At 45.2% G+C, this 288,358-nt stretch overlaps 3 protein-coding genes across 3 annotated transcripts; 2 read left to right on the top strand and 1 right to left on the bottom strand.

The window, feature by feature from the left end:
• The first annotated feature begins 28,572 nt into the window (after window positions 1–28,572).
• Window positions 28,573–57,052, top strand: LOC144506647 (E3 ubiquitin/ISG15 ligase TRIM25-like). The gene is made up of 8 exons (XM_078233040.1): window positions 28,573–29,144; window positions 34,964–35,059; window positions 37,470–37,700; window positions 39,162–39,184; window positions 41,587–41,747; window positions 46,624–46,725; window positions 48,800–48,940; window positions 53,378–57,052. Exons 1-8 carry the CDS (start codon window positions 28,638–28,640, stop codon window positions 53,896–53,898), a joined length of 1,782 nt encoding a protein of 593 aa, XP_078089166.1. The 5' UTR covers window positions 28,573–28,637; the 3' UTR covers window positions 53,899–57,052.
• Window positions 57,053–145,984: 88,932 nt separating this feature from the next.
• On the top strand, window positions 145,985–179,119 carry chodl (chondrolectin). The gene is made up of 7 exons (XM_078232071.1): window positions 145,985–146,303; window positions 157,741–158,059; window positions 162,658–162,815; window positions 169,590–169,637; window positions 171,642–171,731; window positions 173,204–173,306; window positions 178,615–179,119. The coding sequence occupies exons 1-7, from the start codon at window positions 146,213–146,215 to the stop codon at window positions 178,697–178,699; spliced, it is 894 nt and encodes a 297-aa protein (XP_078088197.1). The 5' UTR covers window positions 145,985–146,212; the 3' UTR covers window positions 178,700–179,119.
• A 6,857-nt stretch (window positions 179,120–185,976) lies between these two features.
• On the bottom strand, window positions 185,977–283,384 carry tmprss15 (transmembrane serine protease 15). Its single transcript, XM_078231911.1, has 27 exons — window positions 283,240–283,384; window positions 278,302–278,441; window positions 275,119–275,186; window positions 271,483–271,548; window positions 261,703–261,854; window positions 261,165–261,218; window positions 259,502–259,621; window positions 253,396–253,504; window positions 250,049–250,158; window positions 249,364–249,504; window positions 244,459–244,608; window positions 236,417–236,522; window positions 231,092–231,242; window positions 227,543–227,687; window positions 225,959–226,048; window positions 224,361–224,486; window positions 219,944–220,084; window positions 215,551–215,688; window positions 214,653–214,763; window positions 212,631–212,763; window positions 203,661–203,756; window positions 201,942–201,991; window positions 195,128–195,302; window positions 191,166–191,347; window positions 190,310–190,405; window positions 187,958–188,097; window positions 185,977–186,144 (listed from the first exon to the last, which is right to left on the bottom strand). Exons 1-27 carry the CDS (start codon window positions 283,382–283,384, stop codon window positions 185,977–185,979), a joined length of 3,303 nt encoding a protein of 1,100 aa, XP_078088037.1.
• Window positions 283,385–288,358: the final 4,974 nt, after the last annotated feature.

Below are 288,358 nucleotides of genomic sequence, written 5' to 3'. Positions count from 1 at the left end.
TCAAGCTTATTTATTAGTGTAGGCTTAGATTAACACTGCAATGAAGTGACTGTGAAAATCCTCTAGTGGTCACACTCAAGCGCCTGTTCAGGTACACTGAGGGAGAATTTAGCATGGCCAATACATCTAACCAACATGTCTTTTGGACTGAGGGATGAAACTGGAGCACTCGGAGGAAACCCACGCAGACACGGGGAGAATGTGCAGACTCCACACAGACAGTGACCCAAGTCGGGAATTGACCTGGGTCCCTGATGCTATGAGGCAGCACTAACCACTGTGCCACCGTGCTACTCTTCTACAAACCTAGGATGGCAGAAATTCGGAACTCTCTTCCACAGCAACAACTGATACTCGATCAACTAGCATTTTCAAACCTAGGTTGATGATCCATATTTTTTGCCCAAGGTGTGAAGAGATATGGGGCAATGATGGGTACATTGAGTTCAATAAAAGGTCAACTATGAACTCATTGAATTGTAGAACAGGCTGAAGGGACTAAATGGCCTTTGCCTTTTCCTATGCCCTTTGTTTTATGTTCTTAGATGAGGCCAATGTAGTTGTTCAATCCAGGAATCAGAGAGTGATGCAAAGCCAATCAGTGCACCGATTACTGGTGGCAAGGGGTCAGAGATAATTACCGTGCTTCAGCCATGTCGCTGCAGGGTGATTCAGTGCTGAGAGAGATGCAGCATAACTGTGCCAACAGGAAGTAACTGAGGTTACCACCAGCAGCTTTGAAAAGTGACAGGGATAATTTTAGAAACATAGCAAATAAAAACAGGAGTAGGCCATTCAGCCCTTCAAGCCTGCTCTGTCATTCATCTTGATCATGGCTGATCATCAAATTCAATATCCTGATCCCCCCTTCCCCCAATATCTCTTGATCCCTTCAGCCCCAAGAGCTTTATCTAATTTCTTCTTGAAATCACACAACGTTTTGGCCTCAACTACATTCTGTGGTAGTGAATTCCACATATTCACCACCCTCTGGGAGAATACATTTCTCCTCACCTCATTCCTAAAAGGTTTACGTCTTATCCTCAAACCATGACCCTATGGCTGGACTCCCCCAGTTTGAAGCTGGGTAGGGGGTGGAGGGGGGAGAGGGGGGATGTGTTGGGGGGGGGGGGGGGGGACGGGTGTGGAATGTTAAAGTCCCAAGACAAGTCCCTGTTTTCTGACACAATGCCACCAACTCTCTCATTTCCACTTCATTCTTAATTGCTCTTGAACTGAGTGGCAAGGTAGGCTATTTCAAACGGCATTTTAAGAATCCATCACATAGCTATAGATCCGGAGTCACATGTCAGCCAGACCAGGTAAGGATGGCAGATTTCCTTCCCTTAAAGGACATCAGTGGACCAGATTTTTTTTTTTACAATAATCAATATTATCATTACACCTTTAATTCCAGATAATTATTGAATTCAAATTTCACCATCTGCCTTGGTGGGATTCGAAGTACAGAGCATTAACCTGCAACTCTGCATTATTAGTGACCATACCACCTCCCCTGGTTGCAACTTTAAGTATTGTGAGGGTAAGGAGTCACATTGTATATTTTTATAATGTATGTAAATAAATGTGTGCAATGTGATTTCTAAAATTTTATAGCAGAACCTTTTCTATGAACTTATGTGAGTCTGTGACTCCCCATTATCTCTGAGGAGTCACTAACAACCCGCTGTGGACTGCACAGCCCAACTTTGAAGAGAGCTATGCAAAGGTCATCTGCATTTATTGGCCGGGGCTGCCAGGAGAAAATGTGACGAAGATGATTTGCTAAGACAAAGACCCTGGAACCTAATGGCTGAGACATGTAACAGGCTTTGGAATCCAGACAATAGATACAAAACCTTGATCAAAGATGGTGGACACAGTAAGAAGTTTCACAACACCAGGTTAAAGTCCAACAGGTTTATTTGGAATCATGAGTTTTCAGAGTGCTGCTCCTTCAACAGGTGAGTGACCTGTTGGACTTTAACCTGGTGTTGTGAGACTTCTTAGTGTGCCCACCTCAGATCAACACTGGCATCTCCACATTAAAGATGATGTAGAGGTGGGAGTCATGTGGCTTGGATTTCAAGTAATATTGTTCTGCTATATATAGCTCAGTCTGCTCTTTACCATCCAATTAGCAGCCTCACCGATAAGGAGCTTTGCTCAGATGGAACACCTGGACCCCAGCTATAGTTTCTGCTGTAAATTCTGTACCATCACTACAAAGACTGACTTCACATCTGCATCTCAAAGTGTAAAGTCAACCTCACTGGAAAAATGAATCATCCAGCATCGCTTTTCAACCCACCATCCTCCAAGAAGCAATATCTCATTGGACTTTGATACCGGGACTCTGAAAATCATATGGATCGATATTTATCTCCTATGTGGACTCTGTACTGTAAAACCTTCTTAAGAAACTTAAGCAAGGAGTAAGGAGGGCTAAAAGGGGTCATGAAAAGTCATTGGCCAGCAGGATTAAGGAAAATCCCAAGGCTTTTTATACATATATCAAGAGCAAGGACAAGGGAGGGAATCTATGCATGGAGCCAGAGGAAATGGGCGAGATATTAAATGAGTACTTTGCGTCAGTATTCACCAAAGAGAAGGATTGGTGGATAATGAGTCTGGGAAAGGTGTGTAGATAGTTTGAGTCATGTTGAGATCAAAAAGGAGGAGGTATTGGGGTTCTTGAGAAACATTAAGGTAGACAAATCCCCAGGGCCTGATGGGATATTCCCCAGAATACTGAGAGAGGAAAGGGAGGAAATTGCTGAGGCCTTGAGAGAAATCTTTGTATCCTCAGTGGCTACAGGGGAGGTCCCAGAGGATTGAAGAATAGCCAATGTTGTTCCTTTGTTTAAGAAGTGTAGCAAGAATAATCTAGGTAATTACAGGCCGGTGAGCCTGGCGTCAGTGGTAGGGAAATTTTGGAGAGGATTCTTCGAGACAGGATTTATTCCCACTTGGAAATAACTGGATGTATTAGCGAGAGGTAACATGGTTTTGTGAAGGAGAAGTCGTGCCTCACAAACTTGATCAAGTTTTTTGAGGAAGTGACGAAGATGATTGATGAGGGTAGGGCAGTGGATGTTGTCTACATGGCCTTCAGTAAGGCCTTTGACAAGGCCCCTCATGGCAGACTGGTGCAGAAGGTGAAGTCACATGGGATCAGAGGTGAGCTGGCAAGGTGAATACAGAACTGGCTCGATCATAGAAGACAGAGGGTAGCAGTGGAAGGGTGCATTTCTGAATGGAGGGTTGTGGCAAGTGACGTTCCTCATAGCTCAAATGCTCAAAGGCAATATCTTGGTGAATCTGTAGAAGTTTGAAACTCTCTTCCACAAATAGCAAATGATGCTGTTTGATAATTAATTTTAAAAAAATAGCTTTATGAGACATTCTTTATCCAAAGCTTTGAAAGGATTTGGAACGAGGATGGGTATATGGAGTTAGATCATAGATCAACCACCACCCAATTGAATGATAGAACAGGCTCAAGGGGCGAAATCATAGAAACCCTACAGTGCAGAAGGAGGCCATTCGGCCCATCGAGTCTGCTCCGACCACAATCCCACCCAGGCCCTACCCCCACACATTTTACCCACTAATCTCTCTAACCTACACATCTCAGGACTCTAAGGGGCAATTTTTAACCTGGCCAATCAACCTAACCTGCACATCTTTGGACTGTGGGAGGAAACCGGAGCACCCGGAGGAAACCCACGCAGACACGAGGAGAATGTGCAAACTCCACACAGACAGTGACCCAAGCCGGGAATCGAACCCAGGACCCTGGAGCTGTGAAGCAGCAGTGCTAACCACTGTGCTACCGTGCCGCCTGAAATAGTCTTCACCTGTTCTGATCTTCCTTTGTTCTACGTTTCTAATTGAGACCAATGTAGTTATTGGGTTTATTTAGTGCTTAGAGGACATGCAAATCCAATGAATGCACCAATTCCTGGTACGATGGATTACCGTGCTTCAGCCATGTTGATGCAGGGCGATTCTGTGCTGAGAGAGATACAGCAAAACTGTGCCAACAGGAAGTAATTGAGGTTACTGCCACCAGCATTGCAGAGATAGCGATTTCCTCAATTCATTGTGCAAGAAGCAGCAGTAAGTGAATAATAATTAATCAGCAGATACAAAAAGAGCAGAATTTGGTCTTTGCAAAAACTCATCACAATGGATGTCAGTTACACTGGGGTTTACAGTCCGATAAGGTGATATCCTGTGTTATTTTAGCTCTGATTCTGCGTAAATGAAAAGTAAAATTGCATCTAATATTCAGTGATCAATTGAAAATGGATGGGATTAATATATGATTTGGTTTTAATTTATCTGTCACTAATAACTGGCTGAATTTTAAATGGGTTTTGGTTAGGTGATTAGGAATTTGGGTGAGGGGTAGGTGTGGGTGGGCATGTGAAATAGAGCTGGTGCCAACTTTTGCAGATGCACCATAGAAAGCATTCTTTCTGGTTATATCACAGCTTGGTATGGCTCCTGCTCTGCCCAAGACCGCAAGGAACTACAAAAGGTCGTGAATGTAACCCAACCCATCACGTAAACCAACTTTCCATCCATTGACTCTGTGTACACTTCCCGCTGCCTCGGCAAAGCAGCCAGCATAAATAAGGACCCCATGCACCCCGGACATTCTCTCTTCTACCTTCTTCCGTTGGGGAAAAAGATACAAAAATCTGAGGTCACCGACTCAAGAACAGTTTCTTCCCTGCTGCCATCAGACTTTTGAATGGACTGACCTTGCATTAGGTTGATTTTTCTCTACACCCGAGCTATGACTGTAACACTATGTGGCCAAACAGGCCATCTAAAATGGCGATTTGTAAAGCACTCTGGGACAATTGGGTAAGAACTAAAATGACAGGCTGCAGCCTAAAAGACAGAGATAAACAGGCTGCAACTCAGACGACTGAATACACAGGATATGGGTCATCTCCAGGACAAAAGGGGCTTTCTGGTCAAACTGGGTTGTTTGACATAGGGGCGCTGTAACCCCTTATTTGGGAGGGAGGTGTGTGTCCTACGTGCCCCCAGCACCTACAGACATGGCCGTTGGGGACACACCCAGAGATTGGTGTGGCAGCACCCGATTGGACTTTATCGATCAGGGTGATCAAGTCCTGATCGATTGATTGGCAATGGCCAAAAGGGGCGCGAAATCCAACGGGGTATAAAGGGTGCTGCACAACCAAGAATCTCTCTCTCTGACCCTACGAACGAGCTACAACAATGGTGACCGTCGCCAGCAATGACCAGCACGAGGAGAGCCACCACACCCAAGAAGGAAGGAAGACCTGAGCCAGAGTGCCAGACCAGACCAAAGGAACAGACGACGCAGAGGACGACCAAGACCAGCGCACAGATAAAGACCAATATCTGCTTGGGTACTTGCCAGTCACGCAAAGTTACGTCAAGGTCTCGTATTGGACTTGAACTTTAGTATTTTCTGTAAGATAACTTATTGTTGGTTGGGTGGGTGATTATTGATTGTGTGTTTTAAATAACTATTGTTTGTACTAACAAGACGTCTACTCGCAGTTCTTTGTCCGTCGTATAAGGGTTAAAACAGACTGTGCGGCAGGCACAACAACTACATTCTGCACCCTCTCCTTTCCTTCTCTATGAACAGAATGCTTTGTATAGCATGCAAGAAACAATACTTTCCATTTGTACACTGATACATGTGACAATAATAAATCAAATCAAATCAAATCAAAAATCCCACTACCTTCTCACTCATCCCAGAAAATAGTAGGTGGACAGATGCTGAAATCACTGGCCTGTCCGCTATATTTAGATAGACTGGGCGGAATTTTACCAGCACGTCCGCCCGAGTTTTGTATGATCCCGCCCGAGAACAACGGAGAATGCAGTTCTCCGAGCCTCGTCCGCCCCTGGAATCAGGGCGGGAATGCCGGTAAAATTCCGGCCATAATCAGAGATCAATGGAGCTTGTTGACAAGCCAATAGATCCCGACAATATACTGTCCACACTTTGAGTGGGAGTGGGCAATTTTTAAAAACAAATTTCAAAGGGAGGGGAGGCAGGGGAGGAGATATTACCTTTGGGGATTCTGTCGGTATCCTCCACTTTCTTCCAATCTGTCTACTCATCAAAACCCACCACCTCTACTCCCCCTGCTCTCTTGTTGAAGTGGAAACTTTCCTGCTTCTTGACTGTGATAGGAAAACTCAACAAAGTTCATTCTGACTAAATAACTTAAAGTCTTTATTTACGAAAGACTGCATGCAGTTTTGGCTGAGAACTTGAGTTCAGAGAGCAGTTGGTACAACTTGCTAATTCCTCCTCAAGTCCACAATTACACAATGAATCAGTTCAGTATTTATACATAATCATTATCAGGTAGCCTGACCAGAGCATATTCAGGAATTCGATTAGTAATAGAATCATAAGCAATGTCATTCATCATGTCATAACTTGCTGACCTCCCAGAACTCTTTGTCTCATTATTCATACCCTTATCTTGTCCTTTGATGTAACAGAAAAAGGTTGGTGACTCCTTCATCTCTGACCTTATCTTGTCTTGGCCATACTGGCCTAGTTTATGAGGAGTTAATCTTATCAGGCCTTTCAGAGGTCAGGCATGTTGGAATAGCCTGACCTTCTCTGGTCTTTTTCATGTCTTAAGTTATGCGGAGTCAGCCTTATCAGGTCTTACAGGGGTCTGGCATTTTGAAATAGCTTGGTCAGCGTTCTTACATTGTACCAGAGAGTTGACCAATTTTCCCATCATGCCACTACTCAGTTCATACAACTTCACACTCTCCCTAAACTTGCCAAATGCCCCCCACCCATTACCACTGACTTGTCTCACTCTGGAATCCGTTAGCCTGCTGCTTACGACTGATTATCTTCTACGCAGCACCCACAAATGTGCTCTTTGCCCCGTTGTGCTAGCTGTTGCTGCAGGCCAATCCAGTGGGTGGCACTTCCTCTCCAGTGAGGGGCAGAAGTCCCACTGGCATGGGACATTATGGCAGAGGGGGTGGTCTGGCATCAAAGGAGCTGTCTTCCTGCTGACCTTACTTCCAGAGCGAGGGTGATGTGGAGTCCACCCACACACCACCCCTCCCCCACAAAACAATGTGGGTGGCTCTTCCATCAGTGGGTGTGCATTTAGGCATCAACTTATTCAATCCTCTGTTGTCAAACGTCAATCTCCCAGAATTGTCTATCTTTCTTGCCGGCCCGATGGATGAACTGGTGATGAAAGTGTCTCGTCTGATAATGTCCTGCTTAAGGAGTGACTCTATTATCTCTTCCAGGAAAGCAATGCTTTCCCTAGAAAGGGGCAGGACTTTACAGCCTTGATCACCCCAAAACCGTAAAATCCCACCCGAGGTCAACAGACCTTCCCATGTGCCGCTCTTCGCCCTGTCTGATTCCCGCGGCGGGCAAGCCGGTAAAATTCCGGCCTATGTGAGAACAGAATGACAATGTCCTTCAATTATTTCTTCACCCTGCAATTTCCCATGACCCTGCTTATTCCGAGCATAAACTAACAAATGCTCTCTAAGTACCTATGTGAATGAAAAGGAACTTCATACATTGACACCTTCTTAATTACAAAGACTGAATGGACACCAGTTCATTGGCTCCATCACCTATCCAAATATTGCCTTGATTATAATCAACAACAGCTAGATATCACTTTAACACATCACTGCCCAATAACCCTTTTCCATTCAGAGTTCATAAATACCAGCGAATCAATAGTTAATGAGATCTTTTATACTTTACGTTTCATTGTATTTCCTTCATATGCGCTCACTTCTTCTAATGGCTGGAATTGTTGGTAGCGAAGAGCATTGTCGGGCAATACAGCAGGATATAGATAGGCTGGAAAATTGGGCGGAGAGGTGGCAGATGGAATTTAATCCGGATAAATGCGAAGTGATGCATTTTGGAAGAAGTAATGTGGGGAGGAGTTATACAATAAATGGCAGAGTCATCAGGAGTATAGAAACACAGAGGGACCTAGGTGTGCAAGTCCACAAATCCTTGAAGGTGGCAACACAGGTGGAGAAGGTGGTGAAGAAGGCATATGGTATGCTTGCCGTTATAGGACGGGGGATAGAGTATAAAAGCTGGAGTCTGATGATGCAGCTGTATAGAATGCTGGTTAGGCCACATTTGGAGTACTGCGTCCAGTTCTGGTCGCCGCACTACCAGAAGGACGTGGAGGCATTGGAGAGAGTGCAGAGAAGGTTTACCAGGATGTTGCCTGGTATGGAGGGTCTTAGCTATGAGGAGAGATTGGGTAGACTGGGGTTGTTCTCCTTGGAAAGACGGAGAATGAGGGGAGATCTAATAGAGGTATACAAGATTATGAAGGGTATAGATAGGGTAAACAGTGGGAAGCTTTTTCCCAGGTCGGAGGTGACGATCACGAGGGGTCACGGGCTCAAGCTGAGAGGGGCGAAGTATAACTCAGACATCAGAGGGACGTTTTTTACACAGAGGGTGGTGGGGGCCTGGAATGCGCTGCCAAGTAGGGTGGTGGAGGCAGGCACGCTGACATCGTTTAAGACTTACCTGGATAGTCACATGAGCAGCCTGGGAATGGAGGGATACAAACGATTGGTCTAGTTGGACCAAGGAGCGGCACAGGCTTGGAGGGCCGAAGGGCCTGTTTCCTGTGCTGTACTAGGGGTACATGTTCATAGCGCCTTGAAAATGGAGTCACAAGTGGACAGAGTGGTGAAGAAGGCATTTGGCATGCTTGGTTTCATCGGTCAGAACATTGAATACAGGAGTTTGGACGTCTTGTTGAAGTTGTACAAGACATTGGTAAGGCCACACTTGGAATACTGTGTGCAGTTCTGGTCCTATTATAGAAAGGATATTGTTAAACTCGAAAGAGTGCAGAAAAGATTTACTAGGATGCTACCGGGACTTGATGGTTTGAGTTATAAGAAGAGGCTGGATAGACTGGGACTTTTTTCTCTGGAGCGTAGGAGGCTGAGGGGTGACCTTATAGAGGTCTATAAAATAATGAGAGGCACAGATCAGCTAGATAGTCAATATCTTTTCCCAAACGTAGGGGAGTCTAAAACTAGAGGGCATAGGTTTAAAGTGAGAGGGTGTCCAGAGGAGCGATTTTTTCACACAGAGGGTGGTGAGTGTCTGGAACAAGCTGCCAGAGGTAGTAGTGGAGGCGGGTACAATTTTGTCTTTTAAAAACCATTTAGATAGTTACATGGAGAAAATGGGTATAGAGGTATATGGGCCAAATGCGGGCAATTGGGATTAGCTTAGGGGTTTAAAAAAAAGGGCGGCATGGACAAGTTGGGCCGAAGGGCCTGTTTCCATGCTGTAAACCTCTGTGACTCTATGGCTCTAATCTGTCTTTCTTGTGGATTCTGGGACTTGTAGGATCTTTTCTTCTTGATTCCTTGAACCTGGTCGTTTGGTAGCAGTGGCATATTGGTACTGTTGCTGAACTAGTATTTCAGAGACTCTGGGCACCTGGGTTCAAATCCCACCATGGCAGATGGTGGAATGTGAATTGAATAAAAATGTATAAAGTCTAATGATGACCATTGTTGTAAAAACCCATCTGGCTCATGTACACCCTTTAGGGAAGGAAATCTGTTATCTAGTCTGGATTATATATAACTCCACATCCACTCTTAAATGTTGATGTTTCCTGTTTGGCAGGTTAGCCAAGATGCTTTGCATCTCAGTCTCAAGCTCCTTGGGACAGGGCTTTGAATAGCTTCCATGCCATGAAAGGCAGTGTTTCTTTTTTCAAGACTGTCTTAATTTACTGTCTGGAGCACAGACTGTCTAATGATAGTTCTGTTCCTCCAAATACATACCAGTGCTGTAACACAGGGAGTTCAGAAATGTAAATTATGCAGCATTATCTGCATATCTGCCATCATCATTCCTTACCCAGTGGAGGGAGCGGTGTCGTGGTAATGTTACAAGGCTCGAATCCAGAGGCCCAGGCTAATGCTCTGGGGTGAAGTCTCCCCATAGCAGCTAGTGGAATTTAAATTCAATTAGTAAATCTGGAATGTACTAGTTACCGTGGCAACTCTCACCCTAAAAGCCCACCTGGTTCACTGATGCCCTTTAGGGAAGGAAATCTGCTGCCCTTACCCGGTCTGGCCTACATGTGACTTCAAACCCATATTAACATGGTTGGTTCTTAATTATGTCTGAAGTGGCTGATACCACTCATTTCAAGTGAAATTTCCAGATGATGAACTGATGCTGGTCCTGCCAGTAATGCCCACATCCCGTGAAATAGTTTTTATAAATACTCCAGATCCCTCTGTCCTTGCAAACTCAGCCACATTTCCAAATTGCCAAGTAGTCAAAATGAGGGACAGTCCCTTAAAAGATAGCTGATCCACACCCATCTTTCTTGTGATACCATGTTTGAAGCTTTCCCATCAGGTTTCCAATCCCCTGTCACAGCACTGAAATAGCCTTTACCAAAACCAAAAATGATACCCCATGTGTCCATGATAAACTATTCCTTATCATTCCTCCCCACCTCTTTATTGCTTTTGATACAGGTGACCCCACCATTCTCCTCCAAGACCCATCCTCTATCACCCAGCTATGTGGGACTACCTTCACCTGGATCTGTTCCTATCAATTTGAATCAACTACTATGGCTTCTCTTCCAGGCAGTAACTAGTGGAGTGCCAAAGGGATCGGTGCTGGGACCCCAGCTATTCACAATGTATATTAATGATTTGGATGAGGGAACAAAACGTAACATCTCAAAGTTTGCAGATGATACCAAGTTGGGTGGGAGGGTGAACTGTGACAAGGATGCAGAGATCCTTTGGAATGATCTCGACAGGTTGGGTGAGTGGGCAAATCAATGGAAGATGCAGTGTAATTTGGGTAAATGTGAGTTTATTCACTTTGGAAGCAAAAACAAGAAGGCAGGTTGCTACCTTAATGGCTGTAATTTGGGAGAGGGGAGTGTGCAGTGGGACCTGGGCGTCCTTGTGCACCAGTCACTGAACGTAAGCATGCAGGTGCAGCAGGCGGTAAAGAAGGCAAGTGGCATGTTGGCCTTCATTGCGAGAGGTTTCGAGTACAGGAGAAGGTAATGTAAGCCTACTTGTGACAATAATAAATAAACTAAAAAAAAAGTTGGAATTCTCATCTTTACTTTCATGTCCCTCCATGGTCTCACTCCATCCTTTCATCTCTTCCGGCTCTACAATCTTCTGAGGTCCCTGTGTTCCAATTCCATCCACTTTTGCATTCCTGATCTTTACCGTTCTGCTATCGGTGGCCATGCCTTCAGCTGCCTGGGCCCTAAGCTCTGAAATTCCCTTGGCTATTTCTGGTTTGTGAGGTTCTGTGTCAAATTTTGTCTGACCCTGGATTTGTAAAGATCCTTGGAACTAAATTAAAGTCACGACATAAAGGCAAATTGTCATTATTGCGTTATCTTTCTGAAACTGCCATTAAGGATTCAGTATAGCTATATTTGAGATTTCAGTTCTGTATCCTGAATCTTATCACCACCATTGTCAACAGTGCCTTCAGATATCAAAAAATATGTGCTCAGTTTCAAAGAGGGCCCAACACCAGTGTTAAGTAAAGAGCCAGGCATCTATCTTGCAGGTAAAGTAACTTTCCCTGATATTTATTATAAAGTGCCTGAAAATACGCTGGAGTACTTTTGGTGCTTTTGTGGTTGTTGTAATATTGCTTTAAGGGTTAGGAGCATGACATCACTCGAAGGGTAGTGTGTCATGCAATCCAATTTTAATTTAACTTTTTCTCTGAAGCTGAACAAATGCAGACAACTCTGCTGCTGATGTGTCTTCATATTTTATACATGTATAACTGTTTCAAGTATCCAGTCTTCACAAATGAAGGAAAGAAATGGAAGGATTTGGGAACATAGATGACAGGGGAAATTGTAAGCTTAGTCAAAAGAAAAAATGAAGCATACAATAGGCCTAGGCAACTAAAAACTGGGGAAGTTGGAAGAAACTGAAATGCAGAATTAGGAGGTTAAAAGGGGCCATGTAATGTTTTTAGCAAATAGGGTCAAGAAGGATCCCAAGACTTTTTATGCATATATTAGGAGCAAGAGGGTAGCAAGAGAAAGAGTAGGCCCAATTAACACAATGGAGGGAAGCTATGCGTGGAGCCACAGGAAGTGGGTGAGATCCTTAATGAGTACTTTGTATTGGTATTTACCAAGGAGAAGGACATGATGGATGTCGAGGTTAGGAATATATGTAATGTGGAGATGCCGGCGTTGGACTGGGGGAGGGCACAGTAAGAAATCCCACAACACCAGGTTAAAGTCCAACAGGTTTATTTGGAATCACGAGCTTTTGGAGCGCTGCTCCTTCACCTTCACCAGACTTCTTACAGGGATATATGTGTGAAGGCTCGAAGAATGTCAATATATCGAAGGAGGAAGTGTTGAGTGTCCTAAACAGTCCCAGAACTGGCAGATGGAGTTTAATCCGGACAAAAGTGAAATGATGCATTTTGGGGGATCAAACTTAGGGGTGAATTATACTGCAAATGGCAGAACCCTTAGGAACATTAACATGCAATTAGCTGGGGCATTGAGTACAAGAGTTGGGAAATCATGTTGCAGCTGCATAAAACCTTGTTTAGGCCACATTTGGAGTATTGCACTAACCAGGTGGCAGGGTGGCACAGTGGTTAGCACTGCTGCTTCACAGCGCCAGGGACCCGGGTTCGATTCCCAGCTTGGGTCACTGTCTGTGTGGAGTTTGCACGTTCTCCCCATGTCTGCATTGGTTTCCTCCGGGTGCTCCGGTTTCCTCCCACAGTCCAAAGATGTGCAGGTTAGGTGGATTGGCCATGCAAAATTGCCCCTTAGTGTCAGGGGGACTAGCAAGGTAAATACATCGAGTTATGGGGATAGGGCCTGGGTGGGATTGTGGTCGGTGCAGACTTGATGGGCCGAATGGCTTCCTTCTGCACTGTAGGGATTCTATGATTGTATAACATGCAGAGGAATTTGGGGAAGCAGGTCCACAGTTCCCTAAAAGTGGCAACATAGGTGGCCAAGGTGATTCAGAAGGCATATGGCATGCTTGCCTTCATCAGCTGGGGCAGTGAATATAAGAGTTGGGAAATCATGTTGCAGCTATATAAAACCTTGGTTGGACCACATTTGGAGTATTGCATGCAGTTCTGGTCACCACACGACCTGAAGGACGTGGAAGCTTTGGAGAGAGTGCAAAGAAGGTTCACCAGGATGTTGCCTGGTCTCGAGGGCGTTGACTATGAGGAGAGGTTGAATAAATTAGGATTGTTTTCACTGGAAAGACGGAGGCTGATAGAGGTCCAAAAAATTATGAGAGGCATAGATAGGGTGGATAGTCAGAGGCTTTCTTTGAGGGTGGAAGTATGTCAATTACAAGGGGGCACAGTTCAAGGTAAGAGGTAGAAAATTTAATGGAATTGTCCGGGGGAAGTTTTTCACACAGAGAGTGGTGGGTGCCTGGAACGCGCTGCCAAAGGAGGTGGTGGAAGCAGGCACATCAGCAACATTTAAGTGGCATCTGGATGGGTACATGAATAGGGAGGGAATAGAGGGATACGCACCGAGTAAGGACAGAAGGTTTTTGTTTAGTTTGGTTGTGGCATCATGTTCGGCATGGGCTTGGAGGGCAAAAGGGCCTGGTTCCATGCTGTAATGTTCTTTGCTCTTAATACACCCACAGCATGTTTACCCAATCCCTTATGAGTGATGAATGCCTTGATATCATTACAATAGTGGTAGGTTCCTGGATTTCACAGGGAGTGTTGCTCATCCTCAAATGAAGGGGAAAGGAATTGGTGACCTTTCCACAAAAACTGCAACAGGTATGGGAGCTGTTGTTGCAGTTCCTCAGTGACAGCGACACAACAAGGAGATGGAGCAGACAGCAGAGAGAGGAAACTGTAAGAAACACTCTTTGGGAATTTGAAACTGGACTCCTCTCAATGCTCCTTGACACACCCAGCCAATGTACCCAGTGTCATGGTGTGCATGTCTATTCAGTGCTCTCCTATGTGACACCCCATCGAGTTCCTCATCCAAGTCCATTGTAACAGGACTTGTCTGCAATCTTTCCTTCCAGTGGGCTACTAAAGGAACCATCGATTATCCTGACTGGAGCCCATGTATGCCCAACGCTTCACCACGAGCTGATCCCAACTCTTTATAAACCTCAATGTTAGTGCTTGTATCCAAGGTGGAGACTAAAGTAAAAAGTTAAAGTTAAAGTTAAAGTTTATTTATTAGTCATAAGTAAGGCTTACATTAACACTGCAATTAAGTTACTGTGAAAATGCCCTAGTCGCCACATTCCGGCACCTGGGAGTTGAGAAAAAGCATAGGGCTGGCAGCACATGTAATTACCCTCAATGTTCTTATTGATGCCAGGGCCTCTGTCACAGGCAGCCTCATGATGCAGAGAGCCATCTCCTCTGTACAGAGGCAGAAATATGTCCTTGTCTTCCATTGGCTCTGTTCTACTCATTTCTATTGATGTTATGTTGCCTTGCAAAAGGGAAGAATGAATGTCAGTGTTTGTGTAGCACTGTCCTTGTGTGTTAGTCCACCACGGCTAAATGGCTAGAGGTATGTGGAAGCAGTGAATAATGGGTCTGAGGCTGGCAACATTGGTAGATTTGTGAGGCTGAGGTGGAGTATTTTGGTGTAACATATGAGTCAGGCAGTGCTGGATGGGGAGTGATGGAGCTGTGGTACATCGAGCAAAATGAAACTTTGGTGATTTGGTGGATAGGAGACGTAATGTGAGGATATATTCTCTGACCTTAATCATTCACATGAGGTCATTAGACCTCTTATGTCATTGCTGCATGGTCCTTGCTTCCAGACTCTGGGAAATGATCTCCCTGAACATTTGCATTCATTGTTTCTGAGGATTTTTTTTGAGGGATCCCAGCCCCTTGTAGAAATACAGTATCTTCTCTCCTGTCTACTTCCAGCTATTTGAGCAGTCATAATGAGGCTTGACTGAGAGCCACACATCCATTTTGTCTGTTGAAACAGTAGCACCCAGGAAAAACATCACTTGACTGTTAGCTCTTTCTCTAATCTATTCTAATCTATTTTCTCTAATCTATTGCACATTAGTTACTTACACAAAATAAACAAGTGTCAAGTGCTTGCAATTTCATTTATTGATACTTTAAAAGGTCTGGATGATTGACACTTTGATAGGGCTGTAGTAAAAGCAATTTTATTAAAGAACACAGAAAGATATGAATGAATGATTGTGTTTTTGAATCTATTTTATACATACTATTGTTACTATAGGGTTCAGAAGTTGTGTACAGAGTGTGTACTGGGTGAATGGGCATGGAAGTGCTATAGATTGGCATGGATGATATGAGGTGCCCCAGGGCTTGGGTGGATGTCTGACGCATGGCATAGAAGGTAAGAGGAGCCAAAGGAGCAGGAGGTGGCATGGCTGGGCATGGGGAGTGTGTGGGGGATGAAGGGTTGTCTGGGCTGAGGGTTAGAGGCTGTATTTTTATTTTATTGATTTCATTATATCTGGGTTGAAGTCCCAGAGCCCCATGCTGGGACCTTTAAACAATTCATCACGGTTCCCTGTCGCCCCTGTGACTGCCTCCAAACTATCTCTGAGACCACCAGATCTGATTCCAAGTAGCTCCCGCACCCACAGAATGAAAACCCAGTGTTTGGGGGCACTTTCCCCTGAGGCAGGCATGCCAGCCTGGGAAATCTCTCAACTCCTGCCACCCACTTCCAGGGTGAAAATCCTGCCCATTTTGTAGAATAGCCCAGAGAAGAGTGAAGTTGAAACGGGACATTAGAGAAGCAAAAAGTACCTATGGAGATGGGAGCAATCTCGCTGGAGCAATCCAATATTAATATCACTGTATGATGCTTGGATTCAGGGCCACGGATACCTAAGATAGGCAGTCGACTATTCGTAAGTAATTTTAGATAGTTTATTAAGAAGCAACAGTTTAGAGTCATAGAAAAGTTGCAGAACAGAAGGAGGCCATTTGGCCCATCTTGTCCATGCCAGCCTGTGGACATGATGCATTAATTAATTAGACAGAAAAAGTATGCAACCTGTGACAATTGAGAGTGTGTTACCCATCCCAGAGGGTGATTGGACGTTGGCACAGAGTGTATTAATCTCAATAGCCTATGATAACAGCTCTCCAGTGCAAATGTTAGGAAGTTCTTGCCTCGGTCTTCATCATCCTTATCCCCCTCTTCTTAGTCCTCCTCCATCTAATGAAGAATGGCCTGATGACCACTGCTCCCTGTCCCCGAATACTTGTTAATCTACCCTCCTGCAGGGGGAGTGTCAATCAGCTGCTCAAACCCATCTGACCAATGGATACAGGACTGGTACTCAAAATGTCAGGGTGGCCTCCTCCTCCCCTGTCCATCACCCTACTCGAGGTCAATGTTTTAGTTTACATCACGCTGAGGGTGATTTCCTAACCCTTTTTAAACACTTGATATTCTAAGCGGGGGTACACAAGATGCTATCATACCAACTTGTGCATGTCAACATGGCAGCCTGAACTAACTGATCTTGTCAATTCCAGGAGTTGTTTAGAAGTTGAAGTGTGTAGAAATTGCCTTTCCAGAGACTGGATCAATGCTGCTTAATTAATCTCATAAAGTTTCTATACTAAGAGGAAAATACCAGTTTATTAAAAACACTGATTTTTTACACCTCATCTTTGCTTTCTGGGGCCTGAGCATATTTTTATTCCAATGTTATTCCCTATGGATCAAGAAAGGGGGAATTCGTTTCATAACCAAGAAAGTCTGTAGCAAGTCAGGAAGTTAATAACACGATATCCACTAGAGGCAGTTGGGTTTAACAAACCACTGAATTGATAACAGTCCATCTGATTCCCAATCTAAACGCATGAGAGTATGGTGGAAAAAATTCACTGGAGAATCTCAAGGTGTAATAGAAAGTGGGAAAATACTTGAGAAGCTAGGGTTACGTTCCTTGCTGTAGAGAAAGTCAAGGGCAGATTTGATTCATGTTCGTAATCACAAATGGTTTTGGTAGAGAAATTGCTTTCAATGGCAAGTTGTTTGGTAACTAACTTGCACAAGCACAAGGTGATTGGCAAAAGAATCGGAGGTGATATGAAAAAACATGTTTCACGATGATTTGTTATGTTCTGGAATGCACACCCTTGAAGGATGGTGGAGGCAGGTTGCATAACAACATTCAAAATGGAACGTGCTTACTCTTTACTGATCTTATATCATTATCAGATAAATAACTGAAGGGAAAATAAAATTGCAAACATGTGGGGAAGAAACAGGGAACTAAATTAATGTGATAGATCTTTTAAACAGCTGGCACAGGTATGATGGGCCAAATGGCCACTTTCTGTGTTGTAACATTCTGCGATTCTATATTTCCTCACTGGCTTGGCCAGAAATGGGAGTGGAAATGGATTATGCAATGAAAAAGGGCAAATTTATAATCTAGTTGCAAAGAAAAAGGACATTTATGGATGAGTGATCACAATATGATAGAATATTGTATTATGTTTGAAAGTGAGGAAGTTCAATCTGAATTTGATTTGATTTGATTTATTATTGTCACCCGTATTAACATACAGTGAAAAGTATTGTTTCTTGCGCGCTATACAGACAAAACATACCGTTCACAGAGAAGGATATGAGAAAGTGCAGAATATAATGTTAGCTAGGGTGTAGAGAAAAATCAACTTAACGCAAGGTAAGTCCATTCAAAAGTCTGACAGCAGCAGGGAAGAAGCTGTTCTTGAGTCGGTTGGTACGTGACCACAGACTTTTGTATCTTTTTCCCAACGGAAGAAGGTGGAAGAGAAAATGCCCAGGGTGCGTGGGGTCCTTGATTATGCTGGCTGCTTTGCCGAGACAGCGGGAAGTATAGACAGAGTCAATGGATGCGAGGCTGGTTTGCGTGATGGATTGGGCTACATTCACGACCTTTTGTAGTTCCTTGCGGTCTTGGGCAAAGCAGGAGCTATACCAAGCTGTGATACAACCAGAAAGAATGCTTTCTATGGTGCATCTGTAAAAGTTGGTGAGAGTTGTAGCTGACATGCCAAATTTCCTGAAGGCAGGGTGTTAAAGTTGAATAAAGGAAATTATGAAGGCATGAGGGACTGAGGTGGTTTGGGAAGATACATTAAAAGGTATGACTGTGCAAAGGCAATGGGTAGTTTTCAAAAAGCTATTACTTGGTGTAAAACACCTATATATTCCTTCAGGGTGCAAACCCCCCAAAAATGCCATTCAACTGTGGCTGACAAAGGAAATTATGGATTGTGTAAGATTGAAAAAGAGGTTTATAAAGTACCCAGAAATGGTTGTTAACCTGAGGATTGGGAGGTTTTTAGAAGACTCCAAAGGTAGGCCAAGAAACTGAGAAAGAAAGGGAGAGCAAAATATGAATGCAATCTAGCAAAAAAGCATAAAAACAGACAGTAAAATCTTTTCTAGGCATGTAAAAAAGAAATGTTTAGATAAGACAAGTGTGGGTCCATTACAGGCCGAGACAGAAGAATTCATAATGGGGAATGGAGAAATGGCAGAGAAGCTGAAGGATTACTTTGTATCTGCTTTCACAGAGGAAGCTACAGGAAATCTCCCAGATGTAAAGATTCAAGGGACTAGGGAGAATGCAGAAATTAGTATAGGAAGAATTCCTCCAAAGGTAAGAAGGTTGTATTGGAGAAATTAATGGGATTGAAAGTTAAGTCTCTGGGACCTGATATTATGCATGTGTTGAAGTATGTGTTGAAAAAGGCTGCTATAGAGTGGATGCATTGGTGAACATCTTCCAATATTCCATAGATTCTGGAATGGTTGCTGAAGATTGGAAGGTAGCAACTGTCACCCACTATTTTAGAAGGGAGGGAGAGAGAAAACAGGGAACTACAGACCCTACCACTTACATCAGTGGTAGGGAAAGTGCTGGAATCAATTATAAAGGATATGATGAATAAACATTTGGAACTGCATGGGTTTCCTCCGGGTGCTCCGGTTTCCTCACACACTCCAAAGATGTGAAGGTTAGGTGGATTGGCCATGCTAAATTGCTCCTTAATGTCAGGGAAATGAGCTAGGGTTAATGTGTGGGGTTATGGGGATAGGACCTGGGTGGGATCGTCGTTGGTACAGACTCGATGGGCCGAGTGGCCTCCTGTAGGATTCGAGGATCTGATTGAGCATATTCAGCATTGATTTACAAATAGGAAATCATGTTTGGCAAACTTGTTAGAATTTTTTGAGAATGTTACTATTCCTATTTAAAACCTAGTAGCCCCAAAATTGCTCATCAGGTACACTGATTTCCTTGATACCAAGGGGAGGAAAAGGGAGCAGACACAAAAAAACTCCAGGAAGCCCCATGGTCTTTGATCCTTCCCCGATTGGCAGAACCCGTTCTCCCATGGTAAGGATGTGCGAGGTGAGGTAGGCGGGAGGAGTCTTTGCTTTCCCTTCTGCCTCATTTTCCTCTCCTTGCACCTCAGGATGTCCAACTGAAGTGACTTCCCATGAATCAGCATTGGCCCTTCTTCCAGAAACTCCCTTAGGTCTGCAAGGTGATGTGACCAGAGTTCAAAATTAACAGTGGAATTTGGTACCTGGAGGCCTGTTGGCTGCCGGGTGACCCAGTGGGAACCAGAAAGCCATAAAGTTAGAGCCACACTCCTGAAAATTCTACCCTGACATCAAATCCTGGATTAGTTACAGATTCCTCTGGATAAAACCTCAAGAGACTGAAGCCATAAATGGGACTTGCGCCCATTCCTGAAGGTTGTTTGGTTTTTGGCATATTGTTTGAAATGGTGTTTGATAAGCCATTTGCCTTTCTAATTATTTTCTGTACTGACTCATGATATTTTAAGGATCTATGTACCTGTCCCCCTGTCTTATAGAAGTTATTTCGTTCTTAGTTGTGGATGCTATTCCTCCCCCTCTACCATTACTCCTATCTTTCCTGGAGATTTTAAAACCTGTCATATTTGATATCCCATCCTTGACCATCTTGCAGCTTGGCTGATGTATGGTCCCCGTAGAGACTGGCAACTTTAATGAAAAAGAGATGGATTTCCCAGCAACTGAATGAAAAAAATCGCAGGTCAAGATTTCACATTTTAGGACTTATTGTGGCAAACAGACTCAAATCAGCATACTTGACGGATAGCATGTTCTTCAGTTCGAGTGTTTTCCTCATACAATGGCACAGTGGTTAGCACTGCAGCCTCACAGCGCCAGGGACCCGGGTTCAATTCCGGCCTCAGGTGACTGTTGGTGTGGAGTTTGCACGTTCTCCCTGTGTCTGCCTGGGTTTCCTCCGGGTGCTCCGGTTTCGTCCCACAGTCCAAAGATGTGCCGGTTAGAGGAATTGGTCATGATAAGTTGCCACTTAATGTTCAAAGATGTATAGGTTAAGTGGATTAGCCATGGTAAATGGGCGGAGTTTAAATTTAAATGAAATTCACTTGACATAGTCCCTGTGCCCGCTGCCTTTGTGTTACATGTCATACAACCCCATGTGATTGTGAGAGGATTTCCCCACAGTTTTGGTTGTTGCTATCAATGAGCTAAATCCTGCTGCATGTTACTCCTGGAAACAAATAACTTCAGTATTGGAGGCAGCGAGAGTTAAAATCAACAATAATCTTACAGATTGAAATTTCAGTCAATGGAATGGATTCCACTGAGAATTCTCCTAACCTGCCTCTCCAATATATCTCTCCACTCAAGAGTGTACGGAGATACGTTTTTGAGTTTAGAAACTAGAATCAGGAGTAGGCCATTCGGTCCTTCGAGCCTGCTCTGCTATCCATTTTGATCATGGCTGATCATCTAATTCAATATCCTGATCCCCCCTTTGCCTCATATCCCTTGATCCCTTTAGCCCCAAGAGCTATATCTAATTTCTTCTTGAAATCTGACAATGTTTTGGTCTCAACTACATTCTGTGGTAATGAATTCCACACATTCACCACTCCTTTTGTGAAGAAATTTCTCCTCACCTCAGTTCTAAAAGGTTTACTCCTTATCCTCAAACTATGACCCCTAGTTCTGGACTCCCTGCCATTGGGCACGTTCTTTCTGAAGCTACCCTGTCCAATCCTGTTAGGATTTTAGAAGTTTCTATGAGATCCCCTCTCACTCTTCTAAACTCCAATGAATAAAATCCCAACTGACTTAATCTCTCCTCATATGACAGACCTGCCATCCCAGGAATCGCCCTTGTAAACCTTTGCTGTACTCGCTCTATTGCAAGGACATTCTTCCTCAGATAAGGACACCCAAACTACACACAATACTCTAGACATGGCCTCACCAATGCCCTATACAATTGCAGCAAAACATCCTTATCCCTATACTCAAGCCCTCTCGCTAAGAAGGCTAACATATCATTTGCCTTCTTTACTGCCTGCTGCACCTGCGCGCTTACTTTAGATACAGAAGACTACTTGAGACATTTTTTTTCTAAATTATATAAAAGTTTATGAACAACTGAACATGCAATTCACATTTGATGGTAATCCAATTGCTGCATTAACAGTTCCAGGAAAGATAAATATAATCTTGTTTCTACCAGAGAATCCAAGTACCTTTAATGTTACAGAGAGATACTTAAGACATCCATCAATATTTAAAGTAATATTTAACTTATGTCCATGAGTAGAAAACTCTAAAGTCTAGTGAGATCCTAATTAAAATTGAGAAACATCATCAATTCACTACAGCCTTAATTTTGAGAAATGCTGGAGATTCAGCAAATCTACTGTGTGGATCAATATTTATGTCATAAAAGAACTAAACCAGCAGGAAGCATGTTGAGCACTTGTGCAGGGCAACATTCTCCATTTTTAGCCAATAGGATACTGAGAGCAAAGAGGATATTGAGAGGTGAAAGTGATGGTCAGTTAGTTTCCAGGATTCAGTTCACAAGTTATTTAGAATCATGCTTAAGGTCATCTATTGCTAGATTGGAATTGTTTACAATTTACCAATGCCTTGCTGTGGTGACATAATGGTCAGCTCATGTTCTTTCCAGAGTTTAATTTAGATAAATGCGAGGTGATGCATTTTGGTAGATTGAACCAGGGCAGGATTTACTCAGTTAATGGTAGGGGAGAGTTACAGAACAAAGAGATCTAGTGATACAGGTTCATAGCTCCTTGAAAGTGGAGTCACAGGTGGACAGAGTAGTGAAGAAGGCATTCAGCATGCTTGGTTTCATTGGTCAGAACATTGAATACAGGACTTAGGAGGTCTTGTTGGAGTTATACAAGACATTGGTCAGGCCACACTTGGAATACTGTGTGAAATTCTGGTCACCCTATTATAGAAAGGATATTATTAAACTAGAAAGAGTGCAGAAAAGATTTATTAGGATGCGACTGGGACTTGATCGTTTGAGTTATAAGGAGAGGCTGGATAGACTGGGACTTTTTTCTCTGGAGCGTAGAAGGCTGAGGGGTGATCTTATAGAGGTCTATAAAATAATGAGGGGCATAGATCAGCTAGATAGTCAATATCTGTTCCCAAAAATAGGGGAGTCTAAAACTAGAGGGCATAGGTTTAAGGTGAGAGGGGAGAGATACAAAAGTGTCCAGAGGGGCAATTTTTTCACACAGGGGGTGGTGAGTGTCTGGAAAGAGCTGCCAGAGGTAGTAGTAGAGGCGGATACAATGTTGTCTTTTAAAAAGCATTTAGACAGTTATATGGGTAAGATGGGTATAGAGGGATATGGGCCAAATGCAGGCAACTGGGACTAGCTTCGGGGTTTAAATAAAAAAGGACGGCATGGACACGTTGGGCCGAAGGGCCTGTTTCCATGCCGTAAACCTCAATGACTACCTTGGATGAGATCCCATATTCTATGCCACAGGATGTTGTTGTCCTTGAGCACACAATTATGCCAGGTATATTCATCATTTTTTTAACTCTTGTTCCTTTGTCTAGCAGATAAACACTGCTTTTAATTTTAAATCCCTACTTCAGAGGAGTATCACTATTTTAATCTTATAACCCCAAAAACAAGAAGGCAGATTACTACCTGACTGGCTGTAAATTGAGAGAGGGGAGTGTGCAGCGGGACCTCGGTGTCCTTTTGCACCAATCGCTGAAGGTAAGCATGCAGGTGCAGCAGGCGGTAAAGATGGCAAATGGTATGCTGGCCTTCATTGTGAGAGGTTTCGAGTGTAGGAGTAGGGATGTGTTGTTGCAATTATACAGGGCCTTGGTGAGGCCACACCTAGAGTATTGTGTGCAGTTTTGGTTTCTTTTCTGAGGAAGGATGTTCTTGCTCTCGAGGGAGTGCAGCGAAGGTTTACCAGGCTGATTTCGGGGATGGTGGGACTGATGTATGAGGAGAGATTGACTAGGTTAGGATTGTTTTCGTTGGAGTTCAGACGAATGAGGGGGCATCTCATAGAGACTTATAAAATTCTAAGAGGTCTCGACAGGGTAGATGCAGGGAGGATGTTCCCAATGGTGGGGGAGTCCAGAACCAGGGATCACAGTCTGAGGATTCTGGGTAGACCATTTAGGACGGAGGTGAGGAGACATTTCTTCACCCAGAGAGTGGTGAGCCTGTGGAATTCATTACCACAGGAAGTAGTTGATTTCAAAACATTGAATGTATTCAAGAGGCGGCTGGATATAGCACTTGGGGTGAATGGGATCAAAGATTATGGGGAAAAAGCAGGATTAGGCTAATGAGTTGGATGATCAGCCATGATCGTGATAAATGGCAGAGCAGGCTCAAAGGGCCAAATGGCCTCCTCCTGTTCCTATCTTCTATGTTTCTATGTTTCTATATTTATAGCTGGATTATCTTATGACTTCATGTTTATAGCTGCACTCCATCGTAAATCGGTAGTGTATATCTTTTGGAACCAAAAGAAACTATCCCCTGGAATGTCTAAAATTCATCACGAGGATTCATAATATTCCAAGCAACGCAGCTCACCCACAATAAGGGACCATGGGTTATAGTAATTAGGTGTAGGGAGGGTGTAACACAATAATGGACAATCATGAGCTGGCAGTTGCCCACAGGAGTATCTTGAAGTTTACCTTTTTGATGGCTACCACTTGCTCAGCCGCATCCACACTGAAAACCCTGGGCAGAATAGATTTGGGGCTCATTACTCAGAGGTGTTATCTGACGTTGGAACCTTATGGACCAAACCCACCATGGAACACAATAGGCAATAAGCTTTTATGGCAGGGATGATGTCAGTGTCCTGAGGGCAATTGGCCATAGTTGAAGAGTTTTGGATCTGATTATAATTTAGGGCTGCTGGTATTTTTAGTTAATTTAATTTTGTATCCCAAACTCACAGTTTCTATGGGTCTTGCTGACTTGACCTACAAGGTATACACAAGTGATGGAGACAGTCAGATATAGCGAATTGAAGCAAATGCATTAATCAAGGATGGTCAATATACTTAACAAAAGGCAGTGAAAATGGCTAGGATATTCTTATCTGCCCAAGAGTCTAGAATAACTCAGTTGCTGACAGTACAGGTGAAGTCTTGACTTTGTCTTAGAAAACTATTCTAACTAAAAAGGTAGGTGTGATTTGTATTTGTATTACTCTTTATCACTATAGGGGTGGATTCATGCTGAGATTTCTTCGGACTTGAGTGTACCTTTAACAATGCTAAAGAGCATAGAATCCCAACAATGCAGGAGGAGACCATTCTGCACTGACTCCCTGAAAGAGCATCTTATACAAATCCTCCTGCTGTCCTAACTCTGTAACCCTACGCATTTACCATGGCCAATCCACCTAACCTGCACATCCTGGGACACTAAGGGGCACCTTCCGTGATTGTCAGCGAAATAGAACCACAGGATCTTTTAAATCCACCGAAATGAGCAGACAAAGCTTTATCCTCCAAAAGCCAACACCTCCAACAGGCGAGCACTTTTTCAGCTGTGCCTTAGTGGGTTTCACTCTTGCCTCTGAATTACAAGGTTCTGGGTTCAAGTCCTACTCCAGGAGCATACAAATTGATATTGACTCTCCACTGCCGCACTGTTGGACGTGACGGCTAGGATTCTCCCAAAACAAAACCAAGTGCCCAACAGGCTGAAAAACGGGAATATTTCCTGCCTGTTTTTAAGCATACTTACCTGAACGAATTTTCGTCACTCTGAGCAATACAGAGTGCCTCGGCATGATTCACTCAGAGAAGTGGCGGGAGGGGCCTATTCTCACTAGAGAGACTGGAAGCATATCGCTGAGCGGGCAAATGTGCATGCGCTGATCTGTCAGCGCCGAGATTGGCACTTGCGTGCTGGCCCCCTCCCCCATCATCGCCCCCCCCCCCCCCCCCCCCCCCCCCGATTGTTGGCATGCCAATGTCCCCAGAAACCCCCTGATTGCTGGCCTCCTGACACCCCCTATCACTGGCCTTCCCGACACCTCCCCACCCAGGGCTAACCCCGATCTTCCCCCCTGAGTCAGCCCTGATCTCCTGACCCCCAGGTCAGCCCCTCCACCCCATGGCCAGCTCTGATTCCCCAGCAACCCCCACCCCAGCCCCGACCCTGCTGGAAACTCTCAGCCGCCATCTTTTGATGAGGTGGTAAATAAAAGCCCTGACTGCCTGTTAAGATGAAGATAAAAGATGCTGTGACACAATTTGGAAGAAGAGGCAGGGGAGTTATCCCTGGTGTTTTGATAAATATTTATCCCTCAACCAACATCACAAAAAACATCCATAGTATTTAGGCATCAGTGAATTGCTGTTGGTGGGAGCTTTCTGTACACAAATTATCTGCCATGTTACTTAAATTGAAACAGTGACTGCACTTCAAAATGTACTTCATTCACTGTGAAACACTTTGATATATCTGATGGTGTTAAAGCACTCTAAAAATCCAAATCTATCCACTTTCACCTTCTGTACCATATTGAAGTATCATTCTGTTTATGTGCTTAACTCTTTGGAGTGGACTTAACTCAAAACCCTCCAACATAAAGACAAGAGTGCCACCAACTGAGCCAAACGTGACCTCAAAGTTTTGTGAACATTTTAAAATTCACCATCTCTCACAGAGAAATAATAACTGTTGTAATTTTCTTGGGTAATTTGATAGTTGTAGGTTGTTCCGTGCAGCATCGATGGAGACACAGATCTATTCCCCAGAGGCAGGGAAATCCAAGGTGATTAACTACCTAATTAAAAAATTTAAGAGAACACTTTGGCATTAAGATGGAGGTGGGGAGGGACGGTGATGCTGCCAGGTCTGTGAGAGTGGAGGCTTGCCGGAGTTTCTCAGGTTGTAGAAGAGAGGATCAAAGTGGAGAGTGCGGAGCGCATACAAGGTGCTTACAGCGCATATGCAAAGACTGAACACCACAAATAAAATCCAGGACACGTGATCCCCCTGGGCAAACCAGCTACTTATGAGGCGTATTTATTATTCCTCATTGACATCATGGGAGAATACAGCACTGCCAGCCCCTACGGAGATAATGTAATCTCAAGACAGCACCACGCAAACAAACTTCCCCCCCCTTGATCATTGCTACTACTGCTCACGGGACCAAGCGATATGCAAATTCCAGCCATGTTTTCAACATTATCATAGTAACTGGAGGAGGAGGCAATGGCCTATTGTCACTCGACTATTAACCTAGAAACTGAATTTAAGCTCTGGGGACACAGGTTCGAATCCCGCCACGGCAGATGGCGGAATTTGAATTCACTAAAAAATATCTGGAATTAAGAATCTACTGTTGACCATGAAACATCGGCGATTGTCGGAAAAACCCATCTGGTTCACTGATGTCCTTTAGGGAAGGGAATCTGCTGTCCTTAGCTGGCCTGGCCTACATATGACTCCAGAGCCACAGCAATGTGGTTGACTCTCGACTGCCCTCTGACATGCCTAGCAAAGCACTCAGTTCAAGGGCGACTAGGATTGGGCAATGAATGCTGGCCAGCCAGCGACGCCCATTTCCTACAAATGAATTTTAAAAAATGAAACCTCATAAGATTCCTCCACTGGCTGTAAAGCCACCTGTATCCTTAGGTTGAGAGAGATTAATTTGAAAGGAGCTGGACAAGTTCTAGGAGGTGATTGATATGACTGTACAAATGTGAGTGGAATGTTGGGTGGAGTGTCTCATGGTCATTGTGGTCTCTTGGAATTTGTTTTTGTTCATCTTTGGGATTGGTAAGAACATTTCCAGAATTCTTTCTTCCATTTCCGTTCCTATGTCTGGTGTGAGTCGAATTCACGCAAGGCTGTGGTATTGCACCATCTAATCGATCTCACATTCCATTGCACCGAGCTAGTTTTTGTATCTGTTGCCAAAAATCAAATCAATTTTCTTTCTGAAATGATTATACTGATGTAAGAGGAGAGATTGTTTTTGCTGGAGTTCAGACGAATGAGGGTGGATCTCATAGAGACTTATAAAATTCCAACTGGACTAGACAAGATAGATGCAGGGACGATTTTCCCGATGGTGTGGGGAGTCCAGAACCAATGGTTACAGTCTGAGGATTCGGGGTAAACCATTTAGGACGGAGGTGAGGAGACATTTCTTCACCCAGAGAGCGGTGAGCCTGTGGAATTCATTACCACAGGAAGTAGTTGATGTCAAAACACTGAATGTATTCAAGAGGCGGCTGGATATAGCACTTGGGGCGAATGGGATCAAAGGTTATGGGGAGAAAGCAGGATTAGGCTATTGAGTTGGATGATCAGCCATGATCGTAATGAATGGTGGAGCAGGCTCGAAGGGCCGAATGGCCTCCTGCTCCTATCTTCTATGTTTCTATGATTATATCGATAATCACATTCTCCTCACTGGCATAGTAATAGTGAAATAAGATATATATTTTGTGTAATTTTCACAATTTTATATATAGTTTTGGATGAACCAGGGTAAAATAACACTTCAACTAATGTGTCACTGCACTCCTTCCAGTATTGAACATTCATTGCTGTTAATTGAATTGTTTTTTACTAGACAAATCAAGGATGAATTAAATTGCACATTGACCCCTGGACATGAGCGTAAATCCCAATCCATTCCTCGGCATTGCTACTCACTCACACCAAACAAATTTTTCCCATAAAAAATATGCAACCTAATTTTTTAAAAAGTTGTTCCTGTCTGGTCTGATTAGGGATGGTCACTAAATCCAAAAAGGGCCACTTGTAACAGCATCAAACAGTCATCACTGAATATTAGAGGGTCTTGTCATTTTTAAAGAACATTTCTTCATTGAATGTAAATTCTTTGTTCAGTTTCTAGAGTTGAAGATTCTAATGCGGAGTTAAAAAAAAACCCTACTGATCTTCATAAATATTTACCAACAACATTCTGGCTGGAAACAGAAATTGGAAACTTGGTCTTTGTTGCTGAACTGGTATAACCTGAAGCAGTGAGTTAATCCATAATGACAGCAGGTGAAACTGAAACAAACAACTGCAATCCGTCTGGGCAGAATTTCACACCCTGCACTCACTGCACATGCTTCAGTGTGCACACACTGCTATGTGAAGACTCTCAGTCAGGCAGCTTAAGAAGGATGGAGAGCAGAGTTTCAGAAGAGCAGTTGAACTGTGCTGTGTGTCTCCAGGTGTATAAGCACCCTGTCACATTGCCCTGTCGACACAAGTTTTGTCTCAAGTGCATCGAGGGTGTTTGGACCCAAGCAGTGGATCAGGATGGGTTCAGTTGTCCTGAGTGTCACAGCAGATTCGATTCCAAGCCCAGTTTGGAGAGGAGCATTGCCACTGTTACCTGTGATCACTGCAGCGAGAATCAAACCCCAGCTGTGAAGACATGTTTGAAATGTGAAACCTCTTTCTGTGCCGTTCATTTGAAGCCGCATTTGACAAAAGTGGTCCTGAAAGATCACGTACTTGTCAACCCTGTGGCTGATTTTACTGAGAGAAAATGCCCAGACCATGAGAAGATCTTTGAGTTCTTCTGTATTGATGATGTTGTCTGTGTGTGTTCTTCATGTGGAGTGATAGGCAGCCATAAGTCCCATACAATGGTGAGCCTAGCTGAAACAGAAGCTGAAATTAAGGTAAATTTTGATTCTGTTTATATGCCAGAACCCGTGTTAACTCTAGGAAGTTATCTAGATTGATTAAATGCTGTTCAACCATTTTTAGCAGAAATAATTTAATGCTATAAATGTCTGTGCAGGGCAAATCTTGAAACATATTAGAAATGTTAACCTGACTTTCTCTTGGCTAGCTATGGATGAACCAGCCAGCCAGCAGCTCACAAAGTTTAGTTATTAGTCACAATGTAATGGAGAATCTTACACTGCAATGAAGTTACTGTGAAAATCGCCACACTCCAGCGCCTGTTCGGATACACGGAGGGAGAATTTAACATGGCCAATGCACCTAACCGCACATCTTTTGGGCTTTGGGAAGAAACCAGAGCAGCCAGAGGAAGCGCACGCAGACATGGGGAGAACATGCAAACTCCATACAGGCAGTGACACAAACCGGGAATCAAACCCGGATCCCTGGCGCTGTGAGGCAGCAGTGCTAACCACTGTGCCACCGTGCCAACCTCTCTGCCACTCCAACTCTCTCTCTATCTCCCTGTCTCTCTCTCTCTCTGTCTCTTTCTCTCTATCTCCCTGTCTCTCTCTCTCTCTCTGTCTCTCTCTCTCTCTCTGTCTCTCTCTCTCTCGCTGTCTCTCTCTCTACCTCTCTGTCTCTCTCTCTCTCTCTCTCTCTCTGTCTCTCTCTCTCTCTGTCTCTCTCTCTCTCTCTGTCTCTGTCTCTCTCTCTCTCTGTCTCTCTCTCTCTCTCTCTCCCTGTCTCTCTCTGTCTCTCTCTCTATCTCTCTGTCTCTCTCTCTCTCTCTCTGTCTCTCTCTCTACCTCCCTGTCTCTCTCTCTCTCTCTCTCGCTGTCTCTCTCTCTACCTCTCTGTCTCTCTCTCTCTCTCTCTCTCTCTCTGTCTCTCTCTCTCTCTGTCTCTCTCTCTCTGTCTCTGTCTCTCTCTCTCTCTGTCTCTCTCTCTCTCTCTCTCCCTGTCTCTCTCTGTCTCTCTCTCTATCTCTCTGTCTCTCTCTCTCTCTCTCTGTCTCTCTCTCTCTCTGTCTCTCTCTCTCTCTCTTTCTGTCTCTCTCTCTGTCTCTCTCTCGTCCTGTAAGATTCTCCATTAGATTTATCTCTGACCAATCACTTATCCAAATGCCTTATTCTTTGGTTCAATGTCTATTTTTGTCTGATTTCGCTCCTGTCAATTTCTTAGGGACGATTTACTCTATTAAAGGTGATATATAAATGCAAATTGTTCTTATTTTTGTCTTTAATGCATGAAGTGTGAGAATGGAAGCGATCACGGTCTGGCAAATCTGACCATCATCAATCGTGGGAATGTTTACAGATATGCAGACTGGGGTATCTTTTTTTTAGTTCATTTGTGGGATGTGGGTGTCACTGGCTGGACCAGTATTTACTGCCCTAATTGTCCTTGAGAAGGTTGTGGTGAGTTTCTTTCTTGAATCAATACAGTTGCAGTGTTGTAGGTACACCCACAGTGCTGTTAGGGAGGGAGCTCCAGGATTTTGACCCAGTGACAGTGAAAAAGCGGTGATATATTTCTAAGCCAGGATGGTGAGGGATTTGGAGAGAAGCTTTCAGGTTGTGGTGCTCCCAAGTATCTGCTGTTCTTGCCCTTCTAGGTGGTAGTGGTTGTGGGTTTGGAAGGTGCTGTATAAGGAACCTTGGTGAGTTGCTGCAGTGCATCTTGTAGGTGATAGACATGTGTGTTGATGGAGGAGTGAACATTTGTAGATGGAGTAGCAATCAAGTGGGGCTGCTTTGTCCTGGATGGTGTCGAGCTTCTTGAGTTTTGTTGGAGCTGCACTCATCCAGGCAAGTGGAGAATATTCCATCACACACTTGACTTGTGCCTTGTAGATGGTGGACAGGCTTTGGGGAGTCAGGAGGTGAGTTACTCACCACAGGATTCCCAGCCTCTGACTTGCTGTTGCCATATTTCTATGGCTGGTCTATGTCCCAGTGAATGGTAACCCCCAGGATATTGATGGTGGGGGATTTGGTGATGGTAATGCCATTCAATGTCAAGGGGCTATGGTCAGATTCATTCGTGCTTTAGATTGTCATTGTGGGGCGCTTGTACGGCGCAAATGTTACATACCACTTACTGTCCCTTCGGTCTACTTTCAATCATCAGTACAATGATGGGAGAGGTCATCAACACTGCTTTTGTCCAAGTCTTGCTGCATTTAGTCATTGACTGCTTCAATATCTGAGGAGTTGCGAATGGTGCTGAATATTGTGCAATCATCAGCGAACATCCCCACTTCTGACCTTCTGATAGAAGGAAGGTCATTGATGAAGCAGCTGAAGATGGTTGGGCCTAGGACACTATCCTGAGGGACTCCTGCAGAGATGTCCTGGAGCTGAGATGATTGACCTCCAACCACCACAACCATCTTCCTTTGTGCCAGGTATGACTCCAACCAGAGGAGAGTTTTCCCTCAATTCCCAATGACTCCAGTTTTGCTAGGGCTCCTTGATTCCACACTTGGTCAGATGCTGCGTTGGTGTCAAGGGCTGTCACTCTGACCTCACCTCTGGCATTCAGCTCTTTTGTCCATGTTTGAACCAAGGCTGTAATGAGGTCAGGAGCTGAGTGACCCCGGCGGAACCCAAATTGTGCATCACTGAGCAGGTTATTGCTGAGCAGGTGCTGCTTGATAGCGCTGTTGATGACCCCTTCCATCACTTTACTGATGATCGAGAGTAGACTGATAGAGCAGTAGTTGGCCGTGTTGGATTTGTCCTGTTTATTTGTACAAATCATTCTTGGGCAATTTTCCATATTGCCGGGTAGATGCCAGTGTTGTAACTGTACTGGAACAGCTTGGCTAGGGGCACGGCAAGTTCTGGAGCACAAGTCTTTCAGTACTATTCCTAGAATATTGTCAGGGCCCGTCACCTTTGTGGTTTCCAGTGCTTTTATCTGTTTCTTGATATCACGAGGAGTGAATCGAATTGGTTGAAGACTTACATTTGGCAATATAGGGCCCGATTTTACCATTGCGTCGCGCCCATTTTCGGGCGTGAAAATGTGGTCAAGATGGGCGTGAGGCCATTAATGTGATCTGCGCCTGCGTCCGCGCAGATGCCCATTTTACCAAGGCCCGAAAATGGCCACGATCCGATTTGCGCACGAAACGGGCGCAACAGTGATTTAAATGCGTTTGCATGCATTTAAATTGAATTAATGAACTGCCCGCCCAACTTTACCAGCATTTTCCCCTTTACCATCGCGTTCGCCTGTCCGGATTCGGCACAAAACAAACATGCTCGGCAAAGGTCTGTTTCGGGCGGTCCAGCTTCTGCAGATGTGAGTTCAGCGCTTCCAACAGCTCTCTGACTCAGATCGGTGGTGGGAGGGGCAGGGGGGGGAGGGAGGCGGGCCAGATCACTCCCTGGTGGGGGAGGGAGGGCGGAGGGAGGCCAGATTGTTGTCTGGTGGGGGTGGGGACGGCGGAGGGAGACCAGATTGTTGTCTGGTGAGGGGGAGGAAGAGGGAGGCCAGATTCTCGTCTCGTGGGAGTGGGGGGGCGGGGGGGTGCAGGGGGGTCTGCTGCCACTCTGCGGGTGATCGGTGTGGGGGAAAGGGGGCAGAGGGTCGCAATCAGTCTGGGTAGTGGGGGATGGGTGGATAAGGGGGACAGTTATGTTGTAGGGGGGGGTGATATCTGTGGGGATCATCGCTCCCACATTTCGCTCCTGCGCCGATTTATCCACTTTTTGCGGTCTGGGAGCGATGTGGCAGCAGCGCGATTTTCAAATTTTTTTCCCCACTGTGCACGCGCAGTTCAGAGTTCCGATCATTTCTGACGCACTAAGCCCCGCCCACAGCGCGATTCAGACTCATGATTTTTTGGGGGGCTGAGTGCGAATGGGGGCGCCTGAGAGCAGTTTTCCAAGTTGGATCTGAATTGCGCCCATCTTCAGCACTTAGAATCAAAATGGTAAAATTGGGCCATTGTATCTGTCCCATTAACTCCTATTGTTGGAATGGTGGTAATTAGCCAGTTGATCAGAGCACCAGTTCTGTAGCTTGCTGTCTTCTGAAGAGCATTTATATAAATATTTCAGTGGAGAGGAGAGGGAAGGCCTTTTTGTGAGGGGATATTAAATACAGAATCAACATTACTTATGCCTGCAAAAATTGGAACTTAGAGTCATAGGGCTCAATTTTACCATTGCGTTGCACCCGAAAATGGGCGTGAAAATGTGGTAAAGTCGGGCGTGAAGCCATTAATGCGATCCGCGCCCGTGTCCGCGCAGAGGCCCACTTTACCAAGGCCCGAAAATGGCCGTGATCCGATTTGCACCTGAAATGGGCGCAGCGATGATTTAAATACATGTCTGTTTTGCGCCGAATCTGGATGGGCGAACACGATGGTAAAGGGGGAAATGCTGGTAAAGTTGGGCGGGCAGTTCATTAATTCAATTTAAATGCATGCAAATGCATTTAAATCGCTGTTGCGCCCGTTTTGGGCACGAATCGGATCGTGGCCATTTTCGGGCCTTGGTAGAGTGGGCATGCGCGCAGACCCGGGGGCGGATCGCGTTAATGGCCTCATGCCCGACTTTACCATGTTTTCGCACCCGAAAACAGGCGCGACGCAATGGTAAAATCGGGCCCATAGAGTTATAGAGGTTTCCAGCATGGAAACAGGTCCTTCAGTCCAACTTGTCCATGCCGCCCAGTATTTACCACTAAGCTAATCACAATTGCCCGCATTTGGCCCATATCCCTCTATACCCATCTTATCCATGTAGCTGTCTAAATGTTTTTTAAAAGACAAAATTGTACACACGTCTACTATTGCCTCTGACAGCTTGTTCCAGGCACTCGCCACCCTCTGAGTGAAAAAATTGTCTCTCTGGATACTTTTCGTATCTCTCCTCTCTGACCTTAAACCTATGCCCTCTAGTTTTAGACTCCCCTATCTTTTGGAAAAGATTTTGACTATCTACCTTATCTATGCTCCTCATTATTTTATAGAACTCTATAAGATTCTATAAGACTCTAAAACATCACAACCTGCAAGTTCCCCTCCAAGCCACTCACCATCCTGACTTGGAACTATATCGCCATCCCTTCGCAATCGCTGGTCAAAATCCTGGAATTCCCTCTCTAACGACATTGTGGGTCAACCCATAGCACATGCACTGCAGCGATTCAAGATGGCGGCTCACCACCACCTTCTCAAGGGCAACTAGGGAGAGGCAATAAATGCTGGCCTGCCAGTGGCGGCCATGTCCCACAAATGAATTTTTTAAAAAATCACCCCCGAAGCCTCCTACACTCCAGGGAAAAAAGTCCCAGTCTATCCAAATTCTCCTTATAACTCAAACGATCAAGTCCCGGTAGCATCTTAGTAAATCTTTTCTGCACTCTTTCTCGTTTAATAATATCCTTTCTATAATAGGGTGACCAGAACTTGTACACATTATTCCATGTGTGGCCTTACTAACTTGTTTCATACTCAGCTGAGAAAGGAGCCCAATGTGTGACTGGTGAAAGGGCGTTAAGAGCAGTGAAAATCTCTCAGCTAACAAGTAAGTTGGGATAGTTCTACATTCTCACACTTCCAGAAGGGTCCTTCAATCACAGTCAACACAGGTTGGGTATAGGGTAAAAACATTATCGCCTCACGTTAGTGACATCCCCACTCCCTGGGAACGTGTCACTCCCTGCTGGAATCCTTAATATTTCTGTTCTGTGACTCTGACCATCTCCGGAGCCACTTACTATCAAGATTCAACTGGCATTGAATCATTTACTTCTTAAACTCCTGTTCAGAATATTTCAATTCTTTTCGTAGGAAGAAGTGATGATTGAAGTTGAGAACCTTTGGAGTGTCGAACAGAATTGTTGCATCAAACAGCAAGACTTGGAGAAATCAGAAGTTGAAATAAAGGTAGAAGCAATTCTGTAATTAAATTTGCCTCTAAACTGAGTTAACACCCACCTCAAAAGCACTGCTCAATAATTTTAACTTTTGCTACATCTTTATTGCAATCCCTCCCAGCTCCCACTAATCACTGTTCCAACTCTTCTATATATGATCACATTGTCACCTCTGTTTAGTTCTGAAGAAGGATCATGCTGACTCCATACGGATGCTACCAGACTGGCTGAGTTTTTCCAGCTTTCTCTGTTTTATTTGCAGATTCCAGCATCCGCAATGTTTTGCTACCTTAATAATCAGGTTGGTCTTGTTACAGATTAGCAAATATTCAATAAATCTAATAAATATCCTTTATTCCGATGCACTCCTGCTTGTTTTCACATGTGCTACCCTCTATAAACTTGAGGTTGTCCAAAACTCTGCCATGTCTTAGCTCACAGTAGGTTCTATTCCCCTATTTTCCCTGTGCTTGTGGACCTGCATTGGCCCCCAATCTAAAAGCAATGTCTAGGGGGTTGATTCTGCGCCTGCGTTAGCCATGAGTGCAACTGGCGACATGGGCGCGAAATCTCGCGAGAATCGGAAAACGAGATTCTCGCTGGCTAAATCTCGGTTTCTGATTTTCCCCACCCCACGCCGGTGATCTGGGCGGGAGCCTCATTTAAATACATTTTAATAAATTTTAATATAAATAACGGGCTCCTCTCCGCTGTATGTCCCCCCCACATTTAGCATTAGTGTCACGTTGGTGAGGTTGACAACTGCTTTTTAAAAATGTGTAACAGTCTAGGGGAACCTGCCAGGGGTGTATAGGTAAATATCGCCCTCAGGGGAGAGAGACATACTCAGGCAATGTCCACTGGTACCCTGGCGCTGCCAAGGGTGGGTCCTCTGGGAAGGAAGCTCCAATTGGGGGTATTTCCCCTTTTGCATGAGAGTGGGATTGCCCGGTACATGTGGGAGGTTTTCCCCTTATCCATGGTGGGATGAGGTGGTGGTGATTAATCTTTTTAAGTACAAATGTGGCCAATCTCTGTGAAGCTGGCATTGTGGGCTCTATCTGGCCCCGCCCCGCCAGCAAAAGCCACACCCCCAGATTGTTTGTGCACAGAGTGCCAGAGAATCTGGAGAGGAAACTCGGCTGCACAGCTGGAGAGTTACACGCTGGGTCCCCTCCCCCCCCCCCCCCCCCCCCCCCCCCCCCCCCCCCGTCTCGGCAGCATTCATAGAATCATGAAATCCCTACAGTGCAGAAGGAGGCCAGTTGGCCCATCGAGTCTGTACTGACCGCAATCCCACCCAGGCACAGAGTGCAAAATTCTACCCCTTATCTTTAAAATTCTCATCCTTGTTTTAAAATCCCTCAACGGCCTTTCTCCTCTCTATCCCTGTTACCTCCTCCACCCATAAAGCCTCTGAGTATCTGAGCTCCCCCAACTCTGGCCTCTTGTGCATCCCCCATTATAATTACTCATCATTGGTGGACATGCCTTCAGCTGCCTTGGTCCCAACCCTGGAATACCTTCTCCCGCCCCCCCACACATCTCCACCTCTCTAACTCGCTTTCCTCCTTTAACGCAGTCTGCCAAACCATTCACTTTGACCAGAGTTTTGGTCAGCTGACCTAATATTACCTTGTGTGACTCAGTGTCATGCTTTAATTCATAATGCCCTCTGATGTGTCTCAGGCTGTTTCATTACCTTAAAACCATGATACAAATATCACTCATTGGTATGGTTTGTTAGACATGGAGCAGCAGTATTCATTCATGGGATGTGGCATCGCTGGCTGGCCAGCGTTTATTGCCCATCCCTAGTTGCCTGAGGGCAGTTGAGAGTCAGCCATATTGCTGTGGCTCTGGAGTCACATATAGGCCAGACCCGGTAAGAATGGCAGATTTCCTCCCCTACAGGACACTCGTGAACCAGATGGGTTTTTCCGACAGTCGACAATGGTTTCATGGTCATCAGTAGATTCTTATTCCAGATATTTTTTATTGAACTCAAATTCCACCACCTGCTGTGGTGGGATTCAAACCCGGGTCTCCAGAACATTCGTTGAGTTTCTGGATTAATAGTCTAGTGATAATACCACTGGGCTATGGCTTCCCAGGCAGCTGGGAACAGGTTGTGAGTCACTCCAGGAGGCTTGTTTCACATTACAATACAAGACCCCTTTTCTTGTGGGTTCAATCTCTATCTAAACGGTGAAATGTGGAGGCAGCACAGCTCTACAAGCTTTCATCTGTTACACCGTTGTCATTTTGTACTTTAAGATCCCTGTTCCAGAATTCCGATCTGAACATACAATATGTCAATCTGTCCTAACCAATTGTGATCCTCAATTTGAACAGAACCCTATACTATGCAGTGCCCGTGTGTAAATAGATAGTCACAAGAGCTTGGCTTGGATTTTTAGATGCTTTCCAATGAGCTGAAAGGGAACCTGTCGAACAAGTTCAGTGAATGGGGCAAACAGTTGGAGGACGATGAGGAGAACATACTGAAACTGATCGATCAGGAGGAGCTGCGAGTGCTCTCACAGATTCGAAACTGTTCAGAAGCAATAACCGAGGTGATGCAACAGATAAAATTAATAAAAGATGAAGCACAGAATCTGATGCAAGGAGACTGTCTCTATTTCATTCAGGTACTCCAATTCTCTTTTCAACTTGCTTTCATTTGATTTGATTTATTATTGCCACATGTATTAACATACAGTGAAAAGTATTGTTTCTTGCGCACTATACAGACAAAGCATACCGTTCATAGAGAAGGAAAGGAGAGAGTGCAGAATGTAGTGTTACAGTCATAGCTAGGGTGTGGAGAAAGATCAACTTAGTGCGAGGCAGGTCCATTCAAAAGTCTGATGGCAGCAGGGAAGAAGCTGTTTTTGAGTCGGTTGGTACGTGACCTCAGACTTCAGTAACTTTTCCCCGAAGGAAGATACAGTCCGCTTTTCCTCTGTTGCTGAAGTCACTGATGTTAATCTAGTGCAATTCCAGAGGGACTCTAATCATCAAAGTCAACCCAAGCAGATAAGTGAAAGCAATTTTCTTTATATCAGATGTTATTTTGTCCTTGGGATATCTCTCAAATCTTTCATCAGTCAGGAATTATTTTTGAAGCTGTTATTTGATTGGGGGGGGGAGGTGGAGAGGGGGCGGCATTGGTGCCCCAGACAGCAGTGGACATGAGTGACCAATTAAAATGGAGTCAGTCTTGTTCCCTCTGGCTGGACATGAAACAATTTTTTGGCCCCTCCCCCGGCAGGATTTTCCAGTCCCGCCGAAGTCAACAGCAATTTAGATTCGCCGCATCGGCCAATGAGAAAGTCCTCCACAGCGAGGCTGAAAAATCTTGGCGAAGGAGGGGTTAGTAGACTGGAAATGGATGAATGGCCCTCCTTCTGACCAGTGAAAACACCTCAAACATGTTGGTGGAAGCAGTGAGAAATGTTGGCCAGGAGAACGTTCTGCTTTGGAGTTGTGCTACTGGGCTAGTAAAGCAGAGGCATGAGGTCAAGTCCCACCATGGCAACTGGGGAGTTTAAATACATCATTCTGTAGCTATAATACTCCTCTCAGTAACACTGTGACACCGTCCCAGAACCTCTGTTTCCTTGGGCAGGAGAGGTTGCCATACCCCAGAGGTGCTTCAAAAGATGCACTGGAAGACCACACCCCCCACTTCCCCCCTACAAACCTCCTTCCTGACTACCCCACAGACTACCCAGCATTCCCCCGGCTATTCTTCAACACTCGACTACCCCCGCACAGCTCCCCCCACCACTTGATCACCTGATCACTCCCTAAACACCCGCACTACCTCCTTCCACCTCCGGATCAGCTTCTCCCCTCACCAACTGACCTTACACTTTGAACTAGTACAGGCTGACACTGGGGGGTAATTATAAACTTGTTCTTTCTGCCTCCAACATTATTGCCTCTGACCTCAGAATGTAGAGAAATATCTCATTATTTAGTGACTGTGGTTCGCTCTAAAGACCATCACTCAATTCTTCACCCTAAATAGCATTCATTTCTGTTTGATTCAACAAAGTGCTGATTTGTTAATTCAATACTTTAATCTCCTCTCTTCTCATTTGCAGAATTCTAAGTGGCTCCTTTCCAGGTAGGTGCCTTTCCGTTACTCATGGGTATCATCGTTACTATCTGGAGAAGAATTAAAGATTGAGAGACCATGATATCCTGATAGTATAGTTTAAGCTGCTGAGATGAAGCATCACTGATGCACACAGTCTAAAGGGAAATGTGACTGGCATTGTTCCTCCCTCTTCTCAATAAGAGAAACTTGCGGTGCCTTGCCAAGAAAGAACTTCAATTGGATGGCTCCTCACTACACCTTCAGAACATTCCAATATGTCTCAGCTGACAGGGTCTCATCGGAATCAGAAATTTATGAGTTCCATCACCCTGGGAGAAGGGAATGGGGAGGAAGGCTGGTCAGTGTAGCTCTTGGGTAGTTCCTTAGGATTGAGGATGACTTGCTTCCACTCCAGTTCGATGGGTGATATGTCCATTGGGCAGTTTGTAAACCCTTCCACAAGGGTGCTTACAGGAGCTGATAGATGAATTAGTTGGAGGTTTGCATTCAACTTAGCTTTTGCGTATTGCCACCAAAGTCTCAAAGCTTGGTGAGTTCTGGAGTCGGCATAGATATTGGATTTCTTCAGGGAAGCTATGAGATTGTTTTCAGTGAAACAACACTCTAATCACATCATGTAGTTTGACCCTTTGGTGGAGCACTGAGAGAATGCTACATTGTCAGAGGTGTTATCTTGCAGATGAGGTGTTACTCTGAGCTGAGATAGAATCGGGACAGAATGGAGAGATGAGAAAACAATGTTTCCACAGGGAACTGTGAGAGGCTGTTCCTTCACTTGGATTATACAACACCTTCAATGTAGTGCAACATTCTAAGGTGCTTTACAACAGTGTTATCAAACAACATTTAACATTGAACCATGTGATCAAAGTTTTGGTTGAAGAGGTTTAACCTGGTGTTGTGAGACTTCTTACTTGGTTAAAGAGGCCATTTTTAAGGAGTGCCTTAAAGAAGAAAAAAGGCTTTAAGTGGTGAAGTGGTTTAAGGAGAGAATTTTAGAGAGTATAGCCTGATCCAATGAAGGCACTGCTGCTAACAGTGAAACTCCAAACATTAGGTATGCTCAAGAGGCCAGAATTGAATTGTAGAATGGAGGAGGCTGTAGAGATAGGGAGGGGTGATGCCATGGAGGAATATTAAATCAAGTGTGAGAAATTTAACACTGAACCTGACGAGGAGCCAATGCAGCAAGCACAGGACTGATGTGTGAATGGCACTTGGTAAAATACAGGATGTGTGTGGTAGCATTTTGGATGGATTCGAATTTATATAGGAGGTAAGGTAGAGAAGCAGGCTGGAACAACATAAGACCATAAGATATAGGAGCAGAATTAGACCATTTGGCCCATTGAGTCTGCTCCACCATTCATTCAGGGCTGATAGGTTTCTGAACCCCATTCTCTCGCTTTTACCCCGTAAACTTGATCCCTTTACCAATTAGGAACCTATCTATAAGACAAAAAAAAATGACAGAGCAGGTAAATGCAGAGTCCTAACAAAGACATGGATGAGGATTTCAGGAGCAGATGAGACGCTGCAGTGTTTGGTGATGTTTTGGAGGTGGGATTAGGTGGTCGTGGTGATGGAGTGGATATGTGGTTCGCTGCTGATCTTGGGTCAAAGCTTAAAGTTTAAAGTTTATTTATTAGTGTCACAGGTAGGCTTACATTAATGCTGCAATGAAGTTACTGTGAAACTCCCCTAGTTGCCACACTCCGGTGCCTGTTCGGGTACATTGAGGGAGAATTTAGCATGCCAATTCACTTAACCCACACATCATTTGGACTGCGGGAGGAAACCGGAGCACCCGGAGGAAACACACGCAGACACAGGGAGAACATGCAGACTCCACACAGACAGTTACCCAAACTGGGAATCAAACCCGGGTCCCTGGAGCTGTGAGGGAGCAGTGTTAACCACTGCGCCACCATGCTGCCCCACGTTGCAAATGGTATGGTTCATTATTTGACAGTTCCTTTAGGGAAGGATGGGGTCATGGCGAAGGAATAAAGTTTGTGGTGCGGCTGAAGTCAATGGCTTCAGGTTTCCTGATAGTTGAGAGGGAATGTCTGCTCACCCAGCGCTTACTTCATATTGAACTTGATGCACTCTTGGTGCAGGGAGCTGCTAACGTTCGGTTTCACACCTGATGGATTTTCTACCAAGGGACTGAACTGGAATACATTGAAATTCCTGAAGGGAGTGGAAACAATCGCAAACTAAGATCACACAGAGTATGTGGAGATCCTTGTTGACTATGGAGAGATAACCGCAGATGACCTTTTCTGGGTGATTTGTCGGACAATTTCAGGAAAAGCTTGAGCCATTGCAGTGATCGCCTGCTAATATTTGAAGTTCAATCTGAAATCTCTCCCAGATTAAGGTATTGTTTTTCTCTGTCATTACAGAGTTACTGAGATTCAGAATGTCACATATCCAGATACTCCAGAGCTCACCCTGGATCTGTCCAGTATATCTCAACTTCTCAGAAACAGGACGGAGGAATCTAAACAGTACTACTTGGCCATAGAGGAAGTGATAGGAATGTACGAAGGTACAAAATCAACAGGTAGGAATGGACCAGCTGATCCAGCGAGACTGCTCCGTGCACAGAGCAAACAAGCAAGCCCACTCCTCACACAGACAAATGGGAAAGCCCCATTTCTGCTCACATACAAAGACCTGATAGCAAACAAATCATGTCACTTTTGGAGATTTTGGACTGTCCAAAGTCACGCAGACACAGAGCTGTGAAAATAATTATTAGTGGAATGAGAAATCTACATTTCACACACCAAACCATTCCTCACACTGGTGCAGATTAACTTATTCTAAACATTACTGAACAATTTGATAAGCATACCATGTCCCCAATGAATAAACCAGTGTCCGTACACCTTCACATTGTCACTATTCATCCTGTCCTTGCTGCTATCCACACACGTCAGCATTCTACCCTGCTTACTCTCAGCCATGATATGGAGATGCCGTCATTTGACTGGGGTGGGCACAGTAAGAAGTCTCACATCACCAGGTTAAAGTCCAATAGGTTTATTTGGAATCACAAGCTTTTGGAGCGTTGCTCCTTCATCAGATGAATGTGACATTACCTGAGGGAGGGGCAGTGCTCTGAAAGCTCGTGATTCTAAATAAACCTGTTGGACTTTAACCTGGTGTTGTGAGACTTCTTGCTGTATTCTCAGCCACACTGGTATAGCATGATTCAGTTTAAAGTTTATTTAAAACTTTAAATAATGAAGTTACTGTGAAAATGCCCTAGTCACCACACCCCGACAGCTGCACTGCAGGAGAATTTAGCATGGCCAGTGCACCTAACCAGCACATCTTTTGGACTGTGGGAGGAAATCGGAGCACCCGTAGGAAACCCACGCAGACATGGGGAGAACATGCAGACTCCGCACAGACAGTCACTCAAGCCGGGAATTGAACGCGGGTCCCTGGCGCTGTGAGGCAGCAGTGCTAACCATTTGATTGTGTCAAACTGGTTGTTGGACAGTCTCTCCCTGTCCTTATTATCTTCAGTGCATTGCCAAATGATAATTTAATTTATTTAGCCTGGCGTCAAGATATATCACCAATCTATTCCTATTCACCAATTTCTCAGTAAATTGTAATTTCTAAAAGCAAGCCCCCACAGCTCCTGCAATCAAAGATTTGCAACTGGTATCGAAGGGTGGCATTCCACAGCGCCAACATTTACAGGGTGTCACAATGTTAAATGCCAGGCACCCACGCACATTGCTCAATACTCACTCTGTTTACTCCAAGAGGTGGTAAACACCACACTGCTAAGCTCCAGTGCTCAAAATTCTCAAGTCGTTTTTATTTACAATATTACACATAGACGCAAGACTACAAAGTATAACATGCAGCAGAATGTCAGACAGTTTGTGGAATCAAAGGTCAAATTAAAGTGAGGCACTTAAAAATAATTAATACTAGAATCATAGAATCCCTACAGTGCAGAAGGAGGCCGTTTGGCCCATCGAGCCTGCACCGACAACAAATCCCACCTATCCCCATAACCCCATGTATTTACCCTGCTAGTCTCCCTGACACTAAGGGGCAATTTAACATGGCCAATCAATCTAACTTGCGTATGTCCTTTAGGGAAGGAAATCTGCCGTCCTTACTTGGTCTGGCCTACATGTGAATCCAGAGCCACAGCAATGTGATTGACTCTCAACTGCCCTCCAAGGGTAGGTAGAGATGGGCAATAAATGCTGGCCAACCAGCAACCCTCATGTCCTACGAATGAATTTTTACAAAAGCATCTTTGGAGTGTGGGAGGCAACCCACGCAGACATGGGGAGAACGTGCAGACTCAACACAGACAGTGACCCAACCTGGGAATCAAACCTGGGTCCCTGGCGCTGTGAGACAGCAGTGTTAACCACTGTGCCACCGTGCCGCAAGCACACACAGAGCCGGGAGGGGAAGGACTCCCAGCAAGGAGTTTTATTTCTTCTGGAAGCATTTATCTTCCCTCCACCATTATATCCACCCAGCCACATGAAACTTAAAATAGACTTGACTCTCCTCTTGTCACCCGCACTTCGGATATCAGATTACAAAAGCAGAGGTATTAGTTGACTGTCTCGCATAAATTCATGGCAACGATTCTTTGTTTACACAAACCAACCCTGTCACAACTGGAATGTAATGCAATACCCTGGGAGGAGTAATTAGCTTCTGTTTCTCAGGGCACTATTTTACCATTTTCATTCGAAGTTCTGGGTGGACTTGAAACTGGGAGTGTTTCAGATCCGACTTTTAGACCTGTTCTCAGGTGTCCCCCTACGTACTTTGCCTGCAAAAATATCAGCGACTCAGAATCGTGCTGCAAAAGCCTGTGGACAGAGCTTAACGTGCCCGGAATCCTGCAGCTCCGATCGACACCTCCAACTGCGCATGCACGGAAAAAAAATGATAGAATGTGGCTCCCCTGCCATATCGCTCCCGGGGCCTGATAATGCCTCCCCCTGGCCCCCACATACATTGCCCCACCTCCACAACATGACTGATTCCCTTATCCCCCCACCCCCTCCGCCACTCTAACTGATCGCGGGCCACTCCCTCCTTTCCTCCCACCGATCTCAGGCAAAATGACAGCGGACCCCCTCTTCCGCCTCACTGATCACAGGCAGAGTGGCAGCGGACCCCACCCCTTCCCACCCCCCCACACCAATCTCAAGCAGAGAGCCGTCGGAAGCTCGGCACTTAACCTCCTCTCTCGCTGGAGCTCCCAAATTGGACCTTTGGAGAGCATGTCTGTTTCGTGTTGACTCTGGATGGGCGAACGCAGTGGTAAAGGGGGAAGTGAGGTTGCTCGTGCAGCCCATTAAGTCAATTCAAATGCATGCAAATGCATATAAATAGTCGTCGCACCCGTTTCGGGTGCGGTCCCGATCACGGCCATTTTCGGGGGTAACGAGGGAACTGGCATGGAGGTGGGCGTGGATCGTGCTACTTGCCTCACACCCAACTTTACCAAGTTTTCGCGCCCGACGGTAGAACGGGGCCCTTTAACTCTGTTTCTCTCTCCACAGATGCGCACACTGAGCTTTTCCAACATTTCTTATCTATATCCCTCTGCTTCTTTGCATCTTCCACACTGTTTACTTTCCTAACTCATGATCAACATGGATACATTACACTCAGTCTCCTTGTGAAATTATTAATATCAATGATGGGAGAGTCCAGAACCAGGGGTCACAGTCTGAGGATTCGGGGTAGACCATTTAGGACGGAGGTGAGGAGACGTTTCTTCACCCAAAGAGTGGTGAGCCTGTGGAATTCATTACCACAGGAAGTAGTTGATGCCAAAACTTTGAATGTATTCAAGAGGCTGCTGGATATAGCACTTGGGATGAATGGGATCAAAGGTTATGGGGAGAAAGCAGGATTAGGCTGTTGAGTTGGACGATCAGCCATGATCATAATGAAAAGAAGAGCCAAATGGCCTCCTCCTGCTCCTATCTTCTATGTTTCTATAAATAGCTGAGATGCAAATACTGATCCTGGTGGTACCCAGTTCATTATAGACAGGCAATTCTAAAATATAATTTTCCTTGTTTTCAGTTCATCAACCAACCCACTATCTGTGCTAATATATCAATGTGACTCTTAATCATTTTGTAATGACTTAGAGTCATAGAGTGATAGAGTCATAAAGGTTTACAACATGGAAACAGGCCCTTGGGCCCAACTTGAACATGCCGCCCTTTTGTTTTAACCCCTAAACTAATCCCAATTGCCCATCTTTGGCCCATATCCCTCTATACCCATCTTACCCATGTAACTGACTTGTTGTGACACCATATTGAATGTATTTTGAAACTCAAATGCAATTTTGTCACCTTTTCCATTTAGTTACAAGTTACATTGTCAAAGAATTCTGAGATTTCCTCTTTCATTAATTAATAAAACTCTGCTTATTTATGATTTTCCAACTACCCGATTACTATGCCTAATAATAGACTCTAGCATTTTGTCTGCCACTGATGTTAGGCTAGTTGGCCTACTTGTCCATTTTCTCTAAGATAAAAGCAAATTACTGCGGATGCTGGAACCTGAAACAAAAACAGTAAATGTTAGAAAATCTCAGCAGGTCTCTCAGCATCCGTGGAGAGAGAATAGAGCCAACGTTTAGAGACTGGATGCTGGAGTCTTTTGAAGGGTCTTCCAGACTCGAAACGTTGGCTCTATTCTCTCTCCACAGATGCCGTCAGACCTGCTGAGACTTTCCAGCATTTTCTGTTTTGGTGTCCTTTTTCTCTCTTCCTCCTTTCTTAAATAGTGGGGCTATATTTGCAAACTGTTCTATAATTTAAGAAATTCTCAAAGATTAAAACAAATGCTGCCACTCTTTCTGCTGCTCCCTCTTTTAAAAGCCAAGCATCCAGGCGACAGGTCCAGGATATTTGTCGCAACTTGCTCATGTTAAATTCTTCAGTACTATTTCTTTACTCATACTAATATCCTTAAGTTTCTTATCCCCACGAGATCTCAACATGAGCCAGGCTTTGTTTAGTGATAGTATGGTAAACTATGCTCAATGTCTAAGATTACTGTACGGTTTAACAGAGAGTTTGCAGTCCACGTGTCACTGACTCATTTCCACATTTAACCATTTCTTTGTAATGTGAGTTTACCATTAATAGCTGCCAGCACTGACTTGCCCTTGACTCAAAGTTAAATGTTAAATAGATGATGTTGTTTCTGTGGACTGAGTACGGGATTCCACACAAAGTGCTCTCAAACACATACATTTACAAAGCACATGCCACAAAGCAGCTAAGCCTCTTCGGCACCCCCCTCCCCCAGGCAAGGCCAGGGGAAAGTTCTCAGTGCAGTGAAATGTACTCTGGTTTCCAACCCAAATATTTGTTCCTTTGTTTTAATTCTTGTGGCATCTTCTTTAGGCATTATGTTGAAAGGGGACAATGAATGTGAGGGAAGATTCGTTGTACAGGACCCCACTGCAGAGCTGCGTGGTTACATTCGATCTTCACAGAAACACTCAGGTGGGTAAAGGAAAACTGCACACAAGGGGAGCCAGTGATAAAATATAGGGTCAGTGTGCAGTGGGGTCACATGCCAGGGATATGAGAGTTCAGTTTATTGTCTACTGTACTCAGTCCATCTGTGTCATAGTCTTTAGTCTCCACACTGCCTTTGTCACAGTCTGTTGTTCCCCCACTGTCTATGTCACAGGTTGTTGTCCCGCCCCCATTGCCTGTGTCATAGTGTGTTGTCCCTACACTGCCTTTGTCACAGTCTGTTGTTCCCCCCCCCCCCCCCCCCCCCCACCGCTGTCTGTGTCACAGTCTGTTGTCTCTGCACTGTCTGTGTCACAGTCTGTTGTCCCTGCACTGTCTGTGTCACAGTCTGTCACAGTCTGTTGTCCCCACACTGCCTTTGTCACAGTCTGTTGTTCCCCCCCACCCCACTCTCTGTGTCACAGTCTGTTGTCCCCAAACTTTGTGTCTGCCTGTAGTTCTCACACTGTCATTGCTATTCTTCTATCCACACTGTTGTCACTGTCTGTTGCATCCACACTGTGACTGCCTGTACTCCCCTTCCTCCTTCTCCTCTTCCATGTGCCATTCCCTTAGACAGCTTTGGTGATCAAGTACTTTCAATAGATCATAGAAATCATAGAAACCCTACAGTACAGAAAGAGGCCATTCGATCCATCGAGTCTGCACTGACCACAATCCCACCCAGGCCCTATCCCCATATCCCTACATATTTTACCCACTAATCCTTCTAACCTACGCATCTCAGGACACTAAGGGGCAATTTTAGCATGGCCAATCAACCTAACCCACACAGCTTTGGACTGTGGGAGGAAACCGGAGCACCCGGAGGAAACCCACGCAGACACGAGGAGAATGTGCAAACTCCACACAGACAGTGACCCAAGCCGGGAATCGAACCCAGGTCCCTGGAGCTGTGAAGCAGCAGTGCTAACCACTGTGCTACTGTGCCGCCCATGATAATGGGTCCATGATGGGTCCATGATAATGCTTGGCAAAGTATTGTAGTGTCTTGTCATTTCCATGTTGCAGTATGGATGACCAAACCCTTCCTCTTTTCCTGCCTCAGTGTCTTACTGCCTTCCATCAGGCATATTGGAAGGATTTAGAGACTAATTTAGAGATAATCAATCTGTTTATGTAGAAATATAGAAACTAGAAGCAGGAGTAGGCCATTCGGCCCTTTGGGCCTGCTCCGCCATTCATTTTGATCATGGCTGATCATCAAATTCAATATCCTGATTCCCCCTCCCCCCCATATCCCTTGATCCCTTTAGCCCCAAGAGCTATATCTAATTTCTTCTTGAAATCAGACAACATTTTGGCCTCAACTACTTTCCGTGGTAGTGAATTCCACGCATTCACCACCCTCTGGGTGAAGAAATTTCTCCTCACCTCAGTTCTAAAAGTTTACCTCTTATCCTCAGACGATGACCCCTAGTTCTGGACTCCCCCACCATTGGGAACATTCTTTCTGAATCTACCCTGTCTAACCCTATTAGAATTTTTTATAAGTTTATGTGAGATCCCCCTCTTCTAAACTCCAGTGAATATAATCCTAACTGACGTAGTCTCTCCTCACATGAGAGACCAGCCTGGTAAACCTTTGCTGTGCTCGCTGTATAGCAAGGACATCCTTCCTCAGATAAAGACACCAAAACTGCACACAATACTCCAGGTGTGGCCTCACCAATAGCCTATACAGTTGTAGCAAAACATCCCTATCCCGATACTCAAATCCTCTCACTATGAAGGCCAACACAACATTTGCCTTCTTTACTGCCTGCTATACCTGCACACTTACTTTCAGCGACTGATGCACGAGGACTTCAAGGTCTCGTTGAGTATTCATCTCTCTCAATTTACACCCATTCTAGTAATCATCTGCTTCCCTATTTGGTCACGTTATGAACGCATTTCCATGCCCACCAAGTCCTGAAGTTGGGCTAGAATCTTGAGCTTCTGGCCCAGAGGAGGGTTGCCACTACTGCACCATAAGATATCCTCATCGTCCTCTTACACTCTGTTCATCTGAATTCTCTTCTTCTATTGTTTGCAGTGACAGCGGTCGTCAAGAACTTTCGCCCAATAGAAAGCAGATCCAGGTTCTCCACAAAAGCGCAGAAGGTGATAGCAGCCAGTCCATGGATTGGCAACCTGAAATCTTATGAGATGAAAAGATTACTAAGAGAATCAAAAGGTGTGTTTATATTTCTGAAGGAAGATCACGTGGGGCAGGGATGATTCTCCTTTACTAACTCTTTGTTTTACAGTGAGGCACATTTTTTCCCCAATTTTCGGAATAAATCTGAGACTACATTGTTATCTTGTTCAGCCCACTGCATCTCCATAATAATACTAGAGTTACAGTATGAGGACAGGTTAAGGGATAATTAAATGTGGGAGGTTAAGGGATAATTAAATGTGGGAGGTTAAGGGATAATTAAATTGAAATGTTTACAATGATTAAAGGGATTGATAGGATAGAAAAATTAATTACCCCGCTGGGATAACCTTAAAATCAGAACAAAACATTCAGGAGTAATCCCAGGAAATACCTCTTCACACATCTGGCGGGGGTGGGAATCTGGAACCATCTCTTCCCAGAAAACCATTGAAGCCACTGGTCAATTGAAAACTTAGAAACTGAGGACCGATTTCTCCAGCCCCACCCCGCAAGGAGAAGGCAGCTCGCTATTAGCAGCTGGTGTGATCTTCCCACCTCGCCGAAGCCGATAGTGATTTCTATTCCTCGCCCGTGCCGCTGTCAGGGATAAGCAACAACCCCTCCTCCAAGATCATACTCAACACCAGTGCCACACAAGGCTGTGTTCTCAGCCCCCTACTATACTCCTTGTACACCTATGACTGTGTGGCCAAATTCCCCTCCAATTCGATTTTCAAGTTTGCTGATGACACCACCGTAGTGGGTCGGATCTCAAACAATGATGAGACAGAGTACAGGAATGAGATAGAGAATCTGGTGAACTGGTGCGGCAACAATAATCTCTTCCTCAATGTCAACAAAACGAAGGAGATTGTCATCAACTTCAGGAAGTGTAGCGGAGGACATGGCCCTGTCTACATCAATGGGGATGAAATAGAAGTGGTCAAGAGCTTCAAGTTTTTAGGTGTCCAGATCACCAGCAACCTGTCCTGGTCCCCCCATGCCGACACTATAGTTAAGAAAGCCCACCAACGCCTCTACTTTCTCAGAAGACTAAGGAAATTTGGCATGTCAGCTATGACTCTCACCACCTTTTACAAATGCACCATAGAAAGCATCTGGTTGTATCACAGCTTGGTATGGATCCTGCTCTGTCCAAGACCGCAAGGAAGTACAAAAGGTTGTGAATGTAGCCCAATCCATCACCCAAACCAGTCTCCCATCCATTGACTCTGTCTACACCTCCCACTGCCTCGGCAAAGCAGCCAGCATAATTAAGGACCCCACGCACCCTGGACATACTCTCTTCCACCTTCTTCCATTGGGAAAAAGATACAAAAGTCTGAGGTCACATACCAACCGACTCAAGAACAGCTTCTTCTCTGCTGCCATCAGACTTTTGAATGGACCTACCTCGCATTAAGTTGATTTTTCTCTACACCCTAGCTATGACTGGAACACTACATTCTGCACTCTCTCCTTTCCTTCTCTATGAATGGTATGTTTTGTCTGTATAGCGCACAAGAAACAATACTTTTCTCCGTATGTTAATATATGCGACAATGATAAATCAAGTCAAATCAAATCAAATCTGGGGGGTGGGTGGTGTCACGTGCGACGGGTTTGGAAGATCCTGTCGGCTGGAAGGGCTGGAGAATTCTCCCCTCAGGTTCTTAGATTTTTGTTGGGTTAGGACCTTTAAGGAATACAGAATCAAGGTGGATTGATGGGGGTTAAGGTACAAATCTGCTGAGATCTAATTGAATGGGGAACAGATCCTAAAAGGTGATGGGTTGTTGCCAGTAAAATAGGCAGTCAGCCAAATGCCTAATACTCTTATTACCTGTGAATTCTTATAATATGCAATACCCCTATAGAGAAACAGAAGAACTGAATTAATTAACCCATCATTTTGATTTAAAGAAATGCTTATAGTTTTGGTGTGGGTGGATTGAAACTTCAGATAGTTATAATTCCACATAGCTGCGGTTAGCAATTGAGTTTGCACAATATAAAATCCACACCAACTCCTACATGATAAAAGACTTGAATTTTCTAGTTGTTAGGTCTTTCTCTGCTGAGCTTTTGATTTGTAAATGCTACAAGCTGGCTTGTTCATGAACCTGTTTTCCACAGATTATTTGGGTGAGGTTTAAAACTCATACCTTGAAACTAAAACCACCGCGCAGGAGAATGACAGGCAGTACCAATGAGATTCTAGAGGACTCAATATGCCCCCTGACCTTACACTTGGCTCCTTGTGTCTAAGGTCTTACCAACCCCAGTTTACGTATTTGTTGCAGATTACCAATAACAGTTATCAGAATGAGAATTCCATGCTTGTAATGGAACCACGCAGTTAAATACATCAAACACATACCAGAAATTCTCACCAAAGAAGGCAACATTTATGCTCTGGAAATACAACCTCTCCAAAGCCCGTCAGGAATCTATCTGTGGGCATGGCACTGTCCAGAAACAGAGGTGCTGAATGGCTCACACAGGTCAGGCTCAAAGGAGCAAAGCAATGGTGTAGTGGTAACATCACTGGACTTGTGACCCAGGGTAATGGTCTGGGGACCCGGGTTCCAATCTCACTATGACAAATGTTGAAATTTGAATTCAATAAAAATCTGGAATTAAAATTTATATTGATGACACAATTCTCCAGTTGGGGCTGAACCAATGTTTTATTAAGGTTCACAATAACCTCCATTCTTCCGTACTTCAAGCCCCTATTTAGAAAACACTGGATCCAGTATGCTTTTTTCACGGCTTTCTCAATCTACCCTGCTATTGTCAATAACTTGTGCAAATGTATCCCCAGGTCTCTCTTTTGCTACATCCCTTTTGGAATTGTGACCTTTTGTTTTATATTGTCTCTCCTCATTCCTCCAACCAAAAGTGTATCATTTCACTTTTGCACTAAATTAATCCGTCACGTGTCCGCCCATTCCATCAGCTGGTTATGTCCTCTCGAAGTCTCACTGTCCTCTGTCAATGTACTACTAATCACAGAGCATGGCAACTACTTTGTTAAGAGAATTGCTACTTAAACATGTGACATTGATTGTCCTCTAAATAGAGACAGCTGGAACGCTTTGTGTGGAGAGCTTCTTGTAAACTAGTAGCACTGAGGAAGTGTCTTACAATAAGCCAACTTTAACATAAAGACCAGTCTGGATTGATTCTTCCACCACAAATACTTATTGTGAGTAACATCCTCCTCACAATTTGCAGTATACCCGACCAGGTGCCGGAGTGTGGCGACGAGGGGATTTTCACAGTAACTTCATTGCAGTTTTAACGTAAGCCTACTTGTGACACTAATAAATAAAATTAAGCAATCATCAAAATGTCACCAATCCTAAGACTGGCTTTCAATTCTATATTTATGAATGGCTGCCATGGTAGGATTTGAGCCCTTGTTCCCAGGGCATTAGCCCTGGCTTTTGAACAAAGAACAAAGAAAATTACAGCACAGGAACAGGCCCTTCAGCCCTCCAAGCCTGCACCGACCATGCTGCCTGTCTGAACTATAACCCCCTACCCTTCCAGGGACCATATCCCTCTTTTCCCATCCTATTCATGTATTTGTCCAGCCACCCCTTAAAAGTCATTATTGTATCTGCTTCCACTGCCTCCCCCGGCAGCGAGTCCCAGGCACCCACCACCCTCTGTGTAAAAAACTTGCCTCACACATCTCCTTTAAACCTTGCCCCTCGCACCTTAAACCTATGCCCCCTAGTAATTGACTCTTCCACCCTGGGAAAAAGCATCTGACTATCTACTCTGTCCATGCTCCTCATAATCTTGTAGACTTCTATCAGGTCATCCCTCAACCTCCGTCGTTCCAGTGAGAACAAACCAAGTTTCTCCAACCTCTCCTCATAGCTAATGCCCTCCATACCAGGCAACATCTTGGTAAATCTTTTCTGTACCCTCTCCACAGCTTCCACATCCTTCTGGTAGTGTATCGACTAGAATTGAACATGATACTCCAAGTGTGGCCTAACCAAGTTTCTACAAAGCTGCAACATGACTTGCCAATTTTTGAACTCAATGCCCCGACCAATGAAGGCAAGCATGCCGTATGCCTTCTTGACTACCTTCTCCACCTGTGTTGCCACTTTCAGTGACTTGTGTACCTGTATACCCAGATCCCTCTGCTTATCAATACTCTTAAGGCTTCTGCCATATACTGTATATTTCCTATCTGTATTAGACCTTCCACAATGAATTACCTCACATTTGTCCGGATTAAACGCCACCTGCTATCTCTCCGCCCAAGTCGCCAACTGATCTATATCCTGCTGTATCCTCTGACGGTTTTGGGTTGCTAATCCAGTGACATGACCACTACACCACCATCTGTAAGACATTTTGTGGTGTGCTATTTGGAAAATGTTGTCAAATCTATCCTGCAGTGGTCTGTCATTAACATGATAAACCCATTCCTTTCTTCTCTAGAGCAATTCTTTCCTTTGACCCTGGATTCAAAGACCGCCAACAAGCACTTGATTCTGTCTAACGATCTGCAATCAGTGACACACAGATATCAGAACCAGCTCTACCCGAGTAACCCATTGAGGTTCAAAACCCACACTCAGATCCTCTGTACACAGAGTTTCTTCTGTGGGCGCCATGTTTGGGACGTCGAAATTAAGGGCAACTGGTGGGGAATAGGGATTGCGTACGGGAGCATACCAAAGATAGGTAGCAATTCTGATCTTCGCAAAACCACAAAGGCCTGGTGCTTGTATCTCTGCATTAGCACTTTGTCAGCCTATCATAATAACAAATTTGTGCACCTAACATTGAAAGACTCCATCAGCAGGGTCCGGGTTCAGTTGGACTATGATGCAGGGACTCTGTCATTTTACCAAGTCACTGACACAGTGACACATTTGCACACATTTGAAGCTACATTTACTGGGCATGTGTATCCAGCTTTTTGCTGCGAGGCCACCTCTGAGCTGAAACTTTCCTGAATTTCAAGAAAATCTTCAATTCCTTTTTAATATTATTTCTCGCTTTGTGAGTGGTAAGTCCAGGATTTTTTTTTCCACAATTTTAATTCCACCCAAAGGAAACAAACTCAAATTGAATCAATTCATGGTTCTCACAAGGGAGACAAGCAAGCTGACAAAATAAAGCATTGGACCCCATCCGGGGCTTGAGCTGACGCTTCATTGTAGCCAAAAGGCTGGGATGTCTTTGACACCTTGGTTAAACCTCATTGGCTACTCTGATCATTGGCTCTACCCTAGCCTGGGAGATCAACTTATCTGATCATTGACTCTCCCCCAGGATCTATTGTTCATTCCTAGTTCACTTCAGCAATGATTTAGAGTAAACCACATTGACATGGTGCTGGAGTAACATATTAGTCACATTCGGCAAGACCTTCCCTAAAGGCCATTAAACAACAAAGAACAAAGAAAAATACAGTACAGGAACAGACCCTTCGGCCCTCCAAGCCCATGCCGATCATAGAATCATAGAATCCCTACAGCACGGAAGGAAGTCATTCGGTCCATCGAGTCTTGACTGACCACAATCTCACCCAGGCCCTATTCCCGTAACCCAACACATTTACTTTGCTAATCCTCTTTACATTAGGGTCAATTTAGCATGGCCAATCAACCTAACCCGCACATCTTTGGACTGTGGTAGGAAACCCAGAGCACCCAGAGGAAACCCACGCAGACACGAGGAGAACATGCAAACTCCACACAGACAGTGACCCGAGGCCGGAATTGAACACAGGTCTGTGGCGCTATGAGGCAGCAATGCTGAGCACTGTGCCACCGTGTCGTCATGATGCCTGAACTAAACTACAAAAAAAAACCTTCTGCCCTTGGTCCATATCCCTCTATTCCCTCCCTATTCACGTACCCATCCAGATGCCTCCTAAATGTTGCTAATGTGCCTGCTTCCACCACCTCCTCTGGCAGCGCGTTCCAGGCACCCACCACTCTCTGTGTGAAAAACATCCCCTGCACATCTCCCTTAAACTTTCTCCCTCGCACCTTGAACCTGTGCCCCCTTGTAATTGATACTTCCACCCTGGGAAAAAGCCTCTGACTATCCACCCTATCTATGCCTCTCATAATTCTGTGAACTTCTATCAGGTCTCTGCTCAGCCCCCATCTTTCCAGTGAAAACAATTCTAGTTTATTCAACCTCCCCTCATAGTCAACACCCTGGAGACCAGGCAAGATCTTGGTGAATCTTATTTACACTCTCTCCAAAGCTTCCACGTCCTTCTGGTATTGTGGTGACCAGAACTGCACGCAATACTCCAAATGTGGCCTAACAGTAGGCTCCAACAGCTGCGTGATCACTGTTACAGCTATCATTTTTCAAAATTTCCATATTTTATGTTCAAACAGAATTCAGAATCTTAAGTTTCATCGAAATATAGAAAACAGAAGCAGGAGGAGGCCATTCAGCCCTTCGAGCCTGCTCTGCCATTCAACGTGGTCATGGCTGATCATCAAATTCATGGTGAACTTTAACTCATCTTCTCCAGATTATTAATCCAGATATCTGGTTTACTAATTCCACATTAACAATTACACTAATGTACTCTGTAAATGGTGAACAATTATCTGTTCCACTGCAGTCAAATGTAATAAAATGCAGTGTAATCATTATTGGGTATTTCATGCACAGGGTTTAATAATGTTTAAAAAGCTTTCTAGGGGTAAATGGTTGAAGAATACTGATATTTATGTAGATTCTCTCATGTATAAAGTGGTGAACAATTAAATAAAATAGGTATTAAATTACTGGATTTTCTACTTGTCTGGTGTGGGTGCAGGGTTTACTGTAATGAATTGCAGAAAAAAGTTGAAAGGAAAAATGGAAATGGAATTAGTGACTTTTGTTGACTTCCAAATGGGAAGTGAATCTATCCGTGTGCCAAACCAAACAGCTAAAAGCAACACAATATGGTGGTGATGAATGTAGTGGATCACTGGGTTGTCATTTGGAACCGAGTTCCTGATGTCAGTCACTGATATTGTTAGAGCCAATTTATGGGCAAATTGATTTGATTTGATTTGTTATTGTCACATGTATTAGCATACAGTGAGAAGTATTGTTTCTTGCATGCTATCCAGAAGAAGCATACATAGAGAAGGGAAAGGAGAGCGTGCAGAATGTAGTGTTACAGTCATAGCTAGGGTGTAGAGAAAGATCAACTTAATGCGAGGTCGGTCCATTCGAAAGTCTGATGCCAGCAGGGAAGAAACTGTTCTTGAGTTGGTTGGTACGTGACCTCAGACTTTTGCATCTTTTTCCCGACGGAAGATGGTGGAAGAGATTGGGCAGGATTTTACGGCCTCACTCGGGCGAGACTGGAAATTCCCACCTGAGGTCAACAGAGATTTCCGTTGTCGAACCCTTGCCTGCGCCGATTTTGTGACAGGTGAGGTGGTAGATTTCTGGCCAGAATGTCCAGAGTGCATGGGGTCCTTAATTATGCTGGTTGGTTATCCGAGGCAGCGGGAAGTGTAGACGGAGTCAATGGGTGAGAGGTTGGTTTGCGTGATGGATTGGGCTTCATTCACGACCCTTTGGAGTTTCTTGCGGTCTTGGACAGAGCAGGGAATTGCTCAGGTATAGTGCATGAAAAATCAAGTGAGTGGGATTGCACACTTTGTAAGGGAACCTTGGCCCCCAAGTGCCTCCATTCAAATTAACGGGATATTCAGTGGGGATCCCTAATGGGGTGGGTCCCAGTATTTCTCCACGTGCTATACTCAGGAAATCCAAAATCACCATGTATACAGCAAGAGGAAAATCCAATGCGTTGCTTCCAGCTGTTGATATCAGAACAAAGGTGGCGGGTCTCAAACCATAGCAACATGATGGGCATTTGACGCTTAAAGATAATTGTTATTCTGGCCTTAATGTACACTAAGTAGCATGAATGTACCAAATATTTACTTCCAATGACTCACATAGATCAACTATTTTGCGGTAAAGAGAATTACATAGAACATATTAATATGTACATTTTTGTTGTTTGAATACAGATGCACATTCCTAACTACATGTTTATTTTTGCTCTTGAAGTTGTCCATTTCTGATTTAATTACAGGGTAACGTGTGTTGAATAAAGTATGCTTGGAATGCAATGTTCATGCAGGATGTATGCTCAATTTATTGGTAATTTGATGATCATTTTCTGCAATGTTAATGGTCTCTCACTCCACCTGCTGCTGTTCCTCAATGTTTTGTGCTACTGTGCACACTGTGCGTGACTTACGAGTTTCTACAAGGAGTGGTGGCTGGATATTCTCTTATCTGAGCTTGCAGGAAAGATTGGTGTCTACTGAACTCAATGACCATCTTCTTGCAGTTGGTATACCTAGTGGTGTGAGGATGGAATCCAGGTTGACACACCAGTGTAGTACTGAGGGAATGCTGTATTGTTTGATGTGCCATCTTTTGGGTGGGATATTAAGCCAAGCCCTTTAAATTGGATGTATTGGAATGGAGATCAAGGAGGGGGTTCTTAAAATGGATGATCCAAAGGCAGTATTTTGAAGAAGAGCAGGGGAGTTTTCTTCCTGTCCTGGTCAACATTTATCTTCCAATCAGGGATTCTAAAACAATAGATCTGCTCATTAATGATATTGCCATTTGTGGGAGCTTGCTGAGCACAAATTGGTGGCCATGTTTCCTAATATTTTTTAATGAGGATTGTAAAGGGTTTCAGGATATTTGGAGATTGTGAAAGACAGTATTTGAACAGAAATTTTTATTTTCATATCATCTACGCAATGTACCTTCAAGAGCATAAGCTGAAGTGTCCCCAGTTGTTGAGGTGCCCTGAGAAGTCACTCCACAGGGCTTTATGTTGCAATAACAGAGCTGTTCCTGGTGTCACTGACATTGATCTTTTCCCAAGACTCTGTAGAATTGTTGCGGTGAAGATCAGGCGAGGAACAGACAAGTGTCCATCTGAAAGATAATAGAATTCCTATTGAAAGGCCCCGGTGATCCATTTTTGACAGACTCTACTTGAATTACCCAGGAGTCAGCAGTGAGTTCCAGATTCCCACCAACCTTCAGATGAATAAGTTATTTCTCAAATTCCATCTAAGTCTTCTGCACCTTACCTTAAATCTATGCCCACTGGTTATTGAGCCCCCTACTAAGGAAGTACATGGAATTTGATTAATTCTTTCACCATAGTAATCATTCAACATTGACATATTAATGCAGTTCTTCAGAAGCTCGTGGAGGTCAAAGATATCCTGACGTTTAGCCTGATTATCTTATTTTTATTTATTCATCAGACATGGGCATTGCTAGCTGCACTAGCATTTATTGCCCATCCCTAATTGCCCTGGAACTGTGGGCATTTAAGACTCAACCACATTGCTGTGATCCAGAGTCACATGTAGGCCAGACCAGGTAAGGATGGCAGATTTCCTTCCCTCAAGGACATTTACCTGACTATCATGGTCATAAATTGTATCCTCCACAATCTTGCAGTGTGAAGACATATTGTCGAATAGCCCAGAGAATATTAAAGGGGCTTAAAAGATAGCAGAGGAAAACCAGCTTGTTGCAAGACCAATCCCGAATGCACACCATTTCCCTTCTCTCCCACACTCGACCGTGGTTCTGTTTCAATCTTATTCAATGACAATATGTAAAGATTAGCAAACAAGTTACATAACTTGGAGGCTATTTTCAACTGGGGAAGTTAATAAGAATATATCCACCAGAGGGCAGTCAGGTTCAACATGCCACCCTAGTGAAGGAAAGAACTGAACAATGAACAATGTGCAATGAACCCGGGTCCTTGGCGCTGTGAGGCTGCAATGCTACGCACTGTGCCACCATGTCACCCCTAATAAACAACTATCCAGTCTAATCCCACTTTCCAGTGCTTGGTCCTTAGCCCTGCAGGTTACAGCACTTCAAGTAGACATCCAATTATTTTATCAATGCGATGGCAATTTCTGCCTGTGTCATCTTTTCAATCCGTTTGCTCTAGACTCCCTCAACCCCCTAGGTGAAAGATGTCACCTTCCTTCTAAGTCTTCCACCACTTATATTAGATTTATGCCCCCTGGTTACTGACCTCTGTGTTAATAGAATCACAGTAAGAAGTCTCACAACACCAGGTTAAAGTCCAACAGGTTTATTTGGTAGCAAATTTATTTGGTAGCAAATTTGCTACCAAGTAAACCTGTTGGACTTTAACCTGGTGTTGTGAGACTTCTTACTGTGCTTACCCCAGTCCAACGCCGGCATCTCCACATCATTAATAGAATCATACAATCCCTACTGTGCAGAATGAGGCCATTCAGCCTATCGAGTCCGAACCGACCACAGTCCCACCCAGGTCCTATTCCCGTAACCCCACACATTTACCCTGCTAGTCCCCCTGACACTAGGGTAATTTTAGCATGGTCAATGCACCTTACCTGCACACAGATCTTTGGACTGTGGGAGGAAACCGGAGCACCTGGAGGAAACCCACACAGACATGGGGAGAACATACAGACTCCACACAGACAGTGACCCAAGCTGGGAATCAAACCCGGGTCCCTGCTGCTGTGAGGCAGCAGTGCTAACCACTGTGCCATCGTGCCGCAGTAAACAGTTCCTTTCTATCTATTCTATCTGGGGCCCTCAGAATTTTATACACTTCAATTAAATCACTCCTCAGCCTCCTCTCGTCCAGAGCCGATCCAAAATTTCCACATGCGAACAAATTTCCATTTCTGTTGATATCTTCATTGATTTCTGTAACTAATCGAGTTTGATCACATCCTTCTTGTAATACAAAGCTCAGGAAAAATAGAGGAAAAGCTGGGAGTGAGAGTGGGTAGATTACGATTATACTCTGGATATGCCATTTTCTAGTTGTATTTTATTAGTGAAATGACCATTTTTTGAAAATCAGGAGGCTTTGCTGTACTGCATAGAAGTTCCGTTTAACTAGATTCTGTTTATTGTTATGTCCCTGCCTTAAATTCCACCTCACCTCCAATTCATTTGTTGATATTGGGGTGAATTTTACCATCCTGCCCGCCATGGAATTGGAGCAGGCGAAGGGCGGACCATGGAAAGATCTGTTGATCCTCGGGCGGGATTTTCCAGTTTTGAGGCGAGCGAGGCCGTAAAATCCCACCCAATGGGCCGGAATTTTACCGGCACGCCCGCCCCAATTCCAGGGGTGGGCGAGGCTTGGAGAACGGCATTCTCCATTGGCCTCGGGGCGGGATCATACGAACATTGGGCGGACGTGCCGGTAAGATCCCGCCCATGGTGCCAATTGACAATTTGAAACGATGTTCCTCTCAGTCTGCAGAACAAGCAGGGCTCGATCTTACCAGCCGTTCCCGCTGCAGCGAAGTCGGAGAACTTGGCAGCCAGCTAAATCTCCGTTCACTGCAGCGGGATGGGAAAACTCCACCGACGTGAACGGCGCTAAGATTCCAGTCGCAGTTTCTTCTTTGAGAATCCAAACTCTATTTCAATACTAAATGGAGAGCTTATACTTCACAAAACGTTAACTGCTGCTGTCCAGTTTCATACTAATGGCATTTCCAGCTCCATTAGGGAGGAACATTAGAACTAATTTCTCAAACCAATTTCTCAATTGTGCATCATGGTATAACTCACGTGTCATTTACCAATCCAAAGCGCTGAACCATCATAACAAAAAGTTTTCAACTCTTCCAAAGTTAAGCTGGATGGCAATATCGCCATCAATCTCTCCTGATAAGAGTTATCGATTTGGCCTTCTCCCCGTCGGAGATAATGTACCATCTGTTCCATCTCATCCGATTGGCTTTTTGAAGTTCGCTGCAGTCCCTTTCATCATTTTTAATTCATCAAAAGAAGGCGGGGGTTGCTGAAAAAATTGACTGCCGTTAGCAACCCTTAAAATTACCCCTTCACACACTATGTACGGGCTGTAGAGATCTTGGTGAGGCAGATATCGGATCAACGCACCGTGTCAGTGCTTGCATTTATATAATGATTGATCAAAGGTCTCACACAATTAATTACTTTTGAAATTCAAAGAGTATGTGCTAATCTAATCTATGCTGAGCCAAGCAAGTGAGGAGATGCTTGAAAAAATACTGATCGGGGAGCGAGAATCATGATAAAAAGTTCTCCCGACATCAGCAATTCCTCAAAGCCCGTGCTTACTGAGTGATAAACACTAATGTGCCAGAACAGTGGGTCTGTAAATCACTTAGTAAGAATTGCATTAGAGTAGATGATCTTTGTAAACCAGACTCACTTGATATAAAGCGAGCCTGTCTTGTTTATGGTGACTGTCCAATACTTTGCTAAAATACATTAACCGACTGTTCACCTTAGTTTTTTTCTGGTTTGATCATGCTGTTTGAAGAATGGCAGCTGCATTGTCCATTAAACAAACTGCAGAGCATTCTAAAGGTAGTTTTAGCTTAGTTTATTTATTAGTGTCACAAGTAGGCTTACATTAACACAGCGATGAAGTTACAGTGAAAATCTCCTAGTCGCCACACTCCGGCGCTTGTTTGGGTACACTGAGGGAGAGTCTAGCATGGCCAATCCACCCAACCAGTTTTGACAAAGGGTCCTCTGGACTCAAAACGTCAGCTCTTTTCTCTCCTTACAGATGCTGCCAGACCTGCTGAGATTTTCCAGCATTTTCTCTTTTGGGGCACCCACCAGCATGTTTTTTGGACTGTGGGAGGAAACCGGAGCACCCAGAGGAAACAGACATGGGGAGAACGTGCAGACTCCACGCAATGACCCGAGCTGGGAATCGAACCCGGGTCCCTGGCGCTGTGAGGCAGCAGTGCTAACCACTGTGCCCCCGTGCCACCCTGAAGATCTTTAGACATAATAAAGCTCTCTGCATTGGCCATTATTTCCACTAGACTTCATGCTCAGACACAGAGCATGGATCCCACCATGAATGGTCTTCTAATAATTATCTGTAGCCCGGGTGATGCTCAGTTACAAAGCCCCCGGAAATAATATGTTAAGAATTCAACCGCCTTTGAATGTCAACCAGAATTTTAGGAAGTAAACTCCCTCAAGTTCATGACTAAAATTAGTTTTACATACATTGGGCAGGATATCCACCCCTCACCTCTCGACCCCGTGCCCTGTCCCCCCACCATATTGCAGAACCAGAGGTTAGTGTTGGGATTGTTTGGTCCTGCTATTGTCAAAAGGCTTTCCAAGGGTAGTGCCAGGAGTGGGGCCTATGGTAAACCCTTTTGGAGGCTTTGTATTATGTGGGAGGGGTGGCGTTTGGGGGGGGGGAGGGGTTTGTGCCTGCATTGCGATGGTGGGAAGGAAAGGAAGCCTGCACTGCAGAGGGGGAGGGGAGGTGGGCTATTTTGAGGTAGGGGTGCGTTCTCTGATGCCCCGATGATGGAGGAGGGGGATCTATAACTTTAATTTGAGATCTAGGCCCCAATGCCGCTGGAGCCACTCTTGCCGGTGTCCCTCAGGAATCACGGCATAAAACACGACCCTCTGCTTTCTTTTGACTAAGAGTGTCAGACGATCTGGAGAGAAAACCTGTCTGTTTTCAGTCAGAACCTGACACTGTCAGAAAAACCCATCTGGTTCACTAATGTCCTTTAGGGAAGGAAATCTGCCGTCCTTACCCGGTCTGGCCTACATGTGACTCCAGAGCCTCAGCAATGTGGTTGACTGTCAATTGCCCTCTGAAATGGCTGAGCAAGCCACTCATTCAAGGGCAACTTGGGGTGGGGAATAAATGTTGGCCAGTCAGCAATGCCCATGTCCCCCGAATGAATAAAAAAAACCTTTGCCATTTTTTGGGAAAATTCCGCCTGGAGACAAAAAAATAATAATGAATCAAAATGAAGGACAGGGTTCATGGTCTGAAGCTATTCACCTCAATGTGAAGTCAGGAGGAGATGAGGTGCTGTTCCGCAAGCTTGATCTTCACTGGAACACTGCAGCAGGTTGAGGACAGAAATGTGAGGGTGAGGGAACGGTGGTGAATTAAAATGGCAAGCGACCAGTAGATTGATGTTCTGCATCCGGACTGAACGGAGGTGTTCTGCAAAGAAGTCACCCTGTCTGCCTCTGGTCCCCCCAGTGTAGAGGAGATTGCATTGTGAGCTGCAAATACAGTGCACTCAATTGAAAGAAGCACAGGTGAGTTGCTGCCTCAACTGGAAGGAGTATTTGGGGCCTTGAGGAGAGAGGAAATAAAGGGCAAATGTTACACCTTTGGTGACAGTATGGGAAAGGGACAGGGTGTTCGGGATCACAGAGTCATCATAGAAATCATAGAAACCCTACAGTGCAGAAGGAGGCCATTCGGCCCATCGAGACTGCACCGACCACAATCCCACCCAGGCCCTACCCCCACATATTTTACCCGCTAATCCCTCTAACCTACACATCCCAGGACTCTAAGGGGCAATTTTTTAACCTGGCCAATCAACCTAACCTGCACATAGAGTCATAGACGTTTACAACATGGAAACAGGTCCTTTGGCCCAACTTGTCCATGCCGCCCAGTTTTTACCACTAAGCTAGTCCCAATTGACCTCATTTGGTCCATATCCCTCTATACCCATCTTACCCATGTAACTTTCTAAGTGCTTTTTAAAAGACAAAATTGTACCCACCTTTACTACCACCTCTGGCAGCTCATTCCAGACACTCACCACCCTCTGTGTGAAAAATTTGCCCCTTTTATTTTTCTCCCCTTTCACCTTAAACTTACGTCCTTCTAGTTTTAGACTCCCCTACCTTTGGGAAAAGATGCTGATTATCTACCCGTGTTTGTCTTCTGAGGAGGTCGGTGCGGTTTTTCGCTGTGGCGCGTCGGAACTGTTGATCGATGAGTCGAGCGCCATATCCTGTTCTTATGAGGGCATCTTTCAGCGTCTGGAGGGATCCTCCTCATCCGAGCAGATCCTGTGTATTCGGAGGGCTTGTCCATAGGGGATGGCTTCTTTTACGTGTTTAGGGTGGAAGCTGTAGAGATTTGCATTCTAATTAGTATTCTGTAACTTGATTTCTGTGTCTCTGTGCACTGTTGGAGAACAGATATCCACTCCATCTGACGAAGGGGCAGCGCTCCGAAAGCTTATGGTATTTGCTACCAAATAAACCTGTTGAACTTTAACCTGGTGTTGTGAGACTTCTTACTATGTGATAATAGCCATAGCAACATTCATGTAAAAAATGACAGGCAGAAAAAGGTCTGTAGAGCCTGATTCACATGGTTGGGATAGGGGAAACGTCATGATTAGACAGTCCCTACCCACCAGCTTATGTCTGATCTTCTTGGAGAGGCAACAATACAGTCAGGGTAGTACATACAACTTGGAAGGGAACACAGAGATAATAAAGAAAAAGAAAGACTTGCATTTGCACAGCGCCTTTCACAACCACTGGGTTTTCCATCACCCTGTACAGCCAGTTAAGTACTTTGAAGTGTTGCCACTGTTGTAGAAAACACAACAGCCACATGTGTACAGTAAACCCCCTCCCACAACATCAATGTGATAATGACCAGGTGGCCTGTGTTTGTTCCTGAAACATAGAAACATAGAAACTAGAAGCAGGAGTAGGCCATTTGGCCCTTTGAGCCTGCTCCGCCATCATTTTAATCATGGCTGATCATCAAATTCAATATCCTGATCCCCCCTGCCCCCCATAACCCTTGATCCCTTTAACCCCAAGAGCTATATCTAATTTCTTCTTGAAATCAGAAATCTTTTTGGCCCCAACTACATTCTGTGGTAGTGAATCCAAACATTCACCACCCTCTGGATGAAGAAATTTCTCCTCACCTCAGTCCCAAAGGATTTACCCCTTATCCTCAAACTGTGACCCCTAGTTGATGGATTGTTCTTTCTTTGTTCTTTGGAGAACTGGACTCCCCCACCATCGGCAACATCTTCTTTCTGATTCTATAGGAACATGAGGGATGTACTGAGGGATTAATATTGTCCTGGATACGGGGATGACATTCTTGGTCTTCAATCATAGAGTCATAGAGGTTTACAGAATGGAAACAAGCCCTTCGGCCAAACTTGTCCATGCCACCCTTTTTTTTACCACTAAGCTTGTCCCAATTGCTCGCATTTGGCCCATATCCCTCTATACCAATCTTACTCATGTAACTGTCTAAACGCTTTTTAAAAGACAAAATTGTACCTGCCCCTACTACTACCTCTGGCAGCTTCTTCCAGACACTCACCACCCTCTGTGAAAAAATTGCTCCTCCGGACACTTTTGTATCTCTCCCCTCTCACCTTAAACCTATGCCTTCTAGTTTTAGACTCCCCTGCCTTTAAGAAAAGATGTTAACTATCGAGCTGATCTGTGCTCCTCATATTTTTATAGACCTCTATAAGATCACCCCTAAGCCTCCTACGGTCCAGGGAAAAAAGTCCCGGTCTATCCAGCCTATCCTTATAACTCAAACCATCAAGTCCTGGTAGCATCCTAGTAAATCTTTTCTGCACTCTTTTACATCCAAGCCTCTCCTCCGAAAGACAGCACCCTCGATGGTTCAGCATTCACTCAGTAATGCACTGGAGTGTCAGCCTTGTCCCATATGCTCAGACCCTAGAGTGGGAGTTGAATTCTCAAGCTTTGGGCTCAGAGAGTGTCACCCACAGAGCCAGGGTTCCATGTCTCTGCAGTCCTTGTCTTTCCAGGCAGTGGTGAAGATCCTGACTCTCTCTACCCAATAGCACTGGGGGACTATCATCCCATATCACCCGCAAGAGTTCAAGAACATGGCTGAGCACCAAGAGCGACTAGGGTTTGGGCAGTAAGTTCCAGATATTAATACCCTGATCTAACAATCAATAACTAAAAAAGTTCACACAGCTCCTTGGGCTTTACGACAATCCTGCCCTCAGACGTGTAGGCCCTATGCTCTGGAATTTCCACCTTCGACCTCTCCACCCCTCCTCCTCTTCCTCTCTCCTTCTTTAGGATCATCTTTTAAGCCAACTTCTTTGACCAACATGTCCTCATATCTCCTTATGTGTCTTGGCAAAAAATTTCATTTGATAACACCCAAACATAGAGACATACAAAGAAAATAGAAGCAGGATGAGGCCATTCGGCCGTTAGAACCATAGAAACCCTACAGTGCAGAAAGAGGCCATTTAATCCATCGAGTCGACATGATACAGAGTATCTTACCCAGGCCCTTTCCCCGCCCTAACCTGTAACCCCACACATTTACCATGATTAATCCACCTTACCTACACATCTTGGGACATGAAGGAGCAATTTAGCATGGCCAATCCACCTAACCTGCACATTTTTGGAGTGTGGGAGGAAACCGGAGCACTCGGAGGAAGCCCATACAGACACGGGGAGAATTTGCAAACTCCACACAGACAGTGACCTAAGGCTGGAATTGAACCCAGATCCCTGGCATTGTGAGAGAGCAATGCTAACCACTGTGCCACTGTGCCATCCTTTGAGACTGCTCCGCCGTACATTATGATCATGGCCGATCATCAAATTCAATACCCTGATCCCACCATGCCCCCCCATATCTCTTGATAGCTGCTTGAACAAAGAACAAAGAACAATACAGCACAGGAACAGGCCCTTCGGCCCTCCAAGCCCGTGCCACTCCCTGGTCCAAACTAGACCATTCTTTTGTATCCCTCCATTCCCACTCCGTTTATGTGGCTATCTAGATAAGTCTTAAACGTTCCCAGTGTGTCCGCCTCCACCACCTTGCCTGGCAGCGCATTCCAGGCCCCCACCACCCTCTGTGTAAAATATGTCCTTCTGATACCTGTGTTAAACCTCCCCCCCTTCACCTTGAACCTATGGCCCCTCGTGAACGTCACCACCGACCTGGGGAAAAGCTTCCCACCGTTCACCCTATCTATGCCTTTCATAATTTTATACACCTCTATTAAGTCTCCCCTCATCCTCCGTCTTTCCAGGGAGAACAACCCCAGTTTACCCAATCTCTCCTCATAACTAAGCCCCTCCATACCAGGTAGCATCCTGGTAAACCTCCTCTGTACTCTCTCCAAAGCCTCCACGTCCTTCTGGTAGTGTGGCGACCAGAACTGGACGCAGTACTCCAAATGCGGCCGAACCAACGTTCTATACATTGATATGTTTTCTCTGTTAGAGTTGCTATATAAGCTGTTGAATAGAACTCAAAGTGTTAGGGCAGGGTGGGGGAAGGAGGAAATCTCCCACGGACTCTGCCTCATCCTGTGGCATCACCCCAGTCGAGCGACACAACCATGCCACCAAGTATCAGTTTGAAATATTGATTAATACATGCTGGTGAGGACTCTCACAGGCCAATTGACAAGGACAGGTTTTTTCCTTGGTACATAAATTAAGAAGAAAGATTGCGTGCAGTTTCAGGAAGGCCTCATTGGGAGTTTTAAGATGAATTGCAGTACCTGAACGATTTTGGTCGTAACGTGATTAGAAGGTTGTTTTTTTATTCTGCTCTGCACAACGATCAATAAATACGTCTGTCGACAGAATGATCCAAGGAGGAGGTGGGGTGTGTTGTGTATGGGGGGGGAAGTGATGCCTGGAAGATGTACAAAGAGATGGAGGAGAGTGTTTACAACATCTGCAGGAAGCCAATTACACTTATCTTCATTGAGGAGAAACTCATGGCGACCATTCCTTTTTATAGCACATGATGTAATGGCAAAGTATTCAGTCCCGCAGTGTTCAGTCAATACATGGAAAGCACAAAATGGGTGCTGGGGAGGGAAATTCAGAGGAAATGCATCACATACATTAAGAAAAAGAACTACACCTGTCAAAAAAGGAGTTGCCCCTCGATTATAAGCTGCGGACTCAATCCCCACTTGAACACTACAGAGTGAGGCATTGACAGAAATGTTGCCTTTCGGATGTAGAATTGAATCAAAACTCCGAACCCAGGTTCGACATTATGTTCAAGTTTCTGCAGTGCTCTCTCAGGAAGAGTAGAGAGCTCCCCTGCTGTTCTGGCCAACCGCCAGCTCCAAAGCATACGTCACCCGGCCATTCATCTCAATGCTGTTTTTCCCGAATCCAATCGTACTATAAATGGTCGACGTGAATGTTCACGAGGTCACAGGATAATTGTGGGTGAAGAGCATTCATTTAGCTCATCGATTTGTAAGCACCCGACAGTCCCCTCCGTTACTGCAGCTAATCATTGCTTAATTGTGACCAAGGGATTTTGGCTGGAATTTTACCGCCCTGCCCACCACGGGAATCGGAGCAGGCGAGGGGCGGACAACAGACAACGTTGATGTCGGGTGGAATTTTACAGTTATGGGATGAGTGAGGCCGTAAAATCCCGCATCCAGTCTCCAGCACATTGTCCAGAGGACCATATCAAAAGTTGGTCACTCTCCTTGTGGAGGAGAACCATTGGATCCCTACAGTGCAGGAGGAGGCTATTCAGCCCATCGAGTCTAAACCGACTCTTCAACAGAGCATCCTACCCAGGCCCTATCCCTGTAACCCCACACATTTACTCCACTAATCCCCTTAACCGACACACCCTGGGGCACCAAGGGGCAATTTTGCGTGCCCAGTCCATCTAGCCTGCACATCTTTGGTCTGTGGGAGGAAACCGGAGCACCCCGGAGGAAACCCATGCAGACACGGGGAGAATGTGCAAACTCCACACAGACAGTGACCCGAGGCCAGAATTGAACCTGTATATCTGGTGCTGTGAGGCAGCAGTGCTCACCACTATGCCACCATGCCGCCCACAATTATGCCCCACTTGTCTCATTCCAACAACTTAACTTAGAGTAACAACAAATACAAAAAAATATATTTTATAACAATTCAAATGTAATAAAATATCCTTGGAATGTCATAACGCAAACCGTGAAACTGAGACAAATCAGGAGATATTTTGGCAGAGGGCCAAAATTTGGTCAAAGAGGTAAGTTTTAAGAGAGGTTAAGAATGGGGGAGATTCAGGAAGGAGCCCCAGATCTTTGAGGCTCAGGCAACTAAAGGTACGACCACTAACTGTACAGCAATGAAATTGGGAATAATCAAGATGGCGGCATTAGAGGAGTGCAGATATCAACAAAGGGTTGTGGGTCGGTGGGGGAGTGGGGTGAGGATGGTGGGGTGGGTGAGGGGAGGTAGGGAAAGGTGAGGCCAGGGAAGGATTTGAAAACTAGGACAAGAATCTTAAAGTCGATGTGAGGACAGGTCAGGAAACACAGGCAAATGGAAGTTGATATGAGTTAGGATATGGGCAGCAGAGCTCTGGATGACCTGATGTTTACAGTGTGTAGAATGTGGGAGGTCAGCGTAGCTAGTTGAGCCTGGAGGTAACAAACGGATAGATGAGAGTTTCACCTTCAGATGAGTCGAGGCAGTGGCAGAGTCCAATGTAATGGAGGTGAATTTTGGCCGTTTTAGTGATGGTGGGGATATGGGGTTGGAAGCTCACCTCAGGGTCAAATGTAAAACCAAAGTTACAAACAGTCTGATTTAGTCTCAGGCTATTGCCAGTGAGGACGATGGAGCCAATTGTCAAAGGACAGAGACTGGAACAGGGTCTGAAAACAATAGCTCCATTCTTCCCAATATTTAATTGGAGGAAGTTTACGCAGGGCGGCACGGTAGCACAATGGTTAACACTGCTGCTTCACAGCTCCAGGGACCTGGGTTCGATTCCCGGCTTGGGTCACTGTTTGTGTGGAGTTTGCACATTCTCCTCGTGTCTGCGTGGGTTTCCTCCGGGTGCTCCGGTTTCCTCCCACAGTCCAAAGATGTGCGGGTTAGGTTGATTGGCCATGCTAAAATTGCCCCTTAGTGTCCTGAGATGCGTAGGTTAGAGGGATTAGTGGGTAAAATATGTGGGGATATGGGGGTAGGGCCTGGGTGGGATTGTGGTTGGTGCAGACTCGATGGGCTGAATGGCCTCTTTCTGTACTGTAGGATTTCTATGATTTCTAATCTATGATTTCTATGCTTGTCCAGTACAGAATATCGAATAAGCAATCGGATAATTTAGCAGCAGTGGAAGAGTTGAGAGAGTGAGAGTGGTAAGTCGGAGCTGGTTGTCATCATCATTCACATGGAAACGGAGGCTGGGGCTAATTGTCCTGTTGTGCCCACCACGGGAATCATAACGGGCAAAGGTCGAACCATGGAAAGGTCCATTGACCTTGGGCGGGAACTGGGAGAGGCAACTGATCAGATTGTCTCAATCTTAGTGACAAAGAAGTCCATGAGTTCCTTTCAGATATAGTTGGGGGTAATGGAGGAGATGGGGAGGGGGGGGGTTGAGGGGCATGGTACCTCCTGTTCAGGCACCCTGTGTCTAACGTAAACACCCCCCACCCTTCCCCCGCAGCAATGATCACTGCTCCTGCTTGTTTCAACCCTCCCTCAATCGGCAGATCGAAGGCCGCCAATCCCGTCACTGCCGTCCACCTGACTGGCCTCAGTGAAATCTCCCCACTCATCTCAGTGTTCGATCTCCAATGGTGCAACCCGTGAGGGTTTGGCAGCAGTTCCAGCTGTGACCACAGCTCTTGGTGGCGCTGCCGGGACTGAAGAGCTGCTGGCCACTTTGAATCTTACTCAGGCCTACCCCCACCCTCCCACCGCCCACCCCCGTCCCCCAGCCCATCCCCGTAACCCTACACAGCTAGCATGGCCAATCCACCTAACCTACACATCTTGCCACTGTGGGCGGAAACCGGAGCACCCGAAGGAAACCCATGCAGACACAGGGAGAACGTGCAAACTCCACACAGCAGTGCGAACCACTGTGCCACCTGTTGTCCATCTGTTTAGAAAGTGGGGAATGTAAAAAAAATTAAGATTAACAAACTAATTTGCATTACTCTTCTTCATAAATTATCTCTAATAGTTCTTATGAATATTTCAATCAAGACTTATGTAGGGTAGAATTGATTAATGATTTACCTTCCTAAAATCTGCCGCTTATAGTCATTTGGAATACATTACAAACTGCGCAGTTGTGAAGGAAGATTAGTGCACAGTTTCGGGAAGATATCTTTGGAGCTTAAAGATGAATTGCAGTACCTGAATGATTTTGGCTTTAACATGATTAGGAGGCCTCTTTACTTTGCTTTGGACGGCGATCAATAAGTGACTCTATCGAAGAGAATGTCCCAATTTTCTGCTCTCCCTTACTGAATGTGCCAAATTATGCGCATTTTCATTGGAGTTGACTACTCTGTTCCCCAGGGACACCAGGATCAAGCGAGGCACCATTTCCGCTGAAGGCTGTTCAATCAACAAAGATGACAGCTGGAACCTGGGACTTTCCTGCTGTGTGTCACACTGCGCAGATGATGTGTTCTCTCACTTAAATATTGGGTACTACACTTCGTTTTTTCTCTGTAAAAGTGGCTGTTTCAGGGGATCGAGGAAGCCACAGTTCCATTATAGATTCAATGGTTTCATTCACAAGGGGTAATGACCTGGAACTCAGCTCTGTCACAATCATTTTGAATGACAGGCTTTTAAACAAAGGAGTGAGGGGGAAAAAAATCGTAAATAACACCAAAATGTGCTGGGGAAAAAAATCTCTGCAGGTCTGGTCTGGTGTGGAAAAATACTCTTCAGAAAATATTTTTGGAGTACAAATCAGTGCCAGTACAAACTATGAGGGGCAATTTTGCCTCTGGTGTAGTGTAAAATGATGGAGGGTGAATCAGCCACTCATTATAAATCTCTCTTGATTTCATTTCAAATCAGGGAGTGACGTGAAACAAGTGGCTGACTCGATATCACATATTTTGTGGTTGAGTAAATCCCCGATCTGGTTACTGAACCTCTTGACATGAAGCTAAAATGTTTTGGATTCCAGTCCCATTCTGGGTCTCAAATACCAATTGGCACATTCAGTAACGGAGAGCAGAAAATTGGGACATTCTCTTCGATAGAGTCACTTATTGATCGCCGTCCAAAACAAAGTAAAGAGGCCTCCTAATCATGTTAAAGCCAAAATCATTCAGGTATTGCAATTCATCTTTAAGCTCCAAAGATATCTTCCCGAAACTGTGCACTAATCTTCCTTCACAGCTGGCATTCCTGACGGTGCTGAGTTCCAAGTCATTACCCCTTGTGAATGAAGCCATTGAATCTAGAATGGAACTGTGGCTTCCTCTATCCCCTGAAACAGCCACTTTAACGAGAGAGGGAGAGAGAAAGAAAGAGACAGAGAGACAGAGACAGAGAGATGTGTACTGTGGGGCCTATTTGTTTGGTTTGAACAGATAATAAAGATCCCACAGAGAAGACCAGGGAGTTCTCCCCTATTCCTCCTTCAATCAATTCCACCCAAAACACATTGGGCGGAATTTTCCCGTCCCGCCCACCACGGGAACTGAGGCACGCGGGGGGGGGGGGGGGGGGGGGGGGGGAATGGCGGACCATGCAAAGGTCCAAAAGAGAAAATGCTGGAAAATCTCAGCAGGTCTGGCAACATCTGTAAGGAGAGAAAAGAGCTGACGTTTCGAGTCCAGGTGACCCTTTGTCAAAGCCCATTGCAAAGGTGCATTGACCTCGGGTGGGATTTTTCGGTTTTGGGGCGAGCGCGGCCTGAAGATCCGGCCCATTAATTAGTCTTTTACCTCTATGTTGCTTGTGGGATCTAACTGCGTGGGAAATGGCTGCAACATCACACAATAGTCACTGCTCTTCCAAAGCTAATAACTGAGGAACGATTTAATAATGGGTTTACAGAAATGTAATTCCTCCATTTAACAAAGCAAGGCTTTTCTTCTTAGGAAATTGTAAGAGTTGCAAATTTATGGAAAGAAAACCTGTTTTATGCTCTAATCTGTTCTGCGACCCATGAACTCTAGAACAATGCTGCGGGAAAAATTGAACAATTAATTCTGTGCAGAGCTCCTCTTTCGTAGCTCAGTGAAGTAAATCAACCTTTAACATTGGCAGAGAGAATTTGTCTCCTCGTGACTGCCCTAGTGTATTACATATTTTAGACACACAAAGGTTAGCTGGCTGATAAAGCTGCAGCACGTTGATAAGAATACCATTCACTGCATGGAAGGATTTTAATGACTACAATATAGTCTCTAAAGCTGTGGAAAATGAATCCTCTGGCTATAAACCCTGGAGGAGTCTGTCAGTCCAGCCAGTTGCAGATAAGAATCCCCACAATTTCACAGTTTATTTAAAGATAAAAAAGTTCAGTTTTATAGATAGTAAATAATAGTTTTAGCACAATCCATTACTCCAACCCGACATTAATAATGGTCAAAATTTCCAACAATAATGCAAGTTGAATAGTTGTTGAACACAAAATAACATTTTGCTCTTTAGGATCTACAGAGGATGAACCGAGGCCACAAAATTATACGGATATGATCTCAAACCTCAAGAAGCAAACGGCAGAGTGGCAATATTAGTTCATCTTATCTCCACAAGGTGGGCTGTGCCACAGACTCCATTTTCCTTTGGGACATGTGGACCTTCTTAAATGGATATTTGCTCCCCATTCATACCTCCTCAGTGTTTAGACAATGCCAGCCACCAGGCCAGATAGAATCCCAACAGGATGCTCTTAATGTTCCACACACATCCCTTTGGTTCTTTTTCTTTGCTTTTTCTTGTGCGGGTGATATGAGCTCCATATATCTTGGAGTGTTACAAAACTAGCAAAGTGCTTTTGAAGCATTGCCACTGACAGGAATGGATATATACACAACAAACTCCAAAAAACAGAAATTAAATAAGTGAGATCTGTAAGTTAATCATAATGGGATGGCATGATGGCACAGTGATAAGCACTACTCCTCACAGTGCCAGCTTTGGGTGACTGTGAGGAGTTTGCACGTTCTCCCCATGTCTACGAGGGTTTCCTCCAGGTGCTCTGGTTTCCTCCCACACATCAAAGATGTGCAGGTTAGGTGGATTGGCTGTGCTAAATTGTCCCTCAGTATCCCAAGTTATGTAGGTTAAGGGGATTAGATGGGTAAATATGTGGGGTGAGATGCTGTGTCAGAGAGTCGGTGCAGACTCGATGGGCCAAATTGCCTCTTTCTGCACTGTAGGGATTCTATGGTTCTATGATCTGTTTAAGTGTACATGAGGGATAAATATTGATCAGGATACCTGGGAGAACTTCCCTGCTCTTCACTGAAATAGGACCACCATGGGATCTTTTATTTGATCGGGCTGATACAACCTTGGCTTAATAGCTGATCTGAAAAATGGCACCTCCAATGCAGCACTTCCTCAGTAATGCGCAAGTGTTAACCTCATGAGTGGGACTTTCTGGACCTTCCCGCTGTCGGGATCTTCCAATCCCGCTGAAGGTGATCCTCTCCCTCTCCATATTTACCCATCTAATCCCCCTAACCTGCACATTTTGGGACACTAAGGGACAATTTTGCACGGCCAGTCAGTCTAACCTGCATACCTTTGAACACTAAGGAGCAATTTAGCATGGCCAATTCACCTAATCTGCACATCCAGGGATATTAAGGGGCAATTTAACATGGCCAACAAGAAACGCAAATGGCCATTGACTTTGGCGGGTCAGGAAGATCTCACCGGCGGCCAATGCGAGGCCGTCTCTGCTGCCGGTAAACCCCTGGCGTGGGGCCGTCAGAATATCCTAGCTCACGTTTCCGAAATTGAACTTGAACTCACAAATTCCTGACTCAATACAATCCATAGCGTTATAAAAAAATGCCACCGTATCATCTTTTCACTTATATTAATACAAAAAGAGAGCAAGAGAAAGGAAAAAGCTGCAGAAAATCAATTTTAATTAGAATTTAGCTTCTAATTGAACGCCAATTTCAGGATTGGCTTTTCACTAATATTGAAGAGATTTATAGCATGAGAAAGTTAATTAACTCGCTAACTGATTCCGACATACTGCGAGGGACTACAACAATCTTCTTCCTTTTTAGACTTCAACCCCATGTTGTGGGAACTTCAAAGCTGGTTCAATTAAGCACAGTTAATTACACTTGGTTTCAGTTGCAATCTTCCCCATTAACTCTGATTAATTACGCTGCATGTTTGCAAGGCATATTCCCGGACGAGTAGAAGATATGCGGTTGTGAGATGATGATGATTTTACCAGTTTTCGCGGAGTTTAAGGACCATGTTGGATCACACTTATACCCATTCTGGAGTGGTTAGCATTAAGTTGTGGTTCTTCCAGTGTGGAGTTCGCCCAGTTGACAAGATGGAAACTCTGACCAGCATGTCTGAATTGGACTTAGATACAAATTGCATCTAAGGTGAAAGGTGAGGTTTGGAACCATTCATATCTCGCACTGAATTGTTGAGGAAGTAATTAAATAAAAACTCGCATGACCTCAGGATTACCCTAAGCACTTTATTACTAAATTATCCAGGGAAGCGATGGCTCCACGTATTATCGCTGGACTATTAATCCAGAAACTCAGCTAATGTGCTGGGGACCTGGGTTCGAATCCCACCACGGCAGATGGTGAAATTTGAATTCAATAAAAAATATCTGGAATTAAGAATCGGAAAGAACTATCTGGCTCACTAATGTCCTTTAGGGAAGGAAATCTGTCATCCTTACCTGGTCTGGCTTACATGTGACTCCAGAGCCACAGCAATATGGTTGACTTTCAACTGCCCTCCGAGGACAACTAGGGATGGGCAATAAATATTGGCCAGCTAGCAACGCCCATATCCCATGACTGAATTTAAAAAAACTAATGAAGTACTTTTCTGAAATGTAGCCACCGTTGTGGTGGAGGTGGAAACTAATTCATGCAGAGCAAGATCCCACAAATAGGTCACTGGGGAGAACTCACCCTCTCTTCTACAAAATAGTGCCATGGGATTTTTACATCTACCTAAAAGGCATCTGGGTATCAGTTTAACATCTTACCCACAAGACAGTTCCTCTGACACTGCTGCATTCCCTCAGTACTTCTCCTGCCTCAGTGCTCAAGTCCTAGAGTGGGACTTGAACCCAACAGCTTCTGATTCAGAGGCAAGAGTGCTACCCATTGACTAACAGCTGACATACATTTGGGGGATGTATTTTTGGAGCTATAGGATGCAGAAAGTTATATTGGAAACATGACGGGGGCAGCTTTCTGCCCGTTCACGCTGGCAGAATTTTCCGGTCCTGCTGCAGTGAACGGGGATTTGGCTGAGCGCCAAATTCTCCATCCTCCCCTGCAGTGGGTGGTAGGTGTGAACAGCCAGAGAATTCTGGCCAATGTATCTCACCTCCTTAGCTGCTAACTAACATGTTATGCACACAGCTGTCGCCATGTTTCTGCCCACTCCGATCCCCAGGGACCCCAACACTTTGTGGCAAACTATCCAGCACAGGACACAGGCAAGTAACCCCAGTGATATCCCAAGGAATACAGACAATTAACCCCAGTAATACCCCAAGGAATACAGGCAATTAACCCCAAGATAAGTCACTGGCCCCCAGTCAGAGAGCCAGTGACTTATCTTGGCAACGGACAACTTTGTGACTGAATGACAGCTTCAGCGAAGTGCAAGCTCCAAGGCTTATGCCTTGTCAATGATGTAAAATTATTGATTTTGTGTGTGAGGGGTGGGGGTGGGGGGCAGGATAGGTTGGGCGAGCCGCTCACATAATACGTGTGATTAATTAGCTAACATACCACTTAATGTTGCCATTATATGATAGTCTTGGCTGGGCTAGTACCGGTGATTTCTCACTGCTGACAGGCTGCTGACTCAAAGGCGTACAGGTCTGCTGACTCAGTCAGCCAAGTTGCTAGCTGCTGAAACACAGGCAAGGGGCAACGGTAGGTTAATAGCAAGCTTGTAGCAGCACAGGTCTAACCCAGTACAAGAGGCCTTTGATTCACTGAGCAATGGGTGGGATGGGGACTGGTACCAATTGCAAATGAAATGTGACACCAAGGAACAGGAGGAGGGACAGTTGCATGTTTTTACTGAAGAATCTCACCACGACATTAATCCAATTTTTTCTAATCCCCGCATTTCCGACATCTTTTGTGTTTAGCTAAAGGATTATGCATTTTTTGGAAACTAGAACCCAAGAAAGGACCTGGTTACCCAGGATGCTGATTAAGAAATCCAAACCCTTTTCATATCTGTGATACATGCTGCTGACTCAGACACATGACAGCTGACAATCAATTCTGCTTTAAGTAAGTACCAATGCTTTAATTAACTCAACGATAGATCCAGGCTGATTAGATTATGTGGACCAGGGCACAACCTCAGAGAGAAAAAAAGGGACGTTTATACTGGAGTCGTGCCAGTTAATGATAAGGCCTGTCTCTGCAGGTTCCATTTACACAACTCTTGTTCTCTCTCCCTCTCTCTCTCATATAATCATCTAGACCACGGGTAGTCAAAGTCTCTCTTTGAAGGCCTCAACTCTCAGGGCGCGATCTTACTGGCCATTTCCCCCTCTTACCGGAGGGGGAAATAGGCATGATTTGCATCCACAGTTCATTTCATTTTCATCTCAGATGTGTTTGAGATGCTTGATGAGATGTAAGAAATAGTTTCCATTGTGTCCACAAAATACAGGAGATTGAAATGGAGCCTTTCGCATTTTCCATACCTGTATTTCAAGCGTCTTTGTTTAAAATGGACTCACCTGATGAAGGGGCAGCACTCCGAAAGCTCATGACTCCAAATAAACCTGTTGGACTTTAACCTGGTGCTGCGAGACTTCTCACTTTGTTTAAAATGGTTCTTGATACCTTTTCAGGTGTCACTTTCCAAGTTCCCCCAGACAGATCTGTGATGCGCATCAATTGGACATGAGGCACAAAGCTTCGGTAAAAGAAGGCTTTTATTAACTAACAATGGAACTATCAGAACTTTAACACACTATCCCAGACTGAAGGGGTCCCGCCCGAGCAGGGGGTCTTATACCTCTCCCAGGAGGCGGAGCCCGACTGGGATGTGCCACAACAGTAACAACCACAGGTGTATCAATCCCACCCTAGCCCAACAACAACATTAGAACAATCCCACAGTGGGAACCAACGATGGTTCACCACAATCTGTCACTGGGATTTTCCAGAAAGTGGTCACTTTACACTATTAGTCATCAGTGCTTTTTCTCGTCTTTAAAAAAAACACAATGTTTGATATGCCCCGAGGTGGTTGGTGAGGTTGCAGTCTATTTTCATGATGAACAGAAAAGAAGCCATGACAAAAGCAGAAGATGCTGGAAAATCTCAGCAGGTCTGACAGCATCTGTGGCGAGAGAATAGAGAAAACATTTAGAGTCTGGATGACCCTTTGCCAGCTCTGACGAAGAGTCATCCAGACTCGAAATGTTGGCTTGATTCTCTCCCCACAGATGCTGTCAGACCTGCTGAGATTTTCCAGCATTTTATGCTTTTGTTTGAGAGTCCAGCATCCGCAGCATTTTGCCTTTATCTTAGGAAAGAAGCCATGTTGATGTTGCTGACCTTTTACAGTAAGGTAACCTATCATAATACTTAGAAGTAATCATAGACTGGCAACAGATGATTGCATAAGAAGAAAGTACCTAATTACCCTGTCACTGAAGGATAATTAAACAATAATCAAGCTATTCTCAGTAATGGTGACCATGAAACCATGATTGATTGTTGGAAAAACCCATCTGGTTCACTAATGTCCTTTAGGGAAGGAAATCTGCCATCCTTACCTGGTCTGGCCTACATGTGACTGTAGACTCACAGCAACAGTGGTTGACTCTCAACAGGCCCCTGAAATGGCCCTCGCTAGCCACTCAGTTCAAGGACTATTAGGTAGGGGCAACAAATGCTGGCCTTTTCAGTGACACCCACATCCATTGAAAGAAATAAAGAACAACTGGGACCAATTAAATTAACGCTTATAACATTATTGACTAATCAGCCATTTACAAAAATATGGTTGGGTGATAATATTATTACATATAAAAGAAGGTTTTGGGAATAATTTTGTTGTGCATTCCAAGGATAGGGAAACCGATTGTTATCTTCAGGGATGGAAGAGACTTCCTGTCAGCCCGGAGATTATAAGTGTAGTAAAGGTAAAGCCACCATAGTTCCAGAGGCACTGACTGGTGGTGATTTAACTTGAGGATCACCACACCTCAGGCGAGGGGCAAGGTTGAGAAGACGGGGCCTTCATGAATAACCTCAGCTGGTACGGGAATAGAACCCATGTTGTTGGCATCATTCTGCATTATGAACCAGCCATCTAAGCCAACTGAGCTAACTGATCCCCTACACACGAGTACATTACAAGGGCAGGGACAGAGTAAAATTCCTGTCAGCGTGGATCGCTGACAGTATAGTTTTCTTTGGAGGCAGATGCCAATACCTGTCTGTGCAAAGGGTCGAGTTTGCTTTCTGCTTCATCTAGATTGACCAGTCATTTGAAGATGTGAGGCCTGTAGAGTTTCATTGATAAGTATACCTTACTTTTATTTCACTTGATAGTTAAGTTTTAGTTTGTTGAGTTTGTTGATGGACCAGTTCTGAAGAATAGTCACATTGGACTCAATACATTAACTCTGTTTCTCTCTCCACAGATGCTGCCAAACCTGGTGAGTTTTCCCAATACTTTCTTGGTTGTCATTAACATGCCATCTGTCTTCCTAATTGCTTGCTGTGTTTGCTTGTTAAGTTTCTGTGACTCATGTACAGTGAGCACGCAGGTCCCTCTGAATGCAAACATTTCCCAAACACTCACCATTCAAAAATATTGTCTTTTTAAAAATGTTTTCCTACAAGGTGAACAAATTCACATTTTGCCACATTGTATTTCAAATGTCATATTCTTACCCAATGCCCCCAATCTCTGCCCTGCCCAAGACCGCAAGGAACTACGAAAGGTCGTGAATGTAGCCCAATCCATCACGCAAACCAGTCTCCCATCCATTGACTCTGTCTACACTTCCCGCTGCCACGGCAAAGCAGCCAGCATAATTAAGGACCCCACGCACCCCGGACATGCTCTCTTCCACCTTCCTTCGGGAAAAAGATACAAAGGTCTGAGGTCACATACCAACCGACTCAAGAACAGCTTCTTCCCTGCTGCTGTCAGACTTTTGAATGGACTTACCTTGCATTAAGTTGATCTTTCTCGACACCCTAGCTATGACTGTAACACTACATTCTGCACCCTCTGTGGTGAACCATCGTTGGTTACCACTGTGGGGTTATTCCAATGTTACTGTTGGGTTAGGGTGTTGACACTGTGGGGTTGTTATAATGTTGTTATTGGGTTAGGGTGTTTACACTGTGGGATTAATATACCTGTGGTGGATGCTGTTATGGCACATCCCGGTCGGGCCCCGCCTCCTGGGGAGAGGTATAAGACCCTCTGCTCAGGCGGGACCCCTCCAGTCTGGAATGGTGTACTCGTGTTTAGATAGTTCCATTGTTTGTCAATAAAAGCCTTCAATTGCTGAAGCCTTGTACCTCGTGCTTGATTGTCGCGCATCACCCTCTTGCTTCCTTCTCTATGAATGGTATGCTTTGTCTGTATAGCACGCAAGAAACAATACTTTTCACTGAATGTTAATACATGTGACAATAATAAATCAAATCAATCTGTCTATATCTCTCTGCCAGCTTTTTGTGTCACCTTCACCTCTTACTTTCCCACCTAACTTTATATTGTCAGTAAACTTCATAGAATCAGAGAATTCTACAGAAGGAGGCCATTCGGCCCATTGAGTCTGCACTGACTGTAATCCCACCAGGCCCTATCCCCATAACTCCATGCATTTAGCCTAGCTAGACCCCCTAACATTAAGGGGCAATTTAGCATGGCCGATCCACCTAACCCGCACATCTTTGGATACATTACACCAACACCCTTCACCCAAACCAAGAATATGGATGGAAAATACCTGAAGCACAAGTACTGATCCGTGCAGCATCCCACTAATTAAACCAACCAACCAGAAAATGTCCTATTTGTTCCTATTCTGTTTTCTGCCCATTACTCAAATCTCAATCAATGCTAATATATTATCCCCAATCCCTCTGAATTTGTGTAACAATCTCGAGGGCAGCACTTTATTGAATGCATTTTGAAAATCCAAATACACTAATTTCCTTTATCCACCTTGTTTGCTACATCCTTAAAAAGAACTCGAGTGGATTTGTCAAACATGCGCCGGAATTCTACCGCCCCACCCATCACGGAATACAATCCTGGTCGCCACACTACCGGAAGGACGTTGATGCATTGGAAAGGGTGCAGAAGAAATTTACCAGGATGTTGCCTGGTTTGGAGGATATGGACTATGAAGAAAGATTGAACCAACTTGGATTGCTTTCATTGGAGCGCCGGAGGATGAGGGGGGACCTGATAGAGGTTTAGAAGATTAAGACAGGCTTGGATAGAGTGGGTAGTCAGAGTCTTTTTCCCCAAGGTCGAAGGGTCAATTACTCAGGGGCATAGGTTGAGAGTGAGAGAGGAAAAGTTTAAAAGAGATGTAAAGGGCAAGGTTTTCACACAGAGGGTGGTGAATGCCTGGAACGCGCTGCTGGAGGAGGTGGTGGAAGCAGATTCTATAACAAGGTTCAAGAGGCATCTGGATAGATACATGAATAGGCAGCGAATAGAGGGATATGGACGGCACAGACTCGGTGGGCCTAAGGGCCTTTTCCTGTGCAGGCCCTTCAGCCCACCAAGTTCCTGTGCTGTACTGTTCTTTGTTCTTTGTTCTTTGAGGAGCGGACAACAAAAATATCCATTGACCTCGAACGGGATTTTCTGGTCTTGCTCGAGTGAAGCCATCAAATCCCACCAATGATTTCCCCTTGATAAATTTATGTTGACTCTGTTTAATCCAATGAAAACAATCCAAGTTTGTTCAACCTTTCTTCATAATAACCCCATAATGATGTTAAATGGAATTGGGCCTGCTCTGAAGCCAACTCCTTCCTCCACCCTGAGGCAGCAGGTGGAAATGGAGATGGGAGTCCAGACTGCAATCCTCGGCCACTTTTTCTTGACTGTCCTGCCTCTCTTCCCTACTCGTTGGGGGTCAGGAAAATTTGACCTCCTAACTCTGTTTGACTCATCCTATAGAGCGCCTAGCCTGCGAAGTGGTTCCAGCATTTTCGATTTGGATTGCACTCTGTATTCCGTGGGGTCACCAGTCGAGGCCATTGGCGTGGATGCAATCTCAAGCTGGGATCATTGTGCGGTGGGTTTTCAGTGCAGGCAGCAATCCTAGGTTTTGAAGTTAAACCAGCTTGTACCAGCTTCTCCCTCCCTCACTTGAGACATAGTCCCGGATTTCCATCATGACGGAGGGGCCAAAATAGCGGGAATAATGTTTTCAGCATACGTGTTTTACAGCGGTAGCTAACCATCTAAACTATCAGCTTCTTCCATTGAAGTCGGATCTTGGTACCCCAGGGTGTGAAATGCAAAGTGAGCAGGCTAGAGCTAGTAAAAATAGGTCTAAGCTTTGTGCATTTGTTTGGAAAGCTAGTCTACCCCTTTGAAGAAATGAGGTTCCCTTTTGGATCTGGTCTAAGAGTGCTTCAGATACAAAGTCAGAATCCAGAGTGTCAGTAGCCCTGACACTCCTCTATACACAGTGAGACTCCCTGATTGGGCAGAGCTATCATTACCTCAATCAGGGAGCTCATACTCCAAAAGACCAACATCACGGGCCTCATTGAGGTCATTACAAGGACAAAGGTTGAGATGCATGGGTTGGCGTGAGTTGTGACTTGGTTGGCATAGGGACCATAAAGCTTGTTGAGCAGGGCATAGGTTGGTATGGTGTGCATCATGCATTATGAGGGGGGGATAAAGTTACATGGATGGAGCATGGGGAATGTGGGGGGCTGGGGAGGAGGGTGAGGGGTGAGGAGTGAAGGGATGTTCCATGTTTTATCCTTTCTTTATAAATCGTGGACACAGTTGGAGCCTCAAGGCAGATGTTACACCCAGCCTGCCTCCACACCCAGCAACCTCCTCAATTCTTCCAGGGCTGCCCATCCCAACTTCCAATCCAGCTCATCCGCACTGCCCTCACCCCAGCCCAATGGAATATCCAACATCAAGCTACCATTTTCAAAAGTCAGTTTTTTAAAAATTTATTTATTAGTGTCACAAGTAGGCTTACGTCAACATTGCAATGAAGTTACTGTGAAAATCCCCTAGTCGCCACACTCCGGCGCCTGTTCGGGTACACTGAGGGAGAATTTAGCATGGCCAATGCACCCTAACCAGCAACTCTTTCGGACTGTGTGAGGAAACCGGAGCACCTGGAGCAAACCCACGCAGACATGGGGAGAACGTGCAGATTCCACACAGACAGTGACCCAAGCTGGGAATCAAACCTAGGTTCCTGGCACTGTGAGGCAGCAGTGCTAACCACTGTGCCACCGTGCCAACTTTGTGGAGCCAGGAATTCTCCCATCTCTGTGCACCCGACCCAGGAGCGAAAATCTGGGCCACAGTTTGCAAACTTCAAATAATGATTATTTATTTTTCTGGTACTGTCCATCGCCATGGTTACCGTCAGGAATTTAACGAGCTGCAGAAGTCATCAGTCTGGCTCAATTCCAATTAGTGCTTGACATGGTGTTCTCAGCAGGGTGCTGATCTGCACTAACTGTTCCTGCCTGTCTAACTCGTTGTACTGTAGCGAGGCCATAAGTGTACAATCGTAGAACACACAAGATGAAACATGGGTTGTCTGCACACTGAACAATTGCATGTCAGCCATGGTGGCACAGTGGTTAGCACTGCTGCCTCACAATGCCAGGGACCCGGGTTCGATTCCCGGCTTGGGTCACTGTCTGTGTGGAGTTTGCACTTTCTCTTTGTGTCTGCGTGGGTTTCCTCCGGGTGCTCCGGTTTCCTCCCACACTCCAAAGATGTGCGGGTTAGGTGGATTGGCCATGCTAAATTGCCCCTTAGTGTCAGGGAAACTAGCCAGGGTAAAATGCATGGGGTTTTGGGGATAGGGCCTGGGTGGGATTGTAGTCGGGTGCAGACTCGATGGGCCAAATGGCCTCCTTCTGCACTGAAGGATTCTATGATTCAACAAACAGGCCTTCATCTCTAAGTCAAAAGGATGCATGATCAAGTTCCACTAGAGGGCTATCACACGGTCACTCCCAGTGCAGCACTGAGGTACTGCTGCTCCGTCAGAGGTTTCATATTTCAGATGATATGTGGCCAAGTAGCCAACGGCCTGAGGAACTAGGGCCAACATAAAATCGGACAGTTTAAATTAATATACAGCTAAATAGCTTCTGCAAGCAAAAAGCCTGATAGAACTCGGACAAGGCAAGGTTATTGCAGGTCATAAGCCAACAGGGACCAGCCCAGGCCTATCTTGCCTACTGAACAGAGGTGCTCAACCTTAACAATGGGGGCATCGTTATAACCTGAAACCCATCAGGAGGTACTCAGCCAGAACAATAGAAAAATACATTATGGTGTGTATTCCCCAGTTTCAGACAGAGTCCCTGCTATTAACCATATCCTGAAAGGAGATATGTACACCTAGAATGACCTGACCTAACCTCACTGGGTGCTGTGACCCATCCTGTCATCTCATTGACTGAAAGCCGGAGAACATTCCAGAAGGGTTCAAAGAGGGGGATAAAAATGGGCATCTTATGACAAACCCCAGAGAAGATTTAGAAACATAGAAACATAGAAGATAGGAGCAGGAGGAGGCCATTTGGCCCTTCGAGCCCTAAGTGCTGCATCCAGCCGCCTCTTGAATGCATTCAATGTTTTGGTATCAACTACTTCCTGTGGTAATGAATTCCACAGGCTCACCACTCTGAGAAATGTCTCCTCATCTCCGTCCTAAATGGTCAACCCTGAATCCTCAGACTGTGATCCCTGGTTCTGGGCTCCCCCACCATCGGGAACATCCTCCCTGCATAGATCCTGTCTCGACCTGTTAGAATTTTATAAGTCTCTATGAGATCCCCCCTCATTCATCTGAACTCCAGCGAAAACAATCCTAACCTAGTCAATCTCTCCTCATGCATCAGTCCCGCCATTCCCGGAATCAGCCTGGCAAAACTTCGCTGCACTCCCTCGAGAGCAAGAACATCCTTCCTCAGAAAAGGAGACCAAAACTGCGCACAATACTCTAGGTGTGGCCTCACCAAGGCCCAGTATAGTTGCAACAACACATCCCTGCTCCTATACTCGAAACCTCTCGCAATGAAGGCCAACATACCATTTGCCTTCTTTACCGCCTGCTGCACCTGCATGCTTATCTTCAGTGTCCGGTCTATTGCAACCCGTGACCACAGAAGAGGCATGTGAGATCCACCTTTGTACCAGGAAAACCTTGAGTTAATCTGTCGATTCGAACTCAGTGAATTGAATCCAATAGATCAGTTAGCTGCACCAGAATGGGTAGTACATGTGTTTTTCGGGCAGCTAGCCTAGCTTAGGGAAAAGTTAACTTAATTTATTGTGTAAGAGTTGTTTCCTTAACTTGTAAGTATTTTTAATAAAGCTAAGTTAGAATCACAGTCCTTTGTCTGTCTCATAAAGCAAGAGCACCTGGGTAAACATGTTTTGAGTGATAAATTGGTCAAAGTGTCTGTATAGAATATTTCACACGCAGCAAAGCCAAGGCCCCTCTCGCGTGAGTGTAAAATATCCCACGGCACTATTTTGAAGGAGAGCAGGGAGTTGACCCAATGTCCCGGCCAATACTTATCCCTTAATCAATATCACATCAGCAGATTATTCCACCATTATCACATTGCAGCTGGTGAGAGCTTGCTGTGCAGAAATTTGCTGCTTCAACTGTGACTGCTCTTTGAAACTATTTAATTGGCTACAAAGAACTTTGGGACATCTGTCGGTTATGAGATGTGATGTGGAGTTGCCGGCGTTGGATTGGGGTGGGCACAGTAAGTAGTCTCACAACATCAGGCTAAAGTCTATCAGGTTTATTTGGTAGCACAAGCTTTCGGAGCATTGCCCCTTCATCAGGTGAGTCTGAAGAAGGAGCGACACTCCGAAAGCTCGTGCTACCAAATAAACCCGTTGGACTTTAACCTGGTGTTGTGAGACTACTAACGGTTATTAGATAATAACAGAAAATGCTGGATAAACTCAGCAGGTCTGACAGCTTCTGAGGAGAGAAACGGAGTTAACGGCTGGAACTTTCTGGCTGTTCATGTCCCACCGCTGCTGCAAGCGAGGACGGAGAACTTGGCACTCAGCCAAATCTCTGTTCACTGCAGTGGGCACAGTAAGAAGTTTAACAACACCAGGTTAAAGTCCAACAGGTTTATTTGATAGCAAAAGCCACTAGCTTTCGGAACAGGCTGTCCCTTCGTCAGGTGGAGTGGAGAAATGCTCACAAGCAGGGCATACAGAGACACAAACTCAATTTACAGAATAATGATTGGAATGCAGTCTTTACAGATAATCAAGTCTTAAAATAATAATCAAACAATGTGAATGAAGGGAGCATTAAGCACAGGTTAAAGAGATGTGTATTGTCTCCAGACAGAACAGCCAGTCCTTACACCTGACAAAGGGACAGCCTGTTCCGAAAGCTAGTGGCATTTGCTACCAAATAAACCTGTTGGACTTTAACCTGGTGTTGTTAAACCTCTGAATGTGTTTACCCCAGTCCAACGCTGGTATCTCCACATCATCACTGCAGTGGGACCAGAGACTCCCGCTGGCATGAATGGCTGGAAAATTCTGGCCAATGATTTGATTTGATTTGATTTATTATTGACACATTTATTCGGATACAGTGAAAAGTATTGTTTCTTGCGAGCTATATAGACAAAACGTACCATTCATAGAGAAGGAAATGAGAGAGTGCAGAATATAATGTTACAGTCATAGCTAGGGTGTAGAGAAAGATCAACTTAATGCAACATAACTCTATTCAAAAGTCGGTTCCGGATGTAAATGATTCATCTACAGAAGGTTCACTGATATGCTTTAGGGAAGGAAATCTGCCATTCTTACCTGGTCTGGCTGACATGTGACTCCAGAGTTGACTCTCAACTGCCCTCCAAGGGCAACTAGGGATGGGCAATAAATGCTGGCCAGCCAATGGCACCCATGTCCCACGAATAAAAAATAAAAATTTAAATCTGAAGCATTAATCTCTGGTTCTCTCTCCGCAGATGCTGCCGGACTTGAGTTTATCCAGCATTTTCTGTTTTTATTTCAGATTTCTAGCATCTGCAGTATTTTGCTTTCATTGAGCTATTTATCAAAGATGCTTCATAAGCTCAGGTCTTTCTTTCTCACGCTTGCCACAGTTTGAGCGTTTGTGGCTGCTTTTGTTGCCAACACGGTGCAATTGTACCGCTTCACATTGTGGTGTCATTGCGAGCAATGGAGATCAGAACTCTACTCATTTCCCCAATCTTAGCGCGATATTCATCCTCTCCAATTAGTGCATCATTATTTTTTTAAGAAAAATTCAAACTCGCGGAAATCCTAATGAGAACTGAAGCTGAAGATCAAAATTAAATTAATGAAGGGCTATTTTATTCAGAACATAAAACAACACCCATTTTCACCTCGGCAATTTCCCTCAGATTCATTTTTCTTATGGCATTTTTTCAGTTCTATGACATACAAACCTTGGTGATTCACAGTAACATAACAGTTTTGTTAACAATAGCCACAGAAATGTGTGGTTTTACTTTCCAATATTTTTAACTGGGTTGTGTTTGCTGCTGATGCATCTGGCTAATGACATCATTAGTTTGCTGCACATATGCGGACAAGAGCACATGTGGAGAGGGTGTCGGCTGCCATCTTGGATGGCCAGCTTGCCCTAGCAGGGGACATAGTGGACACTTACATAGTGCTCAAGGCTCATGGCTCTGCACGCTCGGTGCTGGGCTTGCAAGGCATTTTGGGGCTTTCCAGCAGGAGTGACTAAATAGCAGTCAGATGTTGAGACTCTGCCTTACTTTTGTCCATCCCTAGTTCAGGAATGCTTAGATCAGTTGCAGCATTTCATAGAATTCCAACAGTGCAGAAGGAGGCCATTCGGCCCATCGGGTCTGCACCGACCACAATCTCACCCAGGCCCTATCCCCATAACCCCATGCATTTACCCTAGCTGGTCCCCCTGACACTAAGGGGCAATTTTTTAGCATGGCCAATCCACCTAACCCGCACATCTTTGGACTGTGGGAGGAAACCAGAGCATCCGGAGGAAACCCGCGCAGACATGGGAAGAATGTGCAAACTCCACACAGACAGTGACCCAAGCTGGGAATCGAACCTGGATCCCTGGCGCTGTGAGGCAGCAGTGCTAACCACTGTGCCACCCTGCCACCACTGTCCTGGGCAGGATTGGCTAATAGGCTTTGAAACAGGGAGTGAACTCGCACCCTCCCTAATGCGTACAGATTGGTGCCAAAACAATGGATAAATACATCTCTTTCAAACAAAACTGCGGAAAAAAGATGGGATTAGCTCGAGGGAGCATGATATCAGTGTTGGGATCTGTACGGACAGAACCATTGACTCTTTGGAACATGGAGCACCCGTTTAATTAATAATTAGAAATCCACAATATAAAGAGATTTCTTGAAGCCAGAGTGCACATTAAAGTGACACATTTAATGCAGTTAACACATCTTAAACATTTTTGTAATATCGCATCAGAATTAGAAAGTTTCCCATTACTATTCACCAGGTTAGTCTTCATAACCTAATTACACTCTGCATTGTGGAACGATAAATTCTGACAGAGGAATTTAGATGCTTGTCAATTCACTTTGGATGGTTACTACGATACTGAAGAATTGCTGATTGTGGTTACAGTTCTCATTAATCAATCGAAAAGCTTATTTAACATTCTGGAATTTATGCAGGACTGACAGAATCACAGCCAATGATCTGACAAGGCTTTTCTCTCTGGAGAAATGCCATATTAAATTAAGTATCCAACCTAATATCTTCCCTTTCTCTGCCAAACCTCATGCTGTCTTATTCTATCAAACTGCCAGAAGCAGAGCTCCATTTTCACATCTTGTTAAGCTCTTCCAGTTATTTTACTCTGCTGCTGTTAATGTTCTGCTTCTTTCTCTCTCTTTTTTGACATTCCTAAGTAGTTGAACTGCTGATGGCAGAACAATGGCTTCAGCCTATATTTTGTCCCATTTGTTCCACTGGACCTTACGCCCACTTTTCCCCACCTCCCTGCTGGCCCCCTCCCACTGAATATCCTCCACCCCTCTCCCACCATTTCGAGGCGAGGGAATGGGACTAATTAATCTATAAAAAGGAAAATGCCGGAAAAAAAAAACTCAGCGGGTCTGGCAGCATCTGTTGAGAGAGAAACAGAGTTAACTGCCATAATTTTACTGGAATCAGGGCGGGTGCAGCTCGCAGAACGGAATCCTCCATTGGCCACGGGTGGGATTTTATGAGCCTCGCCTGAGCGAAGTCGTAAAATACCAGCCTATGTTTCCACCCTATATCGGAATGTTAAATCCATTTCTCCCTCTTTTTCTCCGCAGATGCTGCCAGACCTCCTGAGATTTACCAGGTACAGCAGGCAGTAAAGAAGGCAAATGGTATGTTGGCCTTCATAGCGAGATGATTTGAGTATAGGGACAAGGATGTTTTACTGCAGTTATATAGGGCGTTGGTGAGGCCACACCTGGAATACTGTATGCAGTATTTTGTGTCCTTATCTGAGGAAGGATGTCCTTGCTATAGATGGAGTGCAGCTAAGGTTTACCAGGCTGATTCCTGGGATGGCAGGTCTGTCACATGAGCAGAGATTAAGTTGGTTCGGATTATATTCACTGGAGGTTACAAGATTGAGAGGGGATCTCATTAGAAACTTATAAAATTCTAACAGGGTTAGACAGGATAGATTCAGAAAGAATGTTCCCAATGATGGGGGAACCTGAACTAGGGGGTCATAGTTTGAGGATAAGAGATAAGCCTTTTAGAACTGAGGTGAGGAGAAATTTCTTCACCCAGAGGATGGTGAATGTGTGGAATTCACTAGCACAGAATGTAGTTGAGGCCAAAATGTTGTCTGATTTCAAGAAGAAATTCGTTATAGCTCTTGGGCTAGAGGGATCAAGGGAAGTGGAGGGAAGGCAGGATCAGGATATTGAATTCGATGATCAGCCATGATCAAGATGAATGGCAGAGCAGGCTCGAAGGGCCGAATGGCCTACTCCTGATTCTAGTTTCTATATTTCTACATTTCAGATTTCCAGCCTTCACTGTATTTTGCTTTTATTATAGACACAAATTCATAATTCTTTCAATGGGTCGGCATGATGGATAGAATGGCCTCCTTCTTTGCTTTATCATTCTAACACCTGAAAATATTCAGGGGAGAATCGATTGTGGGTTGTTTCTCAAAATGGGAGATAGCAAATTGGCAACTAATTTTAAACCCTGTTCAATTTTACTTCTGTTGTCTTTCCTCTCAGTATTGTTCATCCAGCAGTAAGCAAAAAAACCTAACTTCCCAAAGTGAATCAATGAAAAGATTTAATAAAGAAACTTTATTACACCACAACTTGGGCCACACCCTGGGCCATTAAAGCTCCCCACAATCCTCATTTGCTTTCTATTTATATCCTGTCAGCTGACCACCAGAGCATTTTGCCATTGGTTACATTGTCTACTGGGTCAGCTGACCCTCACAGCATTTCATCATTGGTTACATTATAACACTTATTACTTGTGGTCTATTGTCAAATGTTAAATTCCACCTGGTTATTGACTCTTGCTGGGGGTACTGTTCACACAAGTATCTCACCACATGTATGTGGTTAGACATGGATTTTAGGCAGAGTATTTGTCCAGGTGACTATTAAGCCAAGCCTGATTGGGATCACGACAGCCGAACATGCATGTTGTTGATCAGCAGGCACTCAGACTGATATCAGCTCAGGGAACCCGCGCTGAATGAATTTCCTCCCTCCTAAACCCCAGGGTGCTGAGTCAAACCAACTGTGACACAATTGGTCACACTGCCCTCCACCTCCCCACAGAATGTCTGCCCTTTACAACCAGTACCACAGAAAAGGGGGACACATTTCAAAGAGGTTGTGATTGTCACGAGCCTTGCTCGTTTTAGAGGTCAACTCAAAAATGTTGGGCCTGGAGGGGATCATCCGTTTCCTCAACAAATTGTAGAGGGAGCTGGGTAGGTATTCGGTAAAGAGCTGGAAGATTGTGTGAGATGGACCAGTTTCTGGCATTGTTGCACTGGGCAGAATGGAGACGGAATAGTGATGCTGTTTGGTCAGCTAGACACGAAACAAAAGTTTTAACCTTTACTTTTCCAGTGGTGGAAAATTGTTGGTATTCAGTTGACCATATTACGTCTTGTCTGGTTTTCATCAGCCTGATATTTTATCAGGACACCTTACAGAGAGAGGGGGTATCACTCTCAGAATTCCATCAAGTTTTAAATAAAAAAATAACATTCTTAAAATGTGAGGGACACACTAACAAAGCCAGTAGGTATTGCCCAATTCCTCGTTACCTCTTGAAAAAGTGGTGGTGGGATTTCTTCATTGATAGCTGCAGTCCATGTGGTGAAGGCAGACTGAAGGTAGTGTTAGGAGGAGTTTGAACATTTTGACTTCTCAAATCTAAGATCAAGTGTAGTTTTGGCATCCTGCACTTGGTTGAAGTCATGAGGTTACACTGAGGCTTCATTTGAAGCAATTTTTAAAAGCGGTATCTCGGCCTTTTGGCTGAGATGCAAATGAGATCAAGCCTTGGAGGAAGTGCAACGCCTGCTCCAATCAGCTTGGATCATGTAGATCAAGCCCAAGACAGGAGGTGGTGAGCCTGTTTGTCAGCTTGGGTCTGAAATGTCTCACTTGCTGAGACTTTGAATTGGACTTTGACTGGATTGAATTGGATATAAACAAAAAAAAAATGACTCAATGATGACAAAGGCAGGGTGATGTATATCCATATTTGGATGGTGTGTTGTATTGAGTAGGAGCTTTGAGGTAATGGTGATCCCATACATCATGGTAGAAGCTGTGGGTCTGATGAGAATGTGGGCTCCCTTTGTCAAAGATGATGAATTATTTCATTGCTGGTTGTGTTCTGAGTGGACTTAGCCACCAGTAGTGTACAAGTCTAACAGGATGGTCAAACAACCTACTTTGTAACAACATCCAGACCTTTATAAATCCATAGAAGGAGAGGCAGTTGGCAAATGAACATATGTTATAAAAAGTTGTCTCCCACCTGAAATTGTTGCATTAGTCAAATATGAATGAAACTTACCTCACATGACAGGGTTAGGATCCATCCAGTTTTGATCTCATAAGAAATTTTGGGGACAGTTTTCCCTGGATAACTTTGGTGTTGAAGAGTCAGAATTGTCGCCAGCATACCTACCAGTTTATTCCACCTTCAGTGCAAAGCACCAGGTTGATGGAGGTGTTGAAGTTTGCACCAGGAATGGTTGCTCAGAGGAAACTTAAGGGCTAATTGCCACTTAACTGGCCGACTAATTAACTTTAAGGAGGCTGTGGATAGCACTTATACTAATGTTCTCTCCTAAAAGTGACCAGCTGATTACAGAGAAACAAAGAAAGTAGGAACAGGAGTAGGCCATTCGGCCCTTCGAGTCTGCTCAGCCATTCATCTTGGTCATGGCTGATCATTGAATTCAATATCCTGATTCCCCCTTCCCCCCATATCCCTCAATTCCTTTAGCCCCAAGAGTTATACCTAATTTCTTCTTGAAGTCAGACAACATTTTGGTCTCAACTACATTCTGTGGTAGTGAATTCCACAGATTCACCACCCTCTGGATGAAGAAATTTCTCCTCACCTCAGTTCTAAAAGGTTTACCCCTTATCCTCAAACTATGACCCCTAGTTCTGGACTCCCCCGCCATCGGGAACATTCTGTCTGAATCTACCCTGTCTAATCCTGTTAGAATTTAATAAGATTCTATGAGATCCCCTCTCACTCTTCTAAACTAACTCACCTCATCTCTCCTCATATGACAGACCCGCCATCCCAGGAATCAGCCTGATAAACCTTCGCTGTACTCCCTCTATAGCAAGGGCATCCTTCCTCAGATAAGAACACCAAAACTGCACACATTACTCCAGGTGTAGCCTCACCAACGCTCTATACAATCGCAGCAAAACATCCCTATTCCTATACTCAAATGCTTTCGCTATGAAGGCCAACATACCATTTGCCTTCTTTACTGCCTGCTGTACCTGCGCACTTACTTCCAGTGACTGATGCACGAGGATTCTAAGGTCCCATTGCGTATCCACCTCTCTCAATTTACACCCACGCAAGTAATAATCTGTCTTTCTATTATTGCTACCAAAGTGGATAATTCACATTTATTAGGAGTAAACAAGTTATTACTGAGGATCGAGGGCTACTTTCACTGTTCACTGCTCCTGGAGGATTGAAGAAGATGTCTTGGGACTGTCTTGGACACTTTGTCAAGGCTTCCCCAACACTCTTATCAATGTTTATGCAGAAATTCCTTGAGGGCTTTACTTAAATTGTATGCTGCTCCCCCTTATTGGACCCCTGGTGACTGTCACCAGGAGAAAAGGACTACCTGTCCATCATCATCTTGCAAGAGGTCTACAGGAGGAATGGAAAGAGGCCATGAAGCTACGCAGAGCGGTACCAACTACTGCAGGAGAGTGGGGCAGGAGAGCCAGTGGAACTCTTTCTTACCTCCATCTCTGATGCTTCTGCAACCGAAGGTCCAAGGATATTTGCACCCTCTCACTTTGTTCCTGAGCCACTGTGAAACTTGCTACTATGTGCCAGCCAGTGCACTCCATGCCAGGATGGGATACAATGCCTCATCATGTCAGCTTGGATCTTGTTTGCCTCCCTCGTGGGGACCATGAATTGGATTCAATTGGAATTTGAATTTGGTTTTTGGAGCAAGTAAGGAATGGATTTGGGTTTGCCCGGTCCACTCTGAGCATTGGCTTTGTAACTTTAAGAATGAAGTACAAAGCTCCGGAAAAATTGTGTCACCTCAGCACTTGAGACTTTCACCTGCCGTGTCTGTCTTTACACTTCTGGCAAATTCAGAAGATGGCTAAGCAACAATTAGGACTGTAATTGTGTGCTAAATCCCATCTCCTAAACAGTACAGCACAGTCTCTGTTTTCACCCTTCCACCGAAATAACACTCTCTTTCTAAAACTAATACATCCACGTTACATTTTCACATGAACTGGTAGCAGTAGGACATTTAAAATGAAAACCGATTTCCATTTAACAGCAGCAGCTGGACATTGGGTTCCAGGGAGAGATTTTTGTTTGATCAGTGCTTGTACAATGGAGCAGGTGACATTGTGTTAGAATTAGCATTTCCTGCGTATTGCAGGGATTGAAGTCATGGCTCATTAGCCACACTTACCGCCCATTACCTCCTTGTTCTAACTTTAATTGACAGCTCTCAGTCCAGCAGCCGCCTGAACCTGGGTATAAATGAGATATGCTTTTGTCAGTTCCCTTGCCCTCTTGCAAACTGTACATTCAAATCATCGTTGCTGCTTTTTCTTTCTGCCTTATTAAGACTCAGATTGATGTATGTTGAAAAGCATTGAGCTCTTGGGCTGATTTGATGGATCGATCTCAAAAAGCATCTCAATCAATGCTTAAGACATTTTGTTTCTTCTCATCATCAATTTTTTTTTCTTTTTGATCTTTGCTCTGAAGGAAAAGGGCAGCACGGGTGGCACAGTGATTAGCACTGCTGCCTCACAGCACCAGGGATCCAGGTTTAATTCCGACCTCAGGTCACTGTCTGCGTGGAGTCTGCACATTCTCCCCTTGTCTGCGTGGGTTTCCTCCGGGTGATCCGGTTTCCTACCACACTCCAAAGATGTGCGGGTTAGGTTGATTGGCCATACTAAATTGACCCTCGTGTCAGGGGGACTAGCAGGGTAAATATGTGGGATTACGGGAATAGGGCCTGGGTGGGATTGTGGTCGGTGCAGACTCGATGGGCCGATTGGCCTCCTTCTGCACTGTAAGGATTTTATGGCCGGAATTTTACCAGCATCGGGGCGAGCGAGGTTCGCAGAATAGCATTCTTCATTGGCCGGGAGCAGGATCTTACGAGCCTCGGGCGGGCGAGGTGCTAAAATTCCTGTATATGATTCTATGAAAAGTAAATTAATGAAACACTCTATATTGCAGGCCAGCATATTTAAGACTTGGTATAGGTTCTGGACAACAAAGTTTCATTTAAAGGAGGAATTTCTGAAGTTGGTTGCTGAACCAATAGAATTTGAGCACGTGAGGTTTATTCATTGTGTGGCGAGTCATTCCTTTTATTGAAATACCATCCACTGGAGGAGTTTGATATTTTCTCAATTCTTTTCACGGGTGGGCTAGATGATATGGAAATTAAAGGCATTGAAAATGATGGTGATCATCCACTAGACAGGCTTCTAGACTTAGGCTGGCTCTTGCCTGTCAAAGGTCATGAGAAGGAGGCTGAGAGATGGGTAATCCGTTGGAAGATGAGGTCCTAGACATTGTTACACTCTATGAATCCAAGACAGATGAAGCGTCTTTTTGAGGAATTAGCTGAGGTAGTTGCCGCAAAGCTGAATTCGCATATTTGTCCCACCGTGATGCATCGTAAATTGCTGGTTGACTACAGTCAGATATCCAGGGTGAAGGATATGCTTGATTCCAATTAGATCATCCCACCAGAGGAAGCGCAGAGCCTACTAGATTGTGTGAAAGGAAGTTGCAGCCACACTTGAACCTCATCAGCAAGTCATGCTTATACTCAAGTCGTCTTTCAATGCAGAAGCGGAGCCAAAACTATGGAGTTTATATAGCTGAAAAGTCCTTTGTCTAGTTCCTGTTCCGCATGTTCATTTCATTGTTGAAGATAGTTTAAAAGTTTACTTATTAGTGTCACAAGTCACAAGGGCGGCACGGTGACACAGTGGCTAGCACTGCTGCCTCACAGAGCCAGGGACCTGGGTTTGATTCGCAGCTTGGGATACTGTCTGTGTGGAGTCTGCATGTTCTCCTCGTGTCTGCAGGGGTTTCCTCCGGGTGTTCCGGTTTCCTTCCAATGTGCGGGTTAGGTGGATTGGCCATGATAAATTACCCTTTAGTGTCAAGGAGACTGGTTAAGGTAATTGCATAGGGTTATGGGGATAGGGCCTGGGGGAATTGTTTTCGGTGCAGACTTGATTGACCAAATGGCCTCCTTCTGCACTGTAGGATTCTATGATTCTAAGTAGGCTTAAATTAACACTGCAATGAAGTTACTGTGAAAACCCCCTAGTCGCCACCCTCGGGGATACTGAGGGAGAATTTAGCATGACCAATGCACCTAACCAGCACGTCTTTCGGACTGTGGGAGGAAACTCGAGAACCTGGAGGAAACCTACGCGGGGAGAATGTGCAGATTCTCCACAGACAGACAGTGACCCAAGCCAGGAATCGAACCCGGGTCCCAGGTACTGTGAGGCAGTAGTGCTAACCACTGTGCCACCGTGCTGCACCATAAGGTAGTCTTATCTTTTTAATGTTGACACTCTCACCCCATTGCTTACAGTAAAGCAGTCTCACACTGAAATAAGCATGACCACCAACTATATAAAGAACCCTAAATGCAGCAGGGATCTTGTAATTTCTTCCTATCCTGCAATGTCTCCCAGGATATTTGTCATTCTTTTTCTTGTTTTCCAAATTTAATCAAATCTCAGAAACTGAATAATTTTGTCATCATCCATGCAGCAGTGAATGATATAGCTGTCAAGCTCTCCATGGAAGTTGAAAGTCCTTCATCTTTCAGACACTCCCTCAGTGTGCTAAGAAGGAACAAAAGATTCCAGAGGGGATGTTAGTTTTTTTCATCCAATGGGTTTCACAACTCTTACTGTTGAGTCATCATAGGTATCACAGCCCAGTTACCAGCAGTTGTAGGAAATTGCTTTCTCACTCTGTCAATGCGTTTGCCTCCGAGGGAAAAGACAACCAGTCATATATGTTCACAATATCCTCCAAGGGAGTTGAGAACATTGATGGGGATTGAAACATAGAAGCTAAAAGCAGGAGTAGGCCATTGGGCTCTTCAAGCCTGCTCCATCTTGATCATGGCTGATCATCGAATTCAATACCCTGATCCTGCCTTCACCCCACTTCGCTTGATCCCTTTAGCCCCAAGAGCCATATCTAGTTTCTTCTTGAAATCAGATGATGTTTTGGCCTCAACTAAAAAAAAATATTTTTTTTTCTCACCTCAGTTCTAAAAGGTTTACCCCTTATCCTCAAACTATGACCCCTCGTTCTGGAGTCCCCCACCATTGGGAACATTCTTTCTGAATCTACCCTGTCTAACCGTGTTAGAATTTTATAAGTTTCTATGAGATCCCCTCTCACTCTTCTAAACTCCAGTCAATGTAATCCTAACCGACTTAGTTTCTTCTCATATGACAGACCTGCCATCCCAGTAATCAGCCTGATAAAACATCGCTGTACTCCCTCTATAGCAAGAACAAATCCTTGCGACAGTGACTTGGAGAGGGGAAATGGGTCGGAGTAATGTCAATATTTTAACAAAATAATGTAACAGTTTCCGACCATACTTAGGGGAGACGTTGAGTAATGGGTTAATGTATATGTTGATGAGACCATGATGATATTAATGATTGACATCAGTAGTCTGATGACCAAGCGACTCCAAGAGAGCTAGAAACGGCTGTCCAAAGTACCATATGTTCACTCTGAGGTCTTTGTATTTAGTTAGAAAAAAATTGTTTGAAATTAAATTATAGTAACTGTCTCAAGTCTGTCCAAAGGAAGTGAAATAAGGTTCAGTAAGACTAGAAAGTGTGGTAATAGTGACACCTCACTAAAGCTCGACAATAACATTGACTTTCCTATTATTAATTCCCCAAGCTCACTTCCTAGAGGGTCAATGCTCACTTTAGTTCTTTTCCTTTTCAAATATTTGCAAAAACTTTTACGATTAGTTTCTACGTTTCTAGTTAACTTTCTTTCCTATTCCAGTTTCTCCCTCTTTATTATTGTTTTTGATAATTCTTTGCTGGCTTTTGAATTAAGCCCATAAGAACTAGGAGCTGAAATAGGTCATTCGGCCCCTACAGCCTACTCTGCCATTCAATAGGATCATGGCTGATCCGACATTCTTCAAGTCCACTTTCCTGCCCTTTTCCTGTAACTCTTACATAGAAACATAGAAGATAGGAGCAGGAACAGGCCATTTGGCCCTTCGAGCCTGCTCCGCCATCACAATCATGGCTGATCATCCTTCTCAATCCTATTTTCTCCCCATAACCTTTGATCCCATTCGCCCCAAGTGCTATATCCAGCTGCCTCTTGAATACATTCAATGTTTTGGCATCAGCTACTTCCTGTGGTAATGAATTCCACAGGCTCACCACTCTTTGGGTGAAGAAATGTCTCCTCATCTTCGTCCTAAATCCGAATCCTCAGACTGTGACCCCTGGTTCTGGACTCCCCCACCATTGGGAACATCCTCCCTGCATCTAACCCTGTCTAGTCCTGTTAGGTTTTATAAGTCTCTATGAGATCCCCCCTGATTTGTCTGAGCTCCAGCGAAAACAATCTTAACCTTGTCCCCGGAATCAGTCTTGATCCCCCTATTGATCAATAATCTATCTCAGCCTTCAATATACACAATGACTGCCTCCACAGCACTCTGTGGCTAAGGAGTTCCAAAGACTCACAATCTTCTGAGAGAAGTCTTAAATTGGCGCCTCTTTATTCTGAGACTATGCCCTCTGATCCAAGACTCTCCCATGAGGAGAAACATCTTGTCCAATCTTTGGACCTACCACTAATCTTCATGGAACAATATGCTTCTGCTTTCGATGCTATGTTTAACTTTCTCAATTAGCCATGGCTGGTGCATCCTTCTCAAGTCTTTCTTTCTCACTGGAATATATCTTTACTCAGTGTTATGAAATATCTCCTTAAATGTGTCCAACTGCATCTCTACTGCCCTATTCCTTAACCTAATTACACTGTTCACTTTAGCCACCTTTTTCTTCATGTCCTTGTAATCGCTCTTATCTAAGTTTGAAAAACTGGTCTAAGATCCACTCTTCTCTTCCTCAAACTGAATGTGAATTTTAATCCTGTCATAAGCATTGTTTATTCTTTATTATGAGGTCATTAATTAATCCTCTCTCATTGCACATTACCATATCTAGAATAGCCTGCTCTCTGGTTGAGTCTAAAATGTGCTGCTCTAAAAATTAATTGTCTTGAAAACACTTGATGAACTAACTTTGTCAGTCCAATAAATATGTACATTAAAATCACCCATGATTAATGTTATGATTCTGTCAAAAATCTTCCATTATTTCTTACTGTATATCCTGTTCTATACTGTTCTTACTGCTGGGTTCTCTAAACTACTCCCACAAGTGACTTCTTACATTTGCTATTTCTGATCTCTACCCATACTGACTCTACATCTTGATCTTTAGGACTAAGGTCACCTCTCACTATTGTACTAATGTCATTCTTAATTAACAGAGCTATCCCACCACTTTTTCCTAGCTTTCTATCCTTCGAAAATGTCAAGTGTCCTTGAATATTCAGATCTCAGCCTTGGTCACCTTGCATCCATGTCTCTGTAAGATCATACATATTAATTTCTATTATTAACACTGCAATGAAGTTACCGTGAAAATCCCCTAGTCGTCATACTCCGGCGCCTGTTGGGGTACACTGAGGGAGAATTTAGCATCGCCAAATCACGTCTTTCGGACTGCGGGAGGAAACCCAGAGGAAACTGGTGCCTGGTGAACTGGTGCGGCAACAATAATTTCTCCCTCAATGTCAACAAAACATAGGAGATTGTCATCGACTTCAGGAAGTGTAAAGGAGAACATGCCCCTGTCTACATCAATGGGGACAAAGTAGAAAGTGTCGAGAGCTTCAAGTTTTTAGGTGTCCAGATCACCAACAACCTGTCCTGGTCCCCCCATGCCGTCACTATAATTAAGAAAGACCACCAACGCCTCTACTTTCTCAGAAGACTAAGGAAATTTGGCATGTCAGCTACAACTCTCACCAACTTTTACAGATGCACCATAGAAAGCATTCTTTCTGGTTGTATCACAGCTTGGTATGGCTCCTGCTCTGCCCAAGACTGCAAGAAAGTATAAAAGGTCGTGAATGTAGCCCAATCCATCACACAAACCAGCCTCCCATCCATTAACTCTGTCTACACTTCCCGCTGCCTCGGCAAAGCAGCCAGCATAATTAAGGACCCCACGCATCCCGAACATTCTCTCTTCCGCCTTCTTCTGACAGGAAAAATATACAAAAGTCTGAGGTCAGTACCAACCGACTCAAGAACAGCTTCTTCCCTGCTGCTGTCAGACTTTTGAATGGACTTACCTGACATTAAGTTGATCTTTCTCTACACCCTGGCTATGACTGTAACACTACATTCTGCACTCTCTCCTTTCCTTTTCTATGAACGGTATGCTTTGTCTGTATAGCGCGCAAGAAACAATACTTTTCACTGAATGCTAATACATGTGAAAATAATAAATCAAATCAAATCCAAATCAAAACCCAATTCTCCCAAACTTATCTTTGAGCTCGTCATTCAATCCCCTAATCTTAGTTACCTCGCCTTAAATTGCATGTGGCTTCCATAATAGGAGAGATCGTTGCCTTCAAGATTCTGCTTTTAAATTTACCCCACTAGCTGCTCATACTCCCTAAGCAGAACTACTTTCCTGGTTCGACCTATATCATTGATACTGACATGAACAATGAAGCTTGTTTTCTTGTGGAAACTTGCCTTCAGTTCCTCTATTGAAAGAGGAGAGGCAGATGAGGTCAGCACCCCCATGATCTGCCGAGCTAGTTGGTGCCATTTGGCGTTGTAGAGTAGTGGTTAGCATTGCTGCCTCACAGCAACTCGGATTTGATTCCCAGCTTGGGTCACTGTCTGTGTGGAGTTTGCACGTTCTCCCAGTGTCTACGTGGGTTTCGTCCGGGTGCTCCGGTTTCCTCCCACAGTCCAAAGATGTGCGGGTTAGGTGGACTCGCTATGCTAAATTGTCTCTTATTGTCAGGGAGACTAGCTAGGGTAAATGCATGCGGTTATGGGGATAGGGCCTGGGTGGAATTGTGGTCGGTGCAGACCCGATGGGCTGAATGGCCTCCTTCAACACTGTAGGATTCTATGATTCTATGATAACTGGATCCTCAGAACTCTCAGAGAGGGCTCAATATGACGTCTGTAAATTTATTTCTTAGTGCCACAAGTAGGCTTACATTAACACTGCAATGAAGTTACTGTGATAATCCCCTAGTCGCCACAATCCGGCGCCAGTTCGGGTACACTGGGGGAGAATTTAGCATGGCCAATGCCCCTAACCAGCACGTCTTTTGGACTGTGGGAGGAAACCGGAGCACCCGGAGGAAACCCACGCAAACACGGGGAGAATGTGTAAACTCCACACAGAGAGTGACCCAAGCCGGGTATTGAACCCAGGTCCCTGGCGCTGTGAGGCAGCAGTGCTAACCATTGTGCCACCCTGTTGCCAATCCCTAATTCAGTAGGGTGGAACAAATTTTGCACTGCTGTAGCCGGAGTTGTTTTTCTTGGGTTGAGCTGCGAGACGTTGTTGAGACGAGAGAGAAAGAGAAGCACAGCTTCGTGAAATCTGGCTGTCCTGATCTTCATCTGACCCTGCTTGATGCTGTCGCTGAGTGTCTGTAATGGAAATAGTACCGTTCACCAGCACAAACATCCTCCAGCCTGATCATCACAGCTTGATTGCGAGGAAATCGAGTACTCTTACCCAGTGGGGGGAAGTCCTGGGTTTTTTTTTGGCGCATTGCCGTCAGAAGCACCAGTTAGAAAACTCTACTTTCCCAGCCGTCCTCATTCTTCTGGGGGCATTTTAAATATCACCTGACTTGCTATCTCCTTCTTTAACTCCATGAACATCTTTGCATGACTACACTCTTTAGATTTAATTACAGAATCTTACAGCACACAAGATCATTTAGTCCATTGTGCCGGTTTTTTAAAGAGTTATTGAATTTTCCCCCATTCTCTTGCTCTCTCCCCAGTTGTTTGGCAATTTTTTTTCCCTTTACAATCGTTTATCCAATTTCCTTTTGAAAGTCACTATCGAATCTGGTTCCACCAGCCTTTCAGGCAGCCCATTCCTCTTATGTTTATCACTGTATAAATACAAATTGCTGCTTTTTTTTTGCTACTCGCGTGGGATGTTACCTCAATGTCCCCCTTTTAAGCCAAATGAGCCACTTGCCAATCGAGCAGTCTTGTATGTCATTTGGAAACAAACAACGGACTGATAATCCCTTGCAGACACCTTTCCCAATCACACTCGCACAATGGATTAATTATAAATGTGAACAGTGACTGCTGCCTTTGCTGCAGCTGCTGGTTCAATTGTCCTCCGGAGCAAGGGATTAATTCAGTCTTAATTACAAAATACATTCAAAAGTTCTGTGCTCATTTGACCATGCAATCAGTGAGGCAGCAATTAATCGGGGAAAATTAAATCTGAGCAGTAATTATGCAGACTAGGATCAAGAATTGTATGCTACACCTGCCATGCTACATGAACACACTGTAAACATCCCAATCACCTCTGAGAAGTTATAGAATCTTACAGCACATCTTACAGGAGGCCATTTGGCCCCTCACTTCAGTGCCTGCTCTTTGAAATAGTTATCCATTTTGAATCATTGAATGATACAACACAGAAGCAGCCATGGACTCCATCTTACCACTACCCACTCTTTGAAAGAGATATCCAGTCATAGAGTCATAGAATCCCTACAGTGCAGAAGGAGACCATTTGGCCCATCGAGTCTGCACCGAAACCAATTCCCGCTTAGTTACCCAGGCCCTATCCCCGCTTAGTTACCGTGCTGATCCCTCTAACCTATCACATGCCGGGACACTAACGATTAATTTAGCATGTCCAATTAACCTAACCTGCACACCTTTGAACTGTGGGAGCAAACCGGAGCACCCGGAGGAAACGGGGAGAACGTGCAAACTCCACGCAGACAGTGACCCAAGCCGGGAATCGAACCTGGGTCCCTGGTGCTGTGAGGCAGCAGTGCTAACCACTGTGCCACCGTGCCACTCCAATCAGTCCCGCTCCACCCTGCTCTTTCCCTATGGATCTGGAAATCTTTCCTTTTCAGGTGTTCATCCAATTCCCTCATAAATGTTGTGATGTGGAGTTGCCAGCATTGGACTGGGGTGGGCACAGTAAGAAGTCTCACAACACCAGGTTACAGTCCAACAGGTTTATTTGGAATCACGAGCTTTTGGGGCGCTGCTCCTTCATCAGGTAATAGCTGATAGCCAAGTTCCGTACGCATGAGGACGGACTCAACTGGGATCTTGGGTTCATGTTACACTACCTGTAACCTCCACCATTTGGCCTGGGCTTGCAAAATCCTACTAACTGTCCTGGCTTGAGACAATTCACACCCCTTTAACCTGTGATTATCCCTCTCTCCACTCGCATTGTCTGTGCCTGTAAAGACTTGATTACCTGGAAAGACTCACATTCCAACCATTATCTTGCAATTGTTTCTTTTCCTATATATGCTACATTTGTGAAACCTACCTCTCCACTCATTTGATGAAGGAGCAGCACTCCGAAAGCTTGTGATTCCAAATAAATCTGTTGCACTTTTACCTGGTGTTGTGAGACTTCTTACTTATAAAATTTACCACTGAATCTGCTTCCACCACCCTTCCATGCAGTCCTTTCTACATCATAACTACTCGCTACATAACGGCAATAGTGGAGAAGTTGGGAGGGATGGCATTGAGCTTGAGCTGGATGTCATTAGCATGAGTGCAAAAACGAACGCTGTGTTTTTGGATGATGCTGCTGAAGGGTAGCATGTAGATGAGAAATAGGAAATGGCAAGGATTGATCCTTGGTTGGACACCAGATGCAATGATGCGGGAGCAGGAAGAGAAGCCATTACAAGTGATATTTTCATTGGGAAAATACACAAATTCATTACTAAGGAGGTAATAGCAGGACCATAATACAATCAGACAGAGTCAACATGGTTAACAAGGGAAATTGTGTTTGACAAATTAATTTGAAGATTCAGCAGATGAATTCCATGCATTCACCACCCTCTGGGTGAAGAAATTCTCCTCACCGCAGTCCTAAAATGTTTATTCCTTATCCTCAAACTATGACCCCTATTTCTGGACTCCACCACCATTGGGAACATTCTTTCTGAATCTACCCTGTCTAATCCTGTCAGAATTTTATAAGTTTCTATGAGATCTCTCACTCTTCTAAACTCCAGTGAATATAATATTAACCGACTTAGTTTCTCCTCATATGTCAGGCCTGCCATCCCAGGAATCAGTCTGGTAAACCTTGGCTGCACTCCCTCTATAGCAAGGACATCCTTCCTCAGATAAGGACACCAAAACTGCACACAATACTCCAGGTGTGGTCTCACCAACACCCGAGACAATTGCAGCAAAACATTCCTATTCCTATATTCAAATCCGCAAGGACACTAAGGTCTCGATGAGTATCCACCTCTCTCAATTTACAACCATTCAAATAATAATCTACCTTGCTAGTTTTGCTACTGAAGTGGATAATGTCACATTTATTCCCATTATGCTGCATCTGCCATGCAGATGCCTATACACTCAGCCTGTCCAAATCATGCTGAAGCATCTCTGCATCCTCCTCACAGCTCACCCTCCCACTCAACTTTGTGTCATCTGCAAATTTGGAGATAATTTCTCTTTTATCATGAAAATAGAAGACTGAGATGTGGTCCATTAGTAGTCTTTAAAATTATAAAATGTTTTGATAGTGTAGACACAGAGAGGATGCTGGAGGCCATCATAACACCATAAGACATTGGAACAGAATTAGGCCACTCGGCCCATCGAGTCTGCTCCGCCATTCAATAATGGCTGATATTTTTCTCATCCCCATTCTCCTGCTATTTCCCCATAACCCCTGATCCCCTTATTAATCAAGAACCTATTTATCTCTGTCTTAAAGACACTCAATAACCTGGCCTCCACAGCCTGCTGCGGCAAAGAGTTCCACAGATTCACCACCATCTGAGTGAAGAAATTCCTCCTCATCTCTGTTTTAAAGGATCGTCCCTTTAGCCTGAAACACGTCATAGCCAATTATTACTTTTTGTATTCACTGTTGCAGTGTAATGAATGCATTTCTAAACTGTTCTTGAGTCGGTTGATATGTGTTCTCAGACTTTTGCATCTTTTTCCCAACGGAAGAAGGTGGAAGAGAGTATGTCCAGAGTGCGTGGGGTCCTTAATTATGCTAGCTGCTTTTCCGAGACAGCGGGAAATGTAGACAGAGTCAATGGTTGGGAGGCTGGTTTCTGTGATGGATTGCGCTACATTCACGACCCTTTGTAGCGTCTTGCAGTCTTGGTCGGAGCAGAAGCCATACCAAGCTGTGATACATCCTGAAAGGATGCTTTCTAAGGTGCATCTGTAAAAATTGGTGAGAGTCGTACCGGACATGCCGAATTTCCTGAGCCTCCTGAGAAAGTAGTGGCGTTGGTGGGCTTTCCAGAGTGGAGTATAAAAGGTGACGTAGAATGTCTGATTCTGTTCAATTTATTCAATATATTTCGATGCATAATATATCTTTCACAGAATGCCCCAAAACATTTCATAGCCAATTATTACTTTTTGTATTCACTGTTACAGTGTAGTGAATGCATTTGTAAATTCGCACATGGCAATCTCCCACAAGCAACAATGTGATAATGATCAGATCATCTGCTATTAACAGTTGCTTATGCAATAAATATTGGCCAAAACTCAAGGAATAACTCCTCTGTTATTTTTCAATTTAGTGACATGGGATCCTTTCATTCACCTTAGAGGGATGATTGAATTTTGGCTTGTGTTAATCTCTCGTCTGAAAGATGGCACCTCCAGCAGTGCAGCACTCCCTCAGTACTGAATCCAAGATTATGCGCTCAAGACTTTAGTGGGAGTTGGCCCAATGCCTTCTGACTCAGAGGCGAGAAGACTACCTCTAATATTGTGCACCCAGTTTCCTTGGGAAGGTATTTGATGGAGGCAACGGGGACCTGGTTTGATGGCTGGGGAGCCAGTGCAAACTCTGCATCTCCTCTCTTAGGGAAGACCCACTGAATTAAGTACGACTCAGGCATTTGATAGGCTAGTGGCCCTTGTTGATATGACACCCACATAAGGCTTAGGATCATGGTTGGACCCCGGCCAGAGGTGAGTGATATGGGAGGGAGTTTTGCCAGGATGAGTGTTGCAGAGAAGTGGGGGGCCATAAGGGCTGGGGGCATTGTTCTCAGCAGAACCCCTCTTTACTTGGTGCTGGCTCCCTTCATATCAGGCACTGCGTGCTTTTGAACAAGTTCTGCCCAACCCTTCCCCCAGAAGCTTATAAGAATGCACGCCAGGGTTTCCTTGTTGTGCTCCTCCATGGCAAAGCCCCATTTGCCACTGGATTTATATCAGTGGGATGAGGGCGTTAAATAGGAATTAATTGTCCACTATAGGCCTCACGGCAGGGCAGGGAGGCTGTCCGTGGGTCTGTCTGCCAGAGTTAGTCGGGATGGTGGTGAGAAGGTGATAGGGTCACTCGTTGCCTGATTAAATGTCCCACACCAGCAAGCTTGTCACGTTGGGGGAAGGGGGAGCATTAAATTATGCCTTTTGCATTTGAGTGCTTATTTTATCACAACAATCTAATCGTTACATGACAGGGATGCTGGTTCTGTATTCATCTTGTATCACGTGTACTGGATTGCTGATGTGGTCCATTTCCAGGCATTTATCTCAATCAGTGAGGCTTCTGCAGCAATCCGTTCAGGTCGATGACTTTGTTTAATTCTCTTTCATTAGACATGCTCCAGATGGAGAGTTTTCAATACAAATGTACATGACAAATGTCTTCTAACTCGCTGTGAGTCTGTCAGACGGCTAACTGAATTACTAACGAGACAAATATAAGAAGTGTGCCCAAATGACAACCTCATCAAATGCTTATGATTTTCAGTTGGGTGTGGGTAGTTATCTTTTCCTCAGTATTCTTTTACAATCTTAAGAAGGACACATTTTCCAAGCAATGGGTGATCAGGACATGAGACGTCCGACTAGATTTAGTGGTGGAAGAAGAAATCAAAACAGCCTTTAAAACACATGGGACTAAAGGAACTAGACAGCTGGACTTGAGCACATAACCTAGGCTGACACTCCCAGAGCAACACTGAAGGAGTGCTGCAGTGTAAGAAGTGTTGACTTTTCATAGACTCATAGAATCCTACAGTGCAGTAGGAGGCCATTTGGCCCATCAAGTCTGCACTGACTCTCTGAAAGAGCATCATACCCAGGCCCTATGCCTGTAACCCCACATATTTACCCATGTATTTACCCTGCTCATCTCCCCACCCATCCCCTACACACATTGGGACACTAAAGGGAAATTTAGCATGGCCAATCAACCTAACGTGCACATCTTTGGATGAGACCTTCAATCAAGGCCCCCTTTGCTCTCTCAGGTGGAATGTTAAAGATCCCACGGCACTGTTGGGAGGAGAAAAGAAAAAGACTCTCGATGTTTTTAATACACCACCAGCAACAATAACGCCCCCCCAAGGGGAGCCGAGGTCCCAGGACTGATCCCTGGGGTACTCTGCTGGCCACAGCTGTGCAGCTGCAGCGTGTATCATTGATTGCTGCTTTTGTTCCCTCTAATTGGTTAACTAATCTATTAACCAATTTACATCCTTTCCTAACCATTGTGGCTTTTACATTAGTTGCAAGTCTTTTGTGAACACTTGATCGAAACCCACATTTACAGCATTGAAAACCCAACCTACACAAGGACACTGTCAGACTGAAAAGGATTTGGGGAAGTGTAACAAAGAGCATGCAGGGGGCAGGTTGACAAGATACGGTTTCCTTATTTAAGTTGGCTTAAGGAGAACCATCTGATTGTCTAAATTATTTTGTACTAAGTTTCCACTTTCTTTCATGTGTTACTTTCATCGCTTTACTCAAATTATTGAATAAGTCAAATCTCTTGACAAAGAGTTCTTCCTGGGCCAAAATTTATGAGCATTTATGAAAACAGGTTACTGGGTATTATCATATTGTTGTTTGTGGGAATGTGTTTGAGCAAATTGGCTGCCTTATTTCCTACATTACAATAGTCTCTCTGCTTCAAAGATAATGTACTGTAGTTTAGTTTAGTTTATTTATTAGTGCAGACTTACATTAACACTGCAATGAAGTCGCTTTGAAAATCCCCTCGTCGCCACACTCCGGCGCCTGTTCGGGTACACTGAGGGGGAATTTAGCACAGCCAGTACATCGAACCAGCACAGCCAGTGCATCTTTCGGACTGTGGGAGGAAACCAGAGCACCCGGAGGAAACCCACGCAGACATGGAGAGAACGTGCAGACATCACATAGACAGTGCCGGTGTCTGTCCCCAAGCCGGGAATCGAACCCGGGTCCCTGGTGCTGTGAGGCAGCTGTGTTTACCACTGCTCCACCATGCCACCTCATGCCACCTCGCCGTCCCAATTAGTTGCATTGGTTGTAAAGCACTTTGGAAGTGGTCGAGGTTGTGCAAGGTGCTATATAAATGAAAATCCTTTTTTGCTTCCGATAGCATTTTCAGAGATAAAAGACAGAAATTGCTGGAAAATCTCAACAAGTCTGACAGCATCTGTGGGGAGAGAATAGAGCCAACATTTCATGCTGGGCTCTGATGAAGGGTTATCTAGACTCGAAACGTTGGCTCTATTCTCTCCCCACAGATGCTGTCCGACCTGTTGAGATTTTCCAGCATTTTCTGTTTTTGTTTCAGATTCCAGCATCTGCAGTATTTTGCTTTAACCTCAGCATTTTCAGAGTGTTGGCATTGGCACGATGGGCTGAATGGTCTCCTTCTATGCTTGTAAACACTATCGGGTGGATGTTAACTTTGAGCGACAGTGTAAGCAGATAGTCCTGGATCTGCTACCTGCCCCCGTTATATATATCTTTCGATTTAGTTCTCTTGGATGGTGTATAAAACAAGGTTGCTGGCCGGCTATCACTCATTTTGCACCGTCTTGCATGGCTTCTCTTTGTTTCCAAAACTGAATTTTGCTGTTCTCAATAAAAATAATGTATTTATTCTCAAGCATCCCTTGTATTTAGCAATAGTCCGTTCTATTGGTAATCCAAGCACCAGTAACCCTGTTTGTCTTTGAACATTTTTAATACAGCACCAGAAACAATAACAGCCTCCCCCTTCCCCCCCTTCCCCCACCCCCCATCCCCCCACCCCATGGGCAGCAGAGATCCCAGGACTGATCCCTGGGGTACCCTACTGGTCACAGCTGTGCTGCTACAACGTGTACCATTGATTGCCGCTTTTGTTTCCTCTATTAGGTTAACCGATCTGTTACCCAATTTACATCCTTATCCTAACCATGGTGGCTTATACATTTATTCCAAGTCTTTTATGAACACTTCATTGAAACCCACATTTATAGCGTTGAAAACCCACCTTATACAAGTACACTGTCAGACTGAAAAGGAGAAGTGTCACAAAGAGCATGCAGGGAGGAGGGTGACAAGATACGGTTTCCTTATTTAAGATCACTTAAGCAGAGTCATCTGATTGTCTAAATTATTTTGCGCTAAATTTCCACTTTCATGTGTTACTTTCATTGCTTAATTCAGATGATTGAATAAGTCAAATCTCTTGTCAAATGTGACTTTGCATCATTGGGAACAGACTTTATTGTGAACAATCGTTCAGATTGACTGAATGACATTTCATTGGGAAAGCAGAAAATCGAGTGAATGACACGAGACAGAACTTCGGAATGGTCGTGAGGAGAGATAGGTGTATACAGGTTGGATTTCCAGGAAGAACATTAGCGTCCATTAACTACTTTAAGAAGGATTGGATAAATAATTGCTTAAAATGCAAAAATAGTAGGGCGGGGTTTCTCATCTTTGTTTTCGGTGGGCAGGAAAGTTGGTGGGGAGGGGGAGGGGGGGAGTGGTGGGCGGAGAATCCAATTGGAGTCCCCAGCGATTTGGATTCCGTAGCACGGTGGCACAGAGGTTAGTACTGCTGCCTCACAGCGCCAGGGACCCAAGTTCGATTCCCAGCTTGGGTCACTGTCTCTGCGGAGTCTGCACGTTCTCCCCGTGTCTGTGTGGGTTTCCTCCGGGTGTTCCAGTTTCCGCCCACAGTCCGCTGGTTGGGTGCATTGGCCGTGCTAAATTCTCCCTCAGTGTACCCGAATAGGCACCAGAGTATGGCGACTCGGGGATTTTCACAGTAACTTCATGCAGCGCTAATGTAAGCCTGCTTGTGACTAATAAATAAACCAAACTGGACTGAACATTCCCAATTTCCCCACTCCCCACCATTGACATCATGGAGTCCCTGCCATGAAAGATCAGGAACCCTATGTCCATACATCTCAGGATTACGACCAGTGCCACGAGCTAGTCAGAGTAGAAATAGCAGGATGTTTTGGATATATACTTGGCAGAAGAGATGATGTGAGAGGGAGGGTTTCAGATTCCTGGGATATTGGGATTGGTTCTAGGAAAGATGAGATCAATACAAGCTGGGTGGTTTACACCTGGGTAGGTCCGGGACTGACGTGCTGGGGGAATAGTTACTAGAATGATTGGGGAGGGTTTAAACTAAAATGACAGGGGGATGAGAACCTATGCAAGGAGTCAGATAATCTACATCCCAGGATACTTAACGAAGCAGCCCTAGAAATAGTGGATGCATTGGAGCTCATCTTCCATGATTCTATATTCTGGAACAATTCCAATGGATTGGAGGGTAGCTAATGTAACCTCACTATTTAAAAAATGGAGATAGAGAGAAAACAAGGAATTATAGACCAGTCGACCTAACGTTGGTCGTGGGGAAAATGTTAGAGACCTTGAAGAAGATTTAATAGCAAAGTACTTGGAAAACTGTGGCAGGATTGGACAGTGAGAATGGATTTATGAAAGGGAAACCATGCTTGACAAATTACAGAAATGCAGCAGGTGGTGAAGAAGGCAAATGGTATGTTGGCCTTCATATTGAGAGGATTCAGGTACAGGAGCAGGGATGCCTTGCTGCAATTATACAGGGCCTTGATAAGACCACACCTGGAATATTGTGTCCAGTTTTGGTCTCCGTTTCTGAGGAAGGAGGTTCTTGCTCTGAAGGGATTGCAGTGAAGGTTTACCAGACTAATTCTTGGGATGGAGGGACTGACATATGAAGATAGATTGAGTCAATTAGGATTAAAGTCGCAGGGGTTTAGAAGAATGAGAGAGGATCCGATAGAAACTTATGAAATTCCAAAAGGACTGGGCAGGGCAGATGCAGGGAGGATGTTCCCGATGGTGGGCATGTCCAGAACCAGAGCTCATAGTCTGAGTATACAGGGTAGATAATTTAAGACTGAGATGAGGAGCAATTTCTTCACCAGAGAGTGGTCAGCCTGTGGAATTCTCAAACATAGAAAGCAATTGAGTCAAAACATCGTATGTTTTCAAGAAGAGGTCAGACCTAGCCCCTTTGGGCTAAAGGATATGGAGGGAAAATGTGATCAGGTTACTGAGTTGGATAATCAGACATGATCATAATGAATGGTGGGGCAGGCCTGAAGAGCTGAATGGCCTACTCCTTGCTCCTATTTTCAATCTTTAAAATCCCATCCTGAGAAGTAAAGTAAAGTTTATTTATTATTGTCACAAGTAGGTGACATTAACATTGCAATGAATTTACTGTGAAAATCCCCTAATCGCCACACTCCGGCGCCTGTTTGGGTACACTGAGGGAGAATTTAGCATGGCCAATCCACCTAACCAGCCGCTTTTTGGACTTTGGGAGTAAACTGGAGCACCCGGAGGAAACCCACGCAGACACAGGCTGAATGTGCAGACTCCGCACAGTGACCTAAGCTGGGAATCGAACCCGGGTCCCTGGCACTGTGAGGCAGCAGTGCTAACCACTGTGCCGCCATGCCACCCCCAAGAAACTGATATTGCTCTTGAGCTCAACTGCAGTGAGGCATTGAAAAGTTTGCATACTTGCCGTGGAAGAAGTTCAGAGAAGTTTCACTCGGGTGATTCCTGGGGTAAGGGAGTTGTCTTGTGAGGAAAGCTTGAGCAGGTTGTGTGTATGCTCATCGGAGTTTAGAAGAATGAGAGGTAATCTTACTGAAACATATAAGAGGGGACTTGACAGGGTGGATAGTGAGAGGGTGATTTCCCTTGTGTGGGAGTCTAGAGCTAGGGACCCATGCCAGAATTTTACCTCCTCACCTGCCCGACGCTCATAAGATCCCATCCGAGCCCAACAGAGAATGCCGTTCCACGAGCCTTGCCCGTCCTGATTTTGGGTAGGCGAGGCGGTAAAATTCCGGCAACTGTTTCAAAATAATGGGTCTCCCATTTGAAGATGGAGATGAGGAGGAATTCTCTTTCCCAGAGAGCAGTGGAGGCTGGGCCATTGAATGTATTCAAGGCCGAGCTAGATAGACTTTTGATCGATAAAGGAGTTAAGGGTTATGGGGGGGTGGCAGGCAAAAATGTGAAGTTACTGCCACATCCAGGTCAGTTATGATCTTCTGAGCAAGCGTGAGGAGCCAAGTAACCTATCCCTGCTCTTATTTCTTATGCTGTTATGTTTACTGGTGTCATCCATCACCAAACAATTAAGCCTTCAGAATAGAGGGCAGAGAAATTGATAAGAACTAAGTGTTCTATTTTCGGAATAGAACATCAGCTATTTCCCTATCTTCCGATTCTACTCCTATATTTAATGAGCTTTGAACACCACAGGACCCCTAAATTTATTTGCATTTCCTTTAAAGGACTCTCAACTTCTGTTCCACCTGCTCCCTTTATCTTATGAATATTCAGATCTTTAATGAGCATTTAATTACTAAGCTAATTTCTCCAAAAAATTTTCTGCTCCATGTACAGCATCTCTCCTGGTTCCATCCTCTTTCTATCTAAAACATTAGTTTTATCCTTGTGTATCCTTCCCTGAATTTCTTTAAAAATTCATTCATGGGACATGGGTGTCGCTGGCTGGGCCAGCGTTTATTGCCCACCCCTTGTTTCCCGAGGGCAGTTGAGAGTCAACCACATTGCTGTGGCTCTGGAGTCACATGTAGGCCAGACCGGGTAAGGACGGCAGATTTCCTTCTCTAAAGGAGAGTCGTGAACCAGATGGGTTTTTCCGACAATCAACAATGGTTTCATGGTCATCAGTAGATTCTTAATTCCAGATTTATTTTTATTGAATTCAAATTCTACCATCTGCCGTGGCGGGATTCGAACAATGTTTTCATGGTCATCTGCACTTTAAATTCCAGATTTTTATTGAATTCAAGGCTGGGATTCTCTCAAAAAAATTTTAAGTCTCCAATTAGCGTGAAAACTGGAATTTGTTTAGTTTAGTTTCTTGAGCGTGATTTTCAAATTGAATCTCTTACACTCTAAGCAATGCAGAGAGCCCTAGCGGGATTCCCTCTGAAAATCTGGGGGCAGGGTCTATTCCTGCTGGAGAGGCCGGCAGCATAGTGCTGAGCGGGCCACTGCGCATGTGCCGATCTGTCAGAGCCGAGATTGACGCATGCGCAGAAGCCCCGCATTGCCAGCTTCCCGATCGCTGGCCAGCCCCATAATCCCCCCATCACTGCAGCTCACATCCCCCACCCCCCAGATCGCTGGCCTTCTGGACCTCTCTGGCCAGTTCCGATGTCCACCTTCCACCCCCCCACCCCGCTCCCAACCCACACCGATCACTCCCCCCACAATAGGCCCCCCTCCAATAGACCATACCCCCCCCCGGCCCTGCCCCCTTGGGCAGTGCCAGGGAGCCAGGCTGGCAGTGCCCAAGGGGTTTCCCCTCCTTGCCCCCGACCTCCTGGAGGGGCCTCAATGGCCTCTGTTCCTTCCAGCGGGGTCAGCCACCTGTTCCCCATTAGTGGGGAGCAATTGTAAACCCCGCTGGAGTGAACCATACCTGGCAGGGGGTGGGGGGTGGGGAGGGGGGTGGGAGTGGGGAGGGGGGTGGGGTGATGCCATTGGGCCAGGAGACATCCATCCTGGGCCCACTAATGAAATGTAAACGTGGATTTAAATATTGAAATATTTAAAATCAACCCGGAGCTGTCTACTCTAAAAACCTTCGCCGCAGAGATGCGCGGAGGCCCAGGTCGCCCAGTGAGGAGCCCGTTAAACAGCCTCTGCTGATGTCTCCCGGCCCATTACACTGCTAGAGCAGCACAGCAGGCTGGGAGAATTCCCCCCCACCCACCCAGCGCACACCCCCGTCCCCAAATATCTGAAGGAAAGAAAATGGTTTTAAAACTATATCTCCAGCTGAAACCCTCAGCTGTGCATTTTTTACCTCTGGAATCAACTATTCCAAAGCTCCCCTAGCTGGCTCCCACGTGGTATCTTGCATGAATCTGAGATTTTTCACAAATTTGTGGCTTTGCACCTAACCGACATGTGGTGATTGTCTCTTTAAGGGCAACACAGCAGAGTAAGGGTCAGCTGGCCTGGGTGACCAATCGAGACTCAGAATGGGGAATTACCCCAGGTGGAGGAGTCCCCTTAGGCAAGAGACATTCCAGAACTAGCTGTGGACCTGCTGCTGCTCTTGTAGATCCTTGTAAATAAATCCTTTGTTGTTTGCTAATGAAGTTTCTGAAAGTGCACTATTACATTGCACCAAACCCATTTTGTCTACCTGCGCTTGCTGACTTACGTTGGCTCCCAATCAAGAAATGCTGCAATCTAAAACTTTTCATCCCTTGTTTTCAAATCTTCCCATGGCTTTTCCTCTCCCTTTCTCGTAATCTCCAGTTCCCAGATCCCTGCACTCCTCCAATTTTGGTCTCTTGCGCATTTACAAATTCCTTTGCTCCAACAGTGGTGGCCATGCCTTCAGCTGCCTGGACCATTGGGTCTGGAACTTTCTTGTTAACCCTCAGTCTACCTCTCTACACCTCCCTCTTCTCCTTCACAATATTCCATAAAATCTTCATAATTGGCCAAGCTTTTAATCACCTTTCCCAACGTTTGCTTCTGTGACTTGGTATCAAATTTAGTTTGGTTATTGATCCCGTGAAGTATCTTGGGATATTTCTAGTACATTAAAGCTTTTGTATGAATTCAAACTGTTTATATGGTATGAATAATAATAGAAGGTTCCCTTGACTGATACCTGGGATGGGGGAATTATCCGATGAGGAAAGTTTGGACAGATTGGGCCTGTATCCATTGGAGTTTAGAAGGATGAGAGGTGATCTTATTGAAGCACATGAGATCCTGAGGGGATTTTATAGGGTAAATGCTGTACAGATGTTTCCCCTCATGGGAGATATTAGAACGAGGGGACATGGTTTAAGAGGGAGATGAGGAGAAATGTTTTTCCCTCAGTGGTCATTTGTCTTTGAACCTTTGTTCCCTGGAGAGCTGGGGAGGCAGGGTCATTGAATATTTAAAGTTTATTTATTAGTGTCACAAGTAGGCTTACATGAACACTGCAATCAAGTTACTGTGAAAATCCCCTAGTCACCACACTCCGGCGCCTGTTCGGGTTACACTGAGGGAGAATTTAGCATGGCCAATGCACCTAACCAGCACATCTTTTGGACTGTGGGAGGAAACCGGAGCACCCGGAGGAAACCCATGCAGACACGGGGAGAACGTGCAAACAGGCAGTGATCCGAGGCCAGGAATCGAACCCAGGACCCTAGCACTGTGAGGAAGCAGTGCTAGCCACTGTGCCACCTAGTGCTGCCCTAGTATTTAATTTTTAAGAGTACTTTTAAGGTAGAGATAGAAAGATTCTGGACGAACCAGGGAGGGAATGGCAGAACAGGCTCAAGGGTCCGAATGGCCGATTCCTGCTCTTAATTTTTATGTTTGTATGGATTGAAAGTCGGGTGGCTTCTAAAACCATCCAACTGATTGGTTGAGTGTGATTTTGCATTTTGAAAGGTCTTACTGCAGAGAAGGTGCTGCGTATATGAAAGTTGTTGTTTTTCTTTGGCATAGAAATTTAGGACATTGATTTTTTTGCATGTGGTTGCGATTAAGAGGGTCCTTTTGATTTGCAATTTAGAGAACCTTTCCTGCGTCTCCGGCTCGATATTTCAATGGAAGACTCCAGAGTGTTTACTTCCTTTACGCTAACCAGAGGTGTCCTGTTGATTCCCCTTTTATCCCACCAATCTCCTGGGGACAGCTTTGAACTCACCTTTTCATTGTGCTCCCCTGTATCCCTTGGTGGCTCTGCCGCTGGAGTGTGCAGGTTACGAGTTTAAATCCCACCACTGAGATTTCCGCAGTTAACCAGGGCTGAGGCTGGAGTGATGCACAGTTGGAGACACTGTCATGCGACACTAACCAGCCCACCCAGGTGTGAGAAAGCAGGGAGGTGGCATCTCTCTTGTGTCCTTAGGCCAGTATTAATTCCACAAGTAACATCACTAAAATGGATTAAATGGTCATTATTTTATTGCTGTTCCTGGGACACTGGTGTTCAAATTTCATAGAAACCCTACAGTGCAGAAAGAGGCCATTCGGCCCATCACCAAAAACAATCCCATCCCAGACCCCCATACATTTACTCCACTAATCCCTCCAACCTACATATCCCAGGACACTATGGGAATTCAGCAAGGCCAATCAACCCAATCCGCACTTCTTTGGACTATGGGAGGAAACCAGAGCACTTGGAGGAAACCCATGTGGAAGTGCAGACTCCACACAGACAGTGACCCAAGCCGGGAATCGAACCCAATTCCCTGGAACTGTGAGGCAGCAGGGCTAACCACTGTGCTGCCATGCCGCCCAAGTTTGCTGCCGTGTTTCCTACATTGAAACGTGGATTGCATTTAATATCATTTATAAACCATTAGAACATTATCCTTCAGTCAGCTGTGTTCAAGTCTAAACTCTACAGTTATCAGGGAAGATTGAATAGGTTTGATCCTTTCTCTAGTGTAAGGATGCACTTTCAGAGGCTTTATTAGTGAACAACAAAGGATTAATTTACAAGGATCTGCAAGAGCAGCAGAATGTCCACATCCAGTTCTGGAAGCATCGTGCCTCAGAGAACTCCTCCCCCTGGGGTAATTCCCCACTCGGAGTCCCCGTTGGTCATCCAGGCCTGGTGACCCTTACTCTGCTGTGTTACCCTTAAAGGGACAATCACCACATCAAGAAAAGGGATGGTGGAGGACTGGCCTGATAGGGGTCTTTACAATTCTGGAGGGCTCCAAACAGGTAGATGTAGAGAAGTTGCATCCACTTGTCCAAAACTTGAATACAAGATATTGACTGAAAATTTAATAATGGATTTTGAAGAAACTTCTTGACCAGGGAATGGTTAGAAGGTTGAACTTGCTTCCAATGGAAGTGGTTGAGATGAACAGCATAGATGTATTTGAGGGGAAGTTAGTTAAATACATGAGGAAGAGAGAAATAGAAGGATATACTGATATTAATTTGATTGGAGGAGGTCCCTTTGGAGCATAATCTTTAAGAATTCATTCATGGGATGTGGACATCGCTGACTGGGCCAGCATTTATTGCCCATCCAATAGTTGCTCTTGACAAGCTGGTAGTGAACAACCTTCTTGAACTACTGCAGTCCATAAGTTGTAGGTACACCCACAGTGCTGTTTGGGAGGGAGTTCCAGAATGTTGACCCAACGACAGTGAAGGAACAACATATTTTCAAGTCAAGATGGTGTGCAGCCTGGAGGGCAACTTGCAGGTGGTGATGTTCCCATGTATTTGCTGCCCTTGTCCTCCTAGCTGGTTACAGTCATGGGCTGCCTAAGGAGCCTCGGTGAGTTCCTGCAGTGCATCTTTTGGAAGGTACCCACTGCTGACATTGTTCTTCAGTGGTGGAGGGATTGAATGTTGGTGCACTTATAGAAAAGGGCAAAAAGGTAGGCCAATATATTTTAAATTGGGGAAACAGGGGTTTTGCTATGTTGCTCTGTGACTTGTTAAAAGTGAGCACGTATCATATCTCAGTTTGGTGCTTTTGATCTTTCCAGTTATCTTAAAGTATTGTGACAGGCTTAGATAATATAGACAAGGAAAAACTGTTCCCATTGGCTGATGGCACAAGGGCCAGGGGACACAGATTTAAGGTCTTGGGCAAGAGATGCAGGCGGACTGTGAGGAAGAGCTTTTTTTACACAGCAAGTGGTAATGATCATGGACCCACCGCCCATGAGGCTGATAGAACCATTGATTTCAAAAGGGAACTGGATGGACACATGAAGGCAACCGATTTGCAGTGTGACGGGGTTCAAGGGGAGGAGTGGGACTGACTTGATTGCTCTCTGGAGAGGCGGCATAGACTTGATGGGCCAAATGGCCTCCATGTGTACCACAAATAACAATGACATGATGAGAGTTGAGGAGAATTTTTTTTTTCACCTGGATGGCAGGAGTCTGGAATTCGCTGCCTGCAAGGATGTTAGAGGTAGAAACCCTGCCCTTGAAGTGACATAACCTTTAGGGCTTAGGACTGAGAGCTGGGAAGTGGGATTAGGCTGGATAGCTCTATTTCAGATGACCCAGACACAATGGGAAAATTTGATTTGATTTATTACTGTCACATGTATCGGGATACAGTGAAAAGTATTCTTTCTCACATGCTATACAGACAAAGCATACCATTCACAGAGTACATAGGGGAGAAGGAAAGGAGAGGGTGCAAAATGTAGTGTTATAGTCATAGCTAAGGTGTAGAGAAAGATCAACTTAATATAAGGTAGGCCTATTCAAAAGTCTGATGGCAGCAGGGAAGAAGCTGTTCTTGAGTTGGTTGATACGTGCCCTCAGACTTTGTATCTTTTTCCCGATGGAAGGAGATGGAAGAGAATATGTCTGGGGTGTGTGGGGTCCTTGAACATGCTGGCTGCTTTTCCAAGGCAGGAGGAAATGTAGACAGAGTCAATGGATGGGAGACTGGTTTGCGTGATGGACTGGGCTACGTTCATGACCCTTTGTAGTTTCTTGCAGTCTTGGACAGAGTAGGAACCACACCAAGCTGTGATACATCTGGAAAGCATGCCTTCTATGATGCATCTGTAAAATTCGGTGAGAGTTGTAGAGGCGTTGGTGGGCTTCCTTAACCCTAGAGCTACCATGGAGGGACCAGGGCAAGTTGTTGGTGATCTGGACACCTAGAAACTTGAAGCTCTCAACCACTTCTACTTTAGACAGGGACATGTCCTCCACTATGCTTCCTGAAGTCGATGGCTATCTCCTTCGTTTTGCTGACATTGAGGATTGCGCCATATATATGCTATGTTTCTATATTTCTAAGCCAGATGGGCCAAATGGCCTGCTTCTTTGCTGTAAAATCCACAGCTACCGGTGTTTTAAAATTAAGTAAATAAAAGAAAATACCCGGGGCACTCGAGCTCACTTCCTCTGCACTGGCTGCTGTCTCTGCCTGCTTTGTAATTAAATGGAAGTGCTGAATGACAGTCCCAAGTGCAGGAGGCGATTTACTTGCTTTAAAGATTCATTCTTCAGATCAATAGGAGTCCATTTGATAGAAGGAGGTGCTGCGGAGGAAAAGACAGTCGCTGCAGGCTCCCGATCCCAGCCCTCTCCCCATTTGTTTGAATCACACGCAGCGCAGTGGTTTTAGAAAGAGCACTTCAGTCACTCAGTCAGTCCTCAAACACCCCGCCTGAAAAGGGACCCCGATTGTACCCTTTATCAATGGCAAAAACAGCCGTTAAAAGCAATAATTAATTGTTGTAAAGGTGTGGAGTTGCGCTCGGAGAATGTCAGGGAGGAGGGAGGAATGAGCAGGGCTGAAATAGTGAAGGCCCAATTCAACGTCCCGGTACCCGGTGAGATTGCTGCATGTTGAAATTGGGCTGGGGTTAAAATCGGGGCAGTGCGCTATTAGAACAAAGAACAAAGAACAATACAGCACAGGAACAGGCCCTTCGGCCCTCCAAGCCCGTGCCGCTCCCTGGTCCAAACTAGACCATTCTTTTGTATCCCTCCATTCCCACTCCGTTCATATGGCTATCTAGATAAGTCTTAAACGTTCCCAGTGTGTCCGCCTCCACCACCTTGCCTGGCAGCGCATTCCAGGCCCCCACCACCCTCTGTGTAAAATATGTCCTTCTGATATCTGTGTTAAACCTCCCCCCCCTTCACCTTGAACCTATGACCCCTCATTCCCCGTTGCTCGCACGGCCAACTTGATAACTTTGTAGGCCGACACTCCAACCCGTTTGACTCTCTTTCACCATAACCTTTGAAGCAAACAAGACGCCCCAGCAACCAATCCTCTGCTTCTCTGACATCAAGCCTCACAGTTCATCCAAAGGCCATAGGTTGGAGCAACGGTTACAGGCAGGGTAAAAGCATAAATTACATTTAATCGAATGAAAATCTAATGCATTATCGTTAAGTGAGGTCATCCAAGATTCAGCTCTGATGGACTAATCGCCCCTGAAGGAACAGTCAGTAATGCTTGAGATGTCAGCATTGGCTGTACTTAATCCTGGATCAATTGTCCTGCTCTTGTCGATCGTCCACTTACAGGAACCATTTCCCTGACAGGGTAAACATTGAGCCAATACCTGTGGGAATTAAACACAACTGATTTTCAATAAAGACAGTAACCTTGAGGGAATTCCTGTCCCTGTACAAGTGCTGGAAGTTTTTCACGCAGTGGCAACTTGCAGTCATTATTTGAGGTATAAATCCAAGGGTGATGTTTTGAAGAGGAGCAGGGGATTTCTCCCCAATATCCTGGTGAATACTTAGCTCTTGGCCAACATCATGAAAACAAGAATATCTGATGATTATCAGATCGCTATTTGTGGGAGCTTGCTGTGCATAAATTGGCCGCATGTAGCAATAATGACCGCATTTCAAAGGTACTTTGTTGTCTACAAAATGCTTTGGGACACACTGAGCTCATGAATGGTGCTATAGAAATGCTACTTTTCTTTCATTTCTTTTTCAGTGGGGGGGGGGGGGTCCCGAAACTGTACAAACTGAAGTATTGAGAAAAATGCATACTGTTCAAGATATACAGCTCAGTGGATTCTCAGTGACTTGAAATAATTTTGTTGCATTGATTAGAGATTATTGTTTGCCAGCCAGAAGGCCGTAAGATTTTTTTTTTCTGTCGCAACTCTGTACAAATAGGTGTGAGTGCAGTGCTTCTCTGGACCATGTGATCACGATCACATCATTGGCACACCCAACTCATTTAATCTCATAGACTCCTCCGTAGCTTGCCTAATTCTCTCAAGAAAAGTCTCGCATCAATTCCCAAAGTTAATCAGCTAAAACTTCAGAATATTCATTCATCTTTGCATCTCCATGGTCCAAACCTGGCCTCCTTCCCTCCCTGGATGTCATTTTCCGAATAGCAGCTTCGCTCTAACACAGCAACTCACCATTGAATCATAGATATCAGAGTACAGAAGGAAGCCATTAGCTCTTTGTGCCTGTCTCACTGCTCGCTCATCAACTGGAGTTATCTGCCTTAATCCTATTTCCCTCTGCTTTCATTTCAACCTTTCCTATTAAATTGTTTTTAATATTTACATTATTAAGCGCTGTCACAGTCTCTGCTGAATAACCACTTTTTCTAAAGCACTCCATAATCTAATGATCAGTGTAAACAAAATTCTTCTAATCCTTACTTTTCCTTTTTGCAGCGATGCTAATTCACTGGCCTTGCACTAGTTATCCTCTCAAAGTGTTCCAGAATTAAGTAGGGCAGCACGGTGGCACAGCGGTTAGCACTGCTGCCTCGCAGTGCCAGGGACCCGGGTTCAATTCCAGCCTCAGGTGACTGCCCGTGTGGAGTTTGCACATTCTCCCCATGTCTGCGTGGGTTCCCTCCAGGTGCTCCGGTTTCCTCCCACAGTCCAACAAGTTACACGGATTGGCCACGCTAAATTGCCCCTTCATGTCCCAGCATGTGTAGATTAGGTGGATTAGCCATGGGAAATGTCTGGGTGAACAGGAACAGGGCAGGGGAGAGGGCCTGGGTAGGATGCTCGGTCAGAGTCTGTGCAGACTCAATGGGCCGAATGGCCTCTTTTCCACTGTCGGGATTCCGTGATTGTATGAATTTTGAAAAGCTCCACCTGATCCACCATAACCCACTGGGATAAGGGAGTAGAGAGATTCCTGTGGTCACAAACCAGATGCATGTTGTGAAAGCAGAAACACTTGTGATTGATAAATATTGCGGATAAGGTAGCGCGCAGTGTGTGCAGTCAGCAGCAACTTGCACAAAAAGGGAAGCCTGCTGCACAGGACTTGGGCCAGATTTTGTCTGAGAAGGTGGGATTCGAGAGGTGGGTTTGGTCCACAGATCACAAACGCGCGCTTCCTAAGGGAAAGCAGGCAAACCTTTCCATTTTGGTGTAAGTGATGAGTGTCATATATGTAGTTTGGGGGTGTGTAGTGCTCCTTTAAGGGAGCAAGTCAGGTGACCTGGGGGGATGAACTCCAACCAGGGTGGACCTTGGGGGAGTCAGTCTAGGACTGACTGTGCAACCGTAAAGACATAAGATAAACTGTTGCTTGTTTAAGTTATGGCTCATGGCCTTCGCATAATTTATAATTATACTCAAACATAAAATCCCTACAGAGAAGAAGAGGCCATTCAGCATTGCACTGCACTGACTCTCTGAAACAGTATCTTACCCAGACCCTCTCCCCCACCCTATATCCGTAACCCTACACACTTCCCATGGCTAATCCATCTAACCTACACATTTTGGGACACTAATGGATAATTTAGCATGGCCAATCTACCTGACCTGCACATCTTTGGAGAGATTAATTGGTGATGTGTGGGGTGTAATGGCTAATTAACAGCGGGGGCTGAGGTGGGGGGGTGGTTCTGGCTGACTAAACAGCAATTGCTTTATGTTGGCAGGCCAGTTGAAAGCTGGAATCCAGGAGAGGGTAGGAAAATTGTTAATGTTATTAAATTTGATTGCAGTGAAAAAGCTTCCACTTTTTTCAATCAAATAAAACTTTCTCCTTGCTGCCTATGCCTGGCTGGCTTGGACTGTTCACCTATACACAGCCCCCAATGGCCATCCATCACTCCACCATCACCATCGCGCAGTCCATTTCTGCCCTCCAAACCTGTGCCGATCATGACTAAACTAAAAACAACCTTTTGCCTTTATTCAGTCCTTATCCTTCTATTCCCTCCTCCCTATTCATGTACCCGTCCAAATGCTTCATAAATGTTGCTAATGTGCCTGCTTCCACCACCTCTTCTGGCAGCGCGTTCCAGGTTCACACCACTATCTGCATGAAAAACTTCTGCCGCACATTTTCCTTAAACTTTCCCCCTCTCACCTTGAACCTGTGTCCCCTTGTAATTGATACTTCTACTCCCAGGGAAAAAGCCTCTGACTGTCCACCCAGTCTATGCCTCTAATAATTTTGTAGACCTCAATCAGCTCTTCCCTCAGCCTCCGTCTATCCAGTGAAAACAATCCCAGTCTATTCAACCTTGCCTCATAGCCAACACCCTCGGGACCAGGCAATATCCTGGTGCACTCCCTCCAAAGCTTCCACGTCCTTCACCTAAATGTGACCAATTAGCAATGAGGGTGTGGAAGGACTGATGACCATCAGCTGGTAGATAACAAATCATAATGGTTTATTTACAAATAGATAAATAGGCCTAAATTTTACTGCCTCGCCCGCCCCAGAATTGGCCTCAGCAGCCACTGGCAGTGCAGTCCATGCCCAAGTGCAGGGCTTAAGTAGAGGTTGCCACTGTTGCTTTGGCTCAGTAACAATCTCCTTCATAAAGCAAAACCACCTCAGTGAGGCTGAAGAAGGAGAACTGTGCCTGTATAAAATGGTCATCTACTGAGCTAACTAGAAAAGTCTATGGCCGGAATTTTCTGGCTGTGCACATCCCGCTGCTGCTGCCAGCGAGGACAGAGAACTTGGTGCTCAGCCGACTCTCTGTTTACTGCACCGGGGCCGGAAAATCCCGTTGGCGTGAATGGTCGGAAATTTCGGCCTACATATTGTGATGGTAGTGTACCTTTAAGAGTTTTTAAAAATTCATGCTTACAACCTTAGGTGATGTCATTGTCGGGAAGAGAAAAAAACTGTGGGCAGGTCAGGTGACAGGAGTTCATTTTCAGTTTCGGTTTTAGAAGGGACAGCAAGTTACATAGAAATGTTTTCCCTCTCTCCCTGTTGTTTTTGAAAATTCTGTTGGTTAGCTGAAAACAAGATCTTGTTTTCCTGAAGGGTGAAACTTTGCTGTTGACAGGGGCTGGACCAGAGTCTCTCTGGTGTTTTGGGAAGCTGTCCTGTCCTCAAACTGTTCGGAGTGAATCCAGAGAACAGCAGACTTCAACTAAAGGACTCAATTTCCAGCATCACGTGAGTAGTTGTCTTTATGTATTGAACCTGTTTAAAGGGTTTTGTCTATGGCAAGGGTTTTGGTTTGATTGGCACTCATTATGTATCTTTGTTAAGGGCTATACACTATAGTGGTTGTTTTGTTTCTTGTTTGTAATTGATAAAAATTCTTGCTAATTTTCTTTCTATACATGTTAACTATATTCTTAAATGAACTTTGTTTGATAAAAGCTCCCTAGTGGGTCTTCTGAATCACACCAGAAGTGGAACACCTCATGCTTATCCTAGCCAAATTCAAGATGCAAAACTTATCATTCAGATGGGCTCCATAAAGCACTTTGGAGTTTCTGACCTGAACCATAACAATATTTAAATAGTCTATTCCCAAAGGCAGCCTTATAACAGCATCCATGTTTGGTGATTGATTATTTGTGAAGAATCAAGCAACAGGAATGTAAGCAGCCAAACCCCTCTCTTTGTATTAAGGCGAACTGAAGAGTGAACAGTGCTCAAATTCTGGCAAAACCTCCCAGAAGTCAAATACAAGCCAGGAGTAAAGATCCAGGAACTAGTCCCGCACATCCTGTGTGATCCCTTTAAATATCGATGGTGAGATAAGGGAAAGGGCCTAATTAGCGTCATGTTGTGATGAATGAAGTCAAGAGCATCCTGCACACAGCATGGGAAACCTTACTGATATATTTTACCACCGTCTGTTCCTCTTGCAAACCCAACCACCTGCAATAATCCTAACATATCTTTAGTTAGTGCTTCTAACATAATGAAATGTCACAGGGTGCTTCACAGAGACATTATGAAATGAAAAGATGATACCAAGCCACATAAGGGACTATTAGGTCAGATGACCGCAAAGCTTGGCTAGAGAGGTATGTTTTACAGAGTGTTCTAAAGGAGGGAAACATAATGGAAGGGCACAGAGGTGTCGGGAGGTTATTCCAGACCCAAGGGCTTTTAGGCAACTGAAGGTACAGCCTCCAGCAGTGGAGCGGTTAAACTCAGGACTCACAACAGACCAGAATTAGATGGGCACAGATATCTTGAAGGGTTGTGGGGATGGAGGAGATCACAGAAATGGGAGTTTGAGCGACATGGCCATGGAGAACTTTGAAAACAAGGAGGTGAATCTTTAAAATCATGATGTTGATGTGGCTTCCTCAGGAGTTAAGGTACACCAATGAGCACAGGAGTGAAAGGGGAAGGAGTTTTGGAGTGACTGAGTTGGATGATCTGATGTTTACAGATGGTAGAACATGCCATGGAGTGCGATGGAAAAGTCAAGTTTGAGGTTACAAAGGCATGAATAAGTCAACTGAATGAGTGCATCAAACTTACCATTGGAAGTGCTGGTGAATATATTAGACACCTGAAAAATAGGTCCTATATTATCCAATTACACAGGGAAGTAGCATGGTGTGGCACAGAATGGGGCCATTTGACCAATCAAGCATGTCCTGGCTCTTTGGTAGTGTTTCTCTTTGCCATACCTTGTTGACCATTACCCTTTCCATTCCTAGGACGAGATGACTTTAGTACTGGATATAACTGATGACACAATGGGTGCAATTCTTCCAAAAGATTTCTAAGTGCGATCTTCGGTGGGAAAAGTGGTCAGATTCCCATCAGGTGGCTCTGCGAGTTTCAGATCACAATCCATCCACACTTCAACAATGTTTTCGAGGTTGGGGTGAGTTGCTCAGTGAAAGGGATGTGCGGGATGGAAAGTCGCTGGCAAGACAGGCTCCTCAGAGATCAGGACGCCATTTTGGCGCCCGCTATCAAAGTGAAGTTGAAGGTCCCCTTCCCCCCTCACCACACAGACATTGAGACTCCCACAGACATGGAGCACATCCCCAACTCTTGACCCCGGAGTGGCAACCTCCACCCCCCCCACCCCTCCATCACTAAATGCCCGGGTCACACCCTCCACATCATGCAGGCATCAAGGTGACCTGTCCTCGCTCCCACATCTATCCTCACTGGCATCGCCCCATCCCCTAAACCATCCTTGCCGGCAATCAGACCCTCCTCCCCTCCCACCCACCCAAGAGAGCGATAGCCCTCTATAGGGTGGCGAAGGCGTCGCCCCCACTGCCTTCAGACCCTGCCCTATGCCGATGCCAACCTGGCAGCCTGGCAGTGCCAATGTGGCAGTATCAGGGTGTCTGGGGCAATGCCAGGACATTGCACAGCCATATCCCTGACCACCTGGGGATTACAATAGCATCTGAGCCCCCCCCCCCCCCCCCATCGTGGCATGGCCACCACGCCTGGTTTCCATTTGTGGAGACCAGTAGTGATTTCCGCAGGCTTCCCGTTCTGCCGGGAACTGGGTGGAATCCGGATAATCCCTGGAAATGTAGATTTAAATTCAGATTGAAATGTGGATTTAAATATGCTGAAGTGGTTCAAACTCTCGCTGGGCATGAACCAGATTACAATGCCGCAGCTGGGAGGCTGGGAGAATCCGAAAAGGGGTTCCCACCGACCCAAATCACATTTGGCCCCTCTCACGTTATTCTTCGACCATGACACGGTTTGCGATTGGGCGTGTGGGCCTGGAAAATTGGCCCCAGTAACATATCAGGGCAAATTTTCCCATCCTCCCCACAGGGAACTGTAGCGGGCAAGGGGCAGACCACAGAAAGTTCCGTTGACCGTGGGTTTTTCTGGTTTCAGTGCGAGTGTGGCCAGAAAATCCAGCCCATCATTTCTATCGCAAATCCTTACTTACCAAAGTGTCTTCAACATATTGTTCCTCCAACATTACCCACTCCACAGGCATTGGCAAACAGGCCTGTCAGGAGCACAAGAGGCTAATTTTTATGCAGCAAATGAGGTGTTGAAATGGAATGCTGCCTATGGGGCATTGACTCCTTGATGGTGAAATCAATGGTTCATCTATGCAGCCCATCAACTTTCTCTCTGTTTCCCATTTATTTGCCTGAGCAGCAAATGTATAAAATGATTCAGTTAATGGCAGTACCTCTGTTTAAATGAGATACATTTACCACAGAGCACCTTCATGTCGCATCAGTGGGTGTCAATGCAGCTCCTTTCGAAATGTTTCTTTGATTCAAGTGCTGTTTATTAAGACATTTAGATCCCTTGCCTAGCAGATTGCCTTTGAGGCCTTTAAATGTAGCCTCAAGAGTTTCTTGGGACCCTCAACTGATATTCAGTATACATATAGAAACTATGGTCGGATCTCCAACAGCGACGAGACAAAGTACAGGAATGAGATAGAGAATCTGGTGAGCTGGTGCGGCAACAATAATCTCTCCTGCAATGTCAACAAAACAAAGGCCCAGTCATCGACTTCAGGAAGTGCAGTGGAGAACATGCCCCTGTCTACATCAATGGGGATGAAGTAAAAATGGTTGAGAGCTTCATGTTTTTAGGTGTCCATATCACCAACAACCTGTCCTGGTCCCCCCATGCCGACACTATAGTTAAGAAAGCCCCCCAATGCCTCTACTTTCTCAGAAGACTAAGGAAATTTTGCATGTCAGCTACGACTCTCACCAACTTTTACAGATGCACCATAGAAAACATTCTTTCTGGTTGTATCACAGCTTGGTATGGCTCCTGCTCTTCCCAAGACCGCAGGAAACTACAAAGGGTCATTAATGAAGCCCAGTCCATCACACAAACCAGCCTCCCATCCATTGACTCTGTCTACACTTACCACTGCCTCAGAAAAGCAACCAGCATAATTAAGGACCCCATGCACCCCGGACATTCTCTCTTCCACCTTCTTCCATCAGGATAAAGATACAAAAGTCTGACGTCACGTACCAACTGACTCAAGAATAGCTTCTTCCCAGCTGCCATCAGACTTTTGAATGGACCTACCTCACATTAAGTTGATCTTTCTCTACAGCCTAGCTATGACTGTAACACTACATTCAGCACTCTCTCCTTTCTTTCTCTATGAACTGTATGCTTTGTCTGTATAGAGCGCAAGAAAAAATACTTTTCACTGTATACTAATACAGGTGACAATAATAAATCAAATCAAAACCATTCTTTCTCCACCTTTAGCCTTCCCTTCCTTTCTGAGGTCTTTTGTTTAACTTGCTTGTAAATCCTTGGCCACCTCTCTAACAATGTTTTGTTTCCAGCGTCCAATTTGATTTCCACCTCTCCCACAGCACTGAAGCATTCCTATTCACGGTATGATTGATATTCAGTACATCATTATTCATGTGCATTATCCTGCCTTATCATCCCTGACCTCTGTGCAGCCTTCTGCAGAGTAAAACTGTATTGAACTCAGCAAACTGTATGGAACTCTCCTTACTCAGAGAGTGGTTAGAATGCAGAATTGTAAACCATGGTTTACTAAAGAAGTTGAATCTCCTGTGAAGAGGAAGAAGGAGACTTATGTAAAGATGAGACGTGAAGGCTCAGTTAGGGCGCTTGAGAGATATAAGTTAGCCAGGAAGGACCAAAAGAGAGAGATAAGAAGAGCCAGGAGGGGACATGAGAAGTCTTTGGCAGGTAGGATCATGGAAAACCCTAAAGCTTTCTATAGGTATGTCAGGAATAAAAGAATGACTAGGGTAAGATTAGGGCCAGTCAAGGACAATAGTGGGAAGTTGTGCGTGGAGTCTGAAGAGAAAGGAGAAAGGGGCGGCACGGTAGCACAGGGGCGGCACGGTAGCACAGTGGTTAGCACTGCTGCTTCACAGCTCCAGGGTCCTGGGTTCGATTCCCGGCTCGGGTCACTGTCTGTGTGGAGTTTGCGCATTCTCCTCGTGTCTGCGTGGGTTTCCTCCGGGTGCTCCGGTTTCCTCCCACAGTCCAAAGATGTGCGGGTTAGGTTGATTGGCCAGGTTAAAAATTGCCCCTTAGAGTCCTGGGATGCGTAGGTTAGAGGGATTAGCGGGTAAATTAGCGGGTAAAAAAAAAGGGATTAGCGGGTAGGGCCTGGGTGGGGTTGTGGTCGGTGCAGACTCGATGGGCCGAATGGCCTCCTTCTGCACTGTAGGGTTTCTATGAGAGGTGCTAAATGAATATTTTTCGTCATTATTCACACAGGAAAAAGACAATGTTGTCGAGGAAAATACTGAGATACAGGCTAATGGACTAGACGGGATTGAGGTTAATAAGGAGGAGGTGTTAGTAATTCTGGAAAGTGTGAAAATAGATAAATCCCCTGGGCCAGATGGGATTTATCCTAGGATTCTCTGGGAGGCTAGGGAGGAGATTACAGAGCTTTTGGCTTTGATCTTTATGTTGTCATTGTCTACAGGAATAGTGCCAGAAGACTGGAGGATAGCAAATGTTGTCCCCTTGTTCAAGAAGGGGAGTAGAGACAAACCTGGTAATTATAGACCAGTGAGCCTTACTTCTGTTGTGGGCAAAGTTTTGGAAAGGATTATAAGAGATAGGATTTATAATAATCTAGAAAGGAATAATTTGATTAGGGATAGTCAACACGGTTTTGTGAAGGGTAGATCGTGCCTCACAAAGCTTATTGAGTTCTTTGAGAAGGTGACCAAAGAGGTGGATGAGGGTAAAGCAGTTGATGTGGTGTATATGAATTTCAGTAAAGCATTTGATAAGGCTCCCCACGGTAAGCTATTGCAGAAAATATGGACGCATGGGATTGAAAGTAATTTAGCGGTTTGGATCAGGAATTGGCTAGCTGTAAGAAGACAGAGGGTGGTGGTTGATGGGAAATGTTCATCCTGGAGTTCAGTTACTAGTGGTGTACCGCAAGGATCTGTTTTGGGGCCACTGCTGTTTGTCATTTTTATAAATGACCTGGATGAGGGCGTAGAAGGATGGGTTAGTAAATTTGCGGATGACACTAAAGTCGGTGGAGTTGTGGACAGTGCAGAAGGTTATTGCAGGTTACAGAGGGACATAGATAAGCTGCAGAGCTGGGCTGAGAGGCGGCAAATGGAGTTCAATGTGGAAAAGTGTGAGGTGATTCACTTTGGAAGGAGTAACAGGATTACAGAGTACTGGGCTAATGGTAAGATACTTGGTAGTGTGGATGAACAGAGAGATCTTGGTGTCCATGTGCATAGAGCCCTGAAAGTTGGCACCCAGGTTGATAGGGTTGTTAAGAAGGCGTACGGAGTGTTAGCTTTTATTGGTAGAGGGATTGAGTTTCGGAGCCAGGAGGTCATGTTGCAGCTGTACAAAACTCTGGTGCGGCCGCACTTGGAGTATTACGTACAGTTCTGGTCGCCGCATTATAGGAAGAATGTGGAAGCATTGGAAAGGGTGCAGAGGATATTTACCAGGATGTTGCCTAGTATAGTGGGAAGGTCGTATGAGGAACGGCTGAGGGACTTGAGGTTGTTTTCGTTAGAGAGAAGAAGGATAAGAGGTGACTTAATAGAGGCATACAAGATGATCAGAGGATTAGATAGGGTGGATAGTGAGAGCCTTTTTCCTCAGATGGTGATAGCTGGCATGTGGGGACATAGCTTTAAATTGAGGGGTGATGGATATAGGACAGATGTCAGAGGTAGGTTCTTCACTCAGAGAGAAGTAAGGGCGTGGAATGCCCTGCCTGCAGCAATAGTGGACTCGCCAACATTAAGGGCATTTAAATGGTCATTGGATAAACATATGGCTGATATTGGAATAGTGTCGGTTAGATGGGCTTTAGATTGGTTTCACTGGTCGGTGCAACATCGAGAGCCGAAGGGCCTGTACTGCGCTGTAATGTTCTATGTTCTATGCTACCACATAGAGTAGTTAAGGTAAATGGCATTAGCACATTGTCCGAGGATGCTAGATAAGCAAGCGTTCATTACCCATTCCTAATTGCCCTTGAGAAGATAGTGTTAATACGCCTTCTTAAACCTTTGAAATTCATGTGGTGTAGGTATACCCACAGTGCTGTTAGGGAGGGAGTTCCAGGATTTTGACCCAGCGACTCAGAAGGAACGGCAATATATTTCCAAGTCAGGATGGTGAGTGACTTGGAGAGAAACTTTCAGGTGGTGGTGTTTCCCTGCATCTGTTGCCCTTGTCCTTCTGGGTTGTAGAGTTTGCTTGTTTGCATTGTGCTGTTGAAGGAACCTTGGTGAGTTCCTGCAGTGCATCTTGTGGATGGTACACACTGCTGACATTATGCATCAGTGATTGTTTAAGGTGATGTATGGCGTGCTTTGCTGGCTGCTTTGTCCTGGATGGTGTTAAGATTCTTGACTGTTTTTGGAGCTGCACTCACCCAGGCAAATGGAGAATATTTCATTACACTTCTGACTTGTTCCAATGTAGATGGTGAGCAGGCTTTGAGGAGTCAGGAGATGAGTTACTCTCTGCAGAAATCCAAGCCTTTGATCTAGACTTGTAGCCACAGTATTTATATGACTGTCCAGTTCAGTTTCTGGTCAATGGTAACCCCCCCCCCCCAACAACCCCCCCCTCCGGCCTGTCCCCTCCCCCCCACCCCCTTTCCGCCCACTGGACGTTGGTCGTGAGAGATTTAGTGATGGTAATGCCATTGAATGTCAAGGGAAGTTGGTTAGATTCCTTCTTGTTGGAGATGGTCATAGCTTGACACTTAAGTGGTGCAAATGCTACTTGCTACATATTAGGCTAAGTCTGAATATTGTCCATGTCTTGATTCATTTAGACTGCAACAGTATCTGAGGAGGCCCAAATGGTGCTGAGCATTATACAACGGTGGTGGGCAACTTGGGCAAGTGAGTGGGCTGCATGAGTGGCTTGCCTTTATCTCAGTGGACCACAAGATTGAAATCTGGCATGTGCACTAACCATGACCCCGTGAATAAAATCAATACATTTGACAAATGTCATAAACAGTTATTAAAGGTTTACAGAAAATGCAAAATAATCCATAGAACTGTCATCAACTTCAAAAGGGAAAATCGAGATCAATATTTATTCTTACCTTTTGTATATTACAATTTACTCTGCTTATCAAAGTTAGTACCAGCTACAACTAAAAGTTATACATTTCTTAAACACACAGACATGTGCTTTAGATACATATGAGGGTGCGAGGCATGGATGGATCTGAAAACAAGGAAAGAAAATTTGACAATTGTTGTGATGTCAAATTAATGCCAATGCTGCATAGGGCATGATGGGTAAACAGGAATTGACAGTCAACCAAAACTGGATGGTTGGTGATGGCATATGAAACAGCAAAACTATGCAAATGTGAAGAAAGGTATTTTTGCATTTAATATAATGGGTGTGATTTTCCAGCCTCACTCATCCCGAAACCGGAAAATTCCACCCGAGGTCAATGGATGGACGGGACGGTAAAATTCGCCTTTCAGTCCTCTGAACTTTCAAAGTGTTGGAACAGCGATGGTTGCTTTCAAAGCCTAATCACTTGCCATGGAGGCAAATATGGCAGCCAATTTGCATGCTGGAAGATCCCACAAAAAATAGTGAAATACTCAACAACTCTTTTGAGTCAAACAATTAAACTAAATTAAATAAACTGAGGGACCAGAAATACTCTACCAAAGAGGTGACACAGACACAATTATTCTAATTGCTTCTTGTGCTGTGTCATTCTATGAATCGGTTACTGGTTAACTTGTTTTAATGGTGTTTCTTGAGGGATTTATGAGGGCTAGGACACTGGGAGAACACATTGAAATAGATCAGAGGCTTTGATATAGTGCTGTGGAAACGTTACTGTCCATGAACAGTACCTCATATTACGGTAATCACTTTGGATAATGCGACACTACTATAATCCACCAATAAAGTATCATCGTGCTCAAATTTGGGTGTTTAAACTCAGTGCCTTCTGCCCAGAAAACAGAATTCACCAGTGAACCAAACACAAAAAATCAGTCACTGATTTCTGACATCAGCACCGGAATTCTCTGGTCTCGCACGCCCCGCTGTCGCTGCCAGCGAGAACGGCGAACTTGGTGCTCAGCCAAATCTCAGTTCACAGCAACGGGACCGGAGAACCCCAGCCACAGGCGAGGTCGGAGAATTCCAGCCCAGATTGCTGTTTACAGTGTTGCACTTTGGACTGAATCCCAATGTCATCATGATATTTTGGGAGGTGGAATCAAGGCAAGGTGAGAGACACCAATCACACATCCTATAGTTTCAGCAATATATCAAAGCAAAACTTTCAGCTGAAATTATCCGTGACAAATCAAACCCTAAAGCATCCTGGGAATAAACAACTTTTTAAACAATGGTGGTACTTGTGAGAGTATGAATCTATAAACTATCTACAAGTCAGAGGAAGCCATAAACTTTAATCAAATGAGTCAGTCTAACTGTTATCCAACAAGTAGATGTATAAACAAGTAGGGTTTCTTGCAAAACCCCATTTAAAGTTATTTTATCAATTGAAAGAGAACAATAGACCCCATTCCCAATGTTTCTACTGAATGACCTAAAAGTAACATTTTGTACTCAGTCTTAAAGATCAATATTAAGATGTACATTAAGTAATAGCGGCAGTTTTCTCTCTGAACATAATGGCCATCTTTAATACTCATGATAGTAATGGTTCAATTGACAATGAGTTGGGGGAGTGATACGCAATCACACAGTCAATACAATAGCTATCAAAGATGAGGAAATGATTGTTCAATACCATATTGACATGGTTGTTAACTTGGCTTTTTTGTGTGCAGTGTAAGACAGCGTGTGCTTTCTATTCTTGGCCTTAGTTGAAAGGGGCTATCAGAGGGAACCGCAAACTAAAGTGTTTCATGAAGCATCTGCATTCAAGTCTGATAGCTTTGAAATTGAAATTTTTAAAAAACTCACGCTCTCACCATTTTGCCACCAATTTCCTAAATTATAGAGTTTAGTTTTGAGCATGGAATGAGTTGCAATTTGACAGTTTTTAAGCCTTCCTCTTGTGAATGCACTCTAGATCAAAACAGCAAACTGTAATGTGTGCCTTATTTAAGGTGTCTCATCACCTGATTGAGAAATTGGTGCAGAACCGGTGAGGCAGTATGCTTTAGTGCTGATAATCCAGTTCTTAAAAACCGACATAGGGGAAGGATTCTGCCGGTGCTGAAGATCAGAAATAAAAATGGAAAGTGCTGGAAAGACGCAGCAGTTTCAGCAGAGAGAGAAAAACAGAGATGATATTTTAAGCCCAGTATGACTCAAATATGTTGTCTTATGTTCTGAAGAAGGGTCATGGTGGAACAGTGGTTCGCACTGCTGCCTCACAGCGACAGGGACCCGGATACGATTCCTAGCTCGGGTCACTGTCTGTGCGGTGTCTACATGTTCTCCCCTTGTCTGTGCGAGTTTCCTCCAAGTGCTCTAGTTTCCTCCCACAGTCGGAAAGATGTGCTGGGTGCTGCATTGGCCATGCTAAATGCTCCCTCAGTGTACCCGAACAGGCACCGGAGTATGGCAACTTGGGGATTTTCACAGTAACTTCATTGCAGTGTTAATGTAAGCCTACTTGAGACACTAATGGTCTCACGGTAGTACAGTGGTTAGCACTGCTGCTTCACAGCTCCAGGGACCTGGATTCGATTCCCGGCTTGGGTCACTGTCTGTGTGGAGTTTGCACATTCTCCTCGTGTCTGCGTGGGTTTCCTCCAGTGCTCCGGTTTCCTCCCACAATCCAAAGATGTGCGGGTTAGGTTGATTGGCCATGCTAAAATTGTCCCTTAGTGTCCTGAGATGTGTAGGTTAGAGGGATTAATGGGTAACTATGTAGGGATATGGGGATAGGGCCTGAGTGGGATTGTGGTCGGTGCAGACTCGATGGGCCAAATGGCCTCTTTCTGCACTGTAGGGTATCTATCTATGATCTACTAATAAACTAAACTTTATGGGACTTGTTCCAGCACTTCCAGTTTTACCAGCACTTTCTGTTTTTATTAATGTTAAAAGCTGACAGTTGGCCCATGTTTGGTACCATACAGATTTAAAAGATTTTTATTACTGAGAAAGTTGGTTAAGTGGATTAGAAGATGTGGAGATAGCTATTAAATGAGAAACTTGGATCAAGTTCCCTGCTGCAAGAAGAGAGAGAAAATAAATTTTACAGTTTTCCAATCCATGGAAAGATTTAGCATGAGTCGAAAATGAGACAGTAACACTTGATTTCAGCACAGTGAGGTTAAGGGAGGAGTAAGAGTGGGATGGATGGCTACTTGAAGCTTTAAAAGAATGAGAGAAGTTGGTTCAGAGGAGCACAGGGTTACAGTGTAAAATAGATAGAGCTAAAAAGTAGGACAAAGAGAGCGGATTCTTTTGACGATTAGATTGCTCTTTCTTATTTGAATGTGAGAGAAATAATAAAGGATCCTTTCCAGAGAAGACAGCAAGACCCAAGTCTTGGGCATTCTAAGACTTCATAGACAATTAATAGTCATTGAGGAATAGTGAAGGTTGTAGAATGAAGGAGAAAGACAACTTGCCAGGAGGAGGTTCCAATGGAAAAAATGTGGAGATTGTGGGATGCATTAAACAAATATATCTTCAAAGAGTTGAAGCATTGAAGAATTGAAGCAAAGAATTGAAGAATTGAAGCCTCTATACAATGTCTTAGTTCTTGATATTGTTGTGAAGTTGAGTTTGTGAAGTATGGTCGCTTTAAAAGCTGTTTTTTTTGTCAGTGCTTGCATGTTTAACATCCTGTTTAACACAGGGTATGCAGACTGCAACGTTTGTAACGAGGACCAAGCATCAGGGTTCCCTTGGCAACAGGCTTTGCAGGCTTTTGAATTTTGACAGCTTATCAGCTGAAAGAAGACTCTGAACTATCAGGAACCTATCAAATTTGGATCAGACCAATCCTGGTGTAGGGAAATTGATAGATCATCACAGTTATAAAGAGGAACTCAACTGCCTGCCTGCAGTTCAACTGAAGGGCTGCCACCTCTCATCACCTAGAGAGGGAAAGAGCGATTTTCTGAAGAAAACTCTTCATCTATCGAATAAAAGCGTACCAAATCAGAAAGAGCTTACAGACAGCGGAATCACAGAACTCCAAAGGTTTTTCAAAAGCCACAAAACCTGTTTGTATATTTTTTGAGAGTGACTAAATTCTATTACCATTTCTTTTTTGGTAATGAATGATCCTTGTATTTATTTGAACAGCATTCCAGTAGAACCTTACTTTAATCGATGTGTTATTTGTTTAGTTAAAGTTCCCAGTTGGTTAAATAAATAACCTGTTAATTATTCACTTAAAGTGAGTTAGGTCTTTCTGTTTAGTGAGCCTCTAAATGTTAATGAAGAACAGTTTACACCTTCCCAAACACTGTTAATAGATTACGAAGTGAGCTATTCTCTTTTGGGGATTCTGTGTGACTTCTCAAAAGGAGGATCAACCTCTGCATCATAGCCATATGTACAATACATGTCGAGAAATGGAACAATTCATTCTCGTGTGTGTCTCAGTCTTTCAGATGTACAATACACATCTGAGGATGGAACAATTTGGGCGACAAGGTGGCACAGTAGTTAGCACTACTGTCTCACAGCACGAGGGACTTGGGTTTGATTCCGACCTCAGGTGACTGTCTGTGCAGAGTTTGCACATCCTCATCGTGTCTGCGCGGGTTTCTGCTCCGGTTTCCTCCCACAAGCAAAAGATGAACAGGTTAGTTGGATTGGCCATGCTACATTGTCCCTTAGTGTATCCAAAGATGTGTAGGTTGGTGGGATTAGCAAATGGTAAATGCATGGGGATAAGGTGGAGGGGAGGTTCTGAGTGGGATGCAATTTTGGAGAGTTGGAGCAGACTTGAGGGCCAAATGGTCTCTTTCTGCACTGTTAGGGTTCTATAGTTTTACTATGGCTACCCTATAACCTTTTCAAATTCAATTTTCAGTTTTTTCCACATTAACTTGCTCCATTGCCAGAGTCACATATAAACTGGCAAAGGCTTCTCCTTAGTCCTTTCTACAGATACCTCCACTTCTCACCTACCCATCCCGTGCCCCTCCCGCAGCCTTAACTTGGACTCGCATTCCGGTCCAGTAGCTTCTGAAAGGATTCTCCACCTCGCACTGAGCTAGCACTCTGTCGCAAGTTAATCGGATTCTCAAGCTGGCATTGCAGAAATGAGTGCTGCATGCCAGAATGATTGAAGAGGGGCAAAGCAGAGAGCCTCACGCCGTTAACTGGTGGGAACAGCTCCAATTACGTGTGGTGGGATGGAGGCACATAATGGCGGGGGTAAAAGGAGCTCATTATTTAAACATGGAGTCTGTCAATAATCAGTGCTGTTGCAAAATGGCCCACATTAGACAGAGAGAGAGAGAATGAGAGAGTGAGAGATAGCTTTTAAAAAGCTGGTCAGGTTGGGTGAGTGTTTTAAAATGAGGACTTTGGACACATATCGCTTTGTGATTTACAGTTTCCAGTCTCTGCCGCGTGTTTTGCCAAAGTGGGTCATTTATTTTTCAGTGGTGTACATAATGCAATATATAAGAGGTGATCCACAGCTCCCAGTAAGGAACTGAGTCCGTAGGAATCATGGCTTAGAATGTGGACATTGCACTTTGAAACAGAAAGAGGCCATTTGGCCCATCATGTGCCTCCAGCTAATCCCACTCCCCTGCTTTTTCCTCACTGAATGTTTTCTCATTACGTGCCTATCCAATTCTCTTTTGAAGGCCTTGACTGAATCTGCCTCCAGCACACTCTCAGGCAGTGCATTCCAGATCCTAACCACATGCTCGAGGGTAACAAAGCTTTTTCTCCTGGCGCCATTAGTTCTTTTGCCATTCATCTTAAATCGGCTGGCTCTGGTTTTTAATCCTTTCCCCAATGGCAACAATTTCTCTCTCTCTCTCTCTCTCTACTCTAGATCCCTTATGGATTTGAACACCTTTATCAAATCTTAACCCCAGTTCCCTCAACCTCACCCTATAACTGAAGTTCCCCATCACTGGAACGATTCCAGTGCCTGTTTGAGTCTGTTCAAGACCGCTGTATGGTCTTCTTGCCAGTGCTATTCAATATCCTAGGTGGAGGAGCTGACAAAGAGGTCCAGTGACCTCACTGTAACAAGGAATTACTTTCGAAAGGTAATTTGTCATAGCAAGGAAGCTTTGTAAAGTGTGTGAGGGATCTTGTGTATGCGTAGCCCTGTTTGCTTCAGTCTATGCAAACACTTCATTTTAAGATATTTCTGCCTATACACAAGTACATTTAAATGTTAGGCTACAGGGGTTAACTAGCACTGCTAAGCTGAACAATTGCAGTTAACTTGACTACATGTAGAATCAGAAGGCATGATGGGTTAGCTAAAAGTTGACTGCATTCCCGAAGGGTACACAATGCAGGCAAACAACAGTTTCCCATAACAGCAGCTGCGAGGATTGTTTTTCTAGACGGAGACAGCAGGCGAAAAGCACTTCCAATAACGAGATACGGTATGAAATATATTTTGGATTTCAGAGTGTGTGTGTTCAGTTTCAGTTCAGTTCTTAGAGATCCTGACCGAGAAGCCAGTCTCCAAGTTCGCCTTCTTTCTGTTTCTGTCATGATAATTTTAAAGTTCTTTTCAATAAAAGAAAACCATTTTAAAACTCGCACCAGTGCTGTCCTCTCGTCTCTTCAAACGAATGAATGGACCCAGCAGTGTGCTTGTCCACAGGAGTGGCGAGCTGTTGTATAGCTGTTGTCTTGTCTGGATCTGGCTTCACACCATCGATTGTGAGTAAATGACCCATGTTAAGAATCTGGTTGACCCTGAATCTGCAATTCTCAAGGTTAAGCTTCAACTATTTGGTCCTGATTCTGCTGAGGATGAGACAAAGATGTGTATCATGTTCTTACATAGTACAACCCCAAACCAGGACGTGTCACCACAAAGAGTTGCTCCATGTATCACTCAAAGATCTCATTGCCAGTGGAGATCCCATTGGACATACAAAGGAATTGATAGCTGCCTCTTGGAGATGTGAACATAGTAAGTTTTGAAGATTCTTCACCGAATGAGATCTGCCAGAATCTGCATTTCGCATCCATGATGCTGAAACCCTGACATTGGGCATGTCTGCAATCACCTGTCCACTATCTGCACAGGGTGATCAGGTCTGAGCAGCATCTTGTACAAATGCACTGGGTTAGTACACATCCTAACTGTTCCATCTCCCTTTACTGCAGCTCCCATTGCTGAAACCCATTTTGTGACCTTGTCTATGGGAGTTTTGGTGCCCTGTGTTGTCATCCGATGCAACTCATTGACTATTTCCTGCTTCATGGCTATTGGTGCTCTTCTCGGAGTACAAACTGTGTCATAGATACTGGGCGGAATTTTACCAGCACGTCAGCCCGAGGTTCATACAATCCCACCCGAGGCCAACAGAGAATGCTGTTCTCCGAGCCTTGCCCGCCCCCGGAATCTTGGCGGGCGTGCCGGTAAAATTCCAGCCACTGAGGCAGCTAGACTCGAGGGTGTATTACTGGTTGCTTACCAATGATGTCAGAGTTGAAGAGGTCATTGTATACTCTCATTTCTGGGGCCTGTTGTTACAAAGAATGTATCTCTGGACCAAGCTGGATGAGCCCCAGTGTAATGTTGTCCCAAAGACCTAGCAGTGGCCTGAAGTTCTGGTCAACTGTGTGAAACCTGAAACTTCCCTGTGTGCAGTGAAGAATTGCCATGAGGTCCATCTGGGTACTGGCGTCCAGTGCTGCATATGGGTCTAGTTCCCATAGCAGTCAGCTGAACAATAGGTTACACTTTGCTACAATGTCAGTCTTTACCTTCACTACTGTGTTGATGAAAATTGTGCTCAGGGTGGTGAAAGTCTCACCCTTTTTGGTGACGGCGTTGGCACTCTCACAGTAGAGTGTTGTTGGAGGCGCAGTGGTTTCGCTGCTTTGGCTGAGCTCCAGTTCGTTCACCTTGTAGACACTCCTAACCTTGGAGGACTGACCAGCTGCATTGTGGGTGGTGGCAAAGGAAGGCTGAAGGGATTTTGATCCACAGCATTTTATGAAGTGATTCCATTTGACACATTTATTGCAGCATTTACCATACACCAGACATACTGTTCTGCTCTGAGAGTGTTGGCCACCATAGTTGTGGCAGGGCTTGCCCTGAACCACAAAAACTTCTGTTTCTTGCCGAAAATCTTTGCTGCTTTTTTCAGTCTGTTTGTTTAACAGGTTGATGGTAATGGCTGTTTGTAATGTTAAATATTTTTCTTGCAGCAGCTGCGGACCCCGCAGACTATTCGATCCCTAACTAACTCATCAGTAAGGGTGCTAAGATCAATGTTGCCATATAAGATTGTATTGATTCATTTGTTCTTTGGCTTGTTAAATTAAATGCATGCGTGTTGAGTATTATGGATGGGATTCTCCCATAAGAATTTGAAATGCCGAATTCGGGTAAAAACTGGAGTAAACCCACTGGTTTCTTCAGCAGGATTTTCGAAATGAATTTCCCATACTCTGTCCATCACAGACAGCCCCAGCACGGATCACGCTAAAAATCAGTGGGTGGGGCCTATTCCGGCTGGAGAGGCCGGCAACATAGCACTGAGTGGGCCACTGCACATTTGCAATTCTCAAGGGCAATTAGGGGTGGGCATGCACAGTAGCCCCAAACTGCCAACCTCCCGACTGCTGGCTAGCTCAATCGCTGGCGAGTCTCGCGACCCTGCATCACTGCCCCTCTGACACCTCCCCCCCACCCCCCCGCCTCCCCACAGCTCGATTGCTGGCCTTCCACACATGTCTGGGCCAGCCCCAACCCCCCACCTTCACCCCAGCCGACCTCGATCTTCCCTCCCCACCGGCAACCCCGACCTCTCCCACACAGTCCCGACCCCCCTGCAGTCCCTATCACCACCCCTGCTGTGCCAACACCCCTGGCAGGCCAACCCACTCCTCCCAACCCTGCTGGCCTCCCTCCCTCTGCCTACGATCCCAAATGCAGAGCGGCAGCGGGCACCCCCATCTCTTCCGATCTCCCCCCAGAGCCACCCCCTCCCGGCCTCGCCCCCTTGACACTGCCCGATGCCTGGTGGGCATTGCCACTTGGCCCCTTGGGCATTGTCAGGGGGCCAAGCTGGCACTGCCAAGCTCACAGTGTCCAGGTGGCAGCCTCCCTTACCCCTGACCCTCTGGAGGGCCATGGAGACCCCCCCTTCACTCCAGCGGGGTCGGGCCGCCAGCTCTCCATTCATGGGGAGCTGTGTAAACCCCGCTGGAGTGAAACATTCCTGACGGGTGGGGGGGTGGGGGGTAGGGGGGGAAGGTGTTAGTGGACCTGGAGATTTCAGACCCGGGCCTGCTAATGAAATGTAAATGATAATTTGCATAAATTATTCAGCACCGCGCCGATTTCTGACGCAGAGCTGACAACACCGGAAATTCGACGGCTGGAGACATGTGGGGGTTGTGGTGCCCAGCGGGGAGCCCGCTACGCGGTCTCTGCTTGAGTCGCCCAGCTCTAACAGTGCTGCAGGCTGGGGGAAGCACCACTACATTCTTCACTGGAAGATAAACATTCTCAAATCTTTTATAGAATTATTTCAGGGTCCTCTTTCTCCTCCTCCATTTAAAAACAAGCTATTCAAAATTCTTGATGGCCTTGGGACCTGCAAACTTAAGTGAGGTGTAAGTGTGTACCTTTTCCGATCTGTCAGATAATCTGGCACGGCAGTCAGTACGCCCGCCGCTCCTTCTCATCTGTTCCCAACAGTCAATGTCAATCAATGCAGGTCAATGTGGTGAAGCCCTTGTGCCATGCTCTTAACTCCTGGCATCACGTGCAAGGTTCCCAAAGGCAGGCGACCAAAGACGATAACAAACAGTACTTTATTCATGGAATGAGGAGCTACTTCATGCTTGTACTCTGCCCGCACTCCAGGGAGCAATCCTGCACTCCCATCGTGTGACCCTTTAGTAGCTGCATCATCACATGACCACTCTATGGTTGACATTGCTGACACATAGTCAGATCCCCTTCCCTAAAAACTGTTGCAGTTTTTGCAATAATTTCTCTATTCATATTCCTGTGGCGACATGGTGGCACAGTGGTTAGCACTGCTGTCTCACAGCACCAGGGACCCGGATTTGATTCCCAGTTTGGGCCACTGTCTGCGGAGTCTGCACGTTCTTCCCGTGTCTGTGTTGATTTCCTCTGGGTGCTCTGGTTTCCTCCCTGAAAGACGTGCTGGTTAATGTATTGGCCATGCTAAATTCTCCCTCAGTGTACCCGAACAGGTGCTGGAGAGTGTCGACAAGGGGGTTTTCATAGTAACTTCATTGCAGTGTTAATGCAAGCCTACTTGTGACATGAATAAATAAACTAAACTAAACTTCCTCTGCTACTGGACCACAAATGACCTGATTTGTTGCATTCAGTTTCAGATCTTACCGTAGTTCCAGAAACTCAGTACTTCCAAGCTTTTCTTTTATTTAAGGCATATGGTCATCACAGACAAGGCCAGCATTTATTCCCCATCTCTGATTGCTTTGAGGTGCCTTCTTAAACTGCTGCAGTCTATTTGGTGTAGGTACACCCTCAGTGCTGTTAGGGAGGGAGTTCCAGGATTTTGACGCAGCGGCAGTGAAGGAACAGCAATATATTTCCATGGTAAGAAGTCTCACAACACCAGGTTAAAGTCCAACAGATTGATTTGGAGTCACGAGCTTTCGGAGTGCTGCTCCTTCATCGGGTGAGTTCATCTCACTTACCTGATGAAGGAGCAGCGCTCCGAAAACTCATGACTCCAGATAAACCTGCTGGACTTTAACCTGGTGATGTGAGACTTCTTACCGTGCCCACCCCAGTCCAACGCCGGCATCTCCACAATATATTTCCAGGTTAGGATGATGTGTTATTTGGAGAGAAACTTAAAGTTTGTGGCGGTCCGATGTGTTTGCTGCCCTTGTCCTTTGGGAAGTCATGGGTTTGAAAGGTGGTTTGCAAAACCCTGGAACTCTTCCTACTAACAGCACTGTGGGTGTGCCTACACCACATGGATTGCAGTAGTTTAGGAATGTGACTCCCCACGATCTTCTCAATTAGGGATGGGCAATAAATGGTCACCTAGCACTCATATCCCATAGAAAGTGGATGACTCTCCATTACAGAACCCAACCAAATTGTATAAATTTCAACAGGGCAAAGAATGAGAGGAGGGCTCGCACAGAAATGGGGGAAAAAAACTCAACCTAAAACTGCAGGAGTGAAAATGGGAAGGGAGAACCATAGAACCAGGAAATGGCAGAGGAGTTATGGCAGAGGAGGGATACAAAGTGTCCAGAGGGGCATTTTTTTCACACAGAGGGTGCTGATTGTCTGGAACAAACTGCCAGAGGTAGTAGTAGAGATGGGTACAATTTTGTCTTTTAAAAAGCATTTAGACAGTGACATGGTTAGGATGAATAGGGAGGGATATGGGCCAAACGCGGGCAATTGGGACTGGCTTAGTGGTTTAAAAAAAGGGCAGCATGAACAAGATGGACCGATGGGCCTGTTTGCATGCTGTAAACCTCTATGATTCTATGAAATGCTTTGCATCAATCTTCACAGTCAAAGGTGAGCGGGGCGGTAGAATTCCACAATAGGATTCTCAGGAGGCTTGACAGGGTAGATGCTGAGAGCTTGTTTCCACTTCTTGGAGAGTCAAGGATCAGAGGGCATAATCTCAGAGTAAGGGGGTCGCCCATTTAAGACAGAGATGAGGAGGAATTTCTTCTCTCAGAGGGTAGTAGATCTGTGGAATTCTTGATTGTCAGTGTGTGGAGTTTGCACGTTCACCCTGTGTCCACGTGGGTTTCCTCCAGTTGCCTCTGGTTTTCTCCCACAGTCTAAAGATGTGCAGATTAGGTGGATCAGCCATGCTAAACAAAAATTCCCCTTTGGTGTCTGGGAATGTGTAGTTTGGGTGGATTGGCCACGGTGAATGTGTAGGGTTCAGGTGTGGGCCTGGGTGTGATGCTCCTTCGGAGAGTTGGTACAGACGCGATGGGCTGAATGGCCTCCTTCTGCAGTGTAGGGATTCTATTCTATGAATTAATCAGTAAGGGAATCAAGTGTTATGGGGATAAGGCGGGAAAGTGGAGTTGAGGATTATCACATCAGATCAACCATGATTTCATTGAATAGCGGAACAGACTCGATGGGCCGAATGGAAGGATGTGATAGCAGTAAAGGGGGTTCAGAGGCGATTCAGCAGGATGTTGCCTGGGATGGAACATTTGAGCTATAAGGAAAGACTGGATAGGATTTTTCACTCAGAGGATGGTGGGAATCTGGAATGCGCTGCCTGGGAAGCTAGTGGAGGCCTTACAACCTTTACAAAGTGTTTGGGTGAGCACTTGAAATATCACAATATTCAAGGATATGGGACAAGTGCAGGAAAATGGGATTAACGCGCCTTTAGTGGTAGTTATTATCAGTGCCGAAGGCCCTTTTCTGCACTGTATGTCTCTTATCACCGGAATTCTACTGAATCAGCGCGGGTGATGGGTGGGAATACCCGGTCTTGCCCTATGGCTCTACAAAAGGCCTACTTCTGCTCTTAGGTCTTGTGATCTAATGATATGAACAAAGGGAGACCATTCAGCCCATCATCCCTATGCCAGCTCTCAGAAATAGCTTTCCCCCTAAGTCCCACTCTCCAGTTTTCCCCATAGCCTTATTTCTTTTAACTCTTCCAAGTACGTATCATGTATTTGTCAAATTTCCCTCTTGGGAAATAATATTGAAGGCGCTTCTTCCAGCGTTTTGGGCAGTGCATTCCAGACCAGAACACATTCTCATTCCCCCCTTCCTGATTGTTTTTTTTTGCCGGTTGCCTGCTCTGGTCACTGACTCCTGCGGATGGAAACTTCCTATTCCCTTTGTCCAAACACTTCATGATTTTGAATAAGACTAAAAGGAAGTAATTTAGTTTTATTAAAAGTTTGTTCTTTGCAAATTGAATTCAGCAGCAGCAGCTAGTGTTGCTGCCCTGCAGGGTTTCTTCTCAATCGCCTTGCTGGGGACTGGCATTGGACAGATGGATGATGATGATGTGTGAGCTGTGAGGCTCTCTCCTGTATAAAACAGCAGAGCCGGAGTACAACAGCCTGGGATCCTGCAACACGCCCCACTGAGAGCTACAGCAGGGGGAGGAGGAGGAGGAGAAGAAAACTTCATTTGGAGGCTGCCTTGTGTGTGTCTCTCTCTTTCCCTGAATTCAGACTGGGATCGGCGTGAACTTGCTGCTCTCCTTGCTGCACTGATTCCCTTTTTGGGTCTCATTCGCGCACACCCTGCAGTTTACTGGTTGTTCCAGTTTCCCATTGCCTCCCAGGACGGACAATTTAAGTTACTTTATTTTGCAAGCACCCTCGTTTAGAATCGCAGGGAAGGTGCTTTGTGCTGTAGCCTTTGCCTTGATTTAGCGGATCTTATTTTCGCTGTGTATTGAGTTACATTGCGCCCCAATTTTCGTGCAGTTCTTTGAATTGCATTCCGCTCCTATTCCCTGCTGAGTTGCATTGCGCCCCCTTTTCCAGGAGTCTGAGTTACATTGCGCCCCATTTTCCTGGAGTCTGAGTTGCATTGTGCCCCTTTTCCTGGAGTCTGAGTTACATTGCGCCCCATTTTCCTGGAGTCTGAGTTACATTGCGCCCCATTTTCCTGGAGTCTGAGTTGCATTGCGTCCCCTTTTCCTGGAGTCTGAGTTACATTGCGCCCCATTTTCCTGGAGTCTGAGTTACATTGCGCCCCATTTTCCTGGAGTCTGAGTTGCATTGCGTCCCCTTTTCCTGAAGTTTGAGTGGCATTGCGCCTCATTTTCCTGGCGTTCTCTGTGTTGCATTGCGCCTTTTCGCAGTGCCCGCTCCGGCTCGCTGCCCCGATGCTCCTTCCCCAGGCGCTGTCCAGTGGGATGTTGGTGCTGATGCTGAGCGGACTCCTGGGCAGCGGCTCTGGCACTCGGGTTTTGAGCGGTAAGTCACACAGTGTATCTTCATTCCTTTAACGTGGCCGGCGTGTTTCCAGGGCGTAGGCTGGGGAACTGAGTGAGTTTCAATCTGCAGGGGGGTTAAAGTGGAACAAGAAGATTTCAAATTGAGTTCTACTTTCCCACTCAAATATCCGGTTGAGTGGTGCGTGTGTGTTATTCTGTAATTCTCTGGATTTTGGTTAGTAACTTACTCTGGGGGTAGGTCACACTACTCTAAGTTTCAGCCCAGTCTCCGGACTGGAGGGTTCCTGGGTTCTAGCCCCACTCCAGAGTTTTGAGCACACGATCCAGGTTGTCACTTCCACTTCAGCACCGGGGAACTGTCGAACGTGCCTTCCTAGAGATAAGATGTTAAACCGAGGCCCCAAAACCTCCCGCGGAGTCAAAGAAGTGCAGGGGAGTTCACAGTAGTACCCTGGCCAATATTAATCCCCCAATCACCTAAAATCCAGACTACCTTGCTATTATTAGGTTACTGTTTGTGGGAGATTGCTTTGTAACAATGTGTTGCTGGGTATCAAAATTGCAATAATGGTTCCACTTCATTTGAAGTGAAGACATTCGGGGTTGTGAAAAGTGAGGGACAAATGTAAGTTTTCTCTTTAAAGCTTTGATTGAGGTTATTGCTGAAACTTACCTGTCTGTAAGACACTTGGAGAGCCGTAAGTGTGTACTTGGATATTGCTATATATGTGTACTGTCCCTTTGCTCCTCATTGTGTGTATGCATCAATATGTATATGTGTATACTCTCACTGTATATTTGTGTGGGATAACAACATAATTTCATCTTTTTGTGTCACTCTTGTGTGTATGTGACTATCTGGCTCTTTATGTATTCACGTTTCGGCCCGTCACTGTCTGAGGGTGTGTGTGTGTGTCTGTGTGTGTGTGTGTTTATCCCATTATGTGTACATTTCTGTCTGTCACTGTGGGCGAGATTTTCCTGCTGCGCTCGCACCAAAAACTAGAAAATCCGACCCGAGGTCAATGGGACCTCTGCATGGTCCGCATCTCACCCGCTCCCATTCCCATGGCGGGATGGGAAAAACCTTCTCTCTGTGCCTCTGCTTATGTGTCTGTCAGTTGATGAGATGTAAAGGGTGGAACTTTCTGGCCTCGCTTGCCCCGAAACTAGAAAATCCTGACCGAGGTCACCGGACCTTTCCACGGTCCGCCCCTCACCCGCTCCAATTCCCATGGAGGGCGAATGTGTATGAGTGTATACGCACATAAAACTGGAGAGTGGGACTTAGAGGGAAAGCTCTTTCTGAGAGCTGGCATAGGTATGGTGGGCTGAATGGTCTCCCTCTGTTCATATCATTAGACCACAAGACCTAAGAGCAGAAGTAGGCCATTCGTAGAGTCATAGGGCGGGATTGTATGTGTGTGAGAGAGAGTGTGCTTGTATGGATACGTAGGGGTATGTGTATATGTGTGTGCTTGTGTCGCTATGTATGAGTATGTGTGTGTATGTATGTGGGTGTGCTTGGATGGATATGCATGTGTATATATGAGTGTGCTTGTATATATGAGGGTGTGTGTAGACATGTGTGCTTGTATTGATGTTTGTGTGTATATGAGTATGCTTGTATGGATATGTACGAGTGTGCATGTTTGTGTGTAAGTATGTGCGTGTACACTATATATATATACGCACATTTCTTTCACTTTCTGGGTCTGTATATGAGAAATAATTGTGTGCCTGTGTGTATGGTGTTTCTATCCTATACTTGTGTACACTTCTCTGACAATATCTATGTGCATGTACATGTGAGTGAGAATGTGAATGTGCGCATGGGTGTGTGTGCGTATATATATGTTCATCCTACTATATGCATGTGCATTACTGTACTTTCTGACACTACCTCTATCTGTGTGTCTCTAACTTGCTTTATATGTGTGTATTTCTCTGTGTCCCATTTCTGCATCTGTGTGATTATCCTGCTCCCTTTCTGTGCGTGTTAAACACTACCAACCCCACTCCTTCTAGGCCCACACCTTCTCGAAGCAGTCAGTGGTTTTGTGTGTGGTTCATCACTCTTGTTTTCTCCTGCTTTCTCTCTTATTTCCTTTTTTGTGGATGTTTTATCGGTGAGAAGTGTGGTCCACAGCACAAACTGCACCCCTCTGTCCCTCACTTATCCTCAGTAACCCTCAGCTGATGGGAAACAGGAGCTATTTGCTTCAGTCTTTTGCTGTCACAGATCAATAGCATGCAAGTGTTTAGGCTGAAAAAAAAATCTCAGTTGTCAGTGACTTATGAGGTGGAAAATAATGTAGGTTTAAAATGATTGTAATTTTCCATGAGTTCATTTTGGATATATCTTGGTGTCATTTTCTGCTGGTAATTTAAAAAAAAAGTCTAGCCACTGTAAAAGGTACTTTAACAATTTGACATTTATATCACAATGTTCCTGACTTTACAGTTCTTTAATGGCTAGTTTCAAGCGTTGACAGAGTAGTTATGAAGTTGGCTGTGGTACACAGTGTAATTCATTCTGAAATATAACACATCATACTTTCCAGTAATAGGACAGTAAAGAGCTGAGCCATATTGACAGGGAAGATTCCTGGTTCAGTTCTGTGCTGAGTTAGCCGATTTCAGCAGGGGTCAGTACCAGAGGCATGACAGTTAGCCTGAGTCACCAGCCTCCGTCTGCAACAGGCCTTATGGTTGCCCACTCTCCAGGACAGAATCTTGGTCAATGCTGCTGAAACCTCCCCTCATGCTGATGTCTGGATGGACATTTGTAAAATTGTCCTTCAAGTACTTTAGACATCGAATTCTGCCTTCTTGCAGCCCATATGTCACTCCAATTTCACACGGTGGCAGAGTGGTTAGCACTCCTGTCTCACAGTGCCAGAGACTCGGGATCGATTCCGGCCTTGGGTGACTGTCTGTGTTGTGGAGTGTGCACGTTCTTCCCCATGTGGGTTTCCTCCGGGCGCTCTGGTTTCCTCCCACAGTTCAAAGATGTGCAGGTTCGGTGGATTGGTCATGCTAAATTGCCCCTTAGTGTCCCAAGATATGTAGGTTAGATGGATTAGCCATGGTAAATGTGCAGGGTTATGGAGATGAGGTAGGGGGTGGGGGGGGGGGGGTGGGGAGGTTGGTGGTGGATGCCTTTTTGGAAAGTCAGTGCAGACTCGATGGGCCAAATGGCCTACTTCTGCACTATGGAGATTCTATGGTTCTATATGCTAGCTAAGCAATGTAGTTGATGCCCTAACTGCCCTCTGACATGGCTTTGCAAGTCATCATCAGCCATATTATACCACTATAGCCTTGAACTGCAGTGTTTCAGGAAAAACTCTGATTACCACCTTCATATGGTGAGCAGGGATGGCAAAACGGGGCGGCACAGTGGTTAGCACTGCTGCTTCACAGCGCCAGGGAGCCGGGTACGATTCCCAGCTTGGGTCACTGTCTGTACGGAGTCTGCACATTCTCCCCGTGTCTGCATGGGTGTCCTCCGGGTGCCCCGGTTTCCTCCCACAGTCTGATAGACGTGCAGGTTAGGTGCATTGGCCATGCTAAATTCTCCCTCAGTGTACCTGAACAGGCGCCAGAGTGTGGCAACTGGGGGATTTTCACAGTAACTTCATTGCAATGTTAATGTAAGCCGACTTCTGACTAATAAATCAACTTTAAAAAACTTTTAGAACATGAAATAGCGCCGTGGGATCTTTGAAATCCACTGGGGAGAGCAGGAAGGGTCTTTGTTTAAACAACCCACTCAAGGGACAGCAGTTCTGACAGTGCAGCGCTCCTTTGATATTGCATTGAATGTTCAGCCTCCATTACATGGTGCCGTCTCCAGAATAAGACAACAAGGCACAAGCTCCTGACCCTGAGGGTGAGAACCTACTTACATTCCAAAACCTACCTGTTTGAATGAGCATGTCGTCACTCCTCCAGATATATCCATCATTGTCTCAGCAACCATTCATTTTAGGTTGTGTTCCTATGACCCCTCCACCTCGAGGCACATTCCCACATTAAAGATGCTGTGAAGTTGTTTTTCAAACTGGAGACCTGTGACCAGTGGTGTGCCTCAGGGATCAGTGCTGGGTCCACTGTTATTTGTCATTTATATTGATGATTGGATGAGAATATAGGAGGCATGGTTAGTAAGTTTGCAGATGACACTAAGATTGGTGGCATAGTGGACAGTGAAGAAAGTTATCTCCAATTGCAACGGGATCTTGATCAATTGGGCCAGTGGGCTGACGAATGGCAGATGGAGTTTAATTTAGACAAATGCGAGGTGATGCATTTTGGTAGATTGAACCAGGGCAGGACTTACTCAGTTAATGGTAGGGCGTTGGCGAGAGTTACAGAACAAAGAGATCTAGGGGTACATGTTCATAACTCCTTGAAGGTGGAGTCACAGGTGGACAGAGTGGTGAAGAAGGCATTCGGTATGCTTGGTTTCATCGATCAGAACACTGAATACAGGAGTTGGAATGTCTTGTTGAAGTTGTACAAGACATTGGTAAGGCCACACTTGGAGTACTGTGTGCAATTCTGGTCACCCTATTATAGAAAGGATATTATTAAAGTAGAAAGAGTGCAGAAAAGATTTACTAGGATGCTACCGGGACTTGATGGATTGAGTTATAAGGAGAGGCTGGATAGACTGGGACTTTTTTCTCTGGAGCGTAGGAGGCTGAGAGGTGACCTTATAGAGGTCTATAACATAATGAGGGGCACAGATCAGCTAGATAGTCAATATATTTTCCCAAACTCCCAGGGGAGTCTAAAACTAGAGGGCATAGGTTTAAGGTGAGAGGGGAGAGATACAAAAGTGTCCAGAGGGGCAATTTTTTCACAGAGGGTGGTGAGTGTCTGGAACAAGCTGCCAGAGGTAGTAGTAGAGGCGGGTACAATTTTGTCTTTTAAAAAGCATTTAGATAGCTACATGGGTACGATGGGTGTAGAGGGATATGGGCCAAATGCGGGCAATTGGGATTAGCTTAGGGGTTTAAATAAAAAGGGCAGCATGGACAAGTTGGGCCAAAGGGCCTGTTTCCATGCTGTAAACCTCTATGACTCTATGACTCTACATAAATGCAGGTTGTTGTTGGAATAATGTGCAGGTTCGGTGGATTGGTCATACTAAATAGTCCCTTAGTGCTCCGAGTGCTCCGGTTTCCTCCCACAGTCCGAAATACGTGCTGTTCAGGTGCATTGGCCATGTTAAATTCTCCCTCAGTGTACCCAAACAGGCGCCGGAGTGTGGCGACCAAGGGATTTTCACAGTAACTTCATTGCAGTGTGATACTAATGCAGTAGGGAGGCTGTTGGAGTTGGAAGGATTGCATCAGGAGTCACATTTCTGGGCTAATGTTCAGACCAGATTTCTGTTCCTGATTATTATCCAGTTAGCTTTCTTAGAAAATGCACGTTAAGCCAGACAGGGTGGCTGCCATATCCAGCATAATTGATCATGAAATATAACACATCATATTAACCAGTAATTGCAAACTAATGCTGAGCTGTACAGTCCTTTGTGTTGAGTCAGCTGATCTCAAATGAAACTGCATGGCATTAAGAGAGTGAAAGCAAGTAAAGATGGGACAGAACAGGACTTGTTTGAGACGATGTTCATGAATCGTCTGCAAACCCTCAACGTTTAGACTTAAACATGGATGCCTCAATGTCCGTCTAAGACATATACAGAGCAACGCTCCTACTGCACCATCCTATCAAAGGGCCGCACGGTGGCACAGTGGTTAGCACTGCTGCCTCACAGCGCCAGGGACCCGGGTTAGAACATAGAACATAGAACATTACAGCGCAGAACAGGCCCTTCGGCCCACGATGTTGCACCGACCAGTTAAAAAAAAAACTGTGACCCTCCAACCTAAACCAATTTCTTTTCGTCCATGAACCTATCTACGGATCTCTTAAACGCCCCCAAACTAGGCGCATTTACTACTGATGCTGGCAGGGCATTCCAATCCCTCACCACCCTCTGGGTAAAGAACCTACCCCTGACATCGGTTCTATAACTACCCCCCCTCAATTTAAAGCCATGCCCCCTCGTGCTGGATTTCTCCATCAGAGGAAAAAGGCTATCACTATCCACCCTATCTAAACCTCTAATCATCTTATATGTTTCAATAAGATCCCCTCTTAGCCGCCGCCTTTCCAGCGAAAACAATCCCAAATCCCTCAGCCTCTCCTCATAGGATCTCCCCTCCATACCAGGCAACATCCTGGTAAACCTCCTCTGCACCCTCTCCAAAGCCTCCACATCCTTCCTGTAATGTGGGGACCAGAACTGCACACAGTACTCCAAGTGCGGCCGCACCAGAGTTGTGTACAGTTGCAACATAACGCTACGACTCCTAAATTCAATCCCCCTACCAATAAACGCCAAGACACCATATGCCTTCTTAACAACCTTATCTACTTGATTCCCAACTTTCAGGGATCTATGCACACATACACCTAGATCCCTCTGCTCCTCCACACTATTCAAAGTCCTCCCGTTAGCCCTATACTCAACACATCTGTTATTCCTACCAAAGTGAATTACCTCACACTTCTCCGCATTAAACTCCATCCGCCACCTCTCGGCCCAACTTTGCAACCTGTCTAAGTCTTCCTGCAAACTACGACACCCTTCCTCACTGTCTACCACACCACCGACTTTGGTGTCATCAGCAAATTTGCTAATCCACCCAACTATACCCTCATCCAGATCATTAATAAATATTACAAACAGCAGTGGCCCCAAAACAGATCCCTGAGGTACACCACTTGTAACCGCACTCCATGATGAATATTTACTATCAACCACCACCCTCTGTTTCCTATCCGCTAGCCAATTCCTGATCCAATTTCCTAGATCACCCCCAATCCCATACATCTGCATTTTCTGCAGAAGCCTACCATGGTGAACCTTATCAAACGCCTTACTAAAATCCATATATACCACGTCCACTGCCTTGCCCCCATCCACCTCCTTGGTCACTTTCTCAAAAAACTCAATAAGGTTAGTAAGGCACGACCTACCTGCCATAAAACCATGCTGACTATCACCTATCAATTCATTACTCTCCAAATAACTATAAATCCTATCCCTTATAATTTTTTCCAACATCTTGCCGACAACAGAAGTGAGACTCACCGGTCTATAATTCCCGGGGAAGTCTCTGTTCCCCTTCTTAAACAATGGGACAACATTCGCTAACCTCCAATCTTCTGGTACTATACCAGAGGCCAACGACGACCTGAAGATCAGAGCCAGAGGCTCTGCAATCACTTCTCTTGCCTCCCAGAGAATCCTTGGATAAATCCCATCCGGACCAGGGGATTTATCTATTTTCAGACCCTCCAGAATATCCTGCACATCCTCCTTATCAATTCCTGTCTTGGATCACCATCTGTGTGGAGTCTGCACGTTCTCCCCGTATCTGCGTGGGTTTGCTCCGAGTGCTCCGGTTTCCTCCCACAGTCCGAAAGACGTGCTGTTCAGGCGCATTGGCCATGCTAAATTCTCCCTCAGTGTGCCCAAAACAGGCTCCGGAGTGTGGCAACTAGGGGATTTTCACAGTAACTTCATTGCAGTGTTAATGTAAGCCTACTTGTGACACTAATAAATAAACTTCCCAGGACAGGTACAGCACAGGGTGAGATACAGAGTAAATCTCCCTCTACACTATCCCCATCGAACACCCTCAGGACAGCTACAGCATCGGGTTAGATACGCAATAAAGCTCCCTCTACACTGTCCCCATCAAACTCTCCCAGGACAGGTACAGCACCATGTTAGGGTATAGAGTAAAGCCCCCTCTACACTGTCCGCATCAAACACTTCCAGGACAGGTACAGCACAGGTTTAGGTACAGAGTAAAGCCCCCTCTACACTGTCCTGTCAAACACTGAGAGGATAGATGTAGTTGAGGTGAGTTGCCACAGAACCTACTCCACATCGGAACAAAGGCTGGCATTCTCAAAAGCTAAAGGAAGTAGCTACGGATGGAACGCTGACATCTTTGAATGCCTCCTGGCATAGATAGACACAGCCTAATTAACTGTGGTAGCATCACAATAAGAAAGAACCTGCATTTATGTAGCACCTTTCACACGCTCAGGATGTCCCACAAAAGCACTTTATCAGTAAACATATGAAGTATAATCAGTGTTGTAATGTAAGAATATTGTAAACAATTTGCACATTGCACAATGAGGATTGTATTGGCGTTTAGAAGAGTAAGAAGTGATTTGAATGAGGCCTTTAAGATCCTGAGAGGGTATTGACACAGTGGATGTGGAGAGGGTGTTTCCTCTTGTGGGAGAATCTAGAAGTAGGGGTCATTGTTTAAAAGTTAGGGGTCATCCATTTAAGATGGAGTTGAGGAGGATGTTTTTCTCCCTGAGGGTCGTGAGTCTCTGGAACTCTCTTCCTCAAAAGACAGCAGAATCAGGGTCTTGGAATATTTTCAGGCAGAGCTAAGTAGGTTCTTGATTAACAAGGGGAGGTGAAAGGTTAGCGGGGGTCGGCAGGGTTGAGGTTACAATCAGGTCTGCCATGATCTCATTGAATGGCAGTGTAGGCCAAGGGACAAACGGCCTCATTCCTGCTCCTAATTCATATAAACATAACAAAAAAGAGCAGGAATAGACCCCTTGAGCATGCTCTGCTATTCAATATGATCATGGCTGATACTCTATCTCAACACCATACTCTCCCCATACCCCTTAATAACTTGTGAGTCTAGAAATCCACCTATTTCCTTCTTAATTATATTCAATGACTTGGCCTCCACAGCCTTCTGTGGTAGAGAATCCTACAGGCTCACCAGTCTTTGAGTGAGGAGGTTTCTCCTCATCTCAGTCCTGAATGGCCTATCCCGTATCCTGAGACTATGATCCCTTGTTCTAGGTGCCTCCAGCCAGAGGAAACAACATCCCTGCACCAGTTTGCCCAGCTCTATCAGAATTTAATAAGCTTCAAAGAGCAAAGAAAAGCACAGCACAGGGAACAGGCCCTTCGGCCCTCCAAGCCTGTGCCGATCATGCTGCCTGCCTAAACTAAAACGGTATGCACTTATGGAGTCCATATCCTTCTATTCCCATCCTATTCATGTAGTTGTCTAGTTGCACCTTAAATGCTGCTATCGTACCTGCTCCCACCACCTCCCCGAGCAGCGCATTCCAGGTATTCATCACCCCCTGTGCAAAACACTTGCCTCGCACATCTCCTCTAAACTTTTTCCTGCACACCTTAAACCTATGTCCCCTAGTACTTGACTTTTCTACCCTCGGAAAGGGCATCTGACTGTCCACTCTATCCATGTCACTCATAATCTTGTAAACCTCTATCAGGTCACTCCTGAACCTCTGTCATTCCAGTGAGAACAAATCGAGTTTCTCCAACCTCTCCTCATAGCTAATACCCTCCGGACCAGGCAATATCCAGGTAAACCTCTTCTGTACCCTCTTCAAAGCCTCCACATCCTTCTGCTAGTGTGACGACCAGAATTGTGCACAATATTCTAAATGAGGCCTAACTAAGGTTCAGTGCAGCTGCGGCATGACCTGCCAATTTTCAATTAGTTTCAATTATATCCCCTTCCATTCTTCTAAGTTCCGGTGTTTCGAGGCCCAGTCAACCCAATTTCTTCTCACATGACAATCCTGCCATCCCAGGGATCAGTCTGCTGAACCTTCGCTGCACTCCCTCTATGGCAAGTATATCCTTTCTTGGACAAGGAGACAAAACTGTACATAATATTCCAGGTGTGGTCTCACCAAGGCTCTGTACAGCTGCATTATTGCTCTTATACTCGAATCCTCTTACAATGAAGACCAACATGCCATTTGCCTTCCTAACTGTTTGCTGTGCCTGTGTGCGTGCTTTCAGTTACTGGTGTACTAGGACACCCAGGTCTCTTTGTACATCAACATTTCCCAGTCTATCATCACTTAAATAATGTGATGATAATCACATTATTTATAATGTGAATTATAAATAATTTTGTTTCTCCATTTAAAGTGGATAACTTCGCATTTATCCATGTTATACTGCAACTTCCATGTATTTTCCCACTCACTCAACTTGTCTCAATCACCTTGAAGTGTCTTAACATCCTCCTCATCACACATTCCCACCAAGTTTCGTGTTGTTAGCAAACTTGGAAATATTACTTTTGGTTTCCTCATCCAAATCATTCATATAGAATTGTGAATACTTGGGGCCCAGGCACTGATCCTTGCGGGATTTATTACTCACTGTTTCCTGTCTGCTAACCAATTCTTAATCCATGCTAATATAATGCTCTCAATCCTATGTGTTTTCATTTTGCGCACTAACCTCTTATGTCGGACGTTAGCAAAAGCTTCCTGAAAATCCTCTCTGACCCCATTCCCTATCCGCTGATGCTATCCTCCCCTGGTAACTGGTGGACTGCCAGTAGATTTTGAAATTCTGTTCCTTGGTTTCAAAATTCTCCATTGCCTCTCTCCTCCCTCTCTCGGTAAACTCTTTCAGCCCATCCCCCTCCGAGATATCTGCGCTCCTCTATTTCTCTCTTAAATATCCTCGATTGTAATCACTCCACTCTTGGCGGGTGTGCTTTCAGCTGCCAAGGCATGAATCATAGAATCATAAAATCCCTACAGTGCAGAAGGAGATCATTTGGCCCATTGAGTCTGCACTGACAACAATCCCACCCAGCCCCTATTCCCATAACCTCATACATTTATCCTGCTAATCCCCTGACACTAGGGGCAATTTAGCATGGTCAGTCAACCTAACGCGCACATCTTTGGATTGTGGGGGGAAACCAGAGCACCCGAAGGGAACCCACGCAGACATGGGGAGAATGTGCAAACTCCAGACGGACAGTGACCCGAGGCCGGAATTGAACCCGGGTCCCTGGCGCTGTGAGGCAGCAGTGCTAATCACTGGAATTTCCTCCCAAAATGTTTCCACCTCTCTTTCCAACCTTTAGACCATTGTTAAATCCACCCCCCCCCCACCCCCCCCACCCCCTCTTACCTGGTCTAATATCTTCTTTTGTGGCTTGGTGTAAAATTCATTTCACCCCTGTGTAAAAGCTTGGAACTGTTCGCCGTGCTTTGGGTGCTATATAAATGTAAGTTGTTAATGCTGCCAACAGTGCAGTACTCCATCTATCTGGGCCGCACTGGGGGAAGGCGGCGGGGCGGGGTGGGGGGGGAGGAGGGGGGGGTGGGGGGTGGTTGCGGGGGAGGAGGGGGGTGGAGCCTAGCTTTTGTTCTCAAATCTCTGAGGTGGAGTCTTAAATCCCTGACTTTAAATACCCAAGGACCAGAGTGTTACCCTCTGACTTACAGCTGGAACCAAGATCGTGGAAACAGCATTGAATTGTTTGCTTTGCATTGAGAGGAGGCTCGTGAGGTGGGACTTGTCTTTCTTGCAGGTCAGACGGTGTGCTATGGAGGGCCAGAATACCCCTGCTACAAGATTGCCTACTTTCAGGACCTGAGCAGACGCATTGGCTTCGAGGAGGCGAGTCAAGCGTGTGAGATGGACGGGGGTGCCCTGGTCAGCATCCGCTCAGCCACTGAGCAGAGGCTGATAGAGAGCCTCCTGCAGGACCTCACCAAATCAGGCTCTGGGATTTCGGACGGAGATTTCTGGATTGGATTGAGGAGGAGTGGTGAGGGACAAGCCCATAACACCTTCAGCGGCTGTCCTGATCTCTACAGGTGGACGGATGGAAGTGCAGCAAAGTTCAGGTAAAGACAGCCCTGCTTAATCACGATCAGGGGATCTCACCACCTTGTGCCTCTGTGCATTTATCTATCGCTGCCCAATCCGGTCCTGAAAAAGATACTTTAATTGCAGAATCATACAGCACTGAGGGAGGCCATTCCACCCATCATGCCTGTGCCAACTCTTTTAAAGAGCTATCCAGTTAGTCCCATACATCTGCTCTTTTCCCACACCCCTGCACGTTTTACCATTTCAAATATATATTCAAAACCCTTTTGAAGGTTAGTATTGAACCTACCTGCACCACTCATTCATTCATTCATTCATTTAGCGAATGCAAAGTCCCTAAGCCAAGCAGCTTCTTCCGGTCCTGTTGTGTTGAGTCTGTGGATTGGACACTCTTCTATGATGAGGTGCACAGTTTGCTCTCTCCCACAGGCACATGGAGGGCTGGCACTAATACCCCATCTGTGAGGGTTGGTCAACCAGGGGCCATGGCCAGTCCTGAACCTGCTGAGGATGAACCACTTTTCCCTTGGAAGGTTGATGCCAGGGAGCTCTTGGGTTGGGTTTGAGACCAGGGACTTGTTTGTCGTCTCCAATGATTTCCCATTCATTGGTTCAGTTGGAATTTGCGTTGAAGTCCTGTGTGGGAGGGTTTTCCCAAATCGGCCTTCTTGATGGGAGTTGCACCTTGGATGGACTGAATAGATCAGCGCGAAGTGACAGGTGGGGGGGGGGGGGGATTTGCAAACATTTTTATTAAATAGTGGGTTGCTGTAAGTTGGCGGATATGTGGAGGAGTGATGTTTGCCAGGGCTGGGAGCCAAGAGAGTGGTGTAGAGTGGAGTGTTCCAGTAATGATACTCATAGTAGCTTTCAGCAGGGTATCAGTTCTGTGTGTGTGATCATCTTGACCAAATGGGCACAGTATTTTGCTACTGAGTAAGAGAGTGCGAGTGCTGAGGTTCGGGGGGTGGTGATACCATAACTCACGTGAGTCGGCTAGTTTGGCAATCAAGTTGCTTCTGGACTTGACTTTGGATGCAGTTGTTTTTGGGTGTTCCCGGAAGGTCAGTGGCCTATCTAAAGTTTAAAGTTTATTTATTAGTGTCACAAGTAGGCTTACACTCAATTACATCCCAATAATCAGATGCAGATAAAGACTCGATCACCCAATTCTCTGCCACGCCAGTGCGAAAACACACCCGTGTGGAACCTGTCTGGAACAATCATAGAATCACTACAATGCAGAAGGAGACCATTCAGCCCATCGAGTCTGCACCGACCATAATTCCACCCAGGCCCTATCCCCATAACCCCACATATTTATCTTACTAGTCCCCTGACACTAAGCTACAATTTAGCATGGCCAATCAACCTAACCCACACATCTTTGGAGTGTGGGAGGAAACTGGAGCGCCCAGAGGAAACCCACGCAGACACGGGGAAAACATACAGACTCCGCACAGACAGTGACCCAAGCTGGGAATTGAACCCGGGTCCCTGGCGCTATGAGGCAGCAGTGCTAACCACTGTGCCACCTTAGGCCAGACTGGGTAAGGAGGGCAGATTTCCTTCCCTAAAGGACATTAATGAACCTGATGGGTTTTGACCACTGTGCCACCATGCTGCCCCATAAAATGCGGCATGCAGATTTCGGGACTCACTTGAAGAACGCCTGGGGCTGACTCAGAAGTTCAGGATTGAGGCCACCAAACAACTCCCGAAACACCACAGCAGTGGGACAGGGGCACATCTGCAGGTGGACATTCCAGGTTTCGTGTCCTGGAGGGGGCCCACCCATCTTCCAGCCGCAGAATGTTCCTGGCGATCCATCTTTATTTTCAGAAGGTCCACCTTCGTTCTTCGATATTGGGCACCTTTTCAGTATGGTGCCGACTCCAACACGGAATATGGCGCAAAACACCGTGTGCGGTAATTAATGAGGTTGGGGAGGGCAGCTTTGGCGTGTTTTTCCATCAGCCTTCATGTCTTGGCCCTGCCACAGGACAGGAGGATTCCAGCCCTTCTGACTCAGCTTTTAAAAAATTCATTTGTGGAACATGGGTGTCACTGACTGACCAGCATTTATTATTCATACCTAATTACCCTTGGAGGGCAGTTGAGAGTCAACCACATTGCTGTGGCTCTGGAGTCACATGTAAGCCAAACCAGGATAAGGACAGCAGATTTCCTTCCCGATAGGACATTGGTGAATCTGATGGATTTTTCTAACAATGGTTTCATGGTCGTCGGTAGATTCGTAATTCCAGATATTTTTTTATTGAACTCAAATTCCACCATGGTAGGATTTGAACCTGGGTCCCAGAATATTAGCAGAGTTTCTGGATTAATAGTCGAGCGATAATACCGCTAGGCCATCGCCTCCCTTGTTACTTTCATTTACTGGGATATGACAGCAATTAGTGTGCAGACAGTGTCCCCTGCTGGTGACTGGTGGATATGTCAGCTGTGAGAGCCAAAGGGACTTTATAAATATTTACAACACTTAGTGTTGATCTTCATATAATTCACGTTTTCGCACCAAGGGCAGTCACCTTCAGAGGCAGTTAGGGGCTTCTGGTGATTTTATGGATTTTATTTTACGATTTTATTAACAGCTCTTTGCTGAATTTGGGTTTTAAGCTCCATTATTTTGGGCTCCTTCTCCTTGGGCGGCACGGTGGCACTGCTGCCTCACAGCGCCAGGGACCCGGGTTCGATTCCCGGCTTGGGTCACTGTCTGTATGGAGTTTGCACGTTCTCCCCGTGTCTGCGTGGGTTTCCTCCGGGTGTTCTGGTTTCCTCCCACATTCTGAAAAACATGCTGGTCAGGTGCACTGACCCGAACAGGCGCCGGAGTGTGGCGACTCGGGAAATTTCACAGTAACTTCATTGCAGTGTTAATGTAAGTCTTACTTGTGACTAATGAATAAACTTTAGAACAAATCATTTCCCTGTTAACCCCTTTGATTATCTTAATCAAACAATGACCCTCAATCTTCCAAACTCAAAGGTCTAGTCTCTACAACCTGTCCTCATAAATGAAACTCTATTTTAAAAATATTTTGGGATATGGGCTTCGCTGGTTAGGCCAGCACTTATTGCCCATCCCTAATTGCCCCTTGAGAAGGTGGTGGTGAGTCACCTCTTGAACCGCTGCAGTTCATGCAGTGTAGGTACGTCTGTCAGGGAGGGAATTCAAGGATTTTGACCCAGTGACAGTGAAGGAACGACAACATATATAAGTCCGGATGGTGAGTGACTTGGAGGGGGAACCTCCAGGTGGTGCTGTTCCCAGGTATCTGCTGCTTTTGTCCTTCTAGATGGTAGTGGTTGCAGGTTTGGAAGGGGGTGCTGTTGCTGGGGCCTTAGTGAACTGGTGCAGTGCATCTTGCAGATGGTACACACTGCTGCTACTGTGCATCGGTGGTGGAAGGAATGAATGTTTGTGGGTCAGGTGCCAATGTAGTGGGCTGCTTTGTCCTGGATGGTGTCGAGCTTCTTGAGTGCTGTTGGAGCTGCAATCATCCAGGCAAGTGAGGGGGTATTCCATCACAGTTCTGACTTGTGTCTTGTAGATGGTGGACAGGCTTTGGGAGGTTGGGAGATGAATTTCTCGCTGGAGGATTCCCAGCCTCTGACCTGCTCTGGTAGCCACAGTAGTTATATGGCTAGTCCAGTTCAGTGTCTACTCAATGGTGATCGCTAGTGGGGGATCCATTGATGGTGATGCTATTGATTGTCAAGGGAGATGTTGAGATCCTTTCTTGTTGTCTAGCACAGCTGTGGCATGAATGTTGCAGTCTTTTAGTTACCGCATCACTTCAGTTAGAAAGCAAATGAGTCTTGCTTGACGAATAGGAATGCCAGAGCATCAGAAGGAGACCATTCAATTCCTGAACCTTTTCCAATATTCAGTGAGATCATGGCTGATTTGTTTCTCAACTCCATCCACTCCACCGTTGGGTCCATATCTCCCAGTACTAGTATCGAGCAAAATCAATGTCAGGTTTAAAATTGTTTATCGAACTACCATCTACTGCTTTTTGTAGGAGCAAGTTCCACACTTCCACCAGCCTCTGAGTGACAAAGTGTTAGCTAATCTGCCTCCTAAATAGCGTGACTCTCGTTGTCTCCAGCTGAAGTCACTGCAGGCAATGGCCAAATGGTATTATCGCCAGGTTATTAATCCAGAAACTCTGCTAATGATCTGGGGGACACGGGTTCAAATCCCACCACAGCAGATGGTGGAATTTGAATTCAATTAAAAAAAAACCTCTGGAATTAAGAATCTGCTGATGACCATAAAACTATTGTCGATTGTTGGAAAAACGCATCTGGTTTGCCAATGTCCTTGAGGGAAGGAAATCTGCCGTCCTTACCCGGTCTGGCCTACACGTGACTCCAGAGCCACAGCAATGTGGTTGACTCTCAACTGCCCTCCAAGGGCAACTAGGGATGGACAATAAATGCTGGCCAGCCAGCGATGACCATATCCCACAAATGAATTAAGAAAACAACGAAAGTGCAGTACAGAGCTAAAAAACCAAAAATGCTTGCAGATTTAACTGGCAATCATTGAGTTTGTTACTGTTTTTACGTTCTGCTACCCTAGGAACTGGTATACGGACGAGCCTTCCTGTGGCAGTGAGGCGTGTGTGGTGATGTACCACCAACTGACAGCTCAGCCTGGGCTGGGAGGCCCTTACCTCTATCAGTGGAACGATGACAGGTGTAACATGAAGCACAACTTCATCTGCAAGTATGCATCAGGTATCAGTGGCCCATCGTGCTGAAGTTAATAGCGGGAGCCCCAATCTGGGACTCACAGAATCATAGAATCTACAATGCGGAGGAGGCCATTTGGCCCATCGAGTCTGCACCGACAACAATCTCCACATATTTACCCTTAAAATCTCCCTGACACTAAGGGGCAATTTATCGTGGCCAATCAACCTAACTCGCACATCTTTGGACTCATTGAGCATCTCCTCTGTCTTCTGTTGCGGAGAGATATATTACGATGTTGATGTATGTAGGATTCACTAATGCAATTGACAAACAGGAAAAGAACAGCTCAAGTCTTTGTCACTCTTCCTGATGACTGGAGCATTCTAACCAAACTCTTCCTAACTTCATTCCCCCCGTCCCAGCCATTTCCCCTGCCCCCTACTGTGATTATCACCTCAGCACCCATCCAGGGGGAGGCAGACACAGAGAAAACAACAATAAGGCCAAGACTTTGTGAAATTCCTTTCAGACGCCCTCAGCAGATCAAAACAGGCTGAGATGATCATAGAGAGCCAGTGTCATCCATATTTTATCCTTTCACTGGATGTGGCATTGCTGGCTAGGCCAGAATTTGTTGCTCATTCCTAACTGCCCTTGCACTGACTGGCTTGCTAGGCCATTTATAGAGGTCATAGAGGTTTACAGCATGGAAACAAGCCCTTCGGCCCAACTTGTCCATGCTGCGCTTTTTTAAACCCCTCGGCTAGTCGCAATTGCCCTCATCTTACCCATGTAACTGTCTAAATGCTTTTTAAAAGACAAAATTGTACCCGCCTCTACTATTACCTCTGGCAGCTTGTTCCAGACATTCACCACCCTCTGTGTGAAAAAATTGCCCCTCTGGACACTTTTGTATCTCTCCCCTCTCACCTTAAACCTATGCCCTCTAGTTTTAGACTCCCCTACCTTTGGGAAAAGATATTGACTATCTAGCTGCCCCTCATTATTTTATAGATCTCTATAAGATCACCCCCAGGCTCCTACGCTCCAATGAAAAAAGTCCCAGTCTATCCAGCCTCTCCTCATAACTCAAACCATCAAGTCCCGGTAGCATCCTAGTAAATCTTTTCTGCACTCTTTCTAGTTTAATAATATCCTTTCTATAATAGAGTGACCAGAACTGTACACAGTATTCCAAGTGTGGCCTTACCAATATCTTGTACAACTTCAACAAGATGTCCCAACTCCTGAATTCAATGTTCTGACCAATGAAACCAAGCATGCTGAATGCCTTATTCACCACTCTGTCCACTTGTAACTCCACTTTCAAGGAACTATGAACCTGTACCCCTAGATCTCTTTGTTCTGTAACTCTCCCCAACGCCATACCATTAACTGAGCAAGTCTTGCCCTGGTTCAATCTACCAAAATGCATCACCTCGCATTTATCTAAATTAAACTCCATCTGCCATTTGTCAGCCCATTGACCCAGTTGATCAAGGTCCCGTTGCAATCTGAGATAACCTTCTTCACTGTCCATTATGCCACCAATCTTGATGTCATCTGCAAACTTACTAACCATGCCTCCTATATTCTCATCCAAATCATTGATATAAATGACAAACAACAGTGGACCCAGCATTAATCCCTGAGGCACACCGCTGGTCACAGGCCTCCAGTTTGAAAAACAACCCTCTACAACCATCCTCTGGCTTCTGTCATCAAGCCAATTTTGTATCCATTTAGCTACCTCACCCATTTCAAAGGGCAGTTGAGAGTCAACCACATTGCTGTGGCTCTGCAGGCCAGACCGGGTAAGGATGGCAGATTTCCTTCTCTAAAGGACATTAGTGAACCAGATGGGTTTTTACAACAATCAGAGATCATTGACATGGTCACCATTACTGAGACTAGCTTTATAATTGCAGATTTATTTGCAAATTTAATTTAAATCCCACAAGCTGCCAAGGTGGGATTTGAATCCATGTCTCCAGAGCATAATTCTCGGCATCTGGCCAGTGACTACACCACAATCTCACTCTAATATATACATATAATAGCTATGTAAATCAAACCTAAGACAAGCTCAACTCTATTACTGACTGGCATTCCTGTTAATGTGTGACTGCCACTAAATATTGATTAACACAAGGGAATCAGCGACGATATGGCAGATTAATCTACTGTATTTATATGTGTACATACACGAGGCGGCACGGTGGCACAGTGGTTAGCACTGCTGCCTCACACCGCCAGGGACGCTGATTCGATTCCAGCCTTGGATGTCTGTGTGGAGTTTGCACGTTCTCCAGGTGTCAACATGGGTTTCCTCTGGATGCTCTGGTTTCCTCCCATGATTTTGGCCATGCTAAATTGCCCCTCGGTTTTTCTGTGTGGGTGTGTGAGTATGGCTATGTTTGATGTGGTGTATTGCCCCTCAATCCTGGCGACAGCCTAGTGACCTGTCCTACGGAAACAGATGAAAGTCTGACCTATGCACCGTCATGGTTTAGTGTTAAGTTTATTTATTAGTCACAAGTTGGCTTACATTAACATTGCAATGAAGTTACTGTGAAAATCCCCCAGTCGCCACACTCCGGTGCCTGTTCGGGTACACTGAGGCAGAATTTAGCATGTCCAATACACCTAACCAGCACGTCTTTCGGACTATGGGAGGAAAGTGGAGCACCCGGAGGAAAGCCACACAGACACGAGGAAAACGTGCAGACTCCACACAGTCACCCACCCAAGGCCAGAATTGAACCTGGTTCCCTGGCGCTGTGAAGCAGCTGTGCTAACCACTGTGCCACCGTGCCACCCATTTCTCAAGGGCAATTCAGGGTGAGCAATGAAGGCTGACAAAGAACAAAGAACAAAGAACAATACAGCACAGGAACAGGCCCTTCGGCCCTCCAAGCCCGCGCCGCTCCCCGGTCCAGGATTGAATCCTGAATCCAGGATCCCCGCCCAATTTTCCAGCCTATCTACATACCAATATCCTATCCACCGAGCTGTCCCTCACAGCTACGATGCTTTGTTCATTACAACCTATTAACTTACCCCCACCCCCCCATTCCAGACCATGTGATCTCCAGGGAGAGGCGAAAACCCAGAGTGAAAAACCCCAGGGCCAATATGGGGAAAAAAAAATCTGGGAAATTCCTCTCCGACCCCCTGAGGCGATCGAAACGAGTCCTGGAGATCACAATGGCCCCGATCGGAAAATGCTTCCCAACCCTAGTCATTTCCACTTCCACGAACACCATATGAATCCCCTGCCCCCGAGACAGGTTCCCAACTATCCGCAGTCTCACTCTGTACTGGCACCAGTAAGATGATCGTAGAATGAAGCCTTGAAACGAGAAACCAGGAACAATTAGCCCGCGCCGCTCCCTGGTCCAAACTAGATCACTCTTTTGTATCCCTCCATTCCCACTCCGTTCATATAGCTGTCTAGATAAGTCTTAAACGTTCCCAGTGTGTCCGCCTCCACCACCTTGCCCGGCAACACATTCCAGGCCCCCACGACCCTCTGTGTGAAATATGTCCTTCTGATATCTGTGTTAAACCTCCCCCCCTTCACCTTGAACCTATGACCCCTCGTGAACGTCACCACCGACCCGGGGAAAAGCTTCCCACCGTTCACCCTATCTATGCCTTTCATAATTTTATACACCTCTATTAAGTCTCCCCTCATCCTCCGTCTTTCCAAGGAGAACAACCCCAGTTTCCCCAATCTCTCCTCATAACCAAGCCCCTCCATACCAGGCAACATCCTGGTAAACCTCCTCTGTACTCTCTCCAAAGCCTCCACGTCCTTCTGGTAGTGTGGCGACCAGAACTGGACGCAGTATTCCAAATGCGGCCGAACCAACGTTCTATACATCTGCAACATCAGACCCCAACTTTTATACTCTATGCCCCGTCCTATAAAGGCAAGCATGCCATATGCCTTCTTCACCACCTTCTCCACCTGTGACGTCACCTTCAAAGATCTGTGGACTTGCACACCCAGGTCCCTCTGCGTCTCTACACCCTTTATGGTTCTTCCATTTATCGTGTAGCTCCTCCCTACATTATTCCCACCAAAATGCATCACTTCGCATTTATCAGGATTGAACTCCATCTGCCATTTCCTTGCCCAAATTTCCAGCCTATCTATATCCTTCTGTAGCCTCTGACAATGTTCCTCACTATCTGCAAGTCCTGCCAGTTTTGTGTCGTCCGCAAACTTACTGATCACCCCAGTTACTCCTTCCAGATCATTTATATAAATCACAAACAGCAGAGGTCCCAATACAGAGCCCTGCGGTACACCACTAGTCACAGGCCTCCAGCCGGAAAAAGACCCTTCCACTACCACCCTCTGTCTTCTATGACCAAGCCAGTTCTCCACCCATCTAGCCACCTCCCCCTTTATCCCATGGGATCCAACCTTTTTCACTAGCCTACCATGAGGGACCTTGCTAGTGATGCCCACATCCTGCAAATAAATAAAACACATATCCTACAAGATCATATTCCTGCTGACCACTGTGCCACCGTGTCGCCCCCAGAAGTTGAGAGAGATATGCACCTTATACATGCTGTAACCTCTGATATGCACAATACACGGAAATAAAAAAAGAATCAATAATCAGCTGTCTTTGGGATAAATCTGACAAAATGATGTTCCTATTATTAATCCTCAGTTTCAGCATCTTGAGGGAAGGACAAGATTGTTTAGTTCATCATACCTACAGTGGCAATTTGAAAGTTATCCAATTAGTCCCACTCACTCATTTTCCCCACAGTCCGACAAACATTTGACATCCTTACCAAATTGGAAGTTTATACTGAATCTGTTCCATGATCTTTCCAGACAATGCATTCCAGATCAGAACCAACTTGCAGCATTCAAACAATAAAACTCAGCTCCTCTTGCTACTGACCCTCCTGCCAGCAAAGTACTCACCCTCTCAAAACCCTGCACTCTTTTGAACACCACTGTTGTATCCTCCTTTAACCTCCCCTATTCTGAGAAGCTTCTCTTGTCTCTCCGCACATTAGTGATCTGGAATACTCGTTCACAGTGGTCACAGACTGGAACTCCAATGATAATGCACCTCCCGAACCACATCCTGGAAGATTAACCATACAATGAATCGTTCCAGTCATGGTTCATTCCCCCATGTTGATTAATACCTAGTGACAGTCAGATCTTAACAGGAGTGACAGAGTTGAACTTGTCCAGGTTTCTTTTACATAGAATTAGAGTTGGAACATCCTGTTGAAGTTGTACAAGGCTTTGGTAAGGCCACACTTGGAATACTGTGTAGAGTTCTGGTCACCCTATCATAGAAAGGATCTTATTAAACTAGAAAGAGTGCTGGAAAGATTTACTAGGATGCTACCGGGACTTGATGGTTTGTGTTATAAGGAGAGGCTGGATAGACTGGGACTTTTTTCCCCGGTGCATAGGAGGCTTAGGGGTGATCTTATAGAGGTCTATAAAATAATGAGGAGCATCGATCAGCTAAACAGTCAACACCTTTTCCCCTAGGTAGGGGAGTCTAAAACTAGAGGGCATAGGTTTAAGATGAATGGGGAGAGATACAAAAAGGTCCAGAGGGACAATTTTCTCACACAGAGAGTGGAGAGTGTCTGGAACAAGCTGCCAGAGGTAGTAGTAGAGCCGAATGCAATTTTATCTTTTAAAAAGCGTTTAGACAGTTCCATTGGAAAGATGAGTATGGAGGGATATGGACCAAATGTGGTCAATTGGGACTAGCTTAGTGGTTAAAAAAGGGCGGCATGGACAAATTGGGCTGAAGGGCCTGTTTCCATGCTGTAAACCTCTATGGCTCTATAGATGTGAGGAGCAGTCTGTGATAGCTAATCCAGAACGTGTTGTGGGATTGTCAGATCCAGGTATGAGTATCAGTAATAGTGATAATTGGCTTGGTTTTTGGTGGAGTCAGACATGGTCAACACCCTAAATATGTCCTGGCTTTAGATACGGGTATACGTTATTGAGTCCTGGTCCACAATCTGTCCTAGACTTGTTTTTGTTCTTTCAAGGGAATCTCATTACTGAGACTAGTTTTGAATCCTAGGTTTTATTAATCTGCCATGGTGGGATTTGAACCTGTGTCACAGTCTGGGCCTCAGTGACATTATCACGATGCCAACCATCTGCCCATTGTCATCTTACTTGCTCTAAATAGTCATAGAGTCTGAACAGTGCAGAAGCAGACCATTTGGCCCATCGAGTCTGCATCGACTGTCCAACAGAGCAATTTACCCAGGTCCATCCCTCTGCCCTATCCCCGTAACCCTGCAAATTTAGCATGGCCAATCAACCTAACCGACACATCTTTGGGCTGTGAGAGGAAACCGGAGCATCCGGAGGAAACCCACACAGACATCAGGAGAACGTGCAAACTCCACACAGACAGTGACCTGAGGCTGGAATCGAACCCAGGTCCCTGGCGCTGTGAGGTAGCAGTGCTAACCACTGTAGCACCTCTCATCATGTTATCTCAGTTAGTGCTTTGTTTCAGTGAGACTCTCTCTCCCCTCGTTCCATAAGCCCGCACCAGCCACCACCACTACAGCAAACAAATGCTTTCTCCATTATCAGTCCTCAAAATGGTTTCACACTGTCACGCAGCTATTAAAAAGTCCAATTACTAACTGTGAAATACCAACTTTTCTCAGGTGTTATACCTGCAAAAGGTTCCTCGGTGAAAAATGTTGGGATTTTTCCTCTTCTTGGGATATGATGCAGTTGATGAAAGGACGTTATGCATTACCATTTTTTTCCTCTGTTGACAGAAGGCCTCCTGAGTACTGAATTGGGAGACCGTGTGGAGCCAGATTACGGTAAGTAAAGGGTGACCCATTCACTTTCACGTTCAGTTACTATGTCCAGTCAGAAACAGTTGCTAACAGAAGCTTCAGCCTTTGATACCTCTTTGCTTCCTTTAGTGGGAGATTCTAGGATGAGAGGTCATAGTCTTAGGATAAGGGATAGCAAATTTAAAACAGAGTTAGAGGAGAAACTACTTCTCCCAAAGGATTGTGAATCTGTGGAATTCACTACCCCAAAGTGCGGTGGGTGCTGGGACAGTGAGTAAATTTAAGGAGGAGTTAGACAGATTTTTAATTGGGAATGGGTTGAAGGGTTATGGGGAGAAGGCAGGAAAATGGGGATGGGGAGCATATCAGTCATGATCGAATGGTGGAGCAGACTTGATGGGCCGAATGGCCTAATTCTGCTCCTATATCTTATGAATTTATGATCGCTGGTCTAAAGTTTATTCTGGCCTTGTGATAGCTGTACCATTCTGTGACAGATGGTCTACAGTCTGGGCTTTTAATAACTGTGGAACGGTGGTCAGCACTGCTTCCTCACAACGCCAGAGACCTGTGCTCAATTCCAGCCTCAGATGACTTTCTGTGTGGAGTTTGCACGTTCTCCCTGTGTCTGCATGAGTTTCCTCCGGGTGCTCCGGTTTCCTCCCACAGTGCAAAGATGTGCGGGTTAGGTGGATTGGCCATGAATAATGTGCAGGGTTACGGGGATGGGGCAGGGAAGTGGGCCTAGGTAGAATCTTCTTTCGGAGGGTCGGCGCAGACATGATGTTCCAAATGGTCTCCTTCTGCACTGTAGAGATTCATTCAAACCTTAAAAATTGGGTTGGGCAAAGTTTCGGGATTGTCCCAGGAACTCCCCCCTGATGAGGCGGAGATGCTGGGAAAGAGGGCGGTACAGTTGGAATATCTGCTCGCAATAAAATGGCAGGACCTCTGAAATGGTGTGGTAGTATAATAGGTCTGTTACTGGATTAATAACCCAAAGCCTGAGATCAAACCCCATCACAGCAGCTTGAGAATTTGGATTTAGCTCGAAAGGGAGAAGCTAGTATTGGCAAATGTAATGGTGAACCTGTTGAATTGTTGGAAAAATCACTGGTTCCTGTCCTTCATAGATGGAAAACCTCTGCTCCTAACTGGTGCGGCCTACACGAGGACTCAGGCCTGACACTAGGGTCACCAACTCTGACTCATTCCTGGAGTTTCCACATGACTTTGGGCCTCCAAAACATCTCTCATGTAGAATGTCCAACCTTGTAGTTTTAATGTCTCTTTTCACCAATTGAAGACAGACAGGGTGTAAATTACACACAACTGGGTGATTCTTAACTCCGTTAAAAACTGCCATTTCTCCAATCAGTGGACAGGATTTTACAGCCTCACTGGGGCAAGCCCGGAAATTTCAGCTCGAGGTCAACGGAGATTTCCGTCGTCGGACCCTCGCCCACGCTGATTCCGTGGCAGGCGAGGTGATTGGGTTCTGGCCAATATCTTTTTAAACTAATGAATGTGTTCGACAAAAAATGAAAGGTGTACATTTGTTTTTCTATTTAATAACCTCTATTTTTTCACCCGTGAGTTGCTCACAACTTTGTCCTGGAGGTTAATCTTTAATTCCTGGAGACTCAAGGACAATCGGAGAGTTGGCAATCCTATACCTTACCAATGTGGTTCACTTTATGATGTTCTACAAAAATGCTGAGCAAACCAATCCAAGTTGTATTAAGGAAAAAAAATCAGCCCACCAATCCTTGCTAGGCGCGGGCAAGAGCTACCAACCTTGCCAGGGGCCTCCTAGGTCCCGAGAAGGAATGGAAAGAAAGAATGGGTGCAGAGTGCTGGTGGAGCCGGGTTCTATTCCATTTGTGACCAAGCCCCTGACCAGAATCTCAGTTCCATTGTGTCACCTTGGGAATTGATTTTCGAGCTGATTCCTTGCCGAGAGTTGCTGCTGATAACTAGCTGTGTGACAGGAAAACCAGAATGACTCTAATGACTCTAACTCCCTAGTTTCAGAAAATGTGTCCTCGGGACCAGAGGTGCACGTGCCCAGTAATTCCGCTGATGACCAACACCATATGGTCGTGACAGAATCATCAGGTAACTTCTGCCCTCAGTAACTGGGTGATTGGAAATTCTGATCTGTGAAGTTTAGACACCGATGGGGTAAAACATTTTCCTTATCCCACCTCAATGACCTGAGTTTGGACCAAAGTTCAGTCATTTGGGCTGATTGTCAGTGCAGGCTGTACCTCCATTGACAGTTTACCCTTATTCTAACATCAAACAAGTGCAGGAATAAAATGGGCTTTGATTTGCACAAAGTCACAATCTTTCCCTGCTGGGTAATCATGGAAACAAATCCTTGTCCCTCCTGTTGTGAAGGGTAATGTGCTGGAAGCACAGGCCCACTGTCTGTGCAGTTATTGGAAGCTTCTTCCTTCTATGACCAGGGAGGTGATTGACAACACAGTCTCACCAGGGAAGAATCCGTGCTGAACTGATCACATGGTAACTGAACACACACACACTCACACACACACACAGAAACACATATACACACACAGGCACACACATACACACACAGAAACACATATACACACACACATATACACACACACACACAGAAACACATATACACACACACACAGAAACACATATACACACACATACACACACACACACACACACACAGAAACACATATACACACACACACAGAAACACATATACACACACACTCACACAGAAACACACACACACTCACACACACAGAAACACACACACACACACACAGAAACACAAACACACACAGAAACACATATGCACACACAGGCATACAGATGCATACACACACACACACACACAGAAACACACACACAGAAACACATACATACACACACAGAAGCACATACACACACTCATACACACACACACATACACACATATACCCTCACACACACACACAGAAACATATGTACACAGATTCACACGCACACACAGAAACACACATACACGCAGAAACATATACAAGCGCACATACATCAACACACACATACATCCACAAACACATCCACACACAAAAACATACACACAAAAAGATACACATACTCGGAAACACAAATGCATTCATACACACACAGAAACACATACATATACACACATTCACACACAGAAATACACACATATACACACATCCACACACACATATACACACACACACACATCCACGCACTCACACAGAAACAATACAAACACACACATCCAGACACACAAACACACATACACACACAGAACTACACACACACATCCACAAATATTCACACACACACACAAAAACACACACTCTGAAACACAAACACATTCGCACACACAAACACAGAGAATCATACACACACAGATAGACACAACACACACATATACACAAAAGCAGGCACTTCTTAGCAGTAGAGACTCTGGGGTGGAGGAGGGGGTGGAATGGGGGTGGGGGCAAAGGAGGAACTTGACTTGCTTGGCTATCTTGCATATTCCGTGGCTTGAAGGAATTTCTTGAACCCACATTCATGTTTTCCAGGGATAATGCCCAATGTGGTGTACGTCATCATTCCCACAATCCCACTGCTATTGCTGCTGGTTGTTGCCCTGGCAACCTGCTGCATCCAGATGATGAGCAGAAGGTAAGTGGATGACATTAGTCTCTGGTCACTGGTACTGAACTAATTCTAGTGTGGGTGGAGGAATGGGCGTGGTGCTTTATAATATCCCCAAGACGGTCAGATTTCATTCTGTATTGTGATTTGAAAGAAAGGCTGTGTTTCTCCACCACCTCTCGCAACTTCAGGATGTCCTGAGATGCTTTGTGATGTACTTCTGACGGTGTCGAAACCACAGTGAGTTTCCACAAACTACACCGTTATAATGTCCAAATAGCTCCTTTAATGAGATAGTGTTTGGCCAGGAGTTTTCCCCGGCTCCTCTTTGACAGTGAGGATGTTTAATCTTTTATACATACCTCAGCGATGTCAGTGCAGTATCTCAGTACCACACTAGGAGTGTCAGACTGGATTTTTCAGCTCTTTCAACTTCAATGGAATGAGCTGCCATTCCTTCTCAGCCATGTGACATTATCATACAAAACCAAACTTATCTCCAAGAGAATGTATGAGCTGGAGAACAGTTTAGATGACAAGAGATACCCCAGTGTCCACAAGGGGCATTCGCAAGTCAGGTTTCTGGGGCAGCACGGTGGCACAGTTGTTGGCACTGCTGTCTCACAGCGCCAGGGACCCGGGTTAAATTTCTGGCTTGGGTCACTCTCTGTACGTTCTCCCTGTGCCTGCGTGGGTTTCCTCCGTGTGCTCCGGTTTCCTCCCACAATCCAAAGATATGCAAGTTAGGTGCATGGGCCACGCTAACTTCTCCCTCAGTGTACCCGAACTGGGCCGGAGTGTGGTGACTAGGGGATTCTCACAATAACTTCATTGCAGTGTTAATGTAAGCCTACTTGTGACACTAATCAATAAACTTTAAATTTTAATGGCTGGGTACAGAACATGAGTACCCCTGTCCTGCCATTTTGTGACAAAAGTCAGAAAGATGTAAGAATGATCGGGTAATAATAGTTGGGGATATCAATTTCTTCAATAATACTTGGGGGCAAAATTCTTAAAGTGCATCCAAGAGAGCTTTCTGAGCCAGCCCGTCGAAAGTCTTACAAGACAGGGGGCACAACTGGACCTAACTTTAGGGAATGAAGCCGGGCAGGTGGCAGAAGTATAAGTGGGGGAGCATTTCGATAATAGTGACCATAACTTGGTAAGATTTAAGGTAGTTATGGAAAAGGACAAAGACAGACTGGAAATAAAGGTTTTGAATTGGGAGAAGGTTGATTTTGATACACAGTGGATGCCCGAGAGGACTATAGAAAGTGAATGGGGTACTTAAAAAATAAATTAGGAAAGTGAATAGGGGGCGTGAAAAAACAGTGGCAGGCAAAAAACAGGCAGATCTCAAGTGTTTTATAAGCATACTAAGGAGTAGAGAGTAATCAGGGAAAGAGTAGGGCCCATTAGGGACCAAAGTGGCAACATATTTGTAGAGCCAGAAGATGAGGTTTTAAATGAATATTTTGCATCTGTGTTCACTATGGAGAAGGGCGATATAGGAATAGAAAGCTGGAAGGGGCCCTGTGATATAATTGAACAGATTAGCATTGAGAGGGAGGATGTGTTAGTGGTTCTAGTGGGCTTAAAAGTTGATAAATCCCCAGATCCAGATGAGACGTGCCCTAGGCAGCTGTGTGAGGCAAGGGAAGAGATTACAGGGGCTCTGACACTAATTTTCAAATCCTCCCTGGCCACAGGAGATGTTAGTCATGATGTGGAGATGCCGGCGTTGGACTGGGGTAAGCACAGTAAGAAGTCTCACATAAACCAAATAAACCTGTTGGACTTTAACCTGGTGTTGTGAGACTTCTTACTGCACAGGAGATGTGCCAGAGGACAGCTAATGTGGTGCCATTATAAGAAGGAAGTAAGGAAAAACCAACTAATTATAGGCCAGTGACTAACATCAATAGTCGGGAAATTATTGGAAAAAATTATGAGGGACAGAATTAGTCTTCATTTAGGATTAATCAGGGATTAATCAAGAATTGTCAGCATGGCTTTGTCAGGGGTGAACATATTTAATTGAATTTTTCGAGGAGGTGACTAGGCAGTGCAGTTGATTAATCTACATGGACTTCGGTTAGACTTTTGATCAGATACTGCAGGGGAGACTGATCAAGACAGTAAGAGCCCATGGGATCCAGGGCAATTTGGCAAATAAGATCCAAAATTGGCTTGGTGGCAGGAGACATAAGAACATAAGAAAGAAGGGTGAGACAGAGGGTGATAATTGAAGGTTGGTTTTGTGACTGGAAGTCTGTGTCCAGTGGTGTACCACAGGGATCAGTGTTGGGTCCCTTGCTGTTTGTAGTGTACATTAATGATCTAGATATGAATGTGGAAGGTATTATCAGTAAGTTCTCAGATGATGTGAAAATTGGTGTTGTGATAAATAGCGAGGAGGAAAGCGTTACATTACAGGATGATATAGACGGGCTGGTCAGATGGACAGAACAGTGGCCAATGGAATTTAACACTGAGAAGTGTGAGGTGATGCATTTTGGGAGGATTAACAAGGCAAGGGAATATACAATGAATGGTAGGATGTTAGCAAGTACAGAGGACCAGAGGGACCTTGGGGTCATGTCCAAAAACCCCTGAAGGCAGCAGGACAGCTAGATGAAGTGGTTAAGAAGGCACATGGGATACTTTATTAGATGAGACATGGGGAGGCAATTCTTCCATCCCGACGCACTAACTTTTTAGCGCGTCGGGCCAGGAGAATCGCGTGTGGACCGATTTGCGGGATTCGCACTTGCGTTCCCGCTTTGCACGCATTTCCGAGTGCCGGGTGTCCTGCACGGTTGGGACCACGCTGGAAATCACGGGATCAGCAGGTAAGTCATTTTAATCTTATTTTAATGTTATTTGAATATCATTATCGGGCCCGGGACTGAAGTCTCCGGACCCAATAGCATCTCCCACCCCGTCACTACAGTTTTACTCTGCCGGGGTTCAGACTAGCTCCTCACTTTTGGGGAAGTAGTGGGAGACTCCACTGGAGTGAAGGGAGCAATCAGGTCCCCCAAGGGGGTCGGGTGGCAGGGGGGGTGTGCCCCTGGGCTTGGGCACCCTCACAGTGTCAGCCCTCTGGCACTGCCCAAGGGACAAAGTGCCCATGCCCAGGGGGCACCTTGGCACTGCCCACTGGGCATTGGGCAGTGCCAGAGGGACGTGGCCAGCTGAGGGCAGGGCCTAGGGGGCGAATGGTGGGGATGGGGGGTCCCGCTGCCACTCTGCATGGAGATCAGTCAGAACTGGAGGGAGACCAGTGATCGGGGTGGGCTTGGGGTGTGGGGGGGTTGGTTTGCCTCCCATTGGAGGGTGGGGGGGGGGGGTCTGCCAGAGTGCAGGGGGGGGGGGGAGCTGGGGGGATCATCACTGTTGGGGGTGGGCGAGTGAGGGGGTTGGAGTTCGGGGCGGTCTGAGATGGGCGGAATGTTTGGGCTGGCCCGGGAATGCTCTTGGCACATCAGCGATCAAGCCGTGGGTGTATCGTTGGGGGGTGGGGGTCGGGGGGGGGGGGGGGGGGGGGCGGGGGGGGGGGGGGGTGGTGGGGGGGGGGGTGAGGGGGGGGGGTGGAGGGGGGGGTGGAGGGAGTGGGGGGGTGGGGTTGGGAGGGGGGGTGGAGGGGGGTCAGCACTGCGGGGATCCCAGGCTGGCCAACGATAAGCTGGTCAGCAAAGTGCAGGCTGGCAGCTCGGGGCCACTGTGCATGCGCAGAGTTCCGGAACTGTTAGACTCTGGCGTGAATAGGCCCCGCCCCCCACCCTCACCCGAGCTTTTAATGACATTCACAATTGGGAATATCTGCATTGCACAGAGTGTGGGAGATTCGAGTCTGAACTCCCACTAAAAAAACAATCATGATTTACACCAGTCTTCCCCCAAAATCTGCACTTCGCACTTTTTTGGGAGAATCGCCCCCAAGGTATAAGAGCAGGGAGGTTATGATGGAAATGCATAAAATGCTTGTTAGGCCACAGCTGGAGCAGTGTGTGCAGTTCTGGCTGCCTCACTATAGGAAAGATCTGATTGCACCAGACAGGATGCAGTGGAGATTCACCAGGATACTGCCTGGGCTTGATTTGAGGAAAAATGTTTTCACCCAGAGTGTGGTGGGAATCTGGCATTCACTACCTGAAACGGTGATAGAGGCAGGAACCTTCATAACACTTAAGAAGCATTTAGATGAGCACTTGAAACACCATATTTTTCGGAATTATGTATACAAGGCTACAGACCAAGTACTGAAAAATGGGATGAGAATAGGTCAATCTTTGATGGCCAGCATAGATGCAATGGGCCGAAGGGCCTTTTCCTGTGCTGTAAAACTCTATGACTGCCCCCACTTTAACAGAGCTCCCACTATTGCACCAACGTGACCTTTAACACCACAGCCTTATGGTGATTTTTTTTTTGAATGAGATGTCCATTCTGTGACAAATATCATGGTAGGATTTATGCTTTAGCTTCTGGTTTAAATTGCGATCATTTTGAATGTTTGCACTTAAAACTTTGCAGTTGATTAAGGCGTTAAATTTATTTCCTGCTGCTCTCGGCTGGATTCAAATCCAAGTCTTGGAGGTGAAAGTGCAGTGTGAAAAGCCACATTATTTACGATGGGTCAGATTTATCCCATTTTGCCCTTTGGGAACTTCCCACCGTTAGATGCTTCTCAATGCGGCATTGTATTGTAGCACAATGGTTATGATACTAGATTAATTAGACTTATTGATTAATAAGGGGATCAGGCGTTATGGGGAACAGGCAGGAGAATGGGGATGAGAAAAATATCAGCCAAGATTGGAATGGCTGAGCAGACTCGATGGGCCGAGTGGCCTAATTCTGCTCCTATGTCTTATGGTCTTATGGTCTAATTATGTTGAGGTCTTGGCTAATGATCCAGGAATACATGGGTCCCATTGCCACTGAGGCAGCAGAGGATATTAAATTCAACGGTTATATAAATGATTAATAGAATGGTGACCATGTAACGACCAAATAATTGCAAAATCACATCTGGTTCAGTAATGTCCTTTAAGGAGGGAAATTTACCATCCTTACCGGTATGGCCCATATTTGAGTCCAGATCCACAGCAATGTGCCTGACCCTTGAATACCCCCTGAAATGGCCTTGAAAGCAGCCCAGTGAAGGACATTAAATGCTGGGCAAAACCCATGTCCTGCTACTCAGTGCTGAAATGAATGACCTAGACTCTTGCTTATTTACAGATTGCACTGTAGAAAATAGGCATGCAAACTAATAAGGTTGTCTTATTCACCAATGCTTTGTTTTCCCTTTTATTGCTGTCAGCAAAGTCCGGTCGAAGAGCAGCCCAAACGAGTCAACTCTCTGGATATCCCCGGCTCCAAAGAAGGAGAACCTGGCTAACGTTTAGTCACCCGGAGGCCGGACTTAACCCGAGGAAAAGCGACAAGCAGTGACCTCAGCAACATGTACCCAATCCCAACCATCCAACAAGCTGATTACAGACTTCCTGAGAGATTGTGCGAGATAGCAAGACAGATTTCAGAAAAAGGGGCCAAGGAACACTCAACCAGCCCAGCGAAAGAAACGGGAAAGCAAAATCCCCCCCTTCCACTTGTCACGTTTTTTTTTTCTTTTCATTGCTGCGTTAAGGATGGACTTTAGAAAAAGATGGAAGAAAATGTGGTCGCTGTGGGGAGTGACAATGGGGCCAATGAGTACTGTTGGTACACAGTTTTTGGGCAAATTACAAGAGACGGAATGAAAACAAGAGACAGGCCTGAGTTTGAGACTTTGAGGGTTCTGGCAGAGAATGGACTGCTTAGGGGTTTGAAAATGTTTTGGGCGGGTGGGGATGGGATGGGACAGCAAATAAGTTCCTGAATAGCAGCAGAGAATGGCTTTGAAACAATGGAGCATTATCATTACTTCAAGCTTCTGGCTAGGAAGCCATGGCCAATGACCCCTTGGACATACGCGATGACTGTGACTAACAGAAAGCAGAGAGAAAAAGTCCAATTCACTTCCCTACAAATTAATACAAAACCCGGTCCTCATTTTTCATCCCCGTGAGGATGAGTATTTCAGGTTTTTTTTGGCATGTTTGTTGCTTCCTGTTTGCTGGAAATTTGTTTGCTTTGTGCTGGGAAGATATTAAGAAAGGGGGAGGGGGGTGCGGGGGAAGGTGAATATTTTTAATTAAAATGGATTGTGTGATTAAATGAACTGTTTACAGTTTTCGTTCTGCTCGGGGGAGGGAGGGTGTAAGCAGTCTTCAGAAGCAGAAATCCCTTCACCAGAATCCCTTTATTTACAGTTCCAACAGCAGTACACAGAGTGCTATCAGTCAGCAGTCTACCTTCAGGAGTGCCAGACGAACTGACACTCCCGGTTAAATACAAGGAAAAGACTCCCTGATTGGCCCATCAATTGACTCCTTAATCAGGGAGTTCATATTCCAATAGGCCAACCTCAATGGCCCGATTGAAGTCCATTACAGAAGAAAGCAGGGTCAGTTTGGACAATGGACTGATGCTGATAGATTGGAACCATGTCAACCTTGTACAGATCACTCAGTAATCCAGAAGCGGACCTAGACAGGTTTGCCGCATTCATTGGCACCGGTGTTGTGTGATTAATCAGCCTGGCTGGTTAATTAGTGGGAACTGGAGGATTGACTTGTCGCTCACAAACCCTGAGACTTATTTCTACTTAGCTGCAGATAACCATAAGCCAACGTCCTAATTGCGAGGTTACCCCTACCTCCCACCTTGGTAACGTCGCTGTGACTTCCCCATCTCAGTTCACCTGCAGCTGAAATCCTCATCTGTATATTCCCTGTTGCCTTCAAGCTCAATTATTCCAGTTTCCCACTTTGTCCCCCCTGAAACCTGGGCTCATTCAAAATTTTTTGCTCAAATCCCAACTCATACCGAATGCCCTTCACCCATCACCTCTGTGCCAGCTGATCGAAATCGGTGCCCAGTCCAGCAAACCTGGTGTAAAAATTCTCATCCTTGTTTTCAAATCCATCTGCACTCTGCCCCGTCGATCTCTGTGAACTCCCTCCAAGATCTCTGCACTACTCCAATTATGGCTCTTGAACTTCCCTGATTCTTTTGCTCCTCCATTGCTGGCCGTACCTTCAGCTGCCATGGTCCGAAGTGGACAGTAAGAGTTCTACGGTCAATTTAAAAGGAAGCGAGTAAGTGAAGTGAGTGTTGGCCCTTAAGAGAGTGACAGTGGGGAGTTTATAGTAGATAACAAGGAAATGGCAAATGAACAAATATTTTGCTTCTGTCTTCACTATAGAAGATACAAAACACATTCCAGTATTGTTGAAAACCTGGAGATGAAAGGGAGAGAGGAACTTGGTGAAATTGCAATCACTAGGGAAGAGATACTGAACAAACTGATGGAGCTACGGACTGACAAGTCTTCGGGTCCTGATGGACTTCATCCTCGGGTCAGAAAAGAGGTGGCTAATGAGTTAGTAAACACATTGGTGTTAATTTTCCAAAATTCCCTGGATTCTGGGAAGGTTCGGTAAAAAAAATCTCTCGATTTGAGAAGGGAGAGACGGGAAACTACAGACCAGTTAGCTGGATGCCTGACATGGGAAAGGTACTTGAATTGATCTTTAAAGAGGTTATAACTGAGCACTTAGAAATACTCAAGGTAATCAGAAGAGTCAGCATGGTTTTGTGAAAGGGAGATCATGTTGAACCAATTTATTTTTGATGAAGTAAAACTTGGATTTCCAGAAAGTATTTGATAAGATGCCACATCAAAGATTATTGTTGAAAATAAAAGAGTAGGAGGTAAAATATTAGCATTGGTAGAAGATTGGCTAGCTCAAAGGAAACAGAGAGTATGCATAAATGGGTCTTTTTCTGATTGGCAGGATGTGAGACGTGGAATCTCACAGTGGTCTGTGCTGGCACCTCAACTCTACAATTTATATCAATGACTTAGATGAGGGGAGCAAAGGTATGGTAGCACAGATAATACAAAGATAGGTAGGAAAATATGCTGTGAAGGGGACATGAGGAGGTTACAAATGGATATAGATGGATAATGGGCAATAATCTGGCAGATGGGATATAACATGGGAATATGTGAAGTTGATCACTTTAGCAGGAAGAACAAAACAGCAGAGGATTACTTATATAGAGAAAGACTGCAGAATTCCAAGGTGTGGAGAGATCTAGGTGTTGTAGCACAAAACGTAAGGATCAAAAACAGAAAATGCTGGAAAATCTCATCAAGTCTGACACATCTGTGAAGAAGGAATAGAGCAAATGTTTTGAGTCTGGATGACCCTTCATCAGAGCAAACGTAAGGATGTTATATTTCAGTTACACAGGGCATTGGTGAGACCACATCTCGAATACTACGTGGAGTTTTGGTCGCCTTATTTAAGGAAGGATTTAAATGCATTGGAGGCGCTTCAGAGGTGGTTTACTAGATTGATACCTGGAATGAGCGGGTTGTGTTATGAGGGCTTGCTTCTGCTGGAGTTAGATGAGTGAGGGATGACTTGATTAAAGTATATAAGATCATGAACGGTATTGACAAGGTGGACATTGAAGGATATTTCCTCTTGTGGGTGAGTCCAGAACAAGAGGACATTGCTATGAAATTAGGGGTCACCCTTTTAGGACAGAAATGATAAGTTCTCTCTCTGAGGGTTGTGCAACTTTGGAACTCTGTGCCTCATAAGGCAATGGAGGCGGGGTCATTGACTATTTTTAAGGCAGAGGTAGATAGATTCTTGTTAGGTAAGGGAATCAAGGGTTATTGGGGATAGATAGAAATGTGGAATTTTAAACACAAACAGATCAGCCATGATCTTACTGAATGGCAGAACAGGCTCTTATTTTGGATGTTTGTAAGCTCTGGAATTTCCTTTGTAAACTTCCCCACTCATCTCCTTTAAGATGCTTTTATAGAACCTACCTCTGACTCATCTTGATATCTCCATATGCGGCTCACTAACAAGCTTAGTTTGACATTGTGCCTAAATGCACATTATTGGTGATTGATGAAGCAGTGACAATTTGATCAATGCACCAACAACAGAAAATGCTGGAAAATCTCAGCAGGTCTGACAGCATCTGTGGAGAGAGAATTGAGCCAACGTTTCGAGTCTGGATGGCCCTTCATCCGAGCTGAAGAAAATCAGACAAGATTTATACTATGAGGATTGGTGGGGAAGGGGTGGGGGGGTGGGGGGGGGGGGGGGGTGGGTGGTGGAATGGGGGGGGGGGGTGGTGGGGGGGGTGCGGTGTGGTCGCTGTAATTGGACAAAGGAAATATAAGTGGTGATTGTAATGTAAAGGTGTAAAGGCTGAGAAAGGTGCTAAGAGTGTCTATTAAGCGATCGGAATGTGTGAATGGCAGAACAAAGGTACAGATCAATGCTTCGTTCGGTCAACTACGTATTTTTTATTTGGTTTAACACCAGCAGTATCTCTGTGGTCAGTGGGAGAATGATTAGGCCTTGATTAAGGTCAATTCTTGACCAAGATGCCAAACTGATCTCTCACCACTCCTTATTCCCCCACCCCTTCTAATCCATGGATTCTGAGACCAATGCTGGTACCCGTGCTCCCCAGCTAAATTTTATAGGGTGGCTGCGTGGGTGGGGGGGGGGGGGGGGGGGAGGAGCTGCTGAACATACCCCCTTCTCCCTCCAACTCCAGGATGAACTGTGAGACACCAACCGACCCACGTTAAACAGGGCCACTCCTCGGCAATGATACCTTCCGGGTGGACTTCAGTCCGTGAGAATGAGATGTCTGCCACTCAATGGGAGGAGATCCCAACCTCATGAGCTGCTGCTACCTATGTTCAGGAATGCCTGTTAGTCTACAAGTTCTCCATTGTGTCACAGTAAGGAATGCAACAGCTTACAGTTAAATATAATGCTTTTAATGTAAATAAATGATCCAAAGGAGGTTTAAAAATAAATGGGTACAGAATTGAAGGAAAAGTGTTAACAAAGATCTGATTTAAAAAGTTTTTTTTTTAAGGAGGGTTTTGATGGAGAGTTTTCGAGATGGAACATGGGCTGAGGTGGTTTGAGACACGATTGCCAATGGTGGGACCAAAGAAGACAAGATTGCATAACAATGCAGAGTCAAAGGAATGTATAGTTTAGAGGGGGTAATTGTACGAGTGAAAAAGGTTAAAAGGATCGCTGAATTCCCACTATCAACATCCTGGGGGGTTACCATTGACCAGAAACTGAACTGAACCCCACCATATAAATACTGTGGCTGCAAGAAAAAGGCCAGAGGCTGGGAATCCTGCAGCGAGTAACTCACCTCCTGACTCCCTAAAGCCTGTGCACCATCTACAGAGCACAAGTCCGGAGTGTGATGCAATACTCCCCACTGACATGGGTGAGTGAGTGCAGCTCCAACAACACTCTGGGAGTTCAACATCATCCAGGACAAAGCAGCCCACTTGATTGGTACCCCATCCAGCACCTTAAACATTCACTCCCTCCATTACTGATGCACAGTGGCAGCAGTGTGTACCATCTACAAGATGCACTGCACCTCCAAAACCTGTGGCCTCTATCAACTAGAATGACGAAGGACAGCAAATGTATGGAACACGATTGCTTGCAAGTTCCCCTCCAAGCCACACACCACCCTGAGTTTGAACGATATCATTGTCGGGGGTGGGGGGGGGGGGGGGAGTGACAAAAATATTTTTTCTCCAAAGGGTTCTGGCGGTCTGGAATGCGCTGCCTGGGAGGGTGGTGGAGGCGGGATGCCTCATATCCTTTAAAAAATACCTGGATGAGCGCTTGGCACACCATAACATTCAGGGTTGTGAGCCAAGTGCTGGCAGATGGGATTAAGTGGGAGTTCAAGTATTTCCCATGTGTCAGTACAGACTGGATGGGCCAAAGGGCCTCTCCTGCACTGTAGGATGCTATGATTGTTGAATCGAATGGAACTCTTTCCCTAACAGCACTGCGAGGTTCCTACACCACATGGACTGCAGCGGTTCAAGAAGATGATTCACCTCACCTTCTCAAGGGCAATTAGGAATGGGCAATAAATGCTAGCCTAGCTAGCGACATTCATATCCCAGGAATGAAAAGCAGGGATTTTACATGAGTTTGCTAAAGCAATTAATTACCAGTGGAAATCAAACCTGTCAAGGTTAGACCTGCAGTAGTTGATTCTAAAGATGTGTTTAATGGAAACTATGCTGAAGTTGATTGTTAATAAATTATTGAATTTTATAATTAATGGGACATTAATAAATCTGTGCATTCAAATTGTTGCTTAATAGACATTTTAAAAAGGCAATTCTGTACAATTCATTCGTGCTGACACTACTGTTCCCATGACATGACCTCTCCCACTCTCTCTCCTTCACTGTCCACCTCAGGGACAGTGCTCGGTCCCATTATTCTGATCATCACCAGAGCCTTTCTGCCAGTGGCTTCTTGTCTAATTCAAACGCTGTTATTTCTGGAATCTTAGAAGAATCAACCAACCCCTTTGGGGGCGGCATGGTGGCACAGTGGTTAGCATTGCTGCCTCACAGCACCAAGGATCTGGGTTCAGTTCCGGCCATGGGTGACTGTCTGTGTTGAGTTTGCATATTCTCCCCGTGTCTGCGTGGGTTTCCTCCGGGTGCTCCGGTTTCCTCCCATACTCCAAGGAGGTGCAGGTTAGGTGGATTGGCCATGCTAAATTGCCCCTTAGGGTCAGGGGACTAGCAAGCTAAATATGTGGGGTTGTGGGGATTGGGCCTGGGTGGGCTTGTTGTTAGTGCAGGCTCCATGGGCCAAATGGCCTCCTTCTGCTCTGTAGGGATTCTTGATGACCCATCCTTTTTGTTCATCTAGATGTTGTCCTTTAGTGATATCATAGAGACCCGAGGTCACTATTTGGATGTGTAATCGCTGGAAATGGTGTTCCCAGGTATCTGCTGTCCTTGTCCTTCTAGGTGGCAGAGGTCACAGGTTTGGAATGTGCTGTCAAAGGAGCCTTGGTTAGTTGCTGCAATGTATGTAGATGGTGCAAACTGCTGGCACTGTGCACTGGTGGTGGAAGGAATGAATAGGCAAGGTGATGAACTGGGTGCCAACCAAGTGGGCTGCTTTGTCCTGGATGGTGTCAAGCTTCTTAAGTTTCCATTGAATACATCAGAATCAATTACTGCAGGTCTAACCTTGACAGGTTTGATTTGTTGTTGTTGGAACTGCATCCATCCAGACAATTGGAGAGTATTCCATCACACTCCTGATTTGGTACCTTGTAGATGGAGGACAGGATTTGGGGAGTCGGGAGGTGAGTTACTCACTGCAGAATTCCCAGCCTCTGACTGATTATGTGTCCACAATATCTGGCTTGTCCAGTTTAGATTCTGGTCACTGGTAACCACCAGGATTTTAACAATGGGAGATTCAGCAATGGTAATGTTTTGAACGTCAAAGAGAGATGGTTAGATTCTCTCTTGTTGGAGAAAGTCATTGTCTGGCACTTCTGCGGTTTGAATGTTACTTGTGCACGATTTTAAATCAAATGGAACAGCCAGCTTTGAGAATGGCAGAAACAGAACACGCAAGGGAATTTTATGTGGCCACATTCACCAGTGTGCTACCAGAGAAAACAAAATCCTTTGGTGTTAAAGTGATCCCGAACTCGGCCGCTGCGTTCAATGAGCGTCATAAATAAGCATCTCTTGTATCCAATCCACAAATTCTGTAACACGTGCATAAACCCCTGGACTGTGAGGCAGCCCACATCCGTGTCCGAACGAGGTTACACCGGCCAGGAACCACTCACTGCCTTGTTTACAGATGAGAGGGCCTCCAGAATCTCCCTAAATACAAAAACAGAAATGTTGAAAATTACATTTATATACTGACTCTCCTTATCTCTCAGTCAGGTCCTGAAGTGCTTCCCATATTCACAGGATCACAGAATAAATACAGTGCAGAAGAGGCCCTTCGGTCCATTGAGTCAGCACCGATGCATGAATGGCCCTGACCTGCCCACCTAACCCCACCTGCCAGCACTTGGCCCACAGCCTTCATATTAATGGCAGGATTTTCGTTTCCAGCCTTGTGGGGCGCTAAAACTCCAGCCCAAAGAGTAAGTCTTGAAATGACCGACTACTGTTGTCTCGACAAATGTACAATCATTTCCAAAAGAGCAAGAACGGAAATGGTCAATCAGATGGCCTTCAGGGTCATCCAGACTCAAAAGGTTAGCTCTGTTCTCTCTCCTCTTTGACCTGTTGAGATTTTCCAGCGTTTGCTGTTTTTGTTTTCGATTCCAGCATCCACAGGAAATTTGCTTTTATCTCAATGGTTGACCTGTTTCTGGTGGTGTTTCAATGGATGGATGTCGGCTAGAATAGTGGGAGAAATTCCTGCTCTTTGAGTATATGGGGGAGGTGATGGCCTGGTGGTATTCTCACTAGCCTATTAATCTAGAAACTCAGCTAATGTTCTGGAGAGCCGGGTTCGAATCCTGCCTCGGCAGATGGTGGAATTTGAATTCAATGAAAAGAATATCTGGAATTAAGAATCTACTGATGACCATGAAACCATTGTCAACTGTTGGAAAAACCCATCTGGTTCACTAATGTCCTTTAGGGAAGGGAATCCGCTGTCCTTACCCGGTCTGGCCTACACGAGCTGCAGGAATGTGGTTGACTCTCAATTGCCCTCGGGCAACTAGGGATGGGCAATAAATGCTAGCCAGCCAGCGATGCCCACGTCCCACACATGAATAAAAAAAGGGAAATCTTTCACGTCCCCTTGAAGAATAGGCAGGCAGTCCTTAGTTTGAGGGCTGTTTGATTCAAGGGATTGGATCTCTGATACAGCAGCAATCCCTAGGTGCTACGCAGTTGTCCCAGTCCAGAATATGTGTTGAAACCCTTGAACCTATGACCTCCTCACTTTGTTGCCAGCTGATTAGAATGTGAGAGCTGGTATGTTGGGTTGGAAGAAGTTGCGGATGAAGGGTTTGGTGTGAACCCAAGGAATTCGTAAACAAAGATTTAATTTAGAGTAGGACGCAAGTGAAAAAACATGTGGGCCGGAATTCTCTGGCCAATCGCACTGGCGGGATTCTCCGGTCCCACCAGCAGCGCACCCCCGCTGGCATGGGGTGATGTCAGTGGGAATTCCCATTGACAGCAGCGGGACCAGAGAATTCCGCTGCTAGCAAACAACACGCCACCTCCCGCCGGCAGGAAACAGCTGGGAGGTGGGAGAATCTCGCCTGTGGTGTCTGGTCCCTTTAAGGGGCGATCTTCTAAAAGGATCACATGACCCAGGCTGGCCAATCGGGTATCAAGTTGGGGCTTTGCTCCAACTGGTTTAGGCTTGACCCAGCAGTTAGATCCTAGAGTTACGTCTGGAAGTATTGAATCTGCATCACCCTATAAACAGCTGTTTTCCATTAATAAATGTCTATATTTTGTTCTTAATTGGTGGAGCCAATTTGCTACAAAACTGTTTTGCGTTTGAGCCAGGGATCAGTTTGTTGAAAACCCAATATCTAAACAGAACAATATGACAAGAGATCCTCAGTATATCGGGCATGCTCGACTGAACTGGTTATTGCTACACCTGGTAACTTGGAGCACTTTTCTCTTTGTGGTGTTGGCACAAAGGGTTTACCTGGCATGTGTCCACACCTCCATCTTCATAGCCAGCGCAAATCATGTTTTGTGTAATGTTATACTGCGGCAACTGCTGCTGACACTTCCGTTTGGACACGAGGGGGATCTTAGCCTCCTGCAGGACACTTGCTGGTGGCCCTAGGTGGAGAAGGTGAAAGGTAGGTCAAATACAAGAGTTGGAGAGGGAAAACAATCCCTCAATTTGTCGTGATATGTGAGAACACTGGAGCAGGCCCTATAGCCCAGTGAGTGCGTCCCTCCATATGGTCCATCTGATTCTGCTCCCCTGAGTAACCCTTAATGAATCTTTATTTGTGACAACTATCTATTACTTTTGAGAGTATTCTGGATTGAGCCTCAACAATACTTTGTAAATTCCATATTCTACTCATGCACAAGGAATGATTTTCTGATTTCCCTTTTAATATTGTTGCAATATTTTGTCCTATATACTGTGTTAAAATGTAGTATCACTGAAAGAAAGAATTTGGATATCACTATCATGTTGTAAAGCCATGCTTCATGTCAGCAATGACTATCCATATTTCTTTGGCTGAAATCACTGGTAAAGTTTTTAAAAAGTGAACAATACCATTTCAGTGACTTAAAGCCCAGCTTTCAAGCTGGCTGAACATTAATTTTACTGCACCCTGCAAATTGCAACGTCATTGTAATGGAGCCAGAGGCCAGATTTTTACCGGCACACCCACCCCAATTCCGGGGGCGGGTGAGGCTCGGAGGACGGCATTCTCCATTGGCCTCAGGTGAGATCGTACGAATCTCAGGCGGACGTTCCAGTAAAACTCCACCCAAACTGTCTAGAAGAACCATCAGGGGAGCAGTGACATTAGCGGAATGTCAATGGCCCATCTCAGGACCCATTCACAAAACATCCAGTGATCTAAATCATGCCAAACGACTGGTATACTCAGTTGGATGCTGGACAAGCCATTTGCTGCAATCAGTTTGGACAATGGACTGCCTGAGAGAGGAACACTTTCCAGCCATAATCTAAACCATGGATCTGGAATTAAGTTGCTTTGACCATGTTTGGGTAACTGCTCAGTTGGTGTGACAGAATCATGTAATGGAACCGACTATCCCACTTTTGTGTTTTAAGAAACTGCTTACATCTAAGCCACAGTTCAGAAGAGACACTAAAGAAGAAGATACTTGAGTGGACACTATCTCTCTCTCTCTCTTTCTTTCTCTCTCTCTCTCCTTCTATCCATACTGCAAGCTTGAGCTCTACCTGTTTGACTAGCTAAACACCACATGCAGTATCTAAAAACGTACCCCACAACTGCTGACTCCAGGAAATCAATAGAAACCAACCGTCACAGAATTGAGAAAGATATTGGTGTTAAAAAGCAAGCACGTACTTTTCTCAATTTCTTTAAGCACTTGTTCATGAGTTTAAAGGGTTTTATATATTGGGGGAAAATAGCTATATGACTGGGTGAGTTGGCTGGGGATAGGAGGCCATGTGATGAAACCTCCAGTGACACGTCCAATCAGAGAAAGGTTTCCAACTTTGGTTGGACGTATCTCTGGAGGTTTGATCACATGCTGCTGGCATCTTCCTGGAAACTCCAGCATTTTATCCCCCCTTTCCTTACCTTTTCTCCCCCTTTGCTTCCCCTTTCCCTCTTTTTTTCAATTTTACCTCTCTCCCACCCATCACCCCTCCTCCCCCCACATCTTCAGCTGTCACAGCTTACCCTCTGATTTCAGCTTTTCTACCATTTGGTCATTTATGCCCTCTATTCTCTCTATGAACCGCCATTAGCAGCCTTTCCCCTTGTTTTTGTGGCAATGACTCACCTTTCATTCCCTCCCCCTGCAGTATAAATATAAAGTAAAGTAAAGTTTATTTATTAGTCACAAGTAAGGCACTGCAATGAAGTTACTGCAAAATTCCCCTAGTCGCCACAGTCCGGCGCCTGTTGGATCAATGCACCTAACCAGCACGTCTTTCAGAATGTGTGAGGAAACCGGAGCACCCGGAGGAAACCCACACAGGCAGTGACCCAAGCCGAGAATCGAACCCAGGTCCCTAGCACTGTGAAGCAGCAGTGCTAACCACTGTGCTACCATGCCGCCCCACTTTCCATTGCCCACTTTCTATACCTTTTAGCTTTGACAATGGGTCATCTGGACTCGAAACGTCAGCTCTTTTCTCTCCTTACAGATGCTGCCAGACCCGCTGAGATTTTCCAGCATTTTCTCTTGTGGTTGCAAATCTGGAGAATAGCTAACCCTAAACGAGAAACTAGTATCCCTCAAGGGTAAGCCTCTCTTCTCAGACACTCCTCCTCCACACTATTATTTGAAGTCCTGCCGAGCTTACCATTCTTCGCCACAGCACCCCAACCGGCAATGTTGCACATCATTCCCGGTAAGAACTGCTGCGTCCTGGCTGGGAGGCATATCGGCTGGATAAACTCTGAAAAACAAGCAATCACAACTTGTAACCAAATCATTCACTGCCCTCCTAAACCGATGGGGGGGGGGGGGGGGGGGGGTGGGGGGGGGGGGGTGGGGGAGACACCTCAACACGTTCAGAAACATAGAAACTAGAAGCAGGGGTAGACCATTCGGCCCTTCGAGCCTGCTCCACCATTCATTTTGAGCACAGCTGATGGTCAAATTCAATAGCCCGATCCCCCATATCCCTTGATCCCTCTCGCCCCAAGAGCAACAGAGACACGGCAGATGTTTGAGCAACAGCGAGGAGTCGGAATGATTCTTTAACTGCAGTGAGAAGCTGAGTTTAAAAAAAATTTGTTCATGGGATGTGGGTGGCGCTGACTGGGCCAACATTTATTGCACGTCCATGTCCCACGAATGAATATAAAAAAAGTTAATTCAACAAATCTGGAATTTAAATGTTACTGTCTGCAGTGGTGGCCATGGGACTAATAGATGCTTGTTTCCTTCAGGGGAGCAATCCTTCCACCTGACCTGGTTTGTTCTAAATGTGGCACCTGAAACATAAGAATGTGCTAATTCTGAAATGATTGAACAAGCACTGAGTTGTATTCAAGGGGGTCACTCACCACCACTGACAGGTAATTAACTAAATTAATAATAAATTAAAGGCCAGAATCAAGACAACACAAATTGCCCTCCACACCATCCCAAGTAAATACCCCGTTAGCTTGCAGCAAGGGGAGACAGAGTGGATTGAAATGCAGCTGATATACCCGAGTAGTTCACTGGAGACACCAGGTGCATCAAGGCGATATCACTGTCCTTGGTCCGCTTGTTGTAGTGAGGGTTCATCAAGATGCGGTCAATCCGCTGACTCTGTGTCTGTGGGTAGGTAAGATTCAGCTGTGTGTGCAGGCCCAATACTGCCTTCCAGTGTGAGGGTTCAAGGTTTCTCCTGTTGATGAGAAGGTTATCACACGTCAAAACTCTTTATTATCGCGTCTCCTGCTCCTTCACCCTTTCTCGCAAATCTTTTCACGCCACTGCTATGCATGTTAACTTGGAATTGCAAGCTTTCGGAGCACTGCTCCTTCATCAGGTGAGTCTCCACCTCATGGTTATGTATGTAGTTGGGGGTCTCTGCCCCTTGAAGAGAGTGGGTCAGGTGACCCGGGTACGCGCAGGGTGGAGCTTGATGCAGTCAGTCTTGGACTGTTAAGATGTTCAATAAACTGTTCCTTGTTTGAATTACACTGACCTACCTCGTGGTCTTTTTATACTCTGTAACTCGACCCCAAACATAAGAGCTCCCTTCTATCCCTGGCCCGTCATTAGAAAAAGCTCAATAGTACTGAGATCTCATTACTGCACATCTTGCATTTTTCTAATCTAATTTCAAAGATCCATCCATTTGCTGGGTGCAGTTCAGAGTGGTGCTGTTCCCATCTGAGCAGTGTTAAAATTCAACCACTCAGAAAGAAAAGAAGAATTTGTACTTTGGGGTTGATACTGTACTTTTTGTCATAAAAGCGAGAGTCAAGGTTGACATGCAGGGCTACTGAACTGCAACAGAAATTAGATCATATTTCCCCCCCTGCTGTTCTCGGTCATGATGTGGAGATGCCGGCATTGGACTGGGGTGGGCACAGTAAGAAGTCTCACAACACCAGGCTAAAGTCCAACAGGTTTATTTGGAATCATGAGCTTTTGGAGCACTGCTCCTTCCTCAGGCCACTCACCTGATGAGGGAGCAGGGCTCCGAAAGCTCATGATTCCAAATAAACCTGTTGGACTTTAACCTGGTGTTGTGAGACTTCTGACTGTCCTCCAGTCAGTAGAATCGAATCAAAGTTCTGGACATTCAGACGTGCGATCCAGTCAATAGGTGACTTTTGAAGAGTAGTTACTCTCACATAGATGCTATGGTTCAGATCAGAAACTACAACGTGTTCTATGGAGTTCGCCTGGATCATACGTTTTGCATCTTGAATTTAGCTAGGATAAGCATGAGATGTTCCACTTCAGGTATGATTCAAATGACCCACTAGGGAGCTTTTATCAGGCAAAGTTTAATTAAGAATATAGTTAACATGTATAGTAAGAATATTAGCAATAAATTCTATCAATTGCAAACAGCAAACAACACCAAAACAACTGTGATAATGTATAACCCTTAACAAATAGAGGAGATGTCCCAATCAAACCAATCCCATAACCAAGACTCTTCAAAAAGGTTTAGTACAGCATAGACTAATGCTCACATGATACTGGAATTGAGTCATTTAGATGGTTTCTGCAATTCTCTGGATAGCCTCAGAACAGCTTCCCAAAACACCAAGGCTCGTCAAGCCTCCAACAACAGATTTTCTACTCTACTTCAGCTAACCCACAGAATTTCCAAAACCAGGGAGAGAAAGACTTCTTTTCGGCTTGATGTTGCTTCTAAAAATAAAACCTGCAGCTCCAAACTGAAAATGAAAAAAATCTCCTATCACCTGAAGTGCCTACCAGTTTTTCTCCGAGCAACGCAGAGTCAGAAACATCCCAGTAAAAATAAACAAATCCCTGTTTAGAGAGCAATAAAAGGACATCTCCATTCAAGCCAGCAACAATGGCATCATCTAAGGCTGTGAGTTGCAGAGAGCATGATTAAAAAAACAAACCTCTTAAAGGTACAGTCATGCCACATAGGGAACAAGGGCACATAATTTATGCCCAGCAAGGAAATGTTATGACTCTGAATCTCATATTCAAGATGGGAACTCGTATTTCAAGGGACATGGGGGGAAGGCGGGATCAGGATATTGAATTTGATGATCAGTAGTGATGAAAACGAACAGTGGAGCAGGCCCAAAGGGCCGAATGGCCTAGTCCTCCTATTTTCTATGTTTCTATCTTCAGTTACTAAACTTGGTGGTTGCCAATCAATTGAGATGTCGCAGCTATTAATAATCCAAAACTAAGATGCAATGAGAAGGATGCAATCACACGGGTGTTAGCCTGGATGTTGTGCTCTGAACTCTGGAGCAGGGTTTAAACTAATAACCTTTGACTCAAAAGGTGGGAGTTCTAACCACGGCAGTACTTGAAGGAATGCCGCACTGTTGGAGATGCTGTCTTTCAGATGGGATGTTAAATATCTTTTCTCCCAGGTGGCTACAGGTTTATTTATGTTGTTATCTGAGGGATAAATATCGGCAGGACACTCTTGCAAAGAGCATCTAAATTAGGTCCCCTTCCTTACTTAGCTGTGCTACTCATTTCAGGGGAATGTGCTGCATGTTCAGTAGTGTTTTCTGGTGTGTCACAAATCCAGGTTGATATTTAGATGGGTTTGAAATCTTATCTCCTTTGAGATTGATCAACCCTCCAATGAAGCTAACTACTATAAAGCAGGATTTCAATAGGCTGGAGACTTGAGCAGATGGAATGTAATCCGGACAAATGCCACAGAGGTCGGCACATGCACAATAGCTCCTTCTGCTGTTGGAATTGTGCATTGCAGACACAAAGGTTTGCACATGCGCAATAGCTCCCTCTGCTGCTGGCTGGCAAATTAAGCCTCGCCCACTGCCTGTAGTAGTTAGAAGCAGTCCACCACATTTTGTCATGCACTATGTGCATGAGATTGGATGTACAACGTCACCCAAAAAATGGATCTGCAACTCTCCCATTTTCGCACTGGCTAGATATTTGTAATTTTTCTCATAAAATTCTGCCCATGTTTTACAAGCACAGATGAGAGGTGATGGTGGTGGTGGGGAATGTTTAAACAGAAAGAACTCTCCATTCTCCTTTCTTCATCCTTAAGATAGGGTTAACAGGGTTAAATGAGGGCAGGTTGCATAAATTAGATTGAGCATAGAACATTCAGGGGGTGATGTAATTGAGATGTTCAGTGACGATAGTAGCTGATATGATGGAGAGAGAGAAACTATTTCCTCTGGTCAGGGAGTCTGAAACAATTATATTTATTTATTAGTGTCACAAGTAGTCTTACATTAACACTGCAATGAAGTTACTGTGAAAATCTCCTAGTCGCCACACTCCGGTGCCTGTTCGGGTACAGTGAAGGAGAATTTAACATGGCCAGTGCTCCTAACCAGAACGTCTTTCAGACTGTGGGAGGAAACCGGAGCACCCGGAGGAAACCCGCGCAGACACGGGGAAAATGTGCAGACTGCACAGACAGTGACCCAAGCCGGGAATCGAACCCAGGTTCCAGGGAGCATATCCTGTCAGTTAGAGCAAAACCATTCAGGAGTGAGGTCAGAAACACAAGAAACAGAAGCAGGAATTGGCACGAGGCCCTTCAATCCTGTCCAACTATTCAAGATGACCATGGCTGATCTACGCCAGCCTCAGCTGTTTTTCAAGGAAGCACTTATCCACGCAAGAATAGTGAAAATGTGGCACTCTTCCCCAGCTCCAAGAACTATTGAAAATGTCAAAACTGAGATTGATGGATTTATCAAGATTTACTGAATCAAATCAGATTGACGGAGTTAAAATACACATCAGGCTGGAGCTAGTTGAACCGCACGGCAGACTGAATAGCCTTGGCCTAATCTTATGTTCCAGAACTAGTGGTTACTGCTCTCTTTATTGTCTTTGAAGCTCTCTAATTTCTTCTTATTGATATTGTGCACCAAGCCTTTCCCTCACGGAGCCCATGGCTGTGACAGAATGATGATGTGAACAGTAAATGTCGGGATGATATTGTGACAGGGTTTACCCATAAACACAGTGTGCTGCTGAAACAACCCACTGCTCGCTGAGCAGCGTGGCTCCACACATATGGCGACTGCCAAAGCGAAGGGACACAATCCAGGGCCAGCTGCCTTCGATGGCATCCTTACCACCGACAATCCTCCCGACACCCTTCGGTGAGACCAGGACCTTCCCACAAGCTGAAGGGAGGAAGCACAGATTCATAGAGTCACAAAGGTTTACAGCATGGAAACAGGCCCTTCGACCCAACTTGCCCATGCCGCCCAGTTTTCACCAAACCAGTCCCAATTGCCTGCATTTGGCCCATATCCCTCTATACCCATCTTGCCCATGTAACTGTCTAATAGCTTTTTAAAAGACAAAATTGTACCCGCCTCTACTTCTACCTCTGGCAGCTTGTTCCAGACACTCACCACCCTCTTAGTGAAAACATTGCCCCTCTGGACCCTTTTGTATCTCTCCCCCTCACCGTAAACCTATGCCCTCTAGTTTTAGACTCCCCTACCTTTGGGAAAAGATATTGACTATCGAGCTGATCTGTGCCCCTCATTATTTTATAGACCTCTATAAGATCGCCCCTAAGCCTCCTGTGCTCCAGGGAAAAAAGTCCAAGTCTATCCAGCCTCTCCTTAAAACTCAAACCATCAAGTCCCAGTAGCATCCTAGTAAAATCTATCTGCACTCTAGATAGAATCAGAAAAATCACAGAATCATAGACCTGAATTTTCAGGATGGCGAGAGCTGGCACAAGGTGGAACTTATGTGGGGGGCAGTAAATTTGTGGATTATACAAAGATTGGCTGGATGGTTGACAGTGAGGTTGAGTATCTTGGGCTACAAGAAGATAAAGACAGGATGGTCAAATAGGTGGATAAATGGCAGATGGAATTTAACTTTGAACAATGTGAGGAGATACATTTTGTAAGGAATAATTTGACAAGGAAGGGAGTGATTCACCCAGTCCAATGTGCTGCTTGAATAGCACAGCAGGCCAGGAGATATCAGTGGCAGGATTCCCGCTGGGCGTCACGGCCCCCGCTCATCTTTGAGTCTAAGATTTTTGACGTAATGAGCTCCGCACTGAAAATCAGCGTGGAGCTGATTATCATCTGGAAGTGTCATGGTGATTGATATTTCCATATGATTAGCAGACCCAGGACTGAATTCTCCAGGACCACTATCCTCCGCCCTTTCCCCCCCGCCCCAAAAGGGTCAGTCACGAGGGGACATAGGTTCAAGGTGAGGGGCAAGAGGTTTAGGTGGGATGTGAGGAAAAACATTTTTACCCAGAGAGTGGTGAACGGTCTGGAATGCACTGCCTGGGAGGGTGGTGGAGGCGGGATGCCTCACATCCTTTAAAAAGTACTTGGATGAGCACTTGGCACATCATAACATTCAAGGCAATGGGCCAAGTGCTGGCAGATGGGATTAGGTGGGTGGCAGGTGTTTCTCAGGTGTCGGTACAGACTCGATGGGTCGAAGAGCCTCTTCTGCGCTGCATGATTCTATGATTCTATGGCTTCTGCATTCTGATTGGCTGGCAGCCCTCCAATTCCTCCACAGTGCTGCAGTGGCCAGAAGAGGCACGAAGTCCCAGGAACTGGAGGCCCAGGTAAGCGGCAGAGTTCCCAAGGTGGGGAGAATAGGGAATGCCTGGGTGGTCACAAGGGAGACAATCGGGGTCTTATAAGATAGGTCGGGGCAGGGGGTGCGGAGGGAGGTCAGGAGGTTTCTGGAACTTAAGGAGAGATTGCTCGCAGTCAGAAGGGGGTTTCCGGAGGAGGTGCACCCAACCCCTTCACACCCAGGATCCAATTATCTTCATTGACACATTTCCTCCCTTGAGCCAGTCTGAACACTGAGGCTGGTGAGAAACCTCAATGTAAAATTGCGGCCAGGTAAGGGCAGGAGGGAACCCTCTCTGCAATTTCATGCTCCCCCTCTGCCTCAGAGTCTACCGGGAGGGATGGGGGGAGGCAGAAAACTCTAGCCATAGTATTATAGCATCAAAGGAGGCCATTCTGCCCAACACATCTGTGCCCACTCTTTCACGGAGCTATCCAATCAGCACCATTCCCCTGTACTTTCCCTACAGCCTTTCAAATATTATATCCAATTGCCTTTTGAAAGTCAGTGTTGAATCTGTACTGGATGGCTTTGCTTTGTACAGATTAATGTGGGACTGAGTACAAAGTGATGTAAGAAGGAAAGTGGCCTACACCTAGGGTCAGTGTGGTTTTGGTTAGAGTCGCATTAAGACCTCAGATGGAGATTGGTCCTTGCCTATACCCTTTATTGTATACTTACAGATAGTTACAAGCAGTTAATAAAGACTTGGTACTAACACAGAGACCACAACTGAGGATTTATTGACACATTCTGTAACCGACACTATCTCGATGGGATCTGCTTCCCTTTCAGACAGTCCATTCCCGATGACAACTTGCTTTGGAAAAAAATTCATCTCATCTCCCACCTAGTTTTTTTGCCAATGATCTTAAATCTGTGTCCTCCTTAAAGCAGAATGAGTTTCTCCCTATCTTCTTCATCAAAACACCTTACATTTTTCAATGCCTCTGTTAAATCTATCTTAATTCTTCTCCAGCCTCTCTGCATTAACAGAAATCCCTCATATAACAGAACCATAGAATCCCTACAGAGTAGAAGAAAGCCCTTTGGCTCATTGGGTCTGCACTGATTCTCTGAAAGAGCAACTTTATGAGAATGCCCTATTCTCATAACCCCGTGCATTTACCATGGCCAATCCACCTAATCTGCATCTTTGGACACTGGGGGAGAATTTAGCATGCCAATCCACCTAACCTGCCCATCTTTGTATTGTGGGAGGAAACTGGAACACCCAGGGGAAACCCACGCAGACACGGGGAGAATGTGGAAACGCCGCACAGTCATCCGAGGCCGGAATTGAATCCAGGTCCCTGGCACTGTGAGGCAGCAGTGCTGACCACTGTGTCACTGTGCCGGCCCTTGTCCTATCTTTTACTGTTTGGGCAAACTACCTCTTGCGCCTTCTCCAAAGCAGTGATTGCTGTTTACAAAATGAAAGATTGGTTTTGGGAACTAGAATATTTTGTGTTTAAGTCTCTTAAGGTGGAATCTTGTCAGGCTGGCTGAGGTGGTTTTAGATGCGGGGCAAGAGGTGGTGGGAGGGTGGGTGGGGGTGCAGGGAAGTGATGAAAGTTGTGTGAGCGTTAACTCCCTCGGTACATTGCCCCCTATATTCGATTGTGCTGGAGCTTTAGGTGGCAATGAGAATTGACCACTCCACGGAGGTGGGAATCTCATTTGGGCACTTGACGGACATTTCCTGAACCTGTCGGCACCTTCGCAAATTGGACAGGCCTCTACTAAAACCAAGCCCCGGCAGCTGCCTGTTGGCAGGCTCCCAACAGCTGGCCGGGGCAAAGGTCATCAAAGCCTTCTCCCCACTCCCCCAATCACAGAGACTCTGGGATGAGAAGGGCACAGCCATGGCAACAAGCAATCCTTCAGAGGGTATCCCCCCCCCCCCACAGTAATAGCTCTGACAACTGCGGGCATTCTACCCTTTCATCATGCTTCAGAGAACACCTCCATTCTGAGGTACCCTCCCCATATCCTACCTGCCTCAGCGCCCACCTCTCCTGGCAGGGCTACCAGCCATCCAGCACTCTGGGTCCTTCCTCCCCATTCTTAATTGGCCAGCGAATATGGAGGTTGCCCGTTAATTGGCCGCTTCGTGGAGATTCCAACTGTACCTCTGACCCATGCAGGATCGAGACCTGAAAATGGTCCCAACCCCTGAGATTTTTCAAAGTGCATAAGATTCCACCCTCAGTGTCAGGGTCAAGCGTTCCAGAGTCAACTACAGCTTGAGTACCCCTTCCATCCATCAGTATGACTCAACTCCTTCCTCAGTAAGACATACTCGGGTTGTTACACTTTATCACAGCTTTGCCCTCACTGAATTTGATTGTTGGATTGGGGAACTTGGCAGAGTCAAAGGACATGTTGCAAAGTTGAAGACAGACCCACCCCATTTTGGATGGAAAACCTTGAATTTACCACGAGACATTCTGCCATTGCCGCGCTCCTTTGCCTGGGAAGAGGAAAATCTGTCTCCAAGTTCCATCATTACAGGTTTAGGTGCACACTGTGGTCCAAGTCCATTACGGTTAGTTATTTCCTCACATTAACTGGTGACACCAAAAGTGACGTTGCCCCCAGTCCCATTAAATGTTTATAAGTTCATAAGATATAGGAGCAGAATTAGGCCATTCAGCCCATCGAGTTCACTCCGCCATTCTATCATGGCTGATATGCTCCTCATCCCCATTTTCCTGCCTTCTCCCCATAACCCTTCAACCCATTACCAATTAAAAATCTGTCTAACTCCTCCTTAAATTTACTCACTGTCCCAGAATCCACCGCACTTTGTGATTCACAAACCTTTGAGAGAAGTAGTTTCTCCTCAACTCTGTTTTAAATTTGCTACCCCTTATCTTAAGACTATGACCTCTCATCCTAGAATGCCCCATAAGAGGACAGCACGGTGGCACAGTGGTTAGCACTGCTGCCTCGCAACGCCAGGGACCTGGGTTCAATTCCAGTCTTGGGTCACTGTCTGTGTGGAGTTTGCACATTCTCCCCATGTCTGCGTGGGTTTGCTCCAGGTGCTCTGGTTTCTTCCCACAGTCCAAAGATGTGCAGGTAAGGTGCGTTGACCATGCTAAATGCATGGGGTTAAGGGAACAGGGCGGAGGCAAAGGCCTGAATGGGATGCTCTTTTGGACAGTCGGTGCTGACTCGATGGGCTGAATGGCCTCCTTCTGCATTGTAGGAATTCTATTGTTAACCCTTCTCCGTTTGTGTCTGATATTTAAGTCTCAGCCTTGACTCAGTGGTAGCAGTAACATTTCTAAGTCAGAAGGCTCAATTTCTATTTTAGACAATGAGTATGTTAGCTGGGCTGTCAGTGCAGTGTTGGACTGAGGGAGATGTTGTCTTTGGAATGAGACATTAAACCTGAGGCCCTGTCTTTGCAAATGAATGCAAAGATCGAATGGTAGAATATCAGGAGAATTGTCCCTGGTGTCCAAACCAATATCAACATCACTAAAACAGGTTATTGAGTCACAGAGGTTTACAGCATGGAAACAAGCCCTTCAGTCCAACTTGTCCATGCTGCCCTTTTTTTTAAACCCCTAAGCTAATCCCAATTGCCCGCATTTGGCCCATATACCTCTATACGCATCTTAACTGTCTGAACGCTTTTTAAAAGATAAAATTGTACCCGCCTCTACTACTACCTCTGGCAGCTTGTTCCAGACACTCACCACTCTCTGTGTGAAAAAATTGCCCCTCTGGACCCTTTTGTATCTCTCCCCTCTCACCTTAAACCTATGCCCTCTAGTTTTAGACTTCCCTACCTTGGGGAAAAGATATTGACTATCTAGCTGATCTATGCCCCTCATTATTTTATAGACCTCTATAAGATCACCCCTTCGCCTCCTACGCTCCAGAGAAAAAAGTCCCAGTCTATCCAGCCTCTCCTTATAACTCAAACCATCAAGTCCCGGTAGCATCCTAGTAAATCTTTTCTGCACTCTTTCTAGTTTAATGATCTCCTTTCTACAATAGAGTGACCAGAACTGTACACAGGTTGTTTGGTCATTTATCTGATTGTTGTTGTGGGAGTTTGTTGTGTGCAATTTGGCTGCTACATTTCTTATATTACCATGGTAACTATCCTTCAAAAGTATTTCATTGGCTGCACAATGTTTTGGGATGTCCTGAAGTTGTGAAAGGTATAAATGAAAGATTATTGCTTTTTTTTTCCTTTTGTTCATTATTTTATTCCGTCACCCAGCCTTGCAGCACTGAAAGGAGGGAAGCACAGGAAATCCGCAGAGATATTAGCTGCTTCAGCCCATTTACTGCGGAAACCTTCATCCGCGCTTTACTTACTGCTAGACTCAACTGCTTTAATTCACTCTCAGCTGCCCTCTTACCGTTGATCCTCCATAGAGTTTAACCCATCCAAAGTTCTACTTGAATCACACCAAGTTCTCTTCACCCATCACCCCTGTGCTGAACTGGGCTACATTTCTGGGTCACAGAAATGCCTCAAATATAAAATTCTTATTCTGGTGTTCAAATCCCTCAATGACCTCATCCCTCCCTATCTCTGTAACTTTCCTTCAGCCCTGTGATCTTTCAAGAATCACCGTGGGGTGGCATGGTGGCACAGTGGTTAGCACTGCTGTCTCAGAGCGCCAGGGACCCAGGTTCAATTCTGGCCTTGGGTAACTGTGTGGAGTCTGCACGTTCTCCCCGTGTCTGCGTGGATTTCCTCTGGGTGCTCCGGTTTCCTCCCACAGTCCAAAGATGTGCAGGGTAGGTTGATTGGCCATGCTAAATTGCCTCTTAGTGTCAGGGGGATTAGCAGGGTAAATACATGGGGTTGTGAGGAGAGGGCCTGGGCCTGATTGTTGTCGGTGCAGACTCGCTGGTTCAAATAGCCTCTTTCTGCACTGCAGGATGCTATGATTCTATTCCATGAATGAGATCTATGCTCTATTTAAACTAAGGATTGCAGACAAAGCTCTCAATAAGATGCTTTTGCTTTTATCTCAGGGATATTCAGGGCTGCAATGACACACATCCCAGTGGGACCCAACTGCAATGTAATTGGGTACGTGTTGCATTTGAACTAAATTCCATTTCCAGTCCTTTAGGCAGACTGTGAGCTGTCATGTTGGAGCTATCAGAGGGGGCAGTTCGCTTCTTGGGAGTTAACCCTCGAGTTATTTACTCACATTTCTTGTTGCAGTTCAGGTACACAACAGCATTGCCAAAACATATCTCACTGGAAGGCAAAAAGAATGAAATCATTTAACGCAATGTCACTTTCACTCCTTGTGACTGCACGCTGACACACAGGAAGCCACCCATAGCATCAATTACAAATGTCAACATCACTCTCAATCAGACGACTGAGAAACAGAGTACATTTTTACAGCAGAAGCAATGTGCGATCTCACTTTCTTCACACATCTCAGTTCCTCCCATGAAGCTGTTGATTCACACTAAGATGAGGACCTGCACTCTAGCATTCTCGCCCTGTACCTCTCTGCCTACCAATCCATACCAAACTCCCTTAAATCCACCTCTCTGACCAGGGTTTTTGGTTACCCTTCCTAATCTGCCCTTTAGCTTGGAAGCCACAAGGTCCAGTTGGTATTGCTGATTGCACATCCCAGTATGACAAGACTTTGCATCTCTACCTGGGATGTTGTAAAATCTGTGGATTGGAGTATTTGCTCAGGGTTTCCTTAGCAGTGAAACAGTTCTTTCTGGTTGTATCACAGCTTGGTATGGCTCCTGCTCTGCCCAAGACCGCAAGGAACTACAAAAGGTCGTAAATGTAGCCCAATCCATCACGCATAGCAGGCTCTCATCCATTGACTCTGTTTACATTTCCCGCTGCCTCGGCAAAGCAGCCAGCATAATTAAGGACCCCGTGCACCCCGGACATTCTCTCTTTCACCTTCTGTCTTCGAGAAAAAGATACAAAAGTCTGAGGTCATGTACCAACCGACTCAAGAACAGCTTCTTCCCTGGTGCTGTCAGACTTTTGAATGGACTTACCTTGCATTAAGTTGATCTTTCTCTACACCCTTGCTATGACTGTAACACTACATTCTACACTCTCTCCTTTCCTTCTCTATGAATGGTATGTTTTATCTGTATAGCGCGCAAGAAACAATCCTTTCCATGTATGTTCATACATGTGACAATAATAAATCAAATCAAACCAAATCAAATCAAATCAAAATCAATGACTTGCTGCTGAGAATCTAACCGTAGGCTGTACTCCTCCAGTGTCAGTCCATGTATAGTGTTACAGCAATGACAGAGACAGAGAATGGGTAGAGAAAAGCTTACAGGAGAGACAGTTTGTTTAAAACAGTTACTGCCAGGTTCTGAAAGAAGCAAGAGATGTCTTTCGATCTCCCGCTGTCTGTCTCTCTCTCTCTGGAGGTTGCTGTTTGGGGCTGTCAGAAGACAGGTATCTACTCTCTCTCTCTCTCCAGAAGTGTTAAAAAAGCTCTCGGACTATTAACAAGCACCAGCACATAAGCTGGTGATGTTTGCTCACTCACTTTGAAGAGGAGTTTCAGTCTATAAGAGGAATATTGCTTGAATTGGAGCTAATAGAGATAGGTTAGCAGTTAAGAATTGTATCTTGTCATATTTAAGTATTTCAGTTGGTAAATGTTAAGCTAATTATAGTTAAACTGTATTGTTAAATAAAGTTTATTTTGAAGTGTGCCAATAGAATCACATCTGGAGAGAAACCTTACGCATTAATTCCAAAATAGAAAATCTATTGGGGGTCTAGTCAGGCTTCATAATATACTTTGGGGTTTCTGATCCACACAGCCATCTCAAGGGCAACCTCAGATGGACAATAAACTCTGACCTTCCCAGCAATGCCCACATCCCATTAATCACTTAAAATGTGTTTCAACTACCTTGGTAAAAGTGCTGGGCCTCCATTTGGATTCTTATCCACTTTTACAAAGGGCTCATTGCCATCAGCAGGAGTTGTTGATGTTTTATTGATGTTCCTGTCGGCGTGAGAATGAAAGATTAAATGAAAGATTTAGTAATCACGCAAGTTTAAAAATCACTCAAGCTGCTATGAGAGAAACCAGAGGTCTTTATTAAAGCCAACCCAGATAAGCATCAAGGCCTAGATACAAGGGAGGAAACCATAGAATATAGGTTTGTTTATCTAAAAAAGGCCCTTAGGTGGAGAGATTTCATTAAATCAGACATCTGGACATGGGAGAGGTAATTGGTATCAACAAATCCAGACACAAGCTGGGATGTCGAGGACAACCTGTAACAATAATGAATTAGGTTAGCTAAAATTATTAAGTATTCATACTGATTGGATATTATAATTAAGCAGGTGTGTAATTATTGTTTTATTATCTGTATCTTATGCATGATGTAATCTTAATAAATAGTTGTGAGTGGATAGAGATAACTCATATACCTTGATTGGTATTTGTAATTACTTATAACTGAATTTGAAACTATATCTGCTTGTGTGTTCCTGTATTCTGTACTCTGGCTAGTTACAGACTGTGACCTGTTACTTTCCAGGGTCCTAGCTATAGTTTGCATTAAAACAGCTGTTAAGAGAACTCCATGACTTGGTCTGGTTACATAAAGGGAACAAATTTGAAATCAATCAAAATGCTGAACATCAAAGCCCGCAACACTAAACAAATGCTTTAAAACACTTCCACTTTCTTTTCATTTATCAAGATTTAAGGCCTACTTTTATGCGCACACAATGTGAAATGATAAACTGTAAATATAAACTTTAAAGTATAAACCCAAAAAGGATACTTGTCTGCAACACAAAATAGAGTTAAGAGGTCAAGTGACCATGTCTCCTTGCTCTCTCCGGGGATAGAACTTAGAATCCCTACAGTATAGAAGGAGGCCATCCAGCTCATTGAGCCTGCACTGACAACAATGCCACCCAGGACCTATCTCCGTAACCCTACATATTCATCTCACTAATCCCCCTGATACTAAGGGACAATTTAGCATGGCCAATCAACCTAACCCATACATCTTTGGCTGTGGGAGGAAACCAGAGTACCCCGTAGGAAACCCACACAGACACGGGGAGAACGTACAAACTTCACACAGACAGTCACCCGAGGCCGGAATTGAACCCGGTTCCCTGGCACTGTGAGGCAGCAGTGCTAACCACTGTGCCATTGTTCTGTTCCTCATTGATCTTATTAAAATGTATAAAATTCTGACAGGGTTGGACAAACTGGATGCAGAAGTATTGCTTTCCCTGTCTTGGAGGGGATTCTAGAACAAGAGGTCACAGTCTGACTGTATAGGTTGTGCAATTAATCTTTGGAATTCTCTACCCCAGAAGGCTGTGGAGGCCTTCTCTGAATATATTTTAGATAGAGTTATGTTTCTGGACACTAAAGACATCAATATTGGGAGAGAATGAGAGTACGGTGTTGAGATAAAGGATCAGGCGTGATCATACTGAATAGTACAGCAGGCTCAAAGGGCTGAATGGCCTACTCCTGCTCCTATTTTTTATGTTTCTAATTGCATCCTTGCATTGCTTCAAATCTTCATCCCAAGGAAAAGTAAATGTAAGAAAGAAATCTTGAAACTGTGCTACTTTTAGAATCACTGGCTTTATCTGAGTGTGTTTAGAATCATAGAAACCCTACAGTGCAGAAAGAGGCCATTTGGCCCATTGAGTCTGCACCGAACACAATCCCACCCAGGCCCTACCCCCATACCCCTACATATTTTACCCACTAATCCCTCTAACCTACGCATCTCAGGACACTAAGGGGCAATTTTAGCTTGGCCAATCAACCTAACCCGCACATCTTTGGAGTGTGGGAGGAAACCGGAGCACCCGGAGGAAACCCACGCAGACACGAGGAGAATGTGCAAACTCCACACAGACAGTGACCCGAGCTGGGAATTGAACCCCGGACCCTAGAGCTGTGAAGCAGCAGTGCTAACCACTGTGCTACCGTGCCGCCCCTGTGTGAATGTGAGCACAAGTATAGTTGTGTATATTCAGGTGTTGAGCAATAAACATTTATCTTTCTTTTAAAACTTACGCGAAAACCTGTCACTTGCCTGCTCCTGACAAGTAAAGCACTCAGAAGGAAAAAAACTATTTTTTTTCAAATATAGTGGTCATGTGAAAACCAAAGGGGAGTTCTGCTTATCATTTCTCCTCTGTCTGTAACACTAGCCTTTCCTGCTCTGCAGGTTCTCTGTGTGGTGAACTTCTCTATTGACCCAACTCATTCCACCCAATGAAGACATGGAAATGTGGAGGACAGAACACCAGCAAAACAGTCTGAGTGAAGGTTTGTGGACAAGCCCACCTCAGCTGGCCCTCTCAGGAACATAACTTATAAAAGAAAGAATTTGCATTTATCTAGCACCTAATACAACCTGAAGATGTTAGAACATAGAACATAGAAAGCCACAGCACAAACAGGCCCTTCGGCCCACAGGTTGCGCCGATCACATCCCCACCTCTAGGCCTATCTATAGCCCTCAATCCCATTAAATCCCATGTACTCATCCAGAAGTCTCTTAAAAGACCCCAACGAGTTTGCCTCCACCACCACCGACGTCAGCCGATTCCACTCACCCACCACCCTCTGAGTGAAAAACTTACCCCTGACATCTCCTCTGTACCTACCCCCCAGCACCTTAAACCTGTGTCCTCTCGTAGCAACCATTTCAGCCCTTGGAAATAGCCTCTGAGAGTCTACCCTATCCAGACCTCTCAACATCTTGTAAACCTCTATCAGGTCACCTCTCATCCTTCGTCTCTCCAGGGAGAAGAGACCAAGCTCCCTCAACCTATCCTCATAAGGCATGCCCCCCAATCCAGGCAACATCCTTGTAAATCTCCTCTGCACCCTTTCAATGGCTTCAACATCTTTCCTGTAATGAGGTGACCAGAACTGCGCGCAGTACTCCAAGTGGGGTCTAACCAGGGTCCTATAAAGCTGCAGCATTATCTCCCGACTCCTAAACTCAATCCCTCGATTAATGAAGGCCAGTACGCCGTACGCCTTCTTGACCGCATCCTCCACCTGCGAGGCCGATTTAAGAGTCCTATGGACCCGGACCCCAAGGTCCTTCTGATCCTCTACACTGCTAAGAATGGTACCCTTCATATTATATTGCTGCTTCATCCCATTGGATCTGCCAAAATGGATCACCATACACTTATCCGGGTTGAAGTCCATCTGCCACTTCTCCGCCCAGTCTTGCATTCTATCTATGTCTCGCTGCAACTTCTGACATCCCTCCAAACTATCCACAACACCACCTACCTTGGTGTCGTCAGCAAACTTACCAACCCATCCCTCCACTTCCTCATCCAGGTCATTTATGAAAATGACAAACAGCAAGGGTCCCAGAACAGATCCCTGGGGCACTCCACTGGTCACTGACCGCCATGCAGAGAAAGACCCCTCCACAGCCACTCTCTGCCTTCTGCAGGCAAGCCAGTTCTGGATCCACAAGGCAACAGCCCCTTGGATCCCATGCCCTCTCACTTTCTCAAGAAGTCTTGCATGGGGGACCTTATCGAACGCCTTGCTGAAGTCCATATAGACCACATCCACCGCTCTTCCTTCGTCAATGTGTTTGGTCACATTTTCAAAGAACTCAACCAGGCTCGTAAGGCACGACCTGCCCTTGACAAAGCCGTGCTGACTACTTTTGATCATACTAAACTTCTCTAGATGATCATAAATCCTGTCTCTCAGGATCCTCTCCATCAACTTACCAACCACTGAGGTTAGACTCACCGGTCGGTAATTTCCCGGGCTGTCCCTAAAGTGTTCTAAAGTGCTTTCAGGCTATTTCATTCTTGAATCAAAGTCACTGTTGTCATGGAAATAAGGCCGCCACTTTAAATGCGACAAGTTTGGGCGGCATGGTGGCACAATGGTTAGCACTACTGCTTTGCAGCGCCAGGGACCCAGGTTCGATTCCGGCCTTGGGTGACTGTGTGGAGTCTGCACGTTCTCCTGTGTCTGCGTGGGTTTCCTCCAGTGGTCCAGTTTCCTCCCACAGTCCAAAGATGTGCTGGTTAGGTGAATTGGCCATGCTAAATTGCCCCTTAGTGTGAGGGGGATTAGCATGGTAAATACACGGGGTTACAGGGATAGGGACTGGGTGGGATTGTAGTCAGTGCAGGCTCGATGGGCCTAATGGCCTCCTTCTGTACTATAGGGATTCTATTCTTTTCTATTCTAGTTCCCACAAAACCAACAGATATTCTCCTGGCAGTCATTTTATCTTCTGAGGTTGGCAGAGCAGTAAATATTGGTCCAAGATACAGGGAGGACCACCCTCTTCTTCTTTGTGTCCTTCTGAGAGGTTAGATGGAGCCTTTGCTTAATGTCTCACACAGGAAATGTCACCTCTGGCAATGCAGCACTCCTTCAGTGCTGCACTGGGAGTGTCAGCCGAGATTATGGCTGGGATTCTCCGATCTCCTTCGCCCTATCAGCGCTGCCAGCGAGAATGGAGAATTTGGCGCTCAGTCAAAATTCCATTCTCAGCAGTGGAACCGGAGAATCTCAGCTATGGGCGAGACTGGAGAATTCAAGCGACATGTTCAAATGTCTGGTTTGGTGGCTGGAACCCACCAGAATCTTCCTCCTCCCAATTTGAGAGTCCGTGATTTACCATCCATATAGTTAATAGGAAATTCTGGGGCCAAGAATTGGGTCGATCCCTGAAATCCCAGCATGCAACTCCGAGACTACGAGCAGGAAAGGACAAAAAAAACCTTCAATGAATTGTGGAGAAGGAACAAGAATATTGTAAAAATACATGGCTAGATAAAGTGAGCGTTTGAAAGACAGTTGATGCAATTTAACATAACTACTACACTGAAGACATAACAATGACAGTTGAGAGTAAAAGGTTGATTTTCAAAGCCTAGGTTAGCAGTCAGTTTCCACGAAGCGACAACTGTTAGTGACACTGCCGGTGATTGCTCCCATTCAGTGGGGCACCGTGGAGATTTGATGGAAATTTAGACTCCAGTTAAGCTATCAAAAAAAAAGGTTTCCAGATACAAATAGTGATCAAAAGGTTAACAGAATGTACTCCTCACCGTAAGATACTTAGAATATAAAACTTGCAGAGAGGCTATGAGTAGTGGGGAAGGTTGGTCAGATGACAGCTGAAATTTTGGCAGGACATTTCTTCTTAATCTATCCTGATTCACCATGGTAACCTTAAAGGAATACAAGGTAAACAGGGTTTCGGTGCATAAAATAAAAACTGAAATGCTGGATAAACCCAGCAGGTCTGGCAGCATCTGTGGAGACAAAACAAGGTTAACATTCCAAGTCTACATAACTCCTCTTCAGAACTGAAGAGAGGGAGAAATGTGATAAATTATATAGTTAGAGGGGAGGGTGGAGGAGAGGGAGCAGAATAGAAGGTCAGGGATAGGTTGGGGCTCAGGAGAGATTGACAAAAATGTCATTGATACAAGACAAAGGAATGTTAATGGCAGCATTAAGGATTAAAGAAGGTGCTGGCAGTTTAAGTTTATTTATTAGTGTCACAAGTAGGCTTACATTAACACTGCAATGAAGTTACTGTGAAGATCCCCTCGTTGCCACACTAAGGCGCCTGTTCGGGTACACTGAGGGAGAACTTAGCATGGCCAATCCACCTAACCAGCACGTCTTTCAGACTGTGGGAGGAAACCAGAGCACCCGGAGGAAACCCATGCAGACACGGGGGGCCTTATTTTACCGTTTTGATTCTAAATTCCAAATTGATACTAGTGTTAGGGGGTCTAGCAGGGTAAATGTGTGGGGTTACGGGGATAGGGCTTGGGTGGGATTGTGGTCTGTACAGACTTAAAGTTTAAATTTTTTTTTTAAGTTAAAAATTTATTTATTATTGTCATAAGTAGGTTTACACTAACACTACAATTAAGTTACTGTGAAAATTCCCTGGTCGCTACACTCCGGGTACACTGAGGGAGAATTTAGCATGGCCAATGCACCTAGCCAGCACGTCTTTCAGACTGTAGGAGGAAATCGGAGCACCCGGAGGAAAACCGCGCAGACACGGGGAGAATGTGCAGACTCCACACAGACAGACACCCAAGCTGGGAATCGAACCCGGGTCCCTGGCATTGTGAGACAGCAGTGCCAACCACTGTGGCATCGTGCCGCCCCAGTAATATAAAGGTAAAATAGCAGATGTGTTAATTCGGGAACAAGGCATAGTGTAAGAAAAACTGGTGACAGGTAGTACTGTATGGGGTTGTTGGGGCGATGGGGTGGGCAAGAGGCAGGGTGTGGGGATGGTACATTGGGACAAACAAATATAACAAGGGGTCAAGGTGGAGAGGAACGTTCACAGTCTAAACCCAACGTTGAGTCCAGATGGCTGCACTGTGGCCTCATCAGAAATTGAGATGTTGTTCCTTCAGTTTGCATTGGGCTTCACTGGAGTACTGCAGCAAGCCAATGATGGACATGTGGGCATGAGAGCAAGATGGTGAGTTGAAATGGCAAATGACAGGAAGGTTGGGTGTCATGCTTGTGGACCCAAGTTCTAATGCCATCATGGCAGATGGTGGAATTTGAATTCAATAAAAAAAATCTGGAATTAAGAATCTACTGATGACCATGAAACCATTGTCGATTGTTGGAAAAATCCAGCTGGTTCACTAATATCCTTTAGGGAAGGAAATCTGCCGTCCTTACCTGGTCTGACCTATATGTGACTCCAGAGCCACGCCAAGTGGTTGACTCTCAACTGCCTCCTCAAGGGTAACTAGGGATGGGCAATAAATGCTGGCCAGCCAGCCACACCCATGTCCCACAAATGAATTTTTAAAAGGTGTTTGAAAATAAGAATGAGAATTTTAAAATCGAGGCATTACTGGACCAGGAAACAGTGTGTACGAGAGCGATAGATGAATGAAACTGAGAAAAGCGGTCACCCAGTCTGCGTTTAGTCTCCCTGTAGAGGAGACCACATTGGAAGCAGTGAATACAGTGGACCAAATTGAATAAAAGCGTGGATTCTTGGACAGTGAGGAGAGGGGATGTAAAGGGAGAGGAGTTGCACCTTCTGCGGTTGCATGAGGAGATGCCGTGGGAAAGGAATGAATGGTGGGGGTGATGGATGAGTGGACCAGGGTGTCATTGACAGAGTGGTACATGCAGAATGCTGACAGGACGGTGCGTGGAAGATGTGTTTCATGGTGGCATCATGTTGGAGTTAGTGGAAATGGCAGAGAATGATCTATTGAATGTGGAGGCTGCAGGGGTGAAAGGTGAGGACAAGAGGGACCCTACCATGGTTCTGAAAGGGAGGACAAAAGGTGAAGACAGAGGTGCGGAAGGTAGGTTTGGAACGGTTGAGTGCCCTGTCAAACACAGTGAGGAGGAAGTCTCAGTTCAGGAAAAGGTAAACAAATCCGAGGCACTGTTTCCGAAGGTGGCATCATTGGAACTGAGGGTGCAGAGGCGGAGAAACTGGGAGGATGGGATGGAGTCCTTACAGGGAGTGGGAGTGAGGAGCAGTAGTCGAGGTAGCTGTGGAAATTGATGGGTTTGTAATGAATATTGGCAGTCAGTTTATTGCCTGAAATGGAGACGGAGAGGTCATGGAAAATAATTGCTTGAGATAGACCATGTGAAGATGAGAGAGGGGGGGGAAATAGAAGCTACATTGATAAATCTCCAGGTCCAGATGAGAGCGCGAAGTGGCACCAAAAAGCATTGATGGAACAGAAAAAGAGTTGCAGGAGAGGGCGTGAGTAGGACTGGAACAAGGAATGTTCCACATCCCCCACAAAAAAAACAAGCATTACTGGGGCCCATCCGGGTACCCATAGCCACAACTTTTATTTGCAGGATGTGCGACAAGTTAAAGGAGAAATTGTTGAATGTATTGAGAATATTGTGTGCATGGAGTGCTTTCCTGGCTGGTCTCCTGCCTTGTACCCTTTTGAATCATCCAAAACACTACTGCCCATATCCCAATTCTTTGCAGTTTCTTTCATCTATCGCTCCTGTACACACTGTTTCCTTGTCCAGTAATCCTTTGGTTTTAAAATTCTCACTCTTATTTTCAAACACTTTTTTTATTCATTCATGGGACATGGAGGTCTCTGGCTGGCCAGCATTTATTGCCCATCCCTAATTGTCTGAGGGCAGTTGAGATTGCTGTGGCTCTGAGTCACATGTAGGCCAGACTGGGTAAGGACAGCAGATTTCTCCTTAAAGGACATTAGTGAACCAGCTGGGTTTTTCTGACAATCTACAATGGTTTCATGGCCATCAGTAGACTCTTCCAGATTTTAAAAAATTGAATTCAAATTCCACCATCTGACGTGACGGGATTTGAAACAGGGTCTTCAGAACATTCGTTCAGTTGCTGGATTCATAGTCTATTGATAATACCACTAGGCCATCGCTTCCCCCCACTTCTGTGGTCTTTTCTTTCCCAGTGTCTGTGACCTCCTCCACCCAGCTCTACTACTCTCCAAGATCACCGCCCACCTCTATATGGACTCTATCGCATCCTAGAATTTCAATGCTTAACCATTGGTAGTCATTTCTTCAGCTGCCGAGGCCCAAATCTCTGAAATGTCCTCACTAAAACTCTTCACCCCGTTTTCCCTTACTCCTCCTTTGATCCCCAAAAACCTATCCAGTTGACCTGGTTTTGGGGCATCTCTTCTGATATCTCCTCAGTGTAATATGGCTCAATGTAAAACTGTTTCTGATGATGTTCCCATGGAGTATATTGGAATGTTTGATTACATTAAAGGTGCGATATAAATACAAATTACTACTGCCTAAAGTTTTTACACAATATGACTAAATGCCAATGAAGAAACTATACTTTACCTAAAGCCCAATTCCACACATAGTAAAGTTGATATCTTCTCTGACCAATTGTCTGCACATGCTGAGAACCATTGAGTCTTCATCTTGAACTGCACCAACCCATCACTGCTCTGAGATCCATTCAACAGGCGCACTGGAGGTTTGAACAGAAAATGAGGAACTGAAAACTTTCACAAGAATCACAGAGGGGAATGGGTATTCAATAGTGAGGATGCTTGGAGGCTCATTGAGCTGGAGGGATGTTCACACTGGCCATGGTGTAATGAATCGCTGTAATATCCTAATAAGGGGTTGTGGGTTTTAAACAAAAAGAAAAAGATATGATTTGCATATGTAGATTCAAACTGACAATGACAAGGTTTAGTGTAAGAGCTCTTGTCTATACAGAGTAGAAACTGAACCTAAACAACCACCTGTGAAACACCCTAATGGTATCATCATCAAATCATGTTATCTGCTCTTCAAGCAATCATGCAATTACTTCAATTTATAACAATCGCTGCTCCAAGAACAACTCACAGCAGTGTCCTAGGCAGAACTATCATCAGCCCCTTCAGCAATGATCTTCCTCCAACACAATATCAGACATGGGGATGTTCGCTGATGATTGCACAGTGTACGGCTCCATTCACAACATCTTGTCCACTGAAGCTGTCTGTGCCCGCGTGCAAGAAAACCAGGGTAACATTCAGGCTTCAGAGGTTTGCAGCATGGAAACAGGCCCTTTGACCCAACTTGTCCATGTTGCCCAGCTTTTACCACCAAGCAAGTCCCAATTGCTTACATTTGGCCCATATCCCTCTATACCCATCTTACCCGTGCAACTGTCTAAATTCTTTGTGAAAGACAAAATTGTACCCGTCTCTACTACTGCCTCTGGCAGCTTGGTCCAGACACTCACCACCCTCTGAGTGAAAAAATTGCCCCTCTGGACCCTTTTGTATCTCTCCCCTCTCACCTTAAACCAATGCCCTCTAGTTTTAGACTCCCCTACCTTTGGGAAAAGATATTGACTATCTAGCTGATCTATGCCCCTCATTATTTTATAGACCTCTATAAGATCACCTCAAGCCTCCTACACTCCAGGGAAAAAAGTCCCAATCTGTCCAGCCTCTCCTTATAACTCAAACCATTAAATCCCGGTAGCATCCTAGTAAATCTTTTCTGCACTCTTTCTACTTTAATAATATCCTTTCTCGGGCTGATGGGTGGCATGAACATTTGTGCCATGTAAGTGCCAGACAATTGATATCTCCAGCATCTCCCCTTGACGATGAACACCATTATCATGGCTGAATCTTCCACCATCAGAACACTAGGGTTGCCATTGACCAGAAACCAGACTAAACCACCTTCTAAAGGGTAATTAGGGATGAACAATAAATGCTGGTCTGGCTATGCGATGCTCACACTCCATGAATGAACAAAGAAATACATTTAGCCATTTCAGGTACCTGAGGGAAAATTTCAACTCAAATCTCTGCTAGGAGACTGAGCGAGTGAGCAGTTAAAAGGTTCTATGCAAGTTAAGTCCTCTGATCATCATTGTCTTTGGCACAATGTAATTGTATGACACACTTTCAACAGGTTATTTATTAGTCACAAGTAGGCTTACACTAACATTGCAATGAAGTTACTGTGAAAATCCCCTAGTCGCCACACTCCGGCACCTGTTCGGGCACACTGACGGAGAATTTAGCATGGCCAATCCACCTAACCAGCATACCTCTTGTACAGTTGGAGGAAACCAGGGCACTTGGAGGAAACCCATGCAGACACGGGGAGAATGTGCAGACTCCGCACAGACAGTCACCCAAGCCGGGAATCGAACCTGGGTCCCTGGCACTGTGAGGCAGCAATGCTAACCACTGTGCCACCGTGTCATCAAGCTAATTGCTTAATGCCACCAATTATGCAACCTCCAAGATCTCGAAAATTCAACCCCCATGTTCTGAAAAATTGTACAGAGCAGAATATTTTACATCTGCACGACCAGCAAAATCCACGGTCAAAGGTACTCACCACAACGTCTTTCATCAGAGCCGTCATCACAGCCTTGATGACCATTGCATAACTTGTCCACGAAGATACATTGCCCATTTGCACACCGATAATCTGTGGGAGCGCAGGGAGCTACAGAAACAAAGAACAAAGTCATTGGGATTGAAAATCAGGCTTCGTTCCGTAAAAATGAATATGTCATGTGTTACCCTCACACAGAGTAAGCCAGAGATCGATCCTTCCTGGGTTAGATCTCAGCGTGACAGAGGCTTTACGCACTGAACCTTTCAGAGAGAAAAGGAGGGCAAAGTGAATTGAGCAGGGGAATGGGGTCTGACTGGATTGTTCTGTCGAGAGCTGGCCTACACTCGACAAGCCAGATGGCGACTTTCTGTAAACGGATGTACAACTCATAACTCGCATTTCCGTAGCATTTTTTGCAACCTCACCAACTCCAAAAGGACTTGACAGTGAATGAAGTGCTTTCGAAGTGTGGTCACTATTGTAAGGCAGGGAACAGTAGCTCCCATTCTGAGCACAGTAAGATGCCACAACGAGCGTTGAGATACTGACCTGCAATATGTTTACTGACTTTGGTTGAAAGTTACCATATATCGTGGAATGTAAGTCGATCCTGCTGATTAGATGACCCCATTTTTCTGACCCCAAGAAGCAAGTTTTTTGCATTGACTCTGCATATACGTTAAGTCTCCTTTCAGTCGTGACAAGCTACTTGGATTAGCCTCAATTGTTCACACCACAAATGGATGTTTTACCTATAACTGGGTGTAAAGGACCTAGCAGGCAATATGGCTGTGTTGTGAAGGTGCGTGGGAGATTAGGACCTGCCCACAATGACAGACACCATGTGATGAACTACAAAGATGGCAGCCCACCCGCACCAACACTGGTGGCTCACTTTTATACTTGGCATCAAAGTCGATCCCCATTTTTGGAGTGTGTTTCTGGATTTCAAAGGGTTGACTTAAATGCCAACAGTTGTGAGGAATACTGGGGAACCTTCTTGTGATCTTCTTTTGAAATAAAGTCCTGGGATCTTCCGGGCAGTCAGAGCGAATCAATCAGAACGTGGAAACGTGTTTAAAAAAAACAAACTTAAAGGCAGTCTATCTGAGCACATGCAGGTTTTGAAAAAAGATAGATGAATTGATGGTCCAAAATAGGTAAATGATTTAATTATGAATCCAGAGATATGGTTACAGGGTGACCAAGGCCAGGGTGACATGGGGAGGTGATGGCCTAGTGGTATTATTGCTAGACTATTAATCCAGAAACTCAGTTAATGTTCTGGGGAAATGGGTTCGAATCCCACCATGGCAGATGGTGGAATTTGAATTCAATAAAAAATAATTTGGAATTAAGAATCTACTGATGACCATGAAACCATTGTCGATTGTCAGAAAAAATTATCTGGTTCACTAATGTCCATCAGGGAAAGGAATCTGCTGTCCTTATTTGGTCTGGCCTACATGTGACTCCAGAGCCACAGCAATGTGGTTGACTCTCAGCCGCCCTCCAAGGGTAACCAGGGATGGGTAATAAATGCTGGCCAGCCAGTGATGCCCATGTCCCACAAATAAAAAAAAAGACTGGGAATTAAATATTCAATGATATTTGTTATTTAGGAAGCATAGGCAAAAATTAAAAGGAGGTGGGGTAGGGTTGCTAATAAGGCCTGAGAATAGTACATGAGTGATAAAGGATCTTAGAGGGGCGGCATGGTGGTACAATGGTTGGCACTGCTGCCTCACCGCTCCCGGGACCTGGGTTCGATTACTGGCTTGGGTCACAGTGGAGCAGATTTAGAACTGAGTTGAGGAGGAACTTCTTCACACAAAGGCTTGTGAATCTGTGGAATTCCCTGCCCAGTGAAGCAGTTGAGACTGCCTCATTGAATGTTTTTAAGGCAAGGATAGATAAATTTTTGAACAGTAAAGGAATTAAGGGTTATGGTGAGCAGGCAGTTAATTGGAGCTGAGTCCACAAAAAGATCAGCCATGATCTTATTGAATGATGGAGCAGGCTCGAGGGGCCAGATGGCCTACTCCTGCTCCTAGTTCTTATGTTCTGTGTGGAGTTTGCACATTCTCCCCGGGTCTGCATGGGTTTCCTCCAGGTGCTCCAGTTTCCTCCTGCAGTCCAAAGATGTGTGGATTAGGTGCATTGGACATGCTAAATTGCCCCTTAGTGTCCTGGGATGCATCGGTTAGAGGGATCAGGGGGGTAAATATGTGGGGTTATGGGGATAGGGTCTGGATGGGATTGTTGTCGGTGCAGACTCGATGGGCCGAATGTCCTCCTTCTGCACTTTAGGGATTCGATGATTCAAAGGGTCACGATGTAAAATCAGTTTAAATGGAAGAAAGCAACAGCAGGTGCAGCACATTGACGGGCGATGTTTACACATCACCAACTGGAGGGGTAATGTTGGGCACAATATAAATAAGGAAATTAGAGCAACATCTTACATCAGTAATATAGTAATAATGGACAATTTCAATTTACATATAGATTGGGTAAACCTAATTAGCACTAATACGACAGAGGATGAATTCCTGGAGCGCTAATGAGACATTTTTCTGGAGCAGCGCATTGAAGAGCCAATTAGAGATTGGGCTATTGCAGAATTAGTATTATGTAATGAGAAAGGATTAATTAATAACCTTGCTGTAAAGAAGACTTTACATACGGACATGCATAAGGATTAGGAGCAGGAGTAGGCCACTCGGCCCCTCGAGCCTCCTCTGCCATTCAATAAGATCATGGCTGATCTGATTGTCACTTCAATCCCACATATCCTGCCTCCCCCAATAACCCCCCTCCCCCCCCCAACCTATTGTTAATCAAGAATGTAGCGAGCATATTTAAAGATTTTGCTTCCAGTGCCTTTGGAGGAAGAGAGTTCTGGAGACTAACAAGCCTCTGAGAGAAAATAATTCTCCTCATCTCTGTCTTAAATGAGCGACCCTTTATTTTTAATCAGTGACCCCTAGTTCTAGATTCTCCAACAAGAGGAAGCATCCTCTCCATGTCAATACCCCCAAGGATCTTAAAAGTTTTGAACAAGTTAGCTCTTACTCTTTTAAACTCTAGTGGATTCAAACCTAACCTCTCCGACCTTCACCTGCTCATTCCTGGTATTGGCCTATTAAACCTTCTCTGAACTGCTTTTAACACATTTACATCTTTCATTAGATAATGAAATGAATACAGCACACAATACTCTAGATGTGGTATCACAATGCTCTGTAGAACTGAAGCATAATCTCCCTATTTATAGAATCAAGTCCCCTCAATATAAACAAGAACATTATACTCATAAAACTCATAGAAGCCCTATAGTGAAGAAGGAAGTCAATCGGACCATCGAATCTGTACCGACAACGATCCCACCCAGGCCCTATCCCCGCGATACCATATATTTATCCACTAATCCTTCTAACCTACGATCCCAGAATACTAAGAGGAAACTTAGCATGGCCAATGCACCTAACCTGCATATCTTTGGACTGTGGGAGGAAACCGGAGCACCCAGAGGATAACCCACGCAGACATGGGGAGAACGTGCAAACTCCACACAGACAGTGACCCAAGCTGGGAATCGAACCCATGTCCCTGGAGCTGTGCCACCGTGCCACCCACTTTATTAGCTTTCCTGATTACTTGCTGTATCTGTGTACTCGCCTTTTGTGAATCATGCACTAGGACACCCAGATCCCTCTGCACCTCAAAGCTTTGCAATCCTCACCATTTAGATAATAAGCTTTTTTTATTCTTCCTGCCAATGTGGACAATTTCACATTTGCCCACATCATACTCCATTTGTCAGAGTTTTGTTCACTCACTTAACCAATCTATGTCCCTTTGTAGCCTCCTTACGCCCTCCTCACAATTTATTTTCCTACCCATTTTTGTGTCATCAGCGAATTCTGCAACCATATCTTCAGCCCCTTCATCCAAGTCATTTATATCAATGGTACATTGGGAAAGAGTGATCATATTACATGATTTTACATCAAGTTTGAAAGCAATATAGCTCTGAGACTAGGGTCTTAAATCTGGACAAAGGAAATGAAGGTGTGATGGGCAAATTGGCCTTGATGGATTGGGAAAATACACTAAAAAATTTGATGGTAGACAGACAATGGCTGCTATTTGGTCTGCAACAAATATACATTTCTCTGAGACACAAAAATCCAGCAGCAAAGCTAAAACAACTGTGGCTGACAAAAGAAGTTAAAAGACTGCATTAGATCAAAGAAAGTGGCTTCCAAGGTGGCCAGAAAAAGTGGGAAGCCCGAAACTAGGAGCAATTTGGAATTCATCGAAGGAACCAAGAAACTGATAAAGGGAAAAGAGAATTTGAGTGCAAGCTTGCGAGGGACATAAAGGTGGACTGTACAATCTTCTTTAGGTATGCAAAAGGTAAAAGGTTAGCAAGGACGAATGTGGATCAATTGCAGGTGGGGACGAGAGATTTTATGATGGGGAACAGGGAAATGGTGGGGAAACTAAACATTGTTTGGTGTCTGTCTTCACAGAGGAAGATACAATAAAATCTCGCAGCATATACTGGGGAACCAAGGGGCTTGTGAAAATGAGGAACTGAAATAAAACTTTAATAAAGAGGATGGTACTTGAAAAATTAATTGGATTGAAGGTTGATAAATCCCCTGGATCTCATGAACTACATCCCAGACAGTTGAAGGAAGTGGCTTATGAACTTAATGGATGCATTGTTGGTTATCTTTAGAAGTTTTATAGATTCTGGCAAGGTACCTGTAGAGGGCATGGTAGCAAAAACAACACCACTATTTAAGAATGATGGGAGAGAGGAAACAATAAACTGTAGACCTGTTAGTTTGACATCACTATTGGCCTGGGTAAAATGCTCTTTCGGAGAGTCAGTGCAGACTCAATGGGCCGAATGACCTCCTACTGTACTGTAGGATTCAATGGATTCTATGATCTAAGTGAATGGTAGAGCAGGCTCAATGGGCTGAATGGCCCGCTCCTGTCCTCCTATGTCCCGATGTCTGTCTAAGAAGATAGACCGGATCATGGTTAAACATCTGATGCGAAAGACAGCACCTCTGATGGTACAGCACTCTCTCAGTATTGTAACGAGTGCCAATCCTAGATTTCACATAGTGAAACTCTTACATAAAGCTTCTGGCTCAGAGGTGAGAATTTGATGGTTCAGTTAATATTTTACAATATAGCCCTAATCATTATGATTCAATATTGGAGCTGGTTTATCCAATGGCTGAAGCAAAATGAGACTGTTGTACCTGGCAATCCCAAGTGAAATCCCGTTGTGAAATTTGCCAGGAATCCTTTCCTGGTTCCCGACTTGTCTGAGGTGAAATAAACTGTCATTTCACTTTTGGTGGAGAAGAGGTCACTTATGGGTTGGTGACCTGTATACACACCTGGAAGCAGAAAACAAAAAAAGGTAGGGCACAGTTCAGTTTTAATAAAGCTTAGGCACAAAGCATTCCTTCAACATTACCCTTCATTTCACAGTAGCTGTTCATTCATTTTTGAACATCTCAGCGATGAATTGCCTGTGATGTCTTTTACACAGTAAGAAGTTAACAACACCAGATTAAAGTCCAACTTGTTAGCAAAAGCCACAAGCTTTTGGTGCCTTAAGCCCCTTCTTCAGGTGAGTGGGAATTCTGTTCACAAACAGGGCATATAAAGACACAAACTCAATTTACAGAATAATGGTTGGAATGTAAATACTTACAGCTAATCAAGTCTTTAAGATACAAACAATGTGAGTGGAGAGAGCATTAAGACAGGTTATGCCCTGTTTGTGAACAGAATTCCCACTCACCTGCAGAAGGGGCTTAAGGCTCCGAAAGCTTGTGGCTTTTGCTACCAAATAAACCTGTTGGACTTTAACCTGGTGTTGTTAAACTTCTTACTGTGTTTACCCCAGTTAACGCCGGCATCTCCACATCATGTCTTTTACACACCGGGGTGGTCAAGTTGACATTGCTAAGTGGGAAAGAAAAAAGGCCACTTTACAGTATCAAGAAGGCCTTGCATTTATCCAGCACTTCTCATGGTCCCAGATCACAACAATTAACTAATTACCTACTTACAAAGCATGGTCTTCTCTTGCAATGCTGGGAGACCTAGCAGCATTATTGCTAGACTATTGGATGGCATGTTGGTACAGTGGTTGGCACTGCTGCGTCACAGCGCCAGGGACCCGGGTTCGATTCCTGGTTTGGGTCACTGTCTGTGCGGAGTCTGCACATTCTACCTGTGTCTGCGTGAGTTTCCTCCGGGTGCTCCGATTTCCTCCCAGAGTCTGAAAGACGTGCTGGTTAGGTGCATTGGCCATGCTAAATTCTCCCTCAGTGTACCTGAACAGACGCCAGTGTGTGGCGACGAGGACAATTTCACAGTAACTTCATTGCAGTGTTAATGTAAACCTACCTGTGGCACGAATGAATAAACTTTCAACTTTATTAATCCCTAAACTCAGCCAATGTTCTAGGGACCCGGGTTCAAATCCCACCACGGCAGATGGTGCAATTTGAATTCAATAAAAAATATCTGGAATTAAGAATCTATTGAAATTATTGGTGGGAAAACCCATCTGGTTCACTAATGTCCTTTAGGGAATGAAATCTGCCATCCTTACCTGATCTGGCCTACATGCGACTCTACAGCAATGTGCTTGACTGCTAACTGTCCTCTGAAATGGCCTCGCAAGTCACTCAGTTTAATGGGCAACTAGGGATGGGCAATAAATGCTGGCCAGCCAGCGACGCCCATGTCCCAGGAATGAATAAAAACAAAACATGGCAGCTGGATTAGAACATAGAACATAGAACAGTACAGCACAGAACAGGCCCCTTGGCCCACGATGTTGTGCCGAGCTTTATCTGAAACCAAGATCAAGCTATCCCACTCCCTATCAGCCTGGTGTGCTCCATGTGCCTATCCAATAACCGCTTAAATGTTCCTAAAGTGGCTGACTCCACTATCACTGAGTAAAGAACCTACCTCGGACATCCTTCCTATATCTCCCACCATGAACCCTATAGTTATGTCCCCTTGTAATAGCTCCATCCACCCGAGGAAATAGTCTTTGAACGTTCACTCTATCTATCCCCTTCATCATTTTATAAACCTCTATTAAATCTCTCCTCAACCTCCTCCGCTCCAGAGAGAACAGCCCTAGCTCCCTCAACCTTTCCTCATAAGACCTACCCTCCAAACCAGGCAGCATCCTGGTAAATCTCCTTTGCACTCTTTCCAGCGCTTCCACATCCTTCTTATAGTGAGGTGACCAGAACTGCACACAATATTCCAAATGTGGTCTCACCAAGGTCCTGTACAGTTGCAGCATAACCCCACGGCTCTTAAACTCCAACCCCCTGTTAATAAAAGCTAACACACTATAGGCCTTCTTCACAGCTCTATCCACTTGAGTGCCAACCTTCAGAGATCTGTGGATATGAACCCCAAGATCTCTCTGTTCCTCCACAGTCTTCAGAACCCTACCTTTGACCCTGTAATCCACTAATTGTGGAACAGCTCTTTCCCAAAGCAAGTGAAATGAAATGTTGCCACAGTCCCAGAGGACCATCGACTGCTCTCCCATTTGAGAGAGAGCTGACTGGTGGCGATTTAACCTGAGATTCATGGTTGAGAAGATGGGGCCTTTATGAATAACCTCAGCCGGTACACGTGAATTGGACCCGTGTTGTTGGTGTCACTCTGCATCACCAACCAGCCGACCAAAGCCGGAAATTAAAGTTTATTTATTAGTCACAAGTAGATTTACATTTACTGTGAAAATCCCCCAGTCGCCACTCTCCGGCGCCTGTTCGGGTACACTGAGGGAGAATTTAGCATGGCCAATGCATCTAACCAGCACGTCTTTCAGACTGTGGGAGGAAACCGGAGCACCCGGAGGAAACCAACGGGGAAAATATGCAAACTCTGCACAGACAGTGACCCGAGCCGGGAATCAAACCTGGGCGGCGGGAGTCATTTAGCACTCAGCAATGTCTGGCTAACAGTAATGTGTCAGTGACTAGATTATCTGTTTTTAGTGATGTTGGTGGAGGGATAAATATTGGGCAGGATGTAGGGTCAGAGAATCACAGAATGATATGACTCAGTGGGATGTCAGTTGCCCCATCACGTTTATCCCATACATTTCGTAGAAACGTCCAATTATTTCCATTCCCTACAGCTCTTTCCCTGTATGTTCCAATGCTTCAATTCTCTTTTGGAAAGTAACTATTGAACCTGCTTCCACAGTCCCTTCAGGCAGTGCATAACAACTCACTGCATAAAAACATGTTTCCTCATATTGTCTCTGTTTCTTTTGACAATCAGCTTGAATCTGTGAGCTCTTGACCTTTCTGCCAATGGAAACGATTTCTCTGTCAGAATGGTTGTCTAACCTCCCACAAACCTTCTCTGCTCTAAGGAGAATGGCTTGAGCTTCCCATAGCTGAACTCCCTCACCCCAATATGATTCCAATAAATCCTATCTGCATCCAAGGTCCTAACATTATTCTGAAGCGTGGTACTTAGACTTTTTTAATATTCATTCGTGGGATGTGAGCATCGCTGGCTAAGCCAGCATTTATTGCCCATCCCTGAGGGCATTTAAGAGTCAGCCATATTGCTGCGGGTCTGGAGTCATGTGTAGGCCAGACCAGATAAGGATGACAGATTTCCTTCCCTGAAGGGCATGAGTGAACCAGATGGGTTTTTGTGACAATCGACAATAGTTTCATGGTCATCAGTAGACTTTTAATTCCAGATTTTTTTATTGAATCCAAATTTCACCCATCTGTCATGGTGGGATTCGAACCTGGGTCTCCAGAGCATTATCCTGGGGTTCTGGCCCACTAGTCCAGTGACAATACCACTATGACACTGCCTCCCCGAATTGAATACAATACTCCAGCTAAGGCCTAAACTATAATTCATGAAGGTTTAATTTTAGTTCTTTGATATGTATTCTGTGCATTTATTAATAATTTCCCTTACCCCTAGTTGCCTTTGAGAAGTGGTGGTGAGCCCCATTACAAAGAGAGGAGGTTTTGTGGCACAGTGATAGCACCCCTTCCACTGGACCAGAAGCTCCATGTTCAAGCCCAATGACAGGAGTTATTGTCCATGGAAGGAGCATTCAACACGGTTCAGAGGACAGGTTGGAAATCCTTCCACCACTTCCCCACTATTCCCCAAATGGTAGATGAAAATAGTATGGGTGTGAAGATACATGGACAACAACACTACAATCTGTGTGGTGCAGGTGCTCCCACAGTGCCGTTTGAGAGGGGATTCCAGGATTTTGACCCCAGGAACAGTGAAGGAATAGGGATATATTTCTAAGTCAGGATGGTGTGACTTGGAGGTGACGCTGTTCCCATGCATCTAATGTCCTTGTCCTTCCATGTGGCAGAGGCTGTGTGTTTGGGAGATGCTGTTGAAAAAGCCTTGTCAATGATGTTCGCAATGACGTACCCTCCTCCCATTCAGGGAGAGGACGCACATGGCATCTGCTAGTTATTGCTGTACCATGTTACAATGGAATCCATTCATGAGGAATCATAAGTAGACTCACATTTTGCTAATGAGCAGAGTGGTGTTTTGGAAATACACCAGTGCAAGTTGGAACTAGCAAGAGAGAATGAATAAAACAATGAAGGTGACGCTTACCCATCAGTAATGAATCTTTTCCTCTCCCATCTCTGACCTCCAACACATCATAAATATTTTCTAAGATGAAGTCTTCAAAATGGAGTTGGATATTTTTACCCTTGCCTGCGATTAAATACCATGTACCTGAAATAAGATAAAAGATATGTGGAGGATTTGGTGAAAGATGGAGAAAGTCATCAATGGGAATTGGAATCCTTTCTTAGTTAAAGCACCCTGTGTCATCTCATTTGCTTAGTCCAGAAGCGACATGACTCAAAACCTCTGTCAGCTCACCTTGCAGGGCGGACGGACAACATCTATTGGTACTTAGAACAAAGAGAACAAAGAACAAAGAAAAGTACAGCACAGGAACAGGCTCTTCGGCCCTCCAAGACTGTGCTGATCATGATGCCCTTACTAAACTTAAAAAAATGTTTGCCCTTGCGAGGTGAGGTGAAATAATACCCATGCTAATAATTATGGAGGAGAATCATAGCCACGTTGCCATGTTAATAATTGTGTTAAAGGGGGCAAACCAAAAAAAAAAATGGTTAAGAGTTTAACAGCAGAGACATACATATCAGGATATTAAGCTGCTATTTCCAGGCAAAGAATGACTATCCAAGTGACAGACCTTTCAGATAAGCAGAAGTTGGGGAGCGGGGACGGGGAGGGAACACCTTAGCCTGGGAGAGGCCATTGAACATTGAACCGGACATTTAGAATGGGAGGATTCATTTGTGTTCTAACATTCAGACACAGTTGGAGTGTCCATAGATTGTTGGAACAATAACCTACAGATGCAATTAAAACCTCATGCTGATTGGATATTATAATTAACAAGCTTAAGGTGATAGTAATTGGTTTTAATATCTGTACCTTATGAATGATGTAACGTTAATCAATTATTGTGACTGGATAGAGATAACTCCCAGGCCTTGATTGGTATATGCCAATTACTTGTAATTGAATTTGAAACTATAACTGCTTGAGTATTTCTGAGTTCTGTACTCCGACTGGCCTTGATGACTTAAATCAGAGTCCTATAGCTAGAGTCCTTCAGCAAATCATTTTGAACCACTCTGTGACTTTGTCTGGCTATTTGAGCGGGACAGTAGTTATAACTACATTAACAAGTGAAGTATCAAATAAGCCCCACAACATGAAGGATTCTGTATCCCCTCTCTATGTTGGAGAGAGATCTTCTCTTGTTGGAAGGGAACTAGTTCCTCAGGCTTGCTACACAAGGAGGTAAACTGCAAGATATCGCTTTGGAGATCGGGCAATTTGGATTGTTTGTGAATGAGACAGGACCACTGCAAGCATTGGTGTGAGGTTGGGAGAGGCACAAGGTGGGGAAGTTGGTGGGGTGTGGACGGGAGCAGAAGTCAGGGGTGTCTCCCTGTCAGAATCTTTCTCTTTTCTCCTGGGGCATAACTGAACTTGAATGCGAGTGGTGAGGGAATGTCAGTGAAAGAGGGAAATGTTGAGAATTGCACCGGGGAACCACAAAGGAGGGAATAAGAAACATTAACCCGGTTCAAACACAACATCTATTCTCAAATCAATAATGTGAATAAAAAATTCAACTGTTAGTGAAGGAGAGCCTTACTTACAAAATGCATTATTAACATAGTTTCTGGGGTAATTCACTGAACTGAAGGTCGTGTTTGGTTCCCTTAGTTCCAATGGACCTCCACAATCAGCTGTAAAAAGAAGATATTTTTGGGAATAAGTGATGTACAGTGTAACAGAGCAGCGATCAGACCTTTCACCAGGCAAGACTCTCCCTTCAATTTTCTCTCTTGTTACCCTCATTGGGCATCTGGTCCCATGGGCATTGGTGACCTCTCTGTCATTTATCACCTCACCCACAGCAGGAACATGCATTTCTCTAATATCTTACCCTGTCTTTCAGAAACAGTGGGGCAAATTTTCCCTTTCCGCACGCCACGGGAATCATAGCGGGCGAGGGGCGCACCATGGATCCGTTGACCTCGGGTGGAATTTTCTGGTTTCGGAGCGAGACTGGCCAGAAAATCCCGCCCAATGTGCTTCAGGTAATGGCTTAATCTGAAGTGAGATCACACTTCAGGGATTACCTTCAGCAGAGAGCCATTGATAGAGAGTATTACCATGGTGTTTGCCCGACTGAGAGGGCATGAATAGCACAAAACATGGACTTGGGCCGGTAAACTATAGGTTTAAGCCCCACTCTAGGATTTGAGTTGGGGGTCAGTTTAGCTCAGTTGGCTGGACCGCTGGTTAGTGATATAGAGTGAAGCCAACAGCACGGGTTCAATTCCCGTATCAGCTGAGGTCCCACCTTCTCAATCTTGCCCCTCACCTGCGATGTGATGATCCTCAGATTAAATCACCACCAGTCAGCTCTCCCCCTCAAAGGAGAGAGCAGCCTATGGCCACCTTCTGTTGGATTTGAGTACCGAATCTGAAATTCCACTCCAAAGTGGCCTTGAGGACTGCACTGTTGGACATGGTTCATCTGAGATTTCAGATTGAGATCCAGTTTGCTTCTTTCCATGATACAATATAAAGGACTGACCAACACCATTGGTATTCTGCCCATCATGTGTCCATCAGTTGATGCCACCCAGCAAGCTAACAGGTCAATCATCTCCTTGTTACTGTGGAATATGGCTGGTACTGAGTATTTGTTGTACTAGTGTACAAAATAACAGACACTTCACAAGTAATCCAGGTTATAAGGCGTTCTGAGATGCTTCTCTATGATAATGCTGTGTGCAAAGCAAATATTATTCTAATTCCAAAACTATTCTCACAGGCAAACCCAATTCTGCTTTATATCCAATTTGACCATCGTCAGGGAAACCTTGATAAGTTTCCCTCCTCATTCTTAGCTCAGGAACCAACTGAGGACAATTGCAGCCTGTGACAGTTTTAGATGAAGTTCTTCAAACACAGATTGGGAATGGAGAATGGAAACTTCTTGATCATTCATTCATCCATCGACACTCGAGCTAAAACTGTAACACTACATTCTGCACTCTCTTGTTTCCTTCTCTATGAACACTATGCTTTGTCTGTACAGTGCGCAAGACACAATGCTTTTCACTGTTTGTTAATACATGTGACAATAATAAATCAAATCAAAATCAAATCAAAAGGTCTCTCTATCTGTCTGCCCATAAGTATACATCTGCATGACGTTTCATACTCACTGGGTCCTGGTGGTGGAGTTGTGGGTTTCGGCTCCGCTGTTGGCTCTGGGTATTCACTCTTTTTGCAGCTGCCATTTGTCAGAAAGATGTCATCCAATGCAATGTCGGAGAATCTGCCAGTATTCTTAATAGCTTCAAAGACAATCTGAATAATGAAAAAGTGAGTGTGCAGAAACACATGTTAGAGCGCTGAAATATTGACGCCTCAGCTGACCTCCTCTTCCTCTTTCCAGTGGAGTTTTGCCAAGACAAACCTTCTTTTGCTTTAGTCAGATTGGGTTTTTTTAAGCCTCTCTCTTTTTGGATTTTCTTTTCCTCCCAGTGTTTTAAGCCTTTCTGCATTGTACAGATCTCAAGTCCAAGAGGGCAGGTTGGCATCATGCATTAGGAGACTATCTTTTTTTATTCACTCATGGGACATGGATGTTGCTGGCTGGCCAGCACTTATTTCCCATCCGTGGTTGCCCAAGGGCAGTTGAGAGTAAACCACATTGCTGTGGCTCTGGACATGCAGGCCAGGCCAGGTAAGGATGCCAAATTTCCTTCCCGAAAGGGCATCAGTGAATCAGATGGGTTTTTTCTGACAATGGTTTCATGGTCATCAGTAGATTCTTAATTCCAGATATTTTTTATTGAATTTGAATTCTATCATCTGCCGTGGCGGGGTTCAAACCCGGGTCCTCAGAACATTAGCTGAGTTTCTGGATTAATAGTCTAGCGGTAAAACCACGAGGCCAATGCCTCCCCTAGGAGATCACCATCAACCCAGTTAACCTTCTGTCCTTTCACCCTGTATCACAAGAGGCAAGGTGCCTGCTGTGGCTTAGTGCATTCTATAACAATTCTATTGGCGTCAGGAGTGCAGATGGAGTACGATAGAGGGAAGTGTGAACTTATTCACTTTTGTTGTAAGAATGAAAAAGCAGAATCATTTTTAAAAGGGGAGAAACTTGGAAGTATTGGTGTTCACTGAGAATTGGGTGTGCTTATACTAGGAACACAAATAGCATGCAGGTGCAATGAGCAATTAGGAAGATAACTGGCACGGTGGCCTTTATTGCGAGGGGATTGGAGTACAAGAATAAAGAAGTCTTGCTACAGTTCCACAGGGTTTTGGTGAAACCACATCTGAAATATCGTTCACAGTTTTGGCCCCCACAATTTAAAAAGGATATATTTGCATTGGCGGTGGAAGAGCGAAGGTCCCTGGATGAGGGGCTGAGTAAAATGGGCTTTTTTTTTGGAGTTTAGAATAATGAGGAGGCATTTTCATTGAAACCTACAAGACTCTGAGGGGGTTTGATAGAGTAGGTGCTGAGGGATTATTTCTGCTGATTGGGGAATCTAAAACATGGGGCACAGTCTCAGGGTGCGGTCATACAGGACTGAGGAGAAGAGAAGGTATTTCACAGAATCATTGAAAGTTTACAGCACAGAAGGAGGCCACTTGGCCCATGGTGTCTGCCTCGGGGTTGTGAATCTTTGGAATTCTCTACCCCAGAGGGTTGTAGATGCTCGATCGTTGAATACATTGATGGCTGGGATAGACAGATTTCTGGTTTCTAAGAGATTTAAGCGATATGGGGAGCAGGCAGGAAAATGAAGTTGAAGATCAAGATCAGCCATGATGAGACCGAATGACGGACTATGCTCGATAGGGCATGTGGTCTACTTCTGCTCCTATTTCTCATGCTCAGGCAATGCCTGCAAACTCCTTGCATTCAGACGGTCGAGGGATCCCCCCGTTCATCTTCCAGGGTATCTATGGGGTATGACCAGCTGGAGATGGAAAGATCTGGATCAACATGTGTTTAGTTGTTGGTTGAGGGACAAATATTGCCGAGAAGGCTGGGAAGAAGGGGAGGAGCCAGTGTAGTGGTGGCAGTGTAATCTCCAGAGACCCAAGACAGTAATCTGGGGATTATTGGAGTTTATACATGTCTACATGTGTTTCCTTTGGTGCTCTGGTTTCCTCCCACAGTCCAAAGATCATAGAATCATAGAATCCCTACAGCCCAGAAGGAGGCCATTCAGCCCATCGAGTCTGCACCGACCACAGTCCCACCCAACCCCTATCCCCATAGCCCCACGTATTTACTCTGCTAGCCCCCTGACACTAAAGGGAAATTTACAATGACGAATCAACCTAACCCGCACATCTTTGGACTGTGGGAGGAAAATGGAGCACCCAGAGGAAACAAATGCAGACACGGGGAGAATGTGCAAACTCCACACAGACAGTGACCCAAGTCGGGAATCGAACCCAGATCCCTGGCGCTGTGAGGCAGCAGTGCTAACCATTGTGCCACTGTGCAGGTTAGGTGGATTAGCCATGCTAAGTTGCCCCTGAGTGTCCAAAGATGTGCCAGTTAGGTGGATTGACTATGCTAAATTGCCCCTTAGGGTCCAAAGGTATGTAGATCAGCGGGGTAAATACGTGGGGTTGCAGGGCTAGTTGGGGGGGGGTGGAGTGGGGGGGGATACTCGGTCGGAGAGTCGGTACAGGCTTGATGGGCCAAATGGTATCCTCTGCACTGTAGGGATTCTATGAAGAACTTCTCTATTCTTCTTTGAAATAGGGTTGTAGGACATGTACTGCCCACCATAGAAGGCGGACAGGCCTTTGAATGTGCATCCCCCCGCACCCCCGCACCCCCCCCGCCAGCCCCCGCCACCCCCCTGCCACCCCCCCCTCCCCGCCATCCCCCGCCTCCCCGCCACCCCCCCCCCCCCACCTCCCCCCCACCCCTGGAGCAGAATGTTGGAGCAAATTTGCAAATTCCTCTCACAATATTTAATTGTTGGACAAAGTAAATAAGGAGATATTATTTCCACTTGGAGGGTGATTTTTATTCATTCATGGGATGTGGCAGTCCCTGGCTAAGTCAGCATTTATTGCCCATTCCTGAAGGCATTTAGGAGTCAACCACATTGCTGTGGCTCTGGAATCACATGTCGGCCAGACCAAGTAAGGACGGCAGATTTCCTTCTCTCAAGAACATTAGTGAACCAGATGGGTGTTTGTGAAAATTGTTTCATGGTCATCAGTCGACTTTTAATTCCAGTTTTTTCCAGAAATAAAATTTCACCACCTGCCATGGTGGAATTCAAATTCTTGTCCCCAGGACATTAGGCTGGACCCCTGGATTAGTAGTTCGGTGACATTGCCACTATGCCATTGCGACCAGAGGTTACTGACTAAAGAAGCCAGAGGGAAGTCAAGAAGAAATTTAATTGAGAAGCAACTTGCTATGATCTGGAAGACACTGCCTGAAAGGGAAGTGGAAGCAGAATGAACAGTAAAAGGGAATTTGGATAAATATTTGAAACGGTAAGTAATTTGAGGAATCTGGGGAATTAGAGAAGTGGGACTAATTGTATAGCTCCATCAAAATTGATGGGCCGAAGTGCCTCCTTCCATGCTGTAGAATTCTATGAAACAAAAAAAGCGAAGGGCAGCACTGCGGCCGCTGTCTATCAAGATCAAAGTGAGAGCCAAGGAAACATGAGGAATAAGGATACTGTGTTAATTCAGCAGCAGAGACTAACCCTGACTTCATCTGTTTCATTTACTGTCAGCTGCCCGTAGTTCCACTGATTCCCATAATTTCCTTCCTTCTGGAATGATGTCCGCGACACATTTTTGTTGCTGGTGATATAAACACGCAAGTGGGAAACGTCGAATCCATACATATAGTACCTGGGAAGAGACCAGAGTCAGACGGCCTTGTGAGTGCATGCTGACCACATGGGAATATTGCACAGAGATGGTGAACATAAGCATGGAATTAAGTAGCAAAGAAGGCCATTAGGTCCTTCATGTCTGTACTAGATCTTCGAAAGGGCTAACCAAACAGTGCTTTCTCCTAGGTCCTGCAAAATATTCCTTTTCAACTGTAACATTTACCATTGAATCTGCTTCCAACACCTTTTCAGGCAACACATTCCAGATTATAGCAACTCATTCTGCAAAGAAAATTCTCTTCATCCCTCCCTCTGTGCTTCTTCCAGCCAGCGGAAACAATTTTCCTTATTTGCTTTATCGCAAGGGTGAAGCCCTTTATTAACTTTCCCTTTGACCATCTCTGCCCAAGGGAGAGCTATCTGACTGTCTCCAGCCTCTTTGAGGCCGAGGGCAGATTTAATCGATATGTAGCAAATTGTGAGGGGCCTGGATAGAGTGGGTGGGAAGAGGCCAGAAGGGACAGTGACTGGGGGGTGCAGATTTGCAATGATTGTTAGAAGGATTAGAGGAGAGATGAGGAAAATATTTTCAACCACAGAGCTGTAGGGGTCTGGAACTCGACTACCCTTTCAGGCAGTGAGGCTGAAACCCTCAAATAATGTAAAAGGTGTCTAGCTATGCACTGAGATGCCATAACCTGCAAGGCTATGGATCAAATGCTGGAGATTGGGATTAGCCTGGATGGCTCTTTTTACAACTGGCACCATCCTGATAGGCCAAGTGGCCTCTTTCTAAGCCATATCTATGATTCTCCACATAATTGAAGAACCATATGCTTGACACCATTCTAGTAAATCCAGCTGTGTCCTCTCCATGGCCTTCCCATTCCTCCCAAAGTAGGATGCTTCGTGGATGAATAACTTGGTTTATTGTAAACGTAAGAGTGTTGTAAGCTACAGGATGTGGAGTTGCTTGATCAGCAGAAATGATGGACCGAATGGACTCCTTTTGCTTCCTATGTTTCTGAATACGATAAAGAGGAATTTAGTGAATTCAATTAGTCTGATACATTAAAGTTCAGGCACAATGAATGGTTTTGTATGTCAGACTATTCTGAAGTTAAAAAAGGATTACGTGCTTACTTCCTCCCTCTCTGTTCCAGCCTCTCAGGCAGATTTCAACAGTTTAGCTGCTGAAAGTGTTTATTCATATTGTTATATCAATGGTGGGTCTGGACAGAGAGTGGTGGCCACCTGCCCTTCATGGTGGCATCTCAGCGAAACCTGAACCTATCTTTAACATTTGCGTGCCTAAACATACATATTCAAATTAGCTCAACAATGCACACTCATATGACCCAGTGGACACACCAACTGTTAACTGGATCCCAAGTCAATGGTGAAGTATAAACTGAAATTGGAATTCTTTTCTTCATTTTGTTTTTACATTAAGTATGTCTGCCCATGGCTGGCTAACACACTCAGCAGTCCCATTTTATATGTGCTGAAGATACTCCACAACACAATTAACATTATGAACAGCATGGCTGCCTGACAGCACCAGCGACCCGGGTTCAATTCTGACCTTGGGTCACTGTCTGAGTTTGCACGTGCACCCTAAGTCTGCGCTTACAGAGTCAGTGCAGATCAATGGGCCAGATGGCTTCTTTCTGCATTGTAGGGATTATATTATTAATCCTTCTCCATTCATGTCTGCGTGGGTTTCCTCCGGGTGCTCTGTTTTCTTCCCTCAGTCTAAAGATGTGCAGGTTAGGTTGATTGGCCATGCTGAATTACCTCTTGGTGTCCCAAAATGTGTAGACTAGGAGGATTAGTGGTGTAAATATCTGAGGTTATGGGGGCGTGGCCTGGGTGGGATGATCTGTCGGAGGGTGCAAACTCGATGGGCCAACTGGCCTCCTTCTGCACTGTAGGGATTCTATTCTATATTCTATTAGATCACACACGCACAAACACATATACTCGCACACATACATACAGACACACACACATATATGCAATAATACACACTTACATGTAGAAAAGGACTCAAACAGGGAGTTAGGAGGACAAAAAGGAGTCACGAAATGTCCTTGGCAGGCAGGATTAAGAAGAATCCCAAGGCATTTTATACATACATTAGGAACAAGAGGGCAGCTAGAGAAAGAGTTGGTTCACTCAAAGACAAAGGAGGGAAATTATGTTGAACCAAAGGAAGTGGGTGAGATCCTTAATGAGTACTTTGCATCGGTATTCACGAGAAAGGGACAAGTTGATAGGTGGTATCTCAGAGGGGTAAGTAAATCCTCTGGAGCAAGTCATCATTATGAGGGAGGAAGTATTAAGTGTATTAAAAAGCATTAAGGTAGACAAATACCCAGGGCCAGATGGCATCTAGCCCAGATTTCTGAGGGGGAGGAGAGAGGAAATTGCTGGGCCTCTAACAGAAATCTTTGTTTCCTCATTGGCTACAGGTGAGGTCACAGAGGATTGGAGGATAGCCAATGTTGTCCCATTATTTAAGAAGGGCAGCAAGGATAACCCAGGTAATTATAGGCCAGTGAGCTTGACATCAGTGATTGTGAAATTGTTGTCGAAGATTCTTAGAAATAGGATCTATACACATTTGGAACTGAATAATCTTATTAATGACAGACAGCGTGGTTTTATACGAGGGAGATCATGTCTCATTAATCTGATTGAGTTTTTTGAGGAGGTGGCAAAAGTGATTGACAAGGGAAGGGCTGTGGATGTTGTCTACATGGACTTTAATAAAAGTATTTGACAAGATTCCTCCTGGCAGGCTGGTGCAAAAGATTAAATCACATGGGATCAAGTGTGAATTAGGTAGATGGATTCAGAACTGGCGGTAGAAGACAGAGGGAATCAGTGGAAGGGTTTTTTTACTGAATGGAGGTGTGTAACTAGTGGTGTTCTGCAGGGATCAGTGCTGGGACCTCTGTTGTTTGTAATATATATAAATGACTTGGAAGAAAACGTAGCTGGTCTGATTAGCAAGTTTGCGGATGATACTAAGATCGCTGGAGTTGCGGAGAGTGATGAAGATTGTCAGAGAATGCAGCAGGATATAGATAGGCTGGAAAATTTTGATTTGATTTGATTTGATTTATTATTGTCACATGTATTAACATACAGTGAAAAGTATTGTTTCTTGCGCGCTATACAGACAAAGCATACAGTTCATAGAGAAGGAAAAGGGAGAGTGCAGAATGTAGTGTTACAGTCATAGCTAGGGTGTAGAGAAAGATCAACTTAATGCAAGGTAAGTCCATTCAAAAGTCTGACAGCAGCAGGGAAGAAGCTGTTCTTGAGTCAGTTGGTACGTGACTTCAGACTTTTGTATCTTTTTCCTGGCGGGAGAAGATGGAAGAGAGAATGTCCGGGGTGCGTGGGGTCCTTAATTATGCTGGCTGCTTTGCCGAGGCAGCGGGAAGTGTAGACAGAGTCAATGGATGGGAGGCTGGGTTGCGTGATGGATTGGGCTACATTCACGACTTTTTGTAGTTCCTTGCGGTCTTGGGCAGAGCAGGAGCCATACCAAGCTGTGATACAACCAGAAAGAATGCTTTCTATGGTGCATCTGTAAACGTTGGTGTGAGTCGTAGCTGACATGCCAAATTTCCTTAGTCTTCTGAGAAAGTAGAGGCGTTGGTGGGCTTTCTTAATTATAGTGTCAGCATGGGAGGACCAGGACAGGTTGTTGGTGATCTGGACACCTAAAAACCTGAAGCTCTCAACTCTTTCTACTTCATGCCCGTTGATGTAGACAGGGGCATGTTTTCCTTAACGCTTTCTTTAGTCAATGACAATCTTCTTCGTTTTGTTGGCATTGAGGGAGAGATTATTGTTGCCGCACCAGTTCACCAGATTCTCTATCTCATTCCTGTACTCTGTCTCGTCATTGATTGAAATCTGAGCCACTATGGTGGCGTCATCAGCAAACTTGAAAATCGAATTGGAGGGGAATTTGGCCACACAGTCATAGGTGTACAAGGAGTATGGTAGGGGGCTGAGAACACAACCTTGTGGGGCACCGGTGTTGAGGATGATCATGGAGGAGGTGTTGTGGCCTATCCTTACTGATTGTGGTCTGTGAGTTAGGAAGTTCAGGATCCAGTCGCAGGGGGAGGTGCGACTCCCTCGGTGTAGGTGTGAATTGGGTGGAGAAATGGCAGATGGAATTTAATCTGTATGAATGCGAGGCGATGCATTTGGTAGATCCAATTCAGGTGGGTGTTATAAAATAAATGACAGAACCATCAGGAGCATGGACACACAAAGAGATCTGGGAGTACAGGTCCATAGATCCTTAAAAGTGGCAGCACAGGTGGAAAAGGTGGTGAAGAAAGCATATGGCATGCTTGCCTTCATCGGCCGAGGCATTGGGTAAAAAAGTTAGCAAATTATGTTACAACTATATAAAATGTTGGTTAGGCCACATTTGGATTACTGTGTCCAGTTCTGGTTGAAACACTACTAGAAGGACGTGAAGACTTTGGAGGGAGTACAGAAAAGGCTTACTAGGATGTTGCTTGGTATGGAGAATATTAGCTGAGGAGAGATTGAATAAACTGGGATTGTTCTCCCTGGAAAAGTTGAGGGGTGACCTGATAGAAGTTTATAAAATTATGAGGGGCATAGATAAGGTGAAGAATTGGAAGCTTTTTCCCAGGGCAGAAATGACAATTACAAGGGGGCACAAGTTCAAGGTAAGGAGGGAAGTTCAGTGGGGATGTGCAGGGGAGGTTTTTTACACAGAGGGTGTTGGAGGCCTGGAATGCACTGCCAAGTGAGGTGGTTGAGGCAGACACGTTAGCGACATTTAAGACTTATCTGGATAGACACATGAACAGTTGGGGAACAGAGGGATACAGGCAGTTGGTCTAGATAGGACAACGTGATAGATACAGACTTGGTGGGCTGAAGGGCTTGTTGCTTTGTTCTTTGTGTTTTGTTCATGTCTAAATAGACCCTCATTCTTGTTCATGTATCCATTCCTCCATGTCCCTATCTTCCAATGGTCTCTTCAAAACCCAAACTTGGCCTCAAATCACCGCAACTTCTGGAGAATGTCACCTTTTCTTTTACTCTTTCAACTCCTGATGGTCGCTGGGTCTTGGGTCTTCATTTGGTATCTGAATAAACAATAAGTCTGAGCTCTTTACCTACCAGAAACTGAGACACCAGGGCTCAGGCTCAACAGAAAACACAGGGCTGAGGAGACTGATCTTTCTGATCTTATAGTATGGCCGCACTGGAGTCATAATGTAATATCCTGGAATTAAAAGAGGAATGGGGGATATCAGTACAACAACAGAAACCTGTATGGAGATAGATAAAACATCCCTCTTCACAGAAGTGTAAATGAATAAGAAATGGATAACTAACCCAAGATGGAGGGATGAAAGGGCTGGGTTTTAAGGCATGTCCTAAAGGATGAGAGGGAGACAGAGGGATTTAGGGAGGGAATTTGAGTGCCGAGGCAGCTAAAGGCACAATGGTGTTGAAGATGGTGGAGAGACATATGCGGACTAGTCATGGCTCTGTGGGTATCATTCTTGGCCCTCAGTCAAGAGTGTTGGTTCAAGACACACTCATCTGAACATGCAATTTAGGATCAGCCATGATCATACTGAATGGCGGAGCAGGCTCGAAAGGCCTAATGTCCTATCCTGCTCCTATGTTCTATGTTTCCATGAATTAGGAGCAGGAGTGAGGTGATTCACTTTGGAAGGAGTAACAGGAATACAGAGTACTGGGCTAATGGTAAGATACTTGGTAGTGTGGATGAACAGAGGGATCTGGGTGTCCATGTGCATAGATCCCTGAAAGTTGGCACCCAGGTTGATAGGGTTGTTAAGAAGGCATACGGTGTGTTAGCTTTTATTGGTAGAGGGATTGAGTTTCGGAGCCAGGAGGTCATGCTGCAACTGTACAAAACTCTGGTGCGGCCGCATTTGGAGTATTGCATACAGTTCTGGTCGCCATATTATAGGAAAGATGTGGAAGTGTTGGAAAGGGTGCAGAGGAGATTTACCAGGATGTTGCCTGGTATGGTGGGAAAATCGTATGAGGAAAGGCTGAGGGGCTTGAGGTTGTTTTCGTTAGAGAGAAGGTTAAGAGGTGACTTAATAGAGGCATACAAGATGATCAGAGGATTAGAGAGGGTGGATAGTGAGAGCCTTTTTCCTCGGATGGTGTTGGCTAGCATGAGGGGACATAGCTTTAAATTGAGGGATGAGAGATATAGGACAGATGTTAGAGGTAGGTTCTTTACTCAGAGAGTAGTAAGGGCGTGGAATGCCCTGCCTGCAGCAGTGGTGGACTCGTCAACGTTGAGAGCATTCAAGTGGTTATTGGATAAACATATGGATGATATTGGAATAGTGTAGATTAGAGGGGCTTTAGATTGGTTCCACTGGTCGGCGCAACATCGAGGGCCGAAGGGCCCGTACTGCGTTGTAATGTTCTATGTTCTATGAGTAGAGACCTCGGCCTCTTGAACCTGTTTCGCCATTCAATAAGATCATGGCTGTAACCTCCCTCCTACCCCAATAACCTTTCGTCCACTTCCTTATCAAGAATCTATTTATCTCTGCCTTGAAAACGTTCAAAGCCTCTGCTTCCATTGCCTTTTGAGGAAGAGAGTTCCAAAGACTCACTACTCTCTGAGAGAAAAGAAAAATCTTTTCCTCTCTGTCTTAAATGGGCAGCTTCTTATTTTAATTGGTGACCCCAATTCTAAATTCTCCCACAAGAGGAAACATTCTCTCCACATTCACCATGTCAATATCCCTTAGGATCCAGCCATCTTTTCTTTTTATTCATTCGTGGAGCATGGGCTTCTCTGGCTGGCCAGCATTTGTTCCCCGTCCCTAGTTGCCCTTGAAACTTAGGGACTTGCAAAGCCACTTCAGAGGGCAGATGAGAGCCAACTGTGACTCTGCTGTCACATGCAGGCCAGACCAGGTGAGGACGGCAGATTTCCTTCCCTAAAGGACATTAGTGAACCTGATGGGTTTTTCCGACAATCAACAATGGTTTCATGGTCATTAGTAGATTCTTAATTCCAGATATTTCTTATTGAATTCAAATTCCATCAGCTGTGGGATTCAAACCCGGGTCCCCAGAACATTAGCTGAGTTTCTAGATTAATAGTCTAACGATAATACCACCAGGCCACCACCTCCCCTGAGCACAAGAAAAGCTAGTCTAACATTCCAGTGCAGTATTGGGAGAATGCTGCACCGTCAGAGGTGTAATTATTAGGCTCAGGTGAGAATTCTACCCATTGAGCTACAGTTGAGGACTAGATTGGCCTCTACGGTAAATATAAAAAAATGCCACAGCACTCTTTGAAGGAGCAGGGGAGTTTTCCCCAATATTCTGGCCAACATTCATCTCAATCAGCTTCGCTATATCAGACCATCTGGCCATTATGGCAGTGCTGTTCATGGTGGTTTGCTGTGTGAAGATCTACTGATGACCACGAAACCATTGTCGGTTGTAAGAAAAACCCATCTAGTTCACTAATGTCTTTTAGGAAGGAAATCTGCCATCCTTACCTGGTCTGGCCTATATGTGACTCCAGATCCACAGCAATGTGGTTGACCCTCGACTGCCCTCTGAAATGGCCATTCAGTTCAAGGAGAACTAGGGATAGGCAACAAATTACAACAGTGACAATGTTTCAAAATGTGTTACTTGTCTCTGAAGTGCTTTGGAAATATAAGTTGTGGCAATACTGTGCATTTAAGAAATGTATTTTAGTCATGTTTCTTGCTTTATGATCTGTTCATGATCTGTTTTATGTACTCGGAGCTATTTTGTCTGGATCCAGTGGCACTGTGTTGTTACTGCAGCCGAATGATTGATCTAAATTGATACAATGTTTGTTTTAATCTGAACTAATGCAGGTTTCTGTTATTTTGAGCTTTCCCGGGATATTGCAGAGTCCAATTGTAGAGGCTGGATTAGGTTGACTGACAGGTAAGGTCATATAACTGGGTGCAGCAAGGCTTTCAAAGGGAACTCAAGGCACTCTGTTTTTTGGGATCTTTAGAGAGAGGCCACTTCCTCTGTATCGCTTGCTCTGTCTGAATTCTACTGTGTGGGGGGTGGGGAGGGGGGGAGGGCGGGGGGCAGTGGTGGTGAAGCTTACTCTGGAAGTTTCTGCATGAGAATTAGAAGACAAGTGTCTGTCTGGATCACTCTCCAGAAGTGTCAAAAGGCTGGAAATCTAATACCTACATAAGCATCTTTGGTTTCTGTGCTAACTGGTTCTAAAGAAGGGATTCATGTCTAGGGATAATAGAGACAGCTAGCTGCTAAGAATTATACTTTGTCATGTTTAAGCATTTTAACTAGGAAAGGTTGTGCTAATTCTTTTTGTTACATTCTAACAGTGTTCTTAAATAAAGTTTGCCTTGATAAAAGCTTCCTAGTGGATCACTAGAATCATACCTGGAGCAAAATACCTTATGCTGACCCTAATGCCAAATTTAAATGTAAAGCTTAGGGTCTAGGCTAACTTCATAATATACAGTGGAGCTTCTGGTCTGGTCCCTAACAAAGTCATTCAAGGCAGGTTGTAGGGGTGGCACGGTGGCACACTGCTGCCTCACAGCGCCAGGGACCTAAGTTCAATTCCAGCCTCGGGTCACTGCCCGTGTGGAGTTTGCACTTTCTCCCCATATCCGCGTGGGTTTCCTTCGAGTGCTCCAGCTTCCTCCCACAGTCCAAAGACGTGCGGGTTAGGTGGATTGGCCATGCTTAATTGACCCTTAGTGTCAGGGGGATTAGGAAGGTAAGTGTAAGGAGTTATGGGAATAGGGCCTGGATGGGATTGTGGTCAGTCCAGACTTGATAGGCTGAATGGCCTCCTTCTGCACTGTAGGGATTCTAAGTGATAGTTTTTCAAGCACTCAAATGGTGATACTCGTGATATTAGTCAGAAGCTATACACAGCCCAAGATATCTTCACCTGGGGTCGTCACCTCTCTTAATATTGCGAGAGTTTCCATGGTCACATCTCATTTGGCTGTGGGATATTGATCTAGCTCAGCTTCTGTGCTGCTTTCCATTTCTAACTCAGCAAAATAAAAACAGCATGGGAATCTTATGGGGGAAAGGTTATCACAGCTTCCACACAAGAGAATAGATCGCATTAAGATAGAGTGGAAGTTCAATCATCTGCCAAAATACTTTACGGATACTGGGATCTGTAAAAGAAGAGGGTTGGCACGGTGGCACAGTGGTTAGCACTGCTGCCTCACAGCTCCAGGGACGCGGCTTCAGTCCTGGGCTTGGGTCACTGCCTGTATGGAGTTTGCATGTTCTCTGCGTGGGTTTCCTCCGGGTGCTCCGGTTTTCTCCCACAGTCCAAAGATGTGCCAGTTAGGTGGACTGGCCATGCTAAATTGCCCCTCAGTGTCAGGGGGACTAACTAGGTTAAATGCATGGGGTGATGGGGATAGGGGCTGGGTGGGACTGTGGCTGGTGCAGACTTGATGGGCTGAATGGGCTGAATGGGCTCCTTCTGCACTGTAGGATTCTATGATAAGAGGGAAGTGCTGCTATAATTTATTGAACAAAAATGTAAGAAAGAAGTTTGTTTATAGAAATTCTCATATTTCTATTACGTCTTTTACAAACCAAGTTTTTTATCTGCAGTGAAGTATTTTTAATGTGTGCCACTGTTGTAATCATCGAATCATAGAAACTCTACAGTGCAGAAAGAGGCCATTTGGCCCATCGAGTCTGCACCGACCACAATCCCACCAAGGCCCTACCCCCATATTCCTACATATTTACCTGCTAATCCCTCTAACCTACGCATCTCAGGACTCTAAGGGGCAATTCTTAGCATGGTCAATCAACCTAATCCGCACATCTTTGGACTGTGGGAGGAAACCGGAACACCCAGAAGAAACCCACGCAGACACGAGGAGAATGTGCAAACTCCACACAGACAGTGACCCAAGCCGGGAATCGAACCCAGGTCCCTGGAGCTGTGAAGCAGCAGTGCTAACCACTGTGCTACCGTGCTGCCCATCAACAAATGTAGGAAATGCATGGGGTGATGGGGACGCCCATCATCATGTAATGTAGGAAATGCAGCAGCCAATCTGTACACAGCAAATGCCTGCAAAAGGTAATAATCTGGTTGATCTGGTTGAGTGATGCATGTTGGTCAGGACTCCCCTCACCTTCATTGAAACAGTACCAGAAGGCCTTTTATACCTACCTGAGGGGGCAGACAAGGCCTTGGTTTAGTATCTCATCCCGAAGATAAGGCTTTCAATACTGCAGCACTCCCTCAGGACTGCACTGGGCTTTCAGCCTGGATTATATGCCCATGTGCCTGGAGTGAGACTTAAACCCATGACTTGCTGACTCAGGTGAGAATCTTATTCAATGACTACAGTTATCATAGAACCATAGAATCCATACAATGCAGAAAGAGGCCACTCAGCCCATTGTGTCTGCACTGACTCTTCAAAAGAGCATTCCCCACAAGGCCCTCCCCTCTGCCCTATCCCCATAACCCCACTCATTTAGTATGGCCAATCCACCTAACCTGCATCTCTTCGAGGGAGGAAAGCGGAGCACCCAGAGAAAACCCACGCAGACACGAGAAGAATGTACAAACTCCACACAAGTCACCCAAGGCCGGAATCGAATCCAGATCCCTGGTGCTATAAGACAACAGTGTTAACCACTGTGCCACCATGCCTCCCCAGAAGCAAATATTGAAAGGAGATTTGATGATGGAATCATAGAAGCATACAGTGCAGAAGAGGCCCTTCAGCCCATTGAGTCTATACCAACATGCAAGAAATACCTGAACTCCCACCTAATCCCATCTACCAGCACTTGGCCCATAGCCCTGAATGATACGGCGTGCAAAGTACTCATCCAGGTACTTTTTAAAGGATGTGAGGCAACCCGCCTCTACCACCCTCACAGGCAGCGCATTCCAGACCCTCACCACCCTCTGGGTAAAAATGTTTTTCCTCACATCCCCCCTAAACATCCTGCCCCTCACCTTGAACTTGTGTCCCCCCGTGACCGACCCTTCAACTAAGCTGCTCCTCATCCACTCTGCCTATGTGTCTCATAATCTTGTACATCTCGATCAGGTCGCCCATCAGTCTTCTCTGCTCCAGTGAAAACAACCAAAGCCTATCCAACCTCTCTTCATAACTTAAATATTCCATTCCAGGAAGCATCCTGGTAAATCTCTTCTCTCCTCCTCCACCTCTTCCAGATTGGCTGTTAGTTCCACTGGGAAATTCTCCCATTGGAGGTTGACTTTTAAATCTAACTCATTAAATTATTGAGCTAATTTTTGAAGGCTGTATTCCTCCAATCACACGGCAAGAATAGAAAGCAGGAGAAAACTCCATGAATAGCTACAGTTCCAGATTGAAATCAGCAGGGGGCGATTTTGTTCCAGTTTATCACACCAGCACACATTCTCACAGAAGGATCCTGCACTCAGTGTCAGCTGCAGGAACAGACTTGGGAGTAAACCTAATCCACTTGCTCCTAGCTGCTTGGGGCAGCATGGTGGCACAGTGGTTAACACTGCGGCCTCGCAGCGCCAGGGACCTGGGTTTGATTCCCAGCTTGGGTCACTGTCTGTGTGGAATCTGCACTTTCTCTTCGTGTCTGCGTGAGTTTCCTTCGGGTGCTCCGGTTTCCTCCCACAGTCCGAAAGATGCAGCTAACCCCCAATGCGGGTTAGGTGCATTGGCCATGCTAAATTCTCCCTCAGTGTACCCGAACAGGCGCTGGAGTGTGGCGACTGGGGGATTTTCACAGTAAGTTCATTGCAGTGTGAATGTAAGCCTACTTGTGAATAAATAAACTTTAACTTTAGATTGGCCCATCCAACATCCTTCCCCTCCAGCCACTGTGGGGGATGGCTTCCCACACACTGTGGGTTTCGAAGCCCCGACTTGAGCCTGAATTCGAGTCCCTGTAGTGCAGAAGAGATCAGTCAGCCCATCGAGTCTAGACTAACGCTCTGACAGAGTATCTTACCCAGACCCTCTCCCCCGCCTTATCCCCATAACCTCCCACCTTTACCATGGCGAATCCACCTAACCCGCACATCTTTGGACTGTGGGAGGAAACCGGAGCACCCGGAGGAAACCCACGCAGACACGAGGAGAATGTGCAAACTCCACACAGACAGTGACCCGAGCCGGGAATCGAACCCAGGTCCCTGGAGCTGTGAAGCAGCAGTGCTAACCACTGTGCCACCATGCCGCCATGGCAGAACATTCAAACTCCACACAGACAGTGACCCAAGACTGGGAATTGAACCCGGGTCCCTGGTGCTGTGAGGCAGCAGTGTTAAGCACTGTGCCACCATGCCGGGCATTGCTGAGCTGGGCCAGCATTCATTACCCACCCCTAATTGCCCTTGACCTGAAAGTATTTCAGAGGGCATTTAAGAGTCAACCACATTAGGCCAGACCAGGTAAGGATGGCAGGTTTCCTTCCTGAATGATATTATTTATTTATTATTTATCCTTGTCACAAGTAGGTTTACATTAACACTACAATGAAGTTACTGTGAAAATCCCCCAGTCACAACACTCCGGCGCCTGTTCGGGTACACTGAGGGAGAATTTAGCATGGCCAATGCACCTAACCAGCATGTCTTTCAGACTGTGGGAGGAAACCGGAGCACCCGGAGGAAACTCATGCAGACACGGGGAGAATGTGCAGACTCCGCACAGACAGTGACCCAAGCCGGGAATTGAACCTGGGTCCCTGGCGCTGTGAGGCAGCAGTGCTAACCACTGTGCTACTGTGCCACAGATGGGTCTTTACAACAATCGGCATTGATTTCACGGTCATGATTAGACCTTTAATTCCAGATTGTTATTGAATTCAAATTTCATCAGCTGCCGTGATATGATTCAAACCCGGGTCACCAGAGAATTACCTTGCGTCTCTGGATTACTAGTCTAGTGACAATACCACTCTGCCCCCACCTCTCTGGTAATTCAAGGGAAGCTAGAGAAACATATGAAGGGGAAATAAATAGAAAGATATGCTGATAGGCTGAGAGAGAGTGTAAGGAGGCTCATGCAGAGGAAAAGGAAAAACAACAACAACATCAACCAGTTGGGCTGAATGGCCTGTGTATGTGCTGTATTGTCAATGTTATTGTTACAGCAGGATTAGGAATCAACCTGATTGGTTCCCATACGTGTGGTCATCATTCGGGCCAGTTAAGGGTGGGTAAGAAGGTCCACTGATCCTCTCCCAATCACCCTCGTCCGAAGGGTCTTGTCGCCAATAGCAAAATCCGTCTTGGAAATCGCAGTTGATCTTCTCCCGATCTGCAGGTACACATCATGACATCACAGTTTTAAACACCTCGGTGCTGCTTTCAGGAAAAGATTCTGATCTTAAGAGTAAACCTGACAATTCAACCAGTTCCATGCAAACCAGCCTCCTACTCATTGATTCCGTCTACACTTCCCGCTGCCTCGGCAAAGCAGCCAGCATAATTAAGGACCCCACGCACCCCGGACATTCTCTCTTCCACCTTCTTCCGTCGGGAAAAAGATATAAAAGTCTGAGGTCACATACCAACCGACTCAAGAACAGCTTCTTCCCTACTGCCATCAGACTTTTGAATGGACCTACCTTATATTAAGTTGATCTTTCTCTACACCCTAGCTATGACTGTAACACTACATTCTGCACTCTGTCCTTCCATCTCTATGAACGGTATGCTTTGTCTGTATAATGCGCAAGAAACAATACTTTTACTGTATACTAATACATGTGACAATACTAAATCAAATCAAATCAAAGTTCGCCCAGTAAGAGCCTCATGGTTGACTGCGCTGGGATTGCTTAAACCGCTGGAATTGAGAATCATTCACAAAAACATGGGCTGTGCCATCAGCAGGAAAGGAGACAGCACGAATGTCATTTGAAACCCACGCAAACATGGGGAGAACATGCAGATGCCGCACAGACAGTGACCCAAGCCAATAATCAAACCCGGGTCCCTGGCGCTGTGAGGCAGCAGTGCTCACCACTGTTTAAAGTTTATTTATTAGTGTCACAACTAGGCTTACATTAACACTGCAATGAAGTTACTGTGAAAATACCCTAGTTGCCACACTCTGGCGCCTGTTCGGGTACACTGAGGGAGAATTTAGCACAGCCAATGCACCTAACCAGCACGTCTTTCAGACTATGGGAGGAAACCCACACAGACACTGGGAGAACGTGCAAACTCTGCACAGACAGCGCCCCAAGTCGGAAATCAAACCCGGGTCCCTGTGAGGCAGCAGTGCTAACCACTTTGTCACTGTGCCACCCTTATATGATAGTTGTAGTGTGCTAGGGAGCGGAAAATTGATTTTGGGTCTCTAATGATAAAATGGATCCAAGCCATGTGGTGATGTATGAAACCAGGCACCGGAATTCATGCGGAATTCCCAAAACTCCCCACAAAGAGGTGTTTTCCGCACCTCATGTTATTGTCTGATTGCTTATCATTTCACCAGCAGAATGGTTAAGTGAGACTTGGATGGATATTTGTCTTCTTGGGTGGAATCTTGCAGGGGGTCTTGCCTGTCTGCTTTAGAGTGGGCGTGGGATCTGTGCTGCCTTATTTTGGCAATCCCTCCAAACCGCATGCCAGTGAGGCATTGTTGAGGACAGCCCCTGGGAGCCTACGGAGAGCTGCTGGCCAATTGGAGACCACAGGGAAGGTGGTGGGTGCCGCCAGGAGGACAACGCTCAGAGTTCCAGGATCATGGAGGACTCGGACTACAGGTAAGTGAAGTTGGTGTCATGGGAGGGCGGGAGGGTGGTTCCATGGGAGAGGGGTACAGGGTGGTGAGAGGGGGGTAAGTGACTCTCGGCAGTCCCGTCTTGCTCAATGTCCTAACCTTTGATCAGGGAACTCAATGTCTTTGGTTGAGGAGACCCCCGCAACCCCCCCCCCCCCCCGCCCCACCACTCCCCCCACCCTAGGAGGTGACAAGCTGGCTGCATAGTTTTATCTATTGTGTACACTACATGGTGACGGGCCCGTCTGTAACCGGCTCAATACATGTGGTGATGTGGGATAAGGTCCTCACGTGGTCATGAATTGGCCAGCTCAAGGCCTCAATTGGTAGTGGGCCAATTGCGTTCAGACATGCCACCATCCTGTCCATTTATTAAGTTTGCCACCAGAGAGAGCAGAAGAATGTGGCCCTTTATTTCTAACAATTCCTACGTTCCTATGCTTTATGTGCAGTATATTTGCTCAATGTACTGAGTTGCCTGTCAGGGCATGTGGAATTTTCCACTATCAACCTACTTGGCATTTGGTTCCCCGCTATAATGCTCTGCAGTCAAATGTGGAACATGTGACCACTTTAGTGTCTGATGGAGCCTTTGTCATCTTTAATCTCATCTTTAATTTCTCAGCCCTGCTTGCACAGTCTGAACCCAATTGTCTCACACACAATTCCATTCATCCATCACCCCAGCGCCCGCAGACCTCCACTGCCTCCTGGTTCAGCACTGCCGCGATTTTCAAATTCTCATTCTTGTTTTCAAATTCCCTCTCCTGGCCACGCCACCTCCCTAGCACTCTAATCTCCTCCAGCCTCACAACCCAGAGATACCTTCACTCCACCAATTCTGCCTCATCCTCAGTTTTAATCACCCCACCATTGGTGGCTGTGCCTTCAGCTCTCTGGGCTCCTAGGCATGGTATTCCCTCTTGAGCCTCTCCGCATCACCCACCTCTTTTGCCCATCTGCCATAATATCTCCTTGTATGGCTTACAATCATGTTTTGCTTCATAATACCATGGAGATGAGCTTTGAGACATTTTATTATGTTAAGGGCGTCATATTAATGCAAGTTGTTGTTGGCTCCTCCAAACTGGGAGATTGAATGGATGTGAGCTTCAATCAGACATGGAAGCCCAGCATTGCAAACTCCTTCAGACCGGTAAGAATACGGATCTGCATTCCAGCAATACAGAGGGAACTTCCAATCCTCCCAGAAATATTGGCAGTTTCAGTGCTGGAGGGCACTGTATTTTTTTATTCATTCTTGGGATGCAGAGATTGTTGCTACTTATTGTCCATCTGAGATGGTGATGGTGAGCTGTCATATTGTACCTCTACAGTCCATGTGGTACAGCCACAGAGTGGTTAGGGAGGCAGTTCCAGGATTTTGACCCAGCGACAGTGAAGGAACAGCGATCTATTTCCAAGTCAGGATGCTGAATGACTTTGAGGGGAACCTCCAAGTGGTGGATTTGCCATGTATCTGTTTCTCTTGTTCTTCTGGGTGATTGCGGTCATGGATTTGGAAGGTGCTATCACAGAGCATCTTGTAGATGGTACACACTGCTGCCACTGTGTGTCAGTGGTGGAGGGATTGAACGTTTGTGGATTGGGTACCAATCCACAAACTTTGTCCTGCATGGTGTGGAGCTTCTTGAGTTTTGTTGTAGCTACGCTCATCCAGGCAAAAGAAGAGTATTCCATCACACTCCTGACTTGTGCCTTGTAGATGGTGGACAGGCTTTGAGGAGTCAGGAGGTGAGTTACTCACCGCAAGATTCCAAGTCCTACTCTTGAAGCCACAGTATTTATATGGCTAGTCTAGATCAGTTTCTGGTCAAATGAATACTGTGGCATCGTTACCAGGGTCTTCCATAAGAACATAAGAAATAGGAGCAGGAGTAGGCCATCTAGCTCCTCAAGCCTGCCCCGCCATTCAATAAGATTATGGCTGATCTGAAGTGGATCAGTTCCACTTACCCACCTGATCCCTATAACCCCTAATTCCCTTACCGATCAGGAATCCATCTATCCGTGATTTAAACATATTCAACGAGGTAGCCTCCACCACTTCAGTGGGCAGAGAATTCCAGAGATTCACCACCCTCTGAGAGAAGAAGTTCCTCCTCAACTCTGTCCTAAACTGACCCCCCTTTATTTTGAGGCTGTGCCCTCTAGTTCTAGTTTCCTTTCTAAGTGGAAAGAATCTCTCCATCTCTACCCTATCCAGCCCCTTCATTATCTTATAGGTCTCTATAAGATCCCCCCTCAGCCTTCTAAATTCCAACGAATACAAACCCAATCTGCTCAGTCTCTCCTCATAATCAACACCCCTCACCTCTGGTATCAACCTGGTGAACCTTCTCTGCACTCCCTCCAAGGCCAATATATCTTTCCGCAAATAATTCCAAACCCATAACCTCTGCCACCTAGCTTGACGAGGGCAGCAGATGCATGGAAACACTACCATCTGCAAATTCCCCACCATGTCTCACATCATCCAGATGTAGAACTATATTGGTGCTTTTTCACTGTCACTGGTCCAAGTTCCTGGAAGTCCTTTCCTCACAGCACTGTTGGTGTGCCTACACCACATGGATTGCAGTGGTCTAAGAAGGTGGTTCACCACCACCTTCTCAAGGGCAACCAGGGATGGGCAACAAATGCTGTCTTCGCCAGTGACACCCGCATCCCAAGAACAAATATTTTTTTAGAAGTATACTTGCTGCTCATCCCCACTGCCAAACTTGCCCTTTAATGAAATTCAACTCTTCCCTCTGCCAAACACCCCCCAGCAATATTCAGGGTTAGAACAGCCACCTTCAGTGCACGGCAATTGGCCGAGGTACTGGCATAGGGCATAAGGAATGGAAGAGGCCATTCAGTCCCTTTGTCCGTTTAGTCCACCATTCAATGGCTAATCTTTACCTCAACTCCATTCAACTATATTTGCTTTCTTTACCCAGATAAGATCTATCGATCTTGGTCTTGTAAGCTCCGATTTTCCTCCAGACTCTTGCAGGAAGAGGGTTCCAAATTTTCACTACCCTTTATGTGAAACTGTACTTCACGATTTCTCTCCAAAAAATGCTGTTGCTCTGAGTATAAGGTAGCGTTCCCCTGGTTCCTGTGTCCAAATTTATTCAGAGCTCCACACCACTGGGTCCCTGCTTTAATCTGAAGTCTTGTTTATAACAAGTGCAAGCTAGTTGCTGGAACAGAAGATGTATGGTCAATAGTCTAATGAAACACAGCCTCCCTTTTTAAACAATAAAAGTGACTTACTGCTGACATCACTGATGTTAAATACAGTGAAAGTGGCATTGAATTCAGAATTGGAAGATGGGAATTTATCTGTCCGGAATTCTGCTGTTGCTTGGTTGGAAAAAATCCTCACAGATCCGGGATGGGAACCTGAGAGTGAAGCTAAATGAAACAAGAGCAAGGTTAGGATTGGATTATTTCATGTGAAGCGTTCTTCATTAAAAAAAAATCAAGCTATTCTGACTTGATTTTGCCATAGTTCAAATCTCTTCCTCTCTTTGGTGTAATTTTCTCCACAAGTTGCTCTCCTGACTCACTCCAGGTTTACTCCAGGGACAGTGCCGCCCCTGCAGCCACTGCTGCCTCACAGCGCCAGGGACCCGAGTTCAATTCCCAGTTTGGGTCACTGTCTGTGTGGAGTTTACACATTCTCCCCGTGTCTGCGTGGGTTTCCTCCGGGTGCTCCGGTTTCCTCCCACAGTCCAAAGATGTGCAGGTTAGGTGGATTGGCCGTGCTAAATTGCCCCTTAGTGTCAGGGGGACTAGCGAGGGTAAATACATGGGATTATGGTGATAGGGCCTGGGTGGGATTGTGGTCGAAGCAGACTTGCTGGGCCAAAATGACCTCCCTCTGCACTGTAGGATTCTATGATTGTATGAAAGAAAAATAAAATAAATTTAATGTAAATAGCAGTTTATTGCCTACCGATTATTTTTTTACTGCGTCCCGTTCCTTCGTACAGGATCAGGTTGTCAGTCCATTCGTCCACTTGGAAGTCAGTGAAATTCACCTTTATGTAAAGGCCTGGTCCAACTCTGGTCACAAACATAAGTGGGACATAAGAGGCTCAAATTTTCTCCCAAACTTATCATCTCCGATTTAACTTAAGCAACATACTTACTACAGGGGTGTTATGAGGCATTCTGAGGCCACTCCAAGGAATTCAACCCCAACAGCAGGCCAAGAAGGTGGCACGGGGGCACAGTGGTTAGCACTGCTGCCTCACAGCGCTAGGGACCCGGGTTCAATTCCAGCCTTGGGTCACTGTCTGTGTGGAGTTTGCACATTCTCCCCATGTCTGCGTGGGTTTCCTCCGGGTGTTCCGGTTTCTTCCCACAGTCTGCAAGACATGCAGGTTAGATGAATTGGCCGTGCTAAATTGACCCTCAGTATATCCGAACAGGCGCCGGAGTGTGATGACTAGGGATTTTCACAGTACCTTCATCACAGTGTGAATGTAAGCCTACTTGTGACTAATAAATAAACTGAGAATTTCATTTTCAGTTTGGCTAGTTAGAAGCTGTTAGGACTACAGACTGCAAGTAGTATCTGTGCCTCTCCCTGGTATTGGAAATTTTAGCTCTTGGCTAGCTATTAACTAGAGGAAAGGAGGGCCTTTGTCTCGTGAAGTGATTTGCTGGCTAAAACCTAGAGGCCAGCGGTGGCTCTATCTCTACTTTGAGGTATGCTAGGAGCTACAGGACAGGGAAGTCAGAGTTTCAATTCTCCATTTAAAGGACTAAGTCACAATAGCTGTTGCAAAGCTGTAAGATTCAGCACCACATGTGCATACTTACTTTCTGTGTTAAGCTTGGAACAGGGGTGTATATTTGTGAGAGCCTGGGTAAGATGTTCTGTTGGAGAATCGGTGCTGACTCGATGGGCCGAATGGCTTCCTTCTGCACTGTAGGGATTTCATGAAGTCTCACAATACCAGGTTAAAGTCTAACAGGTTTATTTGGTATCACGAGCTTTTGGAGCGCTGCTCCTTCATCAGGTGAGTGGAGAGTTGGGTTCACAAACAGGGCATACATAGACAAAGACTCAATTGCAAGGTATTATCTCTCCACTCACCTGATGAAGGAGCAGCGCTCCGAAAGCTCGTGCTACCAAATAAACCTGTTGGACTTTAACCTGGTGTTGTGAGACTTCTTACTGTGCCCAACCCAGTCCAACGCCACATCAGGGATTCCATGATTCTAGGAGGGGTGTTTTCTTGAGACTAGACTATTCCTATACTCTTCTGGCCAGCCTCCCATCATCTGCCCCTGAACTTCAGCTCACATAAGCGCTGCCTGTAGTCCAAACCATAGCAAGTTCCCATTCACTCATCTACCTTGTGCTTGGTGACCACAACTGGGCCAAAGTTAAAAATTCTCATCCTAATTCTCAAACATTTCCATGATATCACTATCACCCTCCTCACTGTAATCTCCCACACCCTCACAGGTCCCTTAGAGCTCTGCGCTGTTCTGTTTCTGGCCCCTTGGGTCCCCACCAATAGTGATTGTGCCTTCATACCTCGGGCATGAGGTTTGGGAATTTCATCGATAAACCTCTCTGTCCTTCCACCCCTCTTCCCTCCTTTAGATGTTTCTTAAAACTGGCATCGCTGATCAAGCTTTAGGTCTCATCATCTGGCTTGCGTTAAATTTGATCTGGTACTGAAGATCCCAATGTAAAATATATAAAATGTTCCCTTTTCCATCACTTTAAACATAACCATCACTATTTTCATCATTGTTAGAATAATCCTCATGAACATGCTGCAGAAAGCCATCTGGAACAGTGGAAACACATGTTATGAATCCCAGGCGGAGTGAGGCTGGCTTGGTTGCTTCCAGGATGGTGGCTGGTGAATGAGACAACGTAAGGCTATTGTTTGCCCTGCAGTTCCTATGTTTCCTTTGTGAATGTGTTCCCCTCCCTCAATCAGGGAGGTCCCAGTTTGATGTCTGGTCTTAGCTGCTGAGTTACTTAAATTAACACGGCCATTGACCGCATTACAAATGCAAATCTTTGGTCCTTAATCTCAGCTTGGGCAATAGTAGGAACACCAGCATTGGGCTCAGTGCCACTGGGTTAGGTAAGAGAAAGTTTCAGCCAGGGTCTCTGTGCCTGATGCACCAGCGAGTCAGGCTGGTGAGCATTTACAGTGAATGTTAGGTGAGGAGTTGATTAACTTTGTAACTGATGTTCCCTTTCCAAGTTCCAAGAATAGAAGGATATGGGGAATAGAGGGATACATTGAATCTTTACAGTACAGAAGGAGGCCATTCAGCCCAACGGGTCTGCACCGACAACAGTCCCGCAACCCCATGTATTTACCCCACTAATCCCCGACACTAAGGGGCAATTTAGCATGGCCAATCCACCTACCCCACACTTCTTTGGAGTGTGGGGACAAACCAGAGCACCTGAAGGAAAGCACACAGACATGGGGAGAATATGCAAACTCCACACAGTCACCCGAGGCTGGAATTGAACCTCGGTCCCTGGCGCTGTGAAGCAGCAATGCTGCCCACTGTGCCACCCTGTCACCCATGATATAGACCGTATTGAGGGTTTAGTTTTTAGTTTAGAAAGGCGCCATGAGTCGGCTTGGTGGGCCGAAGGGCCTGTCCCTGTGCTGTACTGTTTTTTGTTCTTTGTTCTTGCAGCCTAGCAGCACTCGCAGCTAATTGAGAGAAATGCTTTCACCCTCCACACCCTCAGAATGCCTTCAAACTTTGTCAGAGTAAATGAGGACCTGCTGTTGAAGTATACTCACAGTTGTAACTGAGGGATGGCAGTAATGAATGTCTGTAAGCAAGATTCCAAAAGCAGCATGTGATAGTGTCTAAAATCAGCTAAAAGACGAGAGAGAAGGATAAAGGGTTCAGGTGGGGATCTGGACCCATTGGAGGAGTGGTATGTAGAACCATAGAACCGTTAAATCCCTCCAGTGCAATGCAGTCCAAAGGCGTGCAGGTTAGGTGAATTAGCCATGCTAAATTGCCCCTTACTGTCAGAGGGACTAGCTATGGTAAATACATGGGGTTATGGGGATAGGGCCTGGGTGGGATTGCGGTCGGTGCAGACTGGATTGGCCGAATGGCCTCCTTCTACACTGTAGGATTCTATAAGGAGGCCATTTGGCCCATCGAATCTGCACAGACTCTCCAAACGAGTATCTTACCAAGGCCCACCCTTTGAAGACGAGGACTAGAGTTCATAGAAAAGGAAGAAAACTAATTTCAAATCCAGAAGGAAGAATTGTTTTGGTAATTTACCTTATAATCCATCGGCAGAAAATGTCAGGGTCGGATGGATTGGGGAAATTCTTTGAATGGAATGAACCGGAAGAGCCAGTGAGGAGAAACTTGCCATCGCAGGGTGTAGCTGTGGAAAAGCGAGAGGGGGATTAATTCACATCTTCTACACCAATGCAGAGTGTATGTCACCATTTTCGCATTAAATTTGTATTGGAGACAGAAAAGATGGAAATCTGCAGCCGTTGCATTAGCAACTGTTCATAAGTTCATCAGATATAGGAACAGAATTAGGCCATTCAGCCCATCGAGTCCGCTCCGCCATTCGACCGTGGCTGATGTACTCCTCATCCCCATTCTCCTGCCTTCTCCCCATAACCCTGCAACCCATTACCAATTAAAATTCTGTCCATCTCCTCCTTAAATTTACTCACTGTCCCAGCATCCACCACATTTTGGGGTAGTGAATTCCACAGATTCACAACCTTTTGGGAGAAATAGTTTCTCCTCAATTCTGTTTTAAATTTGCTACCCCTTATCCTAAGACTATGACCTCTTGTCCTAGAATGCCCCACAAGAGGAAGTATCCGCTCTATGTCTACTTTATCCATTCCTTTTATCATCTTGTACACCTCAATTTGATCTCCCCTCATTTGCAGTAAATGTTAGGCGAGGAATTGATTAATCTGGGGCGGGATTCTCCAGCCACAATCGCCTGAAAACTGGAAATTCCCACCCGACTTCAATGGACCGTTACCTAGTCCACCTCCCCCAGCTCGCTAGAATTCATCTTTCAACTGAAAGATGAAAAGGGAGTAAAATGGTTCAGGTGGCACCCTGGACCAACCAGAGGCAGAATAAAACCTCAATGGGTGAACTAACTGTTTGCTTCCATCAGTCTGTTTCCATTTTACTGAGAGCTGAGAAAACCCTACCCTATAGAAAGCATTCTTTCTGGTTGTATCACAGCTTGGTATGGCTCCTGCTCCGCCCAAGACCCCAAGGGACTACAAAAGGTCATGAATGTAGCCCAATCCATCACACAAACCAGCCTCCCATCCATTGACTCTGTCTACACTTCCCGCTGCCTCGGCAAAGCAGCCAGCATAATTAAGCACCCTGGGCATTCTCTCTTCCACCTTCTTCTGTCGGGAAAAAGATATAAAAGTCTGAGGTCACGTACCAACTGACTCAAGAACAGGTTCTTCCCTGCTGCCATCAGACATTTGAATGCACCTACCCTGCATTAAGTTGATTTTTCTCTACACCCTAACTATGACTGTAACACTACATTCTGCACGCTCTCATTTCCTTCTCTATGAATGGTATGCTTTGTCTGTATAGTGCACAAAAAACAATACTTTTCACTGTATGTTAATACATGTGACAATAATAAATCAAATCAAAATCAAAACTCATTCTAGCTGGAGAGTGGGGAAAGAGAGGCACTGGAATTACAATAAGGTCAATATGTCAGGGAGGCCCAGGCTTTAAAGTTTAATCATTTATTAGTCAGAAGTAAGGCTTACATTAACACTGCAATGAAGTTACTGTGAAATTCCCCTAGTCGCCACACTCTGGCAGCTGTTCGGGTCAATGCACCTAACCAGCATGTCTTTCAGAATGTGGGAGGAAATTGAAGCACCCGAAGGAAACCCACGCAGACACGGGGAGAACGTGCAGACTCCACACAGACAGTGACCCATGCCAGGAATCGAACCCGGGTCCCTGGCGCCATGAAGCAGCAGTGCTAACCACTGTGCCACCCTGCCAGCTTTGGATGAGATCTGTGGCCGATGAGGCAGGTATCCTTCCAAAGTCAAAGGTGAAAGGCAGACAGACCATAGTTGACCTCTGGGTCGAATTCTGCACACATAGAACATGACAGCGCGCAAACTGATCAGTCTGTGCAGCAGTCTCCTCCCAATTCGCCTACTTCATTTAACCTCACATATTTATGGCTCCGAATGAGGTCTCCACTTCACATGGAAGCATCCTCTCTATGTATCTTACCCAAGCTTTACATAATCTGGAAGATCCCCTTTGGGTCACCCCTTGACATCTGTTTTTCTTTCGAAAAAAAGAGCCTCAACCTGTTCAGTCTTTCTCATTAGTTATAACCTCTCAGTTTTGTTCCTATCTGTATATATCCTCTTTGCACTTTTTCCAATGTTTATATTCTTTTTGTAATTTGGAGCTCCTAACTGTGCACAGTACTCCAAGCATAGCCTAACCAAGATTCTTTGTAGTTTTAAACCAACATAAGTGCTTTTCAATTCTATTTCTCCAGATACATGTACCACAGTTATAAATTATTCACCATACACAGTGTCTGCCGAGAGTAATGTATGTTTTATATAATACTAGCAGATCGCCAATGTATTGGTCACAGTGGGACAACGGGTTGGCCAAAGTGTGATGTCTAAAGTTTGATGGCTTAAATGTGATAGGAAGTGAGTGTGACTGGAAGTGAGTGAGAGGAAGTGCCCACTACGTACAAGAGGTTTAGATGTGGTAGATGCCAATTGAAATACAAACTTCATGCTATGTTATACAAAGGACAAAGAAAATTACAGCACAGGAACAGGACCTTCGGCCCTCCAAGCCTGCACCGACCATGCTGCCCAACTGAACTGAAGCCCCCTACCCTTCCGGGGACCATATCATTCCCTGTATGTTTACGAGGGATATTTTCCCCACCGAAATTGTTTCCTCTGCCCTCTGTCCGTCTGTAAGGCACTAACCCATATTGAAGGATTCCTCATAAACATGCATAACTTAGCATAAAGTTTGTATTCAATTGGTATCCACAACACCCAAATCTCTTGTATATAGTATGCATTTTCTCTCAGTGTCACACTCACTTCCTCGTACTTTCATACTAAAGATTGGGGGCAGGGTACTTGACAGGTGCCATGCTGGGAAGGAAGTGTCATTTACAAAGCTGAAGAATCAAGCATGAGTCTCAAAGCAGGGGCTCTTAGCTATAAAACACTTGATTATTTCTCATTCCTCCTCCCACTGTGGATACTAAAGCTCATCAGGGCATTTTTGTTGCTTCTCTGGGATCAGCTAGTTCATTCCCAGTCTGGATCCAACCCACACATCAAATGATTCACAAATCTAAATGGTACACCAATTGGAATAGGAAAGATTAAGCTAAATGACTGAATAAAGTTGATAAGTGTTAAGCTCTGGGTGGTATGGTGGCACAGTGGTTAGCACTGCCGCCTCACAGTGCCAGGGATCTAGGTTCAATTCCAGCCTCGGGTGTTTCCTGTGTGGAGTTTGCATGTTCTCCCCGCGTCTGTGTGGATTTCCTCCGGGTGCTCCAGTTTGCCCCCACAGACCAAAGATGTGTGGGTTAGGTGGATTGGCCATGCTAAATTGACCCTTAGTGTCCCAAGGTTTGGGGGATTAGTGGGGTAAATGCATGGGTTTAAGGGAATGGGGCATGGCGTGGGGCTGGGTAAGATGCTGTATTGGAGAGTTGGTGCAAACTCGATGGGCCGAATTGCCTTCTTCTGCTCTGTAGGGATTTTATGATACTATCTTGACCAGAAAGGAATTAAGGGGGAAAATTTCAGAGGCATTAACCACAACCTTCCCTGTTCTTAGATACAGGGATGATGTCAGAGTACTGGAGAACTGCAAATGTTATATCCTCTTCGAAAAAGGGTGTAAGGATGAGCTTAAGATTGCAGATGTGAACCCTTGTAGAAACAATACTCTGTGACAAAATTAGCAGTCATTAACTTAGTGGATGAAGTAATGGACACCATCACTGATTTGTTAAAAGGCAAATTGTGTTTAACTCACTTGCTGGCATCATTTGATGAGTTACAGAGAGGGTTGGTGAGGGTAATCTCTTTGGTGCCCGAGACAGGGACTTCTAAAAGGCATTTGTGTGATGACTTCAGCCAGGCTAATGAGGTTGGCTTGCGAGAGTATGAACTACCTGATGAGTCTTCTTCCTTGTGGAGTCCGTGGACCATGTCTACGTTTTGTGTTTTAGATTGCACTCCCTTTTTGTTCTCCTGAAAAACCTTTTATTAATGTTTTGTTTGCACTTCAGTCCCACGCTCCTGATCTACGGGCACCTGGTACAGAGAGGGGCAGGTCGAGATGGTGACCTCCTCATGAACCTGCTCCTGGGCCTGGCGAGGCGCGCCATTAATAGGTCCGGGCAGCGGGCGATCGACGGTGTTGTCCATCCCGACTGTCTGCCCCTCTACCGTGGCTGCATTCGCGGCCAGGTATCCCTGGAGAGGGAGCATGCTGTGTCCACGGGCGCAGTTGATGCCTTCCATGCCCGCTGGGCACAGCAGGGGCTGGGGTGTATTATCAACCCCGAAAACCACATTATGATTTGATGTTTTAAGTTTCCTTTCGACTTTGTTTTTGGTTCGGGCTGTTCCCCCTTTCTTTTGGGGAGCCGCCCCTTTTACTTTGTCCCTAAGTTAATTTGAGTTCGTTTACTTGGTTGGTGTCGAAAGAAATACCTGATGAGCCCTAATTGAGGATTAAATCAGGGAGCCTCATGCTCCCTATTTAAAGCAGATGTGTCAGACACCCAGCCTGCATTCAGGAGAGAGCAACTGGAGAGCTAGTTGTGTACAGATGTATGGTGTAAATAAAGTAACTTGGTGACAGGACTTTCGCCTCTGTGGAGTTATTACAATTTGATCAAGTGCCACATGACAGGCTTGTCAGCAAAGCTGAAGGCAAAGAAATGAAAGGGACAATGTCAGCGTGGCTACAAAATTGTCTGAGTGTCTCAGACAATGAATAGTGGTGGAGAATGGTTGCTTTTCAGACTGGCAGAAGTGTGACTGGTCCCTCGGAAAACTACTTTTCTTGATACATGTTAAAGACCTAGACTTGGGTGAAAAGGGCAAAATTTCAAACTCTGCATGCAACACAAAACTTGGAAATATTATGAACTGTAAGAAGGATGGAGTTAGACCTCAAGAGGATATAGACAGCCTGGCAGAATGGGAAGAGACGCGACAGAAGTAATTTAATGCAGAGAAATGTGAAGTGATGCATTTTAGAAGGAAGATTGAGGAGAAGTAATTTAATATAAGGGATATGTTTTAAAGGCGGGGCAGGAGCAAAGGAACCTTGGGTATAATTGCACAAATCATTGAAGAGGGAAGGTAGAACTGGCAAGGAGCCAGGATGGACATGATAAGCTGAGTTCCAGCCTCTTGTGCTGGAACCATTCTATGATTCATTCAGTAGGCAATATAATCCCATGACTGGGAACAGTTTTATTGGACACTAAACAAAGCTTCAAGTCAATGCTCACCACCCTGATTGTGTCAGTTGTGTTTCAGTTCAAGGCACTGTCGCCTCTGGGCTGGATTTTCAAGCCGCTTGAGTCCCAAGACTGGAAATTCCCATCCGAGGTCAGCGGACCTTTGAATGGTTCAGCAGAATTTCCGTCCCATCTGCTACATTCGAAAGACAGGAAAATTTCGCCCTACATTTACTCTCATTCTGTGAATTTTAAACTGTTTCTAATTAGATAATTCTTGTATGTGTGGAATTAAATTGGGGAGGCACGGTGGCACAGTGGTTAGCACTGCTGCTTCACAGTGCCAGAAACCCGGGTTCAATTCCCGGCTTCGGTCACTGTCTCTGCGGAGTCTGTATGTTCTCCCCGTGTCTGCGTGGGTTTCCTCTGAGTGCTCCGATTTCCTCCCACAGTCCAAAGATGTGTGGGTTAGGTTGATTGGCCATGCTAAATTGCCTCTTAGTGTCCCAGGATGCGTAAATTAGAGGGATTAGCAGAGTAAATACGTGGGGTTACGGGGATAGGGCTTGGATGGGGTTGTAGTTGGTGTAGGCTCGATGGAGCGAGTGGCCTCCTTCTGCACTGTCGGGTTTCTATGTTTCTAAACAATAAATACATATTTGGCTTGATAAATAGCATGACAATAATAAAATATTTCATGTCAACTCTCTGGTAATCAATAATTAATTATATTTTAAGCACTTTGGACAAATAATTATCAAGTGTTCACTCTGATTGTTGGACTAAATTAATTATTAACATATATTATGTACATATATATAGAAAATCCAAACTAAGACATCACAATAGGAGATTTTGAATAAATACCGCAATGTTGTTCATTTTCATCTGAACTGTCAGGGCAATTCACTGCTCCATTACAGAACAAGGCTTGGTCAATACACGTTATACCATCAGCACACATCCTATTTCCTGGGAGGCAATGTCCTTTGACAGAAGGAAATAAAACAAGAAGTACAGCTAAGTTGTAGTAACAGTGAAACATTTCTTTTCAGCTCCTATTTAGGTTAGCACTGCTGCCTCACAGAGCCAGGGACCTGGGTTCAATTCCAGCCTCGGGTGAGTGACTGTCTGTGTGGAGTCTGCATGTTCTCCCCGTGTCTGTGTGGGTTTCTTCCAGGTGCTCTGGTTTCCTCCCACACTCCGAAAGACGTGCTGGTTAGGTGGATTGGCCATGCTACGTTGTCCCTTAGTGTCAGGGGGATTAGCAGAGTAAATTTCTGGGGTTACGGGGATGGGGCCTGGGTGGAATTGTTGTCGGTGCAGGCTCGCCCGATGGGCCAAATGGCCTCCTTCTGCACTGTAGGGATTCTATGATTCTATGAATGTACAATTACCAGAATAGGTTATAGAAAGAGCTGTCAGTCAAGAAATATTTGGAGGGATCAAGATATTGAATTTGATGATCAGCCATGATCATAATGAATGGCAGAGCAGGCTTGAAGGGCCGAATGGCCTCCTCCTGCTTCTAGTTCCTATGTTTCTATGTTTCTATTTCCACCCACTCTTCCATTTCTCCTCCTCTCGTGAAGTCACTGATTCACAGAGTCACAGAATTTTACAGCATAGAAACAGGCCCTTCAGCCCTACTTGTCCATGCCGTCCTTTTTTTAACCACGAAGCTAGTCCCAATTGCCCACGTTTGGCCCATATTCCTCTATACGCATCTTACCTATGTAACTGTCTAAACGCTTTTTAAAAGACAAAATTACTACCTCTGGCAGCTCGTTCCAGACACTCACATCCCTCTGTGTGAAAGAATTGCCCCTCTGGGCCCTTTTGTATCTCTCCCCTCACCTTAAACTTTTGCCTTCTAGTTTTAGACTCCCTTAACTTTGGGAAAATGTTGGATGCAGTTCTATAGGTGCTGGCTGCCCCTGGCACCTTCCCTTAATTCAGCCATCGGATGCAGTTAATATATAGCTGATTCAACATGGACAGAGAGTTTCAGATTCTTTGATGGAATCAACTTTACAAATGGATGCAGAACCTGTGTAGATAGAACCTATGTAGGTGGGGAATACACAGGTTCACTGCGCATTAATCCTTCAGTAAGATGGGGTGCTGTGACCTCGGCATAAAATTGACCTCAATATTTTGATTGAACTCATTGATCTCAGGGATACAGACCTGTTATTGGTGTTGGTGTTGGTGTTGGTTCGTTCGATGTCTGCTGTGTTGTCCATTCCTCTGGTGCTGGTGAGAATATGGAATACAAACAATCACTTCCAGTGAATATAGTTGAAAAGAGAGACAAGTTGTTGAAGCTTTTCCATCCTGCACTCATTAGGACAAATATAAGAATGTCAAATGTAATTGTTTGAAATTTGGTCTTCTTGCAGTTATCCTGATGAGTGCAAAATGATTAACTTTAGAAACATGCCTCTTTCTTCTGCAATAATAAGTAATCGGCTCAGTTAAACATAAAACCCTAGTACTGAAACAGAGATAACACTAAATCATCACCTACCTGTTGTTGGTGTTGGCTTGCTTGATGGCTGCTGTGTTGTCCATACCTCTGGTGCTGGAGAGTGCAGAGAAATGAGCTCAGTTAAACATCAAACCCAGTGAAAAAGTAGACATAATGGCCAGAATTCTCCCACCTTGCTTGCAGCTGGGATTCTGGGTTAGGTGCATTGGTCATGCTAAATTCTCTCTCAGTGTACCTGAACAGCGCCAGAGTGTGGCGACTTCATTTTCACAGTAACTTCATTGCAGTGTTAATAAGTGAAGTAAAAAGTAAAGTTTAATTATTAGTCACAAGTAAAGCTTACATTAACACTGCAATGAAGTTACTGTGAAATTCTCCTAATTCCCCTAAGCCTACTTGTGACACTAATAAATAAATAGGAAGCTGGGATTCTCCAGTCCCGCTGCTGTGAATGGAGATTTGACTGAGTGCCAAATTTTCTGTTTTCACTGACAACAAGGCACGTGAAACTGGAGAACTCAAGCCTGACACTGTACTCAAATCGTCACTCCGCTTAGGCCTCACTCTATCCCCTCACCTGTAATCTGGATGCTCTCTTTGTCGACTTGGAAGTTTCCCATAAATGACCCCTGGTTAACCTCGATGGCGGTCAACATTTCCATCTTCACCATGATGTTTGAGACAGAGGTGGAGAAATAGAGGTTGAACAATACAACCACACTCCCATTCCTGAAAAGCACAAGCAACAGCAACAACTTGCATTTATATGGTGCCCTTAACATAGTGAAATCATCCTACTTCACAGGAGTGGACGTCAGGTAAATATTTGACATTGAGCCAATTAGGACAGGTTACGAGTAGGACAGGTGGCCCAAGCTTGGTTTACAAGAACTTCACAAAATAGGATCGAGAGATAGAGAGAATTCAAGAACTAAAAATGGTGAACTCAGATAATTTTGGATGATGCTTTAATTTAAATGCAGAGAATAACTATTCATTCACATGTGCTTTGTCTGAAGACAAGTCCTTGGCTCACTGTCTGATGATGCTTCAAAGATCAAAGAAAATTACAGCACAGGAACAGGCCCTTCGACCATCCAAGTCTGCACTGACTATGCTGCCTGTCTGAACTAAAACCCTCGACCCTTCCAGTGACCATATCCCTCTATTCCCATCCTATTCATGTATTTGTCAAGACGACCCTTAAAAGTCACTATCGTATCTGGATGTGATTTGGGGCGGCGTGGTGGCACACTGGTTAGCACAGCTGTCCCACAGCGCCAGGGTCCCAGGTTCAATTCCAGCCTCGGGTCATTGTCCGTGTGGAGTCTGCACATTCTCCCCGTGTCTGCGTGGGTTTCCTCCGGGTGCTCCGGTTTCCTCCCACAGTCCAAAGATGAGTGGGGTTAGGTTGATTAGCCATGCTAAGTTGCCCCTTAGTGTCAGGGCAAATGTGTGTTACAGGAATAGGGCCTGGGTGGGATTGTTGTTGGTACAGACTCGATGGGCCGAATGGTATCCTTCTGTACTGTAGGGATTCTATGAAACATCTGCTTCCACTATCTCCCCCAGCAGCGAGTTTCAGGCACCCACTACCCTCTGAGTAAAAACTTGCCTCGTACATCTCTGTTAAACCTTGCCTCTCGCACATTAAAATTATGCCCCCTGGTAATTGACTCTTCCACCCTGGGAAAAAGCTTCTGACTATCCAGTCATCTTCATTATTAGGTGTTTGCTTGGCGGTTTTTTTGTCAGCGCTAGTTTGCCTTTCCACTCTCAGGGGGAGAGCGAGGGGACAACTCCCAAGTCGACCTCAGCTGGAATAGGAATCAAACCTAAACTGTTGGTGCTACTTGAGTTACTTGCTAGCCATCCAGCCACATGAATTAATCAGTTAGTAACTATTACTCAAGTTAAATGTAGGAAATGGAGAAAATTATTAATTCACAGTCCTTTCACCTCTGGATGGGGGGTGCTGGCAGTCTAAGATCCACTCAAGTCCCACCTGGTGAGTCTGAAGCTTTTCTGGAATGTGTTGTTCCTGATGTGTGAAATTTTTATGTTAGCAAGCAGCACTGCTCTTGTATTGGCGTTGCCAACTCCAGTTTGATGTATTACTGGAAGTTCCATTGCATGTCCTTTTGCCTCCAACCACCCAGCCAAACAACCTTTAGCCAAACTAGCAAAGATACAAAAGGAAGCGACATTTTTTCGAATGCCCCAGTAAATACTTGCCTGGGTTTGCCACACCAATGCCCAGATATGAATTTTTTATTCAGGCCCTATCTGTGGGGTGGCACGGTGGCACAGTGGTTAGCACTGCTGCCTCACAGCGCCAGAGACCCAGGTTCGATTCCTGGCTTGGGTCACTGTCTGTGTGGAGTCTGCACGTTCTCCCCGTGTCTGCGTGAGTTTCCTCCAGGTGCTCTGGTTTCCTCTCATAGTCCGAAAGATGTGCGGGTTAAGTTGATTGGCCGTGCTAAATTGCCCCTTAGTGTCAGGGGGACTAGCTAGGATAAATGCGTGGGGTTATGGGGATAGGACCTGGATGGGGTTGTGGTCGGTGCAGACTCAATGGGCTGTATGGCCTCCTTCTGCACTGTAGGATTCTATGATTCTATGAACAATAACGATCTCCCCGATATCGAAGCCAATGTTTGTCCCTCAGTCAGAGTCATTGAAACAAATGATCTGATCAATGCCCCATTTTATGGAACCTAACTGCAAGGCCATCTTTCCTATATCACAAAGTACTTCACTGACTGTGAACATCATTGGGATATCCTGAGTTTGTCTCTCCTAAAGGTAAAGAAGCTGTTTGCTCTTTCGGAGATGTAGGAGGCAAGTTTTTGACACAGAGGATGGTGGGTGCCTGGAACACTCTGCCAGGGGAGGTAGTGGAAGCAGATACAATAGTGACTTTTAAGGAGCGCCTGGACAAATACATGAATGGGAATCGGATGGGAATAGAGGGATACGGTCCCCAGAAGGGTACGGGGTTGTTCCTGTGCTGTAATTTTCCTTGTTCTTTGTTTGTTCTGAGCTGTTAGCATCTTACAACATAATTCGTGACAGCAAAATTTATGTTGCATTACTGAGAGTATAGCGCAGCAAATAATTTACACAGTCTGAAGTGGGGAACAACTCAAGTCAGAGACTGCACATTGGCTGCAATTCTCTGATCTCGTTCACCTCGACACCGCTGCCAGCGAGAATTGAGAACTTGGCCCTCAGCCAGATCTCCATTCACAGCAGAGGGACCGGAGAATCCCAGCCGCGGGTGAGATTGGAGAATTCCAGCCTATATATATGAGGGCAGGAGATTTGGAGATCAGCATCGCTCTCACTACACTGCTCGGCTCCACTAATCTGTTAGATTTGGATGAAAGAGTTGCTTTCCCTCCACCACTAACACACACTGGCAGCTGCATGTACCATCTATACCAAAAGGAAATGCTGAGAGGAAGAAAATAAGAAAGGTCCCACATTTACACAACGGCCATCACATCCCCAACACAACTCAGGGTGTCAGCTGTGGACCAGTGTCAGCATTCTCACCCCAGTCTACTGGTTAAAGGTTCAAGCCCCACTCCAGAAACGTGAGCCCAGTATCCAATCTGACAGCCCCTTGCTGTAATGAGGGAGGTGCAGTGTTTCTGGGATGGGGTGTTAAGCCAAGGTCTTATCTGCTCTCTCAGGTGGACAAAGAACAGAGAACAAGAACAAAGAACAGTACAGCACAGGAACAGGCCCTTCGGCCCTCCAAGCCTGTGTCGATCATGATGCCCTATTTAAACTCAAAAAAAACCTTCTTCCCTTCCTCCTCTTTTCATGTACCCATCCAGATACCTCTTAAATGAGGGTGGTGGGTGCCTGGAACTTGCTGCTGGGGGAGGTAGTGGAAACAGATATGATAGTGACTTTAAAGGGGAGTCTTGACAAATACATGTATAGGATGGGAACAGAGGGATACGGTCCCTGGAAGGGTAGGGGATTTTAGTTCAGTCGGGCAGCATGGTTGGTGCAGGCTTGGAGCGCCGAAGGGCCTGTTCCTGTGCTGTAATTTTCTTTGTTCTTTGTAAGTGTTGCTAATGTGCCTGCTTCCATCACCTCCTCTGGCAGCGCAAACAGGCACCCACCACTCTCCATGTGAAAAACATCCCCCGCACATCGCCCTTAAACTTTCCCCCTCTCACCTTGAACCTGTGACCCCTTGTAATTGACACGTCCACCCTGGGAAAAAGTCTCCGACTATCCACCCTGTCTATGCCTTTCATAATTTTGTAGACTTCTATCAGGTCTCCCCTCAGCCTCAGTCTTTCCATGAAAACAATCCTAGTTTATTCATCCTTTCCTCATAGCCAACCCCCTCGAGACCAGGATGTAAAAGATCCCAAGGTACCACACTGCAGGAGAATGGGAGAGCTGTTCCCGATGTCCTGGGCAAATATTTATCTCTCAACCAATATCACTGAAGCAGATGACAGGGCTATTTAATACAGTGTTGTTTTTGGGAGCTTGCTGTGTATAAATTGACTGCCATGTTTCCTATATTACAACAGTGAAAAAGAGCGGCTAGTTCGGGCACTAGCCTGAAGTATATTCCCACAAAGGAGAAAAATAAAGCAAACAAATCAGAGCTCACTGGATGACAAAATAGATTGAGATTGTGATGAAGATATAAAGCTTGGTTACACTACAGAACTGCTCCCTTGGCCGGGAAGGCTGGTTGTCCATCCTGAAGTTGTGAAAGGCGTTATAGAAATGTCAATTCTTTCCTTAAGCCCAGTAACTTGGTGAAGGAATATAATTAGTTAACATTCGCATGGCAAAGAAGGTAAAGAAAACGTTTTGTGGGTGTTGGTAAAGGCAGGGGTTCTCAAGCAGGCATCGAGGGCTCCTTGGAGTCCGCAGGAAGGTTTCAAGGGGTCAGTCAAATCTTCAGATTGTTTCCAAGATGTTTTCACATTGTGGTTTACATCGATGAAAAATTGATCATCCCATCATAGAATCATGGAATTCCTACAGTGCAGAAGGAGGCCATTCAGCCCATTAAGCCTGCACTGTCAACAATCCCATCCAGGCCTCATCCCCATAACCGCACGTATTTACTCTGCTGGTCCTCCTGACACTAAGGGGCAATTTAGCATGGCCAATCCACCTAACCCCGCACATCTTTGGACTGTGGGAGGAAACTGGAGCACCCGGAGGAAATCCACGCAGACACGGGGCAAACATGCAAACTCCACACAGACAGTGACCCAAGCCGGGAATCGAACCCGGGTCCCTGGCGCTGTGAGGCAGCAGTGCTAACCACTGTGCCACCGTGACGCCCATGACTTCTTTGCCTTTCAGGGTCCGTGACGATGTGAGTCAGATTTGAGGGGTCGTGAATGCTGCTCTTGTAACCAGCTTATTAAATAAAATCATTAATTCCTGAATGTGTAAGAGCAATGTAAATGCAATCATCACGGATTTTAGTCTCTCATCTGATATAATGGTTGTTTCTCACGTGCTTTTGCAGGGCATTTAATTTTAATTCTACACATTAGCTTAATGTGCATGAAATAACTTGCCAGTCAGCCCGTGTAATGTGGTAGCAGGCTGCCTGACTTTAAACAGGATTGCAATGTCAGGGCTATTGATTTCACAGGGATAACTTGATAGACATTGAAATGCGAACTGTTTGATTTCTCTCTGGAGATGCAGCCAATGTAAAAACAAGTTTTTATCTAAAATAATAGCAACAGACTTCTTCACATCATCAGTCGCTTGTTAGTACAAGACTTGAATATTGCTGGAAGGAGAGACGTGTTATCCTGTTTTAATCTCGCACTCATCAGGACAAACACAAGAATGTCAAATTTTAAACAACAAATCATATTACGGGAGAAAAGAGTACTGATTGGTTGCAAGTTGACATTGAATGGCCACCAATGGAGAGAGATACAGGACACTTTAGGCTCCCCAAGCTGCCAGGTAATTCAAAAAAGCTTCAAGGCTTGAACATATTCCTTTTGTTTGCAGTTTCTTCTGCAGCATACATTCTTGTGATCCTTTGAAATTTGGCATTCTAGTGTTTGTTCTGATGAGTGCAAGATGAAAAGCTTCGACAACTTGTGTCTCTTTTCAGCAATCTTCACATTATCAAAAATTGGTTCCTGGTTAAATAAGGGATGGGCCGAAAACAAAAAATCGTAATTTTCTGCTTTGAAGTTGCAAACTACCATCCAATTTTGCAATATCCAGCTGAACGTGCGGTCTGAGCACTGAATATTGAGGTGCTCAATATTTGGCACATCAGCAAGTTTTCAGACCTGAGGGGTGGGATTTTTCAGCCACGTTCGCCCCAAAACTGGAAAATCCCGCCCAAGATCAACAGACCTTTCCATGTTCCGGCCCCCACCTGTTATGATTCCCATGGTGGTGGGGGAGAGGGGGGGTGGGGCAGGACTGGAAAATTCAGGTGGAGAAGTAGAATCCCAATTCATCATTGTGAGACTTCTGCAATACATGCCATCTGGTTCACTAATGTCCTTTAGGGAAGGAAATCTACCGTCCTTACCTGGTCTGGCCTACATGTGACTCCAGAAACACAGCAATGTGGTTTGACTCTCAACTGCCCTCCAAAAGCAACTAGGGATGGGCAATAAATTCTGGTCAGCCAGTGATGTCCATGCCCCACGAATGAATTAAAAAATAACTTTTCTCTGTCATGTGACCGGAACATCTATTTCCATTGTCCTCACACTCTGATCATAGAATCATAGAATTCCTGCAGTGCAGAGAAGCCATTGGGCAAACAAATCTGCACCAAGAGCATCTCACCCAGACCCTCTCCGAGCCCTATCCCTGTAATCCCCACACATTTACCATGGTTATTCCACCTAAATATACACATCCTGGGGCACGAAGGGGCACTAAGGGACTCTCAACTGTCCTCTGAAATGGCCTAGCAAGCCACTCAGTTCAAGGACAACTAGGGATGGGCAATAAATGCTGGCCCAGCCAGCGACACCCATGTCCCATGAATGAATAAAAAGTAATGGTGATTTAAACATTGATCTAACTGGGAAGGAAAACTTCATAGTGTTATGGCGGTCATTGCCCATTTTAATGTCACAGGTTACTAGCACACATTATATGCCTGGCTTACCTTAACAAGTCTGGTGCAGTTAAATTCATTAAGACGAGTGAATTTATTAAAGTCATTAGCTGCTTGTTTGCCACAGTTTCAGGAAATAAATGTGACCATTAAGAATCTTGCCAAATAGGTCAACACAACCTTTTGCCTCTAACACAGATTTGTAACTAAAGCTTCTGAATATGAATTTGAGACCATGTGGATAATGAGTATGGTTAAACAGCAGTGCTGGAGATCTATTCAGCCTCCTCACTTTGTACACCCTGACCTTAAACCTACCAGGATTCATCAAAGCTTTGCATAAATTATATATCACCTGAATCTCAACTCTTTTCTAAAATTAAAGTCAGCTTTTGGACCCAATGCTGCTGAAAATGTTGACATTTGAAATTTGGCTTGGGGAATGTTTCAGAATTATCCCCAGACAGCGCTAATATTCTAGTCCAAAAGCAAAATGTTGCAGGTGCTGGAAATCTGAAATTAAAACAGAAATTTCTGACTCAGTAAGTCAGGCAGGAGCTGCATAGAGAAAAACAAGATCAAAGAACAAAGAACAAAGAATAAAGAACAGTACAGCACAGGAACAGGGCCTTCGGTCCTCCAAGCTTGCGCCGATCACATTGTCCTGTCCAGACCAACCACTTATATCTCTCTATACCCTGTTTGTTCATATGCCTATCAAGATAAGTCTTAAATGTGGCTAACGTAACTGTCTCAACCCCCTCACTTGGCAGTGCATTCCAAGCACCCACCACTCTGTGTAAAAAACTTCCCTCGCACATCTCCATTGAACATTTCCCCCTTTACCTTGAACTCATGTGTCTATCCAGATAAGTCTTAAATGTCACTAATGTGTCTGCCTCAACCACTTCACTTGGCAGTGCATTCCAGGCAGTGCCGGATTTAGGCATAAGCTAAACAAGCTACAGCTTAGGGCCTCACAATCCGCAGGGGCCTCACAAAATTTCAGAAGGTTTACAATGAAGAGAACATTTAAGAGCGGATACCAGAAAAGAAAAAGAAAGCACCAGCTTGAAGAGCAACTCAAAAAATTACCAAAGGTTGACAGTTACTGTACTCCAGAAACAAACCCAAGGTGATCAGCAAAGTCCAAAACAACCACAGCCGAGTGCTTCTGCTACTGAGACAACAGAGTCTGGAATCTCAGCTGAGGAAAACACTGGAAGTGATGCAAAAGTGAGTGTTGCAGAGCCGACATCCACAGTTGAAACAACAAAATTCACGAAACTCAATGATGTAAGTCAATGGGGTGTCTTAACCGAGGATGAACTCCTCGGTTATCAGTAAATGCATTCATTTGAAAATAATTTGTATTTTTCACTTTAAATACCTTGCTATTAAATAATTAAAAGGCATAATTATGTTTTCAATTTTTTTGTGGCGACCCAAGGTCCTGTTTTGGTACGCACCTTTGTGAGACCTCTTGATGTTACTTTTTAACAAGGGGCCTCCAAGCTTTATATAGCTTAGGGCCTCACCAAGTCTAAATCCAGCACTGATTCCAGGCCCCCTCCACCCTCTGTGTAAAAAAACTTCTCCCGCACATCTTCACTGAACCTTTCCTCCCTTACCTTGAACTTGTGCCCCCTTGTAATTGTCATTTCTGCCCTGGGAAAAAGCTTCCAACTGTTCACCCTATCTATACCTCTCATAATTTTATAGACTTCTATCAGGTCGCTCTTCAGCCTCCGTCTTTCCAGGGAGAACAATTCCAGTTTGTTCAATCTCTCCTCATAGCTAATACCCTCCATACCAGGCAACATCCTGGTAAACCTTTTCTGCACTCTCTCCAAAGCCTCCACGTCCTTCTGGCAGTATAGTGACCAAAATTGGACACAGTATTCCAAATGTGGCCTAACCAATGTTTTATATAACTGTAACATAATTTGCCAATTTTTATACTCGATGCCCCATCCAATGAAGGCAAGCGTGCCATATGCTTTCTTCACTACCTGTTTCATCTTTGCTGCCACTTTTATTGATCTGTGGACCTGTACTCCCAGATCTCTCTGTGTGTCCATGCTCCTGATGGTTCTGCCATTTATTTTATAGCTCCCACCTGAATTGGATCTACCAAAATGCATCACCTCGCATTTGTCCGGATTAAATTCCACCTGCAATTTCTCCGCCCAATTTTCCAGCCTATCTATATCCTGCTGTATTCTCTGACAACCTTCATCACTATCCACAGAGTTAATATTTCTGTTATAAGGGGTCTCTGGAATTTTTATAATATGGAAGTGGTTCCTCAGACACAGTAAGGTTGGGGACCTCTGAGTCATGGAGCAAATCTTGGCGCAAGACACTGGAATTTCTCCTAACTCGCCTTCAAATATTGTTGTGGGAACTTTGGCATCAAGTTAACCTGGGATGCAAGGCCTGGTCACATCCAAAGACATCACCTTTGAAAGTGCAGACCGTCCCTCAATACAAAGCACGGGTCAAGTCAGTAATGCAAATCATTGATTCCTTTGGGAAGACTGTGAGATTGAACTGCACAGAATTAGCAACAAATGTGTTTGTACATTTATGACAAGCTTTGATTAATTCTCTCATAGAAATGTGGGCATCACGGACTAGGCCAGCATTTGTTACCCATTGTTAAGGACCAGATTAGAAACTCCAAGGTACTTTAAGAAGTTAGCCTGGACCTTAAATTTTGCATTTGGTTTTGGCATTAGGGGGAGCATTAAAGCATTCCACTCAAGGTGTATTTCAAGTGACCCACTTGGAAGCTTTTATCAAAACAAACTTTATTTACAAATACAGTTAGAATATAACAAAAAAGAATTAGCATAACCTTTGCCAATTAAAATACATAAACATGACAAAGTATAATTCTTAACAGCTAGCTATCTCTATTGTTCCAATTTAGCAGCAGCCCCCATAGATATGAATCCCTTCTGTAGAACCAGTTAGCACAGAAACCAAAGATTTCCAACCCTTTGACACTTCTGGAAAGGGATCTAGACAGATACCTGTTTTCTAATTCTCCTGCAGCAACTTCTGGAGAAAGCTTCACCCCAAAACTGTAGAATCTCAGTGAAATAGGCTTATTTCTAGGTAGATTTTAGCCTCCACTTCAGACAAAGTAAGAGATACAAAGAAAGCTCTCTCTCTCTAAAACTCCCAGAAGCAGACTGCATTGGGTTCTCTGTGAAAGCCTAACTGTACCCATTCATATGACCTTACCTGTCAACCAGCCCAATCAAGCTCAACTCAGCCATATCCCAGAAGAAAACACAGAATAACAGAACCCTGCATTAATTCAGATCAAAACAAACACTGCATCAATTAAGGTCAGTTATGTTACTGCAGTAACAATACAGTGCAGCTGGATCCAGACAAAATGGCTCTGATAAAATGGAAGGAAGTAGTAAACACATCCAGCACAGAAACATGACTAAAATACATTTCTTAAAGGCACAGTATCTTCATACCCATTCCTAATTGCCCTTGACTGAGTGGCTTGTTTGATCATCTCAGAGGGCAGTTAAGGGTTTGCTGTGGTTTTGTTGGCCAGATGAGGTAAGGATGGTAGATTTCCCCAGTGGACATCATAGATTAGCATAGTCACCATTACAGAGATTACCTTTGCAATTCAAGACTTATTAATTGAATTTAAATTCCACCAGCTGCCATGATGGGGTTTGAATCCATGTCCCTAGAGAATTTACCTGGGCCTCTGGATTACAGTCCGGTGACTTTAGTGCTATGCCACCCCATCTTCCCTTGACAGAGGAGGTTCACCATGATGTTGCTTGAGATGGAGCACTGATGTATAAGGAGAGGCTGGATAGGCTTAGACTATTTTCTCTAGAGCAGAGAAGGATGAGGGGGGTCATGAGGTGTATAAGATTATGAGGGGTAAGGACAGGGTGAGCAGGGAGCAGCTGTTCCCCTTGGTTGAGGGGTCAATCACGAGGGGGAATAGTTTAGGGTAAGGGGTAGGAGATTTGGGGGGGATTTGAGAAAAGGAAATCACTCAGAGGGTGGTGGGAATCGGGAATGCACTGCCTGGGAAGGTAGTGGAGGCCGGAAACTTTATAATCTTTAAAAAGTATTTGGATGAGCACTTGACATATCATAACATTCAAGGATATGGGACAAGTGCTGGAAAATGGGATTAGCGCGCCTATGGTGGAAGTTATTGTCGGTGCAGACTCGATGGGCTGAATGGCCTTTTCCACGCTGTATGACTCTATAACTCTATGATTGTCTCAACTAAAGTGTTAAATAGGTTTAAATGCTTTAGGAGAGGGACCAGAAAAACTTCATAAAGAGAGAATGTTCAAAAGTTGAACAATTCAGGCAGCATTTGTGGAAGAAGAGTAGAGTTTCAGCTCGGTGATCTTGCATCAGAACTGTAGCTTTAACAGATTTTAAACGGGTAGAGAGGTGGGGTAAAGGGGCAAGGAAGGGCAAAGAGCAAAAGGGAAAGTCTGTGATAAAGTGAGAGGCAGGAGTGATTAACTTTGAATCCCACCATGGCAGATTGTGAAATTTGAATTCAATTAAAAGGAATTTGGAATTAAAGATCTAATCATGAAATCATTGTCACTTGTTGTAAAAACCCATTTGGTTCACTAATGTCCTTCAGTGAAGGAAATCTGCCATCCTTACCTGGTCTGGCCTACATGTGACTCCAGACTCCAGACCCACAGCAATGTTGTTGACTCTTGTTGAATTTTAAATGCCCTCAGGGATGGGCAACAAATGCTGGCCGGACCAGTGACGCCCGCAGCCCATGAACAAATATATTAAAAGAATTTTCTATCTGAATAGATGGCAATAGTTTAAAGTTTGTTTGTTAGTGTCACAAGTTGGCTTACATTAACACGGCAATGAAGTTACTGTGAAACTCCCCTGGTCACCACACTCCAGCGCCTGTTCGGGTACACTGAGGGAGAATTTAGCATGGCCAATGCACCCTAACCAACACGTCTTTCGGACTGTGGGAGGAAACCGGAGCACCCTGAGGAAACCAACACGGACACAGGGGGGAGAAAGTGCTGAGCTCAATGCTCAGTGGAATAGGTTGTGAAGGGATAAATCCTTGCCTTGATTTTGGTTGGTTGAGTCTGGTGACTGCAGTTTCCCTCGCATGCCATTGCAATGCCTGTGGCGTCAAAGCCAGTGACTACCGAGCTCTGATTATTAAAATGCGGCAGACTGTTAAAAAGCTGAAGCAGGTTTATTGAATTCTCTCTGGATTCGAGTGTCATACTGGCCACAGTAGAAACAACCCAAATGGCAGTCAGTAAACTCTGTTTACAAGGTTACACCATTTCCCAGACTGTAAATTCTTCATGTGTACTGGCTCTATATCATTTCCTGCATCCAAATTTTGTGAAGACTGATCGTGGTGTGCTAAATATATCCAGATTAATATGCATGTATTGAAGGCAATGTTATTTGGTACCCTGAGTTAACTGAATATCACCACTATGGTATCACAGTGGTTAGCACTGCTGCCTCACAGCGCCAGGGACCCAGATTCGATTCCCAGTTTGGGTCACTGTCTGTGCGGAGTATGCACATTCTCCCCGTGTCTGCGTGGGTTTCCTCCGGTGCTCCGGTTTCCTTCCACAGTCCAAAAGGCATGCTGGTTAGATGCATTGGCCATGCTAAATTCTACTTCAGTGTAGACAAACAGTGTGGCGACTAGGGGATTTTTACAGTAACTTCATTGCAATGTTAATGTAAGCCTTCTTGTGACACGAATAAATAAACTTTAAACTTAAACCAGTTGGAACATGGCTCGCAATGGCTGGAGACTGGAGTACCACATGGTGGGGGCTTGTGGGAGGGCAGCTGAGAGTTCAGGAAGGGGCCAGTGGAGGCTTGTGAGGTAGCCTGTGGGGCCTCAGGAGATGGCCAATGGGAGTTTGGAGGAGGAGCAGTGGAGGATCTGGGGGAGGGGCGATGTGGGCTCGAGCGGAGGCAAGTCAGGGAGCAGGGGATGGCCAATGGGGCTCAGGATGGGGGTAGTAGGAGCTGGGGGGTGTTTCCAGGGTGGGGGCGGGGGCTCAAGGGAGGGTGAGGATCAGCTGTGAGCTCAAGAGTGAACGTTCGGGGTGACGGAAGGAGCAGGTCAGTGTGGGACAGAACCATAAGAACTAGGAGCAGGAGTAGGCAATTTAGCCCCTCCAGCCTGCTCCACCAGTCAATGTGATCATGGCTAAACTCATCTCGGCCCCAACTCCACTTTCTTACCCGTTCTCCATAACCCTTCGTTACTAATTAAAAATCTGTCTATCTACTCCTTAAATTTACACAAAGTCCCAGCATCCACCACACTCTGGGGCAGTGAATTCCACAGATTCACCACCCTTTGAGAGAAGTAATTCCTCCTCAGCTCTGTTTTAAATCTGCCACCCCTTACCCTAAAACTATGACCTCTTGTTTAAATTTCCCCACAAGAGGAAAGATCTTCTCCACGTCTACTTTGTCAATCCCCCTTAACATCTGGTACGCCTCAATGAGATCTGCTCTCATTCTTCTACATCCCAGGTAATACTGGCCTAAACTGCCCGATCTCTCTTCGTAAGACCTCCCTTCATCTCTGGAATAAATCGGGTGAATCTAGGATGAGCTGGGAGAGCATCTGCTTGAGAGAAATCACCAGTGTGCAGCCACAAACCAGCACCAGCACCAGCTGGAACTTGGCACACAGTAACGAGGTCAGCTGTGGGACAAATCGTGCACGCATGGATGAACACAGTGAGAGCCTAGTGCGCATGCACAACCATTCCTGGCACCTTTAAAATGCAAAGGAAGGGTATTGTCTGTATATCGTGTCAGTATCAAGCTATGTGAGGTACTTACTTGAAGCGTACAACCTGACAGTCTCTGTATTGGTCATGGAGTCCACCCTGCAGGAATATTCTCTGAACCTGTGAAAACCAACGAATGCCACATTACACAAACCATTAGTCCTCAATGTCTGCATTTTGTACATTCGCAATGGTCCAGAATGTTTGGCATTATTTTATATTTAACCTCTATGAACCAGGCAGCACGGCTGTACAGTGGTTAGCACTGCTGCCTCACAGCGCGCAGGGACCCGTGTTCGATTCCCGGCTTGGGTCACTGTCTGTGTGGATTCTGCACGCTCTCCTCGTGTCTGCGTGGGTTTCCTCTGGGTGCTCCGATTTCCTCCCACAGTCCAAAAGACATGCTGGTTAGGTGCATTGGCCATGCTAAATTCTCCTTCAGTGTACCCAAACAGACAATGGAGTGTGGCGACTGGGGGATTTTCACAGTAACTTCATTGTAGTGTTAATGTAAGCCTACTTGTGACATCAATAAAAAAATAAACTTAGTTCGCAACAAGATATGAGGTGAGGAAAATCCAGTAAGTGAAGAATTTTGGAAAGCACAAGTACAAAATCATCTGTTCCTCCCCAACATGCTAAACTCAAACATAAATGAAGTCTCAAATTACACATACTCCAAAATATTACTTTCTGAAAGAAATCTAATGAATTCATATTTGAATGGACCGATTTGGCCATCTCCCTCGAGAACGAGTTCTATGGTTGATCAAATACTGGCTGAATTCCCCACCTGTCCTGGGAGGCAGGCTACAGGTGGGTGACATGAAATCAGGTGCCATGGCGGTGGCACTAGCCCATCATAGCCAGGCAATGACACCCTAAGGGTCTATGGGATTGGGGGGAGGGCAGTTGGGGTGGGGAGGGAGGGGCGGGGTGTGGTATAGGTGGAGGTGAACAGGTCACATGGTAGAACTAGTGGCCAGTTTATTTGGGTTGACCTCGTTTTGGGAATTTGTGCCCAACAGAGACCCATTCTAAAATACTCCCCTTCCATGAGTTCCACTCCCCATTCTTACATCCACCTGCCTTGTTGGGGCCTGTCAAACACGCTCTGGCTAAACCACCTCCTCACTCAGTTTTGAACCCCGCATCTATGGCACCTTGGCATGGGAGACTGTCTGCGCGATTAGGAAAATAAAGGTAGTTTTAAGAGATCAATATTTGTAAACATTAGAAATAAGGTATAATCTTAAGTGGGTGTAATAAGTCTTCAGAAGCAGAAATCCCTTCACCAGAATCCCTTTATTTACAGTTCCAACAGCAGTTCACAGAGTGCTAGCAGTCAGCAGTCTACCCTCGGGAGTGCCAGAGGAACTGACACTCCCGGTTAAATACAAGGAAAAGACTTCCTGATTGGCCCAGCAATTGACCCCTTAATCAGGGAGTTCACATTCCAATAGGCCAACCTCAATGGCCTGATTGAAGTCATTATTGTGGGTTTAATTTAGTATTCCTGTGGAAGGAAAGATAAAACCTATAATTAGATTTGTGCCGGCTACAAAATGCTGCCAATCATCTCTACAGATTAGTTTAGAATGTAAATTCGTGAAATTTCTGAAAATACTCAGTATCTGAGAGGAAAGATCTCTGGCCAACATTCCTTTGTCAAAAACTGTGAAAGGTCATTGGGCCTGAAACATGATCTTTTTCTCTGCCCAGCCTGTTGATTATTTCCAATATTTCCTGCTTTAGTTCCAAATTTGCAGCCTCTATGGTATTTTGCTCTTGGATTAGGTAGGAATATACCAGCTTCCAGTGCCTGCCTATGGTCACACTGTTCTGGACAAGGAAACAAAATGGCTGACTTTTAACTGCCCTCCTAAGCTGTTCAGTTGTATGAAACTGCTACCATGCAACAAGGGATGGGGGCAATTAATCTGGTCTTGCCAGTGATTCTCATATCCTAAGAGATGCATTTCAGGGAAAGTTAGATGTACACATGATTTGAGAAAAGAATAGCAGGTTATAGTCAACATCTTTTCCCAAGAGTAGGGGAGTCTAAAGAGGGCATAGGTTTAAGATGAAAGGGGAGAGATACAGTCGGGTCCAGAGGGGTATTTTTTTTACTCAGAGAGTGGTGAGTGTCTGGAACAAGCTGCCAGAGGTAGGAGTAGAGGCAGATACAATTTTGTCTTTTAAAAAGCATTTAGACAGTTACATGGGTAAGATGGGGCATAGAGGAATATGGGCCCAATGCAGGCAATTGGGATTAGCTAAGTGATTTTTTAAAAATGGTGGCATGGACAAGTTGAGCCGAAGGGCCTGTTTCCATGCTGTAAACCTCGATGACTCTCTGACTCTATAGTGCTGTGGTCAGAAGAAATAGGGTTGGAGGAGACAAGCCAGAATACACCAGTTGGGTGAATGGCCTGTTTCTTTGCTGCAAATTCTATGCGGAATAAAAAATAATAATAAAAATACAGAACAAAGAACTGAACCTGGGTCAAGAACAGCACCTCCGACAGTACAGCTCCCTCAGCGTTGTACTCAAATAAGGGACCTGAGTAACGGGTACTAGCAAATGTAATCATAGAAACTAGAAGCAGGAGGAGGCCATTCAGCCCTTTGAGTCTGCTCCGCCATTCATTTGGATCATGGCTGATCATCGAATTCAATATCCTGATTCCCCCCTTCCCCCCAAATCCCTTGATCCTTTTATCCTCAAGGGCTATATCTAATTTCTTCTTAAAATTAGACAGTGTTTTGGCCTCAACTACATTCTATGGCAGCGAATTCCACACATTCACCACCCTCTGGGTGAAGAAATTTCTCCTCACCTCAGTTCTAAAAAGTTTACCCCTTATCCTCAAACTATGACCCCCTAGTTCTGGACTCCCCCACCATCGGGAACATTCTTTCTGAATCTACCCTGTCTAACCCTGTTAGAATTTTATAAGTTTCTATGAGATCCGCTCTCACTCTTCTAAACTCCAGTGAATATAATCCTAACCGACTTAGTCTCTCCTCAGATGACAGACCTGCCATCCCAGGAATCAGCCTGGTAAACCTTCGCTGTACTCCTTAATCACCTCATTAAGTCCTCTAGCAGTGTGACAATGTTCTGCTAACTAAGCTTTGTATGACAAAAGACCGATTGAATTCACTCTTCCATTCCTGAAGTAGCTTTAATATAAGCATTAAAGGGAATAACCGATGACTGGATCACACATACCAGGTGCTCGACATCAAAGGCAAGTGCCTTGAATTGTTGTGATGATTTGTTTTGTAACAGGGCTGTGTATGACACTCCTTGGGTGATCCGAAAGGAGCCCCTTGACACTTGGGAAGGCTGGTTGGTTATGTTGTGATTATCTGCAAATAAAATAAGGGCAAATGAAAGAGGCTGATTAAAATGAGAACATCTAATGATTTATTTCAGTCATTCAAAGCATGTGAGCTTCACTGGCTCCACCAGCATTGATTGCCCATCCCTAATTGTCTCTTGAGAAGGTGATGGTGAGCTGCCTACTTGAAGGCTGTAGTCCCTGTGGTGTAGGTACACCGTTGGTACACATGTGTAGGTACACATTCAGCCTCTGATCTTCGGGTAAGCGTTCTCCAAGGCGGCCTTCACGACACACGACAACGCAGAGTCGCTGAGCAGAAACTGATAGCCAAGTTCCGCACACATGTGGACGGCCTCAACCAGGATCTTGTGTTCATGTCACACTATCTGTAACCCCCACGACTTGCCTGGGCTTGCAAAATCTCACTAACTGTCCTGGCTGGAGAAAATACACATTTCTTTAACCTGTGCTTAACCCTCTCTCCACTCACATTGTCTGTACCTTTAAGACTTGATTACCTGTAAAGACTCGCATTCCAACCATTATTTTGTAAATTGAGTTTGTGTCTTTATATGCCCTGTTTGTGAACAGAACTCCCACTTACCTGATGAAGGGGCAGCGCTCCGAAAGCTAGTGGCTTGTGCTACCAATTAAACCTGTTGGACTTTAACCTGGTGTTGTGAGACTTCTTACTGTGTGTAGGTACACCCATAGTGCTGTTAGGGAGGGATGTGTAGGATTTTGAGCGGCAACAATGAAGGGTCAGTGATACATTTGCAAGTCAGGATGATGTGTGGCTTGGAGGAGAACTTCTCGGTGATGGTGTTCCTCCTGTTCTTGTCCTTCTAGATGGTAATGGTGATGGGTTTGGAAGGTACTGTCTAAGGAGCCTTGGTGAGTTCCTTCTATGCATCTGGTAGATGGTACGCACTACTACTACCATGCGTCGATAGTAGGGAGTGAATGTCTGTGGAAGGGGTGCCAATTAAGCAGGTTACTTTGTCGAGCTTCTTGAGTGTTGTTGGAGCTGCACTTATCCAAGCCAGTGGGGAGTATTCCATCACACTCCTGACTTGTGCCTTGTAGATGGTGGACAGACTTTGGGGACTTAGGACATGCATTGCTTGTCACAGGACTATAAGCCTCTGACATGCTGTTGTAGCCACAGTATTTATCTGGTTAGTTCAGTTCAGTTTCTGGTTAATGCGCAGGCTGTTGATAGTCGACGGGGTGGGGGGGGGGGGGGGGGGGGGGGCGTGGGGGATGGGGATTCAGTGATGGTAATGCGATGGTTAGATTGTCTCTTGTTGGAGATGCTCATTGTCTGGCACTTTGTGGCACAAATGTTACTTGCCACTTGTCAGCCCAAGCCTGGGTATTGTCCAGGTCTTGCTGCATTTAGACATGGACTGCTCATGACAAAGCGTTAATTCTATCTCGTCATTTATATAGTGAGTAAATCGGGGGCTCTGCAATTCATTGACCAGTGTCTCCAATGAGCAGCAATTCTGAGGAATCGGTTGCTTTAAATCCCAAATCACCCAGTTTCTCAGAGACTGGGCACCAGGAATTAGGTATATGAAAATAAGAGACTTGTAGATTCTAAGAATAAAATGGAAACACATAAACAGTGCTTAACACTGCATCCACCTCCTTAGATTGAAAGCTTATCTAACATACAAACACTCCCTCGCACTTGCAATGATGATGCTATGTGTGAGAGTGGTCCAACCTGGAGTACTGGTTTCCATGTGTATTTTTCTCTTCTTAGATGTTAGCGAGAAAAGTTTGCAGCAACAGTGAGAACATAGACCTCTCTTTCGTTAACCATCAAATAAAATGCATTGATTAAAAGTAGAAGAAAGATAATAAAACACTACAAAGAACAAACTTATACTTCAGCAAATTAACAGCAAACATTTAGTCCCTCAACAAATGAAAACCCAGAAGTATCTGTTTTCCCATAAATCTAAATTCTGCTGAGACCCCAGTTTTTCAAACAACAACCATAAGCCTACTGGTGAAATCCAGCCAGTGATTGCCACAACGTTCAGCTTAAACAATCAGGTCCAGGGAATCATCTTTGGTTCGGTGAAGAAAATGATCTTTTGCACAAATTGGCTTTTGCTTTAGCTGAGCTGATTCCTGAGGCTGACTGACCCTCTCCCCTGCCCTTCTGCAGCCTTCAGCCCCTAACCTCTAGCTGAGTTGTTTCCTGGGGATGGCTGCCTCTCTCTCTCTCTCTCTTGCTGCTGCTTCTTCAACACCTCATCTGTGTCGAAACTGTTTCCTGGCTCAGCAGCCTGACTACTTGCACCAATTGCAAAGAACATCCTGTTCCCTATTCTTTCCTTTTTCCTTCCTTTCTCTTAATTACTGCTCATACATGGCTTACAAAACACATGGTAGTTGGATTTTATTTTTGCAAAAAAAACATTCAATTTAATAGCATCCTAACATTTTGTGACAGATTGCTCCTAATTTTAACTCTCAGAGGATATTTTTGCTTTGCAAGGATTGCAGTGTAGGTTTATCACAATGATATCAGGACTCCAATGTTATGAGGAGAGATTACATAAATTAGAGTTGCACACAGTACCAGAAGAGATGTGGATGCTTTGGAGAGGGTACAGAAGAGGTTGACCAGGATGTTGCCTTGTCTCGAGGGTATTAGCTATGAGGCGAGGTTGGGTAAACTCGGTTTGTTCTCACTGGAACGACAGAGGTTGAGGGGCGACCTGATAGAGGTCTACAAGATTATGAATGGCATGGACAGAGTGGATAGTCAGATGCTCTTTCCTAGGGTAGAAAAGTCACGTATTAAGGAACATAGGTTTAAGGTATGTGGGGAAATGTTTAGAGGAGATGTGCGAGGCAAGTTTCTTTTAAACATAGGGTGGTGAATTTCTGGAACGTGCTGCCCGGGAGATGGTGGGAGCAGGTACGATCGCGGCATTTTAAGGGGCGTCTAGGCAAATACATGAATAGGATGGGAATGGAAGGATATGGACTCCGTAAGTGCATACTGTTTTAGTTCAGGGAAGCATCATGATCGACACAGGCTTGGAGGGCTGAAGGGCATGTTCCTGCGCTGTACTGTTCTTTGTTCCTCCCTGGAAGTCAGAACATTAATGGATGATTTGATTAAAGTTTTCAGGATATTAAGGGGAAATAATAGGGTAAGATGGAGGGGAACAATTTTCCTGAGTTGGGATGTCAAGGACTGTAGTCTAAAAATGAGAGTCAGACCTTTCAGGAGTGAAATTAAGAAATACATCGACACACAAAGGGTGATGGAAATTTGGAACACCCTTCTGTCAACAGCAATTCATGCGAGATTAATTGTTCATTTTAAAACTGAGATTGATAGATTTTTGTTATCCGAAGTATTCATAGATCTGCGGTCGATACACATTTATGGCATCGGGTCACAAAGCCGCAACAATCTTATTAAATCGCGGCACCGAAGGACAAAATTTAAAATAAACTCACCTGCAGCACAGGGCGGCACGGTGGCACAATAGTTAGCACTGCTGCCTCACAGCACCAGGGACCTGGGTTCAATTCCAGCCTCTGGTGCCTGTCTGTGTGGAGTCTGCACGTTTTCTCCATGTCTACGTGGGTTTCCTCCGGGTGCTCTGGTTTTCTCCCACAGTCCGAGTTAGGTTGATTGGCCATGCTAAATTGCCCCTTAGTGCCAGAGGGACTTCTTCCCTGCTGCCATCAGACTTTTGGATGGACCTACCTTATATTAAATTGATCTTTCTTTACACCCTTGCTATGACTGTGACATTACATTCTCTTTCCTTCTCTATGAATAGTATGCTTTGTCTGTATAACCCAAGAAACAATACTTTTCACTGTATACCAATACATGTGACAATAATAAGTGGAATGAAATCAAATTAGGGTAACTACGTGGGGGGTTACAGCGATTAGGCCAGAGTGGGATTGTTGCTTGATGGGCCAAATGACCTCCTTCTGCACTGTAGGGATTCTATGACGCTGTGAAAATGGCCCACTCCAATTCCCCCATTCCTATATGCTACTTAACATGAAACAAGTAAACACCCCCAACATGCAACCAACCAAAGATGTGCTGGTTAGGTGGATTGGCTATGCTAAATTGCCCCTTAGTGTCCCAAGATGGGGGATGGGTGGGGGGGTGGATCTGGAAAAGATGTTCTGTTGGAGAGTCAGTGCAAACTTGATAGGCCAAATGGCCTCTTTCTGCACTGTAGGCCTTCTATGATTCAATCTCTAACAAGACATCCCTAAAATGCATCGGCCCGCAAGACGTAAATCCATCTTGGAAAGTGAGAGAGTTGGGATATGACGAGTGTGCGAATAAATAGAACTTATTGGCCAGGATTTTACGGCCTCATTCATCGCGAAACCGTAAAATTCCACCCAAGGTCAATGGACCTTTCCATTGACCACCCCTCGCCCACTCCAATTCCCATGGCGGACAGGATGGTAAAATTCCGGCCACTTTCACTCATGTGACCTGACTTGTTTTCCAGTTGTGGTGAAGAGACCGGACAGCTGATTCTGAGAGAGGCCTCCCCTTGGGCTTGTTTGAACATTCCCATGCAAGGCTCCATAAGTAATTGCTGCGTCATTTGCCCCTCTGTCCCAGTGGAGAAGGGCTGGTCTTTGGTACAATGGAACACCTGAGATCGGGAATTCTGTGGAGCGAGAGAATGTGGTGCCACTCCCAAGATCCATGAGTTGCTGAAGGCACTGCATCACGCGGGGTTAAATATTGCTTTCATACACCGCATGCCGAGGAGGTACATCAGTCGCATTGAAAATGAACTCACCTGCAGCATACGGCTGATGGATCACAAGCCATCCGAAGGCTATTAACCCAACACATGCAATCAGCAGGAGAAAGTTGATAACCAGCATGATTTCAAATGTGCTGAACTTTCGCCTCTCTCTGGGGTCACTGAAGCCGCCACACATTTTGTAAGTTTTGTCGGCACGTCCACATACAGTGAGCCTCAAAGATACAGAGACAGAAGGCAGCAGCTTTGCACAAACAATTATCAGGTAGCAAACTGAATTACCGAAATCAGTCAGCTGGTAGCTGATGGCAACTTTAAACCTGTCATGTCTATGCTGATTAATACACTCTTAACGAGGTCTAATTTCACAATGTACTTGGTTGTAGAATCACGACACTCCAAGAGAAAACTTCTTATCTGTTCAATTGCACGTGTAAACAAAGTTATAAAATGGTAATTATCAGCTGCACGTGACATTTGGGAACAGTAAAGGAGATGTTAACATCTGTACAACGTTTCAATCAGATACCCAAAGTACTTGTTTTGCATGACATGTAGTCATTTTGATTTGATTTGATTTGATTTATTATTGTCACATGTATTAGTATACAGTGAGAAGTATTGTTTCTTGTGCGCTATACAGACAAAGCATACCGTTCATAGAGAAGGAAAGGAGAGGGTGCAGAGTGTAGTGTTACAGTCATAGCTAGGGTGTAGAGAAAGATCAACTTAGTGTGAGGTAGGTCCATTCAAAAGTCTGATGGCAGCAGGGAAGAAGCTGTTCTTGAGTCGGTTGGTACGTGTCCTCAGACTTTGTAACTTTTTCACCTGAGGGGAGAAGGTGGAAGGCAGAATGTCCGGGGTGCGTGGGGTGCTTGATTATGCTGGCTGCTTTTCCGAGGCAGCGGGAAGTATAGACAGTGTCAATGGATAAGAGGCTGGTTCACGACCCTTTGTAGTTTCTTGCGATCATGGACAGAAGAGTGTAGTCGCTATCGGGATGTAGAAAATGCAGCACTCCATTTGCAAAAAGCAAGCTCCCACAAACAACAAGAACAGTTCATCTGTTTTGGTGATTTTGGCTGAGGCGTGGTTATTAGTCAGAAATCTGTGAATAATTCCCCTCACCTTTGAAATAGGGCCATGAGTTTTTTTACATCCATCTGGGGATATGACATATTGACTGAAAGACAGCACCTCCAACAATGTTGCACTCCCTCGGTATAGCATTGGATTGTCACATTCAGGCTGGATTTCATGCCACTTCCTCCCCCTCCATCCCACCTCCCCCAACTCAGGGGGTGGGTAGGCAAGCAGGGTGAGCCACAAAGTTAGGTACCATGGTATTTGTACCCACCCCGCCCACCCTCCCCCTCCTACCCTCACAATCTTACCAGTGGGAGGGGAGGGATCTGGAGGCCTGCCCACCAGTAAGCCAACTGAAGCCCTTAAGCAGACAATTAATGGCTGCTGACTGATCTCCTCCGGTCAACGTGGCAGAGGTTCAATCCAACTGTAAAGATCAGCTGAGACTCCTGCCGAGATCTTCCTACCCTGGCATTTCCCTTCCTCCCTGCCCTGCCCATCATTATCCCCCTCACCTCCCTCGGAAGGTCTGCCACTCTGAACCGAGCGAAACCCTCGATTTACCTTAAATTTCAGCTCCATCACTTCCTACCTGTTCAATTGGGACTGGCCACAGTTCCAGGAGTGACCACCAAACCCAGTGGCGCTTGCAGGGACCAGATAGCTGCCGGCATTTATTTGGCTGTAGGCCCTGGGGAACACAGAACCTTCTCACCAGATTGGGGAGGGTTGGGGATTTATGAAGCCAGAAGCCAATTAATCACCAGATGGCTGCAGCGTGAACTGGGCAAGTGAAGGCAGGCACCCCTCCAACTTTGACGTGGATGGAGGGTCCCTTCCACAACTTCAACCCCTTCCCCCCATAAAATTCAATCCTTTATCCGTGGAGTGGGACTATGGAGTCTCAATTATCTGATTCAAAGGTGTGAGTGCTACCAATTGAGTCATGACCAACAGCTGTGCCATCGCCAACTAAAAAATGCACTACTGATCCCATTCCCTCAAAAATTGCTCAAATTTTCTAATGATTAGTTAATGGCTGATGGACTATAGAATCTCTACAGTGCAGAAGGAGACCATTTGGCCCATCAATTCTGCACCAACTTTCCGATGGTACACCTTACTCAGGTCCTATCCACATAGGACCAATCTACACATCATGGGACATTTTGGGGCAAATTAGCATGGCCAATCCACCTAACCAGCACATCTTTGGACTGTGGGAGGAAACCGGAGCACCCGGAGGGAACCCACGTAGACATGGAGCGAACTCCACACAGACAGTGACCCAAGCCGGGAATCAAACCCGGGTCCCTGGAGCTGTGAGGCAACAGTGCTAACCACTAAGCCACCGTGCTGCCTCTTGTGCCACTGTGCCACACCTAAGTTCTTCAGACTAAGAACAGATGGGAGCTGAGCACAAGAAGGATCCACCTTTGGAGGCCTTGAAACCATGGCTTAATTCTTCCACCCCTCAATGTCAGAGGTTTGACGCCCTCCTCCAGAGATTGCAAGAACAAAATCTAGGTTAACACTCCATGCAGTACAACTGGAGGCACCTTTCAATGCAATGGTTAAGCTGATGACTCATCTGCTTTCTCAGATAGACATAAAAGATCCCACAACATTATTTCAAAGTTAAGTAGAGGTGCTTATCCCAGCATTCTCGATAATAATTATCCCTCAGCTAAAATAACGAAAGCGGACTCTCCACAAATTGCTATGTGTGGAAGGTTGCTGTATACAGATTGTGTGCCACATTTCCAACATGATGTGGAAATGCCGGCGTTGGACTGGGGTAAACACAGTAAGAAGTCTCACAACACCAGGTTAAAGTCCAACAGGTTTATTTGGTAGCAAACGCCACTAGCTTTCGGAGCGCTGCTCCTTCATCAGATGGAGTGGCAACATTTCCAACATTACAGACTCTGCTTTAATTATTGCCTGTAAAGGGCTTTGGGATGTCCTGCGGTGGTATATGTGCTGTAGAAATGTAATGTCCTTCTTTCTATTTTCCCAGACACTGAGTGCACTGAGGCTGGGTGTATATCACTGTAAGATGGCTAACTGCATTGCCATAACCTAGGGTTCAAACTCCCTTCTTTTCTTTGATTTACCAAAGGCCACTTGAGCCAGTGGGATCGATAGATAGGGCCAAAGAGTGGAATTCCAGACAATAGAGTCATAGAGTCATAGAGGTTTACAGCATGGAAGTAGGCCCTTTGGCCCAACTTGTCCATGCCACCTTTTTTTTTAAACCCCTAAGCTAATCCCAATTGCCCACATTTGGCCCATATCCCTCGATACCCATTGCACCCATGTAACTGTCTAAATGCTTTTTAAAAGACAAAAATTGTACCCACCTCTACTACTACTACCTCAGGCAGCTCATTCTAGACACTCACCACCCTCTGTGTGAAAATGTAATAATGTAACAACTCTCTTGGTCAAATTGAGGGGGAGGCGATGGCCGAGTGGTATTACTGCTAGATAACTAATCCAGAAATTCAGCTTATGTTCTGGGGACCCTGGTTCGAATCCCACCACGGCAGATGGTGGAATTTGATTTCAGTAAAAAAGAAAAATCTGGAATTAAGAATCTACTGATGACCATGACCAGGGTAGCATGGTGGCACAGTGGTTAGCACTGCTGCCTCACAGTGCCAGGGGCCCAGGTTCGATTCCCGGCTTGGGTCACTGTCTGTGTGGAGTTTGCACATTCTCCCCATGTCTGTGTGGGTTTCCTCCAGGTGCTCCGGTTTCTTCCCACAGTCCCAAAGATCTGCTGGTTAGGTGAATTGGCCATGCTAAATTCTCCCTCAGTGTCCCCGGACAGGCGCCGGAATGTGGTGACTAGGGGATTTTCACAGTAACTTCATTGCAGTGTTAATGTAAGCCTACTTGTGACTAATAAATAAACTAACTTTTGAAGCCATTGCCGATTGTCGGAAAAACCCCTCTGGTTCACTAAAGAAGGAAATCGGCCGCCCTTACCTGGTCTGGCCTACATGTAACTTCAGCGCCACAGCAATGTGGTTGACTCTCAACTGCCCTCTGAAATGGCCAAGCAAGCCACTCAATTCAAGGGCAACCACGGATGGGCAATAAATGCTGGCCAGCCAGTGACGTCCATGTCCCACGAATGAATAAAAAATATGTCAGGCAGGACATTTATCTCAAGTCTTGATCAGGACAGATCACATCCACAAACTTCTGATTCTCAGAGGATTAATGGCTGGAATTTTCCAGCCGTTCACACCAGCGGGATTCTCCGCTGTGAACGGAGATTTGGCTGAGCGCCAAATTCTCTGTCGTCGCTTTCAGCGGCAGCATGGTGTGAAGAGCTGGAAAAGTCTGGCCATTTGGAACCGGATACAAGGGAAAGTACTAACTCGCAGGAAGTCACAATGATACCTGTACTTGCTGAGCCACACTGACGCCTAGTTCAGCAATGATCCACTTAGAAAATTCTCATCCTTGTTTTCCAGTCCCTACATGCCTCACCCCTCCCTGCCTCTGTAATCTTTTCTCACCCTACAGGCTTCCAATTGCAGCCTTCCAGTCAACCTTGATTTCCTTCGCTCCATCATTCCAGCCTTAAGCTTCCTGAGTCGTGAATTTCCTTTGTAAACATTTCCATCTATCTATCCATCGCTCACTCCACCTTTGCAACGTTCCTTACAATCCAGCTCATTGACCAAGCTTTTGGTCACCTGCTGTAATACCTCCTTGTGAGGCTTGGTTATATTATTTGATAACGCTTCTATGAAGTGCCTTGGTACATCTCACTACATTAAAGGCAGCAGAATGTAAATACAAATGCCGGAATTCTCCACCACTGCCGCCAGCGAGAAGAGAGAATTTGGCACTCAGCCAAAGCTCCATTCACTGCAGCGGGACCGGAGAATCCCAGTCACGGGCGAGGTTGGAGAACTCCGGCCAAGTTATTTTATTAGTGTTTATCAGAAATGATTAATAGACTGGAAAATGTGTAAACAATTTATCTGAATTATTATTATGCTGTTATTATTCATTTCGTACTAAAGGCTAAAGGGTAATAATAAAG

Source organism: Mustelus asterias, chromosome 17, assembly GCF_964213995.1.
Source record: "Mustelus asterias chromosome 17, sMusAst1.hap1.1, whole genome shotgun sequence".
Classification (NCBI taxonomy): Eukaryota; Metazoa; Chordata; class Chondrichthyes; order Carcharhiniformes; family Triakidae; genus Mustelus; species Mustelus asterias.
This window is presented reverse-complemented; position numbering and strand designations above follow the sequence as displayed.

Coding starts and splice junctions, on each gene's coding strand:
- LOC144506647 (XM_078233040.1), top strand. CDS start 28,638: ATGGAGAGCAGAGTTTCAGAAGAGCAGTTGAACTGTGCTGTGTGTCTC. Junction 29,145..34,963: donor AAACAGAAGCTGAAATTAAG/GTAAATTTTGAT, acceptor TTCTTTTCGTAG/GAAGAAGTGATGATTGAAGT. Junction 35,060..37,469: donor AATCAGAAGTTGAAATAAAG/GTAGAAGCAATT, acceptor TTGGATTTTTAG/ATGCTTTCCAATGAGCTGAA.
- chodl (XM_078232071.1), top strand. CDS start 146,213: ATGCTCCTTCCCCAGGCGCTGTCCAGTGGGATGTTGGTGCTGATGCTG. Junction 169,638..171,641: donor CCGTGTGGAGCCAGATTACG/GTAAGTAAAGGG, acceptor CTAACTCCCTAG/TTTCAGAAAATGTGTCCTCG. Junction 171,732..173,203: donor GGTCGTGACAGAATCATCAG/GTAACTTCTGCC, acceptor CATGTTTTCCAG/GGATAATGCCCAATGTGGTG.
- tmprss15 (XM_078231911.1), bottom strand. CDS start 283,384: ATGTGTGGCGGCTTCAGTGACCCCAGAGAGAGGCGAAAGTTCAGCACA. Junction 203,757..212,630: donor TGTGTGGAATTGGGCTTTAG/GTAAAGTATAGT, acceptor TCACGCCGACAG/GAACATCAATAAAACATCAA. Junction 188,098..190,309: donor GGGTGCTGTGGCGAAGAATG/GTAAGCTCGGCA, acceptor TTCTCCACCTAG/GGCCACCAGCAAGTGTCCTG.